Here is a 225,550-nt window from a genome sequence, read left to right on the forward strand (position 1 = left end):
CCAGCAATTGTCTTTTTGGTTCAAATAAACTCATACAAATTCTTACAGGTTTAATCATTACTTACCTGGACACTATGTAAATAATTCTCTTTCGAATCACTTGCCTTGTCACTCTCCTTGTTGAATTTTTCTTCGGTTTTTAGGGTCTCTGACCTGGCTAAGTCCTTGTTCATTAAAGGCTTTGCCATCTCCAACATTACTTCCACAACTTTATGTAATCTGGTATATTTCATAAGGTTGGCAATTTCACTTAGAAATCGATTTGCAAGGACAAAAAGACTGGTTGCCAGGCTAAAATGTCGACCCACAGGAGTGCTTGAGGAGAGTTTGTTAGATTATAGTTTCATGCTTTGCCTTTAAATCCCGTGATGCGACATTATTGACTCTAGTGACTGAACCCTCCCAGAGCCAGGGGGAAACTTCTAGTAGTTCGCCAGATTTTCTCTCTTTATAACTAAGCCTCAGAGAATGGAAGAAGTAATCCCAGATCACAGAAAAAATTAGGAGCAGCTCAAAGCTAAATTTCCATCTGCATTTTGTGCCATATAATCACCTGGAAAAAAATTGTTGACAAGACATTTTCTTAAAACTCCCCCACCTGGAGGATCTCTTAGAAGGCAAATTACTCTTCCCCAAACCCACTCAGTCAACCTCCCCAAGCAAGTCTAGAGCTGGGTGGAGAGAACCTGAAGCCAGCATTGTGCAATCTGAGATTAAATCACTGTTCACTGGTTTGAACAAGGAATACAGCATGGTTATTAGCTAATCCTGCAAACTAACTCTTTCAAAAGCAATGTTCATGGGCGAATCATTGAAATAAAAAAATACCCAACTCATGTATAGCCTAACAGGAAACAAAGGGAGAGGAGCAGCCCCACTAACTTGTTTAGGGCTTCTAATCCCTAAACCAGCCTGCAAGCCTGAGCCTGAAGCTGCAGCCCTGCCCATCTCCACCTCTTTTGGCTTTTTCTCCAGGACATCTTTAGGGAGGGGCTGGTCTTATGCAAGTCTGATAACACTTATGCTGCATGCCTTCTGGCTTCTGGATCCCAGCAGCAAGGCACGTGGAGGTGAGTGAAGAAGCAAGTTTACAAAGAAGCAGTTGAGTAAGGTAGGTAGAAAAGCTTTAATTTTTTTTCCAACCAAGCAATAATATTGGCCATGGACCCAAGCCTCGATCACAGAGGAGATATGAAAACCCAAATCAATCTCACCTGTAGAGAAAGAACTAACAAATCCTTCTAGTCTTTTCTGAGAATCAGGACTACTTGGCCTGACCTGAAAAATACCAAAGAGTTTTAGACTCTAGAAGAATTCCTCATTTGATCCTCAAATTAAGCTGCTAATGCTGAGGGATTTGGAAGTTAAATAGTACCTTGCTTCTGTGAGATCTCTACTCAGAAGAATCTTTCTAAAATTCAAATTAGATCATGTAAGTTTGTTGCTTAAGATACTTTGGTGGTTTCCCTTTGCTTCAAGTTAAAAATCTAGTCACTAAAATTTTATAATTTGGTAGTTCTTTCATGATCTGGCCCTCCAGCTCTCCCTCTCAGGTGGTATAAACTACTTCCAGCTTTCACTGTCTGCTCTCACCCCACATCTAATCTCTGCAACCTCTTCTCACTCTGTTAGTATAGATAGCTAGATATTAGTAAAGGAGGGGAGCAAAGGAAATCAGACATTACTAAGCATAATACAGGGGAAGCATAAGTCTGCTTGCTCTATCAAGAAGCTACAGTTACACACACTGTGCAGGGAACCACGGGTCTGTTCCCAGCAGATCACTGGGGGAAGGGATAGAACAATAAAGTGGGAGGTAAGCACATGCACAGTAGGAACCAAAAAAGCGACCATAGAGGTCTCTCAGTCTAGCCTGGGAAAAGGATCAGAAGGAAAGCAGACAGAGCCCAGGAAGATATAGAAAATAGATAGACTTCTGCACAAGATGGCTGCATAGGTAAACAGGGCTTACCTCCTTGCACAACCACATAAAAATTATAACTAAAATATAGAACAATGATCACACAGAACTGGGAGAAATTGAGTTGAATAGAAGTCTGACAACTACAGAATTAAAGTAACCACATCCATCCAGACTGGTTGGAGGGGTTAAGACACAGAATGGGCTGGTCCTACATACATGTGTGGTGGATAAAAATTTGGGAGGGATATCTCAGGAGTGAGGAGTCCCAGCCCCACACCAGGCCCCCCACCCAAGGTACCAGTGCCAGGAAGATAAGTCCCCAAACTTCTGGCTGCAAAAATCAGTGGGGATTGAGTTGGTGGAAGAAACTTCTGGAATACCAAGCAGTTCCTCTTAAAGAACACACACATGAACTAACTCAGACTAACTACCCCTGAACTCCAGCACCAAGGTAGCAGTTTGAAAGGCACCAATGGTATACAAGAAGAACTACAGTGGCTGGCACCCAGGCAAGAGCTGGGGACAGCTTTCTTCCAGACAAAAAGGCAGGTAGAGCCACAGAACCCACAGATGGGGTGCCATATCTGATACTCCATCAACCTGGCTAACAGTTTGCTGTGCCAGGCAGAGCCCTTGAGGCTCCGTCCCACCCAATTTACAGCTATTAAGAGTAGCTTTTCCATATGAATGGCTGGTCTAGGCTCATGCTTCACAACTTCCTAAATCTTATCAAACAAGCAACAGCTGACCTCAGTAGGACCCCAGCTCCCAGGCACTATACCTCTTTCTAAGTGGCAACAGGCCTGGCACTAACAGCAGCCAGCCTAGATTGACAGCTTGGTTTGCCTTGAAATCTCCAAGCCCAGCACAAGTAGAAGCCATCTCTGATTGCTTTATAGCTCAGGGATGATGGACCCGGGCAGAACACAGGAGGGGATGACCTTGGCCTGCACCACCCAGGAAATCCCAGAGCCTGCACACCCAGTGGACAGCTACAGATCATGTCAGCATGCCACCACCCTGCCCCTGCACAGCTGATCCTCCATGGAGAGTGGAGGTTGGTGGTCAGTGGTCACAGACAATCTTTTAAACTGACTGACCAGGGTAAATCCCTCTCATTGACCTACCAACAGCAACCAAGGCTCAACTACAAGAGGAGGGTGTACTCAGCCCACACAAAGGGCACACCTTGAGTTCCCAGCTTGGGTAATAGGGGAGGCTGTGCCACTGGATCCTATAGGACACCTACTATGTTAGGCCAAAATACTAAGACAGTGAGTCATAGCAGCTCTACCTGATTCATTGAAAAAAACACAGGGAGACTGCCAAAATGAGGAGACAAAGAAACATGGTCCAAATAAAAGAGCAGATCAAAACTCCAGAAAAAGAACTAAATGAAATGGAAGATAAGCAATCTATCAGATGCAGAGTTCATAACATTGGTTATAAGGATGCTCAAGGAACTTAGTGAGGACCTCGACAGCATAAAAAAGATCCAGTCATAAATGAAGGATACACTAATTGAAATAAAAAACAATTTATAATGAAACAACAATAGAGTAAATAAAGCTGAGAATCAAATCAATGATTTGGAACATAAGGAAGCAAAAAATAACCAATCAGAACAACAAGGTGAAAAAAAAGAATCCCCCCCCCGCCCAAAAGAGGATATTATAAGCAGTCTCTGGGATAACTTCAAGCATTCCAACATTTGCATCACAGGTGTGTCAGAAAGAGTAAGAAATTGGAAATATATTTGAAACAATACTCAAAGAAAATTTCCCTAATTTGGTGAAGGAAATAGACATGAAAGTCTAGGAAGCACAGAGAGTCCCAGACAAGATGAATGAAAAGACGCCCACTCCAAGACACATCATTATTAAAATGCCAAAGTTTAAAGATAAAGAGAGAATCTTAAAAGCAGCGAGAGAAAAACAGTTAGTTACCTAGAGGGGAGTTCCCATCAGACTGTCAACTAACTTTTCAAAAGAATCTTTGCAGGCCAAAAGGGACTGTCAAGAAATATCCGAAGTCATGAAAAGCACAGACCTACTGCCAAGATTGCTCTAACTAGCAAAGCTATCATTTAGAATCTAAGGGTGGGTAAAGAGCTTCCCAGACAAGAAAAAACTAAAGGAGTTCATCATCACCAAACTATTATCATATGACATGTTAAAGGGACTTAGATAAGAAAAGATCAAAACTATGAACAATAAAATGGCAATAAATACACACCTGTCAACAATTGAATCTAAAAAACAAACTAAACAAACAAGAAGAATAGAGACATAATTGTGGATATGGAGAGTGTTCTGATGCTCGCCAGATGGGAGGGGGTGTAGTGGAGTAGGTGAAGAGGTGAGGGGATTAAGAGGTAGAAATAGGTAGTTACAGAATAGCCATGGGGATGTAAAGAACAGCATAGGGAATGGAATAGCCAGAGAACTTATACACATGACCCATGGTATGAACAATGATTGGTGTGGGGATTGGCTGAGGGAGTGGGGGTGGTGCTGGGTGGAAGGGGGTCAAAAAGTAAAAAATTGGGACATTGTAATATCATAATCAATAAAATATAATAATAATAAGAAAATAGGTTAGTGTGTGGACCCATCAGAAGCCCAAGAAACCTTGGGAAGTTGATTGGTTATTTTGAAAAAGCACTCAGTCCTTACTAAGCCTGAGATAACATAATCCCAGTTAACAAGAGCGCTCGCTCTCTCTCTCCACCCGCCCCCCTGCCCCAGTAACACACGCTCACCCTATTCGTTCGCACATCCTCTCTCTATAGCAGCCATGTGGGACTAGCAGCTGCCTGTGGACTCTGAAAGCAGTCCCCAGCCAAGGTACAGCCAGGAAAAAAACTAAGCTAGCCAGATGGTGAGAAAGGCTGGACTGGATTAGCCTTGGCATGGCACAAAATGTCTGGACACTGGCCCTAATCCTGGGCCTGATGAAGGCAAGATTGGACTTTCCCGGCGGAACGGATGGAGATGGGACCTTGGGAACCCAGGGGAACTCTGATTTTGTATCTGGCACCACAAATAAATCTTATCACCAGACCTCATCCTCCCCTGTTGGTCTCCTAGAATGCTTTCCTTGTGACACTGCAAGGACTCTACTTCCTCCAGGAACACTGCCACAGCCTCCTCTGCCTGGCCCTCACCTTCTGGGTTTTTTTCCTGTGGTAAGGCTCCCCTGACATTTTGATACCAGCTTAGGAGTCTCTCCAGTGCTTCAGAAGAGACCCAGCAATTCTGCCGTCAAAACACTCCCTCTGCCCATTTTACTTGTTCATCTTCTTCTCTACTAAACAGTAAGCTTCTGGAGGGTTATTTTAGATTATATCCCCAGTGCCTGTAAACTACAGACCCTCAGTAGCTATGAGTTGAGTCAAACTGGAAATTCAGAATTTGTAAAGAAACCAACATTGATGAGCAGCTATCAGTGTTAGGTACATAGGTAATTTAAATACGTCTTTATATTCATCCTCAAACATCTCTGAAATGTAAGGACCATTAACTCCATTTTGCAGATGAGGAAATTAAGTCTCTAGAGTTCAGTCACTTTAGCAAGGTAGACATTGGGCAGGAGTACAGTTGTCCATACCACATCGCCTGCTCTCTTCCAAAGAGGGGTGGCTGCTGCCTGCCAGGCTGGGTGGGGATGCCGGGGCCCCAGGGTCCCTGAAGCAGGATCCCTCCCCAGGTGGCAGCAGCAGTTGGTGTGCAGGCCCCACCCACCACCACTGGGTACCCCCACCCACCACCACCAGATGCCCTGCCCAACCTGTGGGGGGGGGGGTAGGACTCCCACACGTCTCCCCCACCCTTGTGTTAGGAGCAGTGAGGCCGTGAGGCTAGCCCCAGTAGAAATGTGGTGGGTATCAGGGACACTTCAGTTTCAGGTGGTCTAAGGGGCATGGCAAATGAGAATGTGGGAGAGGAGTTCATCGGAAAGGAGTCACCCACAAATCTGACATCCTCCATTTCCCCTCAGTCAAACACAAGGACAGAGATGGGCTAGCGAACCCAGGCCGTGGAGCAGGAAGCTCCTCAAACTCTTTTCCAGCTTGAGTCTGAGGGTGGTTATAAGCCCCAACAGTCACGACAAGTTGTTTTTCCTACACTATTCCAACTCCGCCAGGCTCTAAACAATGACTTTGCCTTAGAAGTTGCAGTTGAATAGGAAGAGCTTGGAAGAGCCTTTTGAATTGAATTGCCAAGTCCGAGCTTTTGAAGCTCCTCAGAAGTTTACTTGAATTGCAGCCTGAAATACATCTTTTCCACAAGGGCTGGACATGGTTCAAGAATCTGGTGCTTCCTTGGAGAATGTTTTCCTCTCCCTGACTGGGAGCTGCTCTCCATGCTCTGCCCCTCTTTGCTCCTTCCCATCAGTTGAGACTGACCATGTCCAGGTCAGGCAGAACTCACCCTGTGACAAGCAAGCCCCTTGTGCGACAGTGGCCAAGGCCACACACACTCTCCTGATGGCAACTTGAGATCTCACCGGGACATTCACCAGGGCATTTTGGAACCCCAGGCCTTGGTTCTGAATCTGCTCAGAGTTTGCCTTCTTGGGCGCCTACTATTAGGTTCGGTGTCCTTCTCTGTGCCCCCAAATACCCTGTACATTTCTACTTGGGACAGAGAACTCACCTGTTATAAACATCTATTTCTTGATCCAGCTCCTCAGTCCCGGGCACTCAGAAACGGGGCTGTGGAATGAGCGAGCTCCTTTAGCTTCCACTTGGCCCATGGAGGACTGCGGAGAACAGACTCAAAGCAACGATCGACCCAGACAAAGCATGCGGCGTTGGAACCAGCATGTAACACTTTCGTAATTTGATCTTTGATACATTGAAGTCACTCAGCTAGACTTTCAGGCAAATGACTACAAATTACTGCAATTTTACGTCTACCATCCTTCCCTCCCTCCTCTAACCCACACACGTGTGTGTGTGTGTGTATATTACTCTGGGTATTCTGGAATTCAGTTATATTCAATTAAGAGACTTATCTTTATCAACTTCCCCTTCTTCACATATTTCCCTGCAGAACTGATAATGGGTAGTATAGGGATATCATATTGGGTAGTATAGTTTGCATGATCATAGAGGCTTGAGTATGATTTTTCATTTTTCAAAGGAGGGAATTCATGCTTAACCTCATCTCTGAGATTCACTCCGTTACAGATGATTTTTAAATTTTAATTTAAATTATTTAAATAAGGGCTGCCTTTTCTGGGGAAGTTTTGTGTTTGTTTAACAATGCTGTCATTTCTCAAAACATCTTTTGACATATTTTAGGCCATAAGAAACGCAGACTTGTTTCGTTAACGTAGCGTGTCAACCACCCCCGCGTCCCGAAGGCAACTGGGCAGGCATGCCGAATGCAGCCTGGGGTTCCCACTGTCCTCCGAATGTCTTAAATTCACAATTAGTGGGGTTTTTTCCAACATGAGCAGACTAAAATATCTCAGTTTTCTGAAACAAAAAGAAACACGATTTATTGACCTTACTTAACCAGAGGAAACACATGGTGTCATTTAACACTAATTCCAGATTTGGATCAAACTCTTAGAGTGAGCAACGCCTCTGATTGAACCGAGCCTCTCTGGCCAGTAAGGAGTCATGCAAAGCTCCGCTTGTTCAACTGAGAACAGAACGGGCCAAAGTTTAAAATTATATTCTCTGGGTTCCTACAGGTTAGTAAAATATTTGGCTAAATGGTTGAATACACTTAACTGAAAGTCACAATATTTTCAGATACAATATTTGGAATTGAACTAATTGCTGTTTGTCTGTTTCTCAAATGGATAGTGCAGCCCCCTCGGAGGTTCCCATGGCAATGGGCCATGGGCTTTGCAAAACCATAGACTAAGTGAGACACAGTTTCTGGGAGCACCAATTTTGCTGAATGGTCATTAGTCTAAACTATTTTCTATTAAAAAGAACACATTTTGAATAGAATGCAACATTTGTGAATTTTTTAAAAAATAAAACAGGAAATGTTTTTAAACATGTATTTGCAGTGGCAGCACAAGCTCTCCATTTACCTGAGGATCTGTGCTCACTGTCCTTTTCCTATTAAGTTTGATGGGAGACCTTGGAGATGCTCTAATAGTATGTTGGTCTTAGTCAGAACTCACTAAATGATTTTGAGGAAAGCTAGCTAACCTTCACCTTGGACCCTGGCTGTGTTTTGGTCTTTATCATTTTAGTTCTTCTCTCCCTCCCTTCCTTTCTTTCTCTGTCTCCCACACATGCTAACAACAAAAGGAGCTTGTTATACTACCTTTTAAAGGGCATCTCCTTTCTCAGTCTGTACCTGAGGACTAAAAGAAGAGGCCGAACTGTCACGAATTATCCTTACAAAAAAGTGTTTATAAATACCTAAGTATTATGCCTGATGCTCCTAGTTTGGGACCGTGCTGCTTAGCTGCGGTTGGGCGTCCCTTTCCTGAGAGTACCAATTCCCACACATCCGCCTGCTGGGCACCTTTACCTCTGACTCAGATCTCTTCCCATAACTATCCCTCTGGAGCACCTGTGGTTACTCCTTGCACTTTGCTCCTGTGAACGTTCCCCTTCTTCTCCTGATTTCCTAGAGAGACAAAAGGTGACGGCATGAGTGGTTTGGTGCTAAAATCTGACAGGCCGATGCTGCAGTTTTCAAGTTGGCTGGAGGTAAACATAGTTCATGATCCATTTTACTTAAATGTTTAAGCTCTGTGTTTTCTTTTTTTTTCCAGTTATTTTAACTCCTTCAATTTTTGCACAAGGCTTGACAAAATCTCTGAGAGAAACTTTCTATCATCAAAAAACGGGAGCATGCTCTAAAATTATTTGGCGTATGAAGAGATGATAGTCCGAATGACAGACGTATTCCAAAGATACAGTTGAAAAGTTCCCCCAACACGAGACGGAGTGACAGGAAGGAACTGGCCAGTCCACTGCGAGAGAAAAGAAAGACACTTACTTAACAGACTTCTCATTATACTCTACATTGGAATCAAAAGGCGGAGTCCAGGAAGAGAGCAGAACAGGGTGAAGAGACCCATATTTAGACAGATTTATGGTCCCCTCACACGGTGAAAACGTTATTTATAAGGAACATGCAGTCAGGCCAGGGAGAGCATGACTATGGACTTGGCTCTAAACCTCGTCATTAACTGCCACACAAATCATGTTTCCCATCCGAGTACACAGTAATTTAATGCTGGGTCTCAAAGGTGTGCAATTAAGTCATACCAGCACTGGGCAGAAGTTTTAAATAAAACAGATGTGATGTATATTAATGCCCTAATGTGACATCAAAGGAGCAGTTGGGGATTATTTTCTTTCTTTCTCCAAATGGGCTTTGATCTGGCTCTCTCTCTTATTGCCAGGATTAGTGTGATGGCTAGAGGCTCGGCGTTAGCAATGGACGGCCACTTAAGGACTCGTTGTGGGGCTGCGGCTGCCACTCACTGAATCCAATTTCCTGCGTAGAGATGGGACCATCATCAGTTTTCCTTAAAACAAAGCAAAACAAGCTCAGGAAGGCTTAGGATATTGTACCAACAAATATCAGGAACCAAACTTTCTTCACAGAGTCTGTTTCTACTATATTATTTGATGCCTGGATATTTTTCAAACGTATCAGAGAAAAAAAATGGAATTAATCTGTATAAAAGCTAATATTTAAAAACAAAATAGTTCAATATATCAGTAAATTACAAAGGTAAAACAAAATATAGTAATTTGATTTTTGAAATCCTCCTATGCTTCACTGTCCTACTCAGTGCAAATAAAGAAAGATGAGCAAAAACACACTCTAGACTAGTACATAAAATGGAGACCTTGAATGCCTTTTTTAATGTTGAGGAGTTTGAAAGAGAAATTTCTTTTTTTTTTTTTTTTGGTAAATGTCAATTGATCTTATAAGCTAAACTGACATTTGTCTTCCTTTGGCTTCCCAGCTTCCGAACACCACTTGCTATATTTGCAGAAACCCCACCTCTTACAGAAGCTGAAAATGTTGGATGTTTGCTTTCCCAGCCGACTTTGCATAGTATGGAGGCATAGGGCCACGGTCTTTTCCACTAGATGTCCCTGTCCAGGACTTTGAATTGGAAGCGAGTGATCCAAAAAAAAGCAGAGACCATACTGACTGCACTCTGGCAAGTAGGGCCACAGTGCTGGCTCCTGAAGCTACTTCCCGCAGGTAGCAGGTGTGGACACTTAACGTTATTGTCCAAGACTGATGTCGGCGGTGCAAACAGCAGGGTGTGGGCCCAGCAGACTCCCTCTGCAGCATGAGTTTGGGTGAGGGTCTCAGCTCAGCTGTGACCTCCGAATCTGACTCTCTGGCCCCTGCAGAGCCTGTGATGCTCTCTCTCTCTCTTTCTCCATACACACATACACACACATAGGTACATATAGGCATATATGTGTGTGTGCATACATATGTATATTTGTGTTTTCTGCCTAAAATAGCTAAGTTTATTTCCGTTGCCTGTAACAAGAGTCTTCATTCATGCAGAAACCAATGACAAGAGCAACTGCACACAACAGCCTCTCAAGAAATAATCAGAACCTGGGGTTCATCATTTCAACTCTGCAGTAAAGTAATACAAAGCCATTTAGTATTAAAGGACAGAACTCTGGGAGCCCGTGTTAACAATGACAAAACTGTTCACCAGAAAAACATCTGAAGTGCTCATTAAAGGCAAGGCTTTGGGGAAACAAGGGCTGACTGACATGGAGCGAAATGAAAGCCACGAGGGACCGAAGAGCTGTAGGAGCGGGGGAGGGGGGGTCCCTGCTGAACAGCTTAAAGAAAAGGAAAGAACAGCTCAGAATCCTAAATTGTTGACTAAGGACCAGTTAAAAACAAAAGACTTTCTATGATGGTACTTAAAGGAAAATTTGTCTCTTGTAGGTATTGGGCTAACATAAGTAAAACCAAACTCCAAGCTGGATCTTATTGATTGGTACATGATATTAGTTGAATTCATAGGTTCCACAGTTCTAAAAAATGAATTCTATCTGTGAAATGATGTTGCCCAAAGAATTGAAATAGATCATGTCTGGGATCTCCAACGTATTCTGAGCCTCCTTTGCTGGAGGAGGTTGCTATGCTTCTCTTCTTATGAATCTGTCCTGGCTTACGTGAGGACCCGGACGCAAGTTAGCCTGTGTGTGAGAGTAAGCGGGTCCTTCCTCTGCCCTCTCCCCTCCACTGTTCGCCACTCCACGACTGCAGTTAGAGCTCCGCATGCCCCGGGTGGCCATTCACAATGTCAAACTGCGGGGAGATTATTTGCTCATTTATTTTAGGAGGGGGGAAGATGCAATACCTAAGTGGTGTTCTGATGTTTTCAAGTAGGAAACATGAAAGTATTAAGTTAGACTGAAATTTTCAATGTGGGCTAAATTACCAGAGATTCTGAAATCACCAGGCTAGTTCAAGCAGCTGGGAGTAATTCTAATTGTATGCTCCGTTTTTACATTAAAATCTGGCCCACTGAGGCCCACTCTAGCAAACTATTGCCCAGACCAGCCACAACGAAGCTTCAAGTAGGCTCGATGATATGAAAGCAGTGAGAACCAGATAATCTGCAGCCGACTTGGAAATGTCTTTTATGGAAATAGGTGGAGCCCTGATTGGTGACAGGAGCCATCCTTCAGCCTAGAGCGCTATGAAAGACAGCCAGCCACGCTTTTAAATGCGGCTGACCTGTCTATTCATGACTCTGTGAGGGCTTTGAGCCCACCAAACTTAGAGTACTCCTCCATGACTAACAATGAAGATACCGCAGTGTTTGTCCATGCACACCACGTGTATTCTTAATCTTCTGTGTGCATCTTGAAGCAATTGTACAACCAGGTGAGAGAAGTCTTAGCCGGGTCTGAATTGTCATTCTCACCAATGTACAAAGACGGACCTGCCTTTGTGGTCTGCCCTAGCTTACCCATGCTAATTGAAGTTGAGATGCTAGAAATTCCTTGGTATCATGTGAAGGAAATAATCAAAGATTCAGGGAGACAGGAATGTTGGAGTAAATTCTTAATGCTAAACTGCTCATTCATCTCCTAGCTATGTTCCTTGAACAGCGAGAAGACACTCTGTTCACCAAGCGTCTTGAGAAAATGCCAAGACCTTGAGAGCTATTGGAAAGGAGGGCACCAGCATCTTTGAATATTGCTACAATAGCTGTCAGAAAGTACCCTAGTTGAAATGAGCACGCTGGTTTCTGTGGGAAGAAAGATTGTGATCCAGGGGTGGCAGAAGCTAGGCAGAAGCCATTAATTAACAGATGCAAAGTGGGTGTCATGACAAAAATAGGCAACAGGGTCAATGTTCTTTACAGGACAGTCTGACCTATAACACCCAGCAGTGCTGATAATTATGAGTTCCCTTTGGTCAAATTATAGGGCAACCCATGCAGGTCCTTGCCTGGTCTATACAACAATAACAAACAAAACAAAAATAAAATATCTAGGATCGGTGAACAGAGTCCTGACTTGACTCCCTCTTACAGTGACTTGTAGATTCGCAAGGGATAGGACCTGGTGAACAGGAAATAGTGTATGACCCAGATGCCTTAGTGAGACACCTGCATCGCAGAAGGGAAGATGAATTCCACAAAAACACAGCGGCCTGATACCATATGATTCTTCTAAGAGTCTAGAGGTATGGAGCAAGTTGAGATATTTTCTCCTAAGTAAAGGTTAAAATGATTGACAGATACAACTATAAAAAATATATTCAATATCAACATATTATTTTAAGCAGACCCAAAAGACTAGTGACAGACTTCTGGTCAAGATGTCAGTGCAGGTAAGTGCAGTACTGGCACCTTCCCATCACCACACCAAAATTACAACTAAATGATGAACAGCCATCATTCAGAGTCACCAGAAATCTGGCTGAACAGAAGTCCTATGACTAAGGATATAAAGAAGAAGCCACATTGAGACAGGTAGGCAGGACAGAGACAGAGGGAGCTGTTCCCACACCCATATGTGGTGGTTAAAAATAACGGGCTATATCTTGGCTGCTGAGGTCTCCCCTGAGGAGTGAGGAGTCCCAGCCCAGGGTTCCAGTGTTGGGAAGAAAAGCCCCCATAAGTTTTGACTGTAAAAACCAGCGGGGATTATGGCTGAGTGAGATGGAGAGCTTCTGGAGTCCCGGGTGTTAAAGAGCTGACACATGGACTTACTCAAACTCACTTGCTCTGAGCTCCAAAGCTGGGACAGAGCTCAAAAGTCTCGTAGGGACATACAGGAGAACTGAATGGTCAGGTTTTGGGGTGAGAGTTAAAGGGTCAGTTTTCTTCTAGACAGAAGTCCTGGCAGAGGACATGGTTTCTTTGCTGAGCTCTCCCAGACACAGAGGCAGCAAGTAGGGCGGGGGGGTGGAGTGCCATATCTGAGTCTCCATCAACCTAGCTAACGCTGTTCACCCTGCCCCAGTGATTCCCTGAGACCCTGCCTCACTCAACTTGCAGAACCCCACAAGCAGTTTTTAGTGGCTTTTCCAGACAAACAGGCTGTCTTGGCTCATGCGTTAGACTGCTAAACTCTTTCAAAGGTTCACAAACCCCAACCAAGCGGCACTGAGCTTCAGCATGCCCTGAACTTCTTGCTAAGTGGCCTCAGGCCTGGCACTGGCAACAGCTGGTCTTGGTTTGCAGCTTGGCCTCTTCCGGGTACCTCCCAGCCCAGCAAAAGTAGCAGCCCACTGCAGAACACTCTGTAGCTCATGCTTGGTGGCCCCAGGGAGGGCACAGATGAGGACTAATCTTGGCCTGCAGCTCCCCGGAGGTCCCAGAGCCAGTGCATCTGGTGGTCAGCTATAGTTGAAGCCAGTCCTCACATCCCATTGGACTGGGAATAAATCCCTCCCACTGATATGCCAACAGCAATCCAGGCTTGACTACAACAGGATGGTACACCAAGCCCACATGGGGAGAGGAGGAGAGGGCACACTTGGAGCTGAGCCCTACAGGACACCTACAATATAGGGCCCCTTTACCAAGAAGGAGAGATGTAAGCTCTACCTGATACATAAAACCAAACAAAACTCCAGAAAAAGAACTAAACAAAATTCAGGCAAGCAATCTATCAGATGCAGCATTCAAAACACTAGTTATAAGGATGCTCTTTGAACTTAGGGGAAAAGTAGATGAAGTTAGAAGTTCAACAAAGAGATGAGAAACATAACAATGGAGCTAGAAAACATACAAAAGAACCAGTCATAAATGAAGAATACAGAAAATCCAGTGAAGAACACATTGCAGAGAACCAACACTAGAGCGGATGAAGTAGGGAATTAAATCAGTGAATTGGAAGATAAAGAAGCAGAAAACACCCAATTAGAACAGAATAAAAATTTTAAAAGGGTATTCTTCAAGAAAGAGAAGAAAAAAGATAAAAATATGAGTAATAAAATGGCAATAAATACATATCTATCAATAATTACTTTATTTACTTATTTTATTTTTAATTGATTTTAGAGAGAGAGAAGAAGGGATGGGAAGGAGAAAGAGAGAAACATTGTTTTGTTGTTCCATTATGGTATCATAAAGAATTCATCAGCTGGCAAGGTGGCTCAGTTGGTTAGAGCATTGTCCCCATACACCAAGGTTGGGGGTTCAATCCTTGGTTAGAGCACATACAGGAAGCAACCAGTAAATGCATGAATAAGGAGAACAACAATTCTGTCAAATCAATAAATTTTTAAAAAATTTTAAAGAATTCATCACTCTAAAAAAGTTTTAAAAACAGCTTTCTCAGATATAAATCACAATCACTGTACTTAAAGCAAGTGATGAACAAAGTTTCAGACTGGAGATGCGTCTGTTTACAGGCCTTCGGAGATATGAATCCCCTGAAGGAACATCAGACTGTAGTGATTTATGTATCACAAATCCAAAGCTTTTACATTTTTATTTTAACTTAACAATAGTAACATATGCCCATTGTAAAAAAGTGACCAGAGATAAATAAAAAAGAATAAAAGTCACATATGATTGTGCCACTCAGAGATAATGTCTGTAATCACTTTAATATACATAATTCTCTCTAAAAAAATGTATTTACCTAGTTTTTCAACAAAAAGAGATATATGATCTTGTTCCGCTGCTCAGTATTTGTTGAATGGCTGCTTTACGTTTGTTAGTCATGAAGTTAGTCTCTAGCAACATAATTTTGTCACTTTCCCTTTCATCAGAGTATAGAATATTATAAACATCTTTCCATCTCAACCCATATGCTTCTTCAACCTCATGCATAATAGTTGCATAATGCTTCATTTTATGGATACGTAATTCATTTAACTGAGCTCCCATTTTTGGAAAATAAATTATTCCCGTAGAACTTGTGCTTATTTGCTCTTTGCACAAAGCCTTGATTATTTTCTTAGGATAATCCCCTCCAAGTGGAACCTACCAGCAATCTTGCTAGAAACTTCCGTTGGGGTCTTCCATCACTTTTCTTTTGGTCACTGGGCGCTGAGTTCCCCCGCCGTGTTGCAGCTCAGAGAAGGTCTGCGCACCCTGCATCTCACCTTCAGGCAGGAAGGCCAATCACAGTGAGGCCGGGGGCTTCATCCTTGTCATCGGTGGATGGTTTGCTTTCAACATATTCAAAAGATATCAGTGGAAAGAAAGCCTAAAGAGTTTAAAGTTTTAGTCAGTTTGTCAAATATTTTCAAGTAAAATTTTAATAAATTTTAATCCAGCACCCTTCTCCGATTTTATTGTAAATGTTCAACAATGTAGTATATGACATATTGATGTAGTTAGGCCAAATATAGATTTTATTTATTTATTTCTTAAAAGGTTTTATTTATTTATTTTTAGAGAGAGGGGAAGGGAGGGAGAAAGAGGAGAGAAACATCAATGTGTGGTTGCCTCTCACACGCCCCCTACTGGCGACCTGGCCTGCAACCTAGGCATGTGCCCTGACTGGGGATTGAACGAGTGACCCTTTGGTTCACAGGCTGGCGCTCAATCCACTGAGCCACACCAGCCAGGGCTATTTATTTATTTATTTATTGGTTTTTTAAAATTACTTTATTGTTGTTCAATTACTGTTGTCTGCATTTTCTCCCTACCCCTCCCCCCAAGCCCAGCCAAACCCACCTCCCTCCCTTGCTTCCACCCTCCCCCTTGGTTTTGCTATTTATTTATTTTTAAACCAAACTCTGGCCAGTTTTATTACAGAAAAATTTTGCATGATTTCCTCTTCACCAGTCTGTTCTGGCATGCTTCTATTGATACCAGAATCGCCTGGATCGATGATAGCCAGTGTGCACACTCCAGTGTTTTCCACACGCTGTGCCCAGTTCAGTATCATTGCCCGTGTTGTGACGGACCCCGTCTCGGCCAGCACGGCATAGCGCTCTGTTTCAGGTCTCCTCAAGGCTGGACAGTTGTTGGCCAGGGGACCAGCTTCACTTTGCCTTCTCTGATCATCTTCAGAGTCTCTTGTACCCCAGCACGTACTTCCACTTTTCGTAACAAGTGGGAGCCTAGAATTGATCGACTCCAGAGGCTTTTTTGTCTTTTTTGTGACCACCACCTTCCTGCCTTCGGTGTGGGACGGCCCCCAACAAAGAGCAGCTGCCAAGATGGCAGGGGAACAAGAAAGGGCCAAATGGGGATTTTAAAGTAAATATATTTTATATTGCATACCCACTTTCTTTATCAGCTCTGATTAATATCTTGGATTATAACATATACTATATAGACTCAATTTCCATAGCTGGATTATATTCTAAGAGGTCTTTGCCAGTTGCTTATTTGGAACCAGAATGAATTTACACACCAAAAGCAATGATTATGAATAGCTCTCAAGCACCAAACTAGTACAAAAAATCCATTTGATCTATTTTGTAGCTACAATATCATTCAGGAACCCTGTAGTCAAGACCCCAATCCTTACCCTAACGATTATGCTGAATTGTGGAGGTTTATGCCAAAAAGGGGAGGTTCTTCAAATAGGCCAGCTCTCTTCTCCCAATTCCCAGTTCTGATCAGTCCCTGCTGGGGACAGAGGCTCCACTGCTGAACCCGAGCTGGGCAGAGACAGTCACCCCTGCTGGGTGTGGAAACCAGTGCCTGGCTTTGGGGGGGGGGCGGGGGGAGCTTTACCCTCAGGAGTGCTAGTTTGACCATAACTGTCTCAGAGTCTTTTTTTAAAAAAGATTTTATTTGTTTATTTTTAGAGAGAAGAAGGGAGGGAGAAAGAGAGGTAGAGGAACATCGCTATGTGAGAAAAGCATGGACCAGTTGTTTCTCATACACTCCCCAGCCAGAGACTGGGTCGCAACCCAAGCATGTGCCCTGACCGGAATCGAACTGGCAACCTTTTGCTTTGTGGGATGATGCTTAACCAACTGAGCCACACCGGTCAAGGTTGGCTTAAAGTCTTTAAAGCTGAAAGGTTCCATGTGGGACAGGGCCACCTGGGTGACTGTGAGTCAAAGAATCAGGATGGAAACAGAAACTCTCCTTGAACACACATTGGTCAGTGATAGGCCTAGAATGACCTTTGTCACACTACACTTACTCTTCCTGACCCTTCATTTCTGGGTCAGATGTCCCACCTGTGGTCTCCCTTAACAAACAGGGCACACTCACCTGTCCCTGCCAGTTGACCTGTCTGCCTCCTTTACCCTGGCTCCATGGTTCTCAATCCTGGCTGCACACATAGTTATCTGGAGAGCTTTGGAAAAACCGTGATGCTCAGGCTCTATCCCTGTCCAATGAAAGCACAGTCTCTGGGATGGAGCTCATACATCACGATGTTTTAAAAGCTCCTCAAGAGATTCTAACATTCAACCATGATTTAGAACCACTTCCCCAGTTTAAAGAGCAAGGAGCTCTTTAAAAGCGGGGCGCATGCTTGCTTATTTATCATGGGTATTAAATGACTTAATAAACCTCTTAGAATAGTGCCTGGCTGGCATACATTCAGCTCTTAACAGTTCAATTGCCATTTCATTAGTAGTAGTAGTAGTCAGTACAGTTCCTGACCAGCAGGCACCTTGCCACTCATTTAACTTACATAAATTAAACTATATACGCCGAAGACAAAGAGGAGAGGCAGCAAGAGAGAAATGCTGTTTTAGAAGCTTGGGCGATTCCATGGACCTTCCACTCAGTACTCAACGGCCCCAGAATAAGCCTGAAACAGGAGATCTGGATCTGCTTTTCCTTCTACTGGTCTTAGTCCTAAGTGCTTTCCAAAGCATGAGCATCTTGCTGCAGTATACAATACAGTTAACCCTTGAACAATGCTGGGGTTAGTGGTGCCAAACCCTCGCGGAGTAGAAAATCCACATAAACTTTTGATTTCCCCAAAACTTAACTACTAATATAGCCTACTGTTGACCAAAAGCCTTATTGACAACACAAACAATTAACACATATATTGTGTTATATGTATTATATACTGTATTCTTATAACGTAAGCTAGAGAAATGAAAATGTTAAGAAAATCATATGAGCTCTGGCTGGTGTGGCTCAGTGGATTGAGTGCCGGTCAGTGAACTGAAAGGTCTCTGGATCAATTCCCAGACCGGGCTAAAATCAATAAATAAAATCTTTAAAAAAAGAAAATCATAAGAAACAAAATACATTTACAATACTATATGTATTTATTGAAAAATAATTGTGTATAAGTGGACCAGCCCACTTCAAACTCATGTTTGTTCTAGGGTCCACTGTATAGGCAGTTAACGTTTTCGAGAATAATTTCGGCTCCGTGAGTTTTTACCAAGGTATTTACACGATAAATTGACTGGGAGTCAAAAGTCTAAGGTTCTGTTCCAGGCTCTTTGAGCAAGTCACTTCGAGCAAGTCTCTTCAGTTTTCTGGGTTTCATTCTTCCCTTGAGAGTTCTTCTATTCTCTGATTTTGAAATCTGGATGAACCCTGTCTTACTCCATCTTGTCTGCCTCTAAGACCCCAGTAGATCAGGCTCCTTAATCACGATTGTGTGGGCCTCACTCCTGGCTGCCCTGCCTAGGTGCCCATCAAGGCTCTCGCCCCACCAAAGCCCCACGAAGCCTCCCCATGCCTGGGATGGTGCCGGGGAGGTTGTAACATCAGCTCTGAATAGTTCAGCAGCTGTGTGTTGAATAAGTGGCTTTGGAAACCATTGCCATTTACACCGTCGTCCAAAGGAAGAACAATGCTATGGAATCATCTTTCTTGAATGCTTGTTCTGGGAATAACGAGAGATCTTGGAGTCCAGCTCATACTGTGGGATGTTTCTTTAAGAAAAAAAAAAATACCATCTGACATTTCACTCAGTCAGCCTGGCCTTTGGCCCAATTCTCCCAATCAAGGGAGGTTTCTCAGCCTGGCAGCTCATCAGGAACAACTGAACAGATGCCAACAACAGTCCCCCCGCCCCCACGTTGTAAACAAGGTGTGAAGTGCTAATCAAACACACATGGCAGTCCAGTTAATTTAAAAATACACAAAATCAATGGGAGAAATGAGGTCAATTCCTGTTAGAGATGAAATAATAGAATTGCCAACATTCTGTTGTACTTACATTATTTTAAATGAGAGTCTTTGGGTAGGACCAGGGGTTATTTTAACCATGTGCAGAGATGTTCTAATGAGATTCGACCTGCATTTAAAAATAGTGAAGTGACAAATCTTTTAAATCCAGATTGTGCATTTGGGATTGTTGCTTGTTCGTTTTGGTTCCTTTTGTTCTTGTTCTTAACTCTAAGGGGCTCGCGGACGGGTCTCGTACTTGGGGTTTCCTGAGTGCCATGCTAGAGTTGAAAGAGATCAGATATTCTCAGGAGTTGCCCATGAACCTCATTTAAATCCATCGCCTTTCATAAAACTGCGGGATTAACAGAGCAGCAGCCTCTCTCTGGGCCAAGCAGCAGCCTTTAATGTTCATCTGCACTTAGCCGATTCATAATTTGTCAGGGATATTTTACCCCCAAACCTCCTCCTCCTCTATTGTTTTACATCACTCTGTTCTCTCTGACACCTATTCAGTGATCCAGCCTGTTGCTTTTATCTGCTCCCTACACAGCCACAACCCTGGTGCCAGCAGCATCACCTCTCCCGGGGACTACCGCTGTACTTTCCCAACCGGTCCCCTGTGCCACACTCACCTGCCCGATAGTTCAGCGTTACACAGCAGCGAGAGCAATCTTCTAAGCACCCTATTGTGATCACAGTATCCCTCTTATGTAAAACTTCATGACTTCCTTTTCTATTTTAATTTTATTTTTCAATTACAGTTAACCTTCAATATTGTTTTATATAGTTTCAGGTGTATAGCACTGTGGTTAGATGAAGAGATCCCCCAATAATCCAGGCACCCGCCTGGCACTGTGCATAGTCATTACAGTATTATTGACTCCATTCCCTACGCTGAACTTTACATTCCTGTGACTAGTTTGAAACTACCAATTTGTACTCCATAGCCCCTTCACCCAGCCCCTCCAACTCTCCTCCCCTCTGGCAACCATCAGTTTGTTCTCTGCATCTATGAGTCTGTTTCTCTATTGTTTGTTTATTTGGTTCTTTATATTCCACATATAAGTGAAATCATATGCTATTTGTCATTGTCTGACTTACTTCACTAAGAATAATACCCTCTAGGTCCATCCATGTTGTTGCAAAGGTAAGATTTCATTCTTTTTCACAGCCAAATAATATTCCATTTATACATGTACCACAGCTTTTATTTTTTTAAAAAAGATGGTCAGTCTTTTTATATTTTTAAGATTTTATTATTTTTTTTAATTTTAGAGAGAGGGGAAGGAAGAGAGGGAGAGACACATCAGTGTGTGGTTGCCCCTTGCACACCCCTTACTGGGGTCCTGGTCTGCAACCCAGGCATGTGCCCTGACTGGGAATCGATCCAGTGACCCTTTGGTTCATAGGCGGATGCTCAATCCACTGAGCCACACCAGCCAGGGCTGTACCACAACCTTTGATCCATTTGTCTATTGATTGGCACTAGGGTTGCTTCCACATTTTAGCTATTGTAAATAATGCTATACTTGGGCAAGAGAAGCAACATAAAAAGTAAACAAATGGGACTACATCAAACTAAAAAGTTATTGCATAGCAAAGGAAACCATCAGCAAAATGAAAAGAAAGTTTACTGAATGGGAGAACATATTTGCCATTAATACATCTGATAAGGGATTCATATCCAAAATTTATAAAGAACTCACACTACTTAATGTCACCCCCCCAAAAAAAATTCAATTAAAAAATGGACAGAGGACCTGAATAGACACTTCTCCAAACAGGACATACAGATGTCCTGTTTTCATCTTTTCATAGACATATGAAAAGATTCTCAACATCACTAATCATCAGAGAGATGCAAATAAAAACCACAATGAGATATCATCTCACACCTGTCGGAATGGCCATCATTAATAAATCAACAAACAAGTGCTGGCCAGGATGTAGAAAAAAGGAAACCCTTGTGTACACTTGGCAGAAGTGCAAATTGGTGCAGCCACTATGGAAAACAGTACGGTGTTTCCTCAGAAAATTAAAAATGGAACTGCCTCAATAACACAGCAATTCCAGTTCCAGGTATACATCCAAAGAAACCCTGAAACACCGATTCAAAAAGATGTATTCACCCCTACGTTCATTGCAACTTCAGTGACATTCCAGTGCCGCTAGGGTTGAACTGCAAATCCTCAGCCTGGCTGAAGAGCCCTGCTGAGCCAGCTCCAGCTACCTCATGCTCTTCTCACTGTGCTCCAATCACACCAGGCTTTGATTTTTGTGTGTCGTTTCTTCAGGGCTGATAGAAGTTTCTTTCCATCCTTAGATTGTGAGGACATGCCATTCCATCTGCCTGGCACGACAAGCTCCCTGCCTCAGCTCCCAGCCGGCTCTCTTTCCCTATACTATGTCTCCTCCTCAGAGAAGCCTCCCCTTCCTCCCTTGACCAGCTGAGGTCTCTTTACACATTCTCATGGCTCCCAGACACGTTTTGGGTTAACAATGACTGCAACCATAGTTAGATAACTAAAACATTTCAGGTTGGCTTCTCTCCTGAAATAGCATGTTCCATGAGGGCAGGGCTGTTGTCCTCTTCATTGCTGGAACTCCCCACCCAGCAGAATACCTTATACCTCGTAGGGGTTCTGTATACTGACTGAATAAAGTAATAGTTTCTCCTGCACAGATTGGTTTACTCTCTGGTATTTGTTTTAGTCTCCCTTTCCAAACTCATTTGCCTTCTTTATGACATGATTCAATCTCTCCCTGAATGGAGAGGCCGCAACAATTCCTTCAGGGCTGATCCCTCTCTGGAGGAGTGAGTTGTGAAGGGTAGTAGGGACCCGTCAACACTGCACCACTGAGGTCCCATTCCCTTTGTGACTCTGCCCCAGGCAGCCATTTTGAGGTCTTCTGGGACTACCTGTCTTCACATCACACACCCGACTCCATCAATCTTTGTGTTGCCCCTGGTCTCCTGTGAGCCACACAGAAGCAGGTAAATGGGTAATACTTTAAGATACGTTCCAAGTGTCACCTCTGCTCATACTGGCCGTGGTTACCGCACACCAGCTCAGATGTTGGCACATCACTCAAGTGCCAACATTACATCTCCTCTCATGGGCAAGGCAGGCAGCTTAGCCTGGATTTTTGCTTTAGCACACAAGGTACGACTCTTGCTGACACCAGGCAGTCTCTGCCTTCAGTTTTCTTCAGGTCTTTTAGTTGGTCCATTCTTGTTCAAAGATCACCCAACCGCCCCCACCCCACCCCACACGGGCTCACAGTCTTTGAGTAGTTGCTCATGATGCCCTCACGAGATTAGATTTTCCATAGTTTTTCTTTGCTTGACGTAGGTTTCACAAGTTAAGAATCTGCTCAGATAAGAGCTTTCCTAATTTCTACTTCTATATTATTTCAATTCTACAGTAATTCACTGCCTGAGCAAACGTTTGATTATACTATTGGGGAAACCAACTCAGGTGCCTTCAAAATCATCCCTTTCCTGTTTTCCATTCGCCGGGTAGAAAAACGTTGTGTCAGCATCATGGGAGTATTGTGGGAGCCAATCAAAGGTACCTGAGTCCACTGTTAACGTCTGGATACGTGCATGCAGATAGCCATTTACACACGTCTCTCTCCACTTGTATGTCCGGCACATTTTTGTTAACCCTTTGGGTAAGTTCAATCATAATTTTCCCAAAATTTCACTCTATAGCCTACACTTTAAATGCTTTCTGATAGTATTGTCCTTCTCTTTAAAAGGCCTCCTACCATTTCCATTTGATATTCAAATTTCTCACTCAGCACATGGTGGTAAGAGGCCAAGTTCTGGAACCGGACTGCCCAAACTCACTACTCAGAGATGTGTGACCTTCATGCCAGTTTTCCTGTCTGCAAACCTGGCAGTACCTACCTCACCGAGTTTTTGCCAGCTTTAAACGAGTTCATCCATCGACAGTGCCTGGCATACAGTGAGTGCTCCGTATGTACTGTTATCATCTGGTCATCAGTACACATTAACTATTATCATCAGGCGTGTACTGAACCCCACGAAGGCAGGGGTTTGTGTGGTTTGTGTCTGTTTTGTTCATTACTGTGTTCTCAGGGCCTGGAAGAGTGCCTGGCACAGTAAGACACTCAAGTATTGGTTGAATGGGTTAATCCACTGGAGGCTCACAGCTTCGCCAAACTGAGCTACTCCCCATTCCCAGTGTTTTCCTGTTTTGCGCCTTTCCCTTCCTCTAATTAATACCACTTCTGCTGGTGAGTCATAACCATTCAATGCCCAGTCTAATGCAACCTGTATGAGGTTTTTCCTAACCATCCCGGGAGGAAATCTGCCTGTAGACAGTTCTCTCTTGGTACATCATAGGGACTACTCTTCAGCAGTTAACAGTCTTATTTCTTTGATCTTATAAGCAACTTGAGGGAGTTACCTATTACTGGACAGGGTGTTTGTTGAACATGATTTTAATTGGACAGATTTCATAACCTATTCAAGCACTGTCATTGTTGTGGCAGTCTTTCTAGGATTACCTCTGCACAGACAGCAAAGTCCCACCCACCGGGAGGCCACGGGTAGGGAAGAGCCAATAGATAAATACAGTTGAGCCTCAATGAATATGGTTCATCTTGTACGCAAGTTTCCCAGGTAAGGGCTATGTCCTCAACTTCTAATTACTTCACAACCACAGTGTGGGATTTGGACCTAGGTTTGAGGCCCGTAGTTAAGTAACAATAATACCTACATCTTACAGAATTTGGTATGATCAAATAAGGTAGTAAGTGGAAGTGTTTTAATATTGTTGAACATAAGATATTCATCGTTATTGAAATAAACAGCACACTTATATAAAGTGGGAAGGTAAGTGACTTGGTGTGCAATACTAATGAGAGCAAGGCAGAGCTCTGCCTGTGCCTCTGCAAATACTGAGGACACCTACTCAAGTTGGAAGGACAATTTGGAATTGTTCAGTAACAATATGTTTCTAAATAATACTCAGAAAAACCATGGGCATGTTAATAAACCATTTCGCTTCTAAAATATGTTAACAGTTCCCCAGTTACTCTTATATTTTGCTTCGGTCCTCGTAAGCAGTGTCAGAGATGGTGTTTATTATTATAGTATTTTCACTCTACCCTTAATAGAAGTCTTAGTTTCAAGCCACACAGTAAATGATGGCAATGGAACATCAACCTGATTGGAGTAACTTGCTACAACAGTGAAACTTGGAGATATTCAGGCCTGGAGAATTTTGCTTTTATGACTTTGGATGCTGGTAGGGATTTGCTCTACAAATTCAAATCAGTGTTAAATTTCCTAAACAATATTCCAAATTTGGCCAGCGCTTGCTACTCCATTCTAGATCAACAATGTGCCCTCAAAAGGGAGTTCTGGGCTGGTTAACACACACACGCCTGGTGAGTCATCAGCTGTTTTTCTATTGGACAGTTTATGGGCTCCTGCTGTTCTCCTGCAAGTCTCACTGCAGACTTTACAAATTCCTTTGGCCTAGAATGCAGAAGAACTACATTGTTGGTCATGACTTAGATCGTAAGAGATAGCTAAATCTCAAGTCCACATTCTCCCCTGGCCAGTCTCATTGAGATTACTTTATAGGGATCAAGAGACTTCCTGGTACCCAGAGAAAGCACTTCAGGAAATACTGTACAAGCGGTTTTGCACAGCATGAATTCAAGCTACTCATGATCTGGGTGCTCATGTATGACTTTGTCTCTCATAAAACTAAGGTGTTGATTCATGGTCATCCCAGAGGTCAGAATCATACAGTTGTGCTATTCTGACCCATCATGTAGATCCTGCGGACCTACAGCCAAGGAGATGCTTCTCTTGAATCCTGGCTGCAGATATGTTTAGCTCTTAATCAGTAGAAAGAGGTGCTTAAATGTAAGTTGCTACAAGGTTTAAGAGAAATGATCTTCAGCCAAGTTTTTGACTGCATTCATCTCTATGTTGGCTTAGAGTAGCTGCCTTCAGCAGCTCACGGAGATAGTACTTAACTGAGAGGCAACAGTGCCTTTTCCTCAGATTCTGCCACTTCACCCACAGCTTTGAGAAAATGAATTTGTCTTACAGTTGTCTAGACCAGGGCTGGCTAGGCTGTGGCCCAGGATGGCTACGAATGAAGCCCAACAAAAAATTGTAAATTTACTGAAACACTGAGATTAGTCTGTGATTGTGTCACAATGTCACATAAAATAAACGCACATATGCTCCTGCTACCTGTACGCGTGCGTGGCTTCAGTTTCATGGTGTGGTTTCCAGTGTGTTATCTTCCAAGCATAGGCAGTGGAACTGGCACCTTCAGACATTACACATGCTCGCAGTGACTTAGCGAGGCAGTGATCAACAATTATTTCAACTACCGTTACAGTGTTAGGCATTTGATGATATTTGGAAGTCAGGTAAGCATTCTTACTTGTTATTAAAGGTACTTTCACACAGCAGCAGCACCTCACACATTGCCCACACTTTACATTGGCCCTCTGCCTCATGCTGCATCGGTAGCCACAGGGGCTGTGGAAAGGCCCAAACCTTGCTTTCCATTTTCCTGTCAATTAATTTCCATAATAAAAGTAAATGAAGTCTCTTATCTATTATTTTTTAAAAGATTTTATTTATTCTTTGAGAGAGGGGAAGGGAGAGAGGGAGAGAAACATTGATGTTTAAGGGACACATTGATTGGTTGCTTCTTGCACGTCCCCAACTGGGGACCTGGCCCACAACCCAGGCATGTGCTCTGAGACAAGGAATTGAACTGGTGATCTTTTGTTTCACTGGCTGTAGCTCAATCCACTGAGCCACACCAGCCAGGGTCCTTATCTATTACGATTATTCTAATCGCAGCATGGCTTCTTAAAAGAAAAAATAAACCCCCAAAAGAAAAAATACAGATGAAGGAAGATTGTTCAATGAAAAGTGGACAGATGACTACTTTTTTGTCGAGGCAAATAGTTAAGACACTCTGCTTAACTTGTAGGGGATTTGTGCAAGTTTCCAAAGACTGTAATTTGAAAAGATATTAGATGCAAAAACATGGTGCCAAATTCAATGCACATGAAGGATTGTGTTGTAAAGACAAAACAGGGGAAGTGAAAAAAAGTCTGTTTTCTCAACAAATTTTTTTTCAAAAAGTTACAACTTCGGCAGATTCCATTGTAAAAGCATTATGTGGTAGCACACTTAATAGCAAAAAAATAAAAACCATTTTCTGATGGTGAGTTTATTAAGCAACACACAGAAAGTGTGGTGGATATAATTTGCCCTTGAAAAAAAGGGGCATTTCTAAAATCAGTTTGTCTCACCAGAGTATAGCCAGAATCGAAGAAACTGGAAAATCTGTTGAAAGGAGTTTGGAGAGTAAAGCTGCTAATTTAAAATTTTATGCTTTCGTGATGGGTGATGGCTCTGATGCTACAGATGCAGCTCAACTCACCATTTTTACCAGAGACATTGGTGACGAATATGTCACTGAAGAAATGACTTCTTTAGTGCCATTAAAAGACATAACTAACTCAAGAGATTTATATGAAACAGTAAAAAATATGTTCAAGTGATTTTCTTTGTCATTGTCAATGTATCTGGTACACAGTTACTGATTGCGTGATGGTGGGTAAAAGAGAGGGACTTGTAAAATTAATAGAAGGCGGTGCAATTGCTGCCCAAAACTCACGTTTTGCATAGTACATCAGAAAATTTATGCACAAAAGCTTTAAAAATGGATAATGTCATGCATCACCATCCAAACTGTGAATTTCATTAAGAGCCAAGGGATTGAATCACCACCAATTCCAGGAATTCTTTAAAAGTACTGAAGCTGACTATGGCGACATCATTTACATTTTGGAAGATGGCTAAGTCAAGGCCAAATATCGAAAAGATTTTATGATTTGCGATGTTATCGAGTCATGTATGGTATCAAAAAACAAATTTGTGCTGGAACTTGATGAAGAAAACTGGCTTACAAATTTAGCACTTTTAGTGGATGTAACTGCTCACTGAAATGAGTTAAACACGCATCTTCAAGGTGAAAACCCACTTATCAACACCATGTTTCAAACAGCGCTCCAAGTGAAACTGAACTTACGGCAAGCTCAAATTAAGGCAAACAGTTTATGCATTTTGACACACTAACCACAGTCCTGTAACAATGAAAAATATGCACCCTTGCTTTACCACTTGATACAAGAGTTTGAAAACAGATTTCAAGATTTCCAGGAAAATAATACTTTGCTATATTTGTGACTCCGTTTTCAGCCAACATAAATGTTACCTGACAATTGTCAAATGGAATGCATACAGATGCAATCGGACATTCAACTTAAAGAAAAATTTGATCGTGTTTCTTTACTGGACTTCTGTAGGTCCTGTCTTCCCAGAGACAAATATCCCCTGCTTCACAAGCACGCCTTATTCATGTCATTATTTGGCAGCTCCTACATTTGCGAGGAACTATTTTCAAGAATGAAACACATTAAGAATAAAATTAGAACCAAAATATCTGATGAGCGCCTTGAAAACTTACCGAGAATTGCAACTACTTCTACCACACCAGGTATTGATGTCCTAGTTTCTCAAATGTCAAGCATCCCACTAGTTTTGTTGCCCTCTCCTTTTACTTTTATAATAATCAATGACAATCAAAAACTAAGCAATGGTTTTATTACTTAGATATGTATATTTTCTACATTAGGGATCACAAACTTGGGACCTGTTTGGTGATTTTAGAAGATTATCAAAAGGGCTGCTGCATAATTTGTGTTACTATGTGAGGACTTTTTTGCTTACTGGTGGTGGTGGATATCATGAAAATTACACATGGACCTTTTTTTTTGCCCATCAGTTTTCATTAGTGTTTGTGTATTTATTTAATGTGTGGCCCAAGACAACTCTTCATCTAGTGTGGCCCAGAGACACCAAAAGGTTGGACACCCCTGATCTAGACAGAGCAGAGCATCATTTTAATCTTGTGTAAATCCACTGTAACACAGTAACTTGATTTGTGATTGAACAAATGGCCTTAAAAGGAACGGAGATGTTTCATAATATCCCACGAAGAAAATTAAACCCAAAAGATGTTTAACTGATAGATATCTATACATTCTGTGAAGGTCATGGGAACGATGGTCTCATCATAAAATATACTTGGGACAACACATGAAGAAATAAAGATACATAAAGGTGTATCATAATCCTAAAAAAATGTTGGCGGTCTTAAATATACTAATGGTATCCTCCTGGTTTCAATCTTACTTTTCTGGTAGCTTCTTAGAAAGGTGCTTTTTACTAAGAATCTAGCTCTGTCCAGTCACTTACTTTTACGAACCATGTCAATTTTATAAAATTACACTCTAGTTTTTAATAGCTTTACATTAAAAAAAACATCCAAGCACCAGATTAGCTGCTTAGGAATTTCGCAGAAGGAGACTCCGTGCTCAGTTACCTCCAAATATTGCATTGAGTGGCAGACAGATCCAGTTAACAACGCCACAGGGTTCTCACCCGCTTTCTAACTCAGTAGCAGAATTTTAAACAGAAGACTTAACCAAACTTCTCATGATTATTAGAATACAACGACTAAATGCCAACAATTTAAAGTGGGATAGGGAAAATGTGGCATATGCCCTGCCAGAAACATGCTTGACTCCAGCAGCACATGAATTTACTCATAACTGCCAAATAAAGCCTGATTTTCAATATAACTGAATATAAACCTAATATAATTACAGTTGCCAGGACCAGGGAGATCTGGTTGTCATTAAAGAGGTAAGGAAATGTGATGGGGTCTTTGGGCTGGCTCTTCTGCAACCTCACCTGCTGACATGACTCAGCGGTCTAACTGACCTTGCTGGCAGTTACCGTATAGGTTTCCTTTTATTGTTAGTTATTATTCTTTCTCTCTCTAGAAAAAACATTTGTCTGCTTAGACCAGCTGGGCGATTCATTTATTGAGCTGTTTTACTTCAGTTTTGGGTCTGTCTCTCTAAGAGAAACATTAGTAAACTATTCAGTATCAGGCTCTAAGAGAGACAGTACTATGCTTCCCAAATATTTAGAATACCCCTTGTTCTTGCTAGAGGCTCCTCTTCTCAAATACAAATTCATATACAGGAGTGGGCAAAATATTAAGTTTGCCCACCTCTGTATTCTTCTGAGTATTACGCTGAATCAGGTTAAGTCAGTTACCTAAAGGTTGTACTATTCTGGTCCACAGGATCCAGAATGAAGATAACTGGGCTTCAAGCCATCTAACATAAGGTGCTCTGCGTACAGACACAGAGAGTTTTCAGCTAAGACATACAACCACTACATTTTGCACAAGACGAGGAAGACAATACATTTCAAGCTCTCCAATATGAGCATTCTTCTATTGAAAAGAAATTATACATGTAGTTTTCAGATTTACTTTGCCAAAACTGATCTGTCAATAATTAAAGATATTATATATACACAGAAATAATTTTTCAGAGACAATCAAATCTACTTCTTAATCAGTTCAGAACCTACCACTTAAATTTGTGAATGTTTTTATTTATAATGAAAACTAATGATTTTCACTAATGTAAGTGTTATATTTTGGATACCATGAGACAATATTTGGGAGAAATAAAACTGAAGGCTATTTTGAAAGACCATGTCAAATTCTTCCATTTCTTCTGTGCTGTTACATGCAGTAAGTCATTTCAGAATGGAGACAACTGTGCTTACACCGTCATCGCGGGGGATGGCCTACCTGACAAGTACAGGCCATGAAGTTCAAAGAACTGTATCTGTACTTCAAAAGTTCCAAATGCCAACCTAACCTTCAGTGTCACCTGTGTACCAGTTACTACTATAATCACCTTTTATTTTCTTTTATCACTAAAACTTGTTATATTGGAAGTCCATTGAAAAGTCAGAAAGTTTTAAATGTATTAATCGTTAAAAACAACAAAGAAGAGTTTAAAGAATATATTTCAACCACATAAACAAACAAAAGGGCATTACATAAGAAAAAATAATGTAACAATTTATGTAAGTACCTAACATATGATGAGCATGCTCTTACATCTAAAACAAAAAAGGTAACATTGGTACTATATATATATATATATATATATATATATATATATATATATTTGACAAGTGTGCATTAAAGAATTCTCTAATATAAAACATTTAAAATGTGGAGAATATTTTTTCAAAATACAGAAAACAATTGTTAGGATAGGCACACCCCCAATTCTTATAAAAACATGCTGGCAGAAGTAAAACTCATCTGAGCGCTCAACTCTCAGATGTGCAAAAGCTACGAAGCTGTTAGTCACTGGATCCTGGCTCCCACTTTGCACAGTCTGAGTTTCAACACTGATTGGTATGAATTATGAATCACACAATTAATTTGTTATTTTCAGTGTTTCTGCCAAGGTTCCATATAGGAGGCATCAACATTATTTGTTTATAAAAGTCACTTCCTTTGTTCTTTTTTAAAAAAGGCACTATATTTAGAAAATAGTTATTATAGCAAATAGTGCTTTGGAAAATCTGAAACTCTAAATCAACGTGCTCTATCAACTGTAAGTAGATCTGAGAAGCCCTAATTGAAAAGAACACAAATGTAAAAAGCTGGTAAATTTAAAGATTATAAAAATTGGTTTATTGTAAAAGCAATTCAAGAATACCCAGTTAAAATCTTAACCCAATGCTACCCAAAACAACCAAGAAGCAGTTAAAACACGTTTACATTAGGAACGAGGACAATAAACAAGACCACACCCAAGCTGTGATTAAACTCAGAAAGAGAAAAGACTCTTAGGTCTCCCTCCAGTCAGTACAGAGGGTGTAAGAACCAAGCACTGCCTACATCAGCTACCACAGTGCTGCTACGACATTGAGGTATAACTGGGCAAATTAAAGTCGAGGGGAAATGAAGAACTCCATATTCTTATTTTGTGGGTGTACTTTTAAATTTTAGGAACTGCCTTTACTGACAGCAAGATAAGTCTTTATTGAATAAAAAAGTTATAAAGTTCTCTATCAAAGTCCCACTAAAATCTTCACAACCCCCTGCCCCTCCCTCTCCCTTATCTAGAGCTACTCTGCTTATATATAAGATACAATCTCGATTTTCAGCTTACTGGCAAATTACAGGCACTCCTCTCTTTGATCTTCTGCACATTTAAAATCCAACATGCACTCGCTTCTTGGCCTTTTGGCTAAGATCAAGTGTAAAAAAACCCAACATGCTACATCATCCATGTACTCAATTATACATTCTAGGTAGAATTTCATTATTGCTCTAAAAAAAGAAAAAAAAAATCAATGCATCTGCACAGTGGCCATTTCCCCCCAGACGTGATTCAAGATTTAATCTTTCTGCTGTTTTCTTAATAAAAACCTTAGAGTCAATTATTATGAGTGATTGACCTATGAATCATTATATACAACACAGTGATTGCTTTTTTTTTGAGCACTGAAAATACTATAAAAACTTCTTTACTTCCAACTTTTTTCCTACTCCTCTAAATTGAAGGGTCAAAATACTTAGATTTTGCAATTAGAAAAAAAATCTATCTTTCCAAGCTGAGGCATTTCATAGCAGTTTTAGCCAGGAAAAGAGATTTTATGCCTGTTATAAACCCTTGAAAATAAGAGCTTACTCTAGAAACACTGACAGACCCTTAATCCCAAAGGTACTAGCTGGTGCCATTGTAATTCACAACCAACTACTGCTTTATAGCTTATATTGAAGAGTTGACTCGTGCTCATTTTTTTCCTTTAAAAAATACTCTTTGGAAACCATTATGAGTCCTGTAGACACATACTCTAGTTATATCTCTTACTGTAAAAATAAAAGTATAATCATGATTATCTATATTTCTTTGCTAAATTCAACTACCAATATACATTTAGTAATCTGATCGCTTTACCAGCTAATGCATGACCTGACAGTATTATACTGTCCAGGGTCAATTCTCATTCTACAGAAGTATGAGCAAGTCTTGTAAGTAAGAACAGTCTTATAGGCAATATTTCAATGTCGTCTTTAATGTGTTCATTACAAATGATGACTAAACTACTAGAATTTACTTCCAAAACTAAGGTGAAGATAAAACTTCCAAAACTAAAGGAAGGTGAATGACCACATAAAGCTTACTTCTGTCATGTACATTACAAATGTACTCAGTGAATTAAAATTAGTCCAAGGGAGGGACGAGGGGAAAATAAAGACGTTTCTTGGGTGCTTCTTGCAAATCCATCAGGTAATACTCCTTGTGTGCCCGGAGGGCGTGCATTACCCCTTTAGGCACTGTCTGTGACAACCGCTCTTTGTGGAACACTGAACTACCTCCAGTATCTGCGGACTGCCCCAACCAGATCTAAACTACCTGTGAAATATAAACTACTAGTCACGTATTCTAAATGCATACATTCGAAGCTACCATTTTAAAATAAACTGGAAAATAGGGAAGCCTAAAAAAAATACGTTCTGCTACCACACTATCACATAAACTTATAAGTGTGTGGGGTGTATATATATAGAGAGAGCAGATAATCAAGATTTAAATAAGAAGGTAAAAAAAATCAGGAAATGAAGATTTTGACCAAAGAAACTACAATAACTGTCCCAGCTACAATGATAAACAGACTAATATGGTAATTTGCCTTGGTTCCAGAAAAAAAAAAAAACACAGGAACAACAACAACGAAAAAACCACAAAAAACCCCAACCAACCAAGCAAAACAATTCCACAATACAACCCACCAAAACCTATACTAGAGTATGTGGCAATAATTAATATATTTCTATGGAAATTGTCTCATGCCTTATAAGCTCCTAAAATAAAATCAAGGTCACTATGTGACTAATGATATAGCACTAGGAGGGAAAAAAACAAACACTGAAAATAAAACAGTCTTCAGCCTTGGTTTCAGCCATCTCTCCAAATCAGCACTAGGTAAGTACTCAGTCTCAGACACAACATTTTTGGCTTGTCAGACCAGTAAGTCATGTTTTTCACTGGCCAAAGGCAGCTTAAGAAATAATTGCTTAAACAAACTAAATGCTGTGACATGAAGCATTTGACTTCCAAATCTATTTGTTAAAATGACTGGTGAACAGCTAACTGGGCAAAAGGAATGGCATCCATCATCCAAACAGGCTCACTTCCCCCAGCCCCCAAAACAAACAGTAGTTATAATAGCAAAAGAAACAAAACGTTTTTTTTGATTCTTTAGGGCCAACTATGAAAGAGGTCAGCAATATATTAACAGCAGCAATGGACAAGGAAGAGCAAAATAGTGGATGAAAGAATCTTGCTGGACGTTTGTTCATCTTTTTCTGTATTAGCCAGAAGATCGCGACTGGCTTATTTAAAAAATTTCTGGTATGTGTGTCTTAACTCCTTAGATCCTTCACAGATTCAGAATTCAGTCTACCTGAGGGCTCTATAACCATGTAAGAAAGCTTTCTTTATCTAGCTTGGTGGCAGCCAAAACAGACTCCATGTCATTAAGGATGTCAGAACTCAAAGCTTCCTGAAGACTTGGCATCAGCTCCTCTCCTTCTATGTTCATTCCATCTCCCTCCAGTGTTCCAAGGTCCACATTTGTCCCAGGAATGGCTTCAAGGTAGTCTGGAAAACGATTCTGCTGGGAGGGTAGGGTGCTTTGGTTGATAGTATCACCTAGTTGGAACACAGAGAGAGAGAGAGAGAGAGAGAGGGAGGGAGGGAGGGAGGGAGGGAGAGAGAATGAATAAGGTCCTTTTTGAAAAGCTAACATCAGAGTTGTATCACATGAGAACATACAGAAATGTACAGAGAAAAGCACTCCTGACTGACCTGAAATGATGCCCAGTTTATTTTAGACCAAAGAACCCACAAGTAACAATGCCAAGATTAGTTCTGCTTCAATATATGTCCATATATTTAACCAACAACTTGACTGCTTATTACTATGCACTGAGCACTAAAGGGGAAGGGGTTCATAAAAAATGTAAAAATCCCTTGAAAAATTATATACAGCAAGAGAAGGAACAAGCACACTACACAAGAGCATTACTACTTGATTCTCTCCCAGATATGCACCAACAAAGTAAGAGAAAATAAGAAAATGAATGATATAGTTCCATCTTTCCCTTAAGTACACTTTGGAGAATTAAAATAAAGGACTGGATGAAAACTCTATTCCACTCTTAGAGATTAATATTTCATAATAAGAAAACACACCTCCCAGAAGTCTTTGAATAAATCAATCTTCCTTAGAATCTTTGCTTAGAAGTTTTCCAAATTTACCTGGCCATAAAACCTTTTTGGCAGGGGGGCAGGGGCGGTGGCACATGACAACATTAATGTTCCTTAGAGCTTCAATGAACATGCTTTCTTAAAACCAAATATAAACCATTAAGTGCTGTAGGGGTTTGGAGAAAAGACAAATGGGGGATGGGGGTAAGGGAATGTGGTTGAGTGGTTTGAAGTGCTTCCTAAGGACGATCTAAGGTTTAGATAAGCAGAGACAAAGGGGGGACGCTAGGAAGCACCAAAGCCAAGAGCTGGATGAGCACTGGCACAAAAGACTCGTCAAACGCTTTCATAAGTGGTCAGCTGAAGAACCAGCTAGCTGGAAAACCGTTTCACTTCCCTGCCAGTTCATGCCCTTGGAGAGCTGCCAAGTCCAGGGCAATCAGTGGTTGCCAGGTAAGCCATAAGAGGAATGATCCCTTAATGACCCCTGTGAGGAAGGTATTTCTCAGCTCCTGCAGGACCCCTGTAACTATTCTAACAAGAGAGTAGGTGAGCCCCATGACCAAGCCTTTCCTGCTCGGTGTCCTGAGCCTCATAACACCTATGTTGAGCCAAAAACCCTCACAGAAAAGAGGGAGGCACACACTGAATTACATACAGAAATCGCTCCCCAAAATTAAGGATATAAATCTATGTTAATAGAGAATTCTAATAGGGTCCTCAATTGTCCTGCAAACTAACTCAGTATTTTAAATGCTAAAATAAGTCATGTCACCAGTTTTGCTCAAATAGAGCTAAGATTCCATGACATTTAAAAACAGAAAGGACTTAAGTCACAAACTCCCATGTAAAACAAAGAAGGCACAATTTGAGTTGAAGTTTACAGGACTTGAATGGCATTCTTCTGAATAGTCTTTGCTCACAGCAGTTTATTAGACCTGGAGATAAAACGATGGTATCTACCTAAAAGTCAGATTCCTCAGAGGAAGGAAGAATACCAACCTGTATCCATTTCATCAACACTGTTCAGGAAGTCATCTGGGGTTCTAGGGACACTGTAGCTGCTCATGCTCAGTCCACTGTCTGTACTCTCATCTCGAGAGTGATAGGTGCCACTACAAGAGAGACCAATACAAAAATTTAAAAAATGATTTCAAGGTAAAAATAAATACCTGCTGAGTATGAACATGATTCTCAAAGAGAGTCAGGAAAACTCCTGCCCTGCAACGTGTGAAACAAGCACTCCTTCGGGGCCCATGTGCAGGGAGCCCTTAGTCTGCACAGTGAGATAGACAAGGTAATCGTAATGGAAGCTGGCAGTTGTAAGGGGCCACAATCGCCCTGAAATTTGTGGGCCTCATGGCTCTAGGGAATGAAAAAGATACACCCAGTTTTCCTGGCTGACAGAAAATTCTCTGTATAGGTGTCCTCTCTGTATGCCATTTTGAATCTGGGGACCCACACAGCTCACTTGTTGCAAGGTCTCAATTAGCCAAGGGGTGGTAGCACAGGCGGAGGTCAAAACACAAACTCTTGGTAGGCGGTGAGACAGGTCTGCACTAGACTCACATTAAATTCCTAGCTCTTATGCAGAGAGTTTAAGCCCAGGAGAAAAAAATCAATGAAAAATAAAGAACCAGAATGCCTTTTTGGACTAGGCTGGAACAGATAAGCCACTGCCGATAAGATAAGAACTCCCAATCGCTTGATATTCTTGCTTCTGTTTAGGAGAAAAAAACCCAAATACCTCAGCATAAGATAGGAGTCCTTAGAGTCCCAACTAAAGAAAAGATTAATTGAAAAGCAAACAAAAACAAAAAAACTACAAGGCACACACCTTGAGAAAAACAGAAAAACAGGCTAAGACAAATTTTTACTTTAGGCTAAATGAAGCTTCCCAGACTTACAAACAAGTATGGTAAATACCCTCACGACATTACTTTCATAAACAGAACGCTTTCCTAGGCTAGCAGCATTGTAGAGAGCAGCTGGCACTGACTGTAAAATTTGGTGTTCTACTAATTCTAGAAAATTTTATGGCAAAGCGCAGAATAAAGGCAATTGTTGTTCAAGGGTCTGTGACCATGATGTGAACTTTCACTTACCTCACAGCTTCGACACTCAAGCAGCTCTTTAGCTTACACGAAAGTTGAAAAACAAACGTTTCATAAAGCAGCTTTAACAGTTGCTTTAGGTTGAAAGCTTGCTTCTGCCAAACTTCTTCCCTAAATTACTAATGCTGTGCTTGCTCTGCCCCTGAGTCCCCCTCACTCTGTATATTGCAACCGCTAGTCTACTCTAATGCTTCTACCAGACTGTTTCAGAGTAGCTGGATTTGCAGTTGTGCGGAGTGATTTCCAAGCCACAGGGGAAGCACGTGAGCATTCCTGAGGACAGCGTTCACAGAGCCATTTCCCTGACAAGGACCTCTTCCCCGCAGAATCCCACTGCCTGCAGCCCCACTCATCCAATAAACATTCACTAGCATCTGCTCCTACAACACATGATAGGCATCAGACCAGGCTCAGAGGATGCAGGGTTAACAACCACCACCACCACCTACAACGGATGCTTTTTGAAAGGCTCACAACTTTAAGGGGGGGAGATGAACAAAAATATTCAATACATAAATGAGTCACATAAAGAGCGATGTGCTTTTATAACAAAGAAGGAGCTTCAAAAGTACAGTAGGAAGGTTTCATGGAGGGAGACATCAGAGGTGGCCTGGAAGGCTCTCAGGGGTAAAAGGGAGATGAGGGGATGTCACACCACTAAGAGTCAGCTCCATGGCAAGGTAGGGAAGCAAGTGTTTATCGCTTAAGGGATCTGTACGAATCAAATAACAGGCAATGGGGAAACCACCAAAAGTTTCTGAAAAAAAAGAAATGTTATAATCAGATGTGTTTTAGAAACTACAGAAAGTGAACATGGCATTCTGCCCTTACACTACTAGCATTGATGATGTTTACCAGAAATTACAATTTCAAACTGCAGCAAAGCTTTGATCAAAGGTTTTAAGAAAGAATCTTCAGAAATGACTGTCGGAAGGATATGCATTCTATCCCTTTTTCTAAATAGCCTAATTTTATCCCTGGATTAATACAGGCCTTAAATAGATGGGTACTCGAATTATATTGATCTAAAATTCCCCTCGCAGAGAAAAAAAATGTTCTGTGGCTCTCACCTTTCCTAATTAACCTCAGCTTAAGTTCGGAACTACAATCTTGTATAAATACACTACATTTTTGGCAGAACTTTAAACTATCTGTCATAAGAATAAATTTTGTTTTTCTTAAGATCATGAAGTTTTCAGCTCAATTGGTGAGAACTAAATGGCAGCACAACAGCTTGCCTAAACCAACATACCTTTAAATACTTTTAAAACTGCGTTGTTTAAAACTGGTTAAAAAAATATATATACATCTAAGCACAAAGACCAGAAAATATTTGTTCCTTATTTTTAAAAACTAAAACTCTAAAATATTTTATAATCTAGAAGAATGATCTATAGTCTAATCTTCATTATAAATGGCTTTCTAGGCAAAGAATATGACCTGTTTCAGTGGGAACTCACTAAAATGCAGCCTTCAATGACGTTTCAAATGTTGCCTGTAATATTAATGTATTTCTTGAAAAAACACAACTTGACATTTTATCTCCTTGACTTTACAGCGTTACAGTGCTGCTGTAGTGGAAAGCTCAGACTGAACGCTTATGTAGAAAATTCCTTCCAATCGTCCCTACAGTGCAGCCCTAAGGTGGTTTAAGATGCAGTTCATTTGCTTTTATAGAAAGGCATTTACATGTTTCTTCACAATTCTGTAATTTTATGTAACTGTTAGTCTACGGTATAGGCAGAAGCAAACATGTGGCTTTGAATTAAGTATCCTCTCTCCAAGTCTGAACAGCTCACTTCCTCTCACAGAAACTGGCTTTTAATTCTCATTTTATTTTACTTGCTGCCATTTATGGAAAGATTCCTTTACAGCTGTGATTTTTGGCCCACACAGATATTCAAAGAGCTTATTACAAGTGCTAAGGAGAATAATCTCAAAGCTATGATCTTTTTTTAGATAACTGGCTAGTAGCAACTCTCACCAACCTGTTCAGGAAGGGATCTGAGCTATTGGTCGTCATTGTTCTCAATTCCTGAGACATCCCAGGAGAAGACACTGGATTTTGCGTCCCACCATCCTGCTCCAGTGTAGGTAACTGGCTCCGGAGAGCTAATTCCTAGAAAAAACAAACACGGACAGAATCAGTCTACTGATTAACAAATTTATTGTTAGGTTTAAAGAAATAAAATGCACATTAGGGTAACCATGTGCATATAAAGTTGAAGTATTAACATCTATTTCAAAGTGAGTAAGTTCCCAGTCAGAAAGACCAAGTTCCTCTCTCCACTTCAGGTGATTGAAAATTAAGTTGTATAAATTGAGAGTTTATCTAAACTTATTAACCCCCAAACATATATCCTTTATTACCGAATTTCATTTTGTTATCCTCCTTACTTTGGCAGACACTCCCAAATCTTCCCATTGGGGTAGGATGGCAAATCTGGTCTTTTAAAAGACAATTCTTCAAGTTTATTTTTACTCACCAATCCTTAATATGGTTTTGTGTGTTTGGCACCAATAGTAAAAAAAATAAAGTCAGGAGAACATCAGATTATCTACTATAAGATACCAATCTCCCTATCGGTCCCCCATACCCCATATCGTTTTACATTTTGCTATCAAGTATCTCATTTTGATTTCAGATTTTTCTATCTTGGGCACCAAACAATTTTCAGCAGGACTCTTCCTTGGAAACCTGAGCAAAAGCTGTAGGCTGATGGTGGCAGATGGCCTGCCTTAACTGGCCACCAGACATCCCAGGCCTCAGTCTTGTATGTGGCCCAGACCTGGAGGCTAGTTTACCTCACTCTGGCCAACCCCTTAACACCTTCATCCCTACTCTGTCCTTTTCTCACTTTTTCGTAGGTTCACTGTTCCCCTTCCTAAGAACTTCCTCTGTGTCTCCTAAGCTCTTATAAATCATTTCTGCTAGGGCATCAGCTTTCTCCCCCTTTAACTTTTTTGGTTTGACTTGAAATATGGCTTTTATCACAAAGAACACTGCTGCCCTCTTTGAGGTACATGGCCACCATCTCCAGTCCCCTCACTCCCACAGTTACCGCTGGGCCAGAGGCAGTGGGGACAGTCTGAGCTCTGCACCACCCCTTCTAAACCATGAAGTCTTCCTCATGCAAAAACCACTTTTTAAAATCCAGGTTTACGCCCTCTGGATTAGCATCCCGCAGAATGGGGTTTCTTAACAGAGGATCATGACAGAATGAAGAGGGCCTATGAACTTGGATGGAGGAAAGAAAACCACACCTTCTAATTGAAATTTAGCATTTTATTTAATTACAATTATAGGTAACAGACAGTAGTAGTATTTAGTGTATCACTGACTTTCATCAGTAGACAGCATTCCATATTACATTGTGGTTGTGTCAAACATCTTAGAATACCATTTACACTCATTCCTGTTTCAGTGTTCTAGTAGTTGTGAGACATAATGCTGTATCGTATTATTTACATATTAGGCAGGTGATTCATTCACTCAACATGACAGCTCCTTGACCTTTGGGATTTCAGTGACTGTCATCTACACCCACCTCAATCATCCACTTGCACAGCCAAGACCTTGTGGTTTAGAACCAAAGTGACCTCTAAAATCTTGTCACCCCCTGGAACCGGCTTAGAAGTTTCTCCCCCGGAAATCTTACATGCATTCATCCCGCTTTCTGGGACCTAATTTTTCTTTCCACCCAGTTGCTGTATGATGTGACTCTCCCACTTACTAAAGTTACAGCCTCAGGACTCCAGTTTGTTCTCTCTCCTACCATTGTAGTCTATCGGCTTCCTTTTGTTTGTTTGTGTTTTGAATTGAGGTATAATTGACATATAACATTATATTAGTTTCAGGTGTACAACATAATGATTCAGTATTTGCTTACACTGTGAAATGATTGCCATAGTAAGTCTAGTTATCAGCCATCCCCATACATAGTAACAAGTATTTTCTTTTTCTTGTGATGAGGACTTTTGAGATTTACTCTTAGCAACTTTCAGATATGTGACAAAGTATTACTAACTAGTCACCAAGCTGTACATTATATTCCCATGACTTGTTTACAACTGGAGTTTTGTATCTTTTGATTCCTTTCACACACTTAATTCACCCTTCATGCCCTCTCCTCTGGCAACCACCAATCTGTTCCCTGTATCTATAGGCTTGGTTTCTTTGTTTTGTTTAAGATTCCACTTATCAGTGAGATTAAACAGTATTTGGCTTTCTCTGACTTATTTCACTTAAAATAATGCCCTCAAGGTTCAGCCATGTTGTTGTAAATGGCAAGATTCCATTCTTTTTTATAATGGCTGAACATACATACCATGCCTTCTTTACTCATGGCTAGACACTTAGGTTGTTTCCATATCCTGGTTATTGTGAATAACGCTGCAATGAACATGTGGGTGCAGATATCTTTTGAAATTAGTGTTTTCTTTTTGTTTTACATTTTTTAATTATTCACTGAATGCGTTCAGGTAATATTGGTTAATGCAATCACATAGGTTTCAGGTATAAAATTATTAGTGCCTTCCTTTTCTTTGGATAAATACCCAAGTGGAATTGCTGGATCACATGATAGTTCTATTTTTAATGTTTTGAGAAACCTCCATACTGTTTTCCATTGTGGCTGCAGCAATTCACAGTCCTACCAACTGTGCACAAGGATTCTTTTTCTCCATATCCTTGCCAACGCTTGTTATTTTTTGTCTTTTTGATAACAGCCATTCTGACAGGTGTGAGGTGATACCTCACTGTGGTTTGATTTGCATTTCCCTGATGATTAGTGATGTCGAGCATCTTTTCATGTGCCTGTTTGGCCATCTGTTGGTTTTTTTCCCCAAGGCCAATCAGTGAAAATACAGAGCACCTTTAACATTCTTTATATACACAATATAGCAGTTTTATCTCAATATAGCAGTTTCAACTCTTACTCCAATGTGTTTGCTTCATTTCTATACTGAGACTGCTAAGAAATTCTTGAAAAAAAAAAATCATACAACTGTCCACACTGTTTCTACAAATTAATTGTCTTTGGCCTTGGCTGGGCCCATTGTACCACTCATTGATTTTTTTTTTTGGTCCTTGGCCAGTTTTTCTTACTTTGTCATGGTCACTACTCCAAATCTGGCACACTCGCTGAAGCCTCTATTCAATGAAGTCTATTTCCATCTCTTTCCCATTTAAATAAGAACACTGAGGCCGTGAAGCACAATTTTCTGGCTCCTCTTGCCATCCCTTCCTGCTCCCCACAAAGCTATCTTTACTCATACTCATCTCTTTCCAGTCTCAGGAAATGGTTTTTCCCCTTCCTCCTGTTAAAGGCCAACCTACTCTCCTAGTAGCTTCTGGGAATCCATTTTATTTGTTTCCTTTCTATCCTATATCTTTTTTTTTTTTAAGATTAAAAAAAATTTTTTTTAATTTTTAGACAGAGGGGAAGGAAGAGAGAAAGAGAGGGAGAGAAACATCAATGTGTGGTTGCCTCTCACATACACCCACCGGGGACCTGGCCTGCAACCCAGCCATGTGCCCTGACTGAGAATTGAACCAGTGACACCCAATCCACTGAGCTACAGCATCCAGGGCTCTATCCTTATCTTTGATCCCTCCCATTCTCTCCCAAAGTAACAAGTGACTTTAAAACAATGACCATCACTCCACGCAGGTCTTTATTATGACATCTTGTCTCTTGGTACCATGTCTTTCCATATGTTCTTCCTGACTAGAATACTTTTCTTTCTTCCTTATTATTATTTAAGGCCTTCTCTAGGTTAACTCTCCATGATTCCACCTCCCAATGTTATGTCTTTAACACCCTGAGCATATATATATAACATGATTTAGTACCTATCACACGATATCGTAATTATTTCTTTATTTCTCCTCTGTCCCTTAAGGGCGCACTGAATGAATAGATGGACTGTTTTGTGGCACAAAACAGTAACCTCTCATACTTTCGAGAATTTATGTTGCTATTGAAATGCGAATATAAATAGAAATGAATTTTAGAATGAATAAAATTCTGGATGAGGCTGATAGCTAGGGTTCTGCGAGGAAACTATAGGTCTTTCAAATATGAAAGTGATTTGTGATTATCCTAAAACAAACTTCATTTGCTTTCTATCAAAGAAGGCATGTTCGCGTTTGTGTACCTAATTTTGAATTCCTTACAACACAAAGCCAAGTAAATGCCATAACACTAACCAGTAAATCACTACTGAAATGACTGAATAAACTGGCTGTCATTTTCATTTTACAACTTATTTCAGTTTGATAAATCTCCCACTTCTTCGTGATTGTTTTATAAAGTTAAAACTAATTAATGTGTAGATTGTACGTTTTTGCTTTGCATTTTGCCACTGTGCTTGTTCAAAGCTGTCCAAGTTTTACTTTTTGTTGCCTTTAACAACTGAATTTCTACTGTTAGCAAACAGTGCAGAGCCAACTTATCCACACTTACAAAGAAAGGTAATTTAGAGATGAAAAGAAGAAGGGAAGTCATCCCAAGTTGCCTAACTAGATATCTACTTCTTGAACAGCTATGGAATATACTTTTCATCAAATCTATAGCTGAGCCATGCATGACTAAGAGGAACTAACCTAGGGATTCATCTATACTGAACTTAAAAAAAAAGCTACTTTATTTACTGGTGGTAGTAGGAAGCTATTAGCATTATCAATCAAATAGGAAGGAGTTCGTCATGAAAACAAATACAATGTGATAAGGCCAATGATAAAAATTATAATATACAGATTATAGAAACCACACTGAAGGTATGAATATCCAACTCACTTTTGACACTTCCAGTCACAGCAGAAAGAATGGTGTTGATTACATGCCCTTAGTAATTTTTGAATAGCTCGATGTATAATTGATGAATAATAACTTTCATGTATATTATCCAAAAATGGATACATTCTTATATAGCTCAGTATCTGCTTGAAGACAAACTGGCTTTATATAATTAAAGTTTACTTGGTAGCCCCTTCCCCAAGTCATTAATTCCTATGTTAGTATTTTCATCTGCTGTGAATATGATTTATTTCATTGGGTTTAATAAAGATGAAAAATTTCCATTGCTATTTTAAAGAAATTGTCAAAATTAGGAAAGAGAACTTCTGTATTTAGATAGGAAAACAAGCCAAACTTTTCTGCCCTTAGCAGCCCTAAGTCTTTGGACTTCAATGGAATATAAAAACAGTCAACTTCTATTTCTCACATAAACATACACATACGCACACACACACCCATACAGAGATAGTTTTAAAAGGCAGATCTCAGAAGTGAAATGGAAATTTGGGGAAGTGTCCTGCTTCTGCTTACCCACTCAAGACATAAGGAGAGGGAACACGGAGCCAGAGCTAACTGAAGAGTTCTTCTGTAAGCTGTCCTGCTTCCAGTGAGGAGCAGTTAAATCGTGGATCTTCTTGGAAGTGAGCTTTATTCGTAACCATGGATTGTAAATATGAATGTGGACAGACTTGTATAAAATCCAGAATTTTAGAAATAAAATGTTGAAAATTTGTTTCAGATCTGTAGAGACATTTTGCTAGTGACTCTAGAAAATAACTATTTTAATATGGATAAGTATGAAATCAAGTATGTAATCTGAATGTTTTGATCAAAAATGTATTTCACACAAACTTTCTCCATTACACTGCATTAAAAAGCCTGTATATATTTATATATGTGTAAAATAAGCCTATTTTATTGCAATAAATTAACTTTATTAAAACATTTTGGATGAGTATGAATATTACTTTATAATTGGGTAAATCTGGCCTGTTTAAAAATAAGCCTTGGGACATAACTGGATTGTCTACAAAAACTGATTTCAGTTGAAACATGTCATGTTGAAAGTTACGTCTATCTCTAAAAAGTTTTTATATCCTGAACAAATGCCTAAAATTAGAACACTGGGCTAAAAATATGTTTGTTAAGCTTCTCTTTTCCCCAAGGTAGTTAGAAAAAAATAGTTTGACAGACTTTCAAAAATGGAGAAGCAAGTTGATAGGAATTTCTGCCAAAATTTAATCATGCTTCTGTATTTCAAAGGTCAAATAGTTTTTTTTTTTGGAGTAGTATTTGACTTTTTCTAAGTGAAGCAAGTATTTTTAGCTCATTTTCTTCTGTAATAATACAAATATGTGGTGGCTTTTTCCCACTGAGCCTGTAAATCTTAGCTAATCTGGGACTCACTGAGTCAGAGCTATCTGCACTATAAGTAAAACCAATGGTCCCAGCTTGGTCTGGAGGAAACTTTCCAGGATGGTTTATAAAGGAAAACACAAGTTTGCCTGCTTTATACAGTACACTTTCAGGGACTCAGGACCTAGCCATACGCCACTGACTTTTTTCATATTGCTGTCCTTTCATTTAAATAGCAGTAGTATTTTCCATAGGGTAAAAAGACGCTTTAAGACAATATAACTGGTAGTTAAAGTACTTTGGTCCCATATAAAATGCATGTTTGGGTTCCTATCATTTATAAAATGAGAAAGGCAATAGAAGTAGTCAGTAGTCTAGGAGCATTTAGAACATTTCTAGGTTATTCAGTTCTTGTACCCACGAGAACTGAAAGCATATATCTACACCAACTCACATAACTCAGAAACAATTCACATGTCTATCAATAGGAGAGTAGATGAAATAATTGTAGTATATCCGTATAATGGATGCTGGTTAGCAATAAAAAGGTAAGGACTACAGATGCAATATGAATGATTTTCAAAACAATAATGCTAGGTGAAAAAGTTATGATTCCATTTACAGAAAATGTGAAGAATGCCTGCCAACTTTAATTACACTCCAAAAGCAATTTTTGTCTTTTAGCAGATACTAAGCTATGTAAAATTATGTCTATTTTTGAACAATATATGGCACCTAAGTGAAGCCTACTTCCCCCATAATCAAAAGGAAGGTCAGTTCAGTAAAGTAGAAATCCAAATTTAGAAATGGAGAATAACTCTAAAAACATACATTTTATGCATAGCTTGTCTTGATGATAGCAGTTTATATCAAAAAATTCCCCAAACAGGGAAAAGCCATTTCTTCCAACTATTTAAGATAGGCCCTGCCTTATTCCATTTTCCAACACAGCTTCAAACAGTCACAGATATTTCATTACGTCTGAAGTTATTAAAATGTTCAGCCAATATTTAGAATGCTTTTTGTTTTTTAATGTTTGAGCTATTTACCGAAGTATCTTCAGATTCAAAAACATTTTGACTAAAAAACATGCATACATGGATCTGGGGATAGTTACAATAACTGTACGATAACCCTAAATTGTGAAAAGTAATATCCACAATAGACTTGCAGTTTGGTGAGCCCAGCATTACCTTGAGAGTCATACTCTTTCTAGGTCTTTTGTACTTTACTTAGTAAAGTAACAGAAGTCATTATAGCATTCTTCAAATGATGTTGACTTAAACAGAAAAGGAAGGAAAGGAAGGGAGAAAGGAAGAAAGGAAGAAAGAAAGAAACCTATTAGAGTATGCAGGGTGTGAGGCTAAATCTCCCACTACTCCTAAAAGATTTCAAACATGCCCATTAAAAATAAAATATAAAATTGTCAAAAGAAAATACCTAAATGAATCCACAGTTTATATTCAATATTAGGACTTCTAAAAGAAGAGAGATAATCTTGGGGAAAGTGTTAATTGGATTCTGAAACTACTTTTCCAGCATCTGCTAATAAGAAAGAAATTCGGAGTGTGTGTGTGTGTGTGTGTGTGTGTGTGGAATTGATGGGGCCCTGGCTGGTGTGGCTCAGTGGACTGAGTGCCAGCCTGCTAACCTAAGGGTGGCGGGTTTGATTCGCAGTCAGGGCACATGCCTGGGTTGCAGGCCAGGGCCCTGGGAAGGGACATGTGAGGGGCAACCACACACTGATGTTTCTCTCCCTCTTTCTTCCTCCCTTCACCTCTCTCTAAAAATAAAAAAAAATAATTAAAAAAAAAAAGACTGATGGCAATTTTTTTTCCACAGGGCTGAACAGTGGTAAAATTATGGACATCTGAATCTCTTCACCATTGTGGGCTAATGATGTAGTACAGTATCTTCAACAGTAATACTGTGGGTTTTATCACTCATTAAACCAGTGACTGACCTAATGTGTATTTGCTACTCCTCATAAGGAATGGCAACTATACAATATTTATTAGTTGCAAAATAGTTATAGCTATAATTTCTAGAAGATTGAAGCAATTTTTTGCTCATAAAAAATATCTGTATACAACAGTCTTATATTTATTTTCTGGGAAGTTTCAAGAATTCTGATGAGGCCACTTAGGGATGAGTTTTGACCTAGGTCTTACAAGGGAAAAAGAGAACCTTAACTGGTATGAGGTCAAAAGAAAGCCCATGAGCAGAATTGTGGCAACAATACAGAAGACAGAACTTAGCAGAAGGAAGAGTAAACTGGCTGAACCAGCTTACTGACCACAGGCCATGAGCCAGGTTGCAGAGTTTAGACTAATCTCATAGGTATTGGGAAACCACAGGTATTAAGAACCACATTCTTAAAGGAGAAGAGAAGGTAAAAAAAAACATTCATACTCAGGGCCGACTACCTTTCCTTAAAGTGATTTTTTCAAAGGACCTTGAAACAGAAGCTGGGATGCATTCTCAACCCACTCTCTATAAAGGTCTCCAATTTACAAAGGCACAACTGATGTATTAGACAAACATGTAAGTAGAAAATTAAGCATTCCATGCTCCATCTCACAGAGCAAAGATGCTATTTATAGTTTCAAAGTTTTCCTGAGAATAGAAATTACTTTTGAAACATGAAATAGTGAATAATCAAAATGAATTAAAAAATTTCAAGTTCTATGAAATCAAGATTCTCTAATGTTCTGCGAACAAACCCTAACATATTAAAGTGATAATTTCCATCTTTAACTAAGACACTCTTCTACCTTTAAAGCTGTCTTACTTTTTCAGAATTTTGCATTAACCTTACCTATGCTGACGTTAGTTTACATGACCAGAGAATCCTACAGTACAGACATGTTTTGTGAATTTTATTAGGAAGTATTGGGTTGGCCAAAAAGTCTGCTGTTTTTTCTGTACGACGGCTCTAGTAGTGCTTAGTTGTCTTTAACTTCATTTGAAACAATTTTGTTAGATTGCATAACGACAGCTGTCATACCAGGATGCATTAAAAAAAAAAACATCAGAATTGTTAATTTTTGTGCAGCCATTGTAATATTGAAGATGGAAGAAGATTGCAACATTTTCAGCATACTATGCTCTATTATTTCAAGAGAAGTAAAAATGCAAAAGAAATGCAAAAAAAAATTGTGCCGTGTATGGAGAAGGTTCTCTGACTGATTGAATGTGTCAAAAGGGGTTTGTGAAGTTACTTGGTACTACTGACATTTTGGTCAAATAATTCTTTGCTGCGGGGCTGTCTTATGCACTCGAAGATTGATGTTTTAGCAGCACCCTGGCCTCTACCCTAGAAGCCAATAGCAGGAGACGGCCAACAAACTCAAAATATCCAAATCAATAAAGTTATTGGTGAAAATGAAAAACATGTGTTTTATGTTACGGAAAACATGTAATGAATAGACTTTTTGGCCAAGCCAATACTTAAAGACAGCCTTTGAAATGAGTAATTTGTCAACATTTTAAAATTTTGGTACCCCAAAGTATATGAGGTACAGAATTATAACATAACGACACTGATTTCTCATTGCTTGTTAACTCACCTGCACTAATTTCTATTATAAAAGTAAAAATAAACTTTGAACAACAGTACCGGACACTATTCTCTATTATTCCTCTATGGTACTACATTTTCTCCTTTGAGAATGCAAAGCTCTTCCTGAGTTTCTTGATTTTCCTGGTAACTTATCTAAAGCCATAGTCACTTAAAATATGACCCTTCTTTGTGAAATCTTTCCTGACATCTACCTTAAGGGCACGGAGAAAATATGTAGGGCGAGAAAAGCACAAATGCCTGCTTCACACAAATACTAACAGACTCCATGGATGTGAGCTACGCCAAATTTAACTCCATAGTGCAATTTCAAACATTCATCAACATTTTCACAATTATGCCAATGACAACAAAAATTTATATAATGAGTCGATATTTTATTTTGTAGCAAATGCAATGTGGATTTAAAAAACTATCTTTTTTAGGCTGCTTGCTCTGACTTAGATAAATCTAAGACATCAACTCTGCATTCCTAATAGCACACAAATTGAATAGAATTTTTATTACTTATAAGGCTTACTTTTCCTAAAGTTTTAGTACTAAAAAAAAGTAACTAAGGCTCGGGCTGGGTAGCTCAGGTGGTTAGAGCATCATCCCAATACACCAAGGTTGCAGGTTCAATCCCCATCAGGGCACATACAAGTATCAACCTGTGAATGCATAAGTAAGTGGAACAACAAACTGATCTCTCTCTGTCCCATTAATACATTAAAAAGATACATATCATTTTTTAAAAAAGAACGGATAAGAATTTTAGTTAAGAGCAACTATTTACACTTTATACTCAAATTATGAAATAAAAACCCAGAAGTGCTTAATTTTTAAATCAGATTTAAGGTATAAAATCTCAGATTGGGGGAAAAAAAGAAGCAACTTCAAAACATTTTTGGCATGTTAATTTTTGCTCCTATGTTAGTGTCCACCTCATTTAGCACAAATAAAAGCCTTCTTTCAAAAACACTTCAGAGAAAAAGCATGGAAAAAAACGTCTTCACTGTATAAAGATCCAACGCTATGATATTCTTCCCAGACAAATGTAGTTATTAGTGGCCCTTATTCCAAGAACACCTGTGTTCTCTGCTTTAGCAAAGACGACTTCTATGAGTTAGTCCCTTACTTGATCTCTTGATTAAAAGAGGTATTAATGAGATAAAGAGCAGAGTTTTTCCTCTCACAAAATTAGCTGGTCTCTAGGAGTTCGGTATCTGGCTTTCTCACCACAGCGCTCCAATGGACAAGTTAATGGTACCCAAAATGAACAAAATTCTGCCAACTCTCACTTCTATAGACAATTCTAACCACTATGTACCTACTTAGCCTAGTGCAGAAGAACCATGTATCATATGAGGTGTTTATGGTTGCTTCTGCCCACTGGAGAAAAAGTGCACTGATCCCCTACCTCATTCCTTCAAATCCTGAAGGAACTGAAATCCTGAACTAAACACAGAATTTCTTTGGTTTCAAGAATGAGTTTCTTTCCACAAGTCAGATAAGTGCCTGTGTTAGAAGGAAAACGGCCACAATCTTTCCCTCTAAATAAGATACCTTCATAACTACTGCTTCCTGGTTCATCAGGGAGAAATATGTTGATCAAAGCCAACAAAGAAACCCAACACTATCCAGGGAGATCCTTCTCTTACAGTTATTTTGATATTCTTCCTTTAGAGTGTGCACTGGAAAAAACTCTTCCTTTTCTAACAGCAACATTATGACTCTTAATAAAATTTCCTATAGTAGCCTATCCAAGTAAGTAATTCATGTGGTTACTGTTAAAATTATTAATTTAATACTATTTTAAGCTATACAATATAAAAATTAGACTTCAAGTCTGACAGAATGTACAATGGAGACATAATACATTTCAAATGTGGAGTTAAAAAAAGACCTCCATGGAATCAAAACGAATACTAGCAGCTCTATGGGAGGAGTAGGAAGGGAGCATATAGTGCAGACTTTCTGGGAAGAGCAATATCATCTTGGTAGAAAGGTGGTTCAAAGTTATATTCTAGGCTAATCTTCAGTGAGGACAGACCTCTGGAGCACAAGTTTCTCTCCTACCTAATGTCTTTTTCTTTTTAATGCTAAAACATCAGATAAGAGCCTACCTGACATTTTGGAGAATTTGCTGTGCTGGGATTGATATTCCGCATTGCCTAAGAGTAAAAAATAAGATGGATAAAAATTACTTTAAGCCACATGGTTTGGCTATGTAGGCTGATATACAAATTGCATCCAGACATATCACCATAGCACAGAATTCCCAAGCTACCCCAAGAAGCAGCAGACCGACGAAGACAGGAGCCAATGGAGTCACCACATAACAAACCGCACCTTCTGAAATGTTGAACAGCATTGAGGATAGGACAGCAAGACTTTAGGTGTCAGGACTCAAATAAAATTTGATATTGGCCAGGTAGGTTCTTTGCTTCGGAGTATTAGATGAAGCAGGAAAAATATAATTTGATGTTTTAGTGATAAGAGAAACTGTCAACGGAAGAAGTTCACAGGAAGCCAAAAGACTTAAAATATACTGAATTTATGCTGATTGCTAAAGAACAAAAACAAAAATATCCTAAAAATATAGACTATTAGTATAAGAACAGAGCAGGTCTGTCATTCAATGTAAGAAAAAGACAACACAGATGGCAGTAAAGAAGAAGCAGAGTAAGAAGTTACCTTTAAAGGAAGTGAACCTATTCTGTCCAGGACCCATCACCCAGAGTAAGAGTGAAAATAAGACTTAGAAAAATTCTTTGGAAGGAAGAGTTTTATAAGTAGCAGCATTTTGCCCACCAAAACAACAACAAAAAACACCAAAAAACCAAGGTGATCTATAGCATACAACAAAATGACAAATGGCCCTTTCTAGACTTTACAAATAAAAATTATAAAAATCATTTTTCTTAGTAAGATTTCTTGGTTTTCAAAGTCTTCAATTCATATGTGAAACTAATACTTATATTAACTTAGACCATCAGCAGCAACAAAATGAAAAGCAAGCAATGAAAACAGGCTGTGTAAAACATACTCGTAAATGGCTTTATTTCTTCTAATAGCCACATAATTATATCCTTGATGGTGTTCCCTTGTTCCAATGATAAAGTTTTATTTAAGTGAGAAATCTTTCCTTTATACTAACTTATTAGAAAGTCAGAGATACAGTAAACTGGTTAATATGCTTCCTGTCCCCACCTTCTTAATGGCAGATAAAGCAATCTCTCTTTCACGACCACTTCCCGACATCATACTGGCACACACTCTCTGCTCCTATCGGGGCCGCCTTTGGTGCCAACCACACTATTCCGGCACTGAGAGATCACTGACAGCACAAACAGTTTAAAGGTGAGCCTGTCTGGGATTTCATGGCTTAGTGTAATTCCTCAGGTACCAGTTCCTCAAATCCCAAATCAGAGTTCAAAGACTATATCAAGTTCATTCATTTCCATTAATACTCCAGTGATATTTTTAAAATATAGCCCTCATTTAAAAAAAAAAAGTACCTTGTTTAAATGCCTACTTCCCGGTAACAGAAATGTAAATGTAGAGTATTATAATTTTTTAATGTCTACACTCAGTGTGCTATGATTTAGGTGTGTGTGGAGGGGAGTATGGATGCATGTATTTAATGTTTGTAAACAGGTAAGAGTGTCTCTGTAAAGAAAAAAGATCACAACCCCATTATTAACACTCTCAATCAAGATAAAGTAAAAATTAATTTTTTTGATGAGTGATTATCCATTCTTATAGAACATAAAGACCAAAAATACTTTCTGAAAGAAAACTGATGGAAAGGTCATAAAATGTTTCAAGATTTCTAATTCCCTATTTTTCCCAACATTAAAAAAAATCCATAAGCAGGTAATTTTAAGGCACTTTGGGACCTTCCAAACTTAGGATAACTTGTATTATGCTTTGAATAAAACATCATTGATTCAGCAATACTGAAAGATACTTGTCATATGAGAAATATCAGATTAATGTATTCCTCCAGAAAAATAATTCATTTAAAGTAAAAGATGTTTTTCCCCAAGTGACGTCCCGGAGTTTCCCCCTTACTGAAATCTTCAGAAGTATAGTAATCTACAGTTCCACGTACACTTGAGGAAACAGCCTTGCTTCCTGTAATTTTTGCTGGGTGCAACGACCATGCCAAAACATCTCTCTGTGATACAGATTTACATGTTACAGCCCATGCAGTCAAAGGTCAGTCAAGAAACTAAACCAAGACAAGGGCAGAGCTGGCTAGAGTGTTTCTGTGTTACTCTGGTTTCAGAGAAACAACATTCCTCTAACTAATAAATGCTAAAATGAGATATGCCCAACTTCATGTAGGAAAACAGACCCCAAAAAGTGGAAGGCTGGTTTCTAACCTGTGGCCTCACCTGCCGAAGCAGTTCTTGCTGCTTCAGTCGCAGTCTCTCTTTCTCCATCTGCAGCTGCTGCAGCCGCATCTGTTGCTGCTGGTTGGAGTTGCCACCACCCATGACTCCTCCCTGAGGGCTCTGGGGAGCCAGAGGTGGTGGCTGTTTCACTGGAGCACTTTGACTGATTCTCTGGTTCATGGCTGAAATGAAACAAAAGATCTGTCCTAAAAAATTAGCCAAGGAAAAGGATACTTAGTTATTCAAAGCAATTAGGGATATTCAACTTAGTCTTTTCTGTAGTAAGACTGGAAATAACCTAAAAACCCATCAATAATACAATGATTGCATTAATTTATCATTACTGTTATTGTCATCATTGTTGTTACAAGCTGCAAGGCAGACATAAGAGAAAAGAAACAAGAGGTAGCTCCAACATGCAACGAGTGACACAGAACAGTCTTAAAAACATATGACGTGCAGAGCAGAGTGTAAAAAAAAAGGGTGGGGAATATACATTACATGCATGTCCAGAGACTATGAACTGAAGAACACCCGAGAAGCATTAACGTATGTTGGCTTTAGAGCTCGGAAACTGACTAAAGGACTGAGTTGAAGAGAGACATTTTTGGTAAGTTTTTGAAGTTTGAATGGTGTGACTACATTGCTTATTACAAAACAGAAAAAAATATTTAGTTAAAAAATACATCTCCTAAAGCATGTGAGACAAAACATTCTGAGCAGTAAAGCCCATCGAAATGATCAATCCTTAATATACCCTAAAATACATACAGACCTCTAATAAAGCAAGTGGATTAAAAAGATCTGATGCATACTAATAATAAAATAAGCCTACAAACATCTGGATGACAGAAATCTGTCTCATTCAACACAAGACCCTCATATAGAGCAGGTGGTCCCTATTTTTTTAGTTGAAACTAAATTACACCATTTGACAATTAGAAATGGACTGGATTCTTTTATTAGTTAATTTTTGTCACTGACACAACACCGATCATACTGTGGATTGTGGTGACCTCAACAAGCAGAAAGTCACAAAACAATCTGTCTCATGAACCTTACTACCAAATTCTGAAATAACATACACTACCGCTCTTGTGACTCACTGGCCTTCCAGCCACATCGAGTGAACTCCTTGTGGTGATTTTTCACATGCCCCCTTCTGTTCCACAGAGAATGCTTGGTAAATGCTAACTTTGTTTTTTTAAAGCCTCAGTTGAGGTACTGATTTTAAAGAGAGGGGAGGGAGAGACAAAGGGGAAGCGGAAGAAAGAGAGTGGGGAAGGAAGAGGGGGAAAGGACAGGGAAGGGGGAGGGAGAGAGAGGGAGGGAGGGAGAGAGAAACATTGACTGGTTGCTTTCCACACACATCCTCTTTAGGGATCAAACCCACAACCTTTTGGAGCATAGTAACAATGCTCCTACCAACTGAGCTACCCAGCCAGGGCATGCTAATTTTTCTTGGAGAATTTTTGATTTACTTAAGCAACCTCTCCAGCCTTTCCCAGAGTTCATTAATGAGCATTAAGAATTATCTAACCTCCAGACTTTTCCAGTTTGTCTACTGACATTTCTCATCCGACAATAATTTTTTATTTATAAATCTGTATACTCCCTTAGATTGAAGCACTACAGGAGTGGGGAGAATATTCTAATCATATATACCCTCAATGCCTAGAACAGGGTCTGGCATAAAGTTTATGCTGAAAAACCACGAAAATGTTCCTAAGTTGAGTATTCACTGAGGCAGAAATTTAGCTATTTAAGATATGACAATATAGAAATCTGACCAATTTCCCTTTAGATTGACAAACTCTTCTGAGTCCAGCGAGGTACAATAAGAATCAAGGATACTAGAAGAAAAATTACAGACCAACCTCTCTCAGATGCCTTAATTCAATTCAAGCTACTGAGTTTTCAGAAAGTTTTGGATTTGGGGGGTCATTTTTTTGGTTCTTAATTCATTAGAGATACTCAATGAAATCACTCTAGTTAAAAGTCACCTGAAATAATTCTTCTCTGCATGATTCAGCCACCGACTCATTATACTGTTTACTTGTGACACTTTGCTTTTGAAATTTAGAGATTTACTTTACTTCCCACCCACCATTCCCCCCACCCTCAAGAGGTAACTGTTACCATTGTTTGTTCTATTTTAAAAAATCTAAGTAAACACAGACTTCTTCAATAAACAGTAGTATTCTACGAATACTTTATTCCACTGCACCTTTTTCTATCTAGGTAATAATGTATTTGTGAGATTACTCCAAAGCTGTATATAGAGGTTTCCCTCATTTTCTTTTTAAAATAGCTGATTAGTAAGTATTCCATTCTATTCCATTAGGCTTATACTATTACTAAATAGCAACAAACAGAAGAAGTTCATACATACATAATTTTATATTTTTGCTACTGTATCTTCGGAATAGAGTCCTAAATTGGAGGGATTGCTGAGTTAATAGCTAAAAACTAAGTAACATTGCCAAACCTCCCCCTCCTTCCCACATATACAGGGGGTTTTACTTTGTTGTATCCCCACGTAATATACAGAGAGCGCCCCTTTATTCATCACACCTTTCCAAACTTCTGGATTTTTGCCATTCTGAATGATGAGAAATGGTTCTGCAGTGTGATTTTATTTTGGTATGTCTTATTGGGTTGGCCAAAATTTAGTTTAGTTCTATTAGTTTTGTCTGTAAAATAAGAGACATTTTTCATTTTCACCAATAACTACTGATTAGGACATTTTGAGTATGTCAGCTATCTCCCACGTGGTGTAACACTGACTGTTCTCAATTCATGTTTCAATTTGATCGCTACCCACTTCAACTGGTCTACCCAACCATGGAGCAATGTCCAGCGAGAAATCTCTAGCACCAAACTTTGTAAACCACTTTTGACACATTTGATCAGTTGCAGCACCTTCTCCATCCACTGCACAAATCTTTTTCTGCGTTTCAGTTGCATTTTTATCTTTCTTGAAATAAAGCCTAATATGCCAAAAATGTTGCTTATTTTCTTCCATTTTCAGGACTAAAATGGCTGCACAAAAACTGACCAATTCTGGTAAGTTTTTAAAGAAATGCATGATTATATGACATCTGTCACAACACAATCTATCAAAACTGTTTTGGGTGAAGTTAAAGACAACTAAATGCTACTAGAGCCAACTTATAGAAAAAACAAATAAATTTTTTGGCCAACCCAGCATTATAAGAATTTGGTCAACTTCCACATTTTAAAGGTCCATTTGCATTTTTTATATGAATTGTGTTTATCTTTTACTATAGGTTACTGAAATCTCTATACACTAGGGATAAAAAAAAAACCTTTGTCATATATAAGTTAAAAATAATTTCCCTCAGCTTATTGTCTTTTTAGTTTATTTTTTCCATAAGTTTATTTTTTAAGTAAGTCAATTGATCAATATTTTTTGAAATCTGAACTATAGTTTCCCCCACTCCCAGGTGACAAATGAATTCATCAATTTTGAAATTCAAAACTAATGGCTCCACTTTATACACTGTATATGTATTTATTTGGCAATTCAATCCCTTTGGAATTTACACTGGTGTATGGCATGAACGGCTCTAACTTTATCTTCACCACTGACTATCCATGAGTCCTGACACTGCTCGTGTAAAGCATATCCTTCCTCCAATCATCTTTATCAGATTAAGTTTCCGTATTTTGCTATTTTATTTCTGGATTTTCTATCCTGGTCATTAATCTAACTACTACTCTTATACGAGGTACCCGAATTTTAATTACAACTTTTATGTTTTAACAGCTGGTAAGGCAAGTTATTTGTTTGTTTGTTTATTGAAGCTTACTTTTTACTATTGGGATCTAATTTTAGTGCATGTGGTTAAAAGAATGTGGTCTGTATATAGATTCTTGAAATTTGTGACTGGACACGTAGTCAACCCTTGCTTTTGTATTAGGATAAAGCCAGTCAGTTCTACACATGGTTTTTACAGTTGGGCCTGTTTCTATACTTCCTTCTTTGTTCTTAACTATGAGTTCCTGATATCCTCAGGAGCTGAATGGCCCCTAAACCTGGCAGGCCCCTAGTCCTGCCCTTGCTCACTGGTTTGTGTGGTTTTATTTTCTGACCCACAGAGATGATGACTCTTAAGTTATGTCTTTTTGGTTATCTCTCACATATTTTGTCTGGAAGAGCAGAGAAGGGATGTCATAAAATGACTCACTACTCCATATTGTTCAAAGCCTTCTTAATCTCTTATATGGAAAACAAGGTCAGACTTATTTATGAAATGTCTTTACAAAGAACAAATGGCTAAAACTTTCACAATTATGGTTTATAGCTTAGTATTTTTTAGGGGAATGTAAAGGAAAAAAGCCAAAAATACATGTCAGCTAACATTTGCCAGGCACCAAACAACTTCATTTAACGCAATTTGCTTGTATCTACCTATCACCAAAGTTATTAAATGCACAAACAACAGGCATTGTAGAATGATTTAAAAAACACGTCCTGTACAGGCAAACAGACCACAATTAGAGTTGAACACCACCAAGTCGGTAATTCATCTAATTCTGCTTCCTCCATTCCATAAATGTTACTGTCCTCCCTTTTCCAGAACAGTCCCTTTTAAACTTTAAGATTAGTACTCCTACAGATAATCGTCATGGCTTGAATTCCCATACCCTCCTAAACCGCCTCCCATTTTAACGTGCTGCTCACGGCTTCAAAGAATTCTATGATTCACAAAGATATGTACGCTTATCTGTCCTGTAAGATCTAAATGGAAAAAAAATGGGTGGCGGAGACTGAGCCTTAGCTGAACCCCCTTAGGGATACTTCTCTTCTGATGAAACATGTTTCTGGCATTCCAGAACACTCAAGGTATTTCCCATAGAGATGTTTTTACACATTGTGTTATGTCAAGTTTAATAATATGCATTAAATACGGATTGAGGGGCTGATCTGAGAATCCACTACATACACTGAACATCTCATAGATTGAGGCCTAGAGTAAACAACTATATTGGGGAAAAAATGTTTTCAGTTCCAAGCAAATTAAATAAAATTGAAAAAAAAATAACTGGTAGGAAATAGCTCATTAGTAAATTCAACATTGTTGAAATTATGAGATGTGATTGATTTCAAAAGATTCTAGAGCTACACACTGTTAAACATTTTATCTATTAAGAAACATTCTCAGCTTTCCACTTTGGATTTTTATTAAGTACTATAGCATTTAATAAATTAATAAAATATATATTCCTTGTGAAAACTAACTGGACAATAATAAAGTTGCATGAAATTAGAGAGGTGAATATCCTGTGCTTCCCAACCAGTTTCCTAGGATTAGAAACCATAAGCAGCCATCATTAATGACAGTGACCACTGCTGATGGCATACGGAATTGGTAAAGGTTTTTTTTTTTTTTTTTTTTGCAAATCTAGGCTTATCTGACTATTCTAAACCTTGGAGAGGTAAAAATAGGATATCAAAAGATTAAAAAACAACTCTGCATAATTGACCAGAAATTTCCACAAAATATGCAACAGCAACAGTCTCTCTGGCTAATAAATGGAGAACATTTTAAGACCTAAACGTTGTGTTTACCTAAATGCTGTTACCTATGGATACAAGCAGTGCTACAAGGTTTCCACATAAAGAGCTCCCCGGTAGATGACCAATTCTAACAACCTTGTTTATCTACTGAAGCTGGGATTTATCCTCCAGAAGCATCCTGTTCTTTACCTTCTGAATATCTCAAGCATTTCAAACAAAGCACAGAGCAGTGCACCCACATGGGGTGCAGCAGAGACCTCACAAGCAGGCATGAAACAAAACAGGCTTTGTTTCCTGGGGAAAGGGGGCAGGGCAGTTAGAAAAGAACAGCATTACCAACTTCTTCCCCTCCATGATCAACTACTGAAAATCAATGTTTCCAGTTTTAACAAAATTTCTAAAAGGTAAAGAGAAAAGAGGTCCCTAAAATATGACAGGATTTTTAAAATTTCACATGCTGTTTTAAAACTCAGGTTCTGGCAGCCTGGACTATGAAATAGTAACTGTTTCAGATTTTACTTACATCAATCCTGACAGCTTTATGGTAGCAAACCATCCACTCAGCAATTACAGAAAAAGAAGAGACCACCTTCTCTAAAAGAAAGTAGGTCATCACCATGGGTGTCTCCCCAGATTTCATTCTAAACATCTGAGTTGTGAAACTTCAAACAATTTTTACATTTATATAATTTGTAACCTCAACAGTAGAATAGTACAAAGAACTACCGATCTGGTAATCAAACCTAAGCTTTAGGATAAGAAAGTAAATCCCGAGATAAAATATACAATTTAAATTAGAAATAATTTAGTATAAATTTAAAACCAGAAATAATTTTGGAACTTTTAAAACATTATTTTTAACAAATCTCCCACAATGAAAAAAAAAAAGCACCTTTTCACTTCGTTATCAAGTGTCAGACACTACATTTTAGCATACTAACACGGCTCTATTAGTTTGTTCATAACATTTAGAAACAAATTTTAGGTTCTTCCCATACCTACACAGGTACTAAAGACTGTAAAATAGTGGACACATTAAAAGAAATGAATGCTTTTCTAAAAACACAAACTAACAGGCCATCTGTCAGTCTTAAAATAATAAACATAAAACACAAAACACCCTGTGCTAGCTAAGTAAGTGTTTACTACATGACCTAGGGAACTGAATCATCTACTATTTGCATAACTTTTATACGTATTTAAATATAAAATGATGGTTCTTCAGCGAAAGTTTGCACTATTTTATTCACACTGAAAACCTGTCTCTTACAAGTGGAGCAAAAGACCAGGGTCCTAATCTAATGACTGATTATATATTTTATTATATAACATGCAAAAGATGTTTCCCAACACTTGATGACAATGCCATGTCAGGAATGATTTTTTTACAAATGTTTTACTGAGATATTTCACAAACCGTAAATTCACTCTGAACAGTTTTTACATATTTATAGAATTCTGTAACCATCACCACTAATCTAATTCCTGAACATTTTCACCACCCTAAAAAGAAACCCTATATCCTTAGCAGGACACCTCCTATTGCCCCTTACCCAGCCTCGGACAACCTGGAATTACTTTGTCTCTATGGATTTGCCTGTTCTGGTCATGTCATATAAATGGAATCAAACAATATACGCCTCTGTGTGACTGGCTTGTTTCAAACAGCATGACGTTTTCAAGATTCATCCTTGTTGTGGTATCAGCATTCCATTCCTATTTATTGGCAAGTAATATTCCATTGTATGGGTATACTGCCTTTTGTTAGTCCATTTAGCAACTGATGGACATTTGTGTTATTTTTACGATTTGGCTATTATGAATAATGATGCTTTAAGCATCCACATACAAGTTTTTGTGTAGATGTATATTTTCAGATTTTCTGCATATATATCTAGGAATGGAATTTGCTAGGTCATATGGTGTCTATTTAACATTTTGAGGAACTGCCAAACTCTTCCAAAGTAGTTGCATCATTTTTTCAATCCTACCAGCAATGTATGAGCATTCCAGTTTCTTCATAGTCTAGTAAACACTTGTTATCGACGCTTGGGTTTTAGCCATCCTACCGGGAATAAAGGGGTATGTATCTTGTTGTTGTTTTGCTTTGCATTACGTGGTAACAGTTCACCTCCACTATGACTTTAAGTCTTGTCATAAACAAAGGAATCTCTCTCTCCCACACTTTGTGCTTCTCTCCCTTCCCAAGCACCAACCTCAGAGCCCCAAAACTGGGTTCAAAGTATAGTAGGTTCTCAAAAAAACAATGTCATTTTGTTATAATGTTGATGAGACGCAGCAGGAACTTAACTCGTTTGCATCAGTTAGCAGCCTATGGTAAAAGTGATTTCCTTACAGTCATTTCACTTCAAGTCACAGAACCTAGAGACCATTTACCTATATCTGAATCTTTAAACTGTTGAAAAATACCAAAAACATCATTAGTTCAGTCAATTTCTTCTTAATGTCTATCAAAAGACCAGCATGAAAATTCATTATAATGTTATTTTTCAAATGATACAATTACGGATGGAGCTTTAAAAAAAAACTCAGGAGAACATTTTGTCCTCATCACCTCATCAAGCATTTTGGGGCAGGACTCTGGAGTTGCTAAATGAGGTGAGGAGGAGAAGGGAGAACGTATTCTAACTAGCTTTCAAGCTCTCTGACCCCAGAGTATAGCCATGTTTTTTCCCTCTACTATGAATATAAAGTCTAGTTTGGAGAGAAAGTTCAGATAATAAGACTACTGGTCTAAAGAAGAGGAATTGTATTATAAAATAAACGTGCCACCATGAATTCATGTTATTGAGTAAATAGTTCTATTAATAATAGCTTTATTTATAATTACATGTTATCTATTACTATTAATGCTCTTTCACAGAGGAAGTTATAATTTAGAAGAGATGCATATCTTTATCTTTACAAATAAGCAAAAAAGATGGTCCTTTTATACAGTCAAAAAATGACAGACTTTTTCTCTGTCCCTCTTCAAAACAGCCTTCCCCAGCCACAGATGCTCAAGCAGGTTTCTTCCAACCCACATTATTCTCTTTCATGGCATCCTGTTTACTACCCTTCATTGTATTGAACACATTTTGTAATGATTTATTTGTCTAGTAGCCTGCAACCCCCTCCCTGATCGGGTTAGTATAGTGCCTGGTACATAACTAGCACTCAAATATTTGTTGAATGAGTAAATAAGTACTGAAATAGTTTCTATCCCTAGTTAGGAGGACAGTATTAGTAATGCACAGGAGAATCTCCAAGTTGAAGCAAGTCCAGAATGAGTTCTAAAATGACCTCATCAACCAGGGTAGCAAAACAAAATGAGTATAAAACAAAACAAAAAATATGAACCAGTCTCCTTTCTAAATCATTCTGATTCATTTCAACAGAAATCTATTTGACTCATCCCTTGGGACGTCTATATAACAGCTTTCTCTGCTTCTTGTATCTGAATCTCTGGGTTGGCACCAAAAGTAGCATCACCAAATGGCTCTTTTCTCCAGCACACTTTATAAAATACTTGCTATTAATGCAGAGTTGATATAAATATAACTTGCAATGAATTTTAAAAAGAAAATTAAACATTAAGGTTTTAGTAACACAAATAAACCATTAATGTAAATTATCATTCAGTGACTTTGGTGATCTTAAGCTTTCAAGTTTAAAAAATTCTGTATGAATGAATTTTGTAAACAAAGACAATTTTTCTTTGCTATGCAATTATTTGCATAATCCAATCACTGTCAAGTAGAAACTACATACTAATATAACTTTGTTATCCCATCTACTCGCCCTTGGCAAGTAGTGGAGAGATTGCTTACCATGATTGATAAACTATTTTGGCACCATCCTCCTAAATTTAATATAGATTAAAAAAAGAAGAAGAAAACTGCAAACCTCAAGTATTGAACTAATTTTGATATTCTATAATCTTATGCAATAAAATATTCATTTCAGTAAGTGCTTGTTTTTGAAGTAAAAAAAGGACAAGGGCAACAATTAGAAACAATCTCTAACTGTGTGTTTTAAATCAGGCTTCAAGTGAGTGCATAGCCTGGAACTATACTACATATCAGCTTACACCAGGCTTTCCATTATGCAACTTTAAATTTTAGAAACAAAACATACCAAAATGCACCATCTTTAAGGCAGTGAAGCTGAGCCCTGCTAATATAAGCATGTTTAAACTCCTATATGCTTCCAAGAGTTTCAGACTGTAGACAAAACTTAACTCTTCCACTCGGCACTGCCCATCCCCCCATCAGTTTTGTTTGCCTGGGCATACTCACCATGTGATAAGGCTTATCTTTAGATTAAAGGTTGCAAGATTTCCCTGTCTCCTCTTCAAAAGTAATTCCCAGCTGTGACCAGAGAACCAAAAGCCAAACTGAAAATGCTACAATAAATAGTTCAATGAACTCAAACCCGTAAGGCTATTTGGAAGTAACCTCAAGCAAGGGTCCAAAGCAGTCACTGAAGAATTTATAATCTAGCATATTGTATTTAATTAAGGACTAGAAGTATTCTTAAAAGCATCCAGTAGAATACAGTCACACTTTACAGAAGAGATCAATTAAGAGAAGTCAGACATCTTTTTGAACAAGCTCATTACCAGAACTTGAGTCTCTAAACTCTCAACTGAGTAGGTAAATTTTTCTACATCATGATTTAATTCTTTTGAATGCAGTACATTACAAGGTGGAGCAAAAGCAGGTTTACAGTTGTCTGTATGGAAAACAATGCAGTAATTAACAAATAATACAAGAATAAACAGTTTTGTGTACTTACTACTGTAAACCTACTTTTGCCTTTCACTGTATATAACTACCATGTAGAAAACAGGATGTTAGCTAACTTCTACGGTAGATTTTTCAAAATGGGTTTTTGGAGGGTACATAAAATAAAATGCCAGGTCAAAGTAATGCCATAACTATTTTTCTCACTGGATAACATACACATAAAATACTATAATGAAAGACATCCAGAAGAAAAGTAAACTGGTAAAGTACTCAGAACTTTTAATACATTAAAAAAAAATGGAGAAACCATAGTTAGAAAAGAATGCGTCTGGGATTAGAACTGTATCCACAAATTTGAAGGGAAGTACATATCTGGGTAATAAAGGAACACAAACTTTCTGGTCATTAGAACTTTCCTTAAATAGAATGAACTGTTTATAATGTTGTAAGCTTCCATTCCAGGGAGAGGTTAAAAGATAATCTCTTAATAAAACGACAGAGGTGAAGCATGATAATTCATCTACATGGCTTTGCAGTCTGCTCCAATCATATATCTTACAATTTTCTTCTGTAACTGGAAGCTCATTACCTTTGAGTAATTTCCTCAAGATGAGTCACAATATAGCAAAGAGGTAAATGCATTAACCACTGTTGTCTTCTTCCCTCTGAAATTGCCATGTATCAGTATTGGTGAATTGGCTGTATTTCTGAAAGATTAACTAAATTTAATCTAAATTTCTTTAAATTTCTAGGTGTCAAAAGGTGTTCAGATTCTAGTTCTGTCACTAAACTATGTAACTTTGGATTGGTCACAATTTTCCTGGATCTCAAAGGAGCTCAGATTGGGGGACAATATCCCCTACTTCTCCCAGCATTTAAGATAAACACATGTTGTTGATTTGTGGAGTCACAAAGACTGGCTGACACTGTGGCCTTTAGTGGGCAAGAGCCAGGTATGCTGACTGTCCGTCCCGCAGTGCCCAGAATACACCCCTCCTCTTTTGAGAAATGTTGATTAGCGGAATTATAAATTCCTTTTCAGGGTCAAATTTTGTGAGGTTTTTCTGTTAAAAATTTTTAGTTACCAAGAGCTCTCTTTACCTAAAACATCCTTCCCTCCCCTATCATAAGTAGTAAATAATATATAGCCCACAACCAAATACTGACACAATTTAGGTTAACCAGGAAAGATTGTTAACAGGGTAAAAAAACAAAACAAAACAAAACCCAGAAAACTCATTTTTAATGCATAGATATTCACAAACTTACTTTAATAAAATTCAAATGATTAGATGTTGACATTCTATCTACCCAAGACTCCATTAAAAGGGTTACAAGTTTAGTTCCTACAGCCTTTAGTGTTTTTTTTCCCATCTGTAACAGAACAGACTTAAGAATTTATTTGGTCATTAGGTGAACTTTCATCAAAAGTAAATTATTACTCATAACAGCTATCAGAAATATTTGGTCTTAAATGGAAAAGGTTAACGAATGTCTAAATAGTTATAAATTTTAATAAGCCTCTATTGATGCAAAGTATTTAACTTTGATAACATAGGCTGAACAACTTTTGGCTTTAGGACTTAAATTATAATATAGATATATATACACATATTCTTTTAATTTTATTAATATTTTAGAAATTGTATCACACACACACACACACACACACACACACACACAGAGAACACATAGTTAACTTTTGGGAAACTGAACCAAAGGACCAACTTCGACATCTGGATTTTAATCACCTTTGACATTTCCATGAACAGAATTTCTAGACACAGAATTGTTGTTAGGAATTAAAGGATATTTTGTTTTTGCCATACTAGATTGTTCATCGATAAACTTTTTAGCCCAAATCTCTGGTTCCAATATTTTATTTACACTAAAAATGTCTTTATCCCAGTGGTGTTATCAGCACCTATTTCCAGAAACACAGATTACTAACACTATTTAATGTCCTTTATATAAACAATAGGAACAATAACATTATATTAAAGACCAGTTCATTGACTTTGGAGTAGATCTTTCACTCTACAGAAAAGGAATTATATTTTTTGTGTTTTCATTAGGGCTTTCATAGGAAAATATTCATTTGAATGCATCATATAAAACAATAATTCTACAATGTACAAAGAACTGTTTAAACCTAAGACTCCATGTTTACAGGTGTAAAATCTCTAGGAAAAAACAATGTTTATATGAAATAATTTAATGGCCCACATAATACTCAAGCATCAATTTTCTTTAATGCAAGTTAAAAAACATTCCCAGTATGATTCCTTAAAAACAAGCAAACAAAAGCCCTCCTTTTTCCAAAACCAATAAATATCAGTGAGTCCTCATTGCCATGTTACTTCATGATTTGTTACAAATTACTACTCAATTCTGTAAAATAATACCAATGTCAAAGATATACTGCTTTTAAATGTTAAAGAACAAGAAAATCAGATGAAAAAGAGCCAATTCACAAGTTTCTATTTAATTTCCTAAAATTATAGGGGTAATTTATTAACTTCATGTGTGATGTGAAGAATTGATAGATTGTTCTAAATGTAATCTAAAACATCGGATAAAGAATGGAAATATAAAAGAGTGGTGTTTGAAGGAGCTGAGTGATAAAAGTTAAGCTTATACAGAGGTGTATCTTCCATTCTAAAATGTCAAAAGACATATAGGTCAGCTTGATTTAAGCTAAGAATTGGTAAATATTTTAATACAGATTTGGGGTATATAGGAAAGCAAATCCAACTGCACGAAAGCACTAACCTACCACTTGTTTGTGTCTGCATGGCTCAAAAGGTCAGAAAGGGGATAGTTTATATTTTTTTGGCAAAGATAAAACACAATCCATTATAGAACTTCAGATTTCAAGGAAAACTCCTTCAAATTCAGCAGCTAACAGCTCGTCTCTATTTGCTGTCACTCTAGATCTGAGAAACCCACACTTTTTTTTTTCTTTTCTGCCCCCCTCCCTTTAGTTACACTTGAGCTGACTGAAAAGGTCTGGAACAGATTAAAAGTCGGGCTACAAAATAAAAGGCTTTGGCATGTTGTCAAGCCTGTCTGGAATACACATATACAGTGGGCCCAAAAAGGGAAACTGAAGGCAGTAAGAGAATTTTATAAAACTTTTTTTTGGCATATCTAATTGTATATTTGTGTGTACATATGTGTTGGAGGTAGGGAGAAAGAATTTTTTTTGTACTTTCTCTGATTTAAAAACAAAGGAACAAGCTGTGGGTGTAATTAATGAATCTACTGAAGCTCACAGCCAGGCTGTTTTATTTCACTGTTGTAACTGAAAATACTTTAAGAAGAAGAAGAAAAAAAAACAGCTTTGTTCTAATTCCTGATTCTGGAGTTAACTAAGAGTTAATCATCATCTTTCATAACCTTATGCTGGGGGGTGGGAGTGGGGGAGTGTGAAAAAACCACAGTACCATTTTAAAGTTTCCAAAACATGGACAAGTTGAATTCATTAAAGATGATTTAAGGAAACACGGCTGTTATCGTTCCAGTCCATACAAATGGCAACATTTATTAAATTCTCTACCTTACGTGGTTTCCTGTTTCAACCACAAGGACTTATTCAAGTATTAAATAGAATCTGAAGTTGCAAATTATTAACATGCCACATAACTTTTTTAACACCTAAATAGGTCTTGAAGCTCAAAAGGGTAGCATTTAAGCCAAGCCGGGTATCTGTCCAAGTGACAGTCTGCCCTGATCCCACCTCTGACTTCACTGGAATAAGGGGTACAACCCATAAAGCTGGCCAACCCAAATGGTGGGGTTATTTAAAGGTACATAAAGACATAGGAGAACTGTTCATAATGTTCCTGACAGGGAAGTTATTTTCCCCCACCAGCTCTGGGTAGTTTTCTTCTCCCAGCGCCACCTCAGGACTGTGTTTTGATGGCATTCACAGAGTTAATTCCTCTTTCCCGTAAGGGCCCCACAGTTGTTGTTAGGTCAACCCCTGTAAAACTTCAAAGGTTCCCTGTCCCCTCAGTCTGACCTACTCAGTGATCTGCACATTGTTTTCATTTAGCTGCATTCAGTCCAAGACGAAAACTTTGAAACCACAATGATCTGCTCCTTTTTAGAGTCATTTTTCCATGGCTTTGGAAAAATATCTCAGAAACCTAACTGAAGAAACTGAAAACAGGGAACAAAATTTGGATAAAAAGGCATTAAAGGGTTTGTACACTATTATGCACATTTGAGAGGGAAATATTCCTTTGTGCAAATTGGTAACTTAATCATATGATTTGGAGGAATATGGCTTTGCTTTTTATTTCTTAAATGTAAAACAAAGAACCTTTACTTTAAAAAAGACCCTAGAAGAGTAGGAAAAAAAATGCTGTCATTGGTCTTATTTCTAGGTGACAGCCCCCACCCCCCATTTAGGTTTGAAAACGCTCTAATACCCAGGCCACAAGATGGTAACTCATTGCTCCTTGCTCTTTGAAATTAAGCACAGGCAGACATCAGGTCACTAACAAAAGCTGGTATCCCAGGTTTTAGATGCAGCAAGACAGCCTGATTATTATTGGAGCTAGAAAGATCACTTCAAACAAATTACTGTGTCTCCCCCAAAATGTGAAAGGAACAGTGATTCTGGTTAGTGAACCACCACAACACTCCCTCAATCCCATGCCAAAGAATCTAAGTGAAACAGCTGATTTAGACCTGAATTTCTCAGGTTTAAAGTAAAAGGTATAAAAACAGTACTGGAAAAGTCGAGTGGGCAGTCATTTTTTAATACTATAAAGCAATGCAATTTTATTTAAATGTACCTTCTCAAATTCACGTACAAAAAATAGTAATCAAAAATATCTAGGAAGGTTTTGAGATGAACCTTTACCAAAACGAGGGTCAAGCCTTGGGTCTAGCCAAGAGGTGGTCTTGTTCTTATGGTTTATATAGTAAATTTCTCCATCCTGAGTCATGGCTTGTTCCCATCCATCAGGAAGAGGACCTATAAATATAGGAAAAAAAAAATCACAGTTGGTTTTTATTTGATGAACCTAAAAAAGTGGGAGGGGTACTAATTTAATAAGAAAATACATCTTGACATAAAACAATTCATTAAAACAAATTCAGAGAAGAAAGGTAAACTTATATACCAGAGACAGAGGAAAAAAAATACAAGTCAGATTTTTAAGAAATCCTTTTGGAAGTCATGACCTAAATAATTATTATTACTGTTAGTACAAGACACAAAATGCTACACTTTAGTCACCCCCTCTTCCCTCAAATCCAGTTTTGTGACAGTACCTTCCTAGGAAATCCAAGGTTCTTTACTAAGGAATACAACCGAATGTTTTCAGAACATCTAAAGTGTCATAAACATTCTGTTAAATATAAAGCACACTGTAGCTAAGCCTGCAAAGCTCCATTTATTTCCATTATTTATGTGACGGGTTTACACCAAGAAAACTACAATAGAGAAAACTATAGCTCAGAAAAAGTTTATTTTTAAGCAGCCCAAAAGTTGCTAGAAGGTAGGGGTTGTGGCTGGGAGTTTAAGTTTGTCTGAGTTTTGAATGGGACAGGGAAGTGTTGAAATTGTTGGGAAGGCAAACTTCTCAGGAAGAAGCTGTGAAGGGAGGAAACAACATCCGGAAGACAGGACTAAAGAATGTATTGTACACATCAAGTCTAAAATGGTTATTTCATCTTTGTGAGAGTATGGAAGCTAGACAATTGCTTATGGGAGGTAATAGCTCCGAAAAGAGAGACCAAGAATAAATTACTATATTCGAGCGTATTTCCTTCTCAATTCCTTTTCTTCCTCAGCATCCCCACCCCCACCCCATTTCCCATCCCCACCAAGAGTCAGGAGAGGCAAGTGCAAATTGGAAATAAGAGTCTGAGTAAATGCCTAAAACTTTTTTTCATCTGTGGACCAACATGAACTGAGTGCTTCCCATGTGCCAGTCACTGTTCTAAGTATATTAAATACATTAACTCATTTAATCCTTACAACAACCAATGATATAAACAGCAGTCTTACCTCAATTTTAATGAAGAAACTGAGGCACAATGGGGTTTAGTCTGGTACAACCTCACAAAACTAATCAGTGTCAAAGTGATACTAACCCAGCAGCCTAATCCCTGCGCCTCTGTTCATTATATAATTACTTTTTTTTTTTTCATGTCCCACATCTAAGACAAGAGAGTGGGTATGCTTCTTGGGCAAAAACAGAACAAGTTCCTTCTTTCTATATTGGCAATCCAAGAGAGCCTTCCAAGCGATGCTGAATAAGTAACTTTGGTTAAACAGGTCATACACACAAGCCCATGGGACCCAAAGCTCTAATTCTAGGCCAGTTCCATTTGTATCAGGAACAGACTCATTTGCTGCTAGACTATTATCGAAGGGCTGCTTTGAGGAGGGGGTGGAAGGGGCAGCAACATGCTGTTAGGTAACGCAGACAGACACATGAAATCCTAGAGAAGCCACTGGGGGAAAGACCCTCCTCCAGTCCTGGATGTGCAGTTGTGTACACAATGCTAACCATGCCCAGGGTTGAAACTTGCTGTAAGAGATCCCATGTTTACTAACAGGTGAATGGCAGCAAACTTGTTTAACACATACAAATCAAACCACTTTGCTCAGCAGCTTTCACTATCATTTTGGGCTCCATTTCCCCACCAGGAAGGTAGAACCTCCAAAACTGACTACTAATGGTTGTTATTACCCTTATGAAGATGGCTCAAATGTAAAATGCTTTTGAAAGACAAGTAACTAAAATTCTAAGTTCCTAAGATACTCTGACAAGTAAGTCAATAGCAGTCACTGGATGCTTTGGAAGCCTCAACTCAAAAATCCCAATAGACATCACTACAGCAGCCAACTCTGCTTGAGTACATGGATTCCCTACTTTAAACAAACAAACAAACAAACAAACCCAACAGTATCCCTCTCCACCTTAGCTGTCTGAGTTAGAACCAAGAGTGGTATCTTGAATACAAACTAACCTTACCTACCTGCTCACCCATGTCACTTACATTCTCTCTGACTGATCTGTCCAGTCCCACTCTTAAGAGTTCGGCCATCACTAGCTGCCAGCTCCTCTTCCTTACTGCTATACGGCTTCCTTCCCTGGTGCCTGACTTATTTCCTCCTCCCATCCAAGTGTCTTCTATCAAACACCACCAGGGTTTTCTCCTTACAATATTAGCTAATCAACGTTTATATGTCACTCATTGCCTTTAAAAACATTTCCCTTGCTCTATACCATCAAAAGGTAAATGCCAGCAGGACTCATTTTTCTTAATAAGTCTTCTCCATACACTGAATCCCCCCCTCAATCCAATTTTCCCCCAAATTATGCCACCTCCTTGTGAGTGCTGTTCCTGTTATCACATTCTGCCTAGATGTCACCTATTCAATTCAGCCTTCCCTGGTTACCTCACACAAAAAGATCAGTTTGCTCTACTTCATATTAACATTTAACAGATAGAGCTGAAATTACTGTTTACATGCCTGACAATGACCAGGTCACTCATATTTTAATTTATAGGCCCATATCTGAATAATTGCTTGATAATGTTTAGTGGAAAAATAAATTTCCAGCTCTTTAATACTTTGAACTTTCTATAAATGAGCTTAAAATCATGTAGTATGTATATTACTTTCAATTAGTATGTTTATAAACAGAATATGTGCATGTTATTAACCTAGGGCCTTTAATACCTTCAATATATTCATATTTACAGTTTATTTAAAATTGAAAAAATGTTAAAAATTGCAGAAATGCATAATGAAGAAAGCAAAAATTTCCCCTGCCCCCCAGGTGAAAAACGAAACAGCATCAGTTTTGTGATGATAGGTTCTGGATTTTTCTTGTGCACATTTCACAACATATGCTTGCCCACTGATGTCATGCTCTATTTGTACCACACTTGCTTTATTCACTTGATATAGGTCTCACATTCTTTTTAATGGCTTCACAGATCTTAGAGTATGGATGTATTAGAATTCATTTATCCTTTTTTCCAGTGTTGGATATCAGAGTTGTTTCTAATTTTTTCTTACTGTCATACATAATAATGCAAGGCACAACCCCCGTGGTACCCATGTGGCAGCACCTCTACCACTACTAGTTCCGTTACTATCATCACACTGTGGTGACATCATCACATCTCAGTTGACATAGCAGCTCTGCTGCGAGGTGCTGTTCTTATCTCTATCACACAAACGAAACACAGGGACATTCAGAAAGGTAACTTGTCCAAGGTAGAGGGAAGATTTGAACTCAGGCAGTTTGAATTCAGATCTTCTGATTTTAAACTATAATATACGCTGCTTCTAAAAGGTATAAATACATTCCCCAAAACTTATGCAGGTGTTTCCATACCTTAAATTCAAAGTGGAATAGTGTCTCTATCTCTTTATACATGAGTTTAAATCATTAAGTATTTATTATACAAGTCATATATCAGTTATTTATCATATATAAATCATTAAGTACTTAGTATTTCACTAAAAACAGTAGACCTTGAAAATTAAATTCAGGAACCTTTTCACCAACAGTCTTCTTACAGACCATAAACAATCAAAAACAAACCTCTAAATGTGCTAATTTTAGAATGAAGATATAAAAGAGACATGCCCAATACAAATAAACAGTGTAGCAATGCTGTCTATTTTCTCAACATGTTTGCAATTTAAAAAATTAAATAATGTGCACATGAAAGAGTAATTCCCATAAAATTAATTTGATAAGCACTCAAAATTTATAGCAAACTCCGTATGTTAACAGGAAAGAATGCTTTACATATTCATTTATGTCTTTCATTTAACATTCTGGTAAAAAAAAAAAGTGGGGTGGTCAAAAGTAGGTTTAGAGTTGTAATAAAAAATAAATACAATAATTAATAAATAATAATATGAGACTAGACTATTTCACGTACTCACAACTGTAAGCCTACTTTTGCCCACATCTATATAATGTTAATATGGAAAGAAATGGTCCAAAATGGGATGTTTCTTTATATAAAAAGAAAGGTATGCATCAAAGGCAAAGGAGTAGATAAGGAAAGATTACTTTTTAACAGTTTTGAACCACAACTGAATTTTTAGTATTAGAAAAAAAAAAAACTAAAAAGAACTCTTCAAGTTTAAGTGTGAATTAAATAAAACAATACAGATTTGGGCTTTATTCACTGGAAAAAATTGTTTTTAACTTAAATGGTCCTTAGCAGAAATTCAATGACTTAATAGTAAATAAACATGTTAAACTAAGCTAAGTGTTGAATAACCGTGAATAGCAGAAACAGCAAGACTGATACAGTTTCTGAATCATCAAGTTGCACAGGCTACTGAAAGTTTGATTTGAGCATCTGTTTGGGCCAGTTAGAATGGAGTGAGGTCAGTAAGTTCAAGGAAGAAAGGAAATCTGGGCTTCCCATAAAACTAAGTTTATAAGAGGAGACCACAGGGATGGATGCCTTTGAGTTCAATGTATATTCTGATTTTAGTGTTTCATAAATATTATAATGTCTCCAATATGGAGTATATAAAATGAAGAAAATGTAAGTAGCAACATTTTATTTACAAAAGATGATCTAAACAGTGGCGCTCAAACTTCAGTATGCATCAAAATCCCATGGAGGGTTTGTTAAAACAGACATCCCACACTTAGAATTTCTAATTCAGTTAGTTAGTAACTCACTCTGAGAACTACTGACCTAAAATACCAACTCAGAATTCTTCAGCTGGTACAGAACTGCTTCTTAACTCCAACTTAGTATGTTTTTTTCCAGGCTAGGCTGTGAAATACCTGAACATTGGTGTATATTATTACACATTTTTCTATTTTACTATCTAATAGAGTGCCTACTACTCTCAGAAAGGGTGGGAATAAATGTTGACTGAAATTAATGTAATCAAAATGAAATTCAATTAAAATCTTTTATGTTTGTGAAATACTGTTTTCTTCTTTCCATGTAGGTTCAATTTCTCTATTATCTGATACCACTTAAACTGAAGGTGCTGGGATGTAGCAAATTCTTTTGTTCAAGAAGTATTTATTGAGGTCCGAGTGTATTCAGACACTATTTTAGGCCCTGGAGATAGCAATGAACACATTAGTTCCTGTTTCATGGACTTATGTTCTAGCCAGTAGACAAACAGTGAAAAGGGAGGAAAAGCAGCATGAAGGGAAAAAAAATAAAAAGGAAAGGAAAGGAAAGGGTCTTTAGAAAAGTGGAAAGTGGACCAAGCCCTAGCCAGGTGGCTTAGCTGGTTGGGGCATACACCAAAAGGTTGCGGGTTCGATCCCCCATTGGGGTGCATATGGAGGCAACCAATTGATGTTTCTCATACTGATGTCTCCCTCTCTCTCTCAAGTCAATAAACATATCATTGGATGAGAATTAAAAAAAAGGCATGTGGACCACGAATGGCTACACTGAGAATGCAATGTTAAACACAATCCCAACACAATCCCATAATCTGGGTCATGAGCATTCCAGTCAGGTGAAACACTGAGGAGGCCGGTATGGAGGGGACAGATAAGCAACGAACGAGATACAGTGGTCTACTTTGTTTTTATTCAGACTCCACCAGAAAAGAAAACCTCCTGTCATTTCAAACAATAAAGGGTTGAATGGGTAAGGCCTAAAGGGGACTGCCAAGACTTAAGGGTTACACGAGTGTCTCTAAACTCATGGACAAGTCAAAGCGGGCAATAATCACTTTCACCCCATATAACATTTATATGCACTAAAGGTAGGACTTCAGACATGGGACAGATATGGGAGTTTTTCAAGGCTGGAATATCATGCCTGACCACCACACCAAAGTCTTTTTGGGAAAAAAGAGGAGATAAAACAAAGGCCCTGAATCAAAATGGCAGTAAGAAAGAAGTCAGCATTTCAATGAGACGTAACAGGGTGTAAGATATTTGAATTAGAATAAGCAAGAGACAGTAGTAGGCTATAACTAAAGTAATTCATAAATGAGAATTACCTATCCTTGGGGGAAATAGATTTTTATGTAGGATTTACTACTACTGGTTGAATGATAACTTATCTACTACAGCAAATACTAACTTCCTGCAATATTTCAAAAACAAACAAAATACTCCATGTCATAACATTGAAGGTGACTCAACATCAACTTCCTGTTCTTGCCTAAGGATTCTCTTGCATTAGTAGTGACTAACAAACTATCTGCAAATCTAATCAAACAAGAAAGCCTTGATTACACCACAAGTTAGATGATCAACCTCTCCCCCTCGCCTGCCCCCCAATTCAGAAATAAAGAAGTCATCCCCAGGACACTGAAAGCTTACTAAACACATCCTGATGAGTTCAAATACAGGATTATGAATAAGTAGTTCCTTAGACTGTATGAGGAATGGGAAAAATAGATGCAATGATCCTGTAAAGGTATCTAATTCTGATCAATTTAAGTTTTTTGGAAAATCTGGTCTGTTGTATTTACGATGTGTCACAAACTTATTATATTATATGCAAGGCACTGTTTGAAGTTCTTCATAACTAAATATTAACTTAATTAACCACCCCATAACATTGATATTACTATTACCCTCATTTTATACAGATGAGAAAACAAAGGCACAGAAAAGCTGCCCAAAATCACTTAGCCCAGAGTAGTCAGTGGCAGAGCTGGGATTCAAACCCAGACAGTCCTAGCTCTTCAGAACCCATGCTCTTAAGTACTATCCTGCAAATAACAATGTTTTAGAACTTTTCACATTTCCATGACTAAATTTTAAAAGTAGCCCCCAAATTAGTCTTAACCAACTGCTACTTTAAACACTGTATGTGCCCCAAGATCATCTTGCATCACCTTTGAAAAGTAGCTCTCTGGCTCAGAGCTCTCCAAAGCCCACAGGAAAATTTCTCAAATCTTTATTGGGTTATTTATTCAAGGTCCTCTATAGTCAGGCATTACACAGCACTTTGTGGGTCCTGAAAGCACTCACCACTGCCATTCATATTCCTCCTTCTCCTCTCCTCTCTCAGGCTTCCCTGCAGGAACTCTTCTAACCCAGCCTCCTTGCTTTGCTAACTCCTACTGACCCCTCCTCAATGTGAATGCCTCTTCCTCAAGAGGGCTTTGCCTACATAGTTTCCTCTCTTATGCATCAAGTACTTTCTCTTTGCTAAGATGATTCCACCACATAAGTAATTTAGTAATTCATTCCATGTCAGTACTCCCCAGCTGCATGGCTTGTTCATTCCTGCCAGCACAGGCATACCTCACTTTACTATGCTTCGCTTTACTGCACTTCACAGATGTGCTTTTCACAAATTGAAGGCAAGACCCTCCACCAGCAAAGAGATTAGGACTCACTTAACTGCAACACACTTCACTGTGGGGTGGAACCGAACACTGAGTAGGTCCGAGGTCTGCCTGCACTTAGCAGTGTCATGGACTTTTTACCTCCACAGACATCTCCAATGTACCCCACCCCCCACACTGCCTTCTCCTAGCCTCCACTGTTTTTACCCACTGAAATTCTACTCTATTCTCATACTATATCTCTGTGAAGCTTTTCTCAATCCTATCCTACTAGTATGTCTCTTTCCCACCTATCTACTGAAACTGCACTTGTTTTGATTTTTTTGGATGCTTACTGCAGATTGTCTTGTATCTGTTCCTCTGCACGGAGTTAAATATAGACCAGGTAGTAAGTAATATGAGAAGAATTCATCATTCTGCTGTAGAAGAGAGAAAGAGTTCTTTATTGCAACAATAGGAATGTTCATTTTTCCAAGGTTGCGAAGGACAAAATGGCAACATTAGAAACTAGCACCAGGTCCATTTGTCACACACTTTGATCTGCAGACTTATGCTTGTCAGAATATATAGGAACTAAAATATATTCACCCCTGAATCTCCTGCCGTTTTGTTTACAAAGGAGTCTCTCCCATAAATATAAATATCTAAAATTCATATGCTTGACCTTGTAAGCCCTAAACAATTCCTTATAACGTTCTGCCCACACTACTAAAATTTTTAGGTAGACACAATGGAAAATGTTGTCATGTACAACAAATATTAAATATGATTGTCACTAACTTTTTTGTGGCTTCAATAAACTAAACATGGGACAAGTGTGTATAAACACATTTATTGAAGAAAAAGCAATTTATAAAATCAAATCTTGGTAACAGAAATATGATTTCTCTTTTGGTTTCCATAGTTTTATTCTCAAGGTGAAAACTGACTTAAAGCATGCAGCTCTAAACCATAAGCTCAGGCTGTTTCATTTTTGTGTATAGACCTATCTGTTTCAGAGTGATGGCAAGCTCATTTCTCCCCCCACCCCCTCAAGTGCAGGTTTCTCCTATGTCTTATAGGTAACTAACTAGAAGATTCTTCTGCCAAACTGCTTAGACCACAATGAACAGTGTAGTAGATTACAATGAAACTCGGACCTATACATCTGAAGGTTTAGGCTGGAATCCTGGCACTGCTACTTGCCTGCACTCTCCTCACTAGCATACTGTGCCCCCAACCACTGCGGTCTCATCCTCTTCACAGCAGATGCTTCTCTGTACCCTAATCATTTGCCTACACCTCCCCCGCACCATCAGGCTCTAAGGCTTGCATGTAAGCACCTTATTTGTCTTGGTATCCCCAGAGCTCAGTACAGCCACCAAACACAACCAAAGTTTGTTGAGCTGAAAAAAATGAAGACATTGTGGCAAGAATACTAATTGATCTTGGTCAAGTCACAATCTCTCAGGTCCTCACTTTATTAAAAGCTGATAGCATTTTGCAGGATTTTTATATTAAATACAATCTCATGAAATAAAGGTGATTCACATGCATTAGGCACTTAGTAAAGGTTTTATTCCAACTGAAAATAGGAATAAGATTAAAAATAGGAATTAACAAATAGATCATTAATGTTTGTATGGGCTTTAAGTTTTCATTTTAGGGTTTTCTGTGTAATCCATGAACCAGCAGTTAACAGCACCACATGGAAACTTATTAGAAATGAAGAATCTCACTCAGGTTCTATTCTAGACTAATTAATCAGAATCTGCACTTTATAATTCCCCAGGCAATTCCTTCACACATTACAAACTGAAAACCACTGATCTAGAATAAAGAAAACTAGTAAGGTTCACTTGTTTTATTAAACTCCTTTATAGAATTATCTACCATTGATTCAAATTTTACCAATATAGGAAACAACCATTTGGTGGATTAGTTGGTTTTAAAAAGTCACCTCTGATGCATTTTAAATGAAATTATATTAAATATAAATTTAGCCTTATAATAAACTCTAGAAAGATAGCATAGTTAAGACAAAACCTGTACACTGTTTAGATTCAGACAGACCCTGGTTCAAAATCTTGGATCCAATATTTATTAGCCTTCTATTTGATGCTCATTTTCCTTATCTAGAAAATGAATATTTCTCAATTAATTATTGAAAGGATTAAAGGAGAAATGCTTGACATAGGGCAAAAGAGTCAGTTCCCTACTCTTTCCTGGAATAGTTCTGCCACTTTGTTGCAATATATTTAATTTACAAAAGCTGTGTATATAAGGAAGTAGGTTTATGAAAAAACAACAACAACAAAAAACAACTGGGCCTCAAACAGGGAATAATTAAGAAACACATAAAGGGAACCCACAGAAGGTTTTCCCTTTCATAGGGGAATGACCTCAGAAAAAAGTCGTATTGTAATGTCTCCCCAGAATTTTCCAGGATAAAGCTCAAACTCTTAGTTGATCACACAGAAATTTTCCGTACATGTCTTCAGTCTCATCCCTTCACTATTCCACTGGTTATGTGGTGCTGGGGGTTTTGGGCCCCAGCAATCTCTCACACACCACTACCTTTGCCTTCCCTTTCCTTCAGCAACCTAAACCCCTATTCATCTACTAAATTCAGGTCCTGAATCCAACCACTTCTACCTCTACCACACTGGTCCACCTTTCCCCTGAATTATTGCAATGTCCCCTAACTAATCTCCCTACTTTTAAAAAACTTGGTTTATATCACTTCTCTGTTCAAAACCTGCAGGTCCCTGTATAATATGGCTTCCATGCTACCTTTCACCAACTCTGTTCTAGTTGCAGCGGCCTCTTTGCTGTTCCCTAAACATGCCTCAGCATCTTTGAACTGCCTGTTATGTTATGCATGGAACATTCTTCCCCTTTTCCCCAGATGTCTGCATGATCTCATTCAGATCTCTGCTCAAAAGACATCAATTACAGAGGCCTTCCCTGGACAATCTATCTAAAATATCTCCCTTTAGCAGGTTAGGTTAATTTTTCTCTGTCTGTTTTAAATACCTCACATATACATTTGTTCATATTCTGTATTCTCATGATTTGGTATACTCCCTGGCACATATTAAGTATTCAATATTTACTGAAGGACTAAATGTACCTCTGGCTTTTTAAAGATGTCTTCTCTACTTTTCCAACTACTGATTCACATTTTCCTCCTCTACTTTCTCAGCATTTGGTGCACACGAGTGTCTGCCATAACACTTATTATTATAATTATATTGGGGGGGGGGACTGTTTTAACTTGACTTTTCAATCCCTGTGGACATTACAGTGCCTAATACAAAGTAGGGCATTTTCGTGGAGTCAATGATTTGTTCCACGAAACAATTTAATGCAATTTAATGCAATTAAATTGTTCCCTTTCTAAATCAAAGTTTCAAAGTTTCACTTTGAGACTTCGTGAAATACTATTTTCCTGTTTGTCTATTACAGCTGGATGAACTTCCTAGAGAAAAAGGCCAGGTATAAGCTCAGAGAACTTCCTAATATGCAACACTTCAGACTTTCTTCACTGCAACTTAATTCTTTTAGATTTTAACTTAATAACTTAGTTTTACTGAGTACATCTATAAAAGATTAGCTTTCTGTTAAGCTCATTTAGATTTCAGAATGTTCAAATACAGCAATAACCTTTTGTTAAAATGTTAACCTAAAGTAAGTTTTATTACCTTCTTACCTTATTGACATCAAAACAAAATATTATTTTGGAAAACTCTGTCTATTGCTGCAGGATTTATTTCATTTCACTGATGCTGTCTATATATGGTAGTCTATGGATATCATTTTTAAAGAATTTGCATCTTAATCTTTCACACAAATATTCCTCTTATGAGTCATAGAGTTATTATAGCAATAGAGTAACCAGAAGGATTTACAAATCAGTGGGAAAGACAAAAATAATATTCTAACACTTATCAAGAAATAAAACAGGCATTTATTTGGTTTCTAAATGTAAATAATTTGTAATCTTTTTCTCATTCTCTCTAATCCAAAGCAAAGTTTCCAAAATTCTACAAATAATCAGGGAAGAAAAGTTGAATGGAGATGCTATTTTTAAGCATCACTAACTAATAACTGATTTTACTAAGAGAGCTGATGGCAATGATACTAATGTATCAAAATTTTTTCTTTATACTCTTTGAATAGTATCCTTTTATCTTCATTGTCCCTATATTTTGCTTATTTGCAACTTCTATTAAAATAAAATGTACTGTTCCATACTTTTAAACAAGAAAAATGGTTCTTGTTTCTGTATTATTAAGCTTTTGCTTTTTACTATTATCCCCTTTCCTCTGGCCATCTTTTCTTAATTTACCTAAATTCCCAAATCAGAAAAAAAGAAATGAGCAATTTGGTTAAAAAAAGGTATTTTGGATATCTTAGTTTAAAAGGTATTAACCAAATAACTTAGATATTTTAGTTTAAAAGATATTAACTATTAGTTAATTAGAGATTATCTAATACAAATACAGCCTCTCCCTGCATTCATTGCTCTGACTTTGGGCTTTGTTACAATTCTATTCCTGTAAATACTGGTGATGCACTACTGCACTACTAGTAGAGCTTTGTTCCACACACTCTGACTTCAGGCTGACAAATAATTCCTATTTTATGATAACTTTCTGAAAATCAGAAACATTTTGACTAAATTCATGTACATATAGCCCTAGAGACAATGTGGTAACAGATTTTTAAAATTATTTTAAATGAAGAAACAGTGGCTACTGGTTCATACAAACTGATAAAATTTAAAATATCAGATCAAATCACATTTACTTATCTATTACACAAGTATATGCAATATATCATACCACTGTATACTGTTAATAATAATTTCTAACTATGCACTGATCACCTCATATATGTTGTATCATATAATCTTCACAATAGCCCTCTATATTCAATGTTATATTACTGTTATCCCCATTTTCCAAGTGAAGAAACTGAGGCACAGGTAGGAAGAGTAATTTGTCCAAGATCTCACAGGCACTAAGTGACAGAAGTGGGGTTCAAATCCACGTCCACCAGACTCCAAGAGCCCTTGATCTTAACCCCCAACTCTAGATTCTTTTCAGTTCACTCCAAAGGTGAGAAGTATAATTTCGAAGTTTGTGAACTACAACAAAAAGTAGGAATTTTGAACTCCTAAAATCTGTTGTCAGCTTTCCAACCTCTCACACATCCTGTCTTTTCTGTAAAAACCTTATACTTATTTTTTACCTGTCATTTTTACATTTCACATCTATTCTCTACCTGTCATTTCCCTTGGTAACAATTTTTCTCCCCCATTCGGTCTTTTGAGCTCTGACTGAGATTATACAGAGCAGGGGTGATACAGCAGGCAACACTGAGGCAGCTCTGTACCACTCTGGTTGCTCCTCCACATTTCCCCCAACTGCAATGACAGGTGTTTAGCACATTCCTCTAACATGTATCATCTTTCTCCATCTAGAGCATTTTCTCCACCCATCTTGAGGTATTTCCTAGGAATTCCATGCAGATTCACAGGGAATCTAAAAGTGCTGCACTGGTAAGATTTGAGTATTAGTCAAAAATGGCTGACTTTAAAACACAAAAATAATGGATCCCTGAACATGTATTGGTAATAACACACTTCACTTTTGATTGTTATCAAAGGTACATTTTTAAAAAGCAGGTAATTGGGTTAATTGATTTTGCTTAATTTAAATCACAGCATGTAATTTTCAATGTTCTAAACAGTTCCTAAACAGCCTTTGGCATCAAGTTATTTTTGAATTATCAGTAAGTATACTTTCTTGACTTTATTGCTGCTTTAAGATTCAGCAATCTTGTGTCACTGTTAACAAGCTACTACTAAAAAAATTTTTTAATATATTTATTTAAATAGATAGAGCTGATTAAAGGCAAAGTGCCACTTTTCTCTCCCCAAGTCCTTATTTTCTAATGTCTAACCCAAGAATCACTAATGTTCACCCAACTCTCAGTACGTGCAACTGTTTTATTTATATTTTATATTTTATTTATTTATTTTAAGAGAGACAGGGGGAGGGAGGGAGAAAGAGAGGGAGTGAAGCATCGGTTGGCCTCTCATATGCATCCCAACCAGGGACCGAACCACCAAATTAGACCAGTGACCCCTCGCTTTGCAGAATGACGTCCAACCAACTGAGCCAGGGCTGTACAACTATTTTATATAGATCCCAAGCATACATCAAAGGGCTGTTAAATCAATATGCTACAAGCATAATACATTTAATAGAACTTCTATAGGGCAATCATATCAAACAATTTAATAGAACAGTTTATAGCTGTATATACTGTATATTTTAATGTAAAGTAAAAAGAACCATTTCTTACTGAATTATTCAAATTACCTTTATTTTTCTTTTATTCACCTTTCAAATTCTTTCCACAAAGTTGAGTCATTTATTTGCCAATTAAATGAACAAAAATACAAATTAATCTTCTTTATAGGATCTGGTAAGTCTTGCCTCTATAACCCTTTCCAGGTACACCTTTAAGTGATTACTCAATGATATACACTCCTTTCAAACTCACATTTTGAAAAATTTCTAAAACCAAAGTACAATGACCATTTTTGCTAAACAGAATTAAAGTGAATAAAACATGTAAAATTTCATAATAGCACTTCACAGAATCTTAAAAGGTTACTCACTCTAGCTAACCATTAAAAAGTAGGTCTGGACAGTCTAGAGAAGAATGACAGTATTTTAAAGAGAGCTGTATGATTAGAAATAATTAGAGTAGAGCCCAGTGCTGGACTCTTAATATCTGAATATGAACTCTTTACAAACAGCAAAACCAGAAAGTTCTAGTTAAATTAATGATAAAAATGTAAATCAAGTTGCATTTAGTTTGATCAACCCAGTGAAATGCTTCAAAAGAGCTGTGTAGCTTTCTTTTATCTGAAGGCTTCAGATTAGCAGAAGGCATTCCCTTCAGGGTGAAAACTGTCTGTAGACACCCTGCTAACTGCAAGCCTGTGCAGCTTTGTTAAGTAGCCTTCCAAACTTAAATGCCCCCACAAATCTCCTCCCTCACTATCTCCTGGTTCTAAAATCTCCTTAGAAGATTATTTTCCAAGCACAGACAGACAAGTGTCACTTTTGCGGCTTTTGTTTCAAGTAGTAAAGTCCTGACTGAGAAAACCTGCCATGTCTGTGCTTCGCCAGGGAAGGCACAGCCGCACGGTGGAGAAAGATGGCCCCTAGGTTGAAACCTTATTAACATGACATTGTATCTATAATTTTATATGAGCATGAGGTATCAAGATTACAGTTCCTGTGACATCCATTCCAAAGCATTTCAACACCATGTATAAGTCCTCTATTTATTCTTTAAATGTCCACTGAAATGGGAAAAATAAAAGACAACAATCTTGTGTGTGTAATTCAGAGTAAAGAGGCATTTACTATAGATATTATCAGTAGCCTCAACTTGATTTGGTAGTTAAACCTCCATTTGTATTTGTAAACATATTTAGAATCCACACTTGAATTTTCATATATACTTAATTTAATACCTTACTCCCATTTTTAACTTTTGCCAACTCCTTTTCTTTTTTACAATTTGTTTGTTTTAAAGCTTTTTGGTTTCACCATACCTGTCTCTTCCTTTCTTAACTCTTCATATTGTCTGACCTTCCCATTAAAGACAATAACCTCTGGTGTCCTCTTTAAATATTCTAAGGTATAGTGTTCTTTTATTGGTCACAAAATCTCCTTTAGCAAATATCATCCCCACATCAACCACCTCCTATAGAAAGATTTCTCCAGTGTCCAGCGTATCTACTTATATTTTAAAATAGTGCCTCTAGTGCATTAACAGATCCTATCCCCCATTTTCTGAGGCTTTACTCTCTATCACTTAGCCTAACCTTGGTCACTTGTACACTAAAGCATGGGCTCTGGAATCCCATTCATTACGGAGTCTGAGAATCCTGGTGTCTACCATTTAAAAGGTGTGTAATTTGGGGAAAGTTATTCGAGTTTTCTCATATGTGAAGTAAGACTAGTAACAGCACTAATTTAAATGACCATTATGAGAATTAAACCAGATAGCACAAAATGAGCTTAGCAGAATGTCTAACACATAAATAGGATTTACTACTTTTTTGGTTCCTTTTTTAAAAAAGTATATTCTATTGATTATGTTATTAGACTTGTCCCATCTCTTTCTCCTCTTTATCCCTTTCTGTCTTGCATCCCCTTCCCTCTAGCATTCCCCGCCACCCACCGCTTAGTTCATGTCCATGGGTCATATACGTAAGTTCTTTGGCTTCTACATTTCCTATACTATTCTTAACCTCCCCATCTTATTGTGTACCTACCATTTATGCTTCTTGTTCCCTGTACCTTTTCCCCCATTCTCTGCCCTCTCCCTCCCTGCTGATAACCCTCCATGTGATCTCTATTTCTGTGAATCTGTCCTGTTCTAGTTTGCTTGGTTCATTTTTGGGTTTTTTTTGTTTGTTTTAGGTTCGGTTGTTGATAGTTGTCAGTTTGTTGTCGTTTTACTGTCTTGTTTTGATCTTCTTTTTCTTAGATAAGTCCCTTTAACATTTCATATAATAAGGGCTTGGTGATGATGAACTCCTTTAACTTGACCTTATCTGGCAAGCACTATATCTGCCCTTCCATTCTAAATGATAGCTTTGCTGGATAGAGTAATCTTAGATAATGGGTCCTTGCCTTTCATGACTTTGAGTAGTTCTTTCCAGACCCTTCTTGCCTGCAAGATTTCTTTTGAGAAATCAGCTAATAGTCTTCTGGCAACTCCTTTGTAGATAACTGTATCCTTTTCTCTTGCTGCTTTTAAGATTCTCTTCTCATCTTTAATCTTGGCTAATGTAATGATGATGTACCTTGGTGTGTGCTTCCTTGGGTCCAGCTTCTTTGGGACTCTCTGAGCTTCCTGGACTTCCTAGAAGTCTATTTACTTTGCCAGATTGGGGAAGTTCTCCTTCATTGTTTTTTCAAGTAAGTTTTCAATTTCTTGCTCCTCCTCTTCTCCTTCTGGCACCCTTATGATTCAGATATTGGAATGTTTAAAGTTATCCCAGAGGTTCCTAAGCCTCTCCTCATTTTTTTGAATTCTTAATTCTTCATTCTGTCTGGTTGTATATTTATTTCTTCCTTCTGTTCCAAATCGTTCATTTGAGTCCCAGTTTCCTTCCCTTCAGTGTTGGTTCCCTGTATATTTTTCTTTATTTCACTTTGCATGGCCTTCACTTTTTCCTCTATTTTGCAACCATACTCAACCATTTCTGTGAGCATCCTGATTACCAATGTTTTGAACTCTGCATGTGATGGGTTGGCTATCTCTTCATTGCTTAGTTCTATTTTTGGAGTTTTGATCTGTTCTTTCATTTGGACCATATTTCTTTGTCTTTGCATGCCTGTTTACATTGTAAGGGGCACAACCTTAAGTATTTGCCACGCAGGGCAACCCACATTGCTGGGTTGTGAAGCTGTATGTGGGGGAGGGGTCCGAGAGGGAACATTGCCACTTGCTAGGATCTCCTCCGGCTTTCAGTCACTTCCCTTGTTATCCACAAGCAAACTGGGCCCTTCTGGTGCTGATTCCCAGGTGGGTGGGTTTGTGTACGTTCTAGGATCCTGTGGGTCTCTCCAACCAACTCTCCTGTGAGGCTGGGAGTTTCTCTTGACACGGCCGCAACTCCCATAGGTTTTTACAGCCAGAGGTTTTGAGGCTTTATTTCTCCATGCTGGAACCCTGCGCTGCGTGGTCTGTCTCGCTCCCTAGTTGTTCCTCTCAGTTTATCTGCACACAAATGTGGGACCGCCAGCCACTGCCTCGCCCGCCTGGTCCTTCAGCCATCATTTTCCCGTGTGTCCTCTCTGCCCGAGCTGCCTGTTTCTGCCCCTCTTATCAGTCTGGATGAATGTTTCTTCTTTAACTCCTTGGTTGTCAGACTTCTATACAGTTCAACTTTCTGGAAGTTCTGGTTATTTTTCGTTTTTAAATTTGTTGTTGTCCTTCTTTTGATTATGTGAGGAGGCAAAGTCTATTCACCTACACCTTCATCTTGGTAGGAAGTCCAGGCTTTTTCTTATTTAATATCTTCTACTACCGTTTATACATGCTTAAGTCTCTTTGGGGATGGTTTTTCCCATTTCAGGTCCTCCCTCCAATATCTATCTCCAACCTTCTCTTCATTCTTTTCCCCCCCTCACTCCTAACCCACTACAATCATGCTTCTTCCCACTCTACTCCAACTGTTCCTGGAAAAGACACCACCTCTCTTTATTAAACAGAGCTGTTCCAGATAAGAGAGGGGTTATGGGGATGGGTTAAAAAGTTGAAAGGGATTAAGAACAAATTGCTAGGTATAAAATCAGTCACAATGCCCTGACCAGTGTGGCTCGGTCAGCTGGGCATCGTCCCACAGAGTAAAAGGTCGCTGGTTTGATTCCTGGTCAGGGTACATACCTGGGTTGCAGGTTTAGTCCACGGTCGGGGCACATACAGGAGGAAACTGATCCATGTTCCTCCCCCTCTCTCTTTCTGTCTCTGTTCCCTCCCTTCCCTTTGCTCTAAAAATAAAATCTTTAAAAATAAAAAAATAATGTCTTTAAAAATAAGTAAATAAAATTAGTGATGGGAATGTAAAGTGAAAATAAGAAATACAGTCAATATTGTATTCTGTTGGTCAGTCTGTTGGATAGGGAAGATGTATGAGTTGTAAAGAAGAAAGCCATCAGGGCCACTAGGGCTGCCAATTACTGCTGCCATTTGTGCCTGAACCAGCACACTAAGCTATGGGGGTAAAGTGTGGGAAGTAAGGGAGTGATGAGACATCTGGCCCAAATCCTGTCCCTGATGACAGGCATGGGTTTGCATCTTCCCAGAGAAAGGCAACTTCTTTTTCTATAAGCAAAAAGATGCAAATGGGGTCGCTATGGACTTGGGCCCACACAACAAAGAAAGAAGCCAGAGAGTATCTAACTTACTAGAGAAGAAGCCTTTACTTATACCTATTATGTACTAGAGCTGTAATAAAAGCTTTAGATGTATTATAACATTTCCTTTAATATCTTCTCTATAGAAGGGGGCATTGTCACTCTTCATTATGTAGATGAGAGAAATGGCAGATTTAAGTAAATTGCCAAATAGGCAGGAAAAAAAGATTTATACTCAGGTTTATCTCCTGTGAAAAAGGTGGGAATGTGTTCAATAACACGTACTAGACCTAAGAAAGATGGCTTGGGGTTTACAAGTTGCAATCTCCCAGTTAATCTCATGGTAGAACAAATATCTGCTTTAAGAGGTAGGGGATTAGAAACACCACAGCTTGGTTTCCCATCCAAACCACAAAAGGGGTAAACCTTCAATACAAGAAAGCAGAAGAAAATGCAAGCATGTCAAAATTAACCAACACAGGAATTTGAAATACTCGCTTCGGAACTGAAACTTTAGAAACTGTGGCTTTTAGTTCACCAGCCCCTTTATGTATTAATGACTGAACATAAATGCTTTGGCATATAGCGTGTTATTTTGAAATAAAGTAAATCTCCCCTATGAAACTGGATAGAAAATAACCATCACCCATGATCCATTTCCTTAAAAGAATAATTACTGTTTTTCCAGAGAAAGTTTTATCAATGCCCAAGCATTACTTGGTGTGGTCTAAGTACAGTGTCTCACTCACCTGAGGCTGAGTTCATCATATTCTGCTGCACTGGTGGACTGGTGGGGGCTGTAACATTCAACTGGGAAAGCATAGCCTTCCTGGGGTCCTGCCATGTTGTTGTCTGATCGATGTGACTGAGACAAAACAAACAGTTGCATTAGATAATAGCAGGTCCTATAAAAAACACTTGCACATATAAAAATAGGGTGGATTATATGGGCTAATAGGCAAAGGTGTCTAAACTAGCTCTGCAAAAGCATATAGTCGTGACATCTCACTGCTCCTATCCTTCCTCTGCAACCTTTTCTTCACCCTCCTATCACTCAGCTTTCACTTCTTAGATCTTACAAGTTCAAGGTTTGGAAAAGCTATGCTGATGTTTTCTTTCTCTCTCTCAGCAAATGAAAAAATGTCCTCGGGTAAGGATTTAAAAAAAAAAAGGATAAAATGTGATTTATAAAGTAATCATCTATGGCAGAGATCATGTAACTAAAACCCAAACTTTGCAAGGCAATCATCCATGTTAGTCTCCTAAGCTAAGAATGTCAATTAACATAATTTTTAGACCTAAAGCCCTTTAGGTAAACTACAAAGATATTAAGACTTATTATACACCAAAGCCAAAATAGAATAAAAAACTTCACCTGTAAGTTTTTATTGTCTCCTGTGACTGCTGAAAGCCTTTATTTGCTGAACAAAACATTTAAACATTTTCTACATACACTTAACTTACTGCAAAATATCTTAGACATATGCATATAGATTTCTTCATCTATAAAACTGGTATGAAAACAGCTAAAGAGTCTCTGAAATATAAGATTTCAAGTCATCTAGGATACTATCTGGTATATGAACCATCAGTATTAGTTTCCTTCTTCTAGCAAATGTTTCAGTGAAACAACTAAAAATATTATGAAAGTACCTAAAATACTATCCCAAAAACACAGCCAAAGAAGTACTCAAAGAATTATGCAAGGTTCTTATCTTGTATAATTTATAAAAGCAAAAACCTGAAAGCCAGCTAACATCTAATGATAGGGATTGGTTATATAACTATTGTTTAGTATGATAGATCATAATGCAGCTACTGAAAATATTTTAGAAGAGTATTTGGTAACACTGAAAATATTCCTAATACAGCTTTTTAAAGTTTGCGGTAAAACAGCATGTACAATATGAGGCCTATTGTTTAAATATGTGTGTAGTGAGAACATATGGGAAGGACAGACATCAAAATGTAACTGTTTATTTCTAAATGGCAAAATTACAGGATCCTGCTTTGCTAGATTTTATTATTAAACAACCATGAACTCAGTAAGACTTATTTTTAAATTTGTTTAAATTTCAAATCTTGAGTTCTCCCTTCTTGAATCATCCCATGATAAATACATATGTAAATGGTTAGGAAACGACACCCTGTCATTTACTTTCCAGACATGGAACCAGAATGCCATCTTCATCAATAACATTGCCAAAAGCACAGTAAATAGACTCTGGCTGGAACAGACCAAAAATATTATCTCTACTGGAGATGGGAGAATTCCTATAGGTCCTAGGCAAGCAGAAAAGGGATGAAAACAGGCAGGTAACAATGTGGAAGGTGTGTATACTTAGGAATGACAGGGGTACCTGTCAATCAGCACTTCATTTTCCACTGGTCACAGATACTTTTTAGTAGTAGCACTGGCATTTGCTCAGGTCTAGACAGTATAGGCAAAACCTTGATCAAGTCTTGCTATGGAAGCACCTCATTCCAAAAGACGAAGTCCTTATCGAGCCCAGTAAGAGCTTACTCTTCTTCCTTTTCATTCCTCCATGAGCCAATGAACAAATTAAACCATAAAATGTTCTCTAGATCTACAGCACTTCTCATGCTTTACAGATGGTAAGCAATACACATATGGTAATAACAAAGTCATACTCAATGAAAGAAATTTAAAATCCACAAGACCAAAATTTAGAGAAATGTTTCTCACTGCCTGTTATAACATTAAGCAATCAGGAAAGGAAATGGCTGGTAATTCATTATTAGTGGTTCTTAAATCTCAATACAAGTGTATGTCACTGCCTATTTCTTGTCCCCAGTACTTTTAAAACTCCCTAGTATTTGTGAGGGGTAAAGGAGAAGAGGGAGGTAAAGAAGCAAGTTTATGATTCTGACTGCTGTAAGATTTTCTACTATCTAACAGTTGGGTTTCTCTAAAAACTAATTACATAAATCATATTAATCTATTTATAACCAGATAGAGCTCCACCCAAGAGTTTAGGAAGACCCCATTCTGAAATACTGATCTTCCCAAATATTGCAGCCAATCCATAAATCTATTCTGAAGGATTCTTTCTTCCTTAAATAAATTAGGGATTTTAATATAATACAGAGAATATACAGTTTTACTGCTCTCAAAATATTGATTATTTTGCTGAAATGACATAAGTACAAATGCTAAAATTTCTCCTCCTGAAGAAGCTGTTGAACCTCACTAAGAGTCTCTCAGAGCTGTACTACGTGGACCTCAGCTAATGTTCTACTTCTTTAAAAAATATCTACATGTCTTTATGGAACAAAGGTGCCATATCTAAGTTGTCCAACTACAAAAGCATGCAACTATTTAGATGCCTAAGAAAATGTTAAATGAAATTAACTTTAGAATTTTTGTCTTCACTTAATCTGTAAGATTAAATCATGAAAAATACTGCTTTGTCCTAATAAGTCAATTTGCAACAGTATACCCCCAAATACTCAGTCTTCCTTTTTATCACAAGAACAAGAATCTTTATAAAAACATTTCATGCTACAGAAGTTATTTTTGCTAAGACCAAATAAACAGTTTGCTAAGCCCACTCTTCCCCCAGTAGCTGCATGGTACCTTTCCTTACCACATTCTAGTCTTTGCTTAAGTATCATATTCTTAGTGGGGCATTCCTGGCCATGCCATCTAAAATCTACCCCGTCTAAATTTCTAGACTCTTCTTTGCTCTAATTTTGTTTGATAGTCTTTACCATTATCTAACATGTATTTTCCTTATTTTTTTTGGCTGTTTCCTCCAACTAACAAAAGGTCCAGGGATATAGGGACTTTTCATCACATTATTAACTACTGTATCTTCAATAATTATAAGAGTGCTTGATAAATATTTGCCAACAAATGAATGAATTTTTTTGCCCTACGAATATCAAACTTTTCCTGAAGTCCTTGCAGCCCCACTGACTTCATTAGCACCCACTTTTTCTCATACAAATGAAGTTACGGGAAAGGATCATAGATCTGCTAGAATCAGCAATAGGAGATTACTGGTGACACGTCCAAGAGCAGTGCCAGTGGCCTGACAAGGCCACAGCGAACTGCAGGTAAGGAGGCAGATAAATTTAGTTGTGTAAAGGAAAGGGAAAAAATGAAACTAGATGGGTATGAGTTTTTGTTTTTTCAAGAGGAAAAGAGACATATACCTAAAAGTAAACAGAAACAGAATAGCTGAAGATGTGCTAAGGGATCACCAAAGAATTACAGTCATACATCAGCTGGTAGAAAGAAACATAATGCAGACATTGCTTGCACTGTGAAAGAAGGTGGGAAAGGATAGGGCAGTTGCAAATAATTTCACTGGCCGGTGAAAGTTGAGTGATTTCTGGTAACTTCTCTCTTAACCAGAGGTATAACATCAAGATGATTAACGACACTGGCATTAGTGGTACCTCCCTTAGGGACTTACACAAAAAGGACTGCACCTGATACCCAAGAATTCTGAATACAAGTTCTGTATAAGACACATATATGAAAAGGATGAAAATAAAACAAGTAAATTCTCTGTAATATATTGAATAACAGATATATTGCCTACATACTAAGAAGAAATAGAATAAAGAGGAATGGGTATTGAACATTCAATAAAAGATACCAGAATATTACAGAAAAATTTCTATTCCCACCAGAATATAAGCTGCTTGAGGGAGGTGCAACTGGGAGAGTGCCTAGTACATAGTAGGGCTAAATAAATACGTGCTGAGTTGGATGAATATGAAAGCAGTGTGTATGGTTTAAGAATGTGATGACTAAGAGTTCACATAAATGTTAATCTGGAAAAGTGTTAAAAAAGAATTTTTTCACTCTGATTTTTAGAAATGTCAAATTATAGATAACAGAATAAAAATATACAGACCAAGGAGATAAAGTTAAGGAAAAATCATAAAACAGTATTTTCACACTTCAAACATGAGTGATTGTAAAAAACACAAAGTAATTAAAGATTTAGTTTATCTTGTTCCTAAGAATAGTCTAGTTGATGGACTTAATACAGGAAAAGAAGTGTGAAATTCTGAAGCCCTTTCAATACACACAAATAAATTATTCTTTGCTATTACTTTGGGAAAGAAAAGGTAATTGGATTTATGACCAAGGTAAACCCTATGATCTCACTCTAGAACAGCCAGGGCTGGGAAACAATGAACTTGCCAAAGTTTAGGCTGATGAAACAAAGTTTGACCAAGGTCCATGCTTAACAGCAGTTTCTCCTGTATACAGAGCCACCTCTCCTGTTGGCTTTTGTCTCTTACTTTACACTGCAGAGGTTGGTCTTACATACTGGATGACTTAACAAAATGTATATACAGAACCCCCAAAAGGGTAGAAATCCTGATGTGAAGCATTCGAAAACGGACTTTTTGCATAATACCACAGGTTAATTCAGGCTCCGATATAATAGCAATATTTAAAGAGCTTTACATACTCTTGTGAAATGTAAATCTTATGCAATTCAAACCTGGGCCTTAAATATCCAGGGATTCTTACCTTATAAAGAATGACAATATTATTGCCACATCTTCAAATTACTGAGGAACCATAAGGACACTCACTAAATGCTACCTGAAGTAGCTTTGGGTCATAGTGAGACTCAAAGTTCTTATCTCCCTAGGACCAATTCAGAGAGAATAACAATATGCCATTGTTTCAAAAGTTTCTTGCAAAGGTTGAAAAAAATCACTTTAAAAAAAGTCCTACCATTTATTAAGATTAAGTGATATGTCCAAGGGCACCTGACTAGTATGTAGCTGTTCTGGGATTTAAACTCAGAACTGACACAAAATCTGCACTCTTTCTACTAATTGAGACTTCCTCTTATATTATGAAAGCATTTTGGGTGTTGTTTAGATTTCTTAAGACTAACCTCTATATCACCACCTACCCTCCTCCAATCCTGGCAGTAATTTGGTACAAGGAGAAAAAAATCTCCTCTGCAATAACATCCAGTGGACCAAAATCTGGAATCCACTCCTTTGCATCTCTCCCACTCAAACATAAAGGGAATATGGTAGTTGAGAAGTTCCCAGGGCTTTTCTTTTTTCTTAAAAAAACATTTTTTTTTAATTGAAGTAAAATTGACATTCCCAGGGATTCTTAAATGGGATCAATGACAGACAAGCATATCTTGTCATAGATCACTTGGATACTGGGGGGATGGGGGATTAAATCCCTCTAAGTGAATTCTGAAGGTCAAAGTACGTCCTACAGACCCTTCCCCACACATAAGATGCATGTGCTGCCTCCCCAGCAAAACCCTGGGATTTACTGTACAGGAGAGAAAGTTGCCAACATGTTAACTGCTCTAAGGATGCTATAGCTCTTCCAGGAACCAATGACAGCAGACAATGGAAAAGGACTAGACAATCTGGTATTGGGATGATGAGAAGCAGAGACTGGGCACAGTTAAGGCTTTCCTACCTGAGATCAGAAACCTATCACAACAGTTCTCAGGTGTCAGAACAATCCTTCCTTACCAAATGAGGACACAGAGGGGCTCAGAAAAGTTGAGTAACTGACCTTCAGTCACACTGCTAGTAAACAGCATTTCCAGGATCAAAATGTCTTTTAGCTTCTAGCTCAGTGCTCTTTTCACTCAGTCTTACTGGTCTAAATAGAAAAGGTTTTCCTAAAATGATAACTTGCCACTCTAGTGAAACAGAATTTTTTTCAGGGAATATAATTTAAAAGGAGCATCGGAACCCCTTTAAATACTTTCTTTTTAAATTCATCAACTATTAAAACTAATCCAGGACTAGCAAATGAGCCAAGACTAACAAATCAGATGGAAAGCTACCTTTATCATACAAAATGCACAATCATTAGAAAATATTAAAGATATATCAATTGATGGCACTGGTAAAGAGATATATTGGTTATGGTGGATATTATGCTTACTATCTCTTTTCCTTTAAATGGGTGGTTTGCAATTCTAAAAAGTTATGCTGGTTTTCTTTCTATTTTGTTTCTTACTTTAGAAACAACATTTATGGGACTGATATAAGTTGATATAGATGTGATAACCTCCAAGTTGCTTGCCTATCCAGATATTTATGTCTTGTTATATTGTAGTGTCTAATCTCCTATAAAAGTTGGTTTCAAAGACTCCCATTAAACCATCTCTCAGAATTTACCAAAAGTAACTCCCTATTGTTTACTTCAACATATTACCACAATTCAACATAAACATATATTTTTTTAAAGAAGAGTAGTAAATCCATTTTGGAAGTGGATCACAGAGAGAGGATTTAGACTAAGTATGTTACTTAAAAAACCCTTTTGCAAATCAAGTGTTACTGACACTATATAATCAATAGCTATAAATGCTTAAATGAACCTCTGATTCTTTGGAAACATCTGCTACATTTCTGGAGACTCCTGTTCTTCTTCAGATAATCCTTTCCCCATCTGGTCCACAAAAAACCTAATTTCTACCTAATCTTTCAAAACCAAGATTCCTCCCTTTTAGAAGCCTTCGTGGAAGAGTAAGAAAAGTAAAGAAGACATGGATTCAAATCCCAGCTCTGCCCATGATAATCTGGGTTGTACAGACAGGTAATTTTATCAATTTGTTTTATGTTCAGGAAAATCTGACTGATTTATTTACTTCCCAGGATTAAATTGTGAGGATTAAATTTGGTAACATATAAAGGCAACTAGTACTGTGGTTCCTGGTATACGCGAAAGGCCCTTCAAATATTTTCCTTTTTTCCTGTGCTAATCTAGTATTTAAAACTGGAAATACTACATGGTGAATGGGCCAAGTCAAGAAAATGTTTAAGAATGAGATATGAGTTCAGCTTTCACCTTATAGGTCATGAAGAGATACAATATGCAGACACTCTAGGTTTCAGGGCAGGAAACTGAAATGATAAAAATGTTTCTGGACCATTAGATCAACTTTCACAGACCTATCAGCTTAGAGTAAGAATGAACTAGAAATCACATAAGTATAGGGAAAGAGCAGCAAAATAATTTGGGAATAAAGAATAACCTCATTCCTATAACCAAATATCTCAAATATTCATTGTTGAAAATCTCATCATACAAATATATTCTTTACTTAAGCCACAAGATGGTCAACTCTGTCAATTTAAACCAAGGCAAAGAAAAAGCAATAGCTCTTATGTCCCAGCCAAAGACCATCCCAACAAATTCTAACATACTGTTCAAATTCTTGGTTGTGTGTTTTATTACCAAAGATTGAATCCATAATCTTTATTTAAGGGAAACTCATTAACATAATGGGAATTGGGTTTTATAATGATAAAAAATACGGATGACTTTCTTTTATCTTTCCTCAAAGTTCAAGATTAACTTGATGCTGTTCCATTACTGAAAGCATTAGAAAACTAAACTAACGCCATTCATTTAGTAACATAATTTTAGTGATTAACATTGACACTGATACTGTGATAAAGTTTAGAAACCTCAAGGAGTAAATAACTAACAATTCCCTTATACCCTGTTCCTTAAGAGTGTGTGCTTCCAGCCAACAGCATTAACACCTGGGAGGGAGTGTATTAGAAATGCAGAACTTCAGGTCCCACCCAACCCACTGAGAATCTGCAGCTAACAAGATGCACAGGAGATCTGTATACACACTGAAGTTTGAGATGCACTGCCTTAGATTTAACAATGACTAATGCCTGGAGGCTACAGATTTTGTTTAGACCTCAGACCTAAAGAAAGCAAAACCAATAACCTGCAGTAAAAAAAGTCAAAGTTCAATTTGCATCATTACTGCAAAAAGGTACACTGAAAGCCATCAGCCACTGACTGTACCACAAGTAAGTGCGATGTGAGTCACAGGTAATAGCATTCTCACTGTTACATCACTGGCTGCAGTAGTGATAGTTTACTCCTCCATGCTTACTTTTAATTAAAAAAACAAAACAAAAAGCACTGCAACCTTTCAAAAACTGATTTGATATTGCACTAACAAATTTTTATTTAGGGCAGCAACTTTCAACCATTTTCATCTCATGGCACACATAAACTAATTATTAAAATTGCACAGCACACCAAAAAATACATTCTTTGCCAACCTGACAAAAAAGAAATAGGTATAATTTTGATTCACTCACACTGGAAAGCTATTGTTGTGCTGGCTGATGTCATTTTTTTACTCGACAATCTAAGGGAAGAGTGGCCAGTACCCGTGACTAAATAATCAGGTATTGCAAGTTTTAAAAATTCTTGTGGCACACTGGTTGAAAATTATTGGTTTAGAGCAATGGTTATCAATTTAGAAATTGCAGGGGAGGCGCATTTATGGCCATTGCAGTCCTACAAACACTTGTATAGGGAGATGGTACTGAATGCTACATTTCCTGCAATGCAGTAGTTAGGTCTTCCAAAACTCTGGAATGTCTTGCCAGACACTCATGTAGGTAAAGACACATTTACGCACAAAACTCTACTTTATACACAGACAACATGTATTTTGCACAATTTTAATTACACAATAAATTTCTCTGAAAGGCAATCAATTATACTTATTAGTTTTGCTTGGAAACTTATTAATACTATACCCTTTTTGGATAATCACAACAATTTTTAGTTACCACAAATTATTTCTACTCCACATTATACAGACTGATAATGTTGATTTTTAAAATTATGTATATAGTTTTATTACATATGAATTTCATTTTAGAATAAACTTTCCAAAATATTTCTTACTTAAAGGGGCTGATGGCACTGACAAGGGTAAAAACCACTGCATTAAGAAACCAAAACTACAAATAGAGAGTGTTTTTTATAATACAAATCTAATGTCTCCCATCAGATTGTTATGGGTAGACAATCAGAGCGCCGGGGAGACTCTCCCATTGGCCAAGATGGTCGCAGGGGGAGGTTCTTACACTGAGCAAGCAGAAAGCTAGAAATATCAATAAACAGGTCTAAGTGCAGGAAAAGTGAACAAAATAACCGGATAGAAAAAAGCTCCCCCCTGGGCCAGACTGGGGATGGGACCAGGGGAAGGCAAGCACATGCGCCATAGATATCAAACTAGAGCAGGGGGAGGTTCTGGACCAAAGAGGCCTATCAGTCTAGCCTGGGAAAGAAGGGATTGGTTGGGAGATGGAGCTACCTAGACTGCGCGAAAATACCTGGTCTGTCCCATGCCCAAAGCTAATATAATCCCAGGGGAACAAAGTCTGTCTCGTGGATTGCTCACTTGTTCTCTCTTGCTGTGACCTACACTCACATAGTGCAGTCACCTGTTCTCTCCATGGGCCCTGTGGTATTAGTGGGCCTGTATTGTTAGCAGCCACGTGACCCATGGCCTCCAGGAGGGAGCCTTTCCCTCTCTCTCCCCTCGCCCACCGGGTGATGCATTGGCCTATGTGATGATGCACTCTCCCACCCAAGAGCATGCAACCACGCAGCCCTGACAATTGCATGGTCCATGGTTGTTCAGGCTCCATGCGCAGGATCCAGGAGGGAGCCTGAAACAGAGATTAGCTAATAACAACCTAAGCTACCTGGATGGGGACTAAGTACCTGTTAGCAGTGCCTTCTGGCTCCTGAAGCAGGAACTCTGGACACTGCCTTTTGTCTTGGTCTTGCCGAGATGAGCTTTGAGAGGAGTCTACCACTCTCTCAGATCAAGCATCTGAATAAAACTTCTTTCCTTTTACACCAGCACCTGCCTCATGAATTTGGCTTTTGTGACAACAGGCAGCCGAACTTACATCTTTTTTGTTTGGTAACAAGATCATGAGTTTAAAGATCTCATTCTCCCTCTTATCCTTTATATATTTAATACACAAACACAGTGCTTTGCAAGTAAGTGCTCAATAACCATTAGATAAATAGAAAGCTTATTCTATTGGATTATTCTTTAACCACCAAGTGTTTACTGTGACCTAAATCCTAAATGGGATCAACTGCCATGTAAGGTCTGGCACACTGTGAGTAATGAATAAGTTAGCTAAATTTTTTAAGACTAAAGTTAATTTTAGTTAATTTTAAGAGTCTGAAGATTCTTGGAGTAGTGAGAAATATACACCAATATTTCAATATAAGTGTAACAATGCACTTAGGTATAACTGTAAAAACACAAAGGTGGAAACAGATCCTGGTTTGGGAATAGGGGGTAAGGGAGGGTGGAGAATGAAGAGTTAAGTGTCCTATCAAACACCCTGTCAATTTGAAAAAATGTTGCAATCTTAGTTAAAATCTACAACTAATGTATTTTTTAGAGATTTCATGTATTTGAGAGAGGGGAAGGGAGGGAAAAAGAGAGGGAGAGAAACATCAATGTGTGGTTGCTTCTCAAGCACCCCCATATGGGGACCTGGCCCACAACCCAGGCATGTGTCCTGACTGGGAATTGAAACCATGACCCTTTGGTTCACAGGCTGGAGCTTAACCCACTAAGCCACACCAGCCAGGGCAAGCTGTTATAAACTTAAGCCTAACCATACTGTATATATAGTTTATCCCCTTTTGAAAATGTTTTTCTTCTAAACTGTAAAATGTATTTCTCACAAAACCCCGGCAGTGTAGTCTTAAATTGTTCGTACTTGAGCACAGCTGCCTAAAAAACTGGTCCATTCCAACTCTGCCAAGGTTTTTTGATGTCAGATGGCACAAATTAGTTGTAAGAATTTAACAATATGATCTATAAATTATATGAACAGAAACTTCAGAAAAATTACACCTGACAAGTGTTTAATCTAACACACCTTTAGACTTTCTTCACTGTGATTCAAGAGGAGAAAAACAAAAAAAAAAATAAACCAAATAAATTTTTTGGCAAGAGTGACTTGCTTAAACTCTGATAAAATGCATCTTTGTGAACTTATCTTGGTTACATGGGCTTGTAATATAACTATTATGGGAACTGTTAGAAATTCCTAATTTCCCAATAAAGGTGAACAAAGATGACTCTGCTTTTAAGCTAGAGACATCTTGGCAACCATATCACCACCATTCTTGAAGAAAGCCAGAAAATTTGTACTGGAGTATATGTAAGACCACAACAGCTAACTAAGGATTCTTTCCATTTTTTTAAAAAAGGTTCTCTTTTAGGAAACAACAAAAATAAGCTTAAAACTGGAAAACCAGAAATAACACAAAATAGATGTGAGGAACATTTTAATTTTAAAACTTCTGTTATTGCTGTCAGGCACTCAAAATTCTATGATGGCAGGGCTGGTTCTAAAATTTAGAAGAGTGGGCAGTCAGCCCAGATTTATTGCTCACTTATCAAGCCCATGTTTGTTGTGCAAGTGTTATTTATAGAGTCACATGCTAGAGGCTGTAACCAAGCTAGCTAAACCTACACGCTTAATTGACTCTAGGAACAATGATACATTGTTCAATCTAATCCTTCTATAAACTGCAGGTCCTAAGCCACAACCATATGGTTTTTATATTTGTATATGTCACACAATGAACTATTTTTAGAACCCTCAAAAGTTGTACATACTGTAATTTCTTGATAAGGATGAGAATACTCGCACACTTTGCCTCTACGAAAACACAGTTCTTATATTACTGGAATTCAAAATCTTAAATTGAAATGTAAATAATTAGGCTATCACTCAAGGCTATTTAAAAAATGGGTTAAAATTATAAACCATGGCAGGCAGAAACACATAAAAGCAAATGTGACAACTGATTACACTCTACAAATTGCACACCACACTGTAATTTGACCCTATAGCCTTACGTTGAACAAAATTAAATTTGTTCACAAATATGAAATCAACTTAAACACAATTTCACCATGTTGCCATACAAGAGTGACATTTTTATACTATACATCTCTCCTTAGAAATGGTTATTCCCTAAGGAAGGGGTGAGGATGGAGCAGCTATGAGGATAACGTCAAAGCTAAGTAGAGGCTTCTTGTAACAAACACAGTTCTCTCAGTTTAGTCCCAGATAGCTTTTATCCATAGCTGTGCTTAGAAATATTCTTTTTATAATGTCACAATGACCTGAGAACATTCTCCCCGAAAGTTAAAAATATTTATTTTTCCTTATTTCATGACACAGAAGATGACTGATGTCATTGCTGTGTGAATTATGACTCACGGCTGTATTACTAGAACAAAGACCAGAAATCAAATTTCTTAATTCTCAATTATAAAGTCTACCTAGCTCCTTTCATAAGAGTCACCTTAAAAAAGGAAAAAAGAAACATCAGAACTAGGACCAAATGAAACAAGTAAACTATGAAATTTTCAAACAGAAAAATCTACAAATATTCTAATGTGATCCTTAAAACCACTTGCATCGGAATTATCTGAAAGAGTTATTTATTAACTTGTCTGTATATCTAAGCACAGTAAGATTGGAGTGTAATTGATTTAGCAATTTTACATATTCTTTCACAATCTGAGATCCTTACATATAGTAAGACATTTACCTAGAAGAGCCAGATAAGGAATGCCATCTCTTCAAGATAGTTGTTTTTCTCATATTCCACTGTTTTGCTTAAATTGGTACACCTGAGCAAGTAAGTATTTTAAATGAAACTACTACATGACAGATGTCAAAGAGAGGCAAACTTTTTTACACATGTTAAAGATCTTGCAGTGTTATTCTTTCATTTTATAACTGCCACTCTAAAGGTGGAAAAGAAGACCCATGAAGATAAGGAAATAAATGTGTTGAGTACCAACTCTGACCTCATTTGCCATGACATGACTTAGTCTTGAGGCCCTCAACCAAAGACCAAGAAGAGAGACAGGTTTAGGCAGTCACACAAAGCTATAATCAACTTTCTGCGTCTCATCAGACTAGTGGCTTCCAAATAAGGACCTGTTCAGTCTGTTGGTGCACGTGTCTACTGTGAGGAAATCACATTTAGTTCAAAACCTGGAACCACATTCGCTGCATATTTATGGCTACATTCAAGTCTTCAACTATTATCAACACAACAGGCTTCAGCCACTCAAAATATTAGTATAGGAAGAGTCTAACAGCCTGGGAAACAGATCCCAAATGGTAACAGGGAAGCAGCCAAGAAAATACACAATAAACACTTCTAAGCAAGGTAGGCAAATGGCTCTACTGGAACAAAACACATAGGGACCTTTTAACATAAACTGTCAGCATCCCCTTATCCCTGTGACTAAAAAATAATTTTTTTTACTGATTGATTTTAAAGAGAGGAAGAGTGAGACAGAGAAAGAGAAACATTGATTTGTCACTCCACCCATTTTTATACATTCATTGGTAGATTCTTGTATGTGCCCTAATAGGATGGAAACCTACAACCCTGGTGTATAGGCATGATGCTCCAACCAACTGAACTACCTGACCAGGTGCCATTTTGCTGACAATAATACAATTAGTTAAAGAATCTTATGTATTTTCTCCTTAATTACCACTTGCTTTAAACAACAGTTTAATGACACTGTGGAGTATCTTCAATCATCTAAAAATATTCATATTGAAATTAGCAAAATGACTTGGGGGAAGACCCCAAAATTTATATATTCTACACCGCATTTTCAGAGTGAATGTGGCAAAGAAAGAGAAGAATTCTTTCACTCATGACCAAGTCGTCGTCTACCTTACTTCCACTTCTATTCATTAAAAGTGACCTCTGTATGGTCCTGCCATGATGATAAAAGAAAAAAAGAAAGAAAGAAAGAAAATGAATGCTACATATTCATCCAAAACAGGCTTGCCTTATAGGTAGAGCCGGCTTACACAGGATGCTCTCAGTAGTCCATCAACAGTAAATTATAAACCCAGATTAAATGTTTCCTTCTGTCTCCTCTGGGCTTAACATGTTCATGAAAGGAAAGGTGTATGCACACCTAAAACTTATATAATGTTATATACCAATTTTACCTCAATTTTTTAAAAAAGTCATTTTGCAAATCCTCCAGCTCACCAGAATCAGAACATTTGTCCTGAAAACTAGCATTGCTTCTAGTAAGCTGTAACTGAAATGTGATCGTGTCAGTGAAAATAGTCTTCTTCAAATCTTTCAAGATACATAACTATGAAACTCAATTATACTATAAAATATATTAACATCTTTTTGAAAGAGATTCTTATAGATATTGGTAGAAAATGTTACAAATAGTCACAATCACAGTCATGAAAAAGAAATTAACAAAAAGGTTATACTGTAAACACTAAGCAACATGAATGATCTTTGAGACCATGCTAGGGGGCTGGATCCTCAGTTTTACATGAGATACTGCCCAAGGAGTAGTTTCATATTAGTTTCTAGTTTTGAGGGGGTTTTTTGGTTTGTTTTGTTTATTTTTAAGGAGTTCTTAAGTACAAAGAGGGCAATCCTCTACTCTCTGATTAAAATGCCAAACATTTACCAGCTCACTGAAAACAAATTCAAGCTCTAGGAATCTAAAACGTTAATGAAGAGGCTGTGTACTACATTGGGAGTTTCACTGAAATTTTTTGTAAAATTCTATTTTGGTAAATAAAATTAATAACAAAAAGATTTCCGAAAGCAGAAATGTACTTTGGTTATCTATGGAGCTCATTTTGTTAATTTCCTAATTCACACAGAACGTACACATAGAAAATAACTAATTCTTTAAAACAGTGTTAAGAACACACTTGGATTTTAAGGTGAGAAAGATGAAATACCTGAATTATAAAGTAAAAATTATTTCTTTGTATCTTAAAGAAAAACACTCCACATAAGGAGTTTTCATAAACTATTTTGTTTCCTACAACAACTTTGGCGGGGAGGAGCAGTGGCTAAACGGCAGAGCGGCCAATAATGTCTGCCCATTATGAACTCCTTGTATCTGTGAAATTGTGAAAAGTTTTTGTTTCTATTGCTCAAGAATGACATAATGGAGCTGTTGGACAAAGACAAACTATTAAAATGACTTAGGGGCTAGAACAGACTAGGTTTAACTGGAATGCCTGAGTCTATAAAGGTGACGTCCAAGTAGAGATACAATTAAAATCACAAATGGAAAGAAGATTCTAAAGTTCTCAAAACATAAAAAACACTTCACAACTGAAGGAAAACTTTGCTGATCAATCACTGTATAATCTCACTTATATGAGGAATCTTAAAAAGAAAAAGAAAATCCAAACTCCTAGAAAAAATCAGTAGAGAAGATCAAATGTGTGGTAATGCAGGGGTGGGGGTGAGGGAGGGAGCAAATGGATAAAAGTGGTCAAACAGTACAAACTTCCAGTTATAAGATAAATAAGAACTAGGAATGTAATGTACAGCACAAATTCTACTAGTTGAAGTAGACCCTACCTAAATTACCTTCAGATCATTCAGTTATGTTCCGGGCATTACCTGAATCTTTTCAATCACTAACTGGTGATTAAGTCAATACAAAAAAGATGATTGTTAATATCAAAGGGCAAACTTACATAGAATAGTACCAAGTTTGAGCTACAAGGAAAACTGCAGACCATCTGGACAACTGTGTGCTTTTACAGATGAGAATGGACAAACACAGGCATTAAAGTTTAGTACAATGGGACTATAACAGATTTTCTGACTCACAGAGTAGCATGAATTCCTTAGGCAACAGCCAGGCTGATCTCTTAAATCAAGGATCTTGACCCAGAGAGGCCAGAATGAAAGGTACACGGGCACTGCCTACCTGTCAAACAACTGCTAACATCAAGGTCACTGGTAGAAGCAGTATCTACAATTGCTTTGATGTCAATGACTCAGAGATTGAAAAAGAACTCACAACAAAGCCATTTCATCAGCATCTTCCAGTTCTTCATTAGCCAGGTGGGAGATACTTACTTTAGAATGTATGTAAACCAGATTAAATAAGCATACTTCACTTAACCAGGACATCAATAAAGGTATACCCTAAAAATTACTTCACAGGTAAGTGAAGGGATCTCTTCATCTGACTCTCGGTGCTTGATATTTATTCCCTATTAACTACCATTTGCAATCCCCTGCCTTAAGTTACGGGAAAAATATCTATAAATTACACTAGGTCTTTTTTTTTTTTTTTTTTTACTCTTGGACACACAGCTGTGCTCAATAAGACTGTCAAGACTCCAGTTAAGTGTGTTGTGATACACTGCTTACAGGATGAGTGCTATTCTTGATCATGTAAATTCAGTCCTCCCTCTGAAGATGACAGAAGTGAGACTCATGATGTCACTCAAGCCTAAAATCATGATACTAAATAGGTGGTAGAGGTGGCATAGAATTCAAGTCTCCTGTCAATCAGCTTCTCTTTCCAAGACTCCAATTCTCTCCCATACTAACTCCCTCCCCCACCCCAAACTAAACCCAAGACAAACAATATTATTTGAGCTACAGTTCATTTAAAACACTTACTGTCATCTCTATGTGTTACATATTTGTTTTTTGGCTAATCCCTGGTGATAGGCAGAGGGAAAGGGCATGGGGAGGAAAAGAGACTTTACTTGAGGTGACAGCCGCATGATTCAGTTTGCAGATGATGTTTTATTGAGTTGTACACTGGAAACCTGTATGGGCTTTTTATTTTAATGCTCACCTGAGGATATATTTTTTAATATTGATTTTAAAGAGGGAGGGAAGGAAGAGAGAGGAAGAGAGAAACATCAGTCAGCTGTCTCCCATTCAAGCCCCAATGGGAATCAACCCCACAACCTGCTGGTGAACAGGTGGACACTCCAACCAAGTGAGCCACCAGCCAGGGCAAAACTTGTATGGTTTTGTGAACCAATGTTACCCCAATAAATTCAATAAAGAAAGAAAGAAACAAACAAACATTTACTGCACACCTACTAAGTGTCAAGTTCTGCTGGCATCAAAATGAGTAAGACATAGTCTCTGACCTGGTAAAGCAGCTTCCTTCTAGTAGGGAAGATCCAGAAAGATAAAATTTTAATGAAAAATGATACAGAGGCTCACAATGTTTGTGGAAAAGTTCTTTGTTCAATCTATGAATACAGAGGACACATAGAAGAGATAATCTCTGACCCTAGTGCTGAAGAACCTATAAAATTAGCTCATTGAAGAGGCTGCGAAAGCATTCCACAAAGCTGGGGAAGCATGGCCTAATTAAATCAGAGGTGTGATTTTTGTCCAAATGAACCTGAGGAGGTCACAGTCAAAAAAATTACAGTGCATGTCACGTGTATCCAACAGATACATTCATTCATTCCTAGTATGTACTGAAATGTGAAATTTAAAACACTGCAAATTTGCATTTATTATATTCATATAAAATATGATTTTTTATTTTCAGTTGCGATCTAGAAATTGTTAAACATATAAAAAATGAAAATTTTTCTTTTCAGATCTTTTGTGGAGTTCCGGCCAAGATGGAGGAGTAGGTAGAAACCCTTCGCTTCCCTGCACAACCAAAAGGAGGATAACAACCGATCTAAAATCAATAAACAACCAGCAGTGCCAGAAACTCAAACTGCATGGAACTCCGACAACCAAGGAATTAAAGAAATAGTCAAACAGAACAACCAGACTGGTAAAGCATGGGATGGATGGAGAGACATGTGGCAAGGCAGCAGACCACATGGGCAGGGCTGGGTGAGAAACCCCAGCAGGGCATCTCTGGCCTGGCTGGCTGCCTCAAGGTGGAGGGCTGCGCTGGCTGGGCTGACTTAAGGTGAAACTGAGACTCAGAGGTGACTGTGGACTATGGCAGTCGCTGTGGTGGGAGAAACTCCCAGTCTCACAAGAGAGTTCATTGAAAAGTGGACTAGAGACAGCAGACAAGCTGCATTGTTCCCTCTCTGGCCCCTCCCCCACAAACAGCTGGAGAGCACAGCAAGGAGGGTTACCCTTCCCTAGGTGAGTGCCTAAGGCCCCACCCCCTTACAACTTACAACTTAATGGGGGGCCAGAACAAAGAAATATGGCCACAATCAAAGAACAGAACAAAGCTGCAGAAAGAGAGCTAAATGATGAGGAGACAGCCAACCTATCTGATGGAGAATTTAAAGCCCTGGTAATCAAAATGCTCACAGAACTGATTGAGCTTCATCAAAAAATGAAAAAACAAATGAAAGATACCCAAAATGAAATAAAGCAAAATATTCAGGGAACCAACAGTGACAGGAAGGAAACCAGGACTCAAATCAACAATTTGGAACAAAAGGAAGAAATAAACACCAAGCCAACACAGAATGAAAAATCAAGAATTCAAAAAAATGAAGAGAGACATTTGAACCTCTTTGACAATCTGAAATGCTCCAATATTGGCATTATAGGGGTGCCAGAAGGAGAAGAACAGCAGCGAGAAATTGAAGTGTTATTTGAACAAATAATAAAGGAAAACTTTCCCAATCCGGGTGAAGGAAATAAGACCTCTAGGAAGTCCAGGAAGCCCAAAGAGTCCCAAAGAAGCTGGACCCAAAGAGGAACACACCAAGGTACATCATCATTAAGTTACCCAAGACTAAAGATAAGGAGAGAATCTTAAAAGCAGAGACAGGAAAGGAGAGAGTTACCTACAAAGGAGTGCCCATAAGACTATCAGCTGATTTATCAAAAGAAACCTTGCAGGCAAGAAGGGTCTGGAAAGAACTACTCAAAGTCATGAAAGGCAAGGACCTACATCCAAGATTACTGTATCCAGCAAAGCTATCATTTAGAATGGATGGGCAGATAAAGTACTTCCCAGATAAGGTCAAGTTAAAGGAGTTTATCATCACCAAGCCCTTATTATATGAAATGTTAAAGGGACTTATCCAAGAAAAGGAAGATCAAAACTATGAACAGTAAAATGACAATAAACTCACAACTATCAACAAATGAACCTAAAAAAATAAAAGAAAAACAACAAAAACAAAAACTGAGCAAACAACTAGAACAGGAACAGAATCAGAGAAATGGAGATCATATGGAGGGTTTTCAGTGGGGAGGGGGTAGGGAGGAATGGGAGAAAAGGTACAGGGAAGAAGAAGCATAATTGGTAGCCATTAAAAGATGGGGAGAGGTCAAAAATGGTATAGGAAAAACAGAGAACTCAGAGAACTTATATGTACAACCCATGGACATGAACTAGGGGAGAGGAAGCTGGAGGGTCGGGGGGTGCAGAGTGGAGGGGGATAAAGAGGGAAAAATTGGGAAAACTGTGATAGTATAATCAATAAAATATACTTAAAATGTTTTTCTTTTAAAATAAATAACGGAAATATGGAATTGCTAAAAAACACAACCCAAAATATTCTATAACATTAATTAATCATAATCTTCAACAGTTGGCTTTGCAGAATGTTTCTAACAGTCATCACAAAAAACACTGCTATGCTCAAGACTTGTAAAAACATTTTTGTAACACTTGCAGAAAAAGTATTTTAATGCAATTTACTATCAATATCAGATACCCTTACAAAACAGGTGTTATAACCAAACTGACAGCTTAAACATTATGGCTTAACATTAGTCATGTACAATGTGTAGCTAGTCATGACTCTGAACCTATGCACCCAATATATGTAACAATATTTAAGAAAATTATAGTTTGTATTTCTCAGATTAGCCATAACCTCCACAGGCTAAACAAAACCCTCTTGCTGAAAATAATTTCATGTGATTCTAGCAATCAAATTATGTCTTCAGACATTATCACATGCTCCAGGGAGAGAGAGGACAAGTCAATCCTGGTTGGAAAGTACTGTGTGTTGTGGTCTGAAGAATAAAGATCCTGTTCTATTTATCTTTGCATCTCTAGCTCCTAAGCATTCCTTATATATGTAATAATGTTACTTCGATTATCTGTCTTAATTTTATAACATGTTCTATTAATATTATCAATTAATAAACAGGATTAAAATATATATGTAAAGCAAATATTTTAGTTTTATAATATATATTTATAATATATAATAAACACTAGGCATATATATGTCTGTGTGTGTGTATATGGATTAAAAATACAAGAATGGATCCAGGAATACATGAATCACCAGAATAAGGATGGCTACAAACCTCTAATGAGTATACAAAGAACATCTATAATAATAAGAAACAATATGGTTCAATTTTCATTACTGCAGATTACAAAACATTAATGATCTTAATACTTACTTATAAAAACAGTATGCTACAACTTTAATTCCAAACTCGGAAGACTATTATCTCTATGTGGCAGAAACATTTCCTGATCACCAAAAACGTCCCCAGATGCTCCTGCACATTTCCTATGCCCGTTAGTGAGGAGAGATCTAGGGACTCATTCTTGTCAATGGGCTATGAAAAGTTGTTTCATTATCAGACCAAAGCATAGTACTGCGTTAATTTTCTGTTTCTCTTTTCTTTGTATGATGACAGTAAAGGCAACATGTAAAAATGGCAAAGTCACAAGACAGATACATCTGGGATGCCTGAAATACCATTAAGAAGGAAAGCCACAAGAACACAAAAAACATTTTGTAAATGAGAAATAAAGTGCTGAGATTATACGATCATTACAGCATTGCATGGCCTGTCCTAATATAACACAAAGTACAGAGGGTCCCCAATGTAAGATTTATCTCATGACTTTCTGGCTTCTTGATGGTGCCAAAGCAATAGGCATTTAGTAAAAAACCAGCTGGGCTAAGCTATGATATTCGGTAGGTTAGGTGTATTAAATTCTTTTCCAATTTACAATGTCTTCAACTTAACAATGGTTTTAATTGGGATGTAACCATAACCCCACAGTAAACAGGAGAGCATCTATACAAATAAAGGGCTCCTGTATCTAACAACATACCCATTCAGATGTTTAATACATGAGAGTACTTCCTGTAGTATTTTAATGGGCTCTAAACTCCTCACCTATGACATAGAAATAAGGGTTCAAATTTTTCACTGATCACTATCTTTAATTAAAAAGGATGGGCTCAAGACATTTCTCCAAAAAAGATATACAGTCAATAAGCACAGAAAAAGATGTTCACTACACTAGCCATTAGATAAATACAAACCAAAACCCAATAAAATACCACCTCACATTCACTTTGATGTCTACTCATCAACAAAGAGAAAACAAACAAGAGTTGGCAGAGATATGGAACACGTATGAACCTTTGTGCATTGCTCATATGAATGTCAACTGGTGTGACCACTGTGGAAATATCTGGCAGGTCCTCAAAAACTTAAACATAAAATTACCATATGATTAAGCAATTCCACTTCTAGATATGAACCCAGAAGAACTGAATCCGGGGTCCCCAAAAGGTAAGTGTATACCAACATTCAAAGCAGTATTATTCACAATAGACAAAAGATGGAAAAAACCCAAGTGTCCATCAACACATAAATGGATAAACAAAATGTGACATACAAATACAATGGAATATTACTGAGCTATAAAAGGAATCAAAGTCTGATATATAGAAGAAGTCTATTCTATTTTTATTAAGTACCTTTAAAAGGCAAATTCATAGAGACAGAAAGTAGAACAAAAATTTCCCCCAGATCCCTGAATGGTGTGACTCTGTTGGTTGGGGACATCCCGCAAAGTGAAAGATCGCTGGTTCAATTCCCAGTCAGGGCACACACCTGGGTTGCAGGGTAGATCCCCGGTATGAACTTGTACAAGAGGCTAACAATCAATGTTTCTCTCTCACATCGATGTTTCTTTCTCTCCTTCTCCTTCCCTTTCCCTCTCTAAAAATAAATAAAATCTTAAATAAAAAAAAAGACTTCCCCCAGAGGCTGGGGGAGAGGGAACAATGAAGAGTTACTGTTCCACATAATAAAGAATTTCTGTTTGGGATGATAAACAAATTCTGGAAATGGATATTGGTGATGGTTGTGTAACACTGAGAATGTACTTAACGCCACTAAACTATACACTTGAACCACATTTTCAATCTTGTCTTCCAAAAACTGTAATCAGCTTCAATTCAAAGTAACCTGGCAAACAGGAAAAATTCAAAGAAAATCAAGATGACTTCACAAAACCGCTTGATACCGTCCAGGCTTTGGTAGCTACAGACAGTATAGCAAGCAAATAAAGCAGCAGAAATTCTCTAGCTACAAACTAGAAAGGCAGACAGGCCAGCCTTGTGGGAAATCAACGAGATACATTCTGCTTAGGTAAAGGTTTCAGGCTCACTACATGTCCCCAAAGAGGCATACTTTTCATTGACTATGAACATATTAGATTTGGGCACAAGTCAAAGTAGAATATTATGCTGTACAAAGTGAAAGATTGGGTATATTGTTCTATGATATTCTCACATCATCATCAAAATCAAGTAAAAGTCTCCTAAACAGAATCCTAAGTCATTAAAACTGGCAAATATAAAGAATCTTATGTAGATTGGAAATGTCCGATTATTTCATCAAGGTAAAGAAAATGAAATTTTACCCTGTGATCACAACTGCATAAAAGAAATACTATTTGGATATATGTATTTTCATAAGGAAATATAGACATCCCCTTCCAAAAAATCTGCATGTGTAAGAATTTTTCATCTTTTAAGTTTTGTTAACATTTTTAATGTTATAAAATAAAAAATATTTTAGGGATTAAAACATATAAAAGTCCAGTATAGACAGTATTTTTAATTACTGTAGACCATGAAAAATTCTACAGACATTGTAGAAACTACAAAATAAACACAAGATAGGACCCTTATTCTCTTGAGGATGCCATCTAAAATGAAAAGAGTTGGATGAAACTATTAGATAACCAAACACATCATTATCAGGCTTAACCTGTAAACTAAAGCTATTTGTCATTAGAGTTTATATCTCAACAATCTGCCCCGCAAGATAATTATGCACTAGGTCATCATTTTAAAAGTTCCCAAAATGTTGGCTTGGCTGGCAATACTTCAGTTGGCCAAAGATCAAAACATCCTGAAACTTCTTGAAAGACAAAAGACAAGCGACACTAAAATGACACTCCTAATTTCTGGAGAAAGAAGTGAGCACATTGCTTACAATCTCTTTTTTTAACAACTAACAGAATTCTCTTTGGCACTGATCAGCTGGTCCCATGGCTATCTGTTCAACTCATTTATGACAACTTGTCCTGTTTGTTCAGTTTTGAGAAATTGTACGCAACGATAGCCTCATGTCCCTCCACAGGATCATCTTGATGTTGAAATACCCCCTAATAATATATATCCTTTCATTTATGCAAGTAATTGATGAATGTTCCTGAACATCAACTATGGGCAAAGTCCTCATGCATGGTGATGTGGGGCGTACAAATAAGGGAGATCCAACCTCTAATCACAGTCCCAAGTTTCAATAGAACAAGGGCTAAGAGGAAAATAAATTTAATATTTTACCGGGTTGGTCAAAAAGTTCATTTAGTTTTTTCTGTAAGATGGCTCTAGTAGTGCTCAGTTGTCTTTAATTTCACTTGTAACAATTTTTTTTAGAATGTACTGTAACAGCTATTATATCAGCGTGCATTAACAAAAAAACTTAACACTGGTAAATTTTTGTGTAGCTATTTTAATATTGAAGGTGGAAAAAATAAGCAACCTTTTTGGCATATTAGGCTTTATTATTTAAGGAAGGTAAAAATGCAACTGAAATGCACAAAAAAAAAAGGTTAGTGTAGTGAATGGAGAAGATGCTGTGAGTGACTGAACGTGTGAAAAGTGGTTTGTGAAGTTCTGTGCTGGAAATTTCTCCCTGGATGATGCTCCATGGTCAGGTAGACCAACTGAAGTTGATAGCGATCAAATTGAGACATTAATTGAGAACAATCAATGTTATACCACAGGGGAGACAGAGGACATACTCAAAATGTCCAAATCAATAAAGTTATTGGTGAAAATGAAAAATGTGTCTTTTATCTTACAAAAAAAACTAAATGGACTTTTTGGCCAACCCGATATATAAGTGCAACCAAAAGTAATCATTTTGACTTTCCCAAAGAAATTCTCCCCACTTTCCATGATCATAAAAGTAATATTAAATCATTTACATACCATTACATACTCAGAAATAACAAGTCTGGTTAGTCGTTTCACATCTATCTTAAAAGATTTAAACTCACCTGCTTCACAGGACACCTTCCATACAGTTGCTAGGCCAGCTTCCCTGGAACACAATTCATTATCCAGTCTCTCCCCTTCCTTTACAACAATAAATCTGGCTTCCCCTTTTATCCATTCCCTGGATTAACACGCAATTTGACCCCGTCCCACCCTTATGTCCCCAGCTTCCTTTCTCTCTTGTACTTATATTGTCTATTAGTGTCTATTTCTTATCTGGCACACAGGTCATGCACATCTTATATTCCACCCCCCTGTACAAACCACACAAACCACACCTCTTCTTTTTCTTATCCTATAGACACTTCAAATTCTGACTCCAAAACAGCTGATTCAGAAGTTGTACATTGTTTCCACTGGCTAGTGATCATCCTATCTTAATGTGCTCAAATTGTATAGCATTAATATTCCTTTAACTTTTTGCTTTATAGGAACAATCTCAAGTTTTCCTCCATATCCTGCAGTGTGGCATTTTGCCCAGAATGGTCACTATAATAACCTCAAGAACTCGTACTTCAAAATATAACTAAATAAAAACTACAGAGCGGTAAGTAAGACAATTGCAACAAAATTCTAACTCAATGTTGCTAGGGGGAAGAGTTGTTTGGCAATATTCAATGACTATAGAGCAAATAGTCTGAATATATATAACCAAAATGTTATTGATGGGTAGTGGGATTATGGGTAATTTATTTGTTCTTTTGGCCTTTCTGTATTTTCTAATCCCCACCCCCCATTGAACGTCCATTACCTGTGCAATAAAAAATATAATTTGTATTTGTTTTAAGAAGTGAATTGAACCCTGGCTGGTATGGTTCAGTGGATGGGGTGTGTGAGAGTCAACAGGTCAATGTATCTCTCACACAACGTTGTTTCTCTTCCTCTCTTTCTCCTTCCCTTCTCATCTCTCTAAAAATAAATAAAATCTTTGAAAAAATAAAAAGTGGATTGACATAATGATTAGAAACTGGCAGAGGATGAGTAAAGACATTTCAGATGTGCGTGTGCTACCCACAGAATAGTAAGATAGTACTTAAAAATGCCTACTGCCCTGGTTGGTGTGCTGCAGCGGACTGAACATCAGCTGGTGAAAGTCTGCTGATTTGATTTCTAGTCAGGGCACATGCCTGGGTTGCAGGCCAGGTCCCCAGGTGGGGGAGGCAAAGAGGCAACCAGTTGATGTTTCTCTCCCTCCCTTTCTCCCTTCCTCCCCGCTCTCAAAAAATAAATAAATAAAATATTTAAAAATAAAAATGCCTATCAAATAAATACTCTATAATGGTTCTAGTGCTGCACAGCTTCCCCATATTTCACACCAACACTGAAGTGTAATTCTTATGGCATCCTTAAACCTGGCACAGTAATGCCATCCAGAAACCATCAGTGTGCAGCACACAGTGAGCAAACAGGATTTACTGAACTGAATGAACCACTGCTAAACCATGTATCGTTGTAGGCTTATCTTTTCGATCATCTATTATACGGTATTTTTCAGACAGACAAACTGAATCCAAGCCTAACGTCCTTTTGCAGAAATACAGGCTGTCATAAATGTACCCTTATCTCAGCTTTCAAATTAATGGATCTTAGGCTCCCCAAAGTCCTAAAACCAGGTATGTACAGACAAGTCAGGTATTTACTTGCAGTTTACAGCTCAAAGCTGCAATCTCTCTTACAAGTCAACTAATAAACAAAGATTCTTGGTTTAAGCATGTAGTTATTTTCATATGTTAAGAAATGGGCTATACTTTAGAACAGACTAAACATATTCAAAATTCTTGTTTATAACACAGACTGTAATCTGTTGATTATTCTAAATAATCAAAAATATTCAAGGTTAGCATAGACTTAGAAAATTCACAAGGGAGCCTTTTAAAGACTTTTATGAAGCTTGATTTTACCATAATTCCACAATATACTAAAATATTTTAAAAATCTAAATAATAAAACATCTCCTTTGTCATGACTTCAAATTTGTTTAAAGTTTCAAAATGATTTTGTTTTTTTAATCTGTACTGTATATTTTTTCCATTACCATTTACTCCCCTTGTACTCCCTTCCCCCCTGCCATCACCACACTGTTGCCCACATCCATGAGTCCTTTCTCCTTTTGGCTCAATCCTTCTACCCTCTAACAACCCCCCTAGAGCTGTCATTCTACTCTCTGAGTCTGTCTCTATTTTGCTCGTTAGTTCAGTTTGTTCACTACATTCCACATATGAGTGAAATCATATCGTATTTGTCCTTCACTGACTGGTTTATTTCACTTAGCATAATATTCTCCAGGTCCATCCATACTGTTGCGAGGGGTAAAATTTTCTTCTTTTTTTACAACTAAGTAGTATTCTGTTGTGTAAATGTCCCATAGTAGTTTTATCCACTCATCTACTTGATGGACACTCGCGCTGCTTCCATATCTTGGCAATTGTAAGTAACACTGTAATGAACATAGGGGTGCTTATGTTCTTTCAAATTAGTGTTTTGGGTTCCTGTGGATATATGTATATTCCCAGAAGCAGGATCACTGGGTCAAAAGGCAAGTCCATTTTTAATTTTTTGAGGTTTCTCCATACTGCTTTCCACAGTGGCTGCACTAGTCTGCACTCCCACAGTGTGAAAGGTTTCCCACATGTTTTTTTGATTTATAGATGATAGCCATTCTGACAGGTGTGAGAAGATATCTCATTCAGGTCCTTTGCCCATTTTTTAATTGGGTTGTTTGCTTTTGTGGTGTTGAGTTTTGTTAAGTTCTTAAATTCTGGATATTAACACCTTATCAGATGTATCAGTGAATACGTTTTCCCATTCTGTGGGTAGTCTTTTTTTTATTTTGTTGATGATTTCCTTTGCTGTGCAAAACCTTTTTAATTTGATATGGTCCCATTTGTTTATTTTTTCTTTTGTTTCCCTTGCCTGGGGAAATAACCATGTATCTGATAAAATACTGCTATGAGCAATGTTCAAGATTTTGCTGCCTATGTTTTCTTCTACGATTTTTATGGTTTCAGATCTAACATTTAAATCTCGAATCCATTTTCAGTTTTTCTTGTGTGTGGTGTAAGGTGGTGGTCTAGTTTCCTTTCTTTCTGTACGTATCTGTCCAATTTTCCCAACATCATTTATTGAATAAACTAGCCCATTGTATGTGCTTGCTTCCTCTGTCAAATATTAATTGACTATAAAGATGTGGGTTTATTTTTGGGCTCGCTCTTCTGTTCCATTGATCTATGTGTCTGTTTTTATGCCAGTATCATGTTGTTTTGATTACTATGGTCCTAGTTTTGTTTTTTTTGTTTTTTTTTTTTTAATGTCAGTTCTTAAAGTCCATGGTATGGCTGACAGAGGAACTATGTGGCTAACATTAAATATAAATATAAGGTTATGCACGTTAGGGTAACGGCTGTTGAATGAGTTTTAGGATAATTCTTTGGTGGAATAAAAGAATGGTGGGAAAACACTTCCTAAAAACCCTGAAGTAAAAATAAAAGAACACCACAGAGGACCTGTCTGTTTAAATGGCAGGGATCCAATGATGAAATTGAATTCTGCTTGTACTTCTTATTCAATGAGTTGGTCAAGTTATTTAATCTCTTTGAACCTTAGTTTCCTCCTATGTAAACAGGAATGATGTCCACGTTCCTGAAGTATAGAAGGTGCTCAATGTTCGTTCACTTCATTTACAGTTTGCATTCATTTTAGCAACTGAATTTAATAATTTCAAAAGGTGAAAGATATCCAGAAGGATCATTTTATTAACCCCTATATTCTAGCATGTACACTCCTTAATGGTAAGAAGTTACTTCATCTTGTTTGTCTCTTTACAATGTCAAACACCGACTAGAACTTATATGTACAGATCGTTAGAGGGAGTGTTCTATTACATTATAAATCCTCATGGGTTTGTGATAAGTATTATATGACAATACGGCTAAGCACATAGCATAGTGCCTAGTTAAATAAAGATTCAATTATGTTTTGTGGCTCAGTGGATTGAGCGATAGCCTGTGAACTGAAAGGTTGCTGGTTCGAGTCCCAGTCCTAGCACATGCCTGGGCTTCGGGCCAGGTCCCCAATTGGGGGCGTGTGAGAGGCAAATAATCAATTATATTTTAGTACAGAATAGTGGTTAGGGGCATGGACTTTGGAGCCAGATTGACAGAGTTGGAATCTTGGCTGTGCCAACTACTGGCCATATGGTCTTGGATGAACTGTGCCTTAGTTTCCTCATCAATAACAGAGTTGTGAGGATTCAATGACTTACTCCATATAAAGGACTTAAACCAGTACCAGCATGTAATAAACACTTAAAATATGCTAGTCATTACGTTGATATATTTTAGAACAAATCATGCCCTTGAAATTTAACTGAATATAGTAAAAGCCAAGTGACTTTTTCAATTTCGTTCCACATTTGAGCAGAAACTATTGGGTGTTATGCTGGCAGAGAAATTAAAAGATATGGCCCCAACAAAGAGTGCGAGGTCCAGAAAGCAGGCAACCCAGAACCTCAATTTTCTCTCAGGAGTACCAGAACAGAGAGGGACTCTGTTTAATCAAATCTAAGGTCCAGTGAGTTGTTAGAAGTACCCTAATTTCACAGGTTAAAATGTGAACAATATGCTTATTAGAATCAAAGAAATGTTATAGGAATAAAAAAGTTAACACCACAAAAGTTGAGATGGGAGGTTCAAATATTGTCAATGAAAGCTACAGAGAGAGTTCTGGCCAACATGGAGGCATAGGTAGAAATGCTTTGCTTCCTTGCACAACCAAAAGAAGGATAACAACCAACTTAAAAACAATAAACAACCAGAAGTGCCAGAAAATCAAACTGCATGGAACTCCAACAACCAAGGAGTTAAAGAAACATTCATCCAGACCAGCAGGGGGGTGTAGAGGACCAGTGGCAAGGCAGTAGATGGAGCAGGGGAAGGAGGGGCAGACTGACCGGGAAACTAAAGACTCAAAATCTCCAGCTGTAAAATATCCTGGGGGTTGCGAAGGCAGGAGAAACTCCCAGTCTCACAGAAGGGCTGGTTGGAAATTGGGGCTACAGCACAGCCAAGGAGTAGCATTGTTCCCCCTCAGACTTCTCCCCCACAGACAGTGCAACAATGCAGCAAAGAGGGTTGTCCCGCCCTGGTGAACACATAACACTCCGCTCCCTTACGGGACAAAGAAAAATGGCCCAAATGAAAGAACAGATCAAAACCTCAGAAAAAGTGCTAAGCAACGAGGAGATAAACAACCTATCTGATGAAGAGTTCAAAACACTGGTAATCAGGATGCCCACAGATGGAGCTCAGTAGCAAAATGAAGGAAGAAATGAAAGCTACCCAAAATGAAATAAAGGAAAATATTCAGGGAACCAACAGTGAAGGGGAGGAAACTGGGACTCAAATCAACAATTTGGAACAAAAGGAAGAAATAAAACAGTGAGAAGAGGCTTTGGAACCTCTGGGATAATTTTAAGCATTCCAATACTCGAATCATGAGGGTGCTGGAAGGAGAAGAGCAAGAAATTGAAAACTTATCTGAACAAATAATGAAGGAAAACTTTCCCAATCTGGTGAAGGAAAAAAGACTTCCAGGAAGTCCAAGAAGCCCAAAGAGTCCCAAAGAAGCTGGACCCAGGGAGGAACACACCAAGGCACATCATCATTAAGTTACCCAAGACTAAAGATAAGGAGAAAATCTTAAAAGCAGCAAGAGAAAAGGAGAGAATTACCTACAAAGGAGTGCCCATAAGACTATGAGCTGACTTCTCAAAAGAAGCCTTACAGGTAAGAATGGGCTGGAAAGAAGTATTTGAAGTCATGAAAAGCAAGGATTATTCTATCCTGCAAATGATTGCTTTGCTGGATAGAGTAATCTGGGTCCAAGATTACTACATCCAAGATTACTCTATCCAGCAAAGCTATCATTTAGAATGGAAGGGCAGATAAAGTGCTTCCCAGATAAGGTAAAGTTAAAGGAGTTCATCACCATCAAGCCCTTATTATATGAAATGTTAAAGGGAATTATCTAAGAAATAGAATAGGATAAAAAACTATGAACAATAAAATGACAATAAACTCATAACTATCAACAACTGAACCTAAAAAACAAAAACAACTAGAATAGGAACAGAATTACAGAAATGGAGATGACATGGATGGTTATCAGTGGGAATGGGGAGGGGGAGAATGGGGAGGTAGGTACAGGGAATAAGAAGCCTAATTGGTAGGCATAAAATAGACAGTGGTAGGTTAAAAACAGTACTGGAAATAGAGAAGCCAAAGAACTTACATGTACAACCCATGGATATGAACTAAGAAGGGGGGAATGCTGGGGGAGTGGGGGATACAGGGCAGAAGGGGGATAAAGAGGAGAAAAAAATTGGGATAACTGTAATAGCATAATCAATAAAATAAACTAAAAAAAAAGAAAGCTACGGGATATTTTGTACCAATATCTGAGCTGGAGCTGGGCCTTAAATGATAAAATAAAAATGGAGCCTTTGGGGAGACCTTGCTGGATAAGTAGCCCAAACAGTGGGAACATGACATGCAAAACCATAAACACATGGACATGCATGATCATTGCAATACAACTGACTGGTGGTGCACCGTGGGCAGGGAGAGATGGTGAGGGGAAGAGGTGGTGGACACGTTATATTAAGGACGTTTGGGGCCAGGCTACAGACCTTAATCTCTAGGATAATGGTTCCACTAACTTGCACAAATAATACATAAATGAGGCTTAACTAATTTAATTAACCAAACTAAGTCCTTAACATAACTGACCCAACTAACTCAACCTGACTGAATTTTAAATAAGTGACCTGCCTATATTGACTCCCTGGGCCAGGTAATACAGGGCTTCTCCTTTGCACCTCTCTGGTAAACTATGGCTTCACAACTGCTTTTGTCCTGAAAAGACTGCAATATTCAGACATGAAAATACTGTAAATTTTGAAAAGCATAATGAACAAGATGAGTAAGCAAAGGAATAGGAAAGGCAGAAATACATATAACGCAGCTTAGACCTGAATAACAATCTTGAATTCACAAAGTATTATTAATCTTGCCCATAAAATGAAGACCTAGGAGGTCTGCTGTGTTTTAATTTTTAACAGTTCAAACTGATAGGTTGAAAAATATGACCTACATTTTATAAATATTCTCTGCCTCACTGATGAACCTCTTTCTTCATGCTTCCTAACAGTCTTTCTTTAGTTTCAATTTGTTTTCCTCAGTTCAATATTTATGGTTTCTAGGGCTTAAGTTTCCAAGGATGAAAGACTTAGATGATACATTTGTTACGTGTTTCTTTTCAAGTTGTTTATAGTTAACATAAAAACGGACACTTCTTCCCTTGTTTGAAGACAATTTCTATGGGCTGAGGGCAGAGGCAGGTCTTGGGTATCAGTGGTATTTCTGGTACACTACAATTCCTTCCCAGACCCTGTGAAGGAATTATTCATATTTTGCCTCTTCTCTCCCTACAAAGAAATACTTGCTTGTCCACTCAAAAGACATACAAAACCAACACGTGTATCTGGGATTCTGACCAATTATTGGAGAATACCATAAACACTGAAGCAAGCCCCAATCATTAAGCAGAGTACTTCTATTCTTAGGAAACAGCAGGGTTTGGTTCAGTTGGCAACACTCCTGGTTTTTGGATTGAGAGGTCACAGTTTCACATTTCACATAAGAACAACCCTTGCTAACACTCCTACAGAATAATTCAAGAGGCATTAAATCACAATCCGACATCAAAGTATCGGCAAAACTTCAAATCTAGAAATATGGAAATAAATTGGACACATGAACCCTTCTTTTAAGCAAGACTGTGCACTTAGAAATAGTAGCAAGAGAGTAAACATGGGAGTGTGTATGTGTGTGCGCCTGTGCGCCTGTATTTTGGCTAAAGGTATAATGAATGAATTTTATTTCATACCTCCACATCTGCTTTTAAATATTGCCCTGTTGCAAAAAAGGTTAGGGCAACATCTGCAGTAAAGATTTATTAAAAGTAAGCTTCTGGTCTCAAAATATTTCTATTAAATAAGTGAGCTTCACACTAGGGTAGTGGGCTAAAAATATAGGAAAAATTTTTGCAGAAATAAGAGGCTGTATCAAGTGATTTCATGTAGACAGTCCACGAGCACACAACTCAGACAGTGTGGCACCAAGTGCTTAACAGCCCTTTATAAAAATAGATAAATAATGTTGCAATACATGAGCCCTCATTTGAAAGCACTAGGCTGAATTCTTAAAAGCAGAAGCTTATTCTGTACTTTAAAAAAAGCATCCTAGTAAAATCAATAAACCTCAGTTAAAATTCATACATCAGGTGTCTTAATTTAAATACAGAGTTCCTAACACATCATGGGGTAAATTTCCTTAATAAAACTATTTTCCCTACTTAAATACTTTACTTCCATAAAAATAATTCGGTCCTTAGATAATGAGAACTATATAACTTGAACTAATTTTGTACATAGTTGGAAAAAAATTATCTGTGTGTGGGTATAATGAATCTTTCACAATGCCATGGATTTTCGGTTCTCATTTAAATGGGCATATCTGGCATCATTACTTTCAGCATTCAAACAGCTTTAGTTATAAACTCCCAATCACAGGTCTGGAGCCAGAAGGTATCCAGGAGGTCACCCACTTCTTACAATGAACTGCCAGTACTGGAATACCCTGGTGCACACACCTGCCAGCCTGCACATTTGCTTAGTCTTCTTTACACTTCTTTACGGCCACTTTTTCTTAATCAGGTACGATAAAAGAAATCATTCTTACTGCTTAACATTCCCAGAAGTGGGAAATTCCAACCAGGACAGTTCTTTAAGGAAGTTACAATGAGTGATTTCAGTTTGCTACTGTTTTCACAATTGTTATATACAAACAGAGCTGCATGAGCCTAAATGAAATCCTTACCAAAGTCTAATCCAATGGGTAAGTACTAACATGCAATCTGTTCAACTAAAATACTGGTTTTCAGATAAAGCAAGATGTCTATGCAACCTTCTCTCCCTCAGTGCCTATACCATGTGACCTACTCTTAGCAATAAATAAGGCCAGGTAATAAAGAACATTTATACAGTCTTTTACAGTTTAGGCAGTACTCTCACATACATTATCACAAATATAAATAAAATAACAAAGGGAACTTAAATTTGCAGCAGTGGGGGAAGTATGGGCTAAACTTTCACATCTGTAAATGAGGATCCATCCATTTCACAGCTTGACGTGTGTGTTCAATGATTTAGAGTATATGATATGTTGAAACTAAAGTCTTTTCAATTCATTCAATGACTATTTGATAAGTTGATGCATACACCAGATTCCCTCAGGAAGCTTTTGAACAGTAGATAGTTCTTCTTACTGGTGTCGTTTCTTTTAAGGAACATGATAAAGAAATTAAAGCACCTTTATTTAATTAGTGTGCAATAATCACCAAGTATGCAATACTGAAGGAGACTATGAGAAACACAGCATAAATTTAACTGTCTGCAAAAAAAATTTCACTGATGGTAAAGAGACAACCACAGATTTAATAGAACTAGTTAGTGCTATGGAATGACACAAGCACAGATGGGTGGAAATTACTTCACCTCTTCAAGCCAGACCCCCAATCTATAAAACATGTAACATTTACATATTTAAGACTACGGAGAAGATTAAATGAGGTAAGGCTTGGTAAGTACTCACACAGTAAGTATTCAAGACATGGTTACCCTAACTTTAAAGCGGTTAATGTCAAAAGTAGTACATGAAACAATTTTTACATGTTCAAAAGGAAGCTTAAATGTTTTTCTTTGAAATTAAATCTAAATATAAATCACTATTCACAAAATATTAACATTCTTCTATACATGGAATGAATAAAGCAATTAAACGATCATCAGCAATTTGCACTATTGGCTACAATGGGTTAAAAAAATTCTAAAGTTGTATCTGACAATCAAAAAAGTCCAAAATTAAAATTGATTGTGAAGAAGAGATTCCAAAAGATACGTAAAAGTGTCTGGAACTGCTATACCTCTTCTCTCAGAAGACTATAAAAAGCCTTTTTTGGCACTTAGGGATGGTGATTGTCTAACAAATTTTTTTGTGCTAACAAAGAAGATACAAATGAGAAAGCTGGCAGTTTAAATCCTGAATTTCTTTTTCCTAGTATCTTTCTTTACAGTTCAACAGATAATAAACAAGTTGTGATATGTTGGTTTTTCCTCAACAGAACCAATATTTCTTAAAAGCACTTTGCATTCTTGCAAAAACTATGCTGCCAAACTAATCACTGATTCTATAACTAGGAAAGTCAGCCCTTTCTTTTTGAACTCTTTAAGCCCTAAATATAAATTCCATCTTAATATCTACCTAAATCACTTAATGTCATTAGAGCTTTTTTACTTTTTGTTTTCCTCCAGTTAAGTCACAATCAGGGGGAAAAAAATCCCTCCTCTAAAATGTTACTCCTGTTGCCAACATTACTAAGTGTTTTTGCTTAATGGTAGTATTTATATATTAAACAGTATATTTTATGCTAAATTAAAAGTATTGTAAATGCAATATCACATCAGAAAGTAATTTGGTATTTATATAGAGACCAGGGAATTCACATGAATTTCTTCATTCATTTTCACAGCATTCTGGAGCTGGAAAAGTTCTTAGACATCATATATTTCAAACCACTGATTTTATAGATAAGGAAACCAAGGCTGTTAGAATTAATTGTTGGGTTTGCCAAAAAGTTTGTTTAGTTTTTTCCCATATGATGGCTCTAGTAATGCTTGTCTTTAACTTCATTCAAAACAATTGTTAGATTGCATTGTGACAGCTGTCATATCAGTGTGCAGTTAAAATACTTATCAAAATTGGTGAATTTTGTGCAGCCACTTTACTATTGAAGATGGAAAAGATACACAACATTTCCAGCATACTATGCGTTATTATTTCAAGTAAAAAAGCAAGTGAAACTAAACAAAAGGATTTGTGCAGTGTATGGAGGTTCTCTGACTGATCGATTGCATGTGTCAAAAGTGGTTTGCCAAGCTTTTGGTACTATTGACATTTGCTGTGGGGCTGTCTTATGCATTGGAAGATATTTAGCAGCACCCTGGCCTCCACCCACTAGAAGCCAATAGCAGGAGATAGCTGACACTCAAAATATCCAAATCAATGAAGTTACTGGTGAAAACAAAAAATGTCTTTTTATTTTACAAGAAAAACTAAACAGACTTTTTGGCCAACCCAATAAATCAGCTACCCAGATTATTAAGCATTTATTATATGCCACATGCTATGTTTAGCGCTTAGGACATAATGGTGAACTGAATGGGCCTTACAGTATCCGGGGGGTGACAAGCAACCAGGCGATGGAAATTAAAATAAGAGGGAAAATTCTTTTTTTATCAGACATAGGATTTTGCTAAAATCACATATTGACAGACTACAAAGCCATTCACCAAAAAGCAAAGTCAAGGAAAGGTTTCAGTATTCAGTATGGAATAAAATCCTAATCTATCTAATCCTATCCATCCTTCAAATACAACCAAAGACCAAACTCCTCCACAAACCAACAACTCCAACACAGAAAGCAATCTCTTCTTTTTCTGGTTTACTAACATAGTGACTAGTTGGTTCTTAGGGCTCACCACATTGTTTAGCAGTCAACAAGATATTTTCTCACGTCATTTCTGTTTCACACACCTTGCCTGCTAACTGAGGATGGGGACAACGTGCCCTCAATCCCTCTAAGGTTCTGTAGCTGAGCACGTTGCTGAAGCTTTCTGAAGGCACTGAAACATGAAAATAACTGACACTCAAAATATCCAAATCAATAAAGTTACTGGTGAAAACGAAAAATGTCTTTTATTTTACAGAAAAGGCTTCTGAAATGACTGGGAAAACATGTAAAAGCAATTCTCAACATTTTTTGGTGAGCAGTTAATATGTACTGGCACTATGCTAGGTGCAGGATATACATTAGAGCAAGTATATAAGTAAAAACACATCCCTATGCAACAAGGTTCACAGGAGGCCAGAAGAGGCGGCTAACTCTAAAGCCCACTCGGAACTAGGAAAAATCTGGGAAGACGCTCTAGGGAATTAAAATCTGAGCTCAATCTTGAAGGAATTTGTATTTCATTTAAATAGTCCTGGGGGGGGGAATGTAAAAATATCCAAAAAGCAGTTTCCGAAGGCTATCATTTAGCTAAATACTACAGAAATACCCTAAATATTAATTTAAGTCATAGAATGAGGAAATTTCTCTCAATAATGACTGCCACGGTTAAGAAACTCTCTATTCCACCCAATCTGTGAAACGTGATTATTCGGGGATTAGGTCACCATTTTGTAAAGGCCTAGTAATTTGGTGGGCATCCCGTAAGGACGCTAGTCTTCCTCCTTTTAGTCTATGTTGTTAAACAGTCACGGGTTGTTGGAAGAAAGGGGAAGGGGAGAGTTACAGAGACAGTAAATTAGGAAATACTTATCTCTGAGAATGCTCACAACCAAAATATTCTATTCAAATATCCTATATTATGACAACACTTTCAAAGAATTTGAATTAAAAGCATATTTCAATTCTTGTAACATAATTCTTGATTTTATCAATTGATGCTTCATTAACATTAAAATTACAGGTATAGCTAAAAACCAATTTTCCTTGGTCATTAAAAAATATTTCTTGAAACTGAATCCAGAACAACACAGATTTTTAAAAATAGGACAGAGAAAATTCTGTGGAAAAATGTCTAATTTTTTAAACACACCAGAATACAATGTAGAAATGCTGCTAAGTTTTAAAAGTTTGACACCAAAGAGTGGAGAGGCTGTAAAATTCGGATTAGTAGTATTCTGTTTAAGATAAAACCACTACTAGTAATTTTATTTCTGAGCAGACTGAAGCTCATTGGTTTTCATTTCACCATGTGCTTTTATCAAACACAAATGAGACCATTTAATTTATTTTCTATCACCATTAAAAAAAAAAAAACCTCTATAGAGAAATGATGTTTTCATAGGTAGGCAACAAAGTTAACTAAAATCCGATAATCAAACTCCTCTCAAGCAGACTCCAGCTCTACAGGATTTCATTAAATTGAAATTCCTTATTAGACAACTCCTAACATCTGTTTTCGTGAGCTTAAGCAAAACTGCTGGACAAGATCTGAACTTGATAAGATGACCTGATTTTAATTAACTAAAAGGGAGTGGGGGATGGGGGAAATTATATTCTTGGATGCTAAACTATTTCCTGAAAACTCAAAAAATAACTTATATCCTATAACCACTTAATAACTAAACTACTAAGAAAGTGGGTTTAGAATGCATAAAACCAGCCTGCTCCTCAAAAAGTAAGCGATGGACAGTAACTGAAGAGGGCAAACTTTGCACAGCAGTAGTCCTGAACTCTCATGCGCACAGGCTGCAGGGTGGGGGCCCCAGTGACTGCTGGCGTGTAATCACTGACTTGCTCAGCAACTTTGCTGTAATGGCTTCAAATTGCAGGCCTGAGGAAATGCTCCATAAATAGCTGCTCTTTTCTCTTGTGAAGACTCTTCATAGACCCAATACAACTCCGCACTACCAAAAATGGAGGAGTTGCCATGGACCTTAAAAAAAAAAAGCCAAGAGAACAAGAGATACCCTGCTAACCACATTACTGATTGTAGGAGTATGAAACACAGTGCTAAAATCTAATTCACTGTTTAAATTCAACTTTTCGGTAACAATTTATGAAGAATCAAATCAGTTTTTATAGCCCAAATTTCATGAGAGCATAAAGCCTCGTTTTTATAGGTGTTTAGAAAAGGAGAGAGATGCTTAGTTTTGAAATTAAATGTTTGAGAATGTTTTCATTAACTCCCCAAGAAGCAGTGGTCCTCGAGTGTTCCTTCATAAGCAACTTAGAAACCTAAGCACATGTGGTGCTGCCACAGAAAACACTTCCGGGAAGCAGGAAAAACAAAAACACACACATTCTAAAATCACTGTGAATTCTCACCAACTGCATTATATATCTATATAATACACACATAGAGCTTGACAATTCAGATAAATTACTAGTCTGTAAATTAACAAAAATTCAACAAATAGCCAATGAATAGTCAAATCTATCAGCAATAACAATACAGAGTTTTCTCAACTTAATTGAATTCAGATAGGGAAGGAAAGCAATGTAATTAAATTGAAGACCAATAGGTGCCAGGACATCCAGATTCCATTTCTGCTGTATGTTCCATGTGAATTTATGCCTAAGTTAATCTAAAGAAAAATAATGTTAAAGTCAATTTTTTTTTGGTAGTCAACTTGTAGAGGATAATTACAATTACATGTCAATTACAATTCATGGTCTTGAACCATACATGTAAATTGTAACCCCAAAGCCCATATTTTGTCTAACCTACTGAATGATTTAAAAATAACTTGACGGATCTGATGGCATCTCAAGAGGAAAATACCTATCAACTTATGTTATACTACTCACAAAAAATGAGATTTTACTTCTTAACAGAATAAGCTGTTTACACTAACATTATGCTCTACTCTGAGTTTTTTAGGTCCCAGATGAAAATTCACCTATTGAACACTATTTTTAAAAACTTCCCATTTAAGTGTTGTAGACTTAAAAACATGGCCACAATATTTTGCAACTCCTATTAAGAGGCAGAGTCTACTTTCCAACTCATTGAATCTGAGCTGACTTTGTCAAATGTTTAGACCAGCAATTTTTAACCAGTGTGCCATAGGACGCAGGCACACTGGTACGCCACAAGAATTTTTAAAACACGCAATACCTGACTATTTAGTCAGGGCCACTGATCTCTTTTCATTAGATTGTCAAATAAAAGAATCTCAACAGCCACCACCACAATAGCCATCTGGTGTGAATGAATCAAAATTATACCTGTTTTTTGGTCAGATTGGCAAAAAATATATTTTTTGGTGTGCCACAGAATTTTAATAATTAGTTTATGTGTGCCATCAGATGAAAAAGGCTGAAAATTGCAGACTTAGACCTACAGAATGTAGAAGCAACATTGTGTAACAGCCTCAGGAAGCTTTGCAGCTTCTGCCTTCATCCTTTTAAAGGGCTCCCACCAAAATGTAAGGAAACCTCCGTGTACACAAAAGAGGTCAGGGGAGCACACAGCAAGAGGCAATTGCCTACTAGCAAAAAGAACAAGCCTCAGAATAAAATCTACCTTGCTGGCACCTTGCTCTTGGACTTTGTAACCTCCCCCCAGCTGTGAGAAATACTGGGTGCTTGTTTAAGCCACCCAGTCCATGGTTTGTTATGGCAGCCCAGCTTACTAAGACAATGGGTAATAGTAAAGACCCCTCCATGTGACTTACTATAAAACAGAGTGGAAATCTTAACTCTTATAATCTTAAAAGTCTTAAAATATGTTGCTGTTGACTATATTCACTTCTTAATTACTAGCAATCCTGAAACTCCTAACTTCCTTCCAAAACCAAATTAAACTCTGAGTTTAGGATTCTGACTGCTCTGTGTCCCAGGAAAAGTTTTACTAATAAATTTTAAATCCTACAGTTTTTAAAAGACAAAACTTAGTTTAGTTTCTACAGAAACTTCTAATGGTGACAGTGTTAGATTTGCTTTACAATTTATTTTAATATAGCTGATTAATAAACAACCTGTCAAATATTTATCTGGTTTTGGTAATGTAAAATAAACTAAACCATCTGATTTTGCTCATCTAAATCAAATTCTAGAGCTTAATTTTAAAAATTATTTAAATCTCTGAAAATGTTTCAGTCATCAGCAGCTTTCCTATACAACTTTAAAAATTAAAAAATTGTAGTTTTTACACTATACTATTAATTCAATTTGTGCAGTGGCCGATAAAACAGAAATAATCAATACATAAAGAGTTTATATTTACATAATTCTGATAAATTTTACTTGATAAACAAGTGAACATTAAGCTAAATTTAAACAGTGCCAGAAAAATGAAGAGAGTCACTTTCAACTAGCATTTTCTGACAAATAATAGTGACAAAAAGTAGCAAAAAAATTCTTAAATAGGCTGTAATATCAAAATAAACTTTAGAAGTGCATACAGGACACAACTGTATGTGACAATGTTCATGTAATAGATGTCCTCACAAAACTTTTTTTTCAAGCAATAAATAAAAACAAGTCATTCGATAGTTTTTCAAGTATTTTGATGTCAGAACTGCTTTTTCAAATTCTCAAAGCAAGAAGGTAGATTTAACTACAATTAACAGCTTCATTTTGATGAAGAGAAGAACCTCTTAAGATATGACACAAATGTCATCCAGGTAGGAAGATCAAACACTTGGTTGCAGCTCAGTCTCTGACTCCCCACCTCCTCTACCCCACATTCATTGAGTTAATGTGAATCCCATAGCGTAGCTTGAGTACCATCTCTTCACCTGGGCTCCCATAGTAGTCTACTCACTGGTACCACTTTTACAACACAATTTTATTTATTTATTTATTTAATTCTAAAGCAGTCCAAAGAAGAGAATTTATAATACCCCACATAGAACTGTTATTTATATCCAGAAAACAATTATATCTTTTAAAAACAGTTCTAGATACACTATTTGAGTGTAAGAATAACCTCAAACGTATACAATTAACTTTACAATACACAAGGCAAATACTCTGGCATCTTTTTAGCACAAAATTTCATTGCATTAATTATGCAGGGACTGAGGCATTGATCAGGGTTGACTTACTGACCAACAGACTCTGAAGTGAATAGCACTGTAAGGGATACATCAAGAGCTACATACATAAAACTGAACAAAAGGGACAAAAATCTATGTTTACTGAGCTTATCATCAGTTAGCCTCAACAGGTTCTCCAGTGAGAGACAGTTAGCCTAGTATTAATTTTGTCTCAACTCCAGAGTGGGACGCAGTGAATCCTTAAGATAATGGCTGCTACATAAAACCACTAGGTGGGTTTTTATGAAATCAAGAGCCCACTAGGCACATAGAGGGAATTCGAAGCAAATAAATTTAAAAAGTAGGGAGAAAGAAACCAAGTCCACACCAGTGCGAGTGACCTGACACGTAACAATGAACCAAGTTGTTCTTTCTTGAGAAAAATCACCCTGTGTTTGTGGGAGTAGTAGTAGTCAGGACACTGATAGATAAGCTGTGCAAATTCTTATCTGTCATGTGATGGGCACTAAATGAAAATGTAAGAATACACAGGTACACAAAGGGCATGCTTTGTCTTCAAATACAGAAGACAGTGATAATAATTTCATACCATTGTCTGGAAACAGTGATTATTTTGTCACCCACAAGAAGAGATTTGTACCAGTCCTAACAAGAAAGTCCGCACACCCTCCAGCTGAGAGGGGATAAAAGTGATCCTATTACATCATCTGGAGCCCATCCAAACTACACAATTTCTGAAACACAACCTATATCAGTCTGAACATGTGTAGAGGAAAAACAGAAACATCTGTATTTCAGCCAACTCTTCCCCAGAAGGTTTTTTTTTTTATCTTAAAAAAAAAAAGTCATCCAGGTGAGCTTGGTAAATCTTAACTGTGACTCTATCACTGGTAAGTTTCAAACAGGGTCTCAGAAATCTCCATTTATTTATTTATTTAGCTCATGTCTAACCTTAGCACTTGGCTATTTTAACACACTTCCTTAACTCTACATAATTAACAACAAAGGGTCCTAACACATTTCAGTCACCATCTCTGGGTGAATCTATTTTCCCCTACAACCCAGTTTTCATGAAATGAAACTACTTCATCTCCATGGTTAGTTTATAGGTTAAGAAAATACTCTCTCCAAAATAATATAAAATGTAAACTGTAATTTAAAAAATTTAGTTAAGAAAGTAAAACTAAAAAAATAAAATTGTTCTGCAAAAAAAAGAAAATTCTTTATATTAACACTATTCTATGACATTGATAATAGCCTATTAAAGACACACAGGCAGGCTAATTTTCTGAGCTATCTATTAAAAGAAAATAACCAATACTAAAATAAAACCAAGGTATATACCACTGGGGGTTTACCTACATAAGTATACCAATTACTATTCAACCAATTCAGACATGCATAAATATTTCCCTTAGCCTACCACCAACTATGTTGATGAAAACTAGAAGGAACGTATGAAGACAAATACATGCTAATTTCACAAAACTTTTACTTTAAAGCCCTACTTTTAAAATCTGTGTACGCTAGACAAATTACTTGAAAATGACACACAGATATGATTATCTCCATTATCATTTACAGGGTCCAGCATAAGAAATGCCTGCTTGAGTGTGGTTGGCAGGATAATAATATGGTGTAATAATGTATAGTTTTAATTTGAACATTTCACCTAAAATGTCATATGGTGTGCTTGAGTGTGATATTGTTGTTACAGAATTACATGCTCATGGTTTTGTTATAAAAGAGTTTGTAATTAAAAAGGGCGTTATTTGTGCCAGACCCTATATTAATAGGAATTAGAAGTTTCCAGTCTCTCTGCCTCTGCACACTATTTCAGAATCCAAACCCTGTGAACGAAGCATACACTGCACAGTGCCAACTACCCTTGTGTCAAAGTATACAGTTCCCCTTTAAGAAAACCTAACACACAGAGATGTAAACCTGCAAAACTGACACTAAATGGGACAAATATAATTTGAATTAATCATCTGCCTGGTAAAAGCATTTATTTAAGTATTCACTTAAAAATGTTGCTGTAGCATTTAAGTCAAATCACATGAAATTGTCTAGTTACTATTTTGGGCTTAGAAAACTGCACCTTTACAGAGTCAACCTAATAATCACAAATTGGATTGACAAAAATTTTGCTTAAATACTATGTTTTAAAAACCTATTGCAAACCACCCCCATCCCTGGCCCAAGGAGATGGGAAAGTTTATGCCCCAGAGAAATGGGGCCACAGGCTCTGGATTGAGATACCTAACAGCCAAGTGCAGGGATGAAGCCCCACACTGGTCAGCCCTAAAACACCAGCAGTCTTAACACCTATCACCACCAATGCTCTCTGTAAACAGGACTGCAGATTTTTATCTGGAGAAACTGGTCACTACAAGAGAATCTAACTAAGATATGGACATTTAGGGCCCCACAACTTCAGAGCCTGATTAGTCCCTGTTATCTTACAGTGAAGCCCAGTAAAGGCACTGAAAGTAGCAGAATATTGGAAAAGACGTATCAGCTATACTAGGGAGACCCCCAAAACCAGAATTCATTTATTAAAAATTGTGTATTTATTCTTACATGTTTAAACTTCAGCCACCTTCAAAGTACTCTCCATTTGATACAATACACCTATTGAGATGTTTATCCCACTGCTCAAAACAGTTGTTGAACTTGACGACTGTGATGCCTGTTAGTGCTTGTGCCATTAGTTGTTTCATTTCTTCCACGTGGGCCAAACATTTCCCTTTGAGGATGTTTTTCATCCAGGGAAACAACAACAAAAAAATCACTCAGGGAGAGAGTAGGAGAATAGGGAGTGTGGGGCATGGGGGTCATGCCATTTTTGGTCCAACAGTGCTGAACACTCAGTGCAGTGTGGGTAGATGTGCTCGTAAATCACCCATCATGAAATGGGCAAATGTGCTGAAAGTCTTCAAAACAAATTCACTGAAGCTGAGCACAACCTCTCACAGCAACACCAACTGGTAACACTCGGACAGATGGGTTCCTAGAACACTCCTTCAGTGGGAGAAACCCTACAAGGGGCCCTCCAGAAGATAATTCTGGTTTTGTTGGGTCTCCCCCTCATGCTCCCAGAGAGGTATTTTATTATTACATTCATGAAACAATAACTGCATTACATTAAAAGGAACAATGAGCTCAGAAAAGAGTCCCTGGAAATTATGAATGGGAAACAGCTTTTGGGGGTAAAAATCAATGTAAAAGTTAAAAGCTAAAGTTGAAGGAATCTCCCAGAAAGCATAACAAAAAGCTCAGTGAAGGATAGTAAAATTAGAGAATTCCCCTGGTTGTAACTCAGTGGATTGAACAGGGGCTGCGAACCGAAGTGTCACCAGATTGACTCCCAGGCAGGGCACAGGCCTGGGTTGGGGCCAGGTCCCTGGTAGGGGGCACATGAGAGGCAACCACATATTGATATTTCTCACCCTCTCTTTCTCCTTCCCTTCCCCTCTATCTAAAAGTAAGTAAATAAAATCCTTTAAAAAATTAAAAAATAAAAAAAAAATTATTCTGATTAGCCATTACAAGAAAAGAGAAGAGATAAAACAGACTGGAAGAAATTATATAAGAACTAATAAAAAAAAAATCTTTCCCAGGATTGAAGGACAGTTAGGGTAACGACACTGCAAAATGTTAAGGGGCACCATTCACACTGAAGACAATTTCCAAGCTATGCAATCTTTACAAATGAATTTAAAAAAGGTACATACCAAGGCACATCATGAAATTTAAGACCACCCGCCAAAAGATAAAAAAGAATATTAAAATCCCCAAGAAAGCAAATTGGGTTTAATTGATTAATAAGAAAACTAGAAGCTAGAATAAAATGACATGTTGACTTTAAAACTCCAAAGAAAAATAACTAAACCTTGAATTCTACAACCAAATTGCCCATCGAGAGTTAAGATAAAGATATTTTTAAATATAAAAGATCCCAATGCCATTACCTACCATGTACCTTTTTTCTCAGCAAATTCCTGTAGGATAAGCCAACTCTAAGAGTGAGTAAGTCAAGAAAGAGAAGAGTGATAAATAGGGTAACCAACCAACAAGAGTGATGCGGGGACCTGCCAGGATGAGAGTAAAGGAAAGTCCCAGTACGAACTATATGAACATCTGTTACTTTTGTAATAAATAACATACACCTTATTTTAAAAACCATAAAATCTGATACACGGGGGAGGAAAAAGAGGGAGGGAGGACAATTTCATTAATATAAAGCAAAAGAATCCCACATTCGTGCTTGTACATTAAAAAATCCACATTTAAACCCTCATCTCCCAGATGGTAGGGTTTAGTGCCTTCCCTAAAGCCAATTCCATATTAGTCACTTCTGACTATGTGAGAAGTTAAATTTCAACCTTTGTAGTTCACATTTAATATCGTGAAAGCATATAGTAGCACCCTGAAGAAAGTTTTTGCTCTAAACCCCAAATCAAATTAGTCTATAGATAAGTTTTCATGAATGCATCAAAAAAACACATCTCTCTCAACATACTTGCAGGTGACATAAAGACCTTACTTTAAAAACAAACAAACAAAACCCTCCTCACTTTAGGTCAAGTAAGCAATTGAAAGAGGAAGAAGGAAGAAGCTTTTAACCAACAGAACCTTCACCACCCCTACAGGAGGACCCAGCTGAAAATTTGATTAAGTCCAGTGAAGAGATAAGAGAACCACACTAAAGTGAAGAAAGGTAAGTAATAGCACTACCACAAATAAAGCACTTTAAATACTTGGTGGAAACAAACAGCAATAATTTCATAGATACCTCCATTTGCATTATTTTACTAATTTGCAACATTATTCAGAGAAACAACGTATTATTTGATGTATTAAAGATTATGCTTCTTGTCATTCGTGCTAAGAACCAAATAAAAATTAAACTACTGACCACTTTTTCTTGTCTAAAATATTAAAAGGAAGAAGAAAAAAAAGACATTTGTGATTTATATCAAACTTCTTTGTCTGCCTTTAGATGGGGTCAAGCCCTACCAAAACAGAAGTGCTTCCAGTACTTGTTCCCAAGAAGCTTGGTGTTACAGTACTTAAGGAACCAGAACCATGAAGCAATTCTTCTTCATAAAAAACAGCAATGCCCCTTTCATGGCTTGAAGTTCTGATTAATCCGAGAATCAGCTCTTTTTTGTAAGAACTGCATCACTTAGTAACCAGAGTTATAGAACCACACAGCCCTTTAAGAACTCCCTTTATACATTGCTACTCAACTATTATTAAACTTTCGAGCCATAATTAATGGTTAAATTATGCTACTACTGAAGGTAGCAAATTAAGTTTGAATAATCTTCAGTCTTAACAACTGATTTTTAAAATGACTTCACTTTGATTTGCCCTAAGCCTAAACTACACCATACAATTTGAGGGCCTAAAGGTTAGGTTTAGAGTTTACCTCTTCCCTAAAGCCGTAAGGTAAAAGACAACTCAGTTATTAGTCTAATATTAGCATACTATTTTAGGATGCTAATGTGCATCATACTTCTAACTATAAAGTAAAACCTATTTTTCCACATTCTAGTGAGGACTGATCTCAGGGAATCAAAAACATTTTTTAAAATGCTTCATTCAAAAACCACCTAGGTATTTTTTTTTCTTAATAGTTAACATTAGGTTTTGGGGGAGGAATATTTTTTAATGTTATTTTTAAAAGAAAATTAACTTACCATCTTATAGCCCACTGAGAGTTTGCTGCATTTAAACGTCTAGTTGGTTAACTAAACTTTAACCTTTCTGAGTTCACACTGAAAATACTCATTATTTTCCCCAGGAAATACATTAATCTCTATGTTCTATTTACTCTGTCACATCCACTATCTTCCAACTGTTTTTATTCTGCCACTGTATTCAAGTTCCTCCAGAGTTTTTCTGTCTAAATCATTGTGGCACTGTGGGCCATTCTTCCCTGGGATGCCCACCCACTGAGCAGAAGCAAGCATTTTTTCTTAACGCTGAGGGCATACTTTAATCTTCTCTCCCCACTCAACCTCAACAGCAAGACAAACAGGCAGAGACTGGCCCTGCCCTCACATAGGGAAATACTTTGTCATTACAACTTGAATTGCTTTTTGCAACTTAATCAATATTCAATGGCAACATTACAAACTTTTCACTTTTAAAAGGAAATCATATCAAGTTGCACTAGATACACAGTGAAACAAACAAACAAAAAGTATAGCTTTAATCCTTATGAAACTGTTTCTTTTAAAAATACCTAATCTTTATTATGGTAACAATACACATTGCCAAGTGTTTACAGTCTTCTGGGAATGGGACAAGTGTTTGGGCGAAGCATATATCAAATTATAACAACAGTTTAATTCATCTCCTTTGATACATTTCTAAGGTAGCTTTAATCAGAGCAGGTGGACTATTAACTTCTGAAATAACATGTAACAAAAAAGAAATCAAACCATTAATAGTGATCAATAACATCTGCTGCAAGGCAAGTTCATTTAATGTTGTAAAACTGGCTCATTGATATTATGTGCAATGTTGAAAATCTCTGAAACAAATACCTTTTTAAACTGTGGATCCAGATGCTCAATATAACCTTTACACAGAAAACAGCTGCAAGAAACCTTGAATCTTCCAGGTTTAAAAACACTGTGGCCAGTTACTCAGAAAGTGATAAATAATAGAAATGAAACAAAATGATCCTTTACAAGTTAGAACATTATTAAAACAATGCAAATCTACAAACTTTTAAAACCACTAGATCACATTTCTTAAATCACAGTATAAAGTCCTGTGTCGTACATTGTATATAAGTTCTTTGTACATGGAAATAGTTACAAGGTATCAGATTCAATAAAATAAATCTGAGAAAAACATTCCTTGTAACCAGAGATATTATAGAATACTAATTCAGGAAGTTATTCAGCAGCTTATAAAGAAATAGGAAGCGGTTGAACAACTACTTGAAGAACTATTTCCTGTAGGAAAACTATAAGACAGCTGAAGAAGGCAATAATTTTCAGAGTAATAAAGAGAAAGGATTCTTTTAAAATAAAAGTTCAATATACAACTTTAAAGAAATTAGTTTTCAAGAGTAAATTCAGTAGAACAAATGTTACACATAATATACAGACTAAACTTTTTTTTTTTTACATACTTCACAATCATACCAGAGCTTAAATATGTGTCATTGACAAATATAGCTATTACCACCATTATCCTACTTTATCACCTGCCAAACTAAGGTATGTCTTCTCCAGAAGACCTCAGTGACCTAGGAAGGGCTTTAAAAATACCATGACTGCCTGTCTATAATCCTTCAGTAATTGTGCTGCCTTGAAATTGCAGGATGGGCCAACTGTTTTCAAAAAGCCATTCATCTGTTGTCACAAGGCAACAATTAGTTGTTTCCAAAGTCAACATTTATAAGTTTTCGATCAAACTACATTACCTTGCAAGTGTGGACCTTTTATGATCCGATTTCTTCATGACAAGTATAAATCTCAATAAATTATGTACTTGTAACTTAAAAGTGAGTTCCAACAAGTATCTACAAAAATGTTTAGTAAGATGTAATTTTTTCACATGTAACTAGTTTAAGTCTTCATTCTCTGTCTAGTGACAACAAGAATCTTCTTTAGATACAAGGGGAAGAAAATATATAAGCATTGATTGCAAAGAGAGCCCAAATTTAAAATACCAAAACTAGAATAAAAAATGAACTTTGACAGAAGCAACTTGGCTCCAAAAGCTTCATTCATAATCTTTGACTCAGAGTCAGGACAGATATTAATCATTTACCTGTGCAGTACATAAAAATAAAGTGTTGATGACAACTCATAGAGCCCATATCATCATGAAGTAGCTAACAACTGGATGTAAACTAATCTTCTTATAACTTTCTCCAAATTGCATACTGTTCATAAAGCAGATACCCTTTAGGAGAATAACACCCATCTTCTATATCCAATTTTTAGGAGCCCTCTCTATAATTCCTGACAGGTACCAACAAACCCATAATTCTTCCTGCTTTTATTGACCAAAATGTATCATTCAGGGAAAATCTACTTTTGAAAGGTACGATTATGAGAAAATTATTCCACTGAGTCAAAAAATCTTCATGTTTCTTAATATATAATAAGCCTTGTTTTACTGCCACAGGAGAGTCCCTCAAAAATATTTTCCCCCACTTTTTAAGTCTACTTAACATCTGTTACCACATGTAGTTACAGAATTTTTTTCTTATGACTTTTAAGATTTCCTCTTAGCAACGTTCAAATAATGAAATTAAAAAACCTTGATTAACAATCATGTTTCTCTCTTTTTTCCCAGTTTTTTTTTTCCTTTTCCAGGTAAGCTTCTGTCTACTCCTGCAACCATTATTTTAAATGCATAATTTTCATATCACTTTGGCCTGGTTTACCGCCCCCCAGGACCCCGCTCGAGATAGGGTGTTCAGAGTGATGTGGTGGGTATGTGTATACTCTTCATGAATCCTTCTGTATCAACATCTTTAAGAGAAACACTTCTTCTCAAAGAAGAACCATTGGAGGCTTTAAAAAATAAATTATATAACACTCATTTCAGCTCAAAACAAAACGATCATTCAAAATGAAAATGTAGGTAGATAGCACCAATAAGCAATTATTACAAGACACAAAAGACTAAGGAGAGCATAAATGTTGCTCTTTAACCTTATACTTTCAACTACAGAATCAACCAAAGAAAGAAGGCAAGCAGGCTATTAAGCTGTTTAAAAATCTCCCCCAGGTCAGCATGTGACCCAGCAGGGAGAGGTTCAAAAAAAGTACAGCCTTCCTCCCCCCACCCCCACCCCCACCCACGACCTGTTTTGTTTCCACTCATTTTTCCTTAAAGACACATCCTCACAGCTAGCAGCTCTTTCAATCATTTACTTTGGATGTCTGCTTGAGAAGAAATGATCTTGCTCATTCAGATGAGTTTGCCAGACTTGTATGTACTTTCCAGTCTCAGGCCCTTTGTTGTTTGGTTGAAACCTGACCCTTTGAAATGGATACCAGGACACCAGAAAACCAGAAAACGAATTAAAAGAAGAAGAAAAAAGTTGCAGGAAAATGGGTAAAAACTGTAGAAACATTTCAAGATCCAACTTTTTCCTCTGCTTATCTCCTAAATAAGCCTGTCACAAAACTGTATCTTATATTACACAGTAACAACATACCCTAAAAGCCAATTAATATAAAATACTAAGACTCACACAATTAATATAAAATACTAAGACTCACACAAATAATACATTATTTGTATTATCTGATCTAATAAATAAATATTACATTTACTTTAGGAGTAGACTGTCAAGTCAAATCTCAATAACACAGTTTGTTTTTCACTGTATTATCTCATCCTGATTAAATACTACCAAATAAGCTACTCTTTTAAACAATTTCAGTGTGTAATAACTACTTTTAGAAAGTGTTTTGTATATACTTAAACAAGACAGATAAAAATACTAAGGTCTTATCTATAATTCCAAAGCAGTAGGGGATAAAATTCTATTTTGATCTTTTCAGCTTTAATGAAATTTTACCATTTTGTTAAAGACAAAAAGTCTGATAAAAATAAATGACCCAATGGCCTTGTTCTTGTTTTCCCAGAGAGGATGAATTCTATTTTGAAGACTTGCTAGTTTGAAAGAAGTCTGCCAGTAAGAGAGATTGTGTATCAAACCCGAAAATTCTGTTTCTCGTTATATTTTGTGGGGTGGATGGGGCAGTAACCTGATAAATCACATCAAACTGCAGCTAAAAGTTTGTCATTTCACAATCTAAAATACTGTAAAATTAGACACCCAAAGAAGTCCTACTTATTTTATTCTTCTCTAATAAAATGTTTATTTAAAAAGATATGACTATGTTTCATATTTCATAAGGCTATGTTAGCCCTCTAATTCTCACAATTTGAAATTTTTGCATGGTATTCTTTCAGTTTTGAACTAGGTTAATTAATAGCTCTGGCACAAACTCAAAACCAGAATACCCAAATTGCCACAAAAGATTACTAAAAGGCTCTGAAACAAGAATGAATCAAGCTTTCAAAATTTACCCAAGCTAAAGAAGGTTATTTACATCATACCAAATAAAAAAATTATGAAGCTATAACCAAACAGGACAGAAATATTAAGATATAAAAATAAGTGACATTTTAACTCTTCATGCCATTTTGTTTTCCAAAATACATTTTCCCTAGAAAGGTATCTCCCCACATTATTTTCACTTACTTTAAGAAGTATCTCTGACCAGAAGATGTCTTCGCCATCTCCCAGCCTGCTGGCAGAGGTACGTCATCAGGTATTTCAAAAGAAGACTGTCTAAGGTGTTGAGCAGTGGGTGTAGCTGCTGGGCCAGAGACTACTCCAGTGGGGGTCAGCGTCCCAGGAGACACGGCTCCCAGCTGCAGGGAAGCTGGAGAGGAATGAGCTCGAACATGCTGTGGAGTCAGGGCTCCTGCACTGCCTGCATCAGTACTGGCCTATGGGAATATTAAAATGAAAATTTTCTTAAAATTATAGATTTTTAATTTTTTATTTATTGATTTGAGTGAGAGAGGAACATCAATATGTTGTTCCACTTATTTATGCATTCATTGGTTGATTCTCGTATGTGCCCTGACCAGAGATGGCACTCACAACCTTGGCATATCAGGAGGGTGCTCCAAACAACTGAACTACCTTTTAAAATAATCCCTTTAAATTTCCTAGGTAGATTTCCATTGCAACCAAATATCTAGGAACCAATGGCAAATCTCAACGTGTGACACAGAGGAATATAATAGGTCTGCAGAAGGGTATTTTGAAATGGTTTATGTAATCTTAATATGTACTCTTACAAACACTAGTAATTTTATCAATCAGCAGTCCGTGTTAGTGAATTTTCTACCCACTATACATTTGATGTACTTTATTCATATTTTAAAGGCAAATAGTACAGAATTAAGAAAACACCCATAAAATAACAAATGTTGAATTTTAAAACCTAATTTCTATAAGGCCAAGGCAGTATGGGTGCTTTTCCAAGTTCTAAAATGTTCCAGGGCCCTGGCCAGGTAGCTCAGTTGGTTAGCAGAAGTCCCCAACCTTTTGGCACCAGGGACTGATTTCATGGAAGACAGTTTTTCCACAGATGGCAGGGGGTGGGGGGATGGCTGTGTGGTCCAGGTCCTAACAGGTCATGGAGGGGGACTAGGAAGATCCATGGCCGGGGGATTGGGAACCCCTGGGTTACAGCATACTCCCTCCCAATAAGCCAAAGTTGCAAGTTCAATCCCCAGTCAGGGAACATACAAGAGAGTCAACCAATGAATGCATAAATAAGTGGAACAACAAATCGGTGTTTCCCTCTCTATCAATAAATAAAAATTTAAAAAAATGTTTCAGGTATAAACACAACCCAAAGAAAATAACAACTATGCAAGGATATTTTTTTACTAGGTTTTAAGTAGTATTTTTTTTCTAGGCCAAGCCCTAAACACAACTGTCATTTTTTTTCTCGTTGTAGACAAATGCAATCAATAAAACAATCACAAGTTATACAACTTTTAATGAATGCAGAAGATTTAGAAGTAGCAAGGCCACCTGATGCATGAAATGAAAACTCAACCATGTATTTGTACCTAGATGATAAAGATGTCAACAGCTCAATTACAATATAACTTAAGAACTTACACACTTACATATTTACCCTGTGTAACAGCAGAAAAAAATTCTGCACTCAGACCCCAAAGGTCTAGGTTCCAGTCAAAACTGGCTAGTGTAAATATCTTAATCTGTCTCAGTTCTCTCACTTGGAAAATAGCTTTTTTCATGATGAAAAAAGTGGATATATATATATGATTGATTTTATATCCAATACTTTGTGGATAATAGTGTTTACAACCCATATTCATACTATTCATACCTCAGTTATTAAAATTCCATTATTAGAATTAGTGGTTGATGATCAAAAAGTTAGAATTTCCTAGATTTCATATATGCAAGGCAGGGAAACTGGAAGCAATGAGAAGAGGCATTTACACCTACAAGTCATGTACATTTCTGAGTTTCCAATCAGAATATATTTGAATTAGGAAATCATTAGCAGAAATGAAAGTCAAACTTACAGATGCACAATAGTTAAGAAACTTACTATAAACAAAACTAAGACAACTGTATAAATCCATAAACTGCTGGATGCAGATTGTGCAATTATTTACTAGAAGAATTAAGTATACTTTTCAGTTGCAATTTTTTGGCTTATAGGTGCCACAAAATGGGGAATTCAATCTCTTATGTGTATTATACTTTCAAAACACATTAACTAGCTGCAGAGCCGTGTAGTCCGTAGGGTGCAATGCCAGCACACATTTACCCATAATGAGTCCAGAAACCCCCTTCCAGGGGTAAGAGAAAAAGGCATAAAGCCTACTTCTCACAAACTTAAGTGTTTAGGAAAGCAGCTAAACTGTTTTTACTTCCTCCGTCTTAACCCAGGTTTTTCTCAGCAGGTTAAGTGAATTTTTCTAAATTCCAAAATTCCTTGGTCTTCAGCAGGAAAACATACAACAGGCTTGCAAATAGGTAAGGGAATGGGGTGGGGGGTGAGAATGGGGGTGATAACTCTGCTTTTCACTCAAGTTACAGCCCAAGTGGACTAACTACATTGGAGTATTTGGAAAACCAATTAACTTTTGGGCAAAGTTCCTAAATTGAAGTTTAGCCTGAAGCAAGTTCTTAAAAAAAAAAAAAAAGGTTAAGAAAGAAAAACCTACACTAAACAATCTACTGGGACCTGTCGGAATGTTAACACTTTTATAATAGTTTCACTTCTTGTTGCGTCGAGTTGACAAAACAATCGAACGCTGTGTATGTGTAACAGCCATGTTCATATTCTCAATAAGAATTAAAAAGTAATGGCGAGCCTCGAATTAGTCATCGCTTCCCAACAGTAACTTTTAATCATAGCTGAACTAGGCAGGACTGGGCCTATGAGTCAACCTGCAATGTATTATCAAAGGCTTGTGTTAAAACCAAGGCACAGTAAAGCGCAACGCAGGTCCTGCGCAACGTGCAGATGTGGCTAATTTAAAAGCATTTCAGCAGACTGTAAATAATAGTCTACAACTGGGAAACCAACACGTGAACCTACTAAGTTTGACAAGGGCGAGCCTGCCGGAGTTCCAAGGCACTAGGGAAGCAAAGGGGTGAAAGTACTAACTCTATAAACAACTTCCAGGAAAGTCTGGATCCAGGATTCAGAAAGCGCCGGGGCCCCGAGGAAAATAAATGCTTTCGGGAGGGGGAGGGGGAGAAAGAGCAAGAAACTGAAGGGACTGGTTCTACCCCCACCCCTAATCAACACTGGAAAACAAGAGAACAATTATTTGACTCCCCAGGAGACTGAAGCGGACCGAGAGGCCCCGAAAGAAAGGGGGGTCGAGGCTCAACTTCACACACTCGGCCGCCGCTGGCAACTCACCCATACACAAATGCCAGAGGCCCCCCTCCCCTCCCCCCCCCCTCCCCTCCCCCCCTCCCCTCCCCTCCCCCCTCCCCCCTCCCCCAGCGCTGCCGCGGCGGCGGCGGCGGGAGCGAAGGTGCTGAGCGCGCGGAGGCGCGCGCATTGTGCAAGCCCACCGCGGCCCGGGCCGACTCTCCCCACCCCCTTCCTTCCTACCCACCTCCCCCGCCACTCCCGCCAACCTCTCGGGAACCCCAGGAAGAAAGAAAGGAAGGGGGAAAGCACGCCCCCCGCGGCCGCAACCGCAGAGAAACTCCGAGGGAAAAAAACAAATCTCGGCCCCGGACTCCGAGAGGAGCGGGGAGCCGGTAACCGTGGCCCAGCGGATGCCTCCAGTTTCTCCACTTCTCCGGAGACCACCCCCTACCCCCGACAGGCCAGAGGTCCCAGACCCCCCTCTCCCGGCCAGGGCTGGCCGCCGCTGCCTCCGAGCGCCCCCCGGCCCGGGACCCGCCCAACGGGGACGTGGGCAGAGGAGCGGCGAGGTTACCTGTCGGGAGTGGGATTTGGGCTCCGGAGGCTTGAAGAAGGAGTCAGGCAGCTTCCGGAGCCTCATGGGCACGGTCTGGGGAACGTTGGCCGTCTTGGGGTTCATGACGGCGTTGAAAAGCGCCTCCAGGTCGGTCTCCGAGTCCCCTCGGACGTGCACGATCTGGTGTCCGGCCGGGGGGGCCTGCGGCGCCGCCTGGGACCCTGGGGGTGCCGGCTGCCCGGGGCCGGACGGCGGGCCCTGCCCCTGTGGGGGCTGCGCGGGCGGCTGCCCTTGGCCCTGGGGGGCCGGCTGCGGCGGCGGCTGCTGCCCGGGATCCATGGTTTCTGCCTCCCCCGACGCGCACCCGGACCAGGCGGGCGAGGGCTCCGCCCGCGCGCCCCGGCTCGACGGGCCCAGACGCGAGAAGCGCTGAGGGCGGCGGGCCGGGCTACTCTGGGCGGCGGGAGCGACGCTCTCCTAGCTCTCAGGGCCGGGGGGCTGCGCGGCGGCCCCGCATCCCCCGCCCCGGCGCCTCCGCCCCCGCCCCGCGCCCCGGCTCCACTGGTCTGGCGGCTGCGCCTCGGGAGGGGCTGCGAGAAACCGGGACCTGCGGCGCCTGAGAACTTTTTTTCCTTCACTCCCTAGACGGATGCCGGACGGCTAGTTGCCTGTCCCCTCCCCCTTTCTCTTTTACTTCCTTTTCTTGTTCCTTCCTTCCTCCCTTTCTTTTCCCCCGCGGCGGCTGCGCCCGACTGAGACAGAAACTCGCCTCCGACGCCAAAACTAAAGTTGAGAGAAGCGCCCGCCCGAGCCGCTCGCCGGCTCCGCCTCCTCCCGGCTCTTCCTTCCTCTGCGCGCCCGCCCGCACTGGATCCGGGCCGGCGGCGGAGGGAAACTTTCCTGCGCGAGTTACTGCATTCCAGCAGACTCCCGGCCCCCGACGCCCCGCCTGGGTGCGGGTGACCAGCTCGCGCGGTGGAGGCCTCCGCCGGGGCTGCCCGGGCCCGGCCACAGTGCTCTTGGGGAGACCCGGTGACCAACGCGGAGGCCAGTCTGGGTCGGAGATCTGGTCTCCGCAGAGAACGCGGCCGCCCTTGGCCGCAGGAAGTCCTCCCGCCCAGCCTGGCCCTTTCCCGGCCAGTTCCTCGGGAAAGGCTTGAAGGGCTTGCAGTTCGCCCCGAGATGCGAAATGGCTAAGGCCGAACGGAGTCTGGAGGGGTCGTGTAAACTCACTTAAACTCTCCCTGCGTTAGCTCAACTAGACCAGCTGGAGGGCCGTGCGCGCTTAAAGCCTCAAGGATAGGTTGGGGTTAAAATAGATACCCGTTAACAGATGCTGACTTAAATAAGCGTCCATTTATTTGTTAACGTTAACGTGATTTTTTTACTTCGTAATACGCAAAACCCCCCTTCAAGGGGATAATCGATTACTGTAATGTGAAGCTTTGAGATTACTAGAAAAACAAAGTTGCCTTTTTAAAAAATGAAGTAGTTTTTAGCAGTGAAATTTGCAACACAGTCATGAAAACCTCAGCGGAAAAAAAACCAGTGCTTCTGCCGCAAGCATTCCTCTGTGTACCTGCCTCTCATCCTCAAGGGTATGGGAATCCACCCCCACCCCCGCCTTTCTTATCCCTGTGCCTGGCACAAGGGTGGACTCGGTGGACGTCCACTGAATAACAAATGAATGGGAGAGGAGCACACCCCAGGCACCTGGTTCTCTATGTGGCAGTGCAAGCAGTCCATTTGAAATCATTAAAACCAAGACAAAAAAAGTTCAATCCGTTCATTCTGATTTTTTAAATAAGCAGCTATACTGAGATAGGAACATGCTATACAGTTCATCTATTTAAGCAACTAGGTGTTTTTACTACATTCACAGTATTGTGCAATATTACTCGATTTTAAATCCACTAACCTATTCTAAACAAACCTAGTTTCTTGTCTTAATGAGTTTGTCTGCAATGCTAACGTAACAAATGTATAAACAGGTTTAAACTAGAGAAGGTACCCAGGGCAAAAGATAATCTCCCTTCAGCCAGGGCATGCCCAGGAGAATTCTGAGGAAGGATCTGTATCACTTGGTGTGGGAGGGAGGGGTCAGGGGGAAGTGGCTTCAGGCCCTCAAAATTCAAAAGCAAGGTTTTAGTCGACTGCTATGGACCTCAATTTCATTGGAAGAAAGGAATCCCCCTCAATGAAACCCCTGACCTCCTTTGATTTATCTCCACCCCCATACCCAAATGTCAAGTGCATTGAACCATAAACTTGTGGGTTCCAGAGTTACACAGATTTGAGTTCAGATCCCAGTTCCACCACTTACCAGTTGCGACACATTGGACAAGTTGCCTATTTTCTGTTCTTTAACTTCTTTCATATTGTGGTCAGGGGTAATAACAGCTACTTCATGTGTTGAGGCATTAAATGAGTCAATGGACATAAAATAAGTACTTAGCCCAGGTTCTGGCCTGTAATGAGTTCTGTATAAATGTCAGCTATCATTGTCCATGTTCATAGATGACTTCACACGCAGTGACATGGCCTCTCCTTTGCAGCAACCCCCCCTAGGATCCTGTTGGCAGTCTGTTCCTCTCATGCCCAGTAAGCAATCCACACAAAGCCTTTGGACAGGAACTATACATTAAAAACTGCAACTGAAAAAAAAAATTTAAGACCCAAAGAGATTAAAAACCTGGGATTGTAATAGAAGCTGTCCCTTAACTAGAGCATTTACTACTATGAACACTATAATTAAGGAGCTTAGGGTACAGCAGAGGTTGCTTTGTTCAATATTGTTTCATCTGTCATTAAGATGAGAACAAAATTGCTTTGATAAGTGGATTGAAAGGCTGTTTGGAGTGATTTTATGTTCTGTAAGCACCTCTGTAATATCAACTAAGATTTTGCAATTTACTGCACCTAACTAAAAAATTTCAATCACAGGTTAGTATGGGATAACTATAACATGTATTCAATCCTTTGTCCCATCTCTTCTGCTCTAGCCCCACTTTTGGAGCAATTATCAATTGAAGGCACCTTAAGATAGGGAGTCTCATACAATGACCCACTATTATCCTGGGTCATTTTCAATGTCCATGTCAGTCACTATCTCAAAACACTAGCTCTCTCAAATGTAGCAGACCCGCATCTCCACGCCACGTTAGCCACCTACTCCTATGTCCACACCCCATCATCATCCAGAAATACTTCAGCTGTGAAACCAAACTATGTAATACTATTCTCTTAATAGCATTTGCTTCTCTGGTTTCATCACTCAAAACTCACTTATTATTAACCTCTCTCTTTCCCACCAACCTACCACTCCCTCCTGTTTTCATTTCTTTCCCAATTCAGTTTAGAAATCATAACTCATGCTTCAACCTTTCTTAACCATCGATGCCCTCAATTCCATTGCCCCATTGAACTGAATCTTTTAAACTATTAATCCAGTCCTCTGTCTTTTTCCATTCCACCATCTAAAGCCTATGGGGTCCTGGGCCCCACATTTATTAAAAGCTTCAATTAAAAGCTTTTGACCTTTTGTCAAACTGAGGTTATCATCCCAGAGATATACCAACACAATTAGAAAAAAAAATCCATTGTAGAACTTTAAACTTTGTCCTATTACCAAGTGACACTCTGTAATGCATTATGAATTAATATTTTAAGTAAATTCTGTAATTATCTGTTGAACAGCACAATTACATTGCCTTGTAATCATTGTGTGTTAAAAGCATTAATTTGTTAAGTGTAGACATTTGAAACATACCTTGGTTTTGTAACCCTCTCTTGGCATTCTAGCATGCTAGAGTATACTGGGGGTTTGGAAAGAGGTATCCAGCCCTCTCAGTCTCTCAAAAGCCTGCCTGACACGCTGGTTCCTGGGGAAAGTTGTAGGGAGTCTCTCAAGTGAGTGAATTGGTGCCCTTCCATAGTTATAGTCTCTAACCATGTTCCCCTGTGTTTGCAATCAGCTTCTCACTGATAGGATTGCTTATTCTAAACTTTACCACTCCTCATCATGGTTATTCATCATCCACCCACCCTTCAGAAAATCACATCACCTCCAACTGCCCAGAGAACAGAGGTCACTGTGCACAAAAGCCCTAAAAATCTTTCCTTGGACCTACAGAAACATTCATATGAGCCTTTCCCTGCACATGGACATTTTTGGAAAGAGCAGCCCACATGCTTGTTCTTCCTCACCTTTTGTTCATTTACCCTCTGACTCAACACATCCCAAAGTGAACTCTTTACCTCTACCCTCTTCCACCTCCAACCACACACACACCCTCCCAAGCCACATCCTCCCTCTGATTCACCATCGAAGTTAATGGCATCATGACCCACTCCCTTGTTCAAGCTATAAAACGGTGTCCTCTTAATCACTTCCCTTTACATCACTTACATCCAGCCAGTTAACAATTTGTATTAATGTTCTTTCAGATCTCTGAAAGTCTGCTGCCCATCTCCATGTCCATTTCTACTTCACTTCCCATCATGTTTTACAGAACTTCAAAAATCATGCCCCTGCTTCTAGTTTTACATGGCTCCATCAGACTTCTAATGTTAGAGTGAGCTTTCTAACATGCAAGTCTGATCACGATGTGAAATCATTCAAGACAAATTCAAACCCCTTAACGTGGAATATAAGGTTCCTAGCCATTCTACTCCCGAACTGATCTCCTCAACCGACCTCTTGCAACTCACCTTGTAAGTGTTGCGCTTTCCAGGCATGCTGAACCACTTGCAGTTCCTGGAATGAGCCATTTTCCTCTCATCCTTTGCCCTCTGAAGATGTTCTTCTTGCTGTTTGGAACTCCCTTTTCACCTGGTTTGCCTTAGTACTCAACCTTCAACCCATGTATCTACCTCTAACAAAAAGCCCTCTTTGGCTCTCCTCTTCTTTCTCACTGGTCCGCACCCCACACACTAGGTGAGAGGCTTCTCCTCCGGGCTCTCACAGAATCCACCCACCACCTCCACCGTGGCATTTACCGTAGTTTGTTGTAACTGTTTATGTGTCTGTGTCCCCAACACCACGCTGGGTGCATCTGCAACAATTTCTCCCATCTCTTTATCCCCATGCCAGCAACCGTTAACAACAGGAACTCAGTAAATACAGAAAAGAAGGAAGGGAGAAAGCTAAGGAGGTATCCCAGAGCCCAAGAGTAGAGGTGTGGGTTTGAATCTCAAACAGCTAACTTGCAGACATGATTCAAATTTTGAAAATTCAGTTTCCACAGGCCAGACAGATATTTATCATATATCTAAGAATTTACAACATTTAATAAACACCAATTAATTTTCTTGAATTTTCAAATGTTCTTGGTGGAGTAAAAGTAACCGTTAACATTGTGCAAGACATTGTGCTCAATATTCTAAATGGAGTATGTCATTCAGTCCTTATAAAAATTCTTTAAAATTCAAACTAAAACAGTGTCTTACAGATGCAGAAACGGAGGCACAGAGAAGTTAAATAACTTGCCCAAAGGTTTACTGCTAGTATGTGACAGAACTGAACTGGATTTGAATTGACATTTCTGATTCCAGAGCTCAAACACCCCATCAGGAATATTATGTTTAATTGGAGACAGTTCGAAAGGGTTACTGACAAATTCTTGCATGTAGTATAAGGGGGTGTAGGAACCTTGTCATTTAAGGAGTATTTTATTTATTTTTTGACCAATAAATGCTGGTTTAGGGTTATATAGTCTTAATATTAAACGTTAAGGACAAACCTGGGTTGATCTCTGGAGAGTCAGATTGGAAGTGTGAAGAATCAGTCTTTCATTCCAAAGGAGTTTAGAAAAAAATTACTGGACGATATACTTTTTAAGGTTTTTCGTACTGCAAGGGACATAGTTTACCTCAGTTAATGAGGGTGTGTCTAACTTAAGAATTCACAGAGAGAAAGGGCGAAACAGTCCTAGCATGTGTTGCTGGGCTTCAGGGGGCTCTGTGTCTTGCTTGGGATTCACTGTAGTTGTAACTACGTTGGCGGTGATCTCCTAATCCCCCCAATCAATCACTCTGTAAACTCCCTGTCAGTGATCCACCTCTGGGAACCAGCTTCCCTTGCCTCTCTTCCTCTTGACTTTTGTTTGCTCTTGGCTTCCATAGCCTGAAAGCTCTGCTTATTTCCTTCTGTTTCTGGGTCTTCTCACTCTCTGCTAACTGTATGTCTGGCATTGAGTGGATAAAATTAAGATGAAACACTTGCATAAGTACTTGTAAAGTGCTGATTATGCGCCAGGAATTGGCAGTAATTGGTATAATAGTATCTATTTCATAGGATAATAATGAGGATTAAATAAACAAAATAAGAAGTGTGGATGAGTTTTTATTTTATTATGTGGATTAAGAAAGCCCGAGATTGACTTGGTATAATTACATGATAAGAAATTAAGAACAGTTTGCTGAAGAAAAGTTCTCCTTGATCCGATAGAATTTGACCAGCAACTCTGAAGATATTATTTCAGAGTTCTCCACTTTAACATTTAGAAGGTATTTTGTGTATGCTTGTGAATTAACATAGCCCTGAAATTATTTTCATTCTAATTCATGTTCTGAATTCTCAAATATAAAATGTTTCTTACCACAGCCTTTGGCGATTCTTGTGCATATTCCGCATTAGACACTAATCAGTAATTATGAACTAGATTCTGGCTTGAAGAAGATCCCTCTGAAATAGCTAGAAATAACTGTAAACAATAAATAATATGGTAATAAGGAGCCTTGTTGGTTTTAAAAACTGTTTTCCAGTCTAGTTATAGATAGAAGGGGATCTCAAATCTCATAGACCTCCCTCTAATTTACAGCTGTAAACTACCCACTTTAAAAAAATTTCACAAACTAGTACAAATTATTGTGCTAATTTTATAGATATTATCAAAATTGAAGAAGAAAATTAGCATACAGATAGAGGTTTGAAGACAGGGTCCCCGCAAAGCCATATACTCAGCTAACGGGTAGATTCTGCAACTCCTGAGGTAGTTCATTTGTTCAGAATCCACTGCTCTGAGGCGTGTGGCAATTAGTGGTGTTAGACTGGGGTTTTCCCTAGGTTATAGCTATGATAACTCTAAGGAAGACAAAGTCTCAAAGTGTCATCTATTTTTACTTATTGTATTTTATTTTTATTTTTAATATTTTTATTTATTCATTTTAGAAAGAGGAAGGGGGGAGAGAGAGAGGGAGAGACATTGATTTGTTGTTCCATTCATTTATGCATTTTTTGGTTGATTCTTATATATACCCTGACTAGGAATTGAACCTGCAATCTTGGTGTATTGAGATGATGCTGTAACCACCTGAACTACCCAGCCAGTGCTTTATTTTTATCAGTTTTAGAGAATAGGCAATTTTAAAGCACTTTAGAAATGAACATCTACATGTAAAAACAATTATTTAAAACCCCAAGATCACATTCACCCCTGTTTAATTACACAGTATCAGTTGGCATGGGAAGCAAGGGTTAGAAGACAGATAAGCCGCCGTCTATGACAATACTTTTTTGTAAAAAAATTATGCCAACTTTTCACTCATTTAAATTGGCGTCTCTGACACTGGTTGTATAGTGGACATTCTTCCCTGATAGCAGAAAAAAACATTTATGAGCCATTCTACTCAGGTTACTATCTGGTAGTTGCTTAAACTGGTAAACAATACACCAGGGTATGACAATCTTCCAGGAAGGTTTGAGGGGACAGGTAACTTGCTCAATCCTGTTCTGGCATGTTGGAGGACCTGTCAGGCCTATTACAGAAAGACCCACTCCTTTCAAATTGTTTACGTGTGTGTGTGTATACATGTACATATATGTATATATATTTCATACTATACCACAATAGATGCATTTTTGGTTAATAAGCTTCTTTTAAGTATCTTCTAAAAATACTAAACATATTATACTACCTACCAATGGTTCTCAAGGGGTGGTCTGCAAACCAACATCAGCATTAGTGTAAACTTATTAAAAATGCAAATTTTCAGGCTCTGACCCAGACCTACTGAATGAGAAACTCTGGGGGCAGACGCAGCAATCCGGGTTTTAACAAGTCCCTGTAGGGGTTCTCATGCAAGCTCCTGTTTGAGAACACTATATTAGAGTCCACATTTTGCAATATTCTATGAATATTAAAGATACTGTTTGTCAACATTATGCATCAAGCTAAATACCTTCACCATTTTATGGATAAATATCCCTTTAATCTCATTATTTATTCCACAAATACCTATATCTGGTATATAACATGTTTTTGATAATTGAAAATAATCTATTTATTTGGTCACATTCATGTTGTAAAGGATCTCAAAAAGTGATGTCTTGAATCTTGCCTGAAAGATGACAATTAATCCTATTTCAAAAGATCTCTTGAGCAGTAATTCCAATTTGTTTATAGTTTTAACACTCCGTGACTTGTTTAGACATATGCCTATCTACAACATGACACGTGACCCAAAAATGTTTTTAAAACCATTAAATTAAAGAAGAAATAAGTTAGGCAATAAAAGGCACTTCAGAAAGTTGGGAAGAGTCTCAAAAGAAATTTAGTTGTTAATGTAATGGTTTTAAAAACATTTTTTGCTTGTGTGCCACATGTCATATTGAAGCTGTGAATGTTACCAAATTACTTTAAGTGGGTTGCTGCCTATACAGGTTGTGGCAGTTGTTTTAGTCGTGTCTCCTTCCTGGCCTCCAGCTATTTAATGTACATGTGTGTGTAAATGTGTGTGTGTGTATGTGTGTGTGTTTACTGAAATGTCTGCAGTCTCTCTGACCTTCCCAGAAGCATGAGACACTTTTCAGCTCACACCTCAATTCCTGGCTGGTCTCCCAGGCTCCTTCCAGTCTTTTCTACTCCCATCAATCTTCTATGATTCTACACCCATTTCCCTCCAGTGCCATTTTCACCATTGCTCTCCAGCCCAAACCTTCAGGAAATTTCATATGTGTAGCAAACAACCTAAGGTGATTTTCTTAAAATCTTGTTGGGGTCAGGCTCCATACCTAGCACAATGCTTTAAGTACAAAAATTTAAATGTTATGGATAGAATAAGTAATCTATCATATTTTGCCTTTTTAAAATGGTATGGTGGGATGTGAGGACCAGGAACTGGAAGTTCTGGTTCTGTCACTGCAGAGCTTTATGGCTTAAGGCAAGTCATTTAACCCAATGCTGCCCAGTAGAACTTTCTGTGATGAGGGGAATGTTCTGAATCTGTGCTAATACAGAGCTGCTACCCACATGTGTAGCTACTGAGTACTTGAAATGTGGCTAGTGTGACTAAGGAATAGAATTTTCTATTTCATATATGGCTAGTGACTACCATATTGGACAGAGCAAAATGCTTTCTCAAGACCTCAAGTCCTTGTATGAAAGGAGAGAGCTGGGCTAAGTGATCTCCTTCACGTTTTAGTTCTAAAATGCTGTTATTCTGATTCAGCACAACAAATTCATAAGCACATTTTAAGACTTCAATTTTTGACTTCCTAAAACAAAGTATATTTCTAATGAATGTTAAATTATACCCTTTACACATAGAAATTAGGTAAATAATGATCATCACAGACTTTAATCAATTACGTGTACATGACTTCTTGGACAGGATATCGCGCATATCGTGACACTGACGGCCGCAGAAGAACATGGGGTACTTGGACAGGACTTAGAGGACTGAAATCAGATTGAAGAGTTGACAAACAACACATTGTATAATGGTTAAGGAAGTGAAATTGTTAAGGGAAAAAGACTGAGGGAAGACAATAATTATACTCAACTGTATGAAAGTTTATCTTCAATAGACAGAGGTGATGTGCAGAGAGTCTCTATTTAGTAGATATTAGTTGAATGATCTCCTTTTCTAAGCTCATCCGCTGCTCCGTTCTAGGAAGTTTGTAATACCACATGTGTCTTCTCCCTCTACACTATAGCAAGGAACATTCCCTCTGCCTAGAAATCATTCCTTCTCTAAGTCAGTCCATGATGGGCATTTCTTTTAAGGAGTACTGCAATTCCCTTCTCAAGGAAGCCTTTCACTGTGGGTTACCCTTGACTCTGACCACTCCAGGTTCCCTCAGAACATCAATGGTGTATTTAACCTTATTTAATATGTAGGAAGTATTTTAGAAATTAGAGTTTTATTCTACAATGTGTTAAGGGAATAAAGGGTGATGGTAAATATTTGGTTGAATAAAAGTCCATGTATATTGTCATAGTTGATTTCCATTTTACTATTTCTCTCACATACCTTCCTAGTAATGAAAAAGTAAAACGATTTACAGATTTTTAGTGTTTATTAAAGCCCAGTAACTTTTTTTTCTTTTTAAAGAAAGAAAGAAAAAAAAGAAAAGAAAAAAGAAAAGAAAACAACAGGAAAGAAAGATGAAAAGGATAAGAAACAGGAATGGTAAGTTTCAACCTTTTTAAATCCAGTTTAGCCTGCCTATTCAAATGAACTTTAACATGAGTGCCAAGTCAGGAGATTGAAGACTTACATGAGAGGGTATCAGGTATACCGGCTGTTAGAAGTTTGCCAGTTGGACACTGCTAAATGTGGCACTAAATACAGCTTTTAGTGCTAATTAATGCAGCTTCTCCTGTAAGACACAGCATAATTCCCTGTCTTTTATTCTTTCCTTTGTTTTTTAAAAATTTGTCTATTCCCCACCCCCACCCCCGATCTCTTTTTTTACGCTAGAAAAAAGTAGAGAGTAAAACAGTGGTTCCCAACCCTGAAATTGCCCACCAGAATCAATACATGTTTATGGAAATATACAAAATAATGCTCTACTTTATATAAAAAGTCAGAGCAGGTAAAATAATAAGTACTATTTCATTCTTACCAGATTGAAAAATATTTTAAAATGAGAGCATGTTATGTCTCCAACAAAACAAGTTTCTCGAGAGTAATGGGGTATTTCTATCTCTCATTGCGCCTGACACTGTTTATGAGCACTAGAACGTACACTCCCAAATACAGAAATTTTTGTCTGTGTTGTTCATTGCTGTATTTGCAGTGCCTAGAAAGTACCCAGCACATAGTAGGTAATCAATAACATTTGTGAAGAATGAATGATACAAGTTCTTAACAAACACTTGATTAATTGGATGATTAAGAAGCCCTCAGGATTACATTTTCCTAAGAAGCCTCCAGTCAGGTTTTAGAAACTTCAGACCTAGGTTTGCAAAGTTGTAAGGACCAAAGTTGGTTGAGCGTAGGCTGCGACAGGAATGAAAGGCAGGACGAGGGATTTCCCCTCTCTGACCACATCTTCCTACCACAGTTCCCACTTCCCAGTTCTCAGTACCTCAAATACCCAACACTTCATAATTCACCCAGGCACTAATCTTTTGGGGGCCCATATCTCATTTTTTTCTAATCTGCATTCCATTGTCACATACTTCATGATTCCCAAAAAGGTTTCCATTGCTATTAATTTAGGTCAGTCAATTCTGTGCTTTGACAACTACTATAATCTTCTGTTTGATCTTTGGACTTTGGACTTTCTTCACCCCAATTCATCACTGCCAGACTGATCTTTCCATAATATCACTTTCATGATGCTACTACCCTGCTCAAAAGTCTTTAATGACTGCTATATGTCATCTGCTTAAAAGATTTAAATTTCTTAGCTTGGTGCCCACAGGCCTCAGTGACCAGTTCCCCATTAATCTGTCTTCTGTGTGTTATTACCCTAACTCCTAAACAGGACTCTTCAGTTCTAACTAGTTAGATGTACTCACGTCACCCCCAAACCGCCTTGTGTTCTTCTGCCTCTGTACTTATTTTTTGCTCACGAGACCTAAGTATCCCAAGTTCTCTAGTCTTCATCCTAAATCCCATTTATTTTATAGTGATTTTTTTTTACTGTTGTTCAGTTACAGTTGTCCCACCTTTCTCCCCATTGCTCTCTCCTACCTCATCCCCCCCAACTCCCACAGCCAATCCCCCCCCATTGCCCATATCCATCAGTCGTCTATTTGTGTTCCTTTGCTTGCCCCTTCCCCTTCTTTTCCCCATTACCCCCCACCCCCCTCCCCTCTGGTCACTGCCAGTTTGTTCTTTATTTACAAGTCTCTGGTTCTATTTTGCTTTTTTGTTTATTTTGTTGATTATGTTCCACTTATAGGTGAGATCATATGGTATTTGTCTTTCACCACCTGGCTTCTTTCACTTAGCATAATGCTCTCCAGTTCCATCCACCATGCTGTTGAAAAGGGTAGGAGTTCCTTCTTTCTTTTTGCTTTGTAGTATTCCATTGTGTAAATGTACCACTATTTTTAGATCCAGTCATTTACTGATGGCCCCTTAGGCAGTTTCTAGCACTTTTGTAAATAATGCTGCTATGAACACTGGGATGCATAGATTCTTTTGAATTGGTGATTCAGGATTCTTAGGGTATAGTCCCAGCAGTGGGATCACTGGATTGAAAGGCAGTTTTATTTTTAGGTTTTTGAGGATATTCCATACTGTTTTCTGCAGTGGCTGCACCAGTATGCATTCCCAGCAACAGTGTACTAGGGTTCCCTTTTCTGTACAACCTTGCCAGCACTTGTTGTTTGTTGATTTATTAATGATGGCCATTCTGACTGGTGTGAAGTAGTATCTCATTGTGGTTTTAATTTGCATCTTTCTAATGGCTTGCGATGTTGAGAATTTTTTCAGGTGCCTATGGGCCCTCTGTAGGTCCTTCTTGGAGAAGTGTTTGTTCAGGTCCTTTGCCCATTTTTTAATTGGGTTGTTTGTGTTCCTGGTGTGGAGTTGTGCGAGTTCTTTATATATTTTGGAGATCAAACCCTTGTCCGAGGTATCACTGGCAAATATGTTTTCCCATATGGTTTATTCCTTTCCATTTTGTTTGTTTTCTTTAGCCATGCAGAAGCTTTTAGTCTGATGTAGTCCCATTTGTTTATTCTTTCCTTTATGTTCCTTGCCCTAGAGGATAGATATATCTGTGAAAATATTGCTGCATTTGGATATCTGAAATTTTCCTATGTTTTCCTCTAGGGTTTTTATGGTGCCATAACTTATATTTAAGTCTTTCATCCATCTTGACTTTATTTTGGTGTATGATGTAAGTTGGTGGTCTAGTTTCATTTTTTTTATTTTTGCATGTACTCGTCTAGATCTCCCAACATTTATTGAACAGCTGTTTTTACTCCATTTTATGTTATTGCCCCTTTTATCAAATATTAACTGACCATATTGACATGGGTTTATTTCTGGGCTCTCTATTCTGTTCCTTTGGTCTATGTGTCTGTTCATATGCCAGTACCAGACTGTTTTGATTACAGTGGCCTTGTAATACAGTTTGATATCAGGTACTGTGATCCCTCCTACTTTGTTCTTCTTTCTCAAAATTGCTGAGGCTATTTCGGGTCGTTTATGGCTCTATATAAATTTTTGAAATATTTGTTCTATATCTGTGAAATATGTCATTGGTATTTTGATAGGAATTGCAATCAACCTATAGATTTCTTTGAGTAGTATGGACATTTTAATGATGTTAATTCTTCCAATCCATGGAATCCATATATGTTTCCATTTACTTGTGTCTTCCTTAATTTCTTTCTTCAGTGTTGTGTAGTTTTCTGAGTACAGGTCTTTTGCCTCCTTGGTGAACTTTATTCCCAAGTGTTTTACTTTTCTTGTTGTTATAGTAAGTGGGATATTTTTTCCTAATTTTTGTTTCTGATATTTCATTGTTGGTGTAGAAAAATGCCTTCAATTTCTGAATATTGACTTTTTATCCTGCTGCTTTGCCAAATTCACTTATTAGGTCAAGTAGTTTTTTGGTGGAGTCTATAGGGTTTTCTGTGTACACTATCATGTCATCTACAAACAGTGATAGCTTTACTTCCTTCTTTCCTATTTGGTTGCCTTTTATTTCTTTTTCTTGTGTGATTGCTGTAGCTAGAACTTCCAAATCTATATTGATTAGAAGTAGTGAAATTGGATACCCTTGCTTTGTGCCTGATCTTACAGGGAAAGCTTTAAGTTTTTGCCCATTGAGGATGATGTTGGCTGTCGGTCTCTCATATATGGCCTTTATTATGTTGAGGTGTGCTCCCTCTATTCCCACTTTGATAAGTGTTTCTATCATAAATGGGTGCTGTATCTTATCAAATGCTTTTTCCACATCTATTGATATGATCATGTGATTTTTGTCTTTGCTTTTGTTTATGTGATGTATTATGTTTATTGATTTGTGAATATTGTACCATCCTTGCATCTCTGTGATGAATCCCATTGGATCATGGTGTATGATCTTTTTAATATATTGCTGGATGTGGTTTGCCAATATTTTGTTGAGGATTTTAGCGTCTGTGTTCATGAGTGATATTGGCCTGAAGTTTTCTTTCTTTGTTGTGTCTTTATCTGGGCTTGGAACTAGGATAATAGTGACCTCATAAAAAGAGTTTGGGAGTCTTCCCTCTTCTTTCATTTTTTGGAATAGTTTGAGAAGAATTGGGGTTAGCACTTTTTTAAATGTTTGGTAAAATTCTTGTGTCAATCTGTCTAGCCCAGGGCTTTTGTGTGCCAGTAGATTTTTGATTACTGCTTCAATTTCATTAGCTGACATCAGTCTATTCAGGCTTTCTGCTTCTTCCTGGCTCAGTTTTGGAGGATTATATGTTTCTAGAAATGTGTCCACTTCAAATTTATTGGCATATAGTTGTTCGTAGTAGTTTCTTATGATACTTTGTATTTCTGTGGTATCAGTTGTAATTTCACCTCTTTTGTTTCTGATTTTATTTATATGGGTCATCTCTCTTTTTTTCTGTTTTTTATTTTTATTTTTTTATTGTTCAATTACAGTTGTCCCTATTTTTCTCCATTACTCTCCCCCACCCTACACACCCCTGCCTCCCACATTCAATCCTTCTGTCCCTCCGTTGTCTTTGTCCATGTTCCTTGATGACCTCTCTCTTTTTCTTTATGAATCTGGAAAGCTTGTCGATTTTGTTTATCTTTTCAAAGGAGGAGCTCCTAGATCTATTGATCCTTTGGATTGTTCTTTTAGTCTCTATGTCATTTAATTCTGCTCTGATTGTGGCTATTTCCTTCCTTCCACTTGCTCTGGGCTTTGTTTGTTTTTGTTACTGTAGTTTTTGTAGATGTAGGGTTAGGTCATTTATTTGAAAATTTTCTATCTTTTTTAGGTAGGCCTGTATTGCTATGAACTTCCCTATTAGGACTTCCTTTGCTGTGTCCCATAGGTTTTGGGTTGTTGTGTGTTCATGTTCATTTGTTTCCAGAAACTTTTTGATTTCTTCCTTGATCTCATGATTTACTCATTCATTGTTCAATAACATTATTCAGTCTCCATGTATTTGAATGCTTTTGATTTTTTTCCTTGAGGTTGGTTTCTAGTTTCAAGCCCTTGTGATCCAAGAAAATGCTTCATATGATTTCAATTTTCTTCAATTTGTTGAGGCTGATTTTGTGTCCTGTCTTGTGGTCTATCTTTGAAAATGTTCCATTATATTTGAAAAGAATGTATATTTAAAAATATACATTCTTCTTTGGGGTGAAAAGTTCTGTATATACCAGTTAAACCCATTTGATATAGCATGTCATTCAGTGCCACAATGTCCTTGTTGATTCTTTGTTTGGAAGACCTGTCCATTGTTGACAGTGTTGAAATCCCCTACTATAGTGTGTTGCTATCTATATTTTTCTTGAAGTCCTCCAAGATTTTTCTTATATATTTGGGTGCTCCTATGTTTGGTGCACATATGTTTACAATGTATATAGCTTCCTGATGGATTCTTCCCTTTAGAATGATGAAATGAACTCTTTGTCTCTTTTTATGGACTTTGTTTTGAAATCAATTATGTCTGATGTAAGTATTGCTACCTTGCCTTTTTTTTCCTGTTCATTTGCTTGAAATATTTTCTTCCAACCCTTCACTTTCAGTCTGTGTAGGTCTTTTGTTCTGAGGTGGGACTCTTGTAGACAGCATATGTGTGGGTCATGTTTTCTTATCCATTCAGCTACTGTAAGTTTTTTGATTGGAGCGTTTATCCATTTACATTTAATGTTACTACTGGTAGGTACTTATTCATTGCCAATTTTTCCTTTTATACCTGTGTTCCTCTCTCTCTCACTCTATACCTTCTTCTTCTTAAAGCAGTCCCTTTAGCATGTCTTGCAATGCTGGTTTGGTGGAGGTGTGTTCTTGTTACCTTCTTTTGTCTGGGAAACTCATTTCACCTTCCATTTTAAATGACAGTCTTGCTGGGTAGAGTAGTTTTGGTTTCAGGCCTTTGCTTTTCATTACTCAGAATATTTCTTGCCACTGCCTTCTGGCTTGTAGTATTTCTGTTGAGGAATCAGCTGCTAGCCTTATTGGAGCTCCCTTGTATGTTACTCTCTGTTTCTCCGTTGCTGCTTTTAAGATTCCCTCTTTGTCTTTAACTTGGCATTTTAATTATGGTATGTCTTGGAGTAGGTCTCTTTGGGTTCCTCTTGATTGGGACCTTCCGTGCTTCCTGAACTTTCATGGCTTTTCCCCTCTGCAAGTGAGGGAAGGTTTCTGTCATTATTTTTTTCAAACAGGTTTTCCATCCCTTGCTCCTTTTCTCCTTCTGGTATTCCTATGGTTCAAATGTTGTTATGTTTCATGTCGTCCTGAAGTTTCCTTAAGCTATCCTCATACTTTTTTAGTCTTTTTTTCATGTTGTTGCCCTACCTGGGTATTTCCTTCTATCTTGTCTTCCAACTCACTGATTTGGTCCTCTGCTTAATCCAGCCTGCTTGTAATTCCTTCTAGTGTTTTTTTTTTTTTTTAATTAAGATATTGTATTCTTCATGTCTTCCTGGTTCTTGTTTATAGTTTCTATTTCCTTTTTCATGTTGTTGTAGTTCCCACTCAGTTCCTTGTAGTTGTCACTGAGTTCCTTGAGCATCCTTATCACTTTTTTTTTGAATTCTATGTCTGATAGATTGCTTGCCTCAATTTCATTTAGCTCTTTTACTAGGAATTCCTCCATTCCTTTCGACTGGGGGTTCTTTCTTTGCCTCCCCATTTTAGGTGACACTTTTTGTTTGTTTCTGCATCTCAGGGTGATGCGCTTTGCCTGCCTTTCTTCATGGGGTGGACTTCTGTGGTAGGAGTTCTGAGGCACTCAGTGGTGCATTCTCCTTGGCTGGATGCTCTAGGGTTGCCCTTTCTTCCATTTGTGTGGGCTGTCTTGTACGTGGGCTTTACTTGTTGGTGGCTTCTTTATTGGTGGGTTCTCCCCTCCAGCATGTTATGGTAGTCACAACTCCCACCTTGTCTTGTATGCTGTTGTACAGGTGTTGGTTAACAAAGCAGTATTACCAGACAACCAAACCTACACCAGGAAAAATAACCCCCCTACCACATCAGCAATCTCAACCACAATTAAGCAAAGGTTAAAAAAGATGAAGAGAGATTACAAATATATAAGATATGACATAGAGAATATGAGATGACTAAAAGAGGGGAAGATATTATTGAATGGGAAGAGGGAGGAGAATTGATTAGAGTAGGGATAGAATTGAAGTGAAGAACAAAATTTAAAATAAATAAGTAAAATACAGAGGGCAATGAGAACAATAGAGTAAGAAAAGGGAAGAGTATACTATGAGATTTAAAGTAAAATTGACAAGGTATTGGGCCCAGGAGAGCAAAATTGCAGAAAAACCACAGTAGGGTGAATAGCAGTGACGGCTGAATGAAGTTTAATAAAGTGGAATGGGCCCTGGCTGGTATGGCTCAGTGGACTGTCAACCTGTGAACCAAATGGCTGCTGGTTCGATTCCCAGTTGGGACACATGCCTGGGTTGTGGGCCAGGTCCCCAGCAGGGGGCATGTGAGAGGCAACCACATATTGATGTTTCTGTCCCTTTCTCCCTCCTTTCCCCTCTCTCTAAAAATAAATAAATAAAATCTTTAAAAAAAAATAAAAAAATAAAGGTGGACTGGGAATAAGAATATTGCACAAAATCGAAAAGTGAATATGAGATGTCTATAGTAGAGAAAAATGATTTGAGAAGATGGGGGAAGCACATTAATAAGAGCAAAGGGTAAAGCCTAGGTTGAGAGAGGGGACAAAAAAATGAAATACAATTCCTGACTCAAATGATTAGGGGAAGGGGGAAGGCCAAATGGAGTAAGACCAGGGGAGAGTATTCTGTGGGATTTAAATACAAATAGTGAACAATTAGGCATTCTGTTGGAGAATTACAGCAATAACCATGGTATTTTGCCCAACTACCCACTGTTTATAAAAGGTGGAAAGGAAATAAGACTCTTGTAAGAGGGGAAAAAGAACGTGAGCTGACTTAAGAAAAGAAGAGCACTTATGAAGGTTAGATGGAGGAGAAATAGTGCGAGTCAGGGATAGGAACATGGTGTAGTGTGAGAGAGAATAGTTTTCTAGAAACAATAGTAAGAAAGGTCAGCAGATGGCAAAGACCAGGGAAGGGTGCTGCTGTGTGGGGTTTGGAATAACGGAAAGATGATAAAATATATATAATCTGAATAAAAACAATAAAAAGTAAAAAACCAAGAGTAGTGAGTTATTTGGGATATGAGTGAAGTGGAAGAAGATAAAATGCAATATGAAAGGGAGCAAACCCTCCCCCCAAAACCAAACAGAAAACAAACAAAAAAATTCCAAAATGAACAAATGAAAAAATTCAAAAAACGAAAAGAAAGAGAAATTTAAGAATAAAAACCTCAAGTTCTGATGAAGAGCAAGATGAAATCCGTCTCAGCTGTTGGTGTTTGCTTTTTGACTTCTTTCTGGATGTCTCTTCTCTTCTCTTTGCCCCAGGTCTTACCGTCTTACTCCTGGGGTGAGGGTGGGGGAAAGACACCCCCTGCTGCTGTTCAACCTGCCCAACAGGTTTTGCAGATCTTCCTGGCTTGGCTCTGGCTCCTGCAGGCAGTGGGGACTTGGGCTCAGTTTTCCCTTTCCTGTGGTTCCCCCAAAGAAGGGGGCTCAGTCTGGGCTACAATAATCACAGGCGCTCAGTTTCCAGCTCACCACCCTCCCAGCACCCTTTGGCTGGTGCTCTCCACTCTGCACAGTTGCTCCAGCCTACCTACTGACAAACTACCTTCCTTTGCACCCCTTTGATCAATCCGTAAGGTGCACTGAGTGGGGGCAAATTGCACTCACAATCCTCCCTTCTTGTTGGCTGGGCAGCTGCATGCTCAAGATCCCTGCCCAGTAGCCTCAGTTCCCCTCTTTGAGAAATGTCTCTGTGGGTGCCACTGCTGCTTGGAGCCACTGCCCGGCTTTCCATGCACTCCAACTCTCTGGCAAGTCCAGTCTATCTCAGTCATGGCCAACTGCAGCCCACCTCTTCTTCCAGCTCCAGGTGCTGCCAGGATCTCTCTCCTGCTCTCTAGCACAGTTCCTGCCAGTGACGGTACCCCCAGCTTGGGTGTACTGCCCGCTGTGTGTGTGCACCATGTCTTTGTCACCAGACTACGCATTCAAGTCTCTCCTGGAGCAGGTCTGAGATTTCCCCACCCCGGGAGCGGAGGGAGCTGCTAGGCTATCACTGACCTGGCTCTTCTCCAAGGTTGACCGCACAGCAGCCATGGTTTCTGGCACCGTGCTCAGGGGCTTTCCCCCTGTCTATAAAACCTCCTTACTGCCCGTTCTGAAGCATCCTCTTCATATCAGCTAAGATTCTTTTGGCTGTTCATTTTGTTTTTCTGAAGATCAGCTAAGTGTCCAAGTTGGGTACATGAGCAAGTGAGCTCAGTTCCCACCCACTTGGCAGCCATCTTCTCTCCCCCTAAATCCCTTTTTTGAAGGTCCAAATTATAATTCTGTAAGCTTTCTCTTCTTAAGTCATTTTCAGAATTTCTGAAAAATACTCTGAAGTCCCAGAAAACCATTGTGTTATCACTTTTCACCATGGTCAGCTTCTCACTTCAGAATAATCCTCCCCACTCAGATGATCACAGATTGCTCTTTCAAAGCTGGCTTCCATAGGCTGCTGCTGTTCTCCGGGGATAATTCTGCCCCAGGCATGCTCCTGGGCTGCGTCTCTAATTCCACACAGAACAGCTACATCCAGATTATACTAGTGTGCAAAATTTTACACAAGGCTTAGGGATAACTAGTTGAACTACTGTACTACTGTGTGCCCTGTGACCTTAGTCACCAACCCTTCCCTGCTCCCTCACTCTCCACACCGGCAGTTACACCTCAGGGGCAGCTCCTCCCCATCAAATGGATTCGGTCCATCAGGGGACATATACTGGGTGTCAGTTATGTGCCAGGCAATATGAAGATACAAGGGTGAAGCAAATAGACACAGTTCCTGTTTCATGAAAGACATTAAATAATTACAAAGAGTTGAGCAAATAATTCTAAGTGTGCAACATACTGCCAAAGAAATACATGGAGTCCAGGCTTAGGTCCTCTACATTCTCTGGGGCTCAGAGGGAGGGGGAAAAAGTGCTCCCACTTCTTATATCCTACTTAGTCAAATTAATAAAATAATCTTTAAAAAAGCAATTCCTACCTTCAGGAAGACAGCTTTTTTTACATTATTATGTTGTTTAGCTCATGATTTTATTCATATTTCCTCAATAAAAAAATGAAGAAAGCCAAAACTCATTAACACTTAAACTATGTGCTTGGGACCCTTTGAAGCCCAACATATATATTGAGCTGGCCAAAAAGTTCATTTGATTTTTTTCCATAAAATGCTCTAGTAGTACTTAGTTGTCTTTAACTTCATTCGAAACAATTTTGTTAGATTGTATTGTGACAGCTGTCATATTAGCAAGCATTTAAAAACACTAATCAAAATGGTGAATTTTTGTCTAGCCATTTTAATATTAAAGATGGAAGAAAATAAGCAATGCTTTTGGCATATTAGGATTTATTTTTTCAAGAAAGGTAAAAACACAACTGAAATGCAGAAAAAGATTTGGGCGGTGTATGGAGAAAGTGCTGTGACTAATGGAATATGTCAAAAGTGGTTTGTGAAGTTTCGTGCTGCAGATTTCTCACTGGACAATGAATGCTCCATGGTTGGGTAGAGCACAGTTGAAGTTGATAGCGATCAAATTGAGACATTAATTGAGAATAATCAATGTTATATCATGCTGGAGAGAGCCAACATACTCAAAATGTCCAAATCAATAAAGGTATTGGTGAAAATAAAAATGTGTCTTTTACTTTACGGTAAAAACCATAAGGGCTTTTTGGCCAATCCAATAATTTTCACAATAACCTATGAAAGAGTCCTATTAATTTCCCACTTTCCAGATGAGGCAACTAAGGCACAGAAAGGTTTTAACTAGCTCAAAGTCACACAGCAAGTAATGGTAGAATTAAGAATGCAGGCAATCTCACTGCCTAGCTCAAAGTCTTTATTACTGCCTCTTCATAGAGAAATTTTGTAAAATCACAGATAGGTTATTAAAATGATTTTCCCAAAACAATAGTTCAATCTTCCTCCAAAGGTGTATTTTACCTCCGCCTTTAAAGCAGAGAAAAAACATGGGCAAGCCCTCAGAATCAGTTCCCCATCTCCTGCCTCTGAACTTAATCCCAGAGTGAGGCTCCGGGCACTCTGCCACATCATGCTTCCCTACTCAGTCAGACTCTCTCCTTTTCAGTTGTTGAAACCACACCCATTCTTCTGTAGAAGTCAGTCTAAGCCCTTCTCAGGGCTAGTTCCTAGTGACCTCTTCTATCTCTGGATTCATGTAACAAGCACTGTTTATGGCCACACTCTTACAGATGACCTTCTCTACTAAGTTTATAGGGAGTGTGTATTTCCAAAGTAAACAGCAGTGTCTTGCATGAAATTGGCACTCAGAAAGAACTGACTGACTAAGAGAGGGTCCCCAGACTGTAGAGGATCTGTGCGGCAGGCAGCAACACTGGTAGCAAGTAGACATTTTAGTTTTTGATTTTATGTTTTATATGAGATTTTTAAAAATCTATGGATCTATGAACATATCTGGAAAATATTCATTCAATAACTGTTTAACGTGCTAGGTATTAAAAGTAGATTAAACTCTCTTTCCTGACCTCCAAAATTCGCCAACTGCCTTCCAGATATATCCAGGAATTCAAATCCAAGATTATCGTCCTTATTTCTACAACACAGAAAAAAATATTCCAAACTTGCCCCCCACCCAAGGTCTCAAGATTTCTTGCAAGCTCTCCATCACCTTTGGGATATACATGTCAATTACTTTGTCCTTAAAAAATCGAAGTTATATATTCATTCTATGAATGTAATGAAACAATACCAAGAGACCATGTTCATAACTCTTTTGCCACCTTAATAATACCATCAGGGCACTCCCGTTCACATATAGATCTTGTATTAGCAGTGGAACAGCTGCAATTTTAATTGCTAAAAGAGTTTACAATCACTTTGAGAACACTATTATTTTTTAAATGTTTTATTTTATTTATTTTTAGAGAGAGAGCAAGAGGGGGAAACATCGATCAGCTGCCTCTCATGCGCCCCCAACTGGGGACCTAGCCTGCATGCCAGGCATGTGTCTTGACTGGGAATCAAACTGGTGACCTTTGGTTTGTAAGATGATGCCCAACCCACTGAGCCACACCAGTCAAGGCCAAAATATTATTTTTTAACTGAGGATTTTAAGTGGGACAAATGAAGCAAAGGCATTGTTATTCTTTTCACAGCCCTCGAGATACAAATCTTTATGCAATGTAGAAATGTAATCAAATAAAATTAAAATTAAGAATGCTAACAATTCATATTAATGATCAGTGGTAGAGGTGTTTAGTTTTCTGCCACAATTTCATTCCAGAATTAATTAGTTTCTAAAATAAAATACAGAGAAAAGTAAAGACTCACTTGAATCTTAATGTAAAAAATATAAAATAGAGTTTTAGTTCTTTATAACTTTCTGTAAAAATTATCCAAATGCATTGGTATAGATTATTTGAGGAATGAAATCTGGTTCCTATGTTAGCTTTCCAGACAAATTTAAAGAAAAGCATCTTGGCATTAGTTTGCTTCTGCTCTAAGTGGGTTCTTTATATTTTACTTGAATTAACTTGCAAAGTAATTGTTTATCTATAAATCAGTATAAAATAAAGAATTGGCATATAAAAATAGTAAATATAGATAATCTGAAAGAATACTGTTAAGACATTTCTCCCACACCGTAACAGTGGTATAAAACGTGAAGATGACGCTTGATGGGATCCACAATAAAGTAAGAAAATGTCTGTTCATGACTCTTTGTCGAAGGGTAGCACAAGCCGACAGAATCCTGGAAAAGATAAACTTAAAATTACTTAGTATACAACCTAATTTAAATGATAATCAACACATTTAACTAGAATATTTTCTGTTAAAATGTCATGAAACATATCAAATCTTGACAATAAATTGGCAGTTAACTAATTTAAAAAAATATCAGCACAGTCTCCTATGCTAACAAAACATATGTACAGTACAACACAAACATGCATACTTCTTTACCTTATGGAATTTATAGTTCAAAAGGAAGTCTCATCTTTTAAAGAAGTGTTTATAAAGTACTAATATTGCAAAAATTTATATTTTGCAATTTTCTTCTGTTTTAGCTTTCTTTTAAAATGTGGTCCGTATGTACGAAGAGGGACCATGTTTCTTTTGTTTATCAGCCAAAAGTACCTAGCCCAGGACAGAAGCTAACACACAGTAAATACTCAATAAATATTGAACTAATTAAATGAAGATACTTAGGAAGTGTCTTTTGTGCCAATAATCTCTTTTTAAAACTATTATTTCTTTTTAACTTTTTTTAATGTTTAAGATTTTATTTATTTTTAGAGACAGGGGAGGGAGGGAGAAAGCGAGGGAGAGAAGCACCGACTGGTTGCCTCTTGCACACCCCAACCTGGGGACCCAGGCATGTGTCCTGACTGGGAATGCAACCTGCGACCTTTTGTTCCTAGGCTGACGCCCAATCCATTGAGACGCTCCAGCCAGGACGCCAATAATCTTTTGTATACTAAATTTCAAGCATCCGATTCTGTGATATATAGACATTTATGGCATTCTTACTTATTTGACCTATCAACTATGGTTTAACAGAGAACTATGTTTTATTCCACTTGAGTCACAGATTTAGCTCTCAACTAAGTAAGGGCTATTATTAGACATGTACAACAGAAAGGAAGCTAGGGAAAAAGGTTCACACTGTTCTTCAAATAAAATCATACCTTATCAAATTTTAACAAAAAATTAAATCTTTTTTTTTTTTAGCAGGTGGAGTTAACTCAGTAATGGCTTTAATTATCTCCTGTGATAATTGCCTAGACCCAGGAGTCAAAATATACCTTAAATAATTTACTTTTTGTTTGGTAACCTAAGCCTTCTTCTTTGATACCTGATACCCTCTTTCAGGTAGGAAATTCAGAGTCTGGATGGTATTTTGATTGGAAGCCTCCTCGGAGGGCTGTAGATTAGTATATCATCTATGTGTTATAAAAGAGCACCTCCTCGTAACTGTAGCTCTCTAAGATCCTTTCCTAATACCCTAGCAAAGAGGTGGGGACTGTCCCCGAACCCTCGCGGCAATACAGTCCAAGAGTATCGCTGATGTATCACCATCTTTGGATTAGTCCACTCAAAAGCAAACAAATACTGAGAGCCAGGATGCAAAGGAATGCAGAAGAAGGGATCTTTCAAATCTGACACTGAATACCACTGAGCATCATCAGGTATCTGTGAGAGCAAGTTATAAGGGTTAGCTGCTATTGGATGTAAAAGGAGTACCACTTCACTGACTAACCTTAGATCCTGGACTAACCTATACTCTCCAGTGGGTTTCATCACCAGTAATATGGGAGTGTTGCAAGACTGACAAGGAACTATGAGCCCATGTTGTATAAATTTAGTTATGATATGCTGTAACCATTCCAAAGCCTCTTGTTTAATAGGATACTGCTTCCTGTGAGGATAATCTGACCTGGGCTTTAACTGGATTTTAACCGGTAATGTAGTCTTTGCTCTTCCTGGAATCTCTTGACTCCCAAACTAGCAGGTTTACTGCATCCAGAACGGAACTGGGAATTCCCCCCCTGGTTTCAGCTACTACTGATTATCATGACCTTGCTTAACTCAAGTGGCTCTTCAGGGAACAACTAAATGGTTCCCATTCAGGCTAAAAGGTCCTGGCTTAACAGAGGAATAGGGCACGGAGGAACAATCAAAAAGGAGTCTTTAGCCCTGGCTAGGATGGCTCAGTGGATTGAGAGCCGGCCTGCAAATCAAAGGGTCCCCAGTTTGATTCCTAGTCAGGGCTGGGTTGCAGGCCAGGTCCCCAGTAGGGAGTGTGCAAGGGGCAACCACACACTGATGTTTCCCTCTCTTTCTCCTTCCCCACCTTTCTGTCTAAAAATAAATAAATAAAATCTTTTTTTTTTTAAAAAGGAGTGTTTGGATATTTGACTCTCAAATTGGCAAGTGATAGGGAATGTATAGAAATAGGCCTTAGGGTTTCCTTCAGCCTCCATTATCTTAGCTGATTTGGAGGAAAGAAGTCCAGAGTAAGAGTTAAGGACAGAATGAATGGCCCCAGTGTCAACAAGAAAGTTGATTTTCTTTCCTGCCACATCCAGAGTTACCTGGGGATCCTTGGTAGAGATGGGAATATGAGTATTCCTTGGGGCCAATCTGTTCCCCGGCTACCCTCAGTCCTCGAGTATTGCCACGACCTTGGGGGATGACCCCTTTCCACTCTGGGAATGGGGGTGGTCTACCTTCCAGTGCCAGGGGTCGGAACTGATATTCTTGCATAGAGGACAGGGTCCTGGAGGTGGCTGAGTAGAGTATAGTTCTTTGCCCAGTGTCCAGGTGCTTGTACTTGTAACAGGTCTGATCCATTTGCCCCTGATTCTTCAAATATCATCATCTTTTTTCCTAGGCATAACACAGCCCTATTTGCTAACTTCAGTAGTAACAACCCTATGAATAGCAAGTAATTAAATTCATTGGTAGCAAATTTCCCCTCCACTTACATATGCTGTAACTTTAAAGATGAAAGAGGTAATTTGTATTTCCTTTGTTTGAGGATGCTTTCGAACACTAAAATAGAGAGGAAAAGTACATTTTAAATGTAACAAACATTGGAATTATACACTTAAAATACTGATACCTTTTAGTATTCAGATGTTCTTAATCATATACAGAGTCTGGCACAAATAATGCCCCTTTTTATTACAAAATCATAAGCACATAATTCTGTAACATAACAATATCACATTCAAGCACATCATATGGCATTTTAGGTGAAATGTTCAAATTAAAACTATAAATTATTACACCCATATTATTACCCTACCAAACACACTCTAGCAGGTGTTACTTCTCTGCCAGACCCAGAATAACATGGAAATATATACCATCCAACTAAAGTGGTTCAAAAAGGATGGCACCTGCAGTTCTATTCAAGGATGATGTAAAGTCAACTAAGTTGAAATTGCAGAAAATTGATTTTAGAAGGTTGAGGTCAGTCTGACACTCAGATGATGAAATGACTCCCGGGCCACAGACAATTATTGGAAAACAGGAATTGGTAAAAGTTAGATTGAAGTGTAGACAGCTGTAAGGGGTAGACAGATGGATACTAAACTAAAGAATTACAGGACTTAAACACAAATGCTACTTCTGCCACCGATTTGTTATTTCACTTTGGGCAAGATTAACTTCTGAACGTCCATTTTCTCATATGTAAACAAGGCATACTATGGTTCTTTTAAGGATTATAGGGGAATTTGGTGGGGTAATGTATACAGGAACTATTTGTTAAATTGTGTATTACTAAGTTATATAATATTAAAAGCACTGTCTCTCAGTAGCTCTCTTTCAGTTACACTCCCCACAAGAGATTACCTGTGGCAATACACAGTGGGGAGGCAAACTGAGGATTGAGAAAATAAGCTACAGATAGATATCTACATGTAAATATATACAGATAATATTTATAATGCTTTATAATCTGCAAAATACCTTTATATAATTTACCTCATAAAGACTACATAATTCAATGAAGTAGGCATTTCACCACTTTTATAAATAGGACTCGAAAAATTAAATGATATATTTAATATATTCATACTAAAAGTGGTATTTCTAGGAACAGAGCCTAGGTAACAAGAATCCAGTTCTCTTTCCCCACAGCTCACCTGTTTATCCTATACCTACACTCTATAAATAAATATGCTTCAGGGTTACTGTTCAGGTATGGCAGGTATAAGTTAAATTTAAAGGAAGATATCCCTCTTCTTCACTTTACCAGGTGAAAGCATTGTTTCTCGCTCAATACTCATGTGAAAGGAATGGAAGAGAGAGGGGAGGAGGAGGAAGAAAGAAGGTGGACTTTGTGGAAGGGTGAGGGTGTGTGTGTGTGTCTTTGAGCTTATGCACCTATTGGGAATGTCCAGACCTAAGCTATTTCAAGGTTCAAGATTCTTAGGCAGCTTTTATCTCTAAAACATTTCATTCCAATTTAAACCCAGGAATCACATAATTAAATTGATTTCCATATATTTCCATGACATGGGTTGAGGTTATTTTATTTCTCTAATGCCCAAGACATACTTTTTAAAAGTTGAAGACTACATTTAAAATGCTGTGCTATACCCACTACACATAAAACATTTGTATATACTGATAAAACCATCCAGATCGAAATACAGAACATATTCTCAGCTACATCTGACTTAAGATATTGATTTGGAGGTGTTTATATGGGTGTAAACTTATACAAAAATTCACCAACCTGTATGTACACTATGATTTGTTCACTTTACTGTATGCAAACTACTCCTCAGTTTAAAAAAATTTAAAAAACCCTTGTAAAATTTGTTCTTTTCAAATAAACTTAGAGGAAAATTTAGTATTTGATACTTCATTTAACAACCACTTAAAACATATTAACATGTACCATAAGTGTATTCCTTAAAAAAAGAAACTGTGATTTATACATCAAAAGTTGGTTCCTAACAGAAATAAATTGTATTACTCCATTTTATTACCTTTAATCCTATATTGCTATCACTTTAAAATGTCCCATAAGATAATTTGTCTAAAATTTTGTAGGTCAAGTACAGTATCACCTGTCTGGTATCTCTTAAGAAAAAAAGAAAAGGAAATGTAAAGTGATATTCATTAGTGACCTCAGCTTTGCTACTAATCATTGCCTTGTATGAGATTTTTGACAATCACTAACTCAGTTTCCAGACAGGTTTTTAAGGATCCTGGGACATAATTTCCACATAGTTTTTTAAAAAAAGTGTGATTATATTAATGGTCTAGAAATAAAATAATATAACAAATGGTTTCTTATTAATATCATTTGTGCTAATTTCTGAGGATCAGTCCCGTGTTGACTCTAAACATGGTTTATAGACCACTCTAGGTAACTCTGCTCATTTTAAGAAATAAGAATCCTACTGCTTAATTAGCACCCAAAGTCCATAAGCTAAGCCTCTCAGTTCAAATTGTAAAATTTCACATCTGGGACAGATACATAGTTTGGGGAACCTCCCCAAAAACTATGACAAGAGCATTTGTTTAATGTCTAAAGTAGAAAAGACAAGGCACCATTAGTAACTGTAGAATTATCTCTGCATAGATATTTTTGAAATGTAATGAAACAGTTGATCATTTACTCTAATAAAAAGGGTCTAAAGTATTGCCTATATTATTTAAGAAACCATAAAACTTAAAAAGAAGGCATTTTCCAACACCTTTAAAAGGTGTATTTTATAGAACTTGTAATAATGATAGGGGATAAAATATCTTAAGAATGTTTTTATCCATTTGTCTGAGTGAGAGACTCCTAAAATCAGATTCTGCAATGTGTCCCCAACATCCACAAACATAAGAATGGGCTTCTCTGTCAGAACAGATTAGTGATGATGTTTATCTGTAAGGGCAGGTTAGGTACTGTAAAGCAGATACTGCATATATAACTAGAAAGACAGCAGATGTTTAAATAATGTAAAAGAATCCAAAATTCAGGTAAAGGAACAGGAAAAAATATTGTTCTTGATTAAATTAGCCTGTACACATGACTTAATTGGATATGTGGCTCACAGTTCTGAGAGACTACTGATGATACTTCAAGTTCTACCAATGTGTCCTCAACTTATATACTGAGGTCTGTCCAGAAAGTATCCAGCCATATACTATGAAAAAGAGACATTTATTGAAGAAGATGTAAGATACAAGAAACATTGTACATAGGACAATGATGCCTCAGTCCCCTTCAATTTAGGCACCTTGGGGTCTCACTCAGTTCTTGCAATCACCATCAACTACCCTGTCGTATTTTCCTGAATCTCATTGATGGTCTGTCTGAAATCTCTTCCCTTTCAAAGGTGATTTTAGTTTTGGGAAAAGCCAGAAGTTGCAGGCACCAAATCTGGGCTGTAGAGGGGCTGAGTCACCTGAGTGATTTGATGTTTTGCCAAAAAACTTGGCACAAGATGTGATGCATGAGCAGGCGTGTTGTTTTGATGAAGCTGCCAATTACTAGTTGCCCATAGCTGTGGCCTTCTGAATCATCTGAATAGTTGCCTTGGAGGAATGTTCAAGCTTAATGCAAAATTTGATGCAGATTCGTTGCTCTACTCAATCAGTGATTTTGAATGCGATGGCCACGCAGTACACATGCTCACTTAACAGTGTCTACCACCCCCACTGACTAGTACAGTGAAGTTGTCATTGTTCACACATGCGCAAACCAGTCCACTCTCCTTGGCTGCCAGGTTACATCAATGTCATGCAACCCGTTCTTGTTATATTAATAATGCCTGAACTTTTTCTGGACAGACCTCATATTACTTAATAACTGCTATATTAGTCCACCCTACATCTTTACCTTTACCAAGTGATACAGCATCTAACCCAAATCAGCCCAACCAATATTAGAAAAGCCATAAACAATGCATGTGATAAGCAAACCAGTATAGCTCTTCAGGGATTCTGACGTAATTTATTCTATTTGATAGCTTTGTGTTAGCATCTAAGCCACCTTAACCAAATATTTATTCTAATTATAATTTTCTACGGAAATTGCTCTGGAAGGACAATCTCATATCCCTTCCTCACTCAGCAAAAAAAATTCTTAATAAGCAGGCTTAAATTTGGATTATGAGAGAAATATTTTTGGTTCTCAAAAAAAAAAAGTTAGGCTGTAATTGGGCTCTGCTCCTTCTCAGCCTCCCCTAGCATGAGGACTTATGGCGCATCTCCCCTGAGCTGGGAGCAGACTGCCTCCCTCTCTGCTGGTACTCATGGACTCTATTTGAATCATTAAGATTCCATGCCTACTGACACTGACAATTTTCTCTTTTCAATTTCTGGAGTGTTTATTAAAGTATAAAGAGCTATAAACATTGGCTTATAATTAATTGTTTGATTATATAAAAATTTTACTTATAAAATATTTTAAACAATAACTTTACTATTATTTAATGTTAGTTTGTTGTAATTTCCTTAAGGTTAAGTACTGTCTGATGCTCCTCTTGTAGTTTTTTTAGAGTTTGGCAGAGTTCTGTGCACAATATTAACACTAGCTGGCTGCCTGTTCAAGTGATTCCATGGACACAATTCCTATTTGTCTGTGAGATGCCATGAATTTTGGCTACTCACTTAACGAGTGGCCATTACTCTCTGAGTCATACTTTTTCTTAGCACCCAGAGTGTAGCAGAGTAATCACAGGTGAGAACCCAGGGAAGGGAATGTTGGAGAAAGCAGAAGTTTCTTCAATGTTTAAGTTCTAAACTTACTTATATTTCAAATATCTCCAAAAGAATTTCCTCCTCCACAGTGCATGGTAGTGAGGAATTCCACAGGCTCATGTGGCTGATGAGGACAACACACTTCGGTGGCAGGATGTGTGTGTCTATGGTATAATGAGAAGTACCTACAGGGAGTGCTACAAGTGGTCTTGTAAGCTTTCATGAGCTGCAAATTATAAGGTGAGAATCCTTTTGATGTAGGTATGTGTATGCTTTTTCTGAAATTCTGTTACTAACATATCTCTTCCAAACTTTGATAATTTTTTTCATAAAAATAGAGACCACTTATAGAAATATTTTTGTTTTTAAAACCACATGACAGAAATTAACTAAATAAAACAGCTAAATCAGGCAGTTTGCTGTATAGTTATATGACACATGGAATGGAGAAGAGAATTGATGTGTTGAGTGTAAGTAACAGTCGGGATTTCATAAGAAGCAACTCTTGTTGTTTTCCTAGTAAAGCATATTTTATAACTAAACTCTGGGATCATTTGTTTTACTTGTTCCTGTCCCCTTTGCCTATAAAGATGATTCGATATCTTCATCGCTGAAAAACCCAACCAAAGAACTTTCACTTCATTTGAAATTAAAAAATAAATAAAAGGCATAAAAAATTTTTGTCCTCATTTGATCTTCAAAAAGAAAAATAAAACTCTAGTAAAATACGTAAAACAAACTGGGATTTGGGATTAGTTTGCAAAAGTAAAGATTACACCTAGATGAAAATTCTTCTATCTCTTTAGAACAAAGGCAATCATTTTCTCTACTATTAGTCAAGCAAATTCAAATATCCTGAGAGAATCTCATGTTTTCTTGAGATCTAAAAGGAGGCCTGGGGTAAAGAAGAAGACCTGGAAGATGGCAGTTGCTGATGAGGAATGGAGCAGGTAGCAGGTCTGAATGAGGGAACAAGGAGAAGAGGTAGAAGAAGAGTGAGGGGACTGAGCACTAAAAGAGGGTCAGGGAAATCTAGACATTCCCTAGCCTGAAAGAAGAGGAGGCTATAATAAGGGGGTCAAGGTGGTGCCATTTTTATACATTTTGGTTGCTAATAGGACTACAAAGAGATGCTGGGTAATCTCACCATAGTTAAAACTATTTACTCTATTAACCAGATGTTTACTTACTATAATCTAGCAACATTACCTCACTAGATCCTTATAGATAAGCTTTGTTGTCTCCAGATATGGATTAAGTACATCCTCATATTGGCAAAGGGCTCCACCAAGGCAAAGATGTTTGAAAATACAAAACAGGAACTCTTCTCTATCTGGTTGGCTGAATATCTCATATTTTTCCGAGTCCTCCACTAGCAAAACCTATGTAAGATGACAAAATTCATCTTAATGTACTATAATTCGAGGTTCTAATTTTTATGTTTTTGAAAGTTTCAACATATATTTAAAAATAACCTTAGTCTTATTTTAATAACAAGTCCTGAGGCAATTGGAGAGCGTGGTCTGTGAGACCTGCAGCACTTGTTTTCATCGCATTTTATCGTTAGAAACTGACCTTCTATGAAAGAACTAAATCTAAATCTAAGCCTTCTCTTCTACGTTATTTTATGTTCTAGTTTTTGCCTTTGGTAATTGTTTTAGTGCTATTGCAATTTAGTGTTGAGTAGCCTTAAGTCTTATTTGGAAACAACAGGAGCACAAATAAATGGAGAAATTTCTCCATCACATTAGGTCTATAGTCTTTGCTTCTATGGCGGCTAAACACAGTGGTCGTTTTCTCTCTAAGTCCTCTCGCCTTACAGTGTTTGGATCACTACTTTCCGTACCCCCCCAGTTACTCCATTTTTAACTATCAGTTAATTAGAGCCTCATAACCACCTCTCCTTCTCCTGCTTTCTAATAATATCACCTTACCCATCACCAATCTACATTAACTTTTGCTGTAAATTTGAGACTTTGCTACCACTTTCAGAAAACAGTTTGACTAGGTCTGATGTTGGGGGTTTTCGTACACCACTGGGCATTACGGGCAATTAATTAGTTTGTTGACTATGGTGAAAATGAACAGGTGATGAATGTATGTTATAACATATATTTCTTTTTAAAAATTGTTTATACCCCACCTACTTTTAAAAAAGAAGGTAAGAGAGTTGACAATAAAATATATATAAGAAAAAATAAAAAACTGTTACCAAGAACAAAATGGGAAAACAAATACACATAAAGAACTATAAATGGAGGAAAGCTGTAAATGTTGTACATACACTTAACACTTCCATACAGATAAAAGAGGAAAACATTAAGTTATACGGCAATCACAGTCTGGTGCAAGAAATACACTTAATTGTAAAAATTGATTAAGCTTAATGCTTTATTTACCCCAATCTCAAATGAAAATCCATCACAAGATCATTATATGAGGCATTTTGAAACATCATAAACTCTATGGTATTGTCTCTGTACAGTTCTAATGACTTGATGAAAGTCAAAGTCATATATAGTAAAAGATAGGTAAGGGGAAGTGGGCCACAGTTGACTGCCCTCAGGGTGTGCCACTTGCACATCTCCCATCTCTCTCTCCCTGCCCCTCTGTAAGGAATGATGTGATACTAAAGCCCAAGTTTGTAGCTACTTAAAGATCTGGCTTAATACAATTGTGACTAAAGCTCTTAAGAATGAATAGTTTAAATATATGTTGATGGAAGATGATTTGACTTTGGGTGGTGGGCACACAATGCGATATACAGATCTTATTAACCAATGTCACCCAATAAATAATTTATAAAAGAGAATGAATAGTTAATACATTTCTTATCAACACTCTCATATATTGAATTGATTAGGCTGTGCAATTTAAAAATTACAATAATTAGAAAAACTTTGGGATGAATGTTAAAACAATAACATTCTATGGCTGATCACCCTCTCCATTTACATACAGGTCTAGTTATAGTACTAACGGATTTGTATGCAACGGTCAATGAGCCAAACTTCTGAGTGGCAATCAGGAAGGAGGTTAGTATTATCAGTACTTATACTACACAGTGTGCCAAAAGAATCTGTGTTTCTGCACAATGGGGGGACCTTCTAATTTCAGGCTAAATCTGGAAATTATTTATTTACTTTTCCAGCCAGAAAGCAACCAAGTTCAAACTTTCCATTGCCACAGAGTGGCAAAGAACACGAGCAAAACACACAGGCAACTAGCAGAAAGAGAGTCCCAGCACTTCCTGAATAGAGGTGCTATTCATGGCATAAATAAGCCTGGCCACAGCAGGCAGTTTAAACAGAGTACTGTTTTGGAAAGCAAATCCTCCTTTTCAAAAAGTCCATTGCTGTGGCTCCCTCTGTAGAAGTGTTGGTGAACTCTCCAAAATTAGGGGTGAGGGCCTTGAGACAAAAAAAGTTAAGCATGCCAACACAGATCAGTGACAGAGAGGAGCTGAAATTAGTCGTACTCAAAGAAGAGAAGCCCAGACTAGATCAGACACTTTCTGAAGGATAATTTCTGATCTTTGGTAAGAAGGAGTAGAAATTAATATCAGATCCCTACTGTAGAGTATTTATATTATCTTGTTATACACAAATACACTTAAGACCAAACTATATACAGTCTCAATCCGGTGAGTTTAATTATTCTCAATTAGTTCATTTTATTTTCTTGAAGAGTTCTCTTAGGTATTGTGCTAGTGTAGATCAACTAGTATAGACTAGCTGTATGCCTCCTGGTCTCCTACAGACAAGACTGTTCTGTTCATTATGGGGCATCAGTAGCTTCCCTAGTTCATTTCTATCTGAATTTGCAATACATTAGACTTGTATGTTTCCTGTCTCTCTTAATGTAGAGTAATAATAGTAATTAGTAGTACTAGTTAATATTATCAAAAGCTTACTAAGCACCATGCATTGTGATAAGCACTTCAAATGCATTATGTCATATAATTCTTACACTATTCCCATTTTATAGATAAAGAAACTGAGGCTTAGAGAGGTGAAGTATGTTATTAAGTTGTAGAGCCTGGATTTCAACCTATGTGTGTTTGATAACAAAGCCTTAATTTGTAACCACTTTGTGAATACTTTTTCAATAATTAAAATGATGTTAATAATATTTCGATAGCATTTCATACTTTTTAAAAAGTGCACTTAAATGCTTTCTCATTTTCTTGATGCTTTCAGGAAGAAGGCTGAATGGATATTAAAATTTGTTTTTATTTATTGATTTTAGAGAGAGAGGAAGAGAGAGGGAGAGAGAGGAGCATCAATTTGTTGTTCCACTTATTTATGCATTCACTCATTGATTGTTGTATGTGCCCTGACCAGGAATCAAACCCACAAACTTGGCATATCAGGTCAATGCTCTAACCTACTGAGCTACCCAGCCAGGGCCTAGAATGGACATTTTGATTTCCATGTTGTACAGTTAAGATCTTGAGGCTCAAGATATTGAATAATTTGCCTATGGCTATTATTATCTTGTAAATAATACATAACTCAGAAATTAGGTTAATAATCTGATTCCAAGTTCAGTATACCTCTCAACAAAACAAAATTAACTTAATCAAATGGCTTTTTTAAATCTCGGTGATGAGATAAAGATTCTCTCACTCCAGGCATATTTTTAAATAGTCATTTGATATGTTAAGAGCCCCACATTGAAGAAAAATAGCCATAAGTTACATAGACCAGGGTTTCTCTGCCTTAGCACTACTGACACTTTGGGCCAGGTAACTTTATTGGGAGGGGCTGTCCTGTGATTTATGTCCTGTTTAGCAGCATCCTGGGCCTCAACCCATAAGATGGCAATAGCACCTGGTTGAGAACTTCTGAAACACACAAATAATTGAGTTGACAGTAAAACTCTCCTCCAAGAAGAAACCTACCAATGTAATAATTATTACTGACCACTATTCATTGATAAAATGTATTTTATGAATTTTACACAGGCAAATGTTTTTGGTAAGAAGCATTTCCTGAAACAAAATTTTATTGTGAAATTTAAAAATTCTGTACTTACCTTTCGTAACTCATCAGAAATGAGAAAGGGATCACAAAAAGAATCTAAACATTTAACAATATGTCCACTGTCTCGTACAATATCTTCATTGTATAACCGTCTAAAAAATGACATTGAAAGTTGTGTGCAAGGAACGTTTATAGCTTCAATTTTTTTCACTTCGGTTCCTGAAAAATGATATTTTATAAATACACATATAAAAATTAATTATGCATTCTCAATTATTTCCAAAACAATTGTTACTATACAGAGGTTCAAAGTAATAAAATCTAACGTATTGATATATTTAAAAGATATATTAAAGAATTTTATTAAATTTTTATTTTGCAACGTTTTGCTTGTTATTGATCATTAAAAGTTTGTGACAAAATTTCACCATTTCAGGCCTAGATGAAGGATATGTAAATTAGAAAGTACTTCAAAGTGAAGTAGATTTTTTTTTATTGTATGTGTAGTACAGGGTACTTAGATCACTTCTCTTAAAAAATATATTTTATTGATTATGCTATTACAGTTGTCCCATTTCCCTCCATTTATTCCCCTCTGCCCTGCACACCCTTTCCCACCCGCATTCTCCCCTTTAGTTCATGTCCATGGGTCATACATGTAAGTTCTTTGGCTTCTACATTTCCTATACTATTCTTAACCTCCCCCTGTCTATTTTCTACCTACCATTTATGCTACTTATTCTCTGTATCTTTTCCCCCTCTGTCCTGGTCCCACTCCCCCAGTGATAACCCTTCATGTGATCTCCATTTCTGTGATTCTCTTCCTGTTCTAGTTATTTGCTTAGTTTTTGTTTTTGTTTTTGAGGTTCAGTTGTTGATACTTACTTGTTGTCATTTCACTGTTCATAGTTTTTGATCTTCTTCTATCTCTCACATAAGTCCCTTTAACATTTCATATAATAAGGGCTTGGTGATGATGAACTCCTTTAACTTGACATTATCTGGCAAGCACTTTATCTGCCCTTCCTTCTAAATGATCGCTTTGCTGGATAGAGTAATCTTGGATGTAGGTCCATGCCTTTCATGACTTTGAATACTTCTTTCCAGCGCCTTCTGGCCTGTAAGGTTTCTTCTGAGAAATCAGCTGACAGTCTAATGGGAACTCCTTTGAAGGTAACTGTCTCCTTTTCTCTTGCTGCTTGTAAGATTCTCTCCTTATCTTTAATCTTGGTTAATGTAATTATGATGTGCCTTGGTGTGTTCCTCCTTGGGTCCAGCTTCTTTGGGACTCTCTGAGCTTCCTGGACTTCCAGGAAGTCTATTTTCTTTGCCAGATTGGGGAATTTTTCCTTCATTATGTTTTCAAATAAGTTTTCAATTTCTTAGTCTTCCTCTTCTTCTGGCACCCCTATGATTCAGATGTTGGAATGTTTAAAGATGTCCTGGAGGCTCCTAAGGCTCTCATTTTTTTGAATTCTTGTTTCTTCATTCTGTTCTGGTTGAATGATTATTTCTTCCTTCTGCTCCAAACCATTGATTTGAGTCCTGGTTTCCTTCCCATCACTGTTGGTTCTCTGTAGATTTTTCTTTATTTCACATAATGCGACCTTCATTGCTGCTTGGATCCTTTTTTATGCTGCTGAAGTACTCAGTGAGTTCCTGGAGCATCCTGATAACCAGTGCTTTCAACTATATATCTGATAGTTTGGCTATCTCCTTGTCGCTTAGTTGTATTTTTTCTGGAGCTTTGAACTGTTCTTTCATTTTGGTTATTTTTATTTTTTGGCTTGGCACACCTGTTACATAGTAAGGGGCAGAGCCTTAGGTGTTCACCAGGGCAGGGCAACCCACGTCACTGAACTGTGACGCTGTATGTGGGGGAGGGGTCTGAGAGGGAACAGTGCCGTTTGCTCCATTCTCTGCTGGTTTTTAGTCACTTCCCCTGCTACCTACAATCAAATTGGGCCTTTCTGGTGCTGATTCCTGGTGGGTTTGTGTACCTTCTAGGACCCTGTGGGTCTCTCCAATGAACTCTCCTGTGAGGCTGGGAGTTTCTCCCACTGCTACCTCAACCCTCACAGATGTTTTCAGTCAGAGGCTTTGAGACTTTATTTCCTGGTACTGGAACCCTAGGTTGTGTGGTCTGTCTCGCTCCCTAGTTGTTCCTCCTGGTTTATCTGCACACAAATGTGGGACCACCCAGTCTGCAGGCCATTGCCTCACTCAGTCCTCCAGACACTGTCTTGCTGCGAGTCCTCTCTACCTGGCTGCCCATCTCTGCCCTTCTTACCAGTCTGCATGAATGTTTCTTCTTTAACTCCTTGGTTGTCAGACTTTCACACAATTTGATTTTTTGTCAGTTCTGGTTGTTTTTTGTTTTTAAATTTGTCGTCATCCTTGTTTTGGTTGTGCAAGGAGGCACAGTGTGTCTACCTATGCCTCCATCTTGGCCAGAAGTCCCAGAGAGCATCTGATCACTTTTAATGCATACAAGCCTGTCCAGAAAGTATCCAGCCATTTGCTATGAAAAATAAGAGACATTTAATATGGAAGAAGATACAAGAAACATTGTACATAGGACAATGATGCCTCTGTCCCTTTCAAAATAAGCACCTTGGGACCTTACATAGTTCTCCTAGCATCTGTCCACTGTTTTAAAACATTCTGCAAAATTCTTTGTTGGAATTGCCATCAGCTGCCCCCACATCTATTCTTGAATCTCATCAATGGTCTGAATTCTCTTCCCTTTCCAAAGTGATTTTAGTTTTAGGAAAAGCCAATAGTTTCAGGGTGCCATATTTGGGCTGTAGTGGGGCTGAGTCACCTAGGTCATTTGATGTTTCACCAAACAATTCTGCACAAGATAGGATGCATGAGTGGGCGCATTGTTGTGATGAAGCTGCCAATCACCTGTTGCCCATAGCCGCAGCTGTTTTCATCATATTTCATCTCTCAACTCACAAAGAACATTGATGTGGTACTTCTTAGTAATTGTTTGGCAGGGCAGTGGGGGGGGCGGGGTGTACTTATGATGGACAACACCTTCGCAATGAAAAAACACAGTTAACACGGTCTTGATCTTGCTGCCACTGTGCCATGCCTTCTTCGGGAGTGAAGAACCACGTGACTTCCATTGGGATGACTGGGCCTTGTTTCCAGATCATAGATGTAGACCCACAACTCATCTCCAGTTATGACCTACTTGAGGAAATCTGGTTCATTGGTAGTGGTTTGAATTAAGCCATTAGCAACTGCTGCATGATGTTCATTATGCTCTGATAACAGAAGCCATGGAACAAATTTTGCCACAACATATTTTATGCCAAGAGCCTGAATCAAAATCTCGGACATAGTAGTTTTTGGAATCCCAGATCAGCTTCTAGTTCTTGCACTGTTAGTCGCTGATCTTTGTTGATTACAGCCTGTACACATTCAACATTCTCAGATGTTTGCTTGTTGCAGGCCTTCCAGAGCATGGATCACTTTCAACAGATTCTTAACCATCTTTGAAACATTTGTTGCCACAATTTTCTTGCACTACACTCATTGCATCATCCCTGAAAGCCTTCTGAGTCATCTGCATAGTTTCCATGGAGCAATGTTCAAACTCAACACAAAATTTGATGCAGATTTGTTGCTCTACTTATCCAGTCATTTTGAATGCAACAGTGACCCAGTACACATGCTCACTCAATGGCATCCATCACCCCCACTGACTAGTACAGTTAAGTCCTCATTGTTCATGTATATACATTCCAGTCCACTCTCCTTGGCTGCCAGGTTACATTGATGTCACAGAAACAATTTTCATTATATTAATAATGGCTGGACTTTTCCTGGACTGATCTGGTATATCAGAATTGCCTATAAAAGCACAGGAATTACTTTATATAACTTTGGATTTGCATTATGCTTAATGCATATTACAAAAGTTTTAATTAATATAACTAATGGGTATTTCTAAAGTCCTTAAGGGTGTCTTGGATATTATTCTCCATCTAAAAATTTCTTCATTGTGACCTTATTTACAGTGTTTATTGCAAAAGAAATGTTTTCCTTTGTAAGGTAAGTTTCAAACTAGGCCCTAATAAAGTTATCACAAGTTTGGAATTAAGAGAAATTTGAAATCATGGTCTTTTGTCTATTTTTTCTCTTGTAGTTTTGGTTCTTCCCCTCCCCATTCCACACTTACTTCTTGAATATGTCTTTCAGGGATAGATTTTTCATTACTAGAAGTTCTATTAAATTATAGAAATACATAAAAATTAAAGAATCTTTAACATTGCCTCAATGAATCACTGAATTGCTTTTTTTGTACCCATATATATACACATTCTCACTCAGATTTAGAAGAGTGGTATTCTTCTTTCTTTAGTTAGGGAGATTGTAGACCAAGATGTGGAGGCCCGTGGTATAGCCTCTCCTGATACATTTGCCAACTCTTTGACCCCAGAAGTCGCTTGAGATTCAGAAGAGTAATTCTGGTGATTATTTGCATTTCTTCCCTCTGGCGGTCCTACTAGGACCTGAGCTGGGCTAGTGTACAGGCAAGAAGGATGCCCAGAGCCAAGAACTGTGTATGCCTCAGTAATTTCAAAAGCATTGCTGCTAAGAAAAGCTCCTTTTGTTTCAGAAGCAAAATCTTCTGGGAGATTACAGTGAAAAGACCACAGAAAATAACTAAGTAGATTAAGAAATACTGCAAGACAAAAAAACAGGACCAGTGAAGAGCAAGGCAGTCTTCGACAATGGGTTGGTGGCCACAGAATGAGGGATTAACACTGAGCAACCTGCCATTTTAACAAATGTACGCAAGTTCTGATTTAAGGAGTAACAGGAGGGTTTGGATGCTGAGAGAAGGTAGTTAAATACAAACTACTTAATCTGAGGCATAGAAATAGCATTTGCTATGGACTGAATTGTGTCCCTCTAAAATTACTATGTTGAAGTCCTAATCCCCAATGGTATTTGGACATGGGGCCCTTGAGAAGTAATTAGGGTTAGATGATGTCATGGGTAAGGTTAGGACTTGAACAGATGAATTTTGAAGGGACACATTCAGTCCATAGCATTATGCTCCTGGACCCCAAGTTTCATGTCTTTCTCATATACACAGAATGTATTTATTCTACCCAAACAGCACCAACAGTCTTAATCATTCCAGGACTCTAAACTCTAAACTCTAAAAGTCCAAAGTCTTATCTAAATATCATCTAAATCAGGTATGGGTGAGACTAGAGGTTAAGATTCATCCTGAGGCAAAATTCCTCTCCTGCTACGAACCTGTGAAACCAGACAAATTATATGCTTCTAAAATACAATGGTGAGACAGGCATAGGACAGACATTTCCATTCCAAAAGGGAGAAACAGAAAAGAAGGAAGAAATGATGATTCCAAGCAAGCCAAAAACTTATCAAGGCAAATTCCATTAGATTTTAAGCCCCAAGTATAATCCTCTTTGGTTCCATATACTGCCTTCCACATCTACTAGGGCAGTGGCTCCGCCTCGGTAATTCTCTCCCCAAGACACAGTGTATTGTTGAAACTGAGGGAGGTCCTGATGATCTCTGAACTGCATTCTCAGTTCTACTCTTTTCTTGAAAAACAGAGCATGTTTGCAGCTGAATGGCTCTATGGTATAGTCTTATAGGATATAAACTATTTGACAGCCTTCACTGTGTCTTTTTTTTCCTCCTGTTCCCTTTAGTTCTAATTGGTGTCTTTACCGGTAAAATCCCCATTTCTATTCCTGGCTTGTGGTGAAATGCCTGATTAAGTCCACAAACCGAACCCACGATCTCTTTATCAAATGGTTGCTCAGCCACTCAGTGTTCTCTTCAGAACAAGCTTTACTATTTTTTTGTAATATGGGTATGCTGAGAATTTTCTAAATCTTCAAGTTCTAGTTCCTTTTTGCTTAACAATTCCTTGCTTAATTTCTCTCTATCTTTTCATAGTTTATCATAAGCATTCTCGAGGACCTAAGCTGATTCTTTGACATTTTGTTTAGAAGTCTCCTCAATTAAATATCCCATTTTATCAATTGTGAGTTCTACCTTCCATAAAACATTTGTCAGGTATTCTGTCATTCTATGACAAGGATTGCCTTTCCACCAGTTTCCAGTAATGTTCATTTCCATCTAAAAACTCACTAAATCAACCTTAACATCCGTATTTGCAGCATGCACCTCAAAAGTCATTCGGCCTATACTCATTTCTGTTGCACAGTTTCAAACACTTTCACAGTTTTAGTTATTTGTTACAGCAGGACTTCACTTCCAAAATCTGTATCAGTTACATCAGGCTGCTGTCATATAATACGATAGACTGGGTGGTTTAAACAATAGACATTTATTTCTCACAGCCCTGGAGGCTAGGAAGCCCAAGATCAAGGTTCTGGCTGATTTGATTCCTGGTGAAGACTTGTTTTGCAGATGACTGCCTTCCACCTTTGTTCACACAGTGCAGAGAGCTCTCCAATTTCCTCCTCTTCTAATAAGGGCCCTGACACCATCATGTGAGCCCCTCACGACTTCATATAAACCTAATTATCTCCTAAAGGCCTCATCTCTAAATACCGTCACAATGAAGGTTAAGGCTTCAGTATAACAATTTTGAAGGGATATGATTCAGTCCATAGCACATGCTATTTGTTATCTAGGAATTTAGTTAAATTATGCCTCCAGCATTTATTAGATATATAATGCATGACTCAGATCACACAGATTAAAATGTATTATTTTTCCCCTTGATACTAGCATTAGAATACACTGGGTATCTCATTTTTATTTTGTGTCCAAGTTGGTGCTTTCCTGGCAACCTCATTAACGTGGCAGTGGCAGAGGCAGGATGGTGCAGTGGTCAAGGTCTTGAATTCTGGAGCCTGGATTTGATCTCTATCCAGAGTAGCGTAATAACTTAGCTCATGTCTCTGATTCCTCATTTATGAAATTTATATATATGTGTGTGTGTGTGTGTGTGTGTGTACATATATCAGAGCTGTTTTGAGAATAACATGTATAATGCTCTTAGCTGAGCACATAGAAAGCATCCACTTTATGTAAGTCAAAAAAGGGCAAAGTGTCTGAACGAAGAGGTCTATGGTAGCTGGCTCAGAGGATGAAGCTGCACTCACAACTGGCGGTCACGGCCGTGCAGTCAGTAGTAAAGGAGGTTCCATCTCACTCTCTTTAACATTGGTTTCCTTGCTAGAAGAATGTTCTTGCTCTCATTTTAAACAGCTGTTTGTTTATCAAGGGCCCCAGAGGAAAATTAAAAGGAAGATGACCATATTTCAGAAGAAAAGTAGGTAGGGAGAGATAAAAACAAGATAATGGAAGAATACTAGCAATTCACTAGACACATCTGCTTCTGAAATGAGTGCTACCTCTCCTACCCTATTTTTCAGAGTACTTCTAATTGATTCTGTCGGGCACATGTGGAGTTTTAGAACCTTTCTTTTTGCAATGCTTTTTTTTAAATTAAAAAGAAAAGTGCTTTGCGAAATATGTACCAACCTGGGGGAAGGTTGAATTTTGTAAATGAATTGACTGGTTACTGTAAACATGCTGTATAAACACTATGATACATGGCTCATTATTTCCTTTTGAAGATTCTGAATTGGTAAATTTTGCTCAGATCTTCAGTTTAACTTTGTAAGTAGTCTGAAGATCATGCTGTACCAGCTTTTTATTCTGTAAATTTTGTAGTAGTCCTTTAGCCAAAAGCAATAAAATGTGACCTACTAAGTCTAACATCATGAACTGTTCGTGATCCTGTTTTTGACTAATACTAAGAAAAGTTATTTTTGTGCAAGGCTACTAGAATTCCATGAAAATGCAATGTAAGAATTCACCACCACACCCCCATCCAATTTAAAATCAACATGCTTTTTTTTTTAGCACAATTCACATTACCAACCAGTGATGAATGATGCTAAATGCAATGATGATTGTTAAGAGGCCTCAATCTAAAATTTAAAATATAGTGTTCATATACAAACCCATGGTTGTCAGATGGGAAGGGCAGTTGGGGGATAGGTGAAAAAAGATGAAGGGATTAAGAAGTACAAATGACCAATAATAAAAACAGTCATGGGGGTGTAGAGTTCAGTGCTGGGAATACAGTCAGTAATATAGTAATAACCTGTTTGGTGTCACATGGGTACTAGACTGATCAGGATGATCACTTCATAAGTTATAAAAATGTCTAATCAAGGGGATGTAAGCCTGAAACTAAAATAATATTGTATGTCAATCTAATTTTAAAAACAAAAATAAAATATAAATTAAAAAATATATATTGCTCATATTTTTGTTTTCAAAATAATCTTCTATTAATGCTGATTTATTCCTTGACCTGAGAGTCGTTTAGGGATTTGACTGTTCCTAAGTGTTTAGGTAATCTTTAAAGATTACTAGCCGCGTTTGAATGCATCATGAAAACATTAGCTATACAAAGTTCTCCTTTTGAGAATTTAAGACTCTTCCAAGATTTAATGTATTCTTTTTAAAAAAATTAAATTTGGGGGGTTAAGTATTATCATTTTTTAAAGAATATTTCATAGTGGCTAGTTCCTATCAGAAATCCATTACCCTACCCCAAATGAGATTTTTCCCAAGCACCCTCAAATCAGTGGAATTTTACCTGACCCACTCCTCCATGTGTAGAATCAATCACTCCTCTCCTTTTGCTCCCATTCTTATGGTAGCACCTGTGATACATTATTGCACATATTTTTCACATATCAAGTTCTTTGAGTACAGGTTTTCTCTTATTCATTTTATTTCTTTAAAGATTTTCTTTTTTAGAGAGGGAAAGGGAGAGAGAAAGAGTGGGAAAGAAACATCAATGTGTGGTTGCCCCTCGCACCCCCCCCTCACTGGGGACCTGGCCTGCAACCCAGGCATGCATTCTGACCGGGAATCAAATCAGTGACCCTCTGATTCGCAGGCTGGCACTAAATCCACTGAGCTACACTAGCCAGGGCTCTCATTCATTTTAGTGTTCCCTGTACCTGGCAGAGTCCATGGAAGGTACAAAAAAAAAAGTATTTTCCAAATTCATGAAAAAAGAAAAATTGCTCTTATGTGCTCCGTCAGGAGAAAGATGCAGGGCAAACCTGGCACAGCTAACCACATTTGACCTTGATGTTATCAAACAAATGACTATTCACAATTTGTATTTTAATAAAGTTTCCTGAGGCAAAATTTTGTTATAATAGTAAAATAGTCATCTGAAAAGATAAAAATAAATTGTATTTACCTAATGTAATCCACTGTCCAGAATCTGAAAGTAACTTCAAATTAAGAATAACATTTGGGTCTTTGAAAAAAGCCTAAAATACAAATGTGAGGGAAACAAATTAGATATTTTATTATAAACAATAATAAGACCTAACTTTTAAAATAACTATAGTAAAATCTCATTTAATTCAATTGGGGAAATACAATTTTAAATTGATAAAATGCCTAAGTAATAAATGCTTTATAAAGAAATGAAGTTTTGTTACCTTCAAGTTGGCACAGTATGAATGACACTGTATATCAAATTATAGATCTTTGACACTTAATAAATAGAAAATAATGATTTACAATGAAAAGGAGGAGGTTACATAATGCTTGAAAATTCTGTTTTCCTTCATTCTTGTTTTCCCAATTAATTGTCTTGGTAATCAGGACTACAACTAGAACAAAATATAATAGTGATTGTCAGTTTAATTCTATCCAGGAAGCACCACAGATAAGTCATAGGTTTGACTTTCTAAAAATAAAAATTTTCTATATGGCAAAACACAATAAAGTGGTTAAGTTTTAGTTTCAAGAACTGGCAGCTAACCCAGGCTGAAATGATCAGAAGAGAACTTGTTGAAGTATCTCAGGCAGTGCACACAATTTTCAGGAGATGGAAAGAATCGGCTAAAGGCGCAGCTCTGGGAACAATCCAAAATCCTACACAGAACTGCCCTGATGAGGAAACAGGTTTCCTCGCTGCAGCCCCATCAAGCACTAAAGGAAGTGATCACCACCCATTCTCCTCACTAAAGCCACTGCTGTGCCAGGACTGCCCCGCCTGAAAGCTGAATGCCTCTGCCATCACCTTTGCCAGTGAAATGGATTCTCTGTGCACCTCTTTCCTTAAGTTGCTCACTTTGAAATCCCAGTCTTGCACTGATAAGTTTGACTGGTAAACCTGGACCCCAGGTTTGTGCTGAGTACAAAGGAGGCAAGTATTGTAGGTTTTACTTTGGACTTCCTAAAAATAAAATTACCCCCAAACCATATGTATGTTCAAAAGGGGTTAGGCAGTCAGTAAAAATAATGATGTCTATGAGAGCAATAAAAGAAAATGAAAATAATAGATTGGGAGAAAATATTTGCAACAAATATGATTTAAGAAACAGGAGCTAACATTCCCAATGGTTAAGATTTTTAAAATAGTCCAATTTAAACATGGCCAAAGGATATAAAAAGTCACATAAAAATACAAATAGCCAATAAACTTATGAAAAGATGCTCAACTTCAAGACCAGTGAGAGAAATGAAAACAAAAACAAAAACAAAAACAAACCCCAGAAGGCATTACTTTTACCATTACACTGGCAAGATTTAAAGACTGGTGACTTTGGCAAAAGTACCGGGAACTATGCGCTGGCACACACTGCTGGTGAAAGTATGATTTTTACAACCTTTCGGGAAGTAACTGGATATTAATCTTGAACATTAAAAACATGCATATTTTATGATCCAACAAATTCCACTCTTGGGTATGTGTCCTGCAGAAATAAAACCACCGATAGATTAAGATTTATTACAATATAAGAATTTTTTTATAGCATTATTTGCAGTGTAAAAACCTGGAAACAGGTTTTCAATGTCCATCAACCAAAGGGTTGAATAAAATACGGTACATTTACACTAGATGGTATTCTGTTACTGAAAAGAAAGTACGTATCAGAATAGAATGTAGGCTCCAAAAAGTAGGAGCCCTGTTTTTCTTACTAACTGCTATCCTGCTTCTCAGGACTTAGAACAGGGCCTGGCACAGAGCAGTTACTCAATAAACATCTGCTGTATTGACTCTGAAGGAAAACCATAAGCCTTTTGGGTAGAAAGAGTAGTTTAAGAGTAATGTGCCTGATAAAAAACAAGATACAGCCTCTACTTATATGAACGTAAAGAAAAGTATGGAAGAATATGTACCAAACATTGACGAAAGTTATCTCAGAAGCGGTGGCTGCAATGATGTGGGAGTGGGGGGCAGGTGGAGAAGGTATAGGACAGGATTAGATGGGAATAAATGATAATTGTTGACCCTATGAACTGTTCTTTGTGCTTAGATTGTTTAATATTTCTCTTATTTCAACATTCCTTTCAAGCTATCACTCTTTTCCTAAATAGCTTCTTGAAAGAGGAATCTATCTGTTTCACTTCTCTACCAGTTACTCTTATGTGTCTGGCTCCTGCTCCCTTTACTCAATTAAAAATACACTTGACTTCCTAACTCCAAAATCAAATGGACACAGTTCCTTCCCTCATGGAGTTTACAGACTGAAAAGGGAGATATTACTTACATGCCATGATTTTATTAAGAAGTGGAAGGTGTTACAGAAGTACATAACAGGAAGATCTGATCTAATCTAATGATGTTGGGAAGAAAGGTTAATGCAGAAAGAACATCTAGGTTTAGATCGAAAAGGTGAGCAGCAGGTAGCTGGCCAAAGGGGCATACTGGTCAATGTTTAACAACTGATACTCCTTCCTCCCCCACAAAAAGTCCTGATTCATAGCATCTGCTGATTTCCAGGGTGGATTCTAAGCTAAAGGTTTAGCAATCAGCAAAAATTCCTGAAAATTTAGCAGTCAAGCTGTGCTGATCTGGTTCTAGCATGACACTGGAAAGATAATATTTTTTTAAGGTGGAGAAAATGGCGAATTTAAGGTCCTTCATGTGAGAAAGGAGGGGGCATCCCATTCAAGAAAAGTAGAGAAGTTCAGTGTGACCAGAGTCCAAGGGGTAATGGTCAGATGAGGTTGGGGAGTTAAAGTAGACCTTGTAGGTCAAGTCAAAAATTTTGATCTTGATCTAAAATTGACCTAGATTGATCAGTATTTTATCTAAGAGCAGTAGAGGACATTTAAGGGATTTAAACACAGAAAAAATGATTGGAGTTATTTTTTAAAAGTTCATTCTGGCTGTAGTAAAGAGAATGAATTGAAGGGCTTCAGAGACTGGGTAGGAGGGAGGCTTCCGCTGTAACCCAGGAAGGTCTGATACATGAGTCAAGCCCATAGCAAGTAGGGAAGTACAGAAATAGATGGATTAAATGAATACTTAGGAGGCAGGGACAAAGGGAGCCAGAGGAGTCAAAGATGACTCCTGGAAATTTTGCATGAAAGCACCACGCAGAATGAATGTCATTTAATGAGAAAGGGAACAGTGAAGGGACCGGCTGTGTGGGGTGCAGATTAATACATTCAACAAGTATTTGTGAGTGTCTACACTTTGCCAAGCAAAACAATGTCCCTATTCCCATGGAGTTTACGTTTAGTGGTGGAGGACAAAGATAAACATGTTACAGGTATCATACACACCCAATCACAAAAAGTAAGTTTTCCTCAAAATTATTCCTCAGGAAAAAAAAGTTGCCTTATGTTCTACAAAGTCTTTCAAAGTAAAGAGTATATGTGCAAGTATTTTAGTTTATGTAACATACATGTTTGAAAAGTAACAAGCTGGAATTAACCTCAATCAGGACTGGTTTTGAATACTTTTTAAGAGGTCTTCTGTACAAATCAGTAAAAGGGGGACATTTAATTAAGATTTAGCAATTTTTCCAGGCGAGTGTCAACTTACAATTACATTTAGGTATCATTATAAACAGAAGTAGGCTAAGTGGCCTGCAGTGAATTGATCTGGAGCCAATGGAAGTAAGTCTTTATGAAAGCCCCTCAAATAAAGGAATATGATAGTTATGTTATTGGGATTAAAATTACACATCTAAAGAATTAATTAAAAAAAAACCACCCTACCCTAATGTATGCAAATGGTAATTTGGGTTTGTTAGAGAATTTCCAGTGAGGCATTAGAAGGGATTCTCTTTATCTCAAACAGCTTTAGGAAAGCTGATGTGTTTTGGAAAAATATTAGGTGATTCATAAACTAATTACAGTGATAACAAAGATACTGCTGATAAAATGCATGTGAAGATCTGAATAAACTTGTTTCAAAAAAGGTTTGAAAAATATTTCTAAATTAATATATTTTCTTTATAATTTTTAATGTATGTCTACTATATGCCGCACATAGAGTCAAATATCTACTTATATTTCATCTATATGGCACACTGATGGTTTCTGATCCAATATCAATCCTCTCTTCTCCCTTAAGGAATACCAATTTTATTTGGGAAAGTCACTTGCTCAGCTACAAGTCTGCACTTCTAGTCTCTGTGGTATGTGGCCATGAGGTGTATACAGAGTCTAGTCATGAGACGTACGCAGAAGTGTTGTGCAGACCCTAGGAAAGCTCTGTTAACTAAGGATCTTCCTTGCAGTTTATGTGGAAGATTCCCCTCATTATCCCTAATCCTATGGTGAAGATGCCAACACTGTATTCTGAGCCCAGTGCTCCCTTAAGATTCAAAGTGAGATCTTATATCCAACTATCTAGGATATTGCCACCTAGATACACCTCATGTTCAGTGTGCCTAAAATTGAACTCATTTTGTATTTTCTATGTGTTTAATGGCATCATCTGCCACCTGTCAAGCAAATCAGAAACTTAGTCATCCTACATGTCCCCCTCTGCCTCAGTCTTTACTCTCAGGATTTTATCAGTACTTGTGTATTGCCTTTTTCCTAAACATCTCTCCAGGCCATTCTGCTGCTACTTTGTTTTTTTCTTGGTGCAACTGTCTTAATTGACACCATCACTATATACTGTCTCAGTGCTTCCAGACTCAGTCCTAACTATCTACCCTCCACACTTCTGCCACAGTGATCTCAGTACTTTACATTTTGCTGTCTTGCTGAAATCCCTTCAGTTACTCCTCAATAGCTAGATAAAGCTCAAACTCCTTTGCATGGCTCAAAAAGTTCTTCTAAAGTATCATTCCACCTATCTTTCTAATGCTGTTCCCCAACTCTGTCTACCTGACAAACTTCTTCACATCTCTCAAGTGACCTGTCTTCTGGAAACCCTCCTCTGAACACCTCAGGCAAAAACAATCACTTCCTTTTTTGTGCCACCACAGTACCTTGTGCACACGATGCACACGGTATCACTGCTCACTCTGCAGTGCAACTGTTGGTGCTTCCTTCTCCTTAACTGTCTTATCTGTACAAATCTAGGAACTAAAGAAATATATGCTATATGAATGTTTCCTTCCTTCTTTACAATCATTTACTACTTCACATATGAGCTTTGGAACAATATTTGTTTTTAAATTGAAAGGAAAAATCCCAAATCTGGAATTCTAGTTTAAGCAATACCCACTGTTTAGTTACGATGTTTTATGGTATTGTAGAAATGACACGGATGTTTAAGTCGGAAGGCCTGGATTTTGGCATTTGGTCGGCATTCTTGCACAGATTACATAACCATTCTGAGCGTTAGTTTGCTCATCTATAAAATGGTGCTTCGAATACCAAATTTACCAGATTGTTGTAAAGATTAGTGACAAATGAATAAAAAGTGCTGAAAGCTAATATGGCAAACAGGAGTCATTATTGCTATAGAAAAACACTTCATAAAGTAGTATACAAATGTTAACAATATGAGCCAGGTATATGTGAAGTATTTTGTATATATTATTTCCCTTAATTTTCATAGCAATTCTCCCAGATATTCAGTAGTATTTTTATGTTCAAACATACTTATGTGTCATTTTGCAGAAAAGTAAATGGAGGCTGAAGAAGATTAAGTAACTTGCCCAGTATCATGTAAGTGGCAGAACTGGAATTTGAACAGACAGCTAACTAGAGGACAAATCAAGAGGATCTAGGTTTTATATGACCTTAAGCTTACACAATTTTAGGGGCTCTAAGAATACAAAAACATCTATTTCTGAAAAATTGCAAAGACACATGACCATGCGACCATATCGGTAGAGTCAGAGGTCCTCGGAAGGGGCTTCTGCAAGCAAGGAGCTTCAGTGAGGGGCCCTGAAGACTCATTAGCTTCAATGCAAATCCCCCTCTGGGCCATGCCCTTAGCCACAATGCTTTATTTCCTCCAAATTAGTTACATGAGTAAAAATAATGATTGTATGAGCACATGTCTTTGCACTGAAATACAGGAATAATACCATCTACTGTAAAGGAAAAAAATTAGGACAAACACATATGAAGATTTTGAGTATTAGACAAAACTGCCTGGCATTGAGGAAATTGGTTGTGCATTATGGACGAGTCTTGAATCTACTGATGAACTCTGTGTCTCCTGCACAGCCCAAATGGATTCTACAATGTCCCCCATGAAATTTTTCCCAACACCAATGCCCCTCCACTGGGTGGTCTTTTTTCCTGTGCCTAGGGCACCTGATATAGTCCCCATTATGGCAATTATGTTGTTATGTTGTAAAGAATATTTTACATTTCTAGCTTCCAAAACTGTATATGCTTTGCAAGCTGAGATCAGATCTTTTAAACAACTCCCAGCAGGGATATAGTAAGAATAAGGGACTTACATTAAAACACTTATAGCACTCTCAAATTCATTGAATTAAATCCTGATCTTCTTCTTTAAAAAAAAATCATTAATTTGAGAGCCAGTGCTAGCATAAATGAAAAATATAAAACTATAAAAATCTAACCATGATATTTGAGAAATGTCATCATCAACAGCAGTATAATGGCATAATATTAACATTGTAACACTATTTTAGGGAAAGAGAAGTAGACATTTAACCCATTTACCCTCTGTTAAGGGTTGAATTAGTGTGCTCACCAAAATCCATGTCCTTTCTGGAACCTCAGAAAGTGATCTTAGTAGGAAACAGGATTGTTGCACATATAATTAGTTAAGACGATGTTTTACTGGAGCATGGTGGACCCTTAATATTGTACTGTTCTTATAAAAAGACACATAGACATAGACACATGAAAGAAGAGGGCTAAGTGACTTTGACAGGGGTAGAGACCGAAGTTCTGTAGCTGCAAGCCAAGGAGTGCCAAGGACTGCTGACAACCACTAGAAGCTAGGAGAAGGTTAGGAACGATTCTTCCCTACAGATGTCAGAGGGAGCGTAACCCTGCCTTTGACTTTGACTTTGACCTTCTCATTTCTAAAACTGTGAGATAGTACATTTCTGTTGCATTAAGGCACCTCTTTTGTGGCACTTTGCTACAGCAGCCCTGGGAAACTAATATACTGTCACAGTAAAAATTTTATTAATTAGGCTATTTTCTTCACTTATTGGCAGCCTTGCCACAGGCCTGTAAGATCCCTGAAAGCCAGGCTTGTCTGTCTTGTTAGGTCTTGTATCCCCAGCACTTGACAGAACTTCCAGCACGGGGTAGGCCCTTAGGAAGTGTTTGAGAATGCGTGAATAAATCAACGCCTGAGGACAAGAATGGCGAAGATAGTATCACAGACCGTAACATCATTTTCCATTTGACTGAGGAGAAAACACCCAGGAATTAAAATACCATGAATGAATTTTAACTAATGCACCCGAACTTGTACTTTCAAGTTTTTCCCTTTTCAAAGCATTCATTTCTAGTAGCTAAAGACATTCCTTTTTTTGGAATTCCTCATTTGGAACCTGCTCTCACAAAGGTTGATTTGATTTCGAGGAACCAAAAGTAATTTGAAGCTAAGCCTAGTAATTAAAGCTGGTGATAAAGCTGGGTAATAACACTAAAAAATGAGGTAGAGACTGATTCTCCAGAGAGAAAGAGACTGACTTTCCCAAATCGTAAAGATCTCTATGGAAGGATACTGAGGATGAGCAAATGTATGGCGATGGGAAATATAAAAGATCCTTTTAAAATTTATCACCTGCATCTTTCATTATTCTCAAGCTCCAAGAAAACGACGTCACTAAGTAATCGAGTGTTCACAAGAATCTATGCCTAAGCGGGAAAAAAAAATCAAAATCAGTAGAGACCCAGTAAGTCTCCAAAGCCCATACCAACCATAACGAAATCATCCTTCCGATAGGCCTGAAACACCTGGTCAAACCCGAACGCCTGTGCCTCGATTCTGCCCAGCATGGACCTGGAGCAGAGGAGGGAAAAAAAGTCAGCTCCGGCCAGTCCCACGCGCGGAACCCCTGCGCGTGTGTCACTGCTGCCGCGCGGTTTCGCCCAGGAAGGGGCCGCCCCAACCCGGCCCGCCTCGACGCCCGGCGCCACCACGGCCGCGAACGACCGGGGGCTCTTCTATCCTCGCCCCTGGCCTCTCACCACTGGCGGAGCCGGCTGGTGGTCTCCTTGGTGCTTAGAGACTGGAAGGTTTTCTGAGGCAGGTATCTGAAGTAATAGCCCCCCAAATCACCCGGCTCCCCTTCCGCCATTGTGGTCTCTGCTGCGCCCCAGTGGGTGCCGTTTCCATAGAGACACGGTGGCCCGACGCTGTGGGGGCGGGGCGGGGCTGGGCCGGCGGGGCGGGGCTGGGCCGGCGGGGCGGAGCCCTCACCCCGATCGGAACCTGCAGCCTGACGGCTGGGCGTAGGCTCTCAGGGGAGGAAATCAGCTTCGGCTTTCCTGGGAGCTGGGGCCAACGCTCTTCCCGGGTCCCAGGGCTCTAGCATTCCTCCACCCCTGGACTATGGTAACTAGGGGTCCGAGACGAAGGAAAATTGCCAATGCATTCTTGTAGAAATTAATTAACTACTTTGCATGGGTTGATTTACTGTCTCAAATGCTGCAATCTTGGATGCATAGTTATCAAAGGTTGATGACTCAAAGATTTCTGAAGAAAAATCATTCTGACTTAATTAGGTTGATCTATTTTGGAAGACAAATGTCTATGTGACTACTTGGGAAACTATTCTGTTACACCACCTGGCTCTTTTTGTAAAGTTGCACCTGAAGGCTAAAACAATTTTTCCATACACATTGCAGACAATATGCTGTTTAATAGAAACACGTGTTTCTTATCTTGTATTGAGAATTACCTTTTGTATTTATAATTCTTACTGCTTTCTTTTGTCTAATTGCAGTGTATCTGGCTTCAGAATGAGGGTATGGTTTTTCCCATCACTTTGCTAATTCCCTGTCCTTTCCCCCTAGTCTTCAAGAACTGATCTTGATTATTCCTTAGTCAGCAACAGCAGAACAGACTGCGAGAAAAACACATGACCACAGAGAATATTTTTTTCCCACCATTGATTAGTACTCCATTGTTTGCCATACCACAGTTTAAACTTTTGTGTTGTTTACAGTTTGAGGGTATTCTCAAAGTAGCCGTGAACAATCAGGTGCATATCTTTTGATGGACTTACGCACACATTCCTGTTGGAAACACATCCAAGATTGGAAGTGCACAGTCACAGGGATACTGGTTTCATGAGATACTGCCAAAAAGTTTTCTAAAGTATATCAATTTACACCCCAGCCAGCAATGTGGGAGATTTCTAGTTGTTCTACATTTTTGCAAACACATAGCCATTATGATGAGGCTGTATTAATTTCTCATTGTGATTTTAAGTTTGCATTCCCTTGATAATTAATGTTGTCCAGCAATTTTTTATATGCATATTGGTCATTTGGATATCTTCTTCAGTGAAGAGCCTATGCAAGTGTTTTGTCCATGAAGTGTTGCCAGTCTTTTTTTTATTTATAGGAGGCTTATAATAGTCTGGATATGAGTCCACTGCCAGAAATATGAGGTCTGTCCAGAAAGTATCCGACCACGTAATATGAAAAATAGAGACATTTATTGAAGAAGATACAAGGTACACAAAACTTTGTGCATAGGACAAAGACACCTCAGTCCCCTTCAAAGTAGGCACCTTGGGACCTCACACAGTTCTCCCAGTTGCCATCAACTGCCTCATCATATTTTCCTGAATCTCATCAACGGCCTGAAATCTCTCCCCTTTCAAAGGTGATTTTAGTTTTGGGAAAAGACAGAAGTCGCAGGGTGCCAAATCTGGGCTGTGGTGGGGCTGAGTCACCTAGGTGATTTGATGTTTTGCCAAAAAACTGTGCACAAGTCGTGATCCATGAGTTGGCATATTGTCATAATGAAGCTGCCAATCACCAGTTGCCCGTAGCTGTGGGCTTGTGAATCATCTGAATAGTTTCCGTGGAGGAATGTTCAAACTTAATGTTCAGGCTTAATGTAAAACTTGATGCAGATTTGTTGTTCTACTTGCTCAATCACTTTGAATGAGATGGCCACACAGTACACATGCTCACTCAATGGCATCTACTGTCCATGGACTAGTACAGTGAAGTTGTCATTGTTCACGCATGCGTATTCCAGTCCACTCTCCTTGGCTGCCAGGTTATACCTAGGCAGTGCAAACTGTTCCCGTTATATTAACAATGGCTGGACTTTTTCCAGACAGACCTTGAACATGTTGCATATATTTTCCTTTTAGTATGTAGTTTGCTTGCAGCTTTAATGCTCAACAATTCTTCCTTTAATGAAGCTCCATTAAGTTTCTTTTATGTGCCATGGTTTTTGGGTTTTTTTTTTTTTTGCCTACACAGACTCATGAAGCTATTCTCACATTTATGTCCATGATTCAGTTCAAAACTTTTTAAAAGCTCATTTCGCTTTTTCCGTATGGTTTTCTATTTGACCTAGCTCTATACACGATAAGAACATTGAATATTTCTATCCCACTGAATTTCAGTGGCCCTGAAAAAAGGTCTGGTAATTGTTTCTGCTTACAAGTTTATGAAAGCATTTTCCACAGGACCTAACCATGTAGTAATTTTTTCTGTTTTTCCAACTTTATTGAGATATAATTGTCGTGCAATAAGTTGCAAATATTAAAAATGTACACTGCGACAAAGTGTGATATATGTACTCTGTTTTTTAAAATCCCGAAATAAAAATATAGATACAGTAATTTTCATTTTGGGTTTATGATGCTGATTTAGCGCTCACTGGTGTGCTCTGTTGGTTGTGCATCATCCCACAAAGCAAAAGGTTGTGGTTTTGGTTCTGGTTCCCAGTCAGGGCACATACCCAGATTGTGTGTTCAGTGTCCGATTGGAGCGCAGATGAGAGGCAACCAATTGATGTTTCTCTCTCACATCAATGTTTCTCTCCCTCGCTTTCTCCCTCCCCCCTCCTCTCTCTGAAAATAAGTAAATTAAACCTTTGTTTAAAAAAAGATGCTAATTTAAGTTTAGGAACGTCTTTGCTTATTTTTTGCATTACTCAAAAGTAAATAATTTTTATTGTGTTGAAGAAATTCATTATCTTTTTTTTCAACCTTACAGTCAGTGATTCTATTTTGAGTATGTAGTCTTAAAGTTTAATATTGACTTGGAAATTGATAGTTCCCTAATTGTTAGCTGTCACTTAAATATGCATGATTCATATACATTCTATACAACCAACCTTTATTAATTCAAGCTTGACAATGTTTTTTTTTAGTATCTCCCTATCATGGTTAAATTTAAAAAATCACAGAAACAACACTTTTAATAGAGAAACACAGAAGCAAAAATAATACAAATACACATAATCCCAAAGACATAATTTTTCAAGTTTTTGGAACAATGAAGAATATTTTCCTTAGGGAGATTTACCAGATAAAGATGTCTTTAGTCTAAATTTCATTGACCCACACTTTAAGAAACCTTGGCTAGGCAAGTATATGTTGGGTTCGGGGGGATCCCTTCATATGTATATTTATTTATTTATTTTTTAAAATTTTTATTGTTGATGCTATTACATGTCCCCATACCCCCTCCCCAAAGCTTTCATATGTACAAAGCAGTTCTCATATTGTGTTTAGTTTTACACGTTTGTGGTTTCTTTTATCTTTGTTGACTTTTATGATCAGTTTTGGTATTTTCACAGTATAACTATGTTAATGGCATGGAAATGTAGTCAGAGCAGAAATCCATTTCAGCTCTAGTGTCTGGGTTTCCTCTTCTGTAAATTGAAGATAAATTTTTATTTTTTACTTCATGAGGTTATCATGAAGATTAAATTAGTTGTTTGGTAAGAAGTGCTTTTCACAATGACTGACAGTTACAATGTATGGTAGTCATTAATATTAATGGCTAGTTTCTTGTGGCCTGGGAACAGAATCTCCATATATAGTTTGTGTATTATAGGACATAAAGTTTGAGTTGACATATCTCAATTTATGGCTACTCTCTAGAAGAGCAATTTTCAACCGGTGTGATGCAAGAATTTTCAAAACATGCAATACCTGACTATTTAGTCAGAGGTACTGACCTCATTTCCCTTAGATTGTCAAATAAAAAAATGACAACAGCCAACACAACAATAGCTGTCCAGTGTGAATTAATCAAAATTATACCTATTTTTTGTCAGATGGGCAAAAAATATGTATAATTTGGTGTCCTGCAGAATTTTAGTGATTAGTTTATGTGTGCCATGAGATGAAAAAGGTTGAAAATCACTGCTCTAGAGACATTAGGTTGGCAGTGATGCTTTTCTCTGTTAGCTGTTTCTAGTTTTCCATCACTTAATTTCTATGAACCTCCGTTTTGCATCCTGAAAACATAGACACTAATACCGATTGCCTCATTATGTTGTAGATTGGCACTATGAGATAAATGTGGTAATTATACTTCTGGCTCCTCTATCACTTCATTTAACTAAAATTTTATCAAGTGAAACATCATTTTGTCATTAGCTGTTATTATTCCTTCAGATTTTACATTCCCTTCTTCTGGCCAATGAGCACATACCCTGCGTATCGCTAGGCACTGTGGGAATTCCAAAATGTACAAAATATCGACCCTGCCTGCAAAGCCCTTAAGAATTCATTGGAATTTATTGTACATTTTTTGTCATATTGCTAGTTTACATATTTAAACTGTAGTTAGTCTTTTCATCCTTTTAAAATTCAGTACTACTCTTCTCACTAACCATTTACTTGTTCTCTAGTTACCTTTTAAAGTTGCCAAGCTACTAGCTTTTATCTAATAATTTAGAATACAAACTTATTTAACCTACAGTAAATCTGATAAAAAACATTCAATAAAATGAAGAGGGAGCTAATTCTAATATCAATTTATATCAATGTTCCAAAACAGCACTTACCTTCTACTGCGTATAAACTTTCTATAGTCCTAGTGATTTGAAAAAGATTCACCTAAAATACTTAGAAGCCAAGAACAATATTAGTTTGGTTCTAGTGGCGGTATGTTCCTGATAAATAATGATAGACATTTGACTTTTATAGAAGAATTGTCACAGGTGGGCACAGGCAGCCAGGTTCTTGGTGATCACAGAGAAAGAATTGGACAGAACACAGAGAGTTTCAATAGCAGAAAGAGAGTGAGCAGATTTATTAAGCGATAGTAATAATAAATAATAGGGTGGATATTTCCTGGCTAGTTTTGGCAGGGTTTTATTGTGCATGTGCAAGTAGTTATATTACTTTAAAGCTACTGCACATGTGGGCTCCCATGATTTTCCTTGATTGGCCACTGGGGAAGGGGGTCCCACAATGTTAACTTGCTATAATGCTATTATAATGAAGCAGGGGTCATGTAGCATCTTCTGCGAAGGAGCATTCATGATTCACCATGATTCAGCGCTTTCCCAGAAAGTGGGAACAACTGGTCTTAGAACTGGGTCTCTGTCCTGTATCGATGTCCTTTATCTTAGCCCTGGGGCACCTCCAGAGTTTCCTCTTTCCTGTCTATCTCCTGCCTCAGAATTGTTACAATCAGTATTTAGCTAGAAAAGGGGAGAAAGGGAACTAGACATTGAGTTTAATAAAATGGGGAGCATGAGCCTGCTTGCTAAGCCAGAAATGTATAGCCTCACACCCCAGGGGATTATAGCATTGCTCCACCAAGGGAATTAACGCTTCTCCCTTCCTGCCTCCCCCTCTGTACTGGATTGTTGGGGGGCACAGGGGAAGATACTGGACCACAGAAACCTGTCAGTCTAACTAGTGGGTGTAAACCCATCCAAAGTCCATGAAAACTTGGGAAGTTCATTGGCCAATTTGAAAAAGCACCTAGTCTGTCCAAGCCCAAACTAATATAATCCCAGGAGAACAAAGAAGCTCTCTCTCTCTCTCTCTCTCTCTCTCTCTCTCTCTGTTTCTCTCCTGATGACCGCACTTGCTTGTTGCACACACCTGTTCTATCTATGGCAATGTGGCCCTAGCAGCTGCATGGCCCATGGCTGTGCTGACTCCACGTGCAGGCTCTAGGAAGGAGCTTGAATACTGCAGCATAGCGATGGACTGCAGCTTGGAACATAAGCTAAACTAGCTGGATGCTGGACTGGACTGGACTGGACTTTAACATGGAGCAGAAACTCTGGACACTGGCTTTTGTTTTGGCCTTGCCGAGGACAAGGCTGGACCTTTTCCATGGCAAGATGGACAGAGATGGGACATTTTGAAGTCAGGAGGGGAGCCCCCTTCATTTTACATCATCAATAAAGTTTACCATGGAAACCCACCCTCCTGTGCAGGTCCCAGGAAAGTCTTCTCCTCACAACACTTCAAGAACTCATTTTCCACCAATAACAGAATCAAATGGTTATTACAACTCTTTGAAACTTGAAAAATGTTATTTATCAATAAGTTATTTTGTTTAGATCAGTGGCTATTCAAAGTCAGTCCATAGTAAAAAATTCACTTCACTATTAATAATTATTAATTATTTTAAAATTATTCTCTTCTTTTTATAATTTAAATATCCTTTCTTTACAAAATTATGATATTAAATAAAAAAGCCTTTTTTAAAATTTGGCAAAAAATTTATAGCCCTGTGTGTATGGGGTTTCTAGAGTAGAACCTTACTACTCAAAATGTTGTCGACAGACCAACAGCATTATCAATTGGGAATGTATAAAAATTCAGTATCACTGGTCTCACCTCAGACCTACTGAATCAGAATCTGCATGTTAACAAGATTTCTCAGGTGGTTTACATACATGTTAAATGAGAAGCGCTCATCTGGGCAATATTCATCCATTGTACCTACCCATCTCACCCTCTTTTACTCCTATTTTCAAAATATACTGCATCTCCATCTGTCCTGTTGCTCAATTTAGAAACCTGGGACTTATCTTTGATCCCATCTTGTCCCACCCCCCTTCCATTCTCTCCCATATCAAATTCTCACTAAGTCTTACAATATTCTAAATGTGTATATAATCTGTCTGCTTTGCTCCAAGTTCCACTGTCGCCACTTTAGTCCAAGCCACCACCCTCCTTTTGCTTGGATGACTGTAAGTAAAACTTCCTAACTGGTCTCTTTCACTCTTGTCCTCCTGACATCTATTCTGTACACAGCAGCCAGATTGAGGTTTTAAAAATGATAAATCAGATTCTAAAACTACCCTGTTGAGAAGCCTTTCATGAGCTTGCATTGCACTAAGGTAAAATCCAAACTCCTGATAGTCTACATTCTTCCTTTCCAGCCTTATTACCTATCTCCTTCCTGTGTTCCCTACTCAGGGATCACTGGTCTGCAAAGAGCCAAATTCTGTTCCTTGCTCAGGGCCTTGGCGGAAAGTATGTCCTCTGCCTGGAACACCTTCCTCCCCTTTACTTTTGACCTAACTACTTCCTGTACATCCTGCAGATTTCAGATTAGAAATCTTTCTGACTTCCCAATTAATATTGGTCTCCTGGTTATTCTCTCACATGTACGTATCCCTCACAGCACTTATAACAATGTGCAATTATTTCAATATTTGTAGTTAATGTTTATCTCCTTCACTAGCTAGTAAAATTCAAGATTTCAGAGATTGATAAGTCTATTCAACATTGTGTTCTTGGTGACTGGTATAAAGGAAGAAATTCCAAAAAATTTATTGAGCAAATAAGTCAACAATTCTGATTTTACTGATCTGTATTTTATTATACAGGGTAGGGCAAAAGTAGACTTACAGTTGTCCTTATGGAAAATAACACAATAATTTATAAATAATAATACAAGAATAAATTCTGTATTCTACGTACTTACAACTGTAAACCTACTTTTGCCCCACCCTGCATATTATGTGTGAAAAAGACATAATTTGACTAGGTTGACCAGTTATATACATATATCTTTTTAAAGATTTTATTTATTTATTTTTAGACATAGGGGAAGGGAGGGAGAAAGAGAGGGAGAGAAACATCAGTGTGTGGTTGCCTCTCCCATGCCCTGCACTGGGGAACCTGGCCTGCAACCCAGGCATGTGCCCTGACTGGCAATGGAACCAACAACCCTTTGGTTCGCAGGCTGGTGCTCAATCCACTGAGCCACACCAGCCAGGGAGACCAGTTATATTTTTGTTGTAAGTAGTAAGTTTAGCCACATGCACACTTGCTGTCCATATATTTTTAATTTAAAACAATTTGAGTTATTAATGTAACTGAACAAACTGGGGCTCATATACATGGTGCCTTGATACATGACCCAACAATTAGTGTTGAAGGAAACCGATTTTTATTAACAGGGGTCCAACCTCGGAGGGGGGGACTGAGAGCACTCCTGCTCAGAGCCCTGTTCTCCCACGAGACTCAACACTTCCCTTGTTCCCCAAAGGACTGTAAGTCAGAACCGTGCCCAGGAGTTCCCCATGTCCTTATCTATTCTTAACCTGGCTGTGCAAACAGGTCTCCATCTCCTCTGGAATGTGTACTTGTGGGTTTCAGAGTCACCATCCTCTCGCAGCAGCTCTCTCCCTCAGGATCTGGGTACACTGTCCTCAGCCTCCATGTAGTAATTCAGGATAAACATGTGCTGTGTTACACTGAGTCATGGAGGAGTCCAGGGAAGCACATGTTCCAAGAGAGTGACTTCTCCGTACATCCTTCAGAGAAGCAGAGTTCTGCGGCTTCAGCATTGCTGGTCACAGTTTGGTTCAGTTCCAAGCACCTCCCATGAATCCATGCTTAGTTAGGCAGGTCCCGCATGGCTCCATCAGCTCTCTCCTTACACCCCTTCCTCCTGCATGAGTTCTTCCTCCTTACACGCATTCAGATCTAATGACAGAGTACTTCCTGTACCCTGGCCACATGGTGGAATCCCCTTCTCTCTCAGTCCACCCTTATTTTAAATGCTTCGCCTGCAGCCTCTTATGTGACCTCATATCCAGCCCCTCCTATGACATGCTACTTTTGCCAGTTCCCCTGTATCTTTTACTTGTTTTCCACTGTCACCTTTAGTCAGGGCAAGAGTTCCTCCTGACACAGGCGCATCCACCTCCCCTGGCTAAGTCATGAGTCACTACACGCTCTGAAAGTCACGTACACCTTTTGCCCTGGGGCAGCCGCACAGCTATTAACTTGCCAATGTTGTGCAAAGTATCTTAAATGCCATATCGTCCACGCTCCCTTCCCACAATTCTAGGGGTTTGTGGGGAATATGTTCTGCTATCTTCAGGGACCCTCGGGTTGTTGCAAGAATTTATTGAGGTAATGTGTGTATGTGCTCATCACAGTGCCTCGTATGTGCTGACTAAATGAATATTATTACTTGCTTATTGGCTTTGCGTCTAGTAGAGCAGCAGCCTGTCATTCCTCATGTCCTGTATCTCCTGGTAGTTAAAAGGCCCTGTGGCAAAGGAAAGGGTTAAATCAGACCACTTTTTGTTTCTGGAAGATGTCTCCCTTGGGGATGGGATGGAGGGGGGATGGGTGAGGTGGAGTTATGGCCCCAGGAAGATATAAACAAGTAGGGGCTGGAACCCGTCTGTTCTGTGACAGAGCTCCTGTCTTTGACATTAATTTACAGCTTTTTAGGGCTGTCAAGAAAAGCAGTTCCTTTGCCTTCCTAATGGCTGTGTATAACTCCTGTTAGTCTTGTTTGATTTCTATAAAAATACTTTTTATTGCAAAATCCTGGTTATACTTGTTTAAAAGAAGTTTGTGAAATGTTATAAAGCAAGGTACCCCAATTTTCTACTCAGATCAGGTGTGTCCAGCTTCCACTCCTTCAGCACTGAGAGGCAGATAAGGCCCAGCGGGGCTGTGACTATTGCCTGCAATGGACAACGCTGGAGACTGAAGCAGGGGGTTCGATCTTAGGGAAATTGGTGCTCAGAAATAAGGCTCTAAGCTCAGGGGGGGCAGGGTGTGGCTCTTGATTACCATTTAAATGTCTTTCTTTATGGGGAAACCTTTAGCTAAATGGATACTTAATCTAAGAAATGACTGTTTTGGATTGCTTGAAGGGAAGGACTACTAAACTCTTTCATGTTTGTTTTGTATTAAAATAGAATTTTGGTCAAAGATCCTCCATATTAATGGGGAGCTCCATATTAATTAAATATTAATTAATATTTTTCAGGGACGGATAGACTATTGTTGATGTTTTATGAGATTGTTATGATTTGTAATAAATGGCTCCTTAGAAAGCACAATCATTTTTTTTTAATCCTCACCCAGGGACATATTTCATTGCTTTTAGAGAGAGGAAGGGAGAGAGAGAAACATCGATGGGAGAGAGAAATAGTGATTGGTTGCCTCCGCAAGGCACTCGAACTGGGGATCACATATGCCCAGATCGGGGATGGTACCTCCAACCTAGACTTGTTCCCTGACCGGGAATCAAACCTGCAAACTTTTGGTTTAAGTACAACACTAACCAACTGAGCCACACTGGCCAGGGTGACACAATCATTTTGATAAACCTGCTCATCATGTTCTATAGACAGACACTTGAGTGATTATTAGTACAGATGATACGATGAGGGTCTTAGAGACATGCAAATATGTACATCAGTCTTTCTAGGCAATAGGGTATGCTATTTTCATGGTCATGTATTTCTTATCTTTGTAGTTCCCTGTGAGTGTTTTTAAATGATTTGGTTTGAATAATATGTGACTAAGAAAAACATATGGAACTGTGTATATGGCATTTTGATTTTTTTCTCTGCTCCTTCCCTATCTCCCTACCATACACATGGAATGATTCCTTAGATTATCAGGGGTGTCCAGTTCCAATGTTCCAAATGTGTAAGCTTACCTCCTCTCATTTAGCCAGCAGCCTGAGATGGCGGGTTGTGAGGATTAATGATTTAATGCACAGAATGTTTCTATATCAGTCTTCTGCACATAGAAAACAATCAAGTGTTAGCCATTGTTACTCATTAGGTGCCCATTATTTACAAAGGGGTCTGTGTGCTTATTACTAGTTACAGAGGAATATTATAAAGGTCTATAATATAGTAGGGGAGAAGGACAAGTATACTACAGTCAGAGTGACCTTGTTTAAAAAGCCATCCGAGTACAGCATAGGGAATACAGTCAATAATATCGTAGCGGCTATGTGTGGTGCTAGTGGGTACTGGAAATATCAAGGGGAACACTTTGCAAAGTATGTGATTGTCTACCTACTATGTTTTACACCTGAAACCAATACAAAATAATACAGAAAGTAAACTATAATGAAAAAAAGCAACCTGATAAGGTCTTAATGGTATTAAAATCTTCAAATTCTTACCAGGCCTCTAGTGGTCTGCCTCTACCTACCTTAAGAGTCACATCTGTACCATCTTGCACCACTTTCTCCTTTGTTCTCTCAATGCTAGCTGTACTGGACTCTCTCATTTCTTAGAATGTAAGCTAAGTGGAGGGGAGAAGGAATTTTATCGTTTTGTTTAGTGCTGGAACTCCAGCATCTAAGATGATGTCTGGCACACAGGATGAGATCAGTGTACTTATATTTGTTGAATAAATGTCAATGTTAGAATTTGTGACTCACTCTTATTTAAATACAACCCATTCCTTATCCTTACCACCTCCTTGTACTGAGCTATTCTCTCCTGATCCTATTGCACTTAATATCACTTCTTTAGAGAGTCAGTCCCTACCACCTTTGTTTGAATTAAATTCTGTCCTACATGCTCTCTTACTATTGTTGACTCTTTAATTTCCAATTATTTGTTTATAGTATGAAGAGGATCGATCACTCTGTATCTCCAGGTCCTGGTTGATCGCCTGTATCACTGAGAGTTCTCAACTCATTAAAGTGAAAAATTGGTCTAATGGAAGGTAGACAAAGATAAATGCCATAGAGCCATACAAGAAATATAGAGTACTTGAAATTTAGAGAATAAAAATATTATTTATAATGACAAGAATCAGGGAATACTTAATGGAGGATATAGTATTTGAGCTAGGCTTAATGAATGGGTAGGATTTGAAGGCGGTAAGAAATGTTATCCCTGACAAAATAGCCTGAGCCAATGCTTAGAAGTGTACATGCTGTGTGTGCCACCCAGAACCCCTTGAAGAATTGAGGCACTTCTTCCACCAACTGATGGAATTGTGGTCTGTGGATGGTTTCCATCTCAGAGTCTCTCTCCAGGAACTGCCCACAACCAAAGAGAGCTCTTTTTTCCAAGTTTACACCGTTCATCAGGGCAGCCACAATCCAATGATTGGACAATGCTGCTCCCTTACCTCAATTTGGGACATCTCATCCAACCTTCGGATTTCCTTCTAATGGACTGGCCTCTCTGTGTAACTGCTTCATAGTTCCAACACCTCTGCTTAGTTCTACTTCTTTACTCTTTTATAGGGTGCTTGCCTCAATAAACCTCTTATAGACAGATCTCGGCCTCAAAGTCTGTTTCCTGTGGAACTTGATTTATGATAGTAAGCAGACATTGTGAAACTTGCATAGGAGGATTGATCGGCCTAGAGACGTGACATTACTTTTTTCTTTTAAAAGCATTTTTATCTCCAATAAAATTCTTTTCTGGAAGCACAACATGTAAATTAGGTGAAAGGGGCGTTTCTGTGCCTGGAGTGGAAGTGAGTGCTGAGGTCCTTACCTGTTTTGTTCCCTTATTTTTGCCAAGATGTTTTTCAGAGGGCTTCACACACTCCCTAGGTCTCATCTGAGTACAGTTTGGAAACAAGTAGGAAAACCAGAATCCATGAAACATGGCAGGAAGTAAATAGGGTCAAGTCTTTGAGTGCTTGGAATGCCAGAACAGGAAATCTGGACATATTTTGGAGTGAAGGTTAGGAGAGCAGGGATAGTACTGATAGTATTTCATTAAAGAGCTGACGTGCTCAGGGATGTGTTGAGGCAAATGGTGAACATGCAGAAAATAATCAAATCTGCCTCATACTGTGTAACAATTTCCAGGTGGATTAAAGACATCCATATAGTTACCGAAAAATATATAAATATTTACAAAGGCTTGGGGTTTCCCTCAAAACATGACAACACAGGAGTTACCTGGGGGCATTCTTTTTAGGTGTGATATACAAGAAAGAAAAAGTGTGATAAGTTTTGATAAAAATGAGAAATATCTGCACATGTAAAACCCCACACCCAAAAAAGAAAGCCAAATGACAATTGGAAAATGTATTTTGAAATGAATAAAATAGATTAAAGATTGCTATTCTGAATACAGAAAAGGCTCATAAAAATCAATTTAAAAATGGAAAGTTGGATAAAATACATAAGCATCCAATTCACACACACAAAATTAAATAACCAACCAAAGTGAAAAAAACTCCAATATGTCTAATAATCAAAGAAATAGTGCAAAATAAAGCAGTGATGTTCTTTTTCTTCACTTATTAACTAGTATGGCAGATACTGTTGGTGGTCTACCCAGTCTTCTTCCTCGCTGACAGAATTACACATTTTCAGGTTTGGTAGAGGTCAATGTTCTCAGTGAAGGCAGTTGTAGTCCCTGGGTTAGGGGTAAATCTGAAGTTTATTTAGGCTGTTAAAATAGAAGGTCTGCAGGAGGCCTTTTAGGGAAGACTTTTCTCCCTGGACTCAACATTGCTGGGCAATCCTAGCAGATTTCTCTAGTATGTTCACTTCTCTTCCTTCATTTTTCTTAAATTTATTTTTTATTTTTTCCATTACCATTTATCCCTCCTATATCCTCCTCTCCCCACAAATCTCTAAGTGTTGTCCATGTCCATGAGTCCTTTTCCTTTTTGCTCCATCCCTCCACCCACTGACTCCTGCCGCTGCCCTGCTCCTCCCACCAACCCAGAGCTGTCATCTGCTCTCCATCTATGAGTCTGTCTCTATTTTCTGTGTTAGTTCAGTTTGTTCATTAGATTCCACATATGAGTGAAATCATATTGTACTTGTCTTTCTCTGACTGGCTTATTTCACTCAGCGTATGTTCTCCAGGTCCATCTGTGCTGTTCAAATGGTAGAATTTCCTCTTTTTTACAGCTGAGTAGCATTCCATTTTTTGTAATTGGTGCAGCCACTGCAGAAAGCATTATGGAGATACCACTTCTCTACTTTCAAAAACAACTAAACCATATCTTCTCCTATAGCCTCTAACACATACATCCCCATTCCCATCAGCTGGTGATCTTGCCTCATATTTGAGTGAGAAAAATAGAAGCAATCAGAGAGAATCCCTTCATTTTCACACCATCAACCTTGCTAACCTCCTTGAAGTGTTGCTCTGTTCCCCATCAAACAGCAAACCCTTCACTTGGATTCCATCTCCTTTGCTTCTTCAAGGACTTGCATTCTGCATTTTACCCTCTTACCTGCATTAGATCTTTCCACTTGATTCTCTACTTAATCTTCTTTACTTGACCATTCGCTGAAACATCCACTATTGACTCCCATCCCAAACACAAAACAAACAATAACAAATTCATAAAAACTTCTTCGGATTCTGTATCACCTTCTGGTCATCACACCATTTCTCAGCTCCCCTTCACAGCAAAACATCTTGAGGACTTGTCTGTAGTCACCGTCTGAGTTTGCACTTTCTCCTTCTGTTCCAGTAAAACTTCTATCTGTACCAATCCACTAAGACTGTTCTTTTCAAGATTATTAGTAACCTCCAATGTTTCTAAATCTTATTGTTTCTTCTTTTTTCTCCTCTAACTTGACCTTGTAGGAGTTTTATACTGGTGTCTCTTCCTCTCCTTATAAGGATACCGGTACGTCTGGATTAGAGCCTCTACTTTATGACTTAATTTTACTTCCTCAAGGGCTCTATCTCCACACACAATCACATCGGGGGTAGATAGATCTTCGACCTGTGGATTTTGGAGGTGGGGATACACAATTTCATACATAACAAGTTATCTTAGTTTTAAATACCATCTATTTGCTATGTTGTCTTTCTTTCCTCCCTCCTTCCCTTCCTTCCTTCCTTTCTTTTTTCTTTCTTAGAAATCCCTGGCTCTGCCTCTCTCTGAAATTCCCCACTTGTATCTCCAAATGCCTCCTTAATACCTGGCATGGATATTGAACAAACACCTACCCTTAACATGGTCAAAACAGGTCACCTCCCACTCCTGCTTCTTCCACCACTTTCTAGTATTGTCCATCCTAGTAAACAGATCTTGCATTTTCTTGGTAGTTTAAATTCCAAACATGAGAATTACCCTGGATTCCCCATCTTTCCCTTATCTTCCACTGTTAAGCCACCAGCAGCTGCTATCAATTCTGATTCTAAAACATATTTCAGACCTGTCCATTTTTCTTCTTTCCCACTCCCACTCCAGCACAAGCCTCCATTTTCTCTCTTGGACTATAAGTAGAATCTCTGATTCTACTTTTGCTTCATTACAATGTATTCTTATAGCAGTTGACCTTTTTGTAAGACCTTGTTAATTGATCTTATAGTTGCACAATCTTGTTAACAGATTTTTTCAGCCCTGGCTGGTGTGGCTCAGTGGATTGAATGCCAGCCTGCAAACGAGGGTCGCTGGTTCAATTCCCAGTCAAGGGCACATGCCTGGGTTGCTGGCCAGGTCCCCAGTAGAGAGCATGCGAGAGGCAACCACACGCTGACGCACACGCTCCCTCTCTTTCTCCCTCCCTTCCCCTCTCTAAAAATAAATAAATTTTAAAAATATTTTTTAAAAAATTAAAAAAAAAGATCTTTTCAGCCCTGGCCAGGTAGCTCAGTTGGTTGGAGCATCGTTCTGATATACCAAGACTGCAGGTTCAATCCCTGGTCAGGAACGTATAAGAAGCAACCAATGGATGCATAAATGAGTGGAACAACAAATTGATCTCTCTCTCTCAACTCAATAATAAAAAATAAAAAAGATCTTTTTATTCCTCTGCTTAAAATCTTCCAGTGGATCATAGAACTGTATGTAAGAACATTTAAATAAATGACTTGAATAGACACTTCACCAGAGATATCAAATGGATGACAAGTAAGGACATGAAAGTGCTCAGCTTCACTAATATTAGGGAAATGCAGATTAAACAATGAGATGTTGCCACTCCACTGCTTAAAATCCTGCAGTAAATATTAGACCCAAATATAAAATAATAACAAAAGAGCAAATAATTTGAATAGACACTTCACCAAAGATGATAAATGGATGGCAAATAAGCTCATGAAAAATGCTCAGCATCGCTGGTCATTAGGAAAATGCCAGTTAAAACCACAGTGAGATCTTGTCGTTTCTCTGCTAAGAAGCAGTCTGAGCTCTCATTGTTTCTCACCAGCACTGTAAATAGTCTTCTGACTGGTCTCCCTGCTTCCACTTTTGCTTCATTGTAACCCATTCCTCTCATAGTAACTGCATGGCCTTGTTAGAAAAACTTGTCACTCGTCTGTTTAAAGCATTTTAATGCATCGTCAGAAAGGATGGCCTTTTCAACAAATGGAGCTGGAACAATTAAATATCCATATACAAAAACCAAACAGATAGACAAAAACCCAACCAAAACTTTGAATCATGCTTTTCCCCCCAAATATAAAACTAAGTCAAAATGAAGAATACTAAACATAAACCCTAAAATTATGAAACATTTAAAAGAGAACATGGGAGAAAATCTTTGTTACCTTGGGTTAGGTAAAGATTTCTTAGAAAACACAAAGTGTGAACTATAAAAAAATTTGATCAAATGGACCTCATCATAATTAAATTTTTTTCTTCAAAAGACATCTCCCAAAGACTTGTATTTGAATGTTCATAGCAATTTATTCATAACAGCTCCAAACTGAAAATGCAAATGCCACTCCATTAGTAGATAAATTGTGATGCATTTATACAATAGAACACTACTCAGCAATAAGAGGACAAGCTACAGAAACAGGCAACGAATGGCTCTCCACGCTCAGTGAAAGAGGCAGGCGCACAGACTGCGTTCTGAGCGCAGGTCTGGCTTCGTGGTTCTGCGATCTGTGCAGTCACCCAGGGCCCTGTGGTTGTTTTACGCTCTGTTTTTTGCTGCTATGTTCTTAATCTTTTTTAACAAGGGGGCCCACAATTTTGTTTTGCTCTGGACCCTGCAAATTATGTAGTTGTTTTGACTGCATAATTCCATTAAAAAGACATTCTAGAGCAGTTAAAATTCCAGTGGCAGCTCCAGTGGTAGGGGAGAGAGGATTGACTACAAAGAAGCAGGGAGAAACTTTCTGAAATGCTGAAAATGTTTTTATGTCATAGATTGTGGTGTTGATTACAGAACTGTGTACATTTAATCAAATTGTAAACTTAAAATTGGGGGAATTTTATTGTATATAAATTATACCTCAATAAAGCTGATACGCACACACACTTTTATATAAAAAAGTCTCCAATGGCTTCCCTTCACATTTGGAATAGAACTCCACACCTTTCTTCTCTCTGGTAGGGGACCCAGGCCTTGCTAATCTTTGCAACCTCATCTCCTTTCCCCACTATGCTGAGCCACCCTACCCTTCCTGCTCTTTCTCACATGGACTGAGCTTGTATCTTCTGCCTTAGGCCTTTGCCCTAGCTTTATACTTGTCTGGAATACTCTTACCCTAATCTTTCTATGGACAGCAAGATCTCAATTTAAGACCTCCTCCGTGCAGCCTTCTCTGACCATCCAATGGACAGTAGTCTCAGACACTCAGTCACCCCTCCCTGTTTTAATCCTTTGTATAGCACCTATCAGCCCTGACGTTTTCATTTTCTCTTTGTTATTTATTTTTCTCCCCCCCCCAGACTGAGATCTCTGTGAGACTGCGAACGCCATTTGTCGTATTCGTAGGCCTAAGACAGCACCTGACACATAATATGCGCTCAGTGAATATTTGTTGAATGAATAAAACATTTGATAAAGCACTGTTTAATGATATAGAAAGAGCTTCTTGATATATTGGTAGGCAAAAAGGAACAGCTATGGAAAACTATACACTGCAAGTCCTTATTCAGCTGCTCCTTAAACCCAATCTGCTCTGGGAAGGGTAATCTTTGCTGGTGGACACTTCTTACTAAGGGTCATGGAGGTCTCTAAAATTGTCCCCATAACCCTGACCAGTGTGGCTCAGGTTGGGCATCGTCCCGCAAAACAAAAGGTCCCTGGCTCGATTCTCAGTCAGGGCACGTGCCTGGGTTGTGGGTTTGGTCCCTGGTTGGGGCATGTATGAGAAGCAGCCAATTGATGTTTCTCTCACACATTGATGTTTCTCTCTTCCTCTTTCTCCCTCCATTCCCCTCTCTCTAATAAATAAATAAATAAATAAATAAAATCTTTAAAAAATTAAAAAAAATAAAGCTGTCCCCATAAATCAGACATGGGTTTAGAATATGAAGACTGGTAGTTTCACAAATACCAGTTGCATGTGTTTCCCTCTAGATCTTAGTTTCTCCTGCCTGGAAACCCACACTCTACTCTTTCGTCACATCTGGGTGCTGCCCATAGCATTATCCATGACTCTTATAAGCTCTCATACAACCTCCCTCTCCATCCCAGATTCCGAACCCACAGGGGCCTTGAATCCTGAGCAAAGGTCACTTACCAAAGGATATTTTCAGACTCTGGCTGGGAATGAAAGGGATCCCCTAAACTGGGGTCATTCAAAACAGAGCTGGTGGTCCGCGTGTGAGTTGCACATTCCCTATCCAAGTCCAAAACGAAGTGTACCCATACTTTTGCAGACTTGCAGAGAGTTCATCAGACACTCTACCTCCTTAATACTCTTTTTGTGCTTCAATTACTGAGACATTAGTTTAATGAGCATACTAGATCATCACCTGCTTTTACTAACTCTGAACTCCATCCTAGACAAACTCTCAAAGACCTGTCCAAACTTTTGGTGTCTCTGGGCCACACCGGAAGAATAAGAGTTGCCTTGGGCCGCGCATTAAATACACTGCAACCGTAAACACAAAAAGATCTCATGATGTTTTAAGTAAATTTACAATTTTGTATTGGGCCACATTCGCAGCCATCCTGGGCTGCATGGGGCCTGCAGGCCGTAGGCTGGACACCCCGGCAAGAGCCTAGGCCTACAGGAAGCATCACCACTCATTTGATCCAGAGAGGGCAATTAGTAGAACACACACCTCAGGCAGCTGAAATCAATTTTTAAAAAATGTTAAAAAAGATTTTATTTATTTATTTTTAGAGAGAGGGGAAGGGAGGGAGAGAGGGAGAGAAACATCAGTGCAAAAGACACATCGATCAGTTACCTCTTGCACACCCCTAATTGGGGACCTGGCCCATAGCCCAGGCATGTGCCCCTATTGAGAATTGAATCAGCGACCTTTGGGTTCACAGGCAGGCACTCAGTCTACTGAGCCACACCAACCAGGGCTTGAAATCAATTTTTAAATTGTATTCATATGTATTCTAAACTTGGCTTTGCCCTTATCCCCGATCTGGGCTGAAACACTCGCGTTTCACGGTGCCATGATTTCTCTCTATACCGCCGCCCCAGCAGCTGGCCAGTGGCTGAAGGATTTCCAGGCTGCTAAAGAGGATTGATAGGTGCCAGGCTGATGATGATAAAGATGATAATATGATAATAAAACAATAGCTAATATTTTTTAGCATGTGCTGTTTTTTACCAGGCATTGTTTTAAACATTTTCCATGGGTTATCACTTACTTCTCTCAAAAACACTGTTACGTGGGTACTACTAGTAGTACAAAGCACAGATCTACTGTTACTGAGCAATGAGGGAGACACTGTTTGCCTCTCCTCCCGACACGCATGCACTGCCTTCCCATAAAGAACAACACAACGACAGTGAAACCGAAGCTTAGGTCTTTCATCTTTGTGGAATTCACCAATGCTGTGCTATTCCCACTGTAGTTCCTCTCTTCCATGGTTATCTACCCCATCTTTCACCACCTCTTTGCTCCACCTGACCAGCTGAAACCCTGCCCGACACACCACACTCTGTTAGTCTGAGAGGGGGAAATAAATTGCAGAGAGGAAAAGCATCAGATGGCTTCTGACACCAACTCAGCTAAGTACTTAGTACATTTATAATAGTTCTTGGAGAGTTGAAAGAGATCACATAAATATGCATTCATCTCAAGAATATGCTGGAACTTATTACAACTCTGCATTGGGATAACTAGGAGAATGCTGATTCCACCCTACCTTGGAGAGAATGGTGTCTATTTTGACTCTGCACCTTTAAACTTGGCTGTTAACCTTTGCTCCACACCCTGGCCAGTTTATATGAGCAAAACAAAAGAACGCCATTTGACCCAGACCTCGCTTTGTGATCCATAAATCAATCATTGCCTGTTTCCCTGGTTTTTGTATTCCTCTCGGTGCCTTACACTGGTTTTAGTATCTGTTTCTAGGCAATTTAACTTGTAGTTCACTCTGGCTTCTTGAAGTTTAGTTTTCTGTTCTTTTGATTTTGGCATTCCCTGTGGTCTTGTGAGCCATCCATCCCTGCAGACCGGGGAGGAGGGCAGGGATTCATACACTGGAAAGTCAGCTCCGTGTGAGGAAGGAGGTTAAGTGCACTTTTGGGTTTATTATGGTTGAGATGAAATTGAATGCTTTGATCCCTTCAAGTGTCTATGGCTGCACACTAGGTCTCACCAAAAAAGGTTTCTGTGGAAAATATCCAGCAATTTAAAATGAATACTTATAAACTGCCTGCAGCTCACACTTTCTTTGATTATGTTTGGTGATAATTTACAACTGTTTTCCATTTTGTTTCATAGGCATAACTTTTATGACTTCATCTAAGTTATTGATGAAAAATGTTGATGGGCCCAGACACAGAGTCCTCTGGCATGACACTGAAGACTCCGTGAGATGGGCAGATTTACTTTTACACATACTGTCTGTCTTAGAACTCGTGTTTCTCTACTTCATCTATGAGAACATACTTTAAGATCCACTAGCTCTATGGCAATCTCTCGTGTACTTCAGTCTCTTTCAGTCTGTCTTCCTGGGAACCTGAACTTTCGGGGAAGTATCTTAGGCTCTCTTCTGGAGAATGGAGGAAGGAGCAGATGGCTTTTTCTATCCCATTTCAGTTAGAAAGGCCCTATTCTTGTCTGCTTTGGAAATTGGAGTGCTGGGAACGTTTCACTTGCAAAAAGAGGGTTCTTGGCTTTAAAATGTTTTAAAACTCTGTTTTTTAAGCAACGACCATTGCTAAAAATAGATACAAAATATCCTTTTGCTACCAATCCCTTCTGTGTCTGAATTGGCTCACCAGTCGTTCAAGTTCAGTTAAGTGTGTATAGTCTATTGTCTAGACATGTTTCTAGGCTTTTACAGATTAGCTTGTGAAACTGATTGTGGTTACGATGTGGTTCTAAAGGAAAATTCATCCTGAATTTCAAGATTTCATAGTGGTATATTGTAAGTCCTGGGGTCAGATCACATGATTAAGAATTCTAGCTCGTCATACTTTCTGTGTAGCTTTGGGCAAGTTTAACTTCTCTATACTTCACGGTTCCCATCTGTCAAAAGGGAGAGGAAGACTGTCTCACCTACACTATAAGGTTCTGGGAGCATTAAATGAGGTTATCAGGTACTGCGCCTATAAACACTTGCTAAGTGTCAGATAAATTGTCATTAAAGTATCATTGTCAATATCAATGTCAATAAATTATCATTACTATAACTTGTTCAAATTTTTCGCGTGGCTGCACACCACTGCTCATTTCTGAAAAATTATCTAGAGTACCTTAATTTACAAGGGCTTAACATAAAGTGGGTCCCCAATAAAAGCTGACTGAAATTGAGTTGGATCTTTCTCACCTTTCTGTCTAGGGAGTACCTGAATCTATTGTCAGGTCACGTATGTTAAAGCAACTGTCTCTCAAATTATTTTTATTTGATTGTTTTCCCTTTTTAAAAAGAGGCATATAAAATATTTCATTAATAGGAAGTTCTAATTTTACCTTAAAATTAAGTGTATTCTGGAAATTGTAGAATATAAAAAGTCATTCTTTTTGAAAGGAGAAAATTCTCAAAATGATATACCTGAAGAGAAATATTTGAAATTATTTTAACAAAAGTGTTAAAATAAAATGCATAATATGCATATTTTAATATTATGCAAATTTTAATATTGCCATTGCATTTGTGATTCATAACAGTAAAAAACAGACTTGACACAAATGCATTAGCGAGGCTTAGAGGTTTACACACAGCCCTGCTTTCCAAATATCTGAAATACTCTTCTCCTTAAAGGGATTCCTTTTTTTCTTTTCTTAAAAAATTTGTGCTTACTTGATGTTTATTTAGCGACTCAAGCTGAAAGATGAGGTTACAAGAACTATTTAAGAATTGATTTGATCAAGAAAATGTGTCAACAAAAGTCCCATGTGGGAGAAATACTCTAGCAGATGTTTTGAGATTACCTTTTGTTCATAGCCGACTTGTAAATGACTTAAACCATTAAAAAACTAACCTTGCTAATTAGTATAAATTACATGTAATTTCTAACTTGTCGTGAAAAAAGCTGGAAATTGAGGAGATGGTTTTATGGAGGAAACTGATTTCATTCTCTCTCATTTAAAACGATGTTTTTGACTCCTGAGTCATTTGGATTACAGGCCCTCTTGGCGTCCCAGCCAGGCACACCTTCCAAGGCTTTCCTTGTAAAGCTCTGATAGCGTCTCTGGGCCTTTGATGATATTTTTGCCTTTCAAATCCATTTGGCAAAAAGCCATTTGAAAACCTTACTCACTTCAGGTAATACACACATTTAGAAAGAAACCTAAATAAATCCACTGGAATACTTTTTATTGGGGTAGATCAGCTCGATTATCCCAGGGGTGTCTGCTTGCTAAGCCTGTGGCTTTAATAGTTCATTTAAAAAAAAATTCCACTTATTATTATTTTTTTTTTTCCTTAAGCCAAGGAGAAAACAACCCTACTTCTCTTTGTTGCTGAAATAGATTCTGTGATGTGTTTTTATTCTAACCCCTAGCTCTTAAAACTCTTAAAAGAAAACTCTCTGGAGCTATCTGAATGGTTTTTCTTTTTCCTGGTAACTGGAAGGTAAGATGAAATATTTTGTATACGGAAATGACACGCTAAAAGGAATATAACCCTTATACTTATTGTGTGTAAATTGAAGACGTAACCTTTAATGTGTGAGCCCATGAGTGAGGATAATTTACCACTCATTTTTTAACCATGAAATACATTTGTTTGCATCGTGTTTTTTTGTTTTTTGCTCTTCTTCTCATTCTTCCTGTTTTAATCTCACTATTTTCTTCTGCTCTACATTTCTCACTGCTTTTTTTTTTTTTTTTTGGTATTTTGAATGTTCTTTGGGTTGTATTTTTTAAAACAGCTTTACTGAGATATAATTCATATGCCATGTTTACCTTTGTCAAAAATACAATTCAGTGGATTTTAATACATTATCAGAGTTGTGCAGTAATTACCACTATCTAATTTTAGGCTAATTTTATAACCCCATAAAAAAAGTTCATTCCCATTACCAGTCAATCCCTGTTTCTCCTTCCACTGGCCTCTGACAACCACTAAGCTATTTTCTGCTTCTGTGGATTTGCCTACTCTGGACACTTTATATAAATGGAATAATACATGTAGCCATTTTTGACTGGCTTATTTCACTTAGCATAATGTTTTCACGATTTATCCATTTTGTAGCACATATCAGAACTTCTTTCTTTTTTATCGCTAAATAATATTCCATTATGTGGTATACAATATTGTATTTATTCATTGATTAGTTGATGAAAATTGGGGTCCATCAATTCTTTTTAACTATTATGAATTATACTGATATGAACACTTGTGTACAAGTTTCTACATAGACATATATATTCAATTCTCTTAGGTATATATCTAGTAGTCTTATTATTCTTTTAACTTTCACTTAATTCTGAAATGAAATGATTTCACATTCTTATTCACATTTTTAGTTTTTTATTAATCACCTATATTTACAACATACTTGCCTTTTATATATTTTACATATATAAAATTCTCTCTATATTTTACATATAATTATCAAATTGTTGCAATCTCAGTGACTTTTAATTATTATTTTAAGTATATTTTAATGATTATGCTATTACAGTTGTCCCACATTTTTTCCCTTTGTTCCCCTCCACCCAGTTCCCCCACTCCCACCAGCAATTGCTACCCTTAGCTCATGTGCATGGGTCATGCGTAAGTTCTTTGGCTTCTCCATTTCCTGTACTATTCTTAACCTCCCCCTGTCTATTTTGTACCTACCAATTATGCTTCTTATTCCCTGTACCTTTCCTCCCATTCTCTCCCTTCCTCCTCCCCACTGAAAACCCTCTTTGCGATCTCCATTTCTATGATTTTGTTCCTGGTCTAGTTTACTTAGTTTGTTTTTGTTTTTGTTTTAGGTTCATTTGTTGATAACTATGAGTTTGTGATCATTTTGCTGTTCATAGTTTAGGTCTTATTTTTCTTAAATAAGTCCTTTTAACATTTCATATAATAAAGGCTGAGTGATGATGAACTCCTTTAATTTTACCATGTCTGGGAAGCATTTTATCTGACCTTCCATTCAAAATGATAGCTTTGTTGGATGGAGTAATTTTGGTTGTAGGTCCTTGCTTTTCATCACTTTAAATACTTCTTTCCGGGACCTTCTTGCCTGCAAAGTTTCTTTTGAGAAATCAGCTGACAGTCTATTTTTTAAGTATATTTTATTGATTATGCTATTATAGTTGTCCTAATTTCTTTTCTCCCCTTTCTCCCCCTCCTCCCTGCACTGCCTTCCCACCCTCCAGCATTTCCTCCCTTCCTTAGTTCATGTCCATGGGCCCTGCATATAAGTTCTTTGGCTTCTCCATTTCTCATACTATTCTTAACTTCCCCCTATTTTATGCCTACCAATTATGCTTCTTATTCCCTGTACCTTTCCCCCCATTCCCCCTCCCCATCCCCATTGATAACCCTCCATGTGATCTACATTTCTGTGATTCTGTTCCTGTTCTAGTTGTTTGCTTAGTTTTTGTTTTCTATGTTCAGTTGTTGATACTTATGAGTTTGTTGTCATTTCACTGTTTACAGTTTTTGATCTTCTTCTATCTCTCAGATAAGTCCCTTTAACATTTCATACAAGAAGGGCTTGGTGATGATGAACTCTTTTAACTTGACCTTATCTGGGAAGCACTTTTTCTGCCTTTCCATTCTAAATGATAGCTTTGCTGGATAGAGTAATCTTGGATGTAGGTCCTTGCCTTTCATGACTTGGAATACTTCTTTCCAGCCCCTTCTTACCTGAAAGGTTTCTTTTGATAAATCAGCTGATAGTCTCATGGGAACTCCTTTGTAGGTAACTGTGTCCTTTTCTCTTGCTTCTTTTAAGATTCTCTCCTTATCTTTAATTTTGGGTAACTTGATTATGATGTATCTTGGTGTGTTTCTCCTTGGGTCCAATTTCTTTGGACTCTGGGCTTCCTGGACTTCCTGGAGGTCTATTTCCTTTGCCAGATTGGGAAAGTTTTCCTTTATTATTTGTTCAAATAAGTTTTCAATTTCTTGCTCTTCCTCTTCTCCTTCCAGCACCCTCATGATTTGGGTATTGGAACATTTAAAGTTGTCCTATAGGTTCCCAAGAGTCTCCTTGTTTTTTGCTTTCTTGTTTCTTCATTCTGTTCTAGTTGGATGCTTCTTTCTTCCTTTTGTTCCAAATCGTTGGTTTGAGTACCAGTTTCCTTCCCTTTACTGTTGGTTCCCTGTATATTTTCTGTTATTTCACTTTGGGTAGCCTTCATTTCTTCCTTAATTTTGCGACCGAGCTCAATCAATTCTGTGAGCACCCTGATTACTAGGGTCTTGAACTCTGCATCAGACAGCTGGTCTATCTCCTTGTCAATTAGCTCTTTCTCTGGAGTTTTGATCTGTTCTTTCATTTGGGCCATATTTCTTTGTCTCGGTGCACCCATTACTTTGTAAGAGGGTGGAGCTTTAGGTATTTGCCGGGGAGGGGCAAGTGGGGCTGGAAAGAAGTATTCAAACTCGTGAAAGGCAAGGACCTACATCCAAGATTACTCTATCCAGCAAAGCTATCATTTAGAATGGAAGGGCAGAAAAAGTGCTTCCCAGATAAGATCAAGTTAAAAGAGTTCATCATCACCAAGCCCTTCTTGTATGAAATGTTAAAGGGACTTATCTGAGAGATAGAAGAAGATCAAAAACTATGAGCAGTGAAACGACAACAAATAAGTATCAACAACGGAACTTAGAAAACAAAAACAGAAACTAAGCAAACAACTAGAACAGGAGCAGAATTACAGAAATGGAGATCACAGGGAGGGTTATTAGCGGGAGAGGCGCGGGAAGGGGAGAATGGTGGTGACAGGGAATAAGGAGTATAAATGTTAGGTACAAAATAGACAGGGGGAGGTTAAGAATAGTATGGGAAATGGAGAAGGCAAAGAACTTACATGTACAATCCATGGACATGAACTAAGGTGGGAGGGAATGCTGGAGGGTGGGGGCATGATGCCGGGCAGAGGGGGGATAAAGGGGAGAAAAGAAATTGGGCCAACTGTTATAGCATAATCAATAAAATATACTTAAAAAAAAGAGAAAAAAAGTAAAGGCCGTCACTTTACTACCACTGGAGGGCAGTATATTACATTAGATAGCTTAGCCAATGATCTCGTTTTACAACTCATTGTGATAGACATAAAATTACACTTAGAAACATGTTGAGTGTTAATTTAATGTTATTTGAGGACCTACTACGTGACACACACCAAGTTAGCAGTATGTTGATGAATTAAGACATGTGCTGTAATTTAGTAAAAAGAAAACTGTGACAATAGAAGGCAGTTATCCATGAGTTTTTGTCTTCTATCTTACCTTTCTAACCTCATGTCCTGCCCCTACTTGACCTGTAAGAGGAGCCGCCATCATGCTGAACTACTTGCAGTTGCCTTGCATGTACTGTTCTCTCTTTCTGGAATATCATTCGTGCTTCTCTCTGCCTGGTGGACCCCAACTTACACCTCAAGCCCCAATGCCCTGACTTTCCCAGCCAGAGATAAAGTGCAGGTAGGTGCTTTCTCCTTTCCGCTCCTTTGGGGCCAAGTTTAGCCCTATTACAATTGATCACTTAGGTCTCTTTCCCCCAGGAAACTGAGCTACTGGAAGGCAGGGGATGTGGTGGTGTTGTTTCCCTAACTGTGGTAGAACCTCTCACATAGTGCTTAAAATACATGTTTAATAAATGACCAAATGAAAATGCTATGAACAGATGGTGCAGTGAGATGATTTCCTACCTCATCTCTCCATTACCCTTCCACCCTCTCCTGCTGCACACACCACTAAGAGCAGCTATCAACCTCTAAAGCACGGGTGGCAAACACAAGCCTGCAGGCTGACTCCGGCCCTCCACCTTGTTTTATCCAGCCTGGCACCTGGTTTCTACCCAGCAGCAGCTCCGAGCTCCTTGCCCCTAGGTAAGGAGTAGTTACATTTACACAGTCCTAAAATTACATTCGGCCCTTTGAAGGCAACCACGAGTCTGATGTGGTCCCCGGTGAAAATGAGTTTGACACCCCTGCTCTAAAGCAAACCAAATATAGTGTTTTTCTTTCTTTATTTATTTTTATTGTTCAGTAACAGTTGTCCCCACTTTTCCTCCCATTGCTGTCCTTTGCCCTGTTCAACCCTGCTCCCAAACACAACCCCCACTCCATTGTCCTTGTCCATAGAGTGTTTTCTTTTGCTGATGGTGAGGGGGAGTTAGGCTTTGCCAAACAAGAAAGGGAAAGGAAATTTTGGAGGATAAGTGAGGTTTCCGTAATATTTCCTCCTGATGCTTCGGGGGATGGCATGCACTTAGAAGTCCACCACTGAGACTAAATAATCCTTGTTCTTTCATCCCTTTCTGACACTAGTATTGTTTACTTGGCCAAGTAAGTGAGGTGCTTTTGTTTGCCATTTGGCTAACAGGTTTTTCTACAATAGAATTCTCTCTTTCTTGAAAAGATAAAACTGTAAGAACAAAAATGGATCAATGGTTGGCCAGGAGCACATGAGAGAATGCCTGGCTTGACGGAGCCATTCTTCGTGACACAGTGGTAATGGATGCATATGCATAACTCTACGCATTTGTCAATTCATATAGAATTGTATATTATAAAAAGTGAATTTTACTGTATGCAAATTAAAAAAGATTAGTCAAGGTGTTGGACTCAACATGGAATGCAGATTATGATGAATACATCTAAGTATATTACAATTAATGACACAACCCCACTGAAGAAAGGAACTGACCTCAGTAATTTTGGAAAACAGTGTTGAGTGAATCAATAGAACTAAAGACAAAAAGAATGATGTACACACTGTACTTGAGTTGGTAAATTTGTTTCTCATCGGTGTGTGAGTTAGCAAATCTGAGAGTACTTTTTATCATATACTAGGTTTAAACAAATCAGTGCGTGTATTGTGAGTAATGAGAGCCGGGTTTCTCAATGTCAAAGAAAATGGGAAATAAACATTTTTGGGATTTTTTATATAAAAGATTGATAGAGATATAAACAGTAAATTATATTTAATAATTCATTTAAAGAATTATTTTCATTGAAAAAGTTAAAGTTACATGTAATAATTCATCAAGATACACACACTTATTGACATATATACACAGTATAATTTTTTCTAAAAGTGTCAACAGTCACGGGAGCACAGGCATTGCCACTCTGGTTTAAATTAATAACATTTGAAAACGTTGCCTCTAAGTTTTATTCATTCATTTATGTATTTGCAAGGAAGTAAAGCTTTTTTTCTCCATTTGTTCTTTGGAAATCCCATTTTCCAGAGAATTCCAGGAGGCATGCAGATGACATCATGCTTACGACTGAGAAATCTCAATAATTTTGCGAAATGAAACTTCCGCCTGTACTGTGTTTCTGATGGAAACTGCTTCATAGTTACATGTTTAAAGCTGTGTTTTATGTCACAGTTAAATGAAGGCTTAATATTCTTAAATAGTTACCACGAGTAGATTACAATGCATGAAGATCACAGGAAATGAACTTCGCTTCTCTGCATCACAAACATTTGCAATATAAAATGTCCAGGGACGGATATTACACGAGTAAGTAGTAAAGGTACAAAGGAAGTTTGCTTAAAAAAATATCAAAAAAAAGTTAAAAAATTAATTTTTCCCCAAAGTTCAAATAATTGTGGTCTAACCATCAGAGTAAAGGCTTCATCAGCTCATTCCTTTGATAAAAATGAGATCATGCAAAACCGTATATCCAAGTGTGCCCAAGATACACGCATCACACACAGGAGCACATACACACAGGAGCACATACACCCGCAGAGAGAGGCACACAGCTGCGTTCTTGTTGCTGTAGGCACTTCATATCCACGTTCTTAAGTCTGCCACCTGCCCATTGCATTTGGCAAGTTACTTCTTTGGAGGCAGGGCATTTTCTGGAAAGAAGTCCTGGTTGATGACACTCCCTGCTGGGACATGTCTAGCCAGCAGCACGGAGGAGGAGCCAGGGAGGAGCTGTCACTGGCAGATACCTTCTCCTCTTCCACCTCGTTTGTATCCTTCTATACTGTGGCCGTGCAGTGTCCAGTCCGAGAGTTGAAGCTCTGCTCCTGTGCTCCTGCTGCCTCTGCTCCCTGGCCGGCCCCACGCCGCTTAGGGGAGCCCCTCCTCTAAGTATTTTTTATTGAGTAGTGTTGGTGCATTTTGTTGCCCAAGTGACCTTAAAATGAGGTCATGGTAATCATCTCTGATGTCTATTTTATTTTATTATTTCCTAGTATGATTTCATTTATATAAAGGACCAAAGCGGACGGACAGTCAAATCTCTGGTGATGGGAATCAGAATGGCAGTAATCTTTGGGGAGTAAATGTGACACTTCTGAGGTGCTAGTGATGTTCTCTGTCTTAACCTGGATGGTGGTTACACAGGTGTGTCAACTTCATAAAATTCTGTCAAGTTATATATGCATATTATTTGTTCGCCCTTTAATATATGTTATACTTTAATTAAAACATTTACCTAAAAAATTTCCAGGACACATCCTTAGATAGTTCAAACATCCAAATGTGTTTCCATGTTCTCTTGCAAGCAAGTAAACCTCCCTGATTCCAGTTTTAAAGATAAACTTTCTAAATTTCTCTTATCAGCTCTTAGGAGCTCTGCCTCTCACAAATGTATCCAAATTTTTGACTTTTTGATATATTTTGCCAAAGAGATTATTACCATTTGTAATGAATTTTATATTATGTTTATTAAGGAAAGTGATGCTTTCTTTGATCTCTTCTCAACTTAACTTCTCAATATGAAAGGGGATTCTTCTGTTTCTTAAACCTTGAAACAGATGTGTAAGGCATTTTTCTTTCTTATATTATTTAAAAATGTTACATGTATATTTTATCGCATCCTCACTTCATCTTCACTTTCATAGCATGCAACATGCTATTCTCTTCCACTTCATTTCACACGAAATCTCTACTCTTCATTCGTCTTTC

The 225,550-nt window shown here is 38.2% G+C and overlaps 2 protein-coding genes across 9 annotated transcripts; both read right to left on the bottom strand.

Annotated features, from left to right (window-relative positions):
- Positions 1 to 31,062: 31,062 nt before the first annotated feature.
- On the bottom strand, positions 31,063 to 142,831 carry YAP1 (Yes1 associated transcriptional regulator). 8 transcript variants are annotated; one of them, XM_053925882.2, is made up of 9 exons: positions 142,082 to 142,831; positions 138,318 to 138,568; positions 87,185 to 87,300; positions 68,071 to 68,190; positions 52,899 to 53,092; positions 50,634 to 50,681; positions 38,781 to 38,911; positions 35,681 to 35,793; positions 31,063 to 34,120 (listed from the first exon to the last, which is right to left on the bottom strand). In XM_053925882.2, exons 1-9 carry the CDS (start codon positions 142,400 to 142,402, stop codon positions 33,882 to 33,884), a joined length of 1,533 nt encoding a protein of 510 aa, XP_053781857.1. In that variant the 5' UTR covers positions 142,403 to 142,831; the 3' UTR covers positions 31,063 to 33,881. The 8 variants fall into 8 exon arrangements, with proteins under 8 accessions (XP_053781857.1, XP_053781859.1, XP_053781858.1 ...); XM_053925884.2 differs by having other exon boundaries at positions 52,911 to 53,092; positions 142,082 to 142,830; XM_053925883.1 differs by having other exon boundaries at positions 68,077 to 68,190; positions 142,082 to 142,829.
- Positions 142,832 to 164,991: 22,160 nt separating this feature from the next.
- On the bottom strand, positions 164,992 to 195,354 carry CFAP300 (cilia and flagella associated protein 300). The gene is made up of 7 exons (XM_024574642.4): positions 195,202 to 195,354; positions 194,932 to 195,013; positions 187,058 to 187,130; positions 177,845 to 178,011; positions 174,017 to 174,189; positions 168,076 to 168,142; positions 164,992 to 165,338 (listed from the first exon to the last, which is right to left on the bottom strand). The coding sequence occupies exons 1-7, from the start codon at positions 195,309 to 195,311 to the stop codon at positions 165,210 to 165,212; spliced, it is 801 nt and encodes a 266-aa protein (XP_024430410.2). The 5' UTR covers positions 195,312 to 195,354; the 3' UTR covers positions 164,992 to 165,209.
- Between the last annotated feature and the right edge of the window lie 30,196 nt (positions 195,355 to 225,550).

This window comes from Desmodus rotundus, chromosome 5 (genome assembly GCF_022682495.2).
Source record: "Desmodus rotundus isolate HL8 chromosome 5, HLdesRot8A.1, whole genome shotgun sequence".
Lineage (NCBI taxonomy): Eukaryota > Metazoa > Chordata > Mammalia > Chiroptera > Phyllostomidae > Desmodus > Desmodus rotundus.

Coding starts and splice junctions, on each gene's coding strand:
- YAP1 (XM_053925882.2), bottom strand. CDS start 142,402: ATGGATCCCGGGCAGCAGCCGCCGCCGCAGCCGGCCCCCCAGGGCCAA. Junction 68,191..87,184: donor TATGATGAACTCAGCCTCAG/GTGAGTGAGACA, acceptor CTATATTTATAG/GTCCTCTTCCTGATGGATGG. Junction 34,121..35,680: donor TGTTGATGAAATGGATACAG/GTTGGTATTCTT, acceptor TGTTCCAACTAG/GTGATACTATCAACCAAAGC.
- CFAP300 (XM_024574642.4), bottom strand. CDS start 195,311: ATGGCGGAAGGGGAGCCGGGTGATTTGGGGGGCTATTACTTCAGATAC. Junction 195,014..195,201: donor ACCAGCCGGCTCCGCCAGTG/GTGAGAGGCCAG, acceptor CCTCTGCTCCAG/GTCCATGCTGGGCAGAATCG. Junction 168,143..174,016: donor ATCTATAAGGATCTAGTGAG/GTAATGTTGCTA, acceptor TCTCTATTTTAG/TGTTCGAAAGCATCCTCAAA.